The following is a 288,358-nucleotide window of genomic DNA, read 5'->3' on the forward strand; positions in this document are numbered from 1 at the left end:
CTGATAAAACCATACAAAAGCAATATTATTGTCTATATTTTACAAAAGAAGAACTGGAGCTAAGAGAGTTTGCTTAACTGGAATGATGTGAGATCGTTTAATGAAGCACTGTATTCTCTCAGGAGAAAGAAGAAAGTAAAACGTACACTACCCCCTTCCATCTTCCCTGATATTAATTAACATCTTCTACTTTATGCCTTTTGTCTCTTCTCCAACTACTCAATTCTCCCCAAAGTGCAACTGATGAAGCAAGTGAGGAGGGCTTTGTGGCACCAGCCAATTCTTTCTTCCATATAAGGTTTCCTGAGTCATTCCTTCCTCTCACCACATTCAAGAGCCTCAGAGCCTCACTCTGTTGGCAATGATACAGGAGTGGGAGGGACCCGGAGGGAGGCAAGATGGAAACTCAGGGGCACTCACCTCCTAGGCAAAGGGAACTGGAGCAGATGTCAGAAACAAAACAGTTTGCTTTAGACCAAGAAAGGAAGAAGCTAGAAGGAGGTATGAGGGCTGGGGGAGAGGGACATATGGGGGAGCAAGGCAAAAGCAGAAATGCTGGTATTTTCTCATTTTCTGTATTCTGGATGCTCTCACATCTGGGGACTCACTGACAGGGGAGAGATGCCCCTCCCAGGGCTAGCTAATTCTTGGAGATAGCAAAAGACTTGCCTGGGAGCGCATCTTTCCTATGCATACTCACCCATCCAGAGCCCAAACTCCCAACCACCACCTCTATCTGCCTCTTACACTCTGGGAAGCAATATTCCTCTGCCCTGTGCATCCTAGGGCCAGGTCCCAGACAATCAGAGACAGCCCCTATGCCCCAGAGCCGGCTGAATGACTCAAACAAGCCAATTCTAAGTCTGTTTACTCTGCCTCACCTTGCCTTTCCTTCAGACCCACCAGAAACGCTCTAGCTCATGTTCTCCCTCTCACTCCTTCTGCCTCCTGACCAACCATGGTGCTTCTCTCTGTGGCCTGGGCAGCGTGCCACACCTCCTCTTTCTAGGGATCTTCCAGTAAAAACTTCCTCCATGACATTCTTTTCTGTGTCTATGTATTTTATAACACCTGATTAAAAACAAATCCAGGGTATATTTTTAAATAGTTTGGCAGGACAGAAAATAAATATCAAGATGCTTAAGATGCTTTCTAGTATAGCCACACGGGCCTGTGCACTGGCCTGTAATCACTCCACCCTGCCACAGGCAGTGCTATCTGTCGCTCAGAGCTCTAGGACTCTCTCCCCCTTCCCTTATTGAAACTGCCTTTCTGAAAAGCGTCTCTATTAGTCACTTAGAAGTTGGCATTTACTCTCCAATCTTGCTGGATTGTCCTAGGAACATGGGAACTTTTGTCCTCCGGGAGAGAATATGGAGACCTCAGTATAGGATAAGCAGATGATCTAGAAAACCATGAACCCACATCCTGAGGGCACAACACATATCAACACAAGGCAGCTGTTGTTTTTAACCTGGTCTCCATGCAAGGTCAGGGGGTCGTAATTAGGGTTTGCTTTGCTTTTCTTTCTCTGGGTGAGTGGTGAACCAAGGAAGTGACTGACTGAGATGAGACACAAAGGAAAAAGTCAACAAGAGTCTTTCCAGCTGGTGTTTTCCTCATCACACATCCAACGTAGAATCTGAGTATCAGGAAGCCACTCTCCTTTCTTTTCTTTCAGAACAACCAAACCAAACGTTGGTCCTCTGGGACCTGTCGTTCTTTCCCCTCTCTTTCCTCAGTTTCCCCAACTATACAATAAAGTTGATAAACAGGTTGATTGCTAAGGTCATTTCCAGTTTGAAGAGCCCACGTTGTCCAACTAAAGCATTTTGAGACAGGCTGAGCCTAGAATGCAGCAGAGTGCACTAAAATGAGAGTCCCAGTTGGACCAGGAAGCTCTAACTTTAGTGCAGATGTCAGCTCCCTAATTGCACATGAATGCTACACGTGTGTACATGCATATACACGTATACATACGAGAAAGAATAAACCTGGGTTTTTTCTGGTTTCTCCACATTAAAAGTCAATACTTCAGACTCCAAACAACTCTTCCTGGGTCACAGGCCATCTGGATGGCTCCCCAGACCCGGATCAGACCCACTAATTACTAGTAAGCCATGCCCTTAACCCTAAATAATTCAGGAAGTCCTTGAGTATTCCATAGAGAACAAAGACCTTGGGGCCAGGATATTCTAACCAACACAGGTGCCAATGTGTTTCAGAAGAAGGGGCTAAGGAAGAAAAGGTCTTTTTTATTCCTTCAGTTTAAGGAACTTTTCTTGGAGCACTTGATTTTAAATATCCAGAACCAAACAAAGTCGCCATTAATTTTCACTTCAAAGCCCTTTTCTATGATCTCTAATGGGGCTTAGGAAGGCATTGGTGGTCATGAATTTGCTTTTACTCCTTTTAATGCCACGCATCTGATGTGCTAAATGCACTAAGTACCTAATAAGCTATAAATTGAATTGAGAAGAATTTCATTATCTTGTTCAGGGACTGAGCTATCCATTAGTTAATTCACCCATTTCAAAATAAACAATAGACGTATTTTACAAATGGGGGAAATATGTTATTTAAAATAACATTTATTCATTCATACTCCTGACATTCAGGTGAGATGGTAGGCTGATAACCAGCCCCACCACACTCCCAAGCTTCTCCAAACATAAGAAACAGAATTCAAATTTTCACAGCTTTGAGTAAAAGTCAGAGTAAATTCCTATGACTATCTATATTGGACACATGACTCACAAGCTGAGATCTGAATACCTGTGGAAAAGATGAAAAGATATGGCCACGTGTTTGGAGGAGATTTAGAACTCGCCTCACTGCATAAAGCCCAGAGCTACATAAACGGTACTGTCTGTGGACTGAGACTAATATTCTAACCAGTGGACAGGAAGCAAGATGACCTAACCAAGGAGGAGATGGATGCAGAGCTGCCACAGAGAAATTAAAGCCCTACGTCTACAAGAGCACTGCCATGTGGCCCTAACGAACACTTTTTAGAAGGTGTAAAAACTCCTGAACTGGGAAAGTTGTAAAAAGTGACCTCGTTCTGGTTAATCCCACAGATGTCCACACCACTGACTCCACAAATCCATCCACAACAAAAAGAAACTCTACTGAGGATGGGAAACCACATGAAGAAACTGCCGCGGGAGATAATCAGCAGTTACAACAAAGAAGAGAATTTATTAAAGAAGAGATTTTAATCAGGAATATTCAAAATGTCCTAAGAGACAAATTAAGGAAGGAAAACTATACACTAAGAATAGGATGAAATTATAACATTAAGGGCAAATTTCAAAAAGAAAATATAAATTCTACAAAAGAACAATAAAGAGACTAAAATCAGAGGGGAAGGAAAATTCAATGAATTGGCTTAATAAGTGATTAATCACAGCCAAGGAAAAGAATCATCCATAATGCAGAAGAGAGATGGAAAATAGATAATAGAATCCAAGGAAAATGGAAGCTAAAATACAAAACGCCAACGTGCATAAAACAGATGTTCAAAAGAATTGCCCTATGTTTACCAGCTCGAACAAGCTGTGACCAGTTTTGGTTTCAAGGTTGTAATGGGCTCATAAAATGTGTTGGTCAGTTTTACCTCTTCTTCTATTCTTTGGAATATTTTCTATAAATTAGGAGTTATCTGTTCTTTGACAGTAGGTAAAATGTCTATCTTTTCTAAATAGGCATGGAGAATATGTGGAGTTGTCGGTGGTTGGGCGTTTCAAGTATAAATTAAAATTATTTGATGGCAATTTTTTAGGGTTTTCATTTCTCCTTTTTTTGTGGGGTTTTTTGAGATATAATTGACATATAAGATTATATTAGTTTCAATTATTTGATGCCTGTATATATTGAGATAGGATCACCACAATGTCTCGTTAACATCCATCACCGTACATAGTTACAGATTTTTTTCTTTCAAATATGCAATGTAGTATTATTGACTATGGTCACCATGCTGTATGTTACATCCCTGCGACTTATTTATTTTATAACTGAATGTTTATACCTGCTGACCCCCTTCATTTCTTCGTGAGTCAATTTTCATATTTCTATTTTGCTTTAAAAACTGTATATTTCAGGGGCTGGCCCCGTGGCCGAGTGGTTAAGTTCGCGCGCTCCACTGCAGGCGGCCCAGTGTTTCGTTAGTTCGAATCCTGGGCGCAGACATGGCACTGCTCATCAGACCACGCTGAGGCAGCGTCCCACATGCCATAACTAGAAGGACCCACAATGAAGAATACACAACTATGTACCGGGCGGGGGGGCTTTGGGGAGAAAAAGGAAAAAAATAAAAAAATCTTTAAAAAAAAAACCAAACTGTATATTTCAGTTATTGACATAAAATTAATTCATTTTTAAATGTGTATTTTATAAAATCCAATACTCAGTAATGATATTTTTTAAATGTGAGTAACCAGCCTTAATCAGATAAACGTATTCTGCTAAAATACACTAACAAGCACCACATTTACTATGGAAAATTAGAACAATTTTCCTAGAGAGTGGGAATGAGACAAGGATGCCTACTATTGCTAATTTATTTAACATTGTATTGGGCTCCTTGGTCAACACCGTTAGGCAAGAAAAAGAAATAAATGACAAAACGTTTGAAAAAATATAATAAAATTTTTTATTTGCAGTCTTCATGATTGTGTAGATAAAAAACAGTTAAAAGAATCTATAACTAACAGAATTAAATGATTTTATTCATGCAGGTCTCTGCATGGATCAATAAACAAAAATTATGTTTTCATATACCAACAATCATAAATTTGCAAATAAGTTTAAAAATGAATTCCACTATAAAAACATGAAAAAAATATCAAATACTTAAGGACATATCTAACAAGACATATGTAAACACTCTATGCAGAAACGTGCAGAACATTATTGAGACAAACAAAAGAAGACATAAATATAGGAATATAGCACAGCATGGATTGGAAGACCCAATATTATAAAGATGCCAATTCTTCTCATTTGATTGAAAGATTCGTTGCAAACAAAATCATAATACCTGGGGTTTTTTGGGCTACTTTCATTTGTGTTGTTTTTCGGAGAAAATTAATAAACTGATACTAAAATTAAAATGGAAACACAAAGGACCAAAAAACAAACAATGACACTCATGAAGAATAAAACGAAAGAGGAAAAATTACACTACCAGATATCAAAACTTATTAGAAAATTACAGTAATTAAGAGAATGTGACATTGGCTTAAAGACAAAGACGTTAGTGGAGCGTATCAGAGGGTTCAGAAACAGATTCACGTATATATATGGAGAATTTATTTATGACGAAGTGGCTCTGCCAAGTTATAGGAAAAGGAAACACTTTCTAATAAGTTTTTCTAGTCTAAATGGGCTTTCATATTGGAAATCATAAATCTTGACCCTTACTTTGTATCATACACATCATACACAAACATCAGATTGTTTATCTAAATGTGCAAGGTAAAACAACACAGTTTCTAAATACGTATACTAAATGATACATACACTAAAGGATATAACTCAGCAAAAAGAAAATGCCAGAAGAAAAGCAACAGTGAGTTAAGAAGTTGTTAAAATATTTTAGTAAGTCTAAAATTTTTATTGATTGTAAATATTGAAACAAACCAGATGGAAAACATATGTAAATTGGATACTATTAACTCATTTTTAAATAATTCATGATTAAAGAGAAAATAAAAATGGAAATTACTTAATGTTTATAAATGAACAGAATACACTACATCTTAAAATTGGGAAATGTAAAGAGGAACTTAGAAATATGAAGCCAAATACATTAATTAGAAAACAAGAAAAACTGAAAACAAATGAGCTACCAATGAGGAAAAGCAAAATACAACACGAAAAATCAAAGTGAAAAGAAATTTAAATAAGCAAACAAAATAGTAATAGAAAACAAGCAAACAAAATGTCAGGAATGGTTATTCTTTCCAAAGATTTTCTTTTCAAAAGTTTAATAAAATATGAAAAACTCATCAAGCAAAAATAAAATTGAAAACTAAAAATAACACTGCAAAAAAACAGAGACATGCTACAGATATTGTAGAGATTTTTAACTATAGGATAATATGAATAACTATGTGCCAATAAATTTGAACTCAAATAAAATGGAAAACTTTCAAGAAAAAATTAAGTGATAAAACAGACTCAGTGGGCAAGCCCCCATAGCCTAGTGGTTAAATTCGGCATGCTCTGTTTCAGTAGCCTGGGTTTGGTTCCTGTGCACAGATTTATACCACCCTGTTAGCAGCCATGCTGTGCTGGTGGCCCACATACTAAAATATACTAAAAAAATAGAGGAAGATTGGCATGGATGTCAGCTCAGGGCTAATCTTTCTCAGAAAAACAACAACAAAAAACACACTCAGAAGAATATTGTCAAAATCATTGTGCATTTTTAAATGTGCCATTGATTTTTGGCTTGCTGATGTTGTACTTAGAAAATTTACACCTGTAATTAAAAGCGGAAGAGGTCTATGGTTTCCTATTTTGGTATCATCTCTGTTAGGTTTTCTTTTTTAAAAATCAGGATTGCAATAGCTTCATGTATTATTAAAAGACGTTCAATATTCATCTATGCTTTAGAGAACTTTATCAATCGTGGGGATTGTGTGGTTTTCAAGTTTGAAATAAATCATATACAAAACCAACCTGTCCCAGAGCTTTTATTAAAGACATGTTAAATAAACTGTTAATGTATTTCATGTTTATTGTTTTAAATAAATTTTCTACTTCTTGACACAATATTGCGTATTTATATTTTTCAGGAAAATAACTTAGCTTATTGATATCTTAATTATTAACACAAAGTAAAACATTTTAATTTTCAAATCCCATCTATGTCTTACTTTGATGTCTTACTTATAATTTTATTTTTGCTTGCTTTCTCTCTTTTTAATCCATTTATTTGTTTTACTGGCTTTTAGAAATTATCTCTTGGATTTATTCATCGTTTCCTTTTTTATGTTCTTCAATTCCCAATCTCTCCTTTTATATTTACTATTTTATTTTCTTTCATCATTTGTGTTTGCTCTCTTCTTTTTCTAATAGAAGATTGGTTTTGTTTCATTTATTATTCTCTTTAGTGGTTAATTTCATGAATTTGTCTCATGGTACTTTTTAGGAAAGATTATTCTGAAATGTGCTTGTCATAAAATAATGACCTTCCATAGTTAAAATTCATGAAAACCTTGTTCATAAAAACTTCCACGATTTGTTCTTAGAGTCTTCTTAGTTTCTGTTTGCTCATTTTGGTCACCCTAGAGACCCTGATGCACAGTCAGACTGGGGAAGCACTGCCACCCATGCAGAGATCTCTTTCCGTTCCCACAAACCTCCCCAACCCTGTTCCCACCAAATTCAAAATCTCATGAGTTCAATGGACATGTCTTTTCAATATTTTACTCTCCTTGCCTAACACTGTGCCTGACACATTATAGGGGTTCTATGACAGCCTGTGGAATTAAGTAAAACTGAAAAATTATTATCAGATATCTCATTAATTACATTATACAATATATTTCATGCTCTACACATTTTGCTTTTTTCTAAGGGAAGAAACAGGAAGATGTTGATTTAAAAAGTTCCAGGCCTGGGGCTACTCATAGACAAATCTGGTTACCAGATTGTGTGGCTATTGACTTTCACTAAGTTCCAGGCATTTTCTTTTTTTTTTTTAAAGCTTTTTGTTATGAAAGCTTTCAAACATTTAAAGAAGTAGACACAGTAGTATATTTAACACTTATTAGCTCATTATCCAGCTTCAACTATAAAGTCATAGCCAATCTTGTTTCATCTAAACTCTCTCCTATTCTTCTTTCCCATAACATTTTATATGTAAATTTTTATTCTTTATTTATTTTTTTTTCCAGCTTAGTTGAAATACCATTGACATATAGCATTGTGAAAGTTTAAGGTGTACATCATGATGATTTGAAACATGTATGTATCGTGAAATGATTACCATAATAAGGTTAGCGAACACATCCATCATCTCACAAAATTATGATTTTTGTGTGTGTGACGAGAACAGTAAAGATCTACTCTCTTAGCAACTTTCAAGCATATAATACTGTATTGTTGACAATAGTCACCATATTGCACATTAGAGCCCCAAAACTTATTCATTTTATAACTGAAAGTTTGCACCCTTTGACCAACATCTCTCCATTTCCCCCATCCCCTGGCAGCCACCATTCTACTCTCTGTTTGTATGAGTTCAGCCTTTTCAGGTTGCACATGTAAGTGAGATGGTACAGTATTTGTCTTTATTTTTCTTACTTACTTCACTTAACATAATTCCTTCAAGGTCCAGCCATATTTTCACAAATGGCAGATTTTATTTTTGTGGCTGAATAATATTCCATTGTGTATACGTGTATATATACACACATATACACCACATTTTATTTATCCATTCATCTGTTGCTAGACACAGGTTGTTTCCATGTCTTGGTTATTGTGAATAATGCTGCAATGAACATGAGAGTGCAGATATTTCTTTGAAATAAAGATTTCATTTCCTGTGAGCATAAACCCAGAAGTAGGATTGCTGGGTCCTAAAATATGTAAGGAACCTCAAAAGACCAGAAATAGCAATCCTGAGAAAGAAGAACAAAGCTGGAGGCATCAAACTTGCTGATTTCAAACTATATTGCAACGCTATAGTAGGCAAAACAGTATGATACTGGCATAAAAACAGACACATAGACCAATGGAACAGAATTGAGAGCCCAGAAATAAATCCACGCATATACAGTCAACTAACATTTGACAAGGGAGACAAGAATACTCCATGGGGAAAGAATATTCTTTTCAATAAACGGTGTTGGCAAGACTAGATGCTCACTTGCAAAGAATGAAACTGGAGCTCTATCTTACACCACCCACAAAAATTAACTCAAAATGGATTAAAGACTTAAACAGAAGACCGGAAACTGTAAAACTCTTAAAAGAAAACATAGGGAAAAACTTCTTTGACATTAGTATTCGCAGGCAATTTTTAAAATTTTTTTTTGGATAGGACACCAGAAGCACAAGCAACAAAAGCAAAAATAAACAAGCGGGACTACATCAAACGAAAAAGTTTCTGCAAAGCAAAAGAAACAGTCAACAAAATGAAATGGTAACCTATGGGTTAGGAAAAAAATATTTGCAAACCATCTATCTGATAAGGGGTTAATATTCAAAATGCATAAGAAATTCATAGAACTCAATAGCCAGCACACACACAACCCAATTAAAAAATGAGTGAAAGATCTGAATAGAAATTTTTTTTCCAAAGAAGATATCCAAATGACCAACAGGTAAATGAAAAGATGCTCAACCTTACTAATCATCAGGGAAATGCAAAGGAAAACCACCATGAGACATCACCTCACACCTGTTAGAATGGCTGTTATCAAAAAGACAAGAGAGAAGTATGAGTGAGAATGTGGAGAAAAGGGAACCCTTGTGCACTGTTGGTGGGAATGTAAATTGGTGCAGCCACTGTGGAAAACAGTATGGAGGTTCCTCAAAACAATTACAAATAGAACTGCCAGCATTTTCAATAATGAGTTTATCAGGTGGCAGTCCATGTGATGCGGGGACAGTGAGCGGAAGAGTCGAAAGAAAGATTTCTTGGACTCTCAAGGTCTGGCAGTGGTGCTCTTTTATTTAGAGAATAGTGTGGAATAGCATGGGGACAGGACCCATGGGCAGTAAAGAGCTGCTGCATGGGGACAGGACCCATGGGCAGTCAGAGCTCCTGCTGCTGCCCCGAGTTGAGGGTTAGGGCTAAATTTATAAGGCACAGGTATGTGACTTATTTTTACTGGAAAAAGAAAAGATGATGTAAAAAGTCAATAAATGATTTCAGTGCAGATGGGGTCTGGTTATTGTGCGGTCATATAACTTTAGATACGAATCTGGTCATATAGATCGGCATGTCGGTGAGGATGCCCTCGGCTTCTCTCCCTGGGGCAGCCCTAATTCATACCATAAAAATCCACCGGGTCATATAGTTCAGCATGTAGGCCAGGTCACCTTGGGTTTCTCTACCTGGGGCAGCCTTAATCCACATCACATGCAAAGTGTAGGCCGAAAGGAAACTGTGAATGTTTATGCAGTGTTCCTTCCCTCAGTAAAGCTTTTGCTTTTTGCAATGACCAGAAGTCTCCATGAGAAAGTGATAATGGCAGGTGTCATCAAGAGTCCCCGAATAATCTTCCAGAAGGAAAAACCCAGTATGAGCATTTTCTGTGCTTGACTCAGCATTCACCAGTAACAGAAACGTCAGTCCTGCCCCTTTGCTGAAAGGACCACTTTTGTCTCTGTTTATAGAAAAGGGGGATGCCGCATAGTGGTCAAATGGGCATATTGATAGAACAAATGACACCCAAGGAAGCAATGACTTTAAAAAATAAAATCAAAACAACGTTTCTGTGGCAGATACTATGGATGCTTCTCCCAGCTTCCCCAAAGTCCTTGTACTGTTTTGGGGTGCCTATTTCTCACTCTCTCTTTCTTTTGTAAGGCTTCACCCGAGCTCTTCCTTGGGCTTCTGGAGTTGCTTTGCCCAAAAGCACAAGAGCCAGAGGCCTGAGAGTTTGCATCCTCCCTCGTCAGCCCAGCACCCCCAACCTCCCAAGACCCTTAGCCCAGTGACTGGTGTGGGAGTATGAGACTCCATGAGTCTCCATGAGAGGAGACCAGCTGCAGAGCTCCTCTGTGGGACGGGGCTGAGGCTGGAGTTTGCTTGTAATTTCATCCTTGCTTGGTTGCTTCCTTTTTCCTCTTCCCTGTTTTGTTTCTGTCACTCCCTGACTAGTTTATCCTGGCAGCACGTTCTACCTAAATCATTTGCACATAAATTTTCCTCTTCCAATCTGCTTCTGGGGAATTCAGTCTAAGAAAGTTGCTAACCCTAAAAGAAGCTTACAGTTATATAAAAATGGATATAAATGCAATAGTGTTAACTCAGTATTCAGTCAACCAATGGTAATGGGCATCTATTAGGTGAAAGCCCTATGCTAAGTGTTACAGAGACGGAATGCTGAATCATTCCCTCTAGGAACCTTTTGGCTAGTGAAGGGCACAAGACAGGAACACAAATCATTATGACATAGAGTCTCAAGTAGGACTTCCAGGGTCTCGATGGTCCATTTATTTGACTCCTTCCACATCCCCATTTCCCTTTCTAATTTCCCACTGAAGTGAATAAGCCAGGGAACAGGATAAAAACTATATAACAATATTGGAAAATAGTGACTGCTCCAATATGTGCCGGAAGTTACAGATGAGAGTGAAAAAAGACAGCAGTCATTTCCCACATGCAGGATGCAGCCCTCCTGGAGAGTAAGAAAATGGAGTCAGTCCCACTCCACCAGTATCACAACATCTCATGGATAATTTTCCAGGATGGAAAACAAGGCACAAGAAGAAAAAAGTCGTACGTCAGAACTGACTGAGGCAAGAGTCTTCTCACATTGCTTTAAACACATATGCACAGACAGTCGTGGCTTTGGATTGAAAAGATGGACGCAAAGAAGAATCTGTTCGGAGAAGAAATTGCAAGATTCCCTCCACAACCTCTGTGGGGGCCCATCTTCATTACCAACATCTAACAAGTTTGACCTCTTTCTGTGAAGATGATTGGATAGCGAAATACTGCTGGATAAGTGCAAATTTTCAGGAGGTTAATACAGGTAACCAAGGTCAGCACTCAGAGCAAGTGGGACATAGAGAGTCAGAATATCTGGGAGAAAAAGGAGAACACACTTAAAAAACAGGACAGACAAGCAAAAACCCTCCTTGTGTTCCAAAGTCTCAAGTTTTCCTCTTGTTTGGGTTGAAGGTGGTAAGTATGTGTATTCTGCTTCATTCTTGACATTGATAGAGAAATACAAGTTTGTTTTTTAATGTAAAGTAACCATGAGAATACTTGAAATAGGATTGATAGCTTCCTAATCAATATAGTAAAAACCAGAAAGGAAATACTAAAAAAGCGTAACACAGCAGGAATGAGATCAGTGTATCCATTATCCATAATAAATGTGAATGAGCTATGAAAACAAAATGTATCAAAAGCTTAAAATAAAATAACAGATTAAAATATAGCCCCCAAATGCAAACAAAATACAAGTTGTAGTAGGCACGTTATAATAATGAAGTGGAATTCAAAGTAAAAGCAGTAAATTGGACATTACAGGTTGATGAAATGTACACTTCACAACAAATATAGAATTCTGATAAACCTTAGAAAGATTTTTAACAAAGTTTCCCCAGAATTTGCTATAACAAGTAGACAATAAACGGTAACATGATAGACTAAAGTATATGTCAAACAAGCTTAAATACTTCGTCATTTTTTCTAATGCATGTAGAGTATTCATCAAGTAAAACTCAACAAGAAAAAAGTTCCCAAAATAGAGATTTACAGGCCATGTTCATTAACCACACCGCAACAAAACAGGAAACTACTAGCAAAAGAATAACAAACAAATTTTAAAAAAATTAAACCACTTTTAAATAACTTTCATTTCAAAGAGAAAATCCAATTTGACATCAAAGATTATTAACAAATTAATAATTAACTACAATAAAACACAGCATAGCAAAACCTATAAATTTATATATCTAAAGGAAATCCATGATCTTAAAGGTCTTTCATTACGAAATAAGACAGACTGAGAATAAACGAAACAAGCATCAAGTTCAAAATGTCAAATGAAGGAAAACCAAACAACTGGGAATAAATTTATAAAGATAAAACCATAATATATTGAGTTAGAAAACAACAAAAAGTATACTGAAATAAATTGTAAAAAGTAGAATTGATGGAAAAAAACAATAAAATGACAATTCTGTAGTGAATTATATTGTGGGAAAGAAGAGCTAAAGCAGAATTTAAAAGAACTTTAAAAAAGCTTTTAAAATTATAAGAAAATCCTATGTATAATGGAATGCTAGTGAGTGTAAAAATTTCTTTGACATTAATGAAAATACAAATTTCCAAACTTGCTTATGAAGAAAAACAAAATCTGAATGGATCAATAACTTTGAAAAACACTTAAAAGTCAGTCTTTTAAAACTAGTCCCATAAAATGGCACCAGTGCAAAATATTTTAAAAAGTAGATCTGTAAGGATTAAATAAATCTTATGTTATTGTGTTTTTAGAGCACAGAAAGAGATGGAACGTTTCCCAATTATTTTATAACTAACTGCTAATATCAAAATGTTATAAAAGAATTCAAAAATAAAACCGCAGACCTAACAATTTTGAAAAACAGGTATGTCTATAAACAAATTAGCAAATCAGACTCTTTATTTCATGATTTAAAAATGAGTCTGCTCTATAAGGTTATCCAGGGCAGAATAGATGCCCTTTACTGAGCAATTTTAGCAAATGGAACAAGTAGGACTCATTATAGTTATGCAAGGAGAATTCAGATTTAGGAAATCTATGAAAGCAATTTAGAACGTCAAGATGAAAAAGAAAAAACCCTATGATAATTTGCATAGAGAGCAAGCAGGTATTTGATAAAGATAATACCCTTTATTGATTAAAACAAAGTCATTTTTCAAATTGGAGTGAGAAGGATACATCTAAATGCCATCTACTTGGGAACCACAGGGGAGAGGTCTAGCGTTGGGAATCCCCATGATGTGCCAAACAGCATCCAAGGGAGAGTCCACAGCGAGCATCTCCCAGACCCAGAAAGTGTGAGCCAGCCTCCCAAGGCACCAGTTTAAGCAAGAACTTTCTTATTCCCTTACTACTCCTTGCTCCTCATCTCCAAACTTGATGGCTTAGAAACTGCTAGTGTAGGGGAGGGGCGGTGCAGGGCGGAGGGGTACTGTAAGGCGGAGAAATAAAGGAGAATGGAAGTGGAAGAACTTCTTGCCCAAACAGACGCGTGCTGGGGCAGTGGAGAAGACACAGCTCTAAATCAGGTTTGGAATTTCACTTAGTGTCTTGGACTTCAAATTCTAATTTCTAGATTGAGATTGTTTGGAACTTAAAGTGACCGTAGAACTATCTGTTATCCAAGGATGAGAAGAAAACTCCTGTGTCTGCTGGAGTTTTCATCCAAGGGTGGAGGAAAATTGCCTCCTCTGAATACATTTTAAAGACATTTGGGTTTTAATTTTATCATCAGTGGTGTTCAGTCAATTGTATTGGTTACATTTATTTTCAATTCCGTACAAACATTTGAATCAGCTTGTCAAGGATTATTTTTTTAAAAGTCATGTTGGGATTCCAAGTAGGGCTGCACTTAATTTATAAAGTAACCTCTGGTGAAGTGATATTGTTATAATATTAGGTCTTTTCCATTCACATGTTCTTTTTATATCCTTCAGTCATTTCCTAACTTACTCTACATGGGCTACCCATATTTTTGTTAGGATCTCCCCTAGGTAGTTTGAATTCATTTTTGTGTCCATGGGAAGTGCATGTTTTTCCTTTATAACTTCCAAATAATAGTTATTATATATTGGAATTTTTGAGATTTCATGTTGGTCTTGAGTATAGCCACCTAACAGAATTTGTTATTCTTGTATGTTAATTGTATCATCTAAATAATTAAATGGTCTGCAAGTATTGCTTTTTGTTTTCTAATATTTATGCTTCTTCTTCTTTGATTTCATTGAGTAAATTGGGTAAGTACGTCAAGGTAGGTTCACCTTGTGGGAGTGAGGCTATTTCCTTCTATTGTAAACTTACTAAGGAGTGAGTGTGTGCGTGTGTGCGTGTGTGTTTGTGTTATCAAGAGGCTCTGGGGCATCTATTAAGATGGTCTCATGGCTATTGTCCTTCTATGTGCTACATAGTGAATTTCATTAATTGTTTCCTTGATGGAGAGTGATTATTATATGGCAAATATAGGAAATGAGAAACCTTAGATGTTCACAATGCATTATTCTTTTAATTCACTGCAAAATTCAATTTTATAAGTATGCTACTTCCAAGCATTTCCTGTATGTTTGTGGGATTGGCAAAGATTGGTGAGTGTGTGCATGTGTGTGTAAGTACATATGATACAAATATATGTAAGATATCATACATGTCCCATCATGTCATGTTTCAGATCCTATTTAATTATCCTCAGTCATTGCCACATTAGTTCAGGTCAGAGCACAGCTCACATAGAAATTTATTTGGATGGCACCTTCGAAAAATGAACAAAGCTACTTGAAGCCTGAGGTAATTGATTCAAGGCTGTGGCTGCCACAGGTCCCACCAGGCCACTCCATGGGCACGTGGATCAATATCTCAGCATGTTGGGGCCCCGTCTGCGGCCCACCGCTGTGGGAAGGGGTGAGAAGCAAGCTCTCAATCTGTTTTTATTGTTTACTTAATCTGCTGACTTCAGAAAATTGTGTCTTAAAATGTCCTACATGAATTTGGATTTGTCTGTTTCTCTTATAATTTGTCAGGTTTTCTTCGCATATTTCAAAGCAAGATTCTTAGAGGTCTAAAAATCCATGGTTCATATCTTCTTAAGGATTATAATTTTATTAAATATTTTATCTTTCTGTTGTTTTGCTTAGCAATTCTCACTTTAAATTCCCTCTTGCCTAAAACTAATATTGCCGATTTGGTGTCTGTGCTAAAACAGTGCGCCTGATAGAGATAAAAGAGTCACTTGAATTTGTGCCTTTAATGGATCTTTCCGTTTTAGGCACGCTGCTTGTAAACAGCACCAAGCTTGCACCCTATCTAAGGATCTTTCTTTCAAATTCATTCTAATTATGTCTGTTGGACTTATTTTTGCACTCATATTTTCATATTTCCTATTTCATACACTTTCTTAGTGTTTCCTTTAATTTCCCTGTCATGTTTTTACTTTAATTCTTTTCTTTATTCATTTTGTTCCTCTAGTATTTTTATGTGTGTGCATTCTGTTTAATTTTTGCGGGTGAAAACCTTAAAATTATTGCACTACATATCAACCTCTGGGCGAGTTGGTATCCATATTCTTTACCTCAACAAGATAATCATCTTAGTAAAGTTTCACTTTCTTCCTCTCTCTAACCCTAGCCTCCTTTTATATTAAAATCCAGATTGGTGCTAAAATATTTTTAAATTATGCAAAAAGAATCACTTCAACCATAAGTTTTATTGGTTGCTGATGTTGTGGGGTATGGTTTTGTTTGTACAGGTTATTTACTTTTTTGCAAGGCCAATTTTTTAACACCTATTGTCTTCCTCTTTCTTGAATTTATTACTAATTTTTCCATACTCTGTGCTCAAACAAGTCTGTTGGAAGGTTTTTTTTTTTTTTAGAGATTTTATTTTTTTCCTTTTTCTCCCCAAAGCCCCCCAGTACATAGTTGTATATTCTTCGTTGTGGGTCCCTCTAGTTGTGGCATGTGGGACGCTGCCTCAGCGTGGTCTGATGAGCAGTGCCATGTCCGCGCCCAGGATTCGAACCAACGAAACACTGGGCCGCCTGCAGCAGAGCGCGCGAACTTAACCACTCGGCCACGGGGCCAGCCCCTGTTGGAAGGTTTTTTGAGTGGTAAATTTTATGAGTCCTTGCATTGCCCAAACCAGCTTTACTTTGTCCTCCATTTGAATTTTAGTTTGTCTATTCTAGGATTCTAGTTTCAAAAGAATTTTCTCATAACCTTGAAAAAACGTGTTCCGTTGTTTTTAGCATCCAGCATTGCCAGAGAGAAGTCAGATGATAAACTAATCTTCAAAGCTCTGAAGGTATCCTGGTTATTTTTTTTCTATCTCTGGAAACTTTGAAGAATTTCTCTTTTCTTTCATTCTGAGCTCTTACCAGCACGGATCTGGATGTCCATCATCATCTATTTCTTTATTCATTTTAATTCATCCCAAGCAGAACTTTCTGGGTCTTTAGATACGAAGGCTCTGTCCTTCTTGAGCTTCTGGAGAGGAAGATGTGAGCTGTTTCTTCTGAAATTATGGACATTCCTGCTGTCAATCACCCGGAGCGGAGCAGTTTCTTGAGCAGGACCCCATGTAGCTCTGAGGACCAAATGCTGTCAGGGACCTCTGCTCTTCCAATGCCACAGCCACCTTAACTTCCCCCACATACCCAGGCTCTGCCCCAGGCAGAGGAGCATGGAGGGGGCTCCCCAAATGATGGAGCAGTTTTTTTCCTGTGAGAGACTGAATAATGCCTCAAGACATGATTTAAACTTTAAGATCTTACTAGGCTTTATACCAGATTGAAATTTAGGTCTGGATAGTTTTTGTTTTATTCAATAAGATGTGTGTTTATATACGTGGGTTTGGTGCGTGTGTGAGTTTATTTTGTTTTATTTTGGCTAGCCAACATGTAGAGATTTGAGAACAAGGTCATTTAATTTTATGCAAACTTAAAAAAAAATAATTACCACTTTCTCTGGAAATCCAAGTTGTTGCAAGAGTTAACCTTGTGCCTCCCCCTACAGTAGTCTTTCAATAAATTGTAATGAGGAGAAAGATGAGTAGGAAGAAGAGGAAACTGGGATAAAATTTCAGGAAATTACTTAACCTGACACTTAACTGACTCCATGGTCGGCCCCAACCTACCTTCAAGTATTATTTCTCATTTCGTCCTTTAATCTATCCAATTCCTTTCCAAGGATAGTTTCTTCCAGAATTAGTCTCTCAGAAGATGTAATGCAGCTTCATAATCAGAAAATTGCTCTTTGATCTGAAGCAGGAGCCTCCCCCTCCCCCCACCCATCCTAATGCCTCTCCTAAGCCCATTTTTCCTCCTCTCTTTGTTCTGACTTCTTAGGCTCTGAGCATCCAGGGCTGAGCCTCAGTGGGCACAAAGAATGGGAACTGAAAGTGGAGATGAGGAGAAACTGGAGCGTCAGCCTGGCAGAGACATGGGATCAGATAAGAACCAGTGGGCAGGAACAGAAAGAGCAGACTCTATACAAGGGGCACAAAAATGGCCTTTGTGGGGAGCTATCATTCCCGGGAGTTGAGGAAATAGCCTGGGGTGGGGGGGCTTTTTCAGGAATTCCAGAATTCTATCGGTGGCCTCTGACCTTGTCTGCTTGTCCGCCTTCTCTCTCTGCTGGTATCAGGCTCCAGGCTAGCACGGGCTGGGGCTTCAGCAACAGGTGCCTATGAAAACAGTAAGAAATGGTTATAAGGTAAGTTTCATTAGGAAAACAACTGGAGAAACCTCCACTGAGCGTTGGCTGCTGTGTGCCTGGCCCTCTACTAGGAGAGGCAGCTGGGAGTAGGTTTAAAGAGGTTTCATGAGAAGGCACCATGCCAATGGGACTGTGTGCAGTGGGGTTGGAGTGCATTTATATGCACAGATCAGAAGAAATTGGCAGTGCCATGGGCGCCACTGTTGGTTCAGAAAATTCCTACTCAGTGAGGAGTTTCCACAAACCCTCTTCTGAGTTATTATTAAAAGAAGCTGACCGGGGCTAATGCTCTGCTCAAACCACCCCCTTCTGCTCCCAAGCCTCTCTTTCCTCCGTGCCCCCACAGAACCGTGCTTGCTCGTTCCTCTGCTGGGCCTGTGGTATTCGCTCATGAGGATTACAAGGCAGTTCTTGAGATTCTGGAGAATATGACTGTGGTTGCTTTAACACAGCTCTTTTAAAAACCATCGAAATTTGTTGTTTTCCTAACCAAGTAAAGGCAGAACAAACATTTTCGCCTCGTCCTTCAGTTTGCTCTCTCCCTGGTGACTTCTCATCCCCAAGCCTCTAGAGAAAGTCTGAGGGTTGGTGTCAGGATCCAGGCACAAATTTTGAGGTCTCCAGGTCTGAGGGACAAACCAAATTGGCCGCATCAACCTATTCTGCTTCAGTCTTCAGTTTGGACCCGGTCCATGACCACCCATCTTCTGGCTCTGAGTATACGGGCCATCTTTTCTGAGAGGTCTGAATTCTGTGTGCCACAACTGGATGGGCTATGCCTGTGCCCTCACAGTGACACCCTGAACAGCTTTACAACCTCTGCAAAGATGCATGAAATTGAATCATCAACTGGAGGTTCCATCCCACCGCCCAGTGAACTTGGCAGGGACAGAAGCATTCGTTCATCTTCCCTGGGTTGTGTTCGCCCACTAGAGTCTCTCCTCCCATTCTTGGAATGGCCCCGTCAGCCTCTCTCTTTCCCTCTCTATGTGAGTTCTTGGCCGGTTGGCTCTGCCCTTCTGTCACAGCCTCACAGAGTGGACTTTCCTCTGTCCCTCATCCTTGCTGCTCAGGCTGCTGTGGCCTTCTCAGATACCACTGGCCCCCTTGGATTCTCATGCTGCTGCCAAGAGTGCATTTCCAGGCCTGTGTTCGAGATGATCCAATGTCTCTCCTTGCCAGCTCTCCTCTACCTGCCCACTCTGATGCTTACTAAAACCTGGAGAATCTCAGCAAAAGGAGCTGACCTCACGTAGAAATTACTGGCCCCCAACAGCCTTGCCAGGTGGCCAAGCAGCCCTACCTGAATGTGTCCAATGATACTGGAATCCCTGCCACACTAACTATTCCTCTCCAATTTCTGCTGTTTTAACTGAAAGTTCTTCCTCAAAATCAAAGAGAAGCAAAAAGCGCCTTGTAAAGTTCCTGGAACACACATCTATTGTGGTACAAGTGTGAAACTGGGCCAGCAGTCTACAACGTACCACCCAGTCATTGAGCAAGTCAGAGCAATTTCAGGGCTAGCACAGCTACACTGCCTTCCAATTTCTGAGCACGCCATGCCACACAGTCTCTCTTAGGTCCAGCTGAGCTCTGCCTCCCTGTAATGTCACCCTCAGTCATGTTGCTGTCCTCTGGGGCCACAGGGGAACCAGTTTCCTTTTCTCCATGGTAGACTTTACACAACTATTCTTTATGTAAATTATTGTCATGGGTTCCTGGAGCTTTCTCTTCCTTAGGCTCAGCACCCTGTGGTGGATCCATAAGTTGACCATAACCCCACCCAGCCTTTTACTCATGCTTTCACCCAACCTAGATTCCTTTTTCACTGATTCACATACAGCCCTTCTTTCCAGATCCATTTTCCAGTACCTTCCTCTGGAAGCCATACCTGGTAACCCACCTTCTCCAACTTCTGCAGACTTTACTCTGCAGCAGCTCAGTGACATCGGCCAGAAATCCTTCTACTATTGCCATGTTCTTGGCCATGTCACTTGTGGCTCTTTGTTTTTCTTGAATACACTGAGCTTCTTGGAGGCAGGGAATCGTGTATTACTGCCCATATGTACAGAAACTGTATGTGAGTTTTTCATCAATAACTCTTGTCTAACTTCCTAATTTTGTCCAACTTCACATAAGGAATGTGAAGCCTAGGGAGGCTGGGTGATTCCACGTCCCCCCAGCTGAGTGCTCTTAAAGCTGAGACTAAAATCTAGGTCTCTTGACTGCCATTCCAGTGTTTTATCCAACATATCCCCTTGGCCTACATAGAATTTCAATACACCAGTTTCTTAAGTAAATGGTTTACCTGTTTAGGTGTCTATGTGTCCTCTGAGTAACATGATCACCTCCCTTTAACATCAACAAATTCATATATCATCTCTAATGGAGCCTTTGTATGTTTTCAGCCTTTGTAAAGAACAACTCACAGATTGTCACTTAAGAAATGCTTTGTTGATGACAATAGTGATTTTCACCCAAAGCCTTCATTTAGGATAAGTGTGCAGTTCTAGGGAACAAGGCTACACTTCTTACTCACATTCCCACATTCACTGCAAGCGACTTCAGAGAAGTTCTGCAGATGGAGCAATGCCACTATATTGCAGTTTGAGCTTTCCCAGTCATTTCTCTGAAACACACTTGAATTTTCAATTCCTCAAATAGAAAATCAACTGAATAGACATTAACAAAGTAATCTCTCCACTTCTTTGAAAATTGCAAACTAGCTGAATTTTTCTCTTATGGTTGATAAGAGCTATGAAGAAACCAATCATAATTCCTTCTCCTCGGCCTCTGAAATGCATCATTTGAAAAAGCTTTCCTTATTGAGAAATCAAATAAGGAGAAAAATTATATTAGAGATTAGTGAACTCACATAGCATTATTTTCATTACTTAGTAACCTCGAGGTATGGATAATTTTCTTTAAACAAATGTTTAAAATGTGGACTAAGGACACATTTCCTTAAAACCCTGGAGTCATCAAACTATAGTGATAACTTTTTTTTCAAATTTATGAATTTTGAGACAGAAAACCAGTCTTTCACATCTTTGGTTATCTTTAACTGCAATGATGTATTCTAGCTAAAGTTATTAATCCTAGGGACTCATCCAGAGTGAGAAAAAGGGAACACATTTTAAAGGCATGAACATCTAGGACAACAGCTCTGATACAGGTCAAACTGGAGGTGTCCTGTTTTCTGTAGAGAGGGACAGAGAACTTTGTATGGGGGCTAAGCACATGGGCTGAGGCATCTCCTGGGAATCAAACTGGGCACCACCCACAATAGGCATTAGCTGGACAGGTTCTGGAGAGAAGGCACAGGCTTCAGTGACTCCAGAAAGGAAAAGAAAGGTATGATGGAAGGGTTACTTGTGTCATAAGGCAGGACTGACTCTTTGCTAAATAGGTAGCATGATTTGAGAGTTGAGAATAAGCCAGCTTCAGACCAGGGTTTCCTGTGCACCCACAGAGCATTTGGCTGCCTATAGGAGAGCCTCCCTTTCTGTTCAGCTTTTGTGTGTTCCTTTCAGAATATATATGTCCCTCTGTCCTCTGAAATGTAAGGCAGATGGAGCTGAAGTGGAAAACATTCCCCTTTACACAAAACACAATAGAGATGCTGGACTAAAAATGGAAAAACAAATTTGCTAGTGATTGTAAATTCATAGCCTTAGTTGAGACCAAGAAAGAAAAATTCCAAATTGGAAAAAGAAAAGAGAGACAGAATCTCAAAAATGGTAAGTGAGAGTTAAAACTGAAAAGTGTTACAAGGGAATTGGAACCTGCTATAGGCCTAACAGCTGGGACTAGGGCTTATTGCCCACACAGAGAGGGAAACTCAGCCAGCAGCTCCATGCGGGTGGGCAGCTGGAACTGAGTGGCCTGAATTGATTCTGCAGCCACTAGCATTGCCATTTGTAAGAAAATCACTGCCCACCTAATCCAAGAAAGCTGTAAGGAAGCTTCCTATCCACTTAGGCCAGTGGATGGAAATAGACACACCTGCAAGTCATCAGAACACGTGAAGGGGTCCAAATGGGAGCCACCTCAGTAGTTCAGGACTCCAAAGAAATAAATTAACAAAAAGCATTAGTCCAGTTACACTTAAATCCATAAACTTCCAGCAGATGCAAACAAGCACCTGTCACCCAAAGCAAGTCACATGAGTTTCCCATGGAAAATATCCTTACTGACAAGATCACAGCCAAAATCATATACCATATAAAATGAATGACCAGGAAGAAGAGACAAGAGGAAGCATAAATAATCCCCAAAACAATAGAACACTTTTTAAAAGACTGTAGAATAAGTATTTTAAAATGTTTGCAGAAATAGATGTGTAAACAGAAATCATAATGTGAGAAAAGGTCAATATAAGAAAAGAAAAATAAATTCTAGAAATATAAATCAATAAAAACACTCAGGAACCCCAAACATAGGGACTATGAATTCTTTTCAGGTACACAGGACAATTTCTAAAAATTAAGTCTGTATTAGGACACAAATGAAAATGTATTCTTTGACCAAAATTCAAATAAAACTAAAAATAAACAAAATAAATATTTTTTTAAAAAAATTTCAAAGCTGGAGACGTCCAGTTTCCAGTTCAACAGGTAAAGAACTCAGAAATCTTCACTCCTCTCCTCACAACAAGGAAAAAGCTGAACAAACCGAAAATCAACAACCTTTCACAGACACAACAGAGAACTGAGATTACAGGGCCTGAAAATTGGAGAGTCAGGCAGATGCAGAGAATGGCAGCTAACCAGAAGCAGAAGCCACAGGTGGAGCTTGGTAGCATAATTGCCTAACTGCTGGAAACCAAGTGAGGACTAGCTTGAGAGATAAAAGCCTTAGACGGGCTCCCTCACTTACAGGAGCAAGACTTAATTATAGGATTATAGGATGTTTCTCCTTTCCCAACTTTTTGCCACAACACCAACAAGGCTCATATTTAGACTTTTCAGGCCATATGGTCTCTGTTACAACTACTCAGCTCTGCCATTCAAGCACAAAAGCAGCTATAGATAATACATAAACAAATGAACGTGACTGTGTTCCAAGAATAATCTATTTATAAAAACTGGTGGTGGGCCAGATTCAATCCATATGCTGTAGTTTGTCAACCACTGGTCTATATAGAAAAACCAAACAAAAAGGCAAATACTTAAAGTTAATAAGGGATTTCATCAGGATATGTATTCAAAAGGCCATATCAAAGAGAAAAGTCCAAAGATAGCCAAGAAATTTCTTTGAAAATTAGGAAAAAGTGGGCACACTATCTATCAGATATCAAGATATATCATAAAAATAGATTGATCACAACAGTGCAGGTTGTGAAGAGGGATAAATGTGAACTTGATCTATGTTAGAGGAGATATTGGAAAAAAGCAGAAAGAATGGTGTTGAGATAAATGGCTTTTCCTACAAGAAAATAATTCAATACCTTTCTCACATCATTCTCCCAAATATATTTCATATGTATCAAAGATGTAAACAAAAGTGAAAAATAACTTTAATACTATTAGATGAAAATATTGGAAAATATCTTTTTATCTTTGGTTAAGAAAAGCTTTCTTATAAAAGGGATCCACATTGGAAAAGAAGAAGTGAAACTGTCACTCTTTGCAGATGACATGATTTTATATCTAGAAAACCCTAAAGAGTCCACTAAAAAACTTTTAGAAATAATAAAGGAATACAGTCAAGTTGTGGGATACAAAATCAATGTACAAAAATCAGTTGCGTTTTTATACACTAACGAAGTAGCAGAAAGAGAAATTAAGAATACAATCCCATTTACAATTGCAACAAAAAGAATGAAATACCTAGGAATAAACTTAACGAAAGAGGTGAAAGATCTGTACACCGAAAACTATAAAACATTGTTGAAAGAAATCGAAGAAGACACAAAGAAATGGAAAGATATTCCATGCTCTTGGATTGGAAGAATCAACATTGTTAAAATGTCCATACTTCCTAAAGCAATCTATAGATTCAATGCAATCCCTATCAAAGTTCCAACATTTTTTACAGAAATGGAACAAAGAATCCTAAAATTTATATGGAACAACAAAAGACCCCGAATAGCCAAAGGATTCCTGAGAAAAAAGAACAAAGCTGGAGGTATCACACTCCCCGATTTCAAATTATACTACAAAGCCATAGTAACCAAAACAACATGGTACTGGCACAAAAACAGACACACAGATCAATGGAACAAAATTAAGATTCCAGAAGCAAACCCACACGTTTATGGACAGCTAATATTCGACAAGGGAGCCAAGAGCATATGATGGAGAAAGGAGAGTCTCTTCAATAAATGGTGTTGGGAAAACTGGACAGTCACATGCAAAAGAATGAAAGTAGACCATTCCCTTACACCATGCACAAAAATCAACTCAAAATGGATTAAAGACTTGAATGTAAGACCCGAAACCATGAGACTTCTAGAAGAAAACATAGGCAGTACGCTCTATGACATTGGTCTGAGCAGCGTATTTTCAAGTCCCATGTCTGACCAGGCGAGGGAAACAAAGAAAAAATGAACAAATGGGACTACATCAAACTAAAAAGTTTCTGCACAGCAAAGGAAACCATCAACAAAACAAAAAGACAACCTAACAATTGGGAGACGATATTTGCAAACCACATATCAGATAAGGGGTTAATATCCAAAATATACAAAGAACTCATACAGCTCAGCAACAAAAAAACCAACAATCCAATCAGAAAATGGGCAAAAGATCTGAACAGAGATTTCTCCAAAGAAGAAATACAGATGGCCAACAGGCATATGAAAAGATGCTCAACATCATTAGCTATCAGAGAAATGCAAAGCAAAACTACAACGAGGTATCACCTCACTCCAGTCAGAATGGCTATAATTAACAAGACAGGAAACAACAAGTGTTGGAGAGGGTGTGGAGAGAAGGGAACCCTTGTTCATTGCTGGTGGCAGTGCAAACTGGAAAGCAGTTTGGAGTATCCTCAGAAAATTAAGGATAGATCTACCATATGATCCAGCTATTCCACTGCTGGATATTTATCCAAACACAAAGGCATAAAGATACTTGCACCCCTATGTTCATTGCAGCATTATACACAAAAGCCAAGACTTGGAAGCAACCTAGGTGCCCAGCAAGGGCCGAATGGATAAAGAAGACATGGTATTTATACACGATGGACTACTACTCAGCCATAAGAAATGATGAAATCCAGCCATTTGTGACAACATGGATGGACATTGAGGGTATTATGCTGAGTGAAATAAGTCAGAAGGAGAAAGTCAAATACCATATGATCTCACTCATAAGTAGAAGATAAAAACGACCAAAAAAAAAAAAAAAACACATAGCACTGGAGATTGGACTGGTGGTTACCATTGGGGAAGGGGGGACGGGGGAGGGCAAAAGGGGTGATTAGGCTCACATGTGAGGGGATGCACTATAATTAGTGTTCGGGTGGTGAACATAATGTAATGTATACAGAATTTGAAATATGATGTACATCCGAAAAAAATAAAAATTAAAATAAAAGAAAAGCTTTCTTAAAGAAGAAACCAAAAAAGCAGATATTGTAAAAGAATATAAATAGACTTCCTCGACATTAAGCCTTTCTGTATGACAGAAGACACCACAAACAATGCTAAGATGCAAGCCATAGATTAAATGAAGAAATTAATAACATATAATAGGCAATGGATTAGTAGTCAGAATATAATTTTTTAACTCTTACAAATCAATAAAACAAACTATAAATTTATAAGTGGCACAATAGATAAAATTGTAAAGGGCATGAACAGATATTTTACAGAAGAGAAAACCCAAAAACTCAATGAACATATGAAAAGACACTCAGTCTCATCAGTAATCAAGAAAACATCAATGAAAACAATAAAATTACATTTCACAAACAAAAAATACCAGAAAGTTTGCCAATAGAAATGTTGGAAAATAGGTGGAGATGTAAGCACGTTTATAAATATTGGTACTCTGAGTATTAAAATAGTAGAACCAGGGACCAGCCTGGTGGCATAGCGGTTAATTTTGTGTGCTCTGTTCCAGCAGGCTGGGGTTCACAGGTTCCCATCCTGGGTGTGGATCTATGCACCACTCATCAAGCCATGCTGTGGTGGCATCCCATATACAAAATAGAGGAAGATGGGCACTGATGTTAGCTCAGGGATAATCTTCCTCGGCAAAAAGAGGAAGATTGGCAATAGATGTTGGCTCAAGGCCAACCTTCTTCACCAAAAAAAAAAAAAAGGTAGAACCATTTTGAAGAGGAATTTGTCAGTATCTGGTAAAACTGAATATATATGTAGTCTACAGAATTACATAGCTACCATGACAGATAGATCTAAAAATCCATACAATTCAGTGAAGAAAGGTAAGAACCAGAATACCACATGATAGCATTTATGAAAACTTTAAAACCATACAATATAAAACTGCATATTAAGTGTACATGCCTATTTAGGAAATTTTTAGAAAATATGAATGGAAAGATTCCCAACAACTTTGTGATAGGGTTGTATCTAGATGGGAAGGAATGAGAACGAGGCCGGAAGTTGGGGTAAGTAAGGTTATGCTGTGATTAAAAAACAACCCCCAAATCTCAGCGGCTTAAACAACAAGAAAGTATTTATGACTCACACTACATGTCCATCACGCATTGGTGGTGGTGGTAAGATGGCTTCCTAATGTCATCCTTACTCTAGGACCCAGGATGGTGAACACTGTGTTTTGCAACAAGAGGGATAAAAGTTGTTGGAGGGGCTCACATTGGTAATGAAATGCTCCAACTCAGAAGTGACTTATGTCTGCCCACAAACATGCTTCTCATACTGTAAGGGAATTTCTTATGTATTTTCATGTCTGTTTCCTCCCTAGGCAGTGAGTTTTCAGAGCATCCTTCCTCATATCCTTAGGACCTATCAGAGTGTCTGGCACATAGTAAGTGCTAAATAAATTCTTAAATATGTGAAAATACAAAGTTTGTTCCAAACTTGTTTGGTGAGAGAAAAATAAGGACCAAAGAAAACCTGACCACTGGCAGGAAATTGGCATCAAATTACCTTGCATGCCACTTTGGCAATAGACAAAAGCAAAATGTTCTGCTATGTTTCTGCTGCTACACGAAATAACAATTTTTCATTTAGCTTTTCACATCTGTCATTTCATTTGATTCCCTTGTTCTAAATCCTGGGTTCCAGGAACAGCTCTGCTTGATCTGTTGTATGATTTGAGGCAGGTCAATAAACTCTTGTTTCAGTGTTTTCATTTGTTCACCATGGATAATAAATGCCTGGCCAGCCTACCAGAGCACTCTGCCAGTTTAGAATGGCAGCTTCAGGGTCTTGTCTCCAGAACTGGCCTGGGCCTTTCACTACACAGACTCATGCCCCTGGGGACGAGACCAGTGCAGGCCAATAGAACAGCTCTGGAATCTATGAGAAATTGTGCAGGAAACCGGATAATTTATGTACAGAAGACAGGCATTCTAGATAGACACCAAGCTGAAAACTTCAGTGCTCCAATCAGAAGGCGGGTGAAGATTTGCTCAGCAGCAGGAAAAGAAAAAAGCACTAGCCTGGAACCAGCACGCCGTGTTTCAAATCCCAGCTCTGCCATCTACTTGCCATATGACCTTGGGAAATCATCTTTCCTTTCTGGGCCTCAGTTTCTTCATCACTCAGATGAAAAAATTGGGTTGGATTATCTCTAAGGCCCCTCCTGCCCTGAGATTCTTTTAAGACCTTGAAATATCTAAGTATGTGTAATAAAAGGTAATGTTTCTTTTAGTTATTAAAAAAAATCATATTAAATAGATTCATGGAAGCCTGGGTATAGATGAAATGCAGAAATCAGAAAACCAATTGCATTTATGTATAACAGCATAAAAATCACCGTCTTTTCTAAAATCTCTCATTTCCTCTCCCATTAACAGATGGGAAGCAGTTTGATGGAGTTTATTGGATGAAGCAGCTGCCATCTGAGCAGTCACGCCACATGAGTGACACTAATGAGACAGGTGAAATATTCAAGAGCCTGAGACTCTCCCTAAGAAATTGCTACGGCTCTTCCAGGGTCATATTGGGCATGCCTGTGAATTAGTCTTCAGCTTTAAAAATAGACTGTGTAAATAATATTCTTATAATGATGATGACTATTATTTATAGCTTACCCCAGCCTCCCAGGCAAATGTCCTGGGAAGAACAAAAAGATGCTCCGTACAATTATAACAAAGAAAATATAGAGGTGTTGGCATACAAGGGAAGGAATTGTTTCAACATCAGAAGCCAAGACTTATTTGTTGGATTTGATTAATAATCACTAATGTGGATTTTATTTTAAGAGCACACAACTAGAAAAGCACATTGTGGGAGTTTTGCTTTATTCACCAAAAAAAAAGCACCCTGAAATTGCTCTTCTATTCAAAAGGTCCTATGTTGCTCTTCCAGGCTTGAGTATACTTTCCTTTTCCAGAAATAACTTGAAAGGGCAATTTTTCTAATCTCTGGATCTTGAGGGATTCAGTTTAACTCAGATGAATTCAGTGGATATTTTTAAGTATATATTAGATGGCAGGCACTGGGAACACAGATGTCATATAGACATATATGCATATCTATACATACATATCTATATATACATATATACATATGTCAGAGATATGAGATATCCCATATATATAACATTCTAAGTTCAAGGAGCTCAGGAAGTGATAGGCAGAATTAAAACACTGGGAGATAAAGTGTGTGAGTTACTGGGCCTGGGTATACTGAGGATCAGAGTTCAGAAAAGACTTCACTACAAGGTGATATTTCTCCCACCTGGAAGGATAATTGGAGTTTACCCATTTGACAATGGAGAGTGGCCCGTTCCAGGAAGACGAAATAGCAAGTACAAAGGAAGAGGGGAATGATCTAATATTTTGAGTTAAAGAGTAGAAAGAAATGTAGCAGAAAGAACAAGCAAGGACAGATTATAAATGGCCATACGAGTTCTGCAAAGAATGTAAGACTTTGTCCTGGGGCAATGGGAAGCCACTGAGCGGGTTGAATAAGGGGGCTGCCATAACCATACATGTCTCTTAGAAAGGTCACAGGGGCTTCAGGATGGACAGTGGATCGGATGGGCTGAACATGAAGGCAATGGACCAATCAGAAACCTGTCGAAATGACTCAGGCAAGAGTTGCTAAGGGGTTGATCTGGGCCGTGTTTCAAGGGAGGATAATAAAAAGAAGACAAATATGAGTTCTAAATACATCTTGGTTCCTGGGAGCATCACTATTCTAAGGCATTTCTCAAGTAATTAAAGAGTCAAAAGGCAAACACAATAGGTTGAAAACCCTTAAAATGGCCATTTATGTGATTGTCGCATATAGTAACGTGCATTATTATGTGAAATGTGAATTATTATGTTAAATGTGAAACATTCATATCTTACTAGCAGGGCTTGTAAAGAAGCTCTCGAGAGTCAACCATTCTGTTTGGTGCGAATTTTACCATTGCTCTAGTAGCCAGTTGTGTTTTCAGCTCCCTACATTGGACACAATCTCTTACAGCAAGAGAAAGAATCCTGGCCCATGTCTGAATCAACCTGCCTACTTGCTTGCTGATACGTTTCCTGAAAAGCAAAGAAACTATTTGTGAAAAAAAAGGAAAGAACTGGTTGTCCAAGGAATTTGAGGCTTGGTTCTAAACTGTGAGCCCTGATACCTGTGTTTTATTTTTGCGGCTGTGGCTGGGACTCAGACGACTTGAACGAGTAACATCAAGCCTCAATTTCCCTGTCTATAAAATGGGTATAGTCAGAAGTGCCCCCGATTTACCTGTTTGTGATGCTGCATAGATGACTAAACTATGCCTATAAAATGCTCTCAGCCTTTGCTCAAAGGCTCTCATATATGTGTCATTACTTTGTTGATGGTGATTTTGGAGATGGTGTGAGCTTTGTGGGTGGTGAAGTTGAATCCCCTAGAGGGGCTGACTCATTTTGTCAAAGATGCCAAAAATTGATTGGATCAGCAGTTTCTGGATTTACCGGGCCAGCTGAAGACTTAGGTCAACTGACCTATGAAAAAGTATCAGAGGGTTTAGACTTAGAAGAGAATAGAAGTCATACATTGAAACCTTGCAAATTAGAGAGAAAAGAGAGAGAATGAAAGCAGAAATAAGTTTATGGTGTAAATAATTAAAATCACTTTTAAAATTTGGCAGCTAGGTTACATCAGGCACTGTGCTATGTACTCATTCATTATCTGCACATTCATGATCTCATTCACGTTTCTATCTGGCACACAGCAGGCACTCCATAAACGTCAGTTGCATAAATAACCCTTTATGATAAGTCCTATTATCACCATTTTATATATGTGAGAAACAGGAGGGATGTCTAGAAACACGCCCCAAATCATACTGTCGTAAGTGGGAGGAGAGGCCCAGATTTGACCTCACACAAAGCTCCTGCCTCGTCCCCATGACTTCCTTGTCTCCAGTTGTCCACCTTCCTTCCCTCTTACTACTCCGTACTTCATCACTCGTGTCCCCTTTCAGTTCTTGGGCCATATAATTTTTCTCCATTGTTGGCCTTTTGACTCTATTTTTTGAGATCCTTTGAATTTATTGCCCCCTCTTCTCTTTTGGGGGAGATAGGTGGATGGTGGTGTTTATAATAATTTACCCATCTTGGAAGCAAATACGTATGTTATCTAGATTTGCCACACATGAGGGATCCACTCCATACAGAATGTTCCTTACATTTAAAGGCAGGACCCTTCTCAAATAACTGAAGAGAACCAAATCAGGTCCTTGACAGTCACATGCAAGAAGAACCTGAGACATTTTGCTACTTTACTAATATAAGTTTATAAATTACTGGGGAAATCTCTACAGAAATGCAAGACTGGATTGAATGGTTCGCTCATTCAATTGGCATTTATTGAGCATCAATGTTTTAGGTATCAGGTGGTCTTAGAGGTGCTGGAAAGATACAGACCAATAAAGCGCAGATCCTAGCCACAAAGAGATCATAGTCTAGTCTGGAGGCACGTATAGTCTATGTTTATTGATTGCCGATTCTGTATTTGCGAATTTGCTTACTTGCTAAAATTAATTTGTAACCTCAAAATTAAGACTCTGTGACTCTTTGTGTGATTTGCCAAGGGGCACCAAACAGCAAAAAACTTGAGTCACCAACACAGCTGAAGCTGACTGAGGCAAAGTCCTGCCTTTTTGTTTCACCTTTCATACTGTGAACCATCGCACTTTTTGTGGTCTCTTTAGTGCCATGTTTTTCACATTCTTATGCTTTATATTGGTGATTTCACTGTTTAAAATGGCCCCCAAGCATAGTGCCGAAGTGCTGTCTAGTGTTCCTAAGAGCGAGAAGACTGAGATGGGCCTTACGGAGAAACGCCTGTGTTATACAAACTTTGTTCAAGCAAGAGTTACGGTGCTGTTGGTTGTGAGTTCAATGTTAATGAATCAACAATATGGTACATATTAAACAAGATGTCTTTAAGCAGAAGCACACATAAAATGAGGTTATGTATTGATCGGTTGATGAAAATGTTGTGACCAGAGGCTCACAGGAATGTAACCCTGTATTTCCCTTAGGAGCAGTAGTCCGGTATTTGGCGGTTCAGTGTTCGTCGTGACCTCATAGAACATAGCTACAGGGAATAACAAAAAGCGGGTGTGTATAAACTGACCTGATCCACACACCTTGGTGAGTTCTGTGATAAAGGTGTGAATGGAACACTATAAGAAAGAACAATTGACACGGCCTTGGAGGGTTGAAAGAGACACTATAGAGGGGTTGCTGTTGAGCTGGGATTTTAAAAATGAGAAACTCAATGAATGGACCAGGATGGAAGGTCATTTAAGGCAGAGGGAAACCATGCGCAAAGAAAGGGGGGTCTGAAAGAGCCTGACATACTCAGTGATTAAAAAAGCTATTCGGGGGGCTGGCCCCGTGGCCGAGTGGTTAAGTTCACGTGCTCCGCGGCAGGCGGCCCAGTGTTTCGTTGGTTCGAATCCTGGGCGCGGACATGGCACTGCTCATCAAACCACGCTGAGGCACCATCCCACATGCCACAACTGCAAGGACCCACAGCGAAGAATATACAACTATGTACCGGGGGGCTTTGGGAAGAAAAAGGAAAAAAATAAAAAATCTTTAAAAAAAATGAAAAGCTATTCAGGTCAGATCTCTTAAGTCATAGGCTCCAATTCAGCCACAAGCAAGGATTTTTCAGCCATTACTATGTTTCTCTACGTAGTTTGGGCTGTGATTTTTGCAACATGGAAGTGTGCAGCATGTCAGCTGTGAAAATTGGCTCCATATTCATAATCAAATCTATTATGCTCCCTCTGAGCCTGGGCCATGTTTCCGTAGAAACCCCTACTTACAGAAAGGAACCCTGGCCTGTAATTGGCAAGAAAATCCACCACCTTTGGAAGCCATTATAGTAATGTCAGAGGGAAAGCGCTGTGTAATTCCTGGGGAAATCAGTGAACTGGGAGGGCAAGATAAAGATTCCTCCTGTAGAGGAGCAAGCAGAGAGCACTTCACGACACTGAATCCGTCGGCCCCCACTCCACGCCCTCGTCTATGAATCAACCTACTAACCAGCAAGTCTGAAATGAACGCTTACTGTACGACCAGCATTATCCAAGGCACTAGGAGGCAACACACACACACACACACACACACAAACAACTATCCTTTCTTTCACAGCCAGAAAGCAATTTACATCAGCTGTCACATCAACCTTCTGAGGTAAGTTTTATCACTCCCATTTTATAGAAGACAAAACCCAAACTCCAGAGGTTTAAGTAACTTAAGTTCACACAGCTAGTGAGTGGCAGAATCAGGATTCATGCTCAGCTTTGACTCCAAACTGAGTGGGAGTTGTACCTGTGTCTCAGATAAGGTCCCTATCATCAAGAAAATTGCTTAGGTGATGAATCAGAGGGGTAACTGGCTCAGCTTGTCAGTTTTATAGGAATTCAGAGGAAAGAAGTGTGAGCCCATGGTGCCACCACAGTCCTCCAGCCATGGGGAGGAAGTCATCCTAGGTGCGACCATGAACAAAGGTTCAGAAACAGAAATGATCTTTTGAAGGAACAAGGGGAGTTACTCTGAGAAAGAGAAATTTGATTTGTCAAGGGTTTTAGAGGGAATGTTCACCTGCCCTGGGATGGATCTTAGTGGATGGAGAGGAGGCTTAGATGGGCTCAACCTTTGTGGCTTTGTCTCCAGAGGGGATGCCCATCTTTCGTGACCCTATCATTCATTCAATAAATATTACTGGGGACTGCTTTGTGCCAAGTATTGTTCTCAGCACTGAGGATGCTTCAGAGGATGCATTTTCTAATGTGAAGGAGCAGAACCCGGTCCGTGGAGGGCAGCCCACAGTCCCAAGGCAACGATGGGAGTTCTCTCTTGACCATTCTCACTGCTGCCTCCTCTTCTTTTTCCACCCTAGTCCCCAAGCACCCTTCCTCTGTGTCAGTCTCTTTATTTGAGGCTCCAGTTAAGGCCCGCCAATCCCGGGGAGCTCCCAGGATCAAGTATAGCCTTCTCAGGCTGGTGTACGGTTCCCCACCCTTGGTCTTATTTTGTCCAGTCCCCCTGGCATTGTGGCCACACGAGACCCCTTCCCACAAGGACCTCCTCTTTGTCCCTCTACCCTGCCTTGACCCCATTTCCCACCTACTGAAGTCTGGCTCATCTCTAGTGTTCAGCATAAAAGAATCTGCTCCCCATTTCCCTCAATCACAGTGAATTCCTTCTTGTCCTGGGCCCACACAGCAAATACCTCTATTTTAACCTGTCTCCTATTCTGCCTTGTCATAAACGGGGCTGGCAACCTGTCTGTGTACTCCTCAAGGCTGGGGACATGTGTCCTTCTTCCATCCTTTAGCACAGTACCTGGCATTTTGTCAAAGCTCAAGAAATCTTTTAAATAAATTCAGGACGAGGATGTTCTTAAAACTGGAATTGTTCAGTTTAAACTTAACTAAGATATTAAGGTTCAGTTTAGTAAATTTATATTGTGAATGAAAACCATCTGAAGTTTAATCTCAACCTACTGGCCCCCTCAATGACAGTTTAATTTCACTGTAATCTTTATTATAGTAACCTTTAAACTTGTTATTAGTATTACTGATGAAGTTGAAAGACCATTTCATCTGATTATTGTGTCTTTGGAAACACTTAATTATTAAATTCCATACTGATAATTAGAAACCTTGTTATTTTACAATGGGCTAGGCAATACCACACAGGTATCCCTCAATTACTGACACAGAAGCTGTCTTTAAGTGCGTGGAAGTGAAATCTCATGCATCACATAGTCTCCTCTCACCAACTTAAGCTGTATTATTAGAAACAGACGGGTGTGAAATAAGGAGTCCTCCCGTGGCCTGAAATGATAGTGTTTTATGGGGTGAATGGCGTCTGTGGCTGATTTGTCCTTCCTCTTCTAAAAGTCTGGCCAGGTGCAAGGTGGACAGAATACGTCCAAAGTTTTGGTGTGTATCTATGTGTGTATGTACAGCGGTGGAGCAAGCAGAGTTTTCTAATAGAGTCACCCGAAGGTAGAATGGATTGCCTTTGTACAACAGGGGCTGGGCCAGGGTGGGGAACCTTGACCAACACAGTGAAAAATGGGAATGTTCATTCTGATCCTAAGGACCCCTACCAATTGGGACACTATTTCATTCTAACTAGATTGTGCCCTCCTGGCCCCTGCCTGAATTCTTGCCAAAACCCAGAGCAGGAGCCACACTGGGCAGATCATGGAAGATATTCAGATTCATGGATTGTCAGAGGCTGGGATGGCATCGTCCTGCATGGGGACACCGGAGCTCAGGGGAGCGACTTGACCAAGATCTCTTGAAGATTCCTGACCTAGGGGACCTGGGCCTCATATGCACCCAACCCACTCGCACCTGCAACTGACACGGCTCCTGGCAGAGGCTTGGCAGAGGTAGGGGTTTAGTAAATGCTTCATGATGCTCTGGCTGACTGACTGGGAAAGGAAGCAGGAGAAGCCTGGGCCTGCAGGAGGGCGCCCCCCGCCCCCACCCCCCCCCCACCCCCCCCAGCAACAGGAGCTCTGACTCACAACCTGTTTGGCACTGCGCAGCCTTCTCTGGTTTCCTGAATCTCTCTCTCTAACGCAAAAAGCCTCCATGGCAGATGTTTTGAAAACAATGATCATGACAATGACACTGTAATCCCCTACTCTCCCTGTGCATCACAGAATTTTTTTAAGTGTTTTCGCAGACTTACTCCGAAGAATGATTACATTTTTTTAACTAAGTAGTTGCAAAGACGTTTTTGGTGGTCCCATCAAAGAACTTCAGCCCCCAGGGCTGGGAATCTGTTAATAGTATGAGCAAGGAAGGGCAGGGAGGAAGGCTGGGTTCAGAATCTAAAGTGAATTGGGAGGCGGGGTGGGGGTTGGGATGGTCTGGCTGGGGGCATGGGCACTAATTTGAGGGTGGTGTGCGTCCAGGAATTGATTGCAGGGCCTGTCTCCCGTATTCTTTCTTTCTTTCTTTTTTTTTTTTTTTTTTGTTTAGGGCAATCGTGGGTATGGAGGAATTTGATGCGCAGAACAGCAAGGGCAGATCCAGGCTTCCTCTTGGAGGGCAGAGCCAAGTGACCAAGGCCAAGAGAAGGGCAGAAGTTACCGTGTGTGCAGATCGCGGGCGCAGAAGCGGTCGTGGTGCGGGTGTGGGGACCAGGCCGGGTGACAGCGGGGGTGGGATCCCGGGCCGGGGCGGGGCGGCCGCGGCGGGCCGGGCTGGGGGCGGGCCGGGGCGGGGCGGGGCGGGGCTCCGGGCCGTCTCGCAGGCTGCGGCGGCCGCGGGAGAGGCGTCCACGGCGGCGGCGGCTGGGGCAGCTGCGAACGGGCGGCCGAGCCGGGCGGCGGCGACTCGGGGTGAGCGCGGCGCGGGCGCGGCGGGGCGCGGCGCGGAGCGGAGCGCGGCCGGGGCTCCTGGGGAAGCGGGCTCCGGAGGCGCCAGGCGAACCCTTCCGTCCTTCCCAGCTCCCGACTCCTGCAGCCTTCGGGGGAGGGGGGGAGGGAGAGCGGAGGACCCAGTCCTTTAACCCATCTCTTGGGATCGCGTCCTGATGTCCGTCTCTGCGCCCCATTTCCCCTTCTCCCTGAGAGAGAGCAGCCTCCTGATTGCGTTCCAGATCACCAGCCCCTACTTGCCCCTCAACCACTCTACCTCTCCGCTCGCCCAGTCCCCCAGGTATCTTCAGCTCCATAGCCATTCTTCCAGGAGACCCCAGCCCTCTGCTTTCCTGTTCCCACCACCAGAGGCCCCGTGTCCCCACCACTCTCTACAGCCCCAGAGACAGGCATGACTTCCCTTCCCAGCGCCTGCACACCTGGACCCTTCTGCTGCCACCTGCCCTAAAGGTTCTTAGCCAGCCAGCAAGCTCCTCAGGCCTCCTTGCCATCATCATCCCCAGAATCCCAGTCTAGAAAAAGGGACTTTATGCACCTGAGCTTTGGGAACAATTTGACCCACTTCCCCAAAGCCTGGTCCCAGGCCAGCCATGCTATTTGGTGGAGACACCTGTCTTGCCTGCCAGCTGAAGGACTGAGAAGCCTCTGTCACAGTGGGCCAGCAGTCCCTTGGTCCTCCTCCAAGCTGCCCTGACTTGCTGGCCCATGTCCCCAGAGACTAGGGCCAAGAGCCTTGTCATTTAAGACCTCCAAAGCTATTTGCCGACTCCACCCTCAGATCCTCAGAATTCCCCAGCCACTGTGTTGGGAGTGCAGGATCTAGCACTGATGGGACCACCGTTCTGCGCCTGGTCTCCTCTTCCATGCCCTTGTTTTCCTGCCTGCTCCCCAGGGAACTCAGGGCAGGGTAATGGGCTGGTATTCAGGGCCTTTGTCTGCCCCACAGCTCTGTGGCCCTCCTTCCTTACCCTGTAGGAAACTTTTCCCCTCTTTTACCAGTCACCATCTCCTCTGGATAGAGCCTGGCCATCTGCACAGCTTTGAGTCCCCAGGGCACAGAAAGCTGGGCTGGACCATGAAGGGCTGGGACCTGTGCTGGGCCAGCATGAGGAGGGTGGTGATTAGCTGGGTCAGGCTGGGTATCTGGGCCTGGGGGCCAGGGCTTTAGGACAGGTCATTGGCTTTCACTGAGCTGCTCCCAAAGGGGTCGAGGGCTTGCTTAGCTTGAAGAGGGGAGGCAGAGCAGGGCTGTTTTTCTTGCGTGCTTCTGACTGTCTTGTGTTGCTATGGTGACAGTTTTGCCTCTCTTCCTCCTCCTGACTCTTCTGGGAGCTGGTTTTTATTGGTCTGTTGTCCTGTCTTTTATGGCTCCAATTTCTCCTTTCTACTTGCTCTGAAATAAACAGTCATAAACATGGGCGCTGGGCCCAGGCTGGGGGCTGGCAGAACTTCACCTCCTCCTGGCCCTGGGCTCCTGTGCAGGGAGAGGAGGAGGAGAGGTGGGGACAGACCTGCCCACACTGCCTCCTGCCTCCAGCTCTGGGAAGGGGACAGCAGCATCACAGGCTCAGGCACACAGTGAGTAGCATACTGCCTGGTGCTAAGAATAGACCCAAGTGTGATGGAGGAGTTCATTGGTATTTCCTTTCTTCTTCACACCAGCCCTCTGGGGTAGGGGCTGTCCCCACTTTGCAGATGATGAAACTTAGTTCAGAGTGAGCTAGTTCCCTAAGGTCACGCTGATTAACATATAGTCGGAGCTCACTTTTCTTGAATGAATGGAAAAGTGATGGAGCTGGCATGGAGTCACCCATCTCCCTGACTTTCTACCCTGTGGGCTTCCTGGTCCTGCTCCCAGAGGGACAGCAGAGCCCCCTAAACCCTCATTCCAGGAGGCTCATCGGAAGACATTCCCCAGTCTCCCTGCCTCTTGGGTGTGGTGTGCCGCCGGACTCCCACGGAGGCGAGCTGCCAAGGAGCTGCCTGTTGGGTCCTTCATGCACCCTTGACCCCAACTGTTGGGGACCCAAGTTGAGAGGAGAGTGAAGCCACTTGTGACTTCCTGTTTTTACTCAGCACCAAGAAGCATTCAGCTTGCTTTTACTCTCAGGGCCTGGATGCAACCGGATGAGTCAGGGGCACTGAGAGCCAGCCGGGTGAGGAGTTCAGAGCTTACCAGGGAGATAGGTTCACCAAGTGTCAGCTGTCTGTGACACTCTCCAGAGAAGCTGTCTCCTCTCTTCTCATTTTTTTTCCCTTCGCTGCACACTCTCTTCTCTCCCTTTTCTCCCTTCACATCGATCATGCTGTAGGCTTGTTAATAATAAGCTAAAACTCCATTATGGTAACGTGAAAAGACCAGGGAATCACCAACCTCAAAGTCAAATGTTGGCCCTGGGCAAGTCATTTCACTCATGTGGGGTTGACAGCATCTGTCCTAGTGGCCACATTTGCTTGTTCTTGTAGGCTGGAATGGAGTAGCTTATAGGGGCTGCTTTGACCAATTGAAAGCCTGCAGGACCCGTCATGTCCTCATCCTGCTGGGAGGTCCCAGTGTTAAAGAGACCCCCGAACCCCTGCCCAGAGATTGGGAACTGACTTAGGAGTAACTAAGCTGTAGAATCTCAGGGAGAGAAGTATTCTCTAGTCGTCTTCTCCAGCCTTGATATTGAATCTGTTTCTTTATTTATGCACCTTACGTTTATTGAGCATCTACTCTGTACCAAATGCAGCTTTGGAAACTGGGGATTAAAACAATGAACACAATTCCTGTTTTCACAGGATGTAGTCTGGTGGTAAGGACAGACGTGGAAAGAGATCCTTATAATATGGTCAGAGAGGGGTGTGATAAGGGAAAAGGCTGGGTAATGTGGGGCCCAGGGATGGCGATTTGACTGGGTCGCCCATTAGAGTCGAATCAGGCAGCCTGTGCTTTTGGCTGAAATAGAGTTGTCCTACCACTTCCCACTTGGCAAGCTGTCATGGGGCCCTCCCAGAAGATGGGGTGATTGGTGTAGAGTCCCACTTCGCTCTGGAGAGCAGGGGCGGGAGAGAGGTATGCGTGGAGGCTCCTGCCTTCCTTGCTGAGTGTTGACTTATCTGCTCAGAGGAGTGTTGACTTATCTGGTTATTAGTTGATCTTGGTCAGCATCCTTTCTCAGGGGCCACATGAATTACCTGACAAGGCACATGGTGATTGCAAAGAAAGAGGATTTTGGAGTCAGACATGAGTTCACTCTCCGTGGTGTCCTCTGCTGTGGTATCCTGAAAGAGTAACTTCTCTGACCCTCAGTTATTATATCTGTAGAATGGACATAATGAGACTTGTCTTCTAAGAAATAAATGATCTCATGTATTTATCAGGTCTGACATGGTGCCCACCTCACAGTAGACTTGCTGTTATTTAGTTATATTGATTAGAAAAGAGTTCTCAGTTACTGGGCCTCTGGGTCCTCTTAGAACCGTTCTGGGGAGCTCGTTGGACTAATTCTGCCCTTCAGAGATCCTTTCCTTATCTGGGAAGGTGAAAACTTGGCCATGCTCAGGTTCCTCGCACTGCTGTTTAATCTTTGAGTTCTCTCTCACCAGATGAGCTATGTTCTGCAACTACAGTTATGCACCACAACTACAAATCATCAACACGTTTGTTTTCTCAAAGGGCTACAAATTTGAAATGGCAACAAACACTCTGAGTTTGGAAAACATGTTGCTATCTGTGAGAATACTTTAATTTGATGAAGTCCCACTTGTGTATTTTTGCTTTTGTTGCCTTTGCTTTGGGTATCAAATCCAAAAAATTATACCCAAGACCGATGAAAGGGAGGTTACCACCCATGTTTTCTTCTAAGAGTTTTATGGTTTCAGGTCTTACATTCAAGGATTTAATCCATTTTCAGTTAATTTTTGTGTGTGGTGCAAGACAATGCTCCAATTTCATTCTCTGGCATGTGGCTGTCCAGTTTTCCCAACACCATTTATTGAAGAGACTCTCCTTTCCCCATTGTGTGTTCTTGACTCCTTTGTCAGAGCATACTTTAAAATGAATGCTTCATATTTTTTTTCATTCTGGGCATGTTTAGCCTCTTTTTATTTTTTTTAAGTTACCATATATATGTATATGCGTTATCTCAAATCGTTACCACAACTCTGTGACATTAGTATTCTTGTCCCCTGTTTACATTAAGGAAACTGGGAAAGGTGAGGTGGCTTGCACAGAGTCCGGCAGCTAGTGAATGGCAGGGCCAGAATTTAAAACTGGGCCCTGCTCACTCTTTGTGCCAGAGTACACAATCTTGTCATTTCCTTGGCTGGTGTGTCAGTGACCTAAAATAATTGTGTTTGGAGAATGCGAGCAGATTTTAATGGGAGTGGAACTGGTCAGTGTTGTAATTCAGACTCATAGTAAATATTTAGAGACTTTATTAGGGTTTTGCTCTCAGCGCAGCATTAACGAGGCTTTCTGCAGTTGGCTAAGGCTTCACTCTAGAAGTGACCCGTGGAAGAGGAGTTTGACATGTCTGAGTTAAGAGAGAATGTTTGATGATGTTAGAAGTAGCTTTCTTTGCACGAGAATGGGTTGCTTGTTTGTCACTGAATAAACTGAACCGATTTCATAACTGATTATGTGAATGGAAAGCTTGACAGTTGCATCCCAGGGATAAAGGAACAGAAGCACAAAGGTCAGATAATGTGGGTGGACGTCTCAAGTGCAAGAGTGATTTGGATTCAATCAGTATAACTCGTGTAGGAAGATGGAGGTATTGAAAAGCAGTTGTAGAATTGCTCACTAGCCTTTCTCAGGGAATGTAGAAGCCTGATTTCTCTGGTTTGAGAACCCCATTGTCCCAAGGAATCCAAGTACTGAAATTGGGTGCCATGTTTGCCAGCAGTGCGCTGACTAGGTCCAGCTTAGCACTGCAGACAGATGGGTTTATTTTTGCAATTATCTCAGGGCCTGAGTCTGGTGTCTGCTTATTTAATGACTTCACTTTCTAATAAAAATTCTGAATGGCATAGATAATTAGATCTTTAAAATGAAACTGGGGAAATGAAGTGCCCCCAAAGAATTATAATTGCAGTTTTATGATGGATCAAGCATAAAAAAGAGGTCTTTCGTTCATTCACTTAACAAATGTGTATGGGGTGGGGTCTTGCCCTGTGCTGCACTAGGTTGGATACAGTGATCAATATGGCATTGTCCCTGCCTGCAGGTGGCTCTCACTCCATGGTGAGGCAGAGAAGGAAACAGGTGCCTAGATGGAGCTTGGCTGGTGTCGTACAGGGTGCAGTGTGCCAGGGGAAAAGGGAAATGTAATTGTTTCAACTCAGTGCAACTCAGCCCACTTCCCTCCACGTGGGTGTTTGCTGTGGAGCACCTGAATGACACCTGACATGTCGCGGGGAGAGGAGGCATGGAACAGAAAAGCATATGGCAAGGAAGACTAAAGACCTGGGCTCTGCTCTCGGCTCTGCTCTTCACTGCCTGGGTTGGGGAGGAGCAGGTCTCTGTACTTCAGTTTCACTGATGGTGAAATGGGAAGGTTGGGTTTGATGTCCTAAAAGGGCCCTTCCACATCTAACCTGATGGTTCTAATAAGTCCTTGGGCCCCTTAACCCAAGTGACAGGTGAAGAAGCAGAAGCTGGCAGTCTTAGTCAGCAGGGTTGCTGAGACAGCTGCAGATGGAAAGAGCCAAGTATGTTTTCAAAGAAGCCTCTCAAAAACCAGAGAAACCGTACTCTCCCTCCCAGAAAGGGAACCACGTTCTGACTGAGCATCCAGATAAATGATTGAATGTCAAGGCCAATGACAAAAGGGAGAGACAAAAGGGACTCAGGAGCTCAGCACAGGTGGGGAAGAGGGTCACAAACTTACTCCTGTATTCTGGGGGCTCCACTGACGTGATGTGGAGGGCTTGACTTCACAGATTCCTTAGTCACTGCAGTGTGCTCTTCTGTTTCAAGTTAATGCCCTTTTTTTAAAAAAAGAAATCATTTTGTTTGATGATTTCTGAGTTTTAGAATAGAGCAAAATACACAATCAGTTTAGGATCATGAGGGACAAAGACAAAAACACAGCTACCTCAATGCACCATCAAATTCTTTCGTTCTCATTGGCCAAACGCAGGCCCTTCTGGTAGGAGCAGTGACACGGGATCCCAGGCACCTGGGGGAGAGGGGCAGGGCGCTGTGGTTGGGGGAGGGCAAACAGAGACAGAGAGGACCGGGGTCTTCCGCCCTTGCTGCCCACTTCCCAGCAGCCTGAGCTTTGGCAAATTCTCTCCTCTCCGAGTCTTGTGTTCCTCTCGTTAAAATGTGGGCAGCAGCACCTTCTGAGCAATATAGGGTATTGTTGGCAGGAATAATGAGCATTTCATATCCACTTTGAGCAATCTTCTGAAGAGATTTTGAAACAGATATTATCCCCAGATTATGGGTGAGGAAGCTGAAGTCCAGAGATGTTAAGGAACTTGCATAACATCACCTCAAGGAAGGTGGCATGGCTGGTATCTCTGTGCATTCAAAGCCTGGTCTCTCTCTACCACCCACACCAGAAGGAGAGCTGTGCATATGTGAGGGGCATGTGTCTTAGGTGGAGTACTCATCTCAAAGAGTTAGTAAGTTCAAGCTAGCCAAAGATGTCTCCATATCTTGAAGTCGAAAAAATTAAAATAAATATAGCTGTATTTTAAGTGCTCCCCTGTGACCGGTATCCCTGTGTTGGACTGATGTCCTTCGAGGACAGCCTATGCTCAGCTCAGAGAATGCAGCCAGCACTCATGAACTGAGCCTCTGGTGTGCTCAGCATATGACCTTCCTGAGCCCACCCAGTCGAGGCAGAATGTGTGTAACTTATTTTTCAGACCCCTCCCTGGGACAGCTTGAGGTCATGGGAACACAAGAGATCTATGGTCTCGGCTTCCAGAATGACAGACCCATGTGCTGTCAAAGCTGGAAGAACACCTTTAGTCCACTTCCGCTGTTCTACAGAACCTGAGGTCAAGAGAAAGATTGAAAGAAAGAAATCAAGATCAGAGGCAAGAATTCAGCCTTGCAAAACCTACAACTGGACTAAAACTCTCTGAAATCTAGAGAGGCGAAACGTGTGCCTAGAAGTTCTCTGAGAATATCCCAGGGCTACAGTGTGGGCATGTGCAGACCTGGATTGGAATCCTAGCTCTTCCTTTGGGCAAATTCCTTAGGCTTGCTAAGTTTCTAATTTGTGAAGTGAAGTTAGTAATATTTGTGCCTCAAGAATATTGCAAAGAATAAACGAATTAAACATCTATCAATCTACCTTTCTGCCTGATTTTTGAAGAAAATGTGACTGACAAATTTTTGCTACTTCCTTTAGGCTCCTCTTGTTGTTTTGGGTGGAAAATGACATGAGACTTCTCCTCTCCCTGACAGACACATTCCTGAACTGCCCTGACAAAGGCCCCCAAGTCCACTCCTTGGGACTCATATTTCTAGCTAGAAAGCCTTCATTTTATACTTGAAATGAACCTGACTATGTTGTTTACTGGAGTGTAACAAGAATAATGATTCCACTCAGCATCCAGCATTACACATACTGTAGGATCAATCTCCTGTCCTATGTTTTTTTCTCATTTTGTAAATGTATGTGTGTGTGTGTTTTTTTTTTTTTTTTTGGAATGTCAAAATTTCAAATGCGAGCCCTTGAGTACCTTCAGGAATAGTGAATAGAATCATAACCTATTTTCTGACCTTCTCTTATTTGCAAGTCCAAAATCCAAAATTATCTGAAAATTTGAAGTTTTTTTCAGAACTTATTAGGAGGCAAAGGCTGGCCTGATCATACATGAGACTATTTATAGTTTTTATTATCCCTCTCAAGATGAATAAGTTTTCATCAGAAAGATGAGTGCCCCAGACCCTGCTGGCGCTGTACATAACATGGTATATGTACTAGATTGTCTTTCTGAAATCTGAAAGACTCTGAATTTCAAAGCATATCAGAGGAAAGAGTTTCAAAGAAGGGTTTGTGGACCTCTCTTTCCAAAACCCCAGAGGAACTCACAGCATCCCTGGGGTTGGGGGTTGGGAAGGCATGGGTGGGGCCCTCAAGTATCCTACCTCTGGGTACAAGATGGTGTGGTGATATGGTTCATCTTGTGCTCATCAAAAGCCTTAGTGGTCAGTTTAAATAATAGCAAAAGAATTAAATGACCATGCTTGGCACAAAAACAGAGCAACAACAGCAAAAAGTCTTTAAAGCATGGGTTCCAAAGTTTCATTGGGATGAAGTAAATTTTTAAAAAATTCCTTAGAACTAAAAATAAACTGGGAATTTTTGATCTAGCGTGGCTTATAACCAAGTTTAATTGTTGGCCTTTGGCGGGAAGGGAGAAGGGAGTTTTTAAATCCTACTCATCATTTTAGCCTTTTGAGGAGGAACCGGGCCTTGAAGAGTGAGCATGGGGAAGTGACAAGCCCCGAGCAGAGCGTGAGAATGTCTTGGTTCTTAACTTGGGTCTGTTTTTGACATATTGGGTAAGCTTGGGCATGTTGCTTCCCTTCTCTGGGCCCTAAAAACTCACTTTCTGAATAAATGAATTCTTTCTTTCTCTCTCTCTGAGAGGCTAGGAGTAGAGGCCGGGTGTCCCAAGACAGTGAAAAGTGCTAAGCTGCCTACTTGGCTGCATTCTTATAGTTTCCATCCAGCCTCTAGATTGACTGGAGGGATGTGAGAAGGCTCTCATGGGCTCTGCCTTGGTTTTCGCCTGGCCATTCCTTTCCATCTCTCACAACACTGATCTTCTGATGCTGGAGTTGTGTTGGATTCATTTTGGCCCCAGCACCTCCATTGATGCCCAGCAAGGACTTACTGAATGCTTAACCAACCTTGTAGGTGACCATTGTCGTGATGTGATGGCCGTTCCCAGTGGTGCTCTGCGTTATTAGGACTATAGTTAAGGCCATGGCCAGGCATTGTTGAGGGGGTGTCAGGAAGGAGAGTGGAAGTTCCCTATTGTAGGGCATGGGGCCAGCAGGACATGGAACAGCTCCTTGTTATGGCCTGTCTCTGTGGGCTAGGTATTGAAATATAGAACATTTAGGTAAAGGGGAATGGGGACCGACCTACTTCTCTCTCTCTCTCATTCTTTCTTTCTGTATTTCCTGTCTTTTGAGTTTATGCATAGTGTCTCATAATTCTGCCTTTTGCCAGGTTGAAAGTTTAGCGTTTTCTCCAGGATCTAACGAGGTTTAAAAATCAGTGGCTGTCCCTCTCTCTGAGCACCTGCTCTGCTCATTGAGGAGATTCTCACTTAGCAGTAGCTCATAATAGGAACCAGGGGCCTGACCGCAGACAGGGGCTTTCCATGATGGAGAAGTGACCTTGAATTTTAGGATCCTGAAGGTCTTGAGTTTACGCAGACTGTTGGAGCTACTCAGGAGTTGTAAATATGGTTGATATCAGGCGCATTGAGATGAGCATACCTCTGGGGATGGCTGGTCCTTATAAATTAGAGAGCCTCCACTTGGATGTGTGTGTGTGTGTTGTGAGTGGGTATTGGTGAATCTGAGGGTGTAGCTGGTGCGTGGGTGTGTGAATGTATGAAGGTGTGAGTGTGTGCATGGTATGTGAGTGTGCGTGTATGTGTGGTGTGTGAATATGCAAACCTGTGTAGTGGGGGGGTGTGTGCGTGAGGAGCCCTGTGTGAGTGCATGTGCACGTGTGTTTTCCAATCCTGGGAGGTGCTGCCAAGGCCAGGGCCACGTCGGTTGCCCCCTCAGCCCGTCCTCTGGCCTCTGCGTGGCTCGTGAATGGAACTGACCACCATGGAGGTGTCCCACTGAGCAGAGGGACCTTTTGTTTTTCAGAGACTGGTGACCACTGAGGAACACAATTCTGAGCTTAACTGGCAGGAAGCAACTAAATAATGTCTTCTTAGGGAGGAATATCTAATCCTTCTGCTTCAGAGACACCGAACCCTGTTAAATCTTATTCTTTATGTGTTTGTAAAGACTCAAACCATTTGAGCATGCTACTTTAAAAATAAAAATAAATGAAAGAAAAGCCTAATACAGGTTTTAAAAAATAAAAGATTAGAAATGTGTTTAGTTTTCTTTAATAGTTGGTTGGGGGAACCTAGGAAAAGATGATGAAAGAGAAAAGAAAGGGCAGGAGAAAGAGAAAGGCAGAGGAGAAGCTCCTGGAACTGCCTCCGCCTGATGGAATGTGGCGTGCTCTAGTCTCCTCAGTCAAACCGCAGGGTCGGGAGGCTGGATGGAGGTGAAGGAGGGGAGGGAACAGCAGGAGGGGGCTAGGGATCCTTGCACAATTTTGCTTACTAAGCTTCTGAGGAGTGGAAAGACTTTGAGGGAGGTGGAGAGAGCACTGCCCAGGGAGTCCCCTGGGAATTGAGGTCTGCCCTGACTCAGCTAACCTTTTGGGATCCTCTTTCCGTCTCTGAGGCTCTGTTTCTCCGTCTCTGAAGTCTAAAGCAATTCCTCGATTGAGAAGGGAAGCCTGACCCCAGACTCTAGGCCCAAGGCTTTGTGGAGAGAGAGAGGTTGCCTGGCTCTGGCCTGCAGTTGCCCTGGCCAAGAGCCCTCTTCCCCATGGATGCACAGTGGGGGTTTCCTCCTCATGGCTGGGAGCGAGTGTGTCAGCTCGTGCTGATGTAGATGAAGGGCTGTGTGCGTCTGTTCTCTTTTTGCCTCCCTGAAACCACCTATGTGTCAAGGCCCCAGCTCTCCTTCCCTTTCACATTGTCCGCTCGGTAATCTGCAGCTAAGTTTGTGGGCTTTGTAAATTTATCTGTTCAACCTCAAATTCAGGAAATAATTTGAGTAGCTCATAAAAACTAAAATAGCTCCAGCATGCTTGCTATTTTGTGGTATATGCACTTGAATTATTTTTTTCTACCTAGTTATTTACAGGTTACCCAGTACTGACATGGCCCGTAATTTTTCAAAGTATACCCAAATTTTCAGTGATATTAATACATATTAATAAATTAAGCTCTTCAGCGTGTGTTTAGTACATATTCATTTCTATTTTGCTAGTCTATTTGTATATGTTTCTCATTCTACATACAGCCTTGTAAGGTAGGCATATTTCTTTCTCTTTTGAAGATAAAGACACTGAAGCTAGGAAAGTTTTAAAAACTTGCTGTAAGACAGAGGATTGGAAATGGGGCACCAGGATTTTGGTTCGAGTCCACCTGGCTTTCAAAGTCCTACACTTTCCCACACCACATAGTTGACACTGCTTCCAGGCCACAATCTTATTTTTTTAAGGAAATAAAATCTTTTTTCCTGTCATGACTCTACTTAAGCCTTAGAAAATACAATTATAGCTGGAGTTCTTTGCCTTTTTCCAGAATGGAGTCCCATGGCTCTCCCTACCTTATGTAAACTTCATGCAAATAATATATTTCCATATAACAGACTTTTACCGTGCACTTCCAAAGTGTCAGACACTGTTCTAGAAACTTTCACATGTCATTTAGTGGGAGAAGATGTTGTGGAGTTTATTTTATAGAGAGCAAAAGGGAGACTCAAAGTGCTGCAATTATTTACCCGAAGGCAGATAACATATGAAGGGCTGCGGCTCACTCTCTGAATTAACAATTCAGAGTGTTGTTCTGTAGGGTGCTCTGGATTTTGCCTTGGCCTGGAACCAAAGTGCACCATGGTGAACTGTGAGATCATGTCCGGCTGACCCACCCAGCTCTCACTCTCATTGGGCCCGGCTTCCTCAGTCTCTGTCTGCTGAGGTCAGGACTTGATCTGGTGGTTGTGGAGAAAGGCACGCTTCCTCTTGTCTTTCCCCATCTTGCATCAGCTGCGCCATCCTCGGTGCATTGTAGCGGGCCCAAACTCCTACTTTAGTTTCATAGTTCATCATAGACTTGCCAATATTACACACTTGCTTCATATTACAGAAGAGAAAACAGTAATGTGATTTACCCCACATTGCACATGAGCTACGCATTCTCTTTCCAAATGCTCTTTCTTTACCCAAACAGATCCTTTGAGATTCATTTCTGGGGTTACTTCTCTTGGAAACCTCCCCAACTCCCCACCAAATTCATCCATCCATCCCTCCCTCCCTCCCTCCTCCATCCACTTATTCAACAAATATTTGTTGAGCACCCACAGTGGGTCAGGCACTTCTCCTCTGAGTCAGTTTGGAGATTCAGCAGTGAGCCAAATTAGCAAACACCATGCCCCCATGGTGCTGATACTGGGGAAAGCTGGGCCATAAGCGCATAAACAAGTAAAACATCTGTTATGTTAGATGGTCTTGTTCTATGAAGAAAAATAAAGCAGAGATGAGTGGACGGAGTGAGGGGTGGGTAGGGGTCATTTCAGGGAAAGAGTTGCTGTTTTAAGTTGGGCGGGCAGGGAAGGCCTCACAGGAAGGAGATCATGAAGGAAGACCAGCAGGGAGTGACGGGGTGAACCATGTACCTACCTAGGGACAATGTGCTCTGGGCAGAGTCAGCAAGTGCACAATCTTGGGTGGGGTGTGCCTGACCCGTTGAAGGAACAACAAGGAGGCCAGGGGCTGGAGCAGAGTGGACAAGTGGGTGGTGGCGGGGGGTGAGTCGGGGAGACAGCTGAGAGCCGGCCTGCGATGTCACTGCCCTGCCGGGGCTCCCTCTGACTGAGAACCTTCGTGTAGTTTAAGGATCTCCTTTGTCTGTGGTCTGTCCCCACACTGGCCTGGGCACCCTGGAGGGAAGGCCACACTTGTTCTTAGTTTTACATCCCTAGCACCTCTCTTCAGACTGGGGCAGAGGGAGAGAGCAGCATTTATGATAACTCTGCGCCGCCTTCTTTTTTTTTAAGACCAAAGTTCTAATTAAAGATTATTTGCAATTCTTTTGATAAAAATGGGAATTTTGAAGGGATGCAGGCTCTAATCTCCAATTAGCCAGTTCTGTTTTGAACAACCATCGAATGGTTGGAATGGCTAGGGGAGGAATCAAGTGCCAGGAAGAAGCTGGAAGTGAAAGGAGAGGGTTAACTGGAATCAGGAGGAAGGAGGCTTCACCAGAAATCCCCAGGGATTAGCAGGACTGCCTGGATCCCCGCTGGGGATGGGTGTTTACAGAGAGTGACCACAGGCTGGAAGAACGAGGCTCTCGAGAAACCCTCAAAGCGTGTCGGGACTCCAGCCAGGACTTTCCACTCACCACTTTGCTGACTCAGAGGGCCTGGAGACCTGGAAGGCCTCGTCTCTGGAGACCTTTCCGGAAAAAAAAGAGCATTCTCCCTGGCGGGGAGTTTCCCTTTGCAGAGCTGAACACTGGCCTCTGAGAGGCTTGGGCTCCTTCTGAGGCAGGGAGAGAACCTAGGAAATGCAGATTGGCTAAAGCAGGGGGAGAGAAGAGGCCTGAGCAGAAGCATTTGGCCTCTGGTGACATTCCAGAGTCAGGGACCTCCTGTGGCTGTCAGCTGCCACCTTCACATCCCCTCCCAATCTGAATCCTGCATCCTCAGGACAAAAGGAGACTTATAGCAACTTGTCCCAACTCATAGCAGGTGGTACAAGTAGCTCAGTAGGGTCGGAGCCTGGGGGGAGGGGGTGGCATTAGTGGAAAGTAGAGCTGGAGGACGTCCTGAAGTCTGTGGGAAGCCATTAGGGAATTTCAGCAAGGCGGTGATGAAACTGGATTTGCACCAGCACTATGTGTGTCAAAGTGTGTATGATGTAGTTATAGAATTGTGGAGTGTTCATTAGTGACAGTTGGGGACGGAAGTAATTCCTTTTCAGCTGTTGTGTCAGGTGGTGCGTTTGTTTAAAAATAGTAGAAAAGGGAAAAGAAAAGATTTGTCTTGTACGTATTCAGCAACTTTTTTTGAGAACCCGCTGTGTGCAGGCACGGTGCTAGGTGCTTGTGTAGATACAACAGATCAACATGGTCCTCATGGAGCCTGCGTTCTACGGGGCCTTGCTGGAAGGACCGTACCTCAAAGAACTTGGAATAAGATCATGATCCTGACTTCAGATGTGTGTTGCAAATGTTTAAAGGTGGGGAAATAAAAATTCACAGTACCTGATGTTAAAAGAATGGAGAGTGGCTTCCGTACCTGTCAATGATCTGTTTAAAATGAGTCACAGCTTTTCCCGGACTTCATCTCCTCACCCAGCAGTGGCGTTGATCTTCTGTCCTGCGGCCCTCCCTCTTAGGGACATTATGAATGTAACAAGCTTGGAAAACAAGTTCAAAGCTCCGTACAAATTGCATGGTGTTACTAACATGCCTGTGAGGGACCGCCTTTAGCGATGTGGGACCTGGTGAGAGGTGTGGATGAAATCTAACATTTGTTCACAACTCCATTTTTATCAACCTTGCGTCTCCTGGTATGTCTCTGACTGCCTGTTTGGGCTTCCTTCCAGCTTTCAGAATCACTTTTCCTGATTTTGTATTAGTTTATGGTTTCTGCAATTCAGTGCAATGCTTTAAAAATGTACACGTTTATGTTTACCTAAAGACTATGGGGCGATTGTTTTTTGGTTGATATTACACTAATGGAAGGAAAAGGCTCAGGATATGAAAAGCTTTGGTGCTGTATGCAAACAGCCTCTGTGGGTAAATAGGGGGAGGGAGGTGTCAGGAGTCAGCGTCGCTTGGGTCAGGGTAGGAAACCAGCAGTGCGAATTGTTACGAAAGGCTACGTGCAGGCTGCCAACTCTCTCAGTCCCCTCAAACATAGCTGTTGAAAACTGAGCTTTCTGGTGAAAAGATCAGTGGCTGCTCAGCCTTCCATATATGTCAGCAAGCTGGGACAGAGAGCACAGAGACAGCCTGAAATGTGTCTAAATAAATGATTAAGGTGACTCACTCAGTCCTGTTGAAAGGAGCTTTTTTAAAAAGTGAAAGTAAGAAGGAAAGAAGAGAAGAAAGCAAAGGCAGAGAACAGTAGGACTTGAATTTAAAACAATGGGAACAAGAAAATGGAATTAGTCACTCATGTCAGATCCCGTGAGCCCTGTCCTGAATTACTGCCTCCCTGCCTGGGTCGTAAGGTCAGAGTCTCTTTATGTGTGAACTTCCTGGTGAAGTAACACACCGTTCCCAGTGCTGGACCAGGCATGTGATGGGCACTCTGGGGAGATTTGTCGTATATTTGCTGTAGGGTTTCACTGTCAGCTCAGGAAGCCTTCCTGGGACCAGTGAAGAGCAGCCATTGAGAAGTCCCTGAGAAGTTTCAGTATGACCATGGGCAGCCACTCAGCCATGGGGCATCAGAGCTGAGGCCAGCAGCCCATTCGGTTCAATGGAGATGGAGCTCTGTCCTTCCATTCTGCATTTCTTTTATTGTATATCTCTTGTTCTTTTGCTGTGTCGTCCTATCAGGAACTGACCCAGACACCAATAAAACCTTTATGATTTGCTTTAGTATTTTAATCAATATGAAGTTTGCAAAAGAGGTTTTTACACTACAGATGGATCAGTCTTGTTTTTCATCGTAAGCAGCTGTAATAGTCTAGAGTTTTATTGTCATTACATTCATCTCTTTGCCGTTTGATTCTGGACTGTCACCTACCCACTCTTAGGTCTTAGGGACCTCATCTATGAAATAGACATACTTCCTTCTTTGCTGACCTCAGCATAATACCTGTGAATATGAAATGATTTAATCTGGGATCATGTGGTATACTGGCAGTTTTACTGCAGGAAGAAAAAGCCCCCAAATTTCAGTGGTTGGGAGCAAGAAGCATCTCACTTATGTCACGTATCAGTGGCTGCTGTGGCACTGCTCCACATTTCTTATTCTGGGATCTGGGCTGCAGGGGCAGCTGCTTCTGGGAATGTGTCTTGACAGAGGGAAGAAAGCGAGCAAGATGGCAGAAACTTGACATGCTTCTTGAAGCTTCTGCTTCATTCTACTCACGTTTCATTTGCTAAGCAAGGCAAATGGCCAAGTTCTATATCAAATGTGTCCCCCCTCCCATGGGAGGGGAAGTGGTACATGCAAGTCACATGGTAACCAGAAGGGCTGTATCTTCTTTTACAATTGAGAAAGTAATGCAGCCTAACCCATACACTGTACGCCTATTAAACAAGATGTGAATGTTATGTTCTTAGTAAAATAATATTTGATGGGGTAGTAGAAACTGAGCTTATATCTGGCGTTGATGTTTTGGTCAACTAGACTGCACAGTACTGGCCAACATCCAGTTACGCTAGAATGTGGCTGCTCCAGGAGGCAAGACCTTCTGTGTCATTTACCCCCTTATGCTAGGAGTAGAACCCAGCACCATGCCTGGCAAATAGTAGATATCTGATACATACTAGTGGTTCTGAATAACTGCATGAGGTCATAGCTGCTCCAGTACTCTAGGAATCCAAGAGTGAAATGCAATTAAAATTTCCACAGTCTATTTAGGATGAAAAAATTTGGCAAAACATGTATTTTAATTGGACTAGATAAACAGGTTGATCAGTTTATTTCTTAAATTCAAATATAATCACATCTCTGAAGCTGTTTTTCGCTTATGTTGGAACTCATGTCATGACATCAAAGAACCCTCGTGGTGCAAACGTAGCTCAAGGTCCCCCCATTGTTAATGGTCGGGGACGGTAATAACAGTGCTTTCAACTACTGTTGCATCTTTCTTTGGGGCTTTCCAAGACACTTATTATTCTTCATATCTTTTATTGTTGTTGTTCCTACCCTGTCTTGCTGGAAGCAATGGTAGCCTCTTAAATTTGGAGAAGGAAACCCAAGGCACCAGGATGTGAGGACAGGGCCAAAGGTCATGCGGGGGATGTGGGGTACCACTCCACTCGGCAGCTGTGTGACCTCAGGCTGGTTACTTATCCTCTCTGTATCTCATCATTCACATTGGCAAAATATGGACAATCATGGGAGCGTCTTCCGCCTAGGCATACTGTGACGCTTTAATGGGGTGATACATGGGAAGGTTGGAACCATTCTTGGCATGCAGTGAGTGCTTGGTGCACTCATGATCCGTTTTAGTTGCTAGCTCTGACCGCCCTTGGTACAGAAGGGAGAGGAACAGGCAGAGAGCAGCCCAGCTGTCTGCTCCGCGGGGACCGTCCTCTGTGTTGCTGGTCTTTTGAGAAGGAAGAGCAAAAGCAGAAACGAAGTCCTGGATGAAGGCTGGGATGCAGGACGCCATGCGCTGAGGGGCTGAGATGGACGGGTGGGAAGGCGGGGCCTCTGCAGCAGATGCGGCCATGGTCCTGTCTCGAACAGTTCTGCACGTGGTGCAGAGACTGGAAAACTCCTCAGGTTCAGGGGCCTTGTTACTGCTGTACCTGAGCCTGGGCGGTCGGAGGACCTGCTGGGCCTCCTGGTTGAGCAGGCCTTCTAGTCAGTTCCGGCCACAGGCCTCAAAGTGCTGGGGCGGTGACTTGGGCAGCAGCTTCCCAATGCAGCTCATTTGAGGCACAAGGACATTCACAGGGCCGTTGTCCGTCTTTGTCCTGGGCCTCCGGTTGTGTCTCACATGACGGCCTGGGGCAGGCAGTGTCAGGCTAGTGTGTGAAAGGTGTAGGCCATTATGTGTGAAGTGCAGCTCAGGAAACACGCTCAGAGCCAGTCTTGGGTTCAGGGGCTCCTGGGGTCCCAGGAGGACGTTTAAAATGCAGACAGGCACCCCCTCCTTCCAGATGCCTCACACAGTAGGAGGCACCTTCCACACACAGAATATCCTCTGGGGTCCTTGCAAACCCTCATCGCCTATTTCCCCCTGAGGCCTTGAGTAGACAGCGTTCTGAGCGGCCAGTGTGGACTGCAACATGAACTTGAAAACAATGAAACATCATTCTGCTTCTTAGTCTGTAATTGAGGCTTACCTTTCTCTAACGCGTTTAATTTAAATAATTTCATCCTGAGCATCCAGATATTTCAAAATCCATTTCAACATCTAATCCTTTTCTTACTAGGATTAACAGATTTTAGCAAGACAAAATAGCTCATTTAAAATGCCGTGTTTTAGTAATAACAGGGAAAATAAAGGCCTTCTTTACATGTTAATCATTTTTCCCTTCTGCTAACATTAGTGGTGTAAAGCATTCTGTGTACATCTCTGATGATATGTGTCATTCAAGGGCACAAGGACACTGATTTTCAGGTTGATTACCACCTACGTTGTCTCCCTTACTCTTCACGACAATCTCAGAAGTTACACATTATTTATGCCGGTTTTAAGGAAGAGGGAACTAAGGCTCAGGGGCCCGTATGAGCACCTGGCCCAGGTTATAATAGCTGGTAAAGGAAGGGGCCAGGACTTGAACACACAAGTGTGTCTGACCCAGAGCATGTGTTCTTGGCACTGCATAGCGTAGCGATGTGTTGCCTGATGATCAGACCCAACTTTCTGAGAGCACTTTATCTCCCCAGCTTCTTGGGTCAGAGTGGGTGAGGATTTGTGTTCATGAAAACCTTTACAATGTGGCCCAAAGTGTTTATGTGAGGGCAATCCTAGTAGTCGGGAGAGATGGTCCCCTGTACAAGTCCTCCTCCCAGCATGTAGTGGGGTGGAGGAGTGAGGAGACCTCAGGGTTAATCCAGCCTGGCTCCCCAGTGGGTGAGTTCTTCCCCCCCTACACCCTGTGATCAGCTTCCACCCAAGACTGAATGCCTACCCTTTGTCCTTCTGCACATGTTCAGTAGCAATGGGGTTGTGATGATTGAGCCTGGTTCATTCATTCATTCATTCAACAAATATTTATTGAGTACCTGCTGTGTCCCTGGCACTGAACAAAACAAAGCCCCAGCTTTTCTCTTTTATGCACTCGTGTGCACGTGCACACACACACACACACACACAACGTTAGGCAGTGGTGAGTACTGTGAGAAGAAATAAAGCTGGGTAATGGGGTAGAGAGTGAAGGAGGTTCCCTTTTGTGTGGTGGTTCAGAGAAGGCAGTTGATGAGCAGACATCTCAAAGAAGTGGGCGATGAGCCATGTCACGACCTGTGGGAAGGTGTAGATTGGACAAGGCAGAAGGAAAAGAAGCTGGGGAGACCCTGAGGTGAAAGTGTGCTTCCCTGATTCAAAGACAGGAGAGGAGGCCTGGAGGTATGTCTGGGGAGAGTGAATGAAGGCTGGAGTGGTGAGGGGTGAGGGGGACCCCAGACAGGCCCTGTAGGACCTTGTGGAATAGGATTTGAACAGGAAGAAAGGAAACTCACATTTACAAAGCGCCCGCTGTGCGCTCAGCTCTGGGCTCGGTCTAATCTTTTTGATATCTCTGCCAGAGGAGCTGGTGCAGGGGGTGCAGGTGAGGAGGCTTGAGGTGCTCGTCTGCAACCAGGTCGCTGACAAATGGCAAAACCAGCCTTCAGACGAGGCCTTTGGATTTCAGAGCACATCCCAGACCTGCTTCACATTTAGACATTTGTTAATTATTTAGTATTTGAATATGCTTGTTCATTTCTCTGCTTCATATCAACTGTGATGATACAGGCAAGCTCAATTTCCCCTCACTAATTTGCATTAACACAGTTAATGGCTATAAAACATCTTTTTGGAAGGGAGATTGTACCAGATGTGGTTTCATTGCTTGAGCAAATTAATACATCCCCTGTTACCTGGTACGTCTTAGAAGTCTTATTGGAGGTTCTCCGGAGAAACAGAACCAGTAGACAATATACATGTGCATCCAAGAAGTCCAGGAGCTGCAGTCTCAGTCTGCAAGCTGCAGACCCAGGAGGGCAGATGGCGATGGTAAAGTTCTAGTCAGAGTCCAAAGCCTGAGAACCAGGAGAGCTGATGGTTCAAGTCGGAAGGCAGGAGGAGACCCATGTGCCAGCTCCAAGACAGTCATACAGAGAGAATGAATCTCCCATACTCAGCCTTTCGTTCTATTCAAGCCTTCAACGGATTGGATGAGGCCCACCACATTCTGGAGGGCAGTCTATTTAACTCAGTCTACAAATGTTAATCTCACCCAGAAACACCCTCTAAGACACACCCAGAGTAGTGTTTAACCACATATTTGGTCACTCCACAGGCCAGCAAGTTGACGCCCAACACTAACCATCACAGAGACCATTTTTGTAAATGTAAATACAATGAAAGAAAACAGAAAGTTCCAGTGAGGAGGCTCCGACAGTAGACATGCCTTCTTTGGTCTTGCAGGAGACCTGAGCTCACTTGCCAGGGCAGCGCCCAGAATCCTGTCTCCCATTGCATGGACCAGCTTCTCTAGATTCCTGAGACTCTGCTGTTAGCCAATTCAAGCCCTCTCCATTTTCAGGGCAACACTCAAGCTCCACTTGATAGGTTGACTCAACAGACAAGATTCTTTATGATCATCTCAATGAGGGATTTTCAAAATGTTCTACATCATAGCCACATGGAAAATGGTAATATTTGTACAGCACACAGAGGAAATGGATGACGTTGCTTGGCCACAGAGGAGTGGCCTGGGGGACTCTGACCACACTAACCCCCTCTCCCCAAGCTGTCCCCCTAGACTAAGGGCATAAATTAGCAATTCTTGTCACATGGTTAGAAAAATCCAATTTAGACCAAGCCATCTATTTTACAGATGGGAATATGGAGGCCCAGAGAGGGAAAAACCAGAGCTACCTGGTTACTACTTGAGACCTTCCTGCACACTTCTGGTCGCACTGCATGGCTCGCCTTGCCATTTTAGTCACTCAAATTCCTGAATTATTCATCAGTCATTTGTCACAAATTGTCAAGGACAGCTGACTTGTGTATGTGTGTGTGCATGTATACACACACATGACCTCTTCCCAACTAGGTTATAAATTATCTGTGGACAAGGTCCTTGTCGTGTTCTCTTTCTTTTCTTATACCCTTCAAATTACTATGCATAATGGCTTGGATTTTCCTACTATTAAAGTACAAATGAATAATCATCCCTCCTTATCCTTCTAAATAAACTGTCGCATCCTCCTACATCGTGTCCCTTCTTCCAGAAAGCATTCTCTGATGTCCCTGGCTGCAAATGATCTCTGCTTTCTCTGACCTTCCAGAACATTTTCTTTGTAATGTCTTAGAGCTTTTACTGCTTTCTACCTTATATTAGGGTCTTACGTGAACATGTTCCACCTCCCTCTCCAAAAATATGACCACCTGGAAAGCAGAATTACATGTGGCTCGTGCACCATTTTTGAGGGTCTGTTACATGTCAGTTACTGCACCAGGTCTGTTATTACAGGAGCTCATTTAAACCTCAGCAGCCAAATGAGGTGCGCATGGCATAGTAGCTTCATTTTTATTATATGAGGAAACTAAGGCTTAAAGAGGAGGGACCTATTTAGGACTGTTTCAGTTGGAGCCAAGACCTCTGGCTCTAAATCCCATACCCTTTACACCAGCCCTGGATACTTCCTTGCTTACTTAGAGAATGTTTGTTGAATAAATATACAAGCCAAGAAGAGGTGAGTTAATTAATTTAGAGGGTAACCAATGCCAAACTTAAGTCATGTGTGATTTTTGTTAGTGGTCATAAAAGTACCCTCATATTGGAAAAAAATGAAAAGAATGTTGGTTCTCATGGATTGTTCTGCTCGCTTGCCAGTTGTCCCCTGGAACATCTGCAGGTTCAATTGAAATATGACTTTCAGATGAAAGAATGCTATAACTGTCCCAAGCCCTTCTCCCCTGCTTTCTACCACAGTGAAAACAGGATTGTATACTGTTTCATTTTGATGTTAGTTTCCTTGATAAGCCTTGCATTTATGAGGGCAATCCAATCAGCTGCTGACCTATAGGAGGTTCGATGGTTGTGGCTGTGTGTGTGTGTGTGTGTGTGTGTGTGTCTGTGTGTACAGGCAGCAGGGCTATGAACACCCTGCTTTATTTGCTTTATTTTTCTGCTCTACTTCCTTCTTATTTCCCATAGCAATAATTGACCCCCTTCCATGTTAAAGACCCCCCAAAGGTAGAAGAAAGCCTGCACAGCGATGCTGGATTCATTTTCCATGCGATTACTTAAGTGTGGCTTCCAAGGAAGTTACTTCTCAAGCCCAGTTAATTCAGAGCCCGAAAGCCCCTAATCATGCTTCTGAGTTTGGCAAGTCTGTTCACAAACATCTGCGAATAAAACATGCTTAGAGGAAGCTTTTGACAGACAACAGTACTTAAGCCGCAGCACCCGCTTGACAGATGCATCTTGAATAGCATGATCAACTCCAGCTCACGGAGGACGTGGCAGGGAGTGCCCCAGAAGAAATGGCCATCCTAGGCTAGAACTCACTGAGGTCAGACTTCAAAGGGCCCTACAGATCCTCGCCACAGCCTGTGTGCCACGCTGGTGTGATGGTTCTCTTTTTATGGATGCAAACACTGAGGCTTCCATGACTCAGCCTGTCTACTAAAGGGACGGATCTTTGAGTAGAGCCTTTCCGATTCCAGTCCTAACCTCCCTATGTGGCAGGATGGACATGCAGCTAAGTGGGTGTTTGACTTGGCCCCACACTAGCTTTCTACCTTGAATTAAATCACAGCAGGAGTAGAGAGTGCTGAGATGCTGGCACAGGGAGTCAAGAAGAGGAATGTACATCAGCGCCCTTTACCACTTCCAGGTCTGTGGGTACGTGCACTTGACTTTAAGGCATTGAATCCTTATCGAGTGTCTGCTGGAAGCCGGGCACTGCTCAAGGCACTGGGAGGAGAGTGAGGACTGATGCGTTTTCTGCCTTGAGAACAAGTCTAGTGGAGAGTTGTTTCTCAGAATATAGTCTTAGATTGTGGAACTATTCCTGGCAGAAGACATTCAGAAGGCATGCATTCATTTCTTCATTCCTTGAACAAATAATTTTCAAACACTTACTCTGTCTGGGTGGGTATGACAGGGATCAAGACTGACCTGAGCCTCGCCCTGAAAACATATTTTCAGGATGTCTAATTGTGGGTGAAAAGAGATAGAACTGGGAATATTGTCTTTATAATATTTTAGGGGGGAAAAAGGTGTGGAAAATGTGCAATGTAAATAAAAGTGTAAAGAGGTTGTTTGTACAGAGTTATTTACCAACTTTGTCGTGTTTCATTTCCATTTGATGGTATGTCTTTTTTACAAAAAAGCATAGCTGTCCGTGGAAGTCGCTGGAACCTTTCCTTGGCTGATCTAGACAAGTTGGAAACGGTCAACTGTGCATCTTTAGTGGTTTTGTATAATGCAGGCAGGCTTTTGCAACACTGTCACATCTTAGGATGTTGGATAAGGTTCTATCCCAGACCCTTGCTTCTGGTGTTCCCCCTGCCTACAGATGCCTTTCAGCTGCTTTTCTCTGTGGCTGGATGCTGTTTGTTGTTTAAGCTATAGTTTATAGATCCTTGGCTAAAGTCATTCATTCTTGCATTTAACAAATATTTATTGGATGCCTACTTGATGCCATGCATAGTTCTAGGCACTGGGGACATAATACATTCTTGAGGAAAAGTAGGTAATAAAGTAATAATGATAATAACTCAGGTAAAGGTACTAAAGTAACATCTCTTGCCTTCTAGTATGTTAGAAGGTCAAAAGATCAATGGGGGAAAATGGAGCTGAGTAGAGGGGATGCATTTTGATCTATGCTGGATGTATTTTAAAGGTAAAGCCAGAAGAATTTCCTGAAGGATTGGATGTGGGGCATCAAATAAAGAGGAGGCTAAGAGGACTCAGTATTTTGTCTGCAGAAACTGGAAGGATGCAATTGTTACTACCTGAGATGAGAAAGACTGTGGATGAAGCAGGATTGGGAGGGGAGATGAGGAGTTCAATTTGGGGTCATTTAAGTTACAGGCATCCAAGTGTAGATTTTGAGTAAGCCATTGGTTATTGCAAGCAAGGGAGAGGTCAAAGCTGGAAATATGAATTTCAGCTTTATCAAAATAGAGATGGCATTTAAGGCTGTGACACTGAGTGAGATCACTTCAGGGGTGAGACCTCATAGAGGAGACAGAGACTGAAGACATGAGTCCTGGGGGAAACCAATGTCAAGAGTTTTGAAAAAAAGAAGGAACCAGCCAAGGAGACTGAGAAGGAGCAGACTTTAACTAGGAGGAAAAATGAGAGACTGTGAATTCCTAGAGGTCAAGTAAATAAGACTTTCTAGAAGGGATGATGACTCAATTGTGTCAGAATTGCTGATGGTCTAGTACAGATGAAGACTGAGATTTGACCGTTAGATTTAGCACCGTGGAGCTCATTAGTGTCTCCCACCTATGACCCCAGCCTACCCAGCTTGCCCCCTCTGCCTGCTGTTTGCTCCTCTAATGCTGCTCTCTATACTGCAGTGACACGTTCTGTTTAGGTAGCTGTGCCCCCGCAAAATAGCTTTATGTCTGCAATCCTGGAGCCATCCTCACTAATTTACTCATGTAGTGTCGGTGAGCACCTTCTAGAACCTATCAAGATAGGATGAATATGCAGAGGTCAGTTGGGCACTCCTCTACCCTCAGATGTCTTACAGTCTAAGGAGAAAGACAAGGCTTATAGAATCTGTTAGAGCCAAGGAAAGTGGTGGAGATGTAGTCGAATTATGGAAGTTCAGAGGACAGAGAAATTGTCCCCGGGGATCAGGGTTGAGCCCACGGCTGAAGTGGCCTTTGAATTTGGTCTTGAAGGATGACTAGGATTTGAAGGAGGTGGAGTGAAGAGAAGACTGTTTTAGATAGAGGGAAGTGTGAGAGCAAGGACATGCAGGTGGGGCAGCTGGAGGGTGGTGCTGAGCTGAGGCAGGGTGTGGGAAGGGGAGATGGACGGGCAGGACAAGGCTAGCGTTTTGGCTGGAACCTGATGAAGAGGGCCTTAGAAATTAGAGGCTGGGCTTTATTTCGTAGTCAATGAGGAAGTCATTAAAGGCTTTTGAGCCATGGGGTGACGCAATAATAGCTGTACTGCTTTGGGAAGAGTCATCTGGTTGCGTGTGCAAAACTATCCAGGAGGAAGATAATAAGGGTCTAAATTAGGGCAGCCGCAGTGGGAGGAAAGAGGAGGGGACGACGTGAGATGCTGCTGAAGCGGAGTCCACAGGACGTAGCGCTTCAGGGTGCAGCATGCATGGAGTGTGACGGGGCTGTGGGCCCTCCCTGCAAACCACAGAAGCCCTGTGAAGTGGAGTGGCCTAGGCGGTCACTGGTGCTTGTCACCTCCACCCCCATCCTCTTCCGAACCATGAATGCTCAAACTCACCTCATTAATGAAATGAAGCTTGCCTATTTTTGGAACTCTGTGATTAACACAGCTTCTGCATTCAAGAAACAAAGGAACCCTGTGCATTTTAGGACTGTCCACCTGCACTATGTCCACCTTAAAGAGGTAATTGTGGAGGTGTGAGTGCTGGCAAGGCCCATCCCGGTCACCTTCAGCCTCCAATATCTGAGCATCTATTGCATCTGATCTGATCAATTGCATACAGAGTTCTCAGGAACTGTTGAGCAAAAGCAGTTCTCAAAACCAAGAGAGGGCAATCTAAGGTGCCACCTTGACCAGCAGTGCCATGGGAAATGCCAAGTGACCCAGATGGGGCTCATTTTCTCTAGAAAATCCAGCCCCAGGAGCATGGCCTTTGTACCAGAGGATGGAAACCCTCTCACTGTTCTGTGATTCTCTCAGCAGCAGCTCGGGTGGGCTGAGACATAGCAGGTAATGGCACCCAGGGGGATCATCACTAATTTCAGTGAGGTTGGAACTCCAGGCTGTGGGGGAAGGGCCTGGCCTGCGGCCAATCCCAGCATCCCAATTCATGTGGCAGCATAGGGGGAACAGCCTTTGTGGCGACGCTGGCTTCCTCCTGAATCTGCCCATAAAAGGATGAAAGAGCTGCTCTCTGGTCGGCATTGGGTGGGATTGCTGATGATAAATTTTTTAAAAGTGTGGGTTTTTTTCCCCTTTTTGCAAGGAGTGTGTGTGTGTGTGTATGCATGTGTGTCTGCTTTCACACAGTTTGCAGCCTGTATGTGGTAACAGATGGATTCAGCCTCATCTTTTATCTAGTGTTACAGAAGATAAAACTGAAACTGGATGATATGCTGCCTCTTCAATTTAAGAGACAAAAAAAAAAAAAAAAAAAAGAAAAAGGCTCTTTAAGGGAAGCCCTTATGCTAGCAAAGAGTGGTCCAAAATGTTGTCTGGCTCTACTCAAAAGGCAAAGTATGGGAGAACCATTTAGAAATTATTTTCTCCCCCAGCCCAAGACTTCTCCAAAATATATGATCTCTGTGTCAGAAGTAGGCCAAGCTTTAAGGCTATCATGAATTATATATCAAGAGACAGCGTTACCCAGGAGTCTCGAACAAGTGCCCTATGGTTTAAATTTTACAGACGTTTTCTCCCCAGTGGCAGCAATTTCTGTCACTGCATTCTTCCTGAAATGGAAAAGGAAAGTGTTTTACAAAATGCGAGATGAGACGTTATGCTAATAAAGGTGATTGTGAAATGGTTGGAACCATTCTCTTCCCCTCCAAAGGAAGCTTTTCTCTGCCACACACGGGCCCTGTGCTCCGGCTGCCTAGGCAGGCAGCCTGCTTCGGCTTTGTCTTGCCTCATTTCAGCAGGAGTCAGAGACATCACAGAGCCAGGGCTGATTGAGAGAGGAAACAAATCAACTGGGCATTTGTGCCCGTCCTCCATGGCCAAGACCTGCCCTTACACCTGAAGGTCAAATATGAGTAACCCACCCATATATTCTCTAAGATCCAAGAAGGGCTTTTTGAAAGGAATTCTTTTATTTGAAATTGGAAGCATTAACTGACTAAATAGGAAAGATGCGTTTTGGTGGGGTTTTTTTTGTTTTTTTTGTTTTTTTGCTGCTTTCCAACTGCTGCATGGATCAGAAAGTTAGCCCAGAACACGGGTACCGAGGACAAGACTTCCCCAGACAGGCACAGCACTGGCTGGAGCCTTCCAGACAGGAGCACCCATGGCTGCGGGAAGTGATCTTCTCTGCTCCACGGGCCGTAAGCTCCATCCCAGTTCAGTCTTCTGGGGTGGACAGTTTACAGTTCAGAGCTCTCCCCTGTACAGCCTTGAAAGAAGCCTCGTGTAATTCTTCATATAGGCTTCTCATCTTTTTGTCATCTTTAATTACCCTCTCATTACTATCTCACTTTATTCTTATAACACTTCTGGGATGTGGTGTACACATCGTGTTTTTCCCATTTTAGAGATGCAATAATTGAACGCCAGAGTGGAAAAGTAACTTGACTAACGTCACTACTACTGGAGTATTGATAGGTAGATAGATAGATAAATAGATGGATAGATAGCTAGATAGATAGATAGATAGAGATAGATAGATGTGGGTGGGTAGGTAGGTAGATAGATAGATCGATCTACACATACACACGTGTACATGATATAAAATACAAACCTGACAATATCGCCCCGTCCCTGCCAAACAATGAAAGGTGAAATGCTATGCTCCAGCTCCCAGTTAGAGGAGCCCCTCCGTGATCTGGCTCAGCCGCGCCTCACGTTTCTGTCCAGGCTTCCCTCCACCCCATCACTTTCTTACGCTCCTGCCATACCCACCTGCCTGTAGTTCCTTACTTCAGGAACGTCATCACTCCTCTCCATTGTTAGTGCCCTGTGACCTCTGCCTAAGCACCCTCTGTCCCCACTTTCATTCTCATGTCCCTCCTTTGCCTGGCTAAGCCCTGTGTGGATTCCAGACTCAGTTTAGTCATTAGCCCTCTAGGAAGCCTTAACTGACCACCTTCCCACTATGTGGGTGGGGTGAGGTGCCCATCACTGGTGCTTCCACATCCCCATTGCAGCAATTGCCACCCTGTATTTTGATTGTCGTTTCATGTATTTATCTCTTCTAGTAGCTCGTGGGCTACTAGCAAAGATAGTTGAGGTGTGGCACTTTGTTCTCAGAACCTTCATCCCTAGAGTGGAAGAAATACAAGAAGCTAGTGATAGGCTGTAGGCTGGGCCTCGGTGGGATTCTTCCCCTCTGTTGCTGTCCATCTGTTTGGATGCACCCAAACAAGGACTCAACCCACCAGGCAGGGTTTGGTGACTGTCCTGTGTGCCACTGAGCTGTGTGGCTGCATCCAGACCCCAAGATGAGGTCACAGCTACCACTCCATTCATCAGCTCCACTGACCCAGGCCCTCAGCACCATGCCCAGCTGACACGTTTACAGAAGAGATTGGTCTCCAGAGTCTGTGGCATCTGCTGGAGCACTGAGTCAACAGTCACTGGGGGAGAAACAGGTCGTTAGGGTAGAAGGAACACGGGATTCAGAGTCAGACTGACCTGTGAGAGAATCCCACTTCTGCCACGGACAAGCTGTGTGATCTCGAGAAATTCACCTAAACACTCTGAGCCTTTGTGTCTGCCTCAGTAAAATGAGAGAGAGATGTTACATGAAGCTATTTTTGAATAATGAAAGATTATTTTGTAAAGTACTTCGTACATAAAGGATATTCAGAAATATTGGGCATTATTACTATGAAAAAAGTCACGCTTGCAGTCTAATTAGTCAAAAGATTATTAGTAATGTAGCAAAATTATTTGGACGTTACTGAAGAAGCTATCATTTTGTTGCTTTAGATAATACAACTTTAAATAAAAAAGAAAAGAATTTGTTTAAGGCACGAGCATCAGAATTAAAGAAATTCACTAGCTGTTTGGCCTTCAGTGCATTTCTTACTTCTCTTAGCCTGGATTTCCTTGTCTCCATTATGGCTGTAAGAAGACCCACATTGCAAGTCATGGATGTGAAGGATGGAAGGGGCAAAGCTCAGCCAAGCAGACAGCTGGTTACTTCCCTCCTGTGGCCCCAGATCCTGTCTGGATTGTAGCCAGCTTATTCCTGAGCTCCAAGTAAGCCTTCAAGAGGGAGTTTAGAGACTTGGACAAAAAGCATTTTCTGGGCACCCAAAAAACTGTGTTGAACTGCGAGTCAGGCCCTCTTCTCCTGGGCCACCAGCCCCTCATTCAGAAAATGCAGGGGGTGGGTGGGGCAGACAGTCGCTCAGGTGGCTTCCAGCTCTGGCATTCTGTGAGTCTGATTTATAGTTGAATATAGTCAGTCTAATTTCTAGTTGAGTGAGTTGTCATTCTTAGACAGGCAGGGCAAAGCAATCCTTGTTACTCTGCTCACAGTTCTGGGGCCTGAGAAGGCATTGGGTCCTGTCACATCTAGAATGAGCTCTGAACTCTTGGGCTTTTAATTAAAGGGCTTTGTGAGTCAGATGGTTTATGGTCAGATTCAGATCTTCAGGGGGACACGGAGGGAGGTCCTCTGTCCTGTCATCCACTCTTGAGAAATCGGCTGCCTCTTCCAGGGCAAGGGCGGGGGAGTGGAAGCCTCGCAGGGGGACTTCTAGGAAACACTTGTGGTTAAGCTTCGCTCCATAGCCCCGCTGACTCCAGGCCCCAGAGGCTCAGGGACAGTCGGTATGTTGCATATCATCGCTTTTTTCCTTGTGAGTGTCTGCACTGCGCCTGCCTCATCCGATTCGGTTATGATTCCCCCATGGTTGGCACAAGGCCTCAAGTGTTTTTACCCATCACTGTTTCCGCTTCGGGTGGTTTGTGCTAAATGCATTTTCAATCCCAAGTGGTACAAGGGATAAAAGGATTGTCTAAAAAAAGTGGCTTCTGAATGCGTGGAAAGCAAGGCTGCCTGCCTTGTGTTTTTAACAATTGCCTCCCCAGAGGATGGTTTGAAAACCTCACTTTTCAAGATGTTTCAACTCATATTAGAAAGTGGTTTAAATAAAATTTCTCTTCTGCCCACTGCTGCTGTGACTGTCAGGCTAGTGTTTATTTGTTAACCTAAGTCTCCAGGGCTGGAACTTCACACCATTTCTTCTCATTTCCTTCCCAGAGGAGGTGAAATAGCACTTGTCAGATTCTTCTACCTGGTGTCACTGTGGGGGGTTGTGCACACACCGGAGTGTGGACCTGCTGGAGAAAGTGCGTTGTAGACCCATTTACTCTTTCCACAAACCGTTACTGAGCTCATATTCTCTGCCCAGCACCATGTTAGGGCCAGAGTTTTGACTTATTCTTGCATTGTCACCCTGTAGCACACATCACAATGTGCTGCACCCATTGGCCTCCCAGGGTTCTCATGAGCTGACCCAGTTTCCTTTATTTTCCTCCAGGATGCTTGTATTTTCAAGGAATTTGAATGGGCTACTGTGTGGGGACAGGTGGGGGACTCTCCTGTGCATTGTAGGATGTTTAGCAGCATCCCTGGCCTCTACACACTAGATGCCAATAGCACCACAACCCACTCCAGTTGTGACAACCAAAAATGTCTACAGACATTGCCAAATATGTCCTCATAACTTTGCATTTACCAAAATGCCCTTATGTCCGTTGTCTTAGTTATGTGTAAGGAAAGCAAGGATTTTTCATTCGTGTTTTCTTGCCCTGTTCTGCAGCCTAGACTTCCATCTCCATCCTTTCTACCACCGTTCAAAGCCATCCTCTTTTAAGCTTAAGGTAATTGAGGACAAGGAAGGGAAGAAATGTGCCCATGCAACAGTGAGTTGAAGGCAGAGCTATAGCTACGATGTACATCTCCTGTCTTCCCAACTCATTTCCTTCTCATGGATCCATTTAGTGATGTGTTGATAAATGTTTGATAACTGATTCTCTGGGAAAAACAAAAACAAAACACACCTGATTAGGAGTGTTTGCCAATTTCCTTCTACTTGTAAGACTTCACCTAATGTAAAGATGGGAAGAGATACGTATAATTGGCTCTGATAAGCTGGTGCCAAACGTCTTTAGGACACTACTGGATCCATGTGTGCTTCTGTTCAAATATTAGTCTTACTCTGTTGTGGACTTTGTTCTTCCACCCATCTTCCCTTCCCCCATAATATACACACTTGTTGCTATGAAGTGTGATGGGGGTAGCATTAGCCTGGTAAGGGTTTTTGATCACCTCTGGGTAGTATAGAACAGAGTGGCATTTCCTCCTTATTCTGTTAAATGAACATTTCTTTTCACAATCTTTCCATCTAAGGAGTTGCAGGAGCAGTAGGGCAGCTGTGATCTTAGAGCATAAACCTTAGGGAGCTCATCAGTGGGATCTCCTGGACAGAATGAACTCCTGAGCAGGAACTAAGTGATGTTGCCCAGTATCAGATATGTTGAGGGGGAGGTACTTGAAGGTACAAGGTAGTGATGGCCAACAGTTTTAGCCCAGATATGAGCTCTGACTTTTGTAAGCCTCAGTTTCCACTCCTATAAAAGGAGAAATAAAATCACCTTCTTACTGTTGTTGTAAAGTACAAAGGAACTGTCTTATGCCTGAGCCTCAGATGCCTACCCACCTGCTTGGTGGCTTTGTGGATTGGCTGGTGGTTATAATATTGAAAACCCATCAAGCCTAAGGACTGAGCTAGTCTTGACGTTTTTACCTTGGCCATAGTTCTGTGCCATGTGCTCCTATCCAGCTTCTCTGTGGCCCAGCATTAGACTTGGGGGAGGCTGGGACTGTGGGGAGAACCCTCAGCTGGTCATCAGGAGACCTGGTTCTCATCCAACCCTTAATACCACCTCCTTCCTAACCTCAGGGAGTAGTTTGATGTGACTGGAATGTGGGTAGCACCAGAGGAGGGGCGAGAACATATTGTGGCATTTAGACTTGATCCTGGAGGTGGTGGGAAATTCTTTAAGCAGGAAAGACACATCATCAGATGGGTGCTTTAAAAAGTTCTTTCTACAGAGTACAGGGCCACAGTCCAGGCAGGATGAAACCAGTTAGGAGGTTGGTGCAACAGTCCAGTCAAAAAGTGATGAGGATGGGTGGGTGCTAAATGCCAAGTTATGCAGATAGAAAGTGCTGTGGGAGTTCAGAAAAGGGAGAGTTCAGTGTGGACTGGGGTATCAGAGAAGACTTCATGGAAGGGGTGAGGCTGCTGTTGGCTTTGAAGGATGGTAGAAAGGATGGAGATGGAAGTCTAGGCTGCAGAACAGGGCAAGAAAACACAAGGCTGCAGTAAATCACATTAGGGCTTAAACTGAGAGTTTATATAAAGAATGGTTCTCAAGTACTATGGACCCATTTAAGGAGGAGCTTGAACACTAGGCTTAGGAATATGGATTTTGTTAGAAGACGGTGGTTCCTACAGGTAAAGTGCATTTTCCTGTCGTCGGTTTCTGTGGGGATCTTATCTCAGGCATTTTACCGTCTGCAGCTTCCACGTCCCTTTTGCCCATGGAAGGCATAGGGTGCGCAGGACCCTGATGCAGGGGTGTTTGCATAGTTCTCCCTCTGCAGCCCTGCACTGTTGGGGAAGGCAGAATCCTTCTGAGTCTTGAGAATGAATGCAGAGCAGAATGTTGATCATATGACTCCTGATTTGCCTCACAGCAGGGGGCCTGGGAACAGGAGCAGCTGTGTTATTGTCTGTCTGCCTAGGCCAGGGTGAGCGTTGTCAGCGGTGTAAATAAGCCGGCTCTCAGCTGTTGCAGGTATGGCCTCAGTCACTCCTCCTGGTGTTGACTCTGACTGTCCCCCTTACTAAGAATGATGGAAATCCCCTGCTTTGCCCCTTGCCTCCTTTGTGAAAGTATGTCTGGCTCTGGCCACGGAGGTGAAGGATGTCCAGCCTCGTAGCGTCCGAGTGAAATGAGACTTACACTTACTGTGAAGTGTTAGAAAACAGAGTTTGCTGGCAAACGCTATGAGCTAGATATCATTACCTCTGACGTTCACATGAGGAAACCAAGGCTCCGTGGGGTAAAGCAGCTCAACCAAGGTTGCACAGCCAGGAATTGGTCAGGCGAGAACTAGAAACCAGGCGCTTCTGGACTTCAGCATCTTCCTGTGAGATGTGGATTGGGGCGTTCTGCAGGAGGGTCTTCATTTTCAGGATGTTTGGAGCATAGGTCTGCCATGTAAGAAAGTTGCTTTCTCAAATGGCCACATATATCATCAATTCAGCTCTTACAGAAACACTCCATTGAAGGGCGCTTGTCCACATGGAGAGTCCCTGGTTCCAGAGATCCCTTCTTGATACAGATGGGAGTGAGTGACTTGCCCAGTGTCAGAGAGATTTAGGGTCAAAGGAGAAGTCAGAGTCCAGATCTCCTGCCCCTCAACCCACAGTGCTTCGCCTTCCAACCAGCCCCACGGCTTAAGTGGGTCTCCCCAGAACACCCAACATAAGCCACCTGGAAGTTGCCCTTCATTGATGGTACCATAGGCCAGGGGCTGCATTCACAGGTGGTTTCTGGCCTTGGTGGCGCCTGCTGTGTGGACCCATGTGGCTTTTGGGTACTTGAGAGCTGCAGGTGCTTGCATGATATGCTGGAGGACACCAGAGTCATCAGGAACTTGTACAACAGATAGTTTCAGCCAGATTAGCTCTCAGGCTGTGCTCAGTGCAGTCTGGTCATGGTACCATTTCTTAGTTTCTTGCTCCTAGGCAGAACTGGCCTTGAACTTCCATAGTAGTCATTGACTGACAGTCCAGGTCAGCTTTGCCCCACTTATTTAGGGGCAGTCGTATTGGCTGAAGTTCAAATAGGTGCCACACACTGCACTGGTCATTTCTAATCTTGGATAGCCCTATCAACCCTGAAATGGAGCTATTGTTCCCATTCTACAGATGGGGCAGCCAAGGCTCAAAAAATTACAGTTCACAACTATTGAGCTCAAGACCCCAGGCTCTTTCTACGGCCCCATCCTCCCACTAATGCATACAGAAGCATGTGATATACAAACGTCCTGTTCAGCGTCACAGTAAGCATCAGTGCCTGCAAGGTCCTCTACAGCCTGACACCAGCCTCTTTTCCTACTAGATCTCTGCCACTTCTTTCCTCCCTCCCCAGCCACACGGAGCTGTTTACTGCCCTCAAGGAAGCAGAATTCTACAAGTTCAACCATCAACACTTGTCATTTATGCAGGGCTCTGGGCTCCTTAGAATAGCCTGTAAAGATAAATAAGATGTGCTGCTCCTCTTAAGGAACTTCCCACATAAGGGCAGAGATAAAACGTGAACATAAATAGGTATGGTGGTTTTTAGAAGAAAAAGCTCATTTGACCTTCAAAGTAGCCCCAAGAGGCTGGGGTATAGAATTGTAATATCTGAATTTAGCAGCGTTGCATCTGAAAATCAGAGAGGAAAAGTGACTGACTAAAGCTCAAGCAGCTCAGCGAAGGCCAAGTTGGGGGTAGACCCAGGTTTTGTTGCCCCCTATAAAGTGTTCTATATCAGGGCATCGTCCTGGCTGTGTCACTGGTGATGGTCAGGCATGGCCTCTGCAGCCTGGACCATGTTTGTCTCTCTCTTAATGCTGCCTGCCTGATGGAGACAAGGCAGGTGTCAGCTGCTGATGCCTCAAACTGTTAAGCTGTGGCCCTTTCCCTCCCCCAAGGCGATGCTCCTGTAGTTGCAGCCCTGGGAAGGGAGGAAGGCACAGGAAAATGCCCCAGCAGTCTCAGACGTGATTGTGCTGGTGCTCAGGGTTGTCAGGGTGAGGAGGCTGACCTCACTCAGTTTCTGAAGTGTCTCCCACTCCCCCACTCCGGGGTGGACCTGATGTAACCAACGCTGTGAAGTACCGTCTCAAAGAGAAGGGGTTCACTCTCGCAGTTCTCTTCAGCTGAAACACTGGGTGGAGTTTTCTGAAGTCATTGACCAGTGTCCTCCCGTGATTCACATGGGGGCACTTATCTTAATGGCCGTTTAGGGGTGACAAAGATCACAGACAGATGTCAAACCACAACCTGGGGTCTTGAAACAAGGTGAGCCTGGGAGGAGAGAGCTGGGCTCTTGGCAGATACCTCACCTGGGGGTGATGGGCTGGGTGCCTCCATTGCCGTCGAGCACAGTGGTTAGAGCGAGGGCGATGAGATGGAACCTGGGTTCAAATGTGCATTTCACCACCAACTTGCTGTTCACCTTGGGCTGGTCACTCAGCCTCTCTGAGTCATTCTCCAGTTCCTTATCTGTAAGGTGTACCACCATTTTCAATAAGATTGATACCTGTGAATCTGACTTAAGTTGGAAAAAGGGTCTTACCTATTGACCAAAAATCATCACTTGTGGAATCTTATATGCAAAATGGATAAAAAGCCTGCCTGTTTGTGTTATTGCAGAACGAGGGCCCAGAGCCCTGCCAGGGAGCCCCTTCAGTGTCTGGGGCATCTGAGACCAGTGAGCTTCTCTAGAGCTCTCAGAAAACCGCTGGCCTAAACGTCCTGTGATGCCCATGATTGTGTGACTGCTGGAAATGGTCTCTTCAGAGAAAGGACCGGAACCTGCGGTTTTCTTGTTAGTGCTTCCCTTTACTGTATTGAGGTGTGAGTTTGACTCAAGACTGATTTCCTGGTTTCAAAAAAACAGAAGATTCTCTTTCCTCTTGGTCAGAGATTCTTGGGATGGCAGATTCTTGGAGAAAGAGTGAGACAAAAGCAGGCTTTACATGCCACCTCCTTCCTCTCCAGGCCAGTGGGGTGAAAGAGGGTATCCCCAGCCAGAGGCCTGCAGCTCCCTGCTCTCCAGACATGGTCCATGCCTGCTGGCAGTGGAGGGAGGCCAGCATGTCCCAGCGCTGCACGGCCCCTGAGGAAACACGGTCTTGTGTCCTGCAAGTAGACTGCGCTTTCTCCAGTGGGTCCGAGCGGCAGCTGCTCCCCACGCTGGTTGCTGGTCCAGCTGCCTTAGGCCGCCCTGGAAAGGAGAGCCACCGAGCCCCACGTTTGGAGGACTGACTGGTTATCAGGACAGCTGCACATTCAGGGTCTGGGTGCCAGGGCACAAGGAACTCAACTGTTCTTTTAAAATATGTTGCTAAAAGTGGTCACACCCTCGCTTCTCAGATCATAGCATGGCTGCTTTTTAATCAAGTTACATCGGCCTGTTTTATATGTAAGGCCTACAAGCCCACAGGTTTAGAAGACATTCTGGTGAGCAAAGCGAGAATGAGTGGCTGCAAAAGGCTGTTAGTGTGGTTTGGATGCAGAGGATGTTCCCAGAGAGTTCTCTACCAACACAACCGGTGTGCAATAAGCGGCCCCGTGACTGTGGATCATGTCAGGGTGCCCATGTGCCCTTGTGTGCCTGGGACAGTCCGGGGTTATGCCTACTGTCCCAGTGGCATTATCAATAGGCCCCCTTTCACTCTCAGAAGCGTCCAGGTTTAGATGATAAATCATGTGGTCCCGTGATTGTGTGTACCCATGTACACACATTTAGTATCGATGCAGTGAGGATGATATAGTTAAGTGAAAACCTGTGCCTGTGTGCTCTGACAGCTCCCAAGTTGGCTGTGGGTTAGCACCGTTGCACCACCAGCATGGGTAAGGCATGTCACCATTTCACAGCACATGTGGCTCAGAGGTGAGATCTGGGCCAAAATGTCAAATAGGCAATGGTTCAGAGCTTTTCTCATAGCCTACTAGCTTTTTGACCTTTAGCAAATTACTTAGCTTATCTCAACTATAAATTAAGAATAATCATTCGGCCCTCGCAGAGTTTGTGTAATTACTGAATAACCTGTGTAAAGCATCTAGCTTATTTCTTGACACATATTAGGCTGCCCACAAATGGTGGCTGCAGTTATTGTGATGATTATTCAACAATTGTTATTATTGTGGGTTTAGTCTCTCCGTCTGTGAAGTGGTGAGAGATGACCGCTGTCCTATCCCGCTCCCCAGGTCTTCGTGAGGCTGAAACCGGGCAGCATCCCCAGAAGCCTGGTGTCTCTGAGAGTGTGGGCACTATTAGAATTGGGGACTGCCAGCAGAGTCTTGCTTGCCCACCTGCCCAGTGGGTCCATCCGTCTGCGACATGGTCACTGGGTTCCCAAGACATCATCCCTTCCACCGCCTTGAAGACTCTCCCATCTCAGGCTCTCCCTCCATCTTCTCCCTGGCCCAGCCTACTTCCTCCTCCCACTGCTGTGTAAACACCAAGGCCAGGATGTCATTTGCTGGTGCTGACTGATGGTGGGCTGCCACCCAAGAGGGCTGTAGACCAAATTCCTGGTCGTCCCTGCACAGCGCCTCTCAGTATTCTCTGCCTGAGTGTCCCTCCCTTCCTCTGCCTTTGGAATGAAGCTGTCGTCTTTTCCTACTGCCCTTCTGTATTCCCTGTTTCTTTCCACTAATTTGCCTCTCTGCCGTCCTCACCCTTTCTTTGCTTTCCTTTTCCTTTTCAATGCAACTGCTTTGAGAGGGATTATTACATAGGGGTTAAGAGTAGGAATTTGAGCCAGATTGATTCAAAACTTGGCTCTACCACCCAGCCACTGAATCCCCTGGACGAGGACCTCCATTTCCTCACCTGTAAAGGGGGCAGGAATAAGAGCTACCTAGTGTGCTTGCTGCGAGTTCCAGGTAGTTACCAGATGGACGGTGCTCAGCAATGCCTGACGCACAGCAGGTACTCGATGAGTGGGAGCTGTTTTGTTATCTAAAAGCCTGCCTGTCCATAGTTCTTCGTGTTGGCAGGTGCTCCTGGCACTGTGGGAAAGAGGCCACACTGAGGTCTCCTGACTCAAAGTTTCACTCTGCTCCTGGTTAGCTGGGACCTTGGACGAGCATACTCCCACCATGGCCCTTAGATACCTCATCTGCTCAGCCTGGAGGGTGGGAACGTGGTCTTTCAGGCTCTTTAGTCTCGTGTCATCTATTTCACCTTCTCTTCAGTTTGCCCTCCCACTTTTTAGAACCATTCAAAGTGGAAGACACACAGCTGTTCTAAGCTATTCCTCAGCCCCTCCACTGAATGGAGGGGGGAGCACATGATGTAATGAAAAGGTCACAGGTCACTAGACTAGAGGTCAGAAGATGCCTGTTCTAGTCCTGGTTCTGTTGTGTGACCCTGGACAAGTCATGTTATATCTCTGGATTTCAGATTCCCCATTTTTAAAACGGAGTAATTACCCCCTGCTTTGTACCTCTCTTAAAATGACCAAAGAAGACAGGATATTGAAAAATGTTCTGCTGGCTGCCAGGTGCTACAGAAATGAGGACTCCTGGTGGTCTCAGGTGGTGTCGGTCTCCTCCAGGCATGGAGCAGAGGGACTGTGGCAACGGCTCCAGCTGTCCACAAGTGCGGGCGGCAGAAACAAATTAGTCTTGGTGTTGTGTGAGGTTGTGCTGCTTGTGGGGACCCGAGACAGGAGTTATAAGTGTCTTTCCCTGCTTGATCTCTGTTCCTGATGGACATCTGGCCCGCGGCTGACTCAAACAGGAAACCACGAGCCGTCACTTCAAAAAGCTTGGAATCCTCTCAAAGATATGCTTACTTCTTGTTGCTTTGTGTTTGTTTGAATGATGGGGCAATAATTTACAGAATCAGGGACAGACCCCTGGAGTGAGCCTGTCCCTGGTAGGACCTCTGTGATCAAATCTATAAGGTGGGAGGAGGTGGGTGTGGTGAGGGCTGGATTAGGATCCAAATCATCTGAATGCTGGTCATGGACCAGAGCCAGGTCGGTGACATCAAAATTCTCCAGAAACTTTGGCCTCTTCCCCTGTTTGGGACTGTACATTTTTCTTAGCTTTTCCAGGCATGCAGCCAGTTTGGGGAACTGCTGGGGTGGGTGGGCTTGCCTGTTAGGGGTGTCCACATTCCCGGCCCCTCCTGGTACTCAGGGCACTGTAAAGTATTATTAGTATTAGCATTGAAGTATGATTGGACTATTATTATAGTTATCTCTTTGTGTGGTGGTTCAACTTACCAGGTGACTTCCATCCTTAATGGTATGCGTTGGGAGTTGGAGAAGTTTTGTACACATCTGTAAAGAAGTAGAGTGGACAAAATGGATAGAAAAAAACTGTGGAAGTAGCTTAGACTCATGGTCTGGAGGAGACTCAGCATTCTTCTGGCCTGACTCTCTTAGTTTTGTGGTAGAAGAAAACAGGATTCTTGTTGGGCCCAGTTGGGTAAGTCAAGTCCCAATCATATACACTGAAAATGGGTTATCATTTGGAGGGCGTTTGAGAAGAAAGCAATGGGGATGGGACCGCACCCCTGGTACCCATCACTTCAACAGCTTCTCTCCGGTTTCCAGGTCTTTTTGTGGCACATGTGGCCTCTTAGCCACAACCCAAGTGGTCTGACCCCAGGATCCTTCTTTGGAAATTCACCTTGGTCAGTGTCTATACTCGAGTGTCGGTGGGAAACAGTCCCTGTGCCAGGGCACCCTTTTCCTCAGCCTGTGCTCTGAGGTGGGAACTTATGGGCACAGCCACACAGCTGGAGCAAACAGGCTTCTCTTCCCCGCTACCGCCATGACCTGGTTTCCCAAAATGCAGGGCCAGCCCCGCCAATGCCGGCTCAGAAATCAAGTCAGGCCAAGGACTTTTCAAAGCTGCTGTGTTTTCTCTATCATTTCCTTCCCTCCTCCCCCGCTTCACTTCCTGTTTTTTCTTCCTCTTTCTGCCCCCACCCCCATCTTTCCCGCCGTGTCCCTTGTTGTCTGAGAACAGGAACAAAGCACCGAGCGTTGATAATCACGATTTCCTGATGGGTCCTCTCGCTGCTCAGAGCCAGGGCGGCCCAGCTTCTCTGGGCACCGGAGCCTGGCGGGAGCACAGCAGGAAGCCATGGCCTTCAGAGGCCCCGCCTGAAAGAGAATCTAACAAGAATGATCCTTCATGTCCTTACAACAATTTACAGCTTCCAAAGAACTATCTCCTGCGTTCAAGCTAAAACACCAGAAAAATAAGACAACAACTAGTGTTTTGGCCTAATAACTATAGTCCAGTTGAGATGGACAAAACATTGATTTGGGAGTCAGATATGCGTTCTTTCCTGGTTCTGCACCATACTCACTTTATGTCTCGGCAGATCATTCTGGTTCTCTGAAGTTCAATTCCCTAACGCCTTGGGAAAATGGAGCTACTGGTACTTCATGGGGAATTTTGAGGAAAAATTAGGAAAATGTATCTATAAGAGTCACGTGATACACCTGGTAGATATTATTTGCTTAACAAATGTGAGATCCCTTCTTAGGTTTTGGTTTTGGGCACAGAGGAGTGACTGTTCAAATGTACAGTAGCCAGAGAAATCACATAATACATGATATCCGTGGAAGGAGAGTCCATGTCTGTTACTGTGTTTTCCTGAAACATGGAGAGAGAGACAAAGACAGAGGGACAGAGACAGAGAGAGACCGAGAGACCTGTGAGCTGGGTGCAGACATGCCCGTCGCTGAAAACAAGGCCCAGCCACTGCTGTGCTCATAGGTCACATTATTCCATAACAGTATTTGTCTAATGGGAAGCAGGGAGAACCAGCACAGCCACATGTTGAGGTGGACTGTTTTACTAATTTAGCTCCCGGGGGAAAACTACAAAAATAGCAATCTGGAAAAAGTGCCACCTCCCTTTTTGAAAATCTGTTTAAAAAAAAAAAAAACAAAAAGACTTCCCATTCAGGGTCAGTGACCATTTGTTTGAGAAGTCAGCCTGACCATGTGGCTGCTTTTTAAAAAATTCCAAAGGCCAGAGAGTCAGAGACATGTGCTAATCTAGATTCTCCTCCCAAGCGGCCGAACCTATGAATGAGGCTGTCTTCTTCTCGGAGCCTCAGTGTCCCCAACTACAAAATGAAAGCATTAGACAAGGTTATGGCATCAGTGTCTTTGAGCCCTGGCAGTCTGTGTCTCTGGGACTCTCTCTGCTCGCTTAAAATATGTGTTATTACAAAGGAGAACAGGAAATGGCTTCTTATAGTAACATGACTTGCATTCCCTTTTAGCGGATTATCACTCACTTAAGGACAGAGAAACCACAGGACTCTAGGGGGCTACCGCCCTGATTTGGGGAGCCAGACTTGCCTTGGCTGGACAGCTGCTCAACTGGTTCGTCACATCAGCCTGGCTTGGTGAACCTGACTCACAGGAGAGATCTCCAGGTAAGAAACAACTGACTTTGGTTATAGCAGACAGCACAGTGGTAATCCACATTTTTAGTGTAGGGAATGTGTGATATATATGCTTACAGAATACTTGGAAGTACTAAGGGCAGTCGCTTCACCAGATTTTGTCATCTTTGATTGGAAGACATGCCTCCTAACACCACATACATGAAGGAAAAAGACAAGGATGTGGTTAATAATAATTGCCATGCATTTCAAGGTTGCCATAATTTCGTATGGTGAGAGGTTCCTGGTTTCTCTAACTGCATTCTGAGTGGGAGCTGTTGCTATCTTGAGTCTTGTGAGTGTTTAGGCATGAAATAGAATAGCTTAGAACTGCCTGCAGGAGGAGAGCAGATTAAAGCTGTAGATTTAAGTTGCTTTTTTCCTTGCAGAATCCATTTGAGATTAATCACGGTTGAGATTCCTTGCTGCCCATCCTGGCCACTCAGATGTAGATGAGAAGCGGGAGAAGTTCTTTAGTAGCTAAGCTGGCATGGAATTTCAGTCTCATGCAGAGGTTTGGCTGGTGTCTCACTTGCTGTAACATTTTTAGAGGCAAATTCAGCTCGTGAAATGATCACCCAGGAGCACTTGTGGTGCACAAGGTGCAGGTCACCATTCCTCATCCTCTTCCCTCGCCACCAGCGTGTTGGTTCTGTCTTATTACCTCCCTCCTCTCTCACCTCCTCCCAATCAGTTATGGACATTTCTTATCTGCAAGGACAGGGCCACATCTACTTGAACTTCTTCATTGAACTTGGACCTGACATGAGTTGCCCTCCTCCTAGATGACTAAAGATCTACTGAGGGTTCAGCTCCCTGGACTCTGTTATAGTAACACATCTCCTTTAAGGTAGTCCGGGGCACCCACACATCCAGGAGATGCCAAGACCCTAAGGTGGGCACATACCTGTTACTCTTTCACTAGTTGCTTATGTTACCTTTGCTGTCCCCTGTTTTAAAGCTCTTCTTTGTCACCTAGATATCTTGAGTTTCCCTGGAAACTAAAACCAGAAGCTTTTCATAAAGCTGAGCACGGTATAGAAGGTAAGACCAGGTGATCGCTGAGGTATTTTCCAATTCTGGGTTCCCAGGAGCGTCTTATCCCAGACATGTTCCTTATACCAGATTCTCATTTTTTGGGGAAATAGGTTTATCTACACTCCCTCCCTTTCTTCCTCTGATGGTACCTTTCCCTGGAGTAGTCCCTGAGGTATATGACAATTCAGAAGAAGGAGAAGAGCTTATGGAATTAGACAGACCTGATTTCATATCTCAGATCTGCTATTTATTAGTTGAGCGATTTTGCCTAGATTGTTTAAAATTCCTCAGCTTCCATTTCCCCATCTGTAAGATGGGGATAGTGTACCCTATGTTGTAGGTTTGTGGTGAGGATCAAAGGAGATAATAATGCTTTAGCGTAGTTTCTTGCTTATAGTAGACCTCAGAAAATGTTACCTTCTTTCCCTGCCCAACCTTATCTAGAGCTGTTTAAATACAGCTTTGATCCCACATTGGGTTCCATTTGAGCCTTGGGCCTAAAATCTACAGACAGACCTTGTCTACATACACCCTATGTCCCAATCAGTTACAAAGAGAGAAGCTGTTAATAGGCTTGATTTCAGAGCTCCCCTCCAATAGCAGCCTCCCTCACCTTGGCTTAGGCCAGACTGCCCTCTCCAAGCAAGTCACGTGGAAGGTTTCTGTGTTGTATGCAACTTCAGGGCCCCCCACTCTCCTAGCCCCTTGACTGCATCCTTTGTCCATCAAGTATTCGCTGAAAACTGACTCCCTCCCAGCAGCTTTTCTCTTCAGACCAGCATACTCCCGAGACCCAGAGCAATGTCCACACAGCTGGGATCAATTGACTAAGGGGCAGACATCCTGGCCTGGCATTTGGCAAGACAATTAGGCTTCATGTGCGTGATCATCCAGGGCTGTGGCATTGGCCCTCTTCCTTATCTGTTTGCTCTTATGGGGCATTCATTCATCCAGTCATTCACTCATTCAACAAATATTTATGGAGCACGCAGCAGGTGCCATTCTTGGTGTTAGGGATACAGTGCTACAGCACGGAACAAAACTAAGTTCCTATTCTCATGGAGCTTGCATTCTAGAGGGATTGGTTGGGGGATGGTAACAACTAAATAAACATATGTACATTACATCGGGTGGTGTAAAGTTTTATGGGGGGAAAAAGGAGAAAAATGGTGAATCTAAGCCAGACAGGTGGGAGTTGGGGAAACAGGCATTGTTGTTTAATGTAGGGTGCCAGGGAAGGCCTCCCCGATCAGGCGTTATCTGAGCAGGACCTGAACACGGTGAGGGAGCGAGGCGGGAAGGAACAGAGGCTTGAGGTGGGCGTGTGCCTGGGCTTTAACAAACTGCAAGTGGCCAGTGGGGTTGGAGCAGAAGGAACAAGGGCACAGTGGAGGGAGGCAAGGGCAGAGGGGACTGGGCAGATCACGCAGGACTTCATAAGCCCCTGTAAAGAATTGGGTTTTTATGTCCTGGCTGGCTTTTCTGGAGATTCTTTACCTTTCCTCCCTCTTCCCAGAGCATCTCCAAGGCCTCATCCCTAAAGCATCCCTAAATAGAGATAAGGATGGATGCTCTTGCCCAAGAGTCTATTAGTCGTTCATTCAAACCCCTAGATACTGAGACTGGAGGTGAACGAGCTTGGCCCCATCGTAGGAGCCCATGGTCAAGCACTAGTTCAAGGCTGCTTGGGGAAGTTGCATTGATAAACAAGGTCGAGGTGAGCAGTTGTCCTAATTTGGTCATTGTGGAACCAATTTGCTAGCGAGGGAGTTTTCCACTGGAACGTCCCGCAGGTCACTTCTGCGGTTCTTGTGGAATTCATTCACCTAGACTGTTGAGACCTGCCTTCAGTACAGGGAAGATCAATTCATTCAGCACCAGAATCTGGGTGCCTATTGTACGTCAGAGCCAATGCTAAACACTGGAGATGAGTGATGACCAGATCCAGCCCCTGTCCTCGCTCTGTTTATGGTTTTACTGGGAGATCTGCTAGTGACCAGACAACACACACTTATCACTGCTGTGGTAAGAGTGGATGTGAGGGAGCCCAGAGGAGGGGCAGTGACCAAGACCGAGGTCAGAACCAGGGACGCTAGTTGTCTGGACGTGTGTGGGCTCCCCTCAGCCCTAGAGATGAGGATTGGTCAGGCAGGGGAATAGCAGGGTGGTGGGAAACTTCAGGGAAGGATGTGGGAGTTTCCAGGTAGAGGAGAAGTGTAAGCAAGGGCTGCCGCTTGGAGGTACTGTGCGCACCATCATTCATCATGGCTGTGGAGTGTGGGTGAAGCGAGTCTGAGAGACCGACGGACACGTTCAGAGCAGGGAGCTAGAAGGATGATCCAGGGACATTGAATGCCAGGCCCCGAGGATTGAGTCTATTCTGAGGACAGCCCAGAGCTATTAACAATTTTTTCAAGAAAGGTTGATGGCCTGATAAGACTGGAGTTTATGAAGTAAAGGCCTAATGCTATTTGACCCCCAGTTCTTTAAAGTGTTTGTTTTACACCCACTCCTTGTATTAGTGTAAGATCAGTTTCCTAAGCTGTAAAATGGGTTCATACAGATCCACTGAATGAGGTGGTTGTCCAGAGTGGATGAATACTTGGCCCTTTCCACCACTCAGTGCTCTAGCGAATGTGAAATGTTGACAGTGTTTCATGTGCGGTCTTGGTACACAAATTGCTGGGAAATGGTTAGAATATGAGCCTTGATTCTGATAGCGGGGAGTGGCTGGCAAAAGCCCATGCTACTCTAGGAGAAATGATGGAATTTAGGTCTTGATACATTTTCTTCTAGTCAGAAAATGGATGGGTAATATCCATCTCTTAACTGTCTCTCCACTGAATGCAAAAATATGAGAGTTTTCTTTAGAAATATATGTTCATGAAACAGATAATACCTGAGGACCTGCCATGTGCCAGACACTGTGGTAAGCCTGGGAACATCAAGACAAAGCAAACACAGTTAGCTCTTCAGGAAGTCCATAAGCTTGTGACAGACAGAGGAGCCAACAGTCATAGGAGCAGATAGCGGGTAAGAGGCCCGGCATTCACAAAGTGATGTGAGTACAGAAAGGGAGCATGTTCTCTGCCCTGGGAAGTCAGAGAAGGCTTCCAAGAGGGGCCTTATGAGCTGGGCACTGAAGCATGAGTAGGAGTCGGGAGCTGGGAGAGAGACACTCCTAGTACAGAACAGCACTCCCTAAATAAGGGCCAACTCTAATCCTCTGTGACCGTGGTGGAGAGGAAAGAGTGATCCTCATGAGCAGATAATGCCTCAACTCTGCTTTTAAAAAATCCATTAGTAGCCACCCCCTCATCCTCCCACCTTGTTCCCGACAGTGACTAAAAATAATCAAATTGACTAATTTGAGTTGATCTCTTCTCTGACCCCATGGAGGTGTTAGTGAGCAGAATAGGATGGGGGGACCAAAAAGAGAGGTAGGAAGAGGAGGAGGAATCCAAATACATCATCCAGAAACACTGATTTAACAGCATATCGTGCCATAGCTCTCTGGTGGCAAAATTCAAGTCTACAGTGAGCTAGGTCTGCTGCTTCCCAGTGGAAACTGGAAGAGATTTTTAAAACCATCTGTGCTTCTACGTTCCTCTTGGGAAAAAAATTAATATATACATATTAGCGTATATGTATCTTTGTGTGTATGTATGGACACATACCCATGTATTATGTGTATGCTATATATGTAAGTATATGTAAATATATATATATGTATACGCTCACGTATATATATTATATAGAATTTATTCTAACCTGGCACAGAGCCTGGTGCCGCCGACCTCCAGTCACGCTTGCTGGCTGGAAGATGAAAGGATGGGTTAGAATCAACTTTGCCAACCTGCACACTTCCCCCGCCATGCCGAGGTCTGTGCACTTCGTGGTCTCAGATGTTCACAAGCACGCCAGGAGGAGTATCGGTGCCAGATCCAGAAGAGGAAACTGAAGCTCAGAGATGGAGCAGCTTGTGGTGGCCCACAGCTACTAGGTGGTCGGGATTCAAACTCTCTCTAATTGTCTCCTCTTCCACTGTACATGCTGTGTCACCCTGTGTATACATAGGTGAAGGTTCTGGTAAACCAAGGAGGAACAGTGAAGAATCATCCTTGGTCAGGCCCTCCCCTAGTGCTCGGAAATGCAGAACAGGGCAGAGCAGTGCATCCCGTAGTGGAGTCAAGGGTGCATGTGTCTGGAAGTCCTTTCCAGTTCTCTCTCATGCCAGCAAACTCTCTCTCTTGCCCTGCAGGTGTCTGCTCACATGCTTCCAGGGACAGAGAGCTCACTATCTGTCAAGGCTGCTGATTCTAGTTCCAGGCATGGGACACTCTTCCTTCCTTACAGACCATCTCTGAACCTAACCGTGTCTCATTTCTAATTGGCTTAAACATCTCAACAGCAAGCAGCTTAAGGGTTGGGTGCTTCGCTCTGATTGGAGGCTCTGGGAGACACAGGCAGCCCATGACACGCCCTCCTCTCCATTGCTCCTCTTGGAGAGCCAGTTGCCCTCACCAGAGCTTCCTCGTCTCGTGCTCTTGGGGGACCTATTTTTAATTCCTGATGGGCGAGGCAGAGTGGAAGACATAGGACCTGGGTTTCTTCGCTTCTCCCTTAAGGAGAGATCTCAGCATGAACTTTCTCTCAGCCCAGTCTCTCTAGAACCCTGACTATACCCAGGGGGAGTAGGCATTTCCTCTGGATGCCTTTAACGGACATAAGGTGAAGTTCAAAAAGAAAGAAGAGAAGGAAACGGAAGGAAGGAAAGAAGAGACGACTGTGGCATCAGAGTTGACTTGGGTTCTAGCCACACTCTGGCACTGACTTACCATTTGACCTTGGACACCCCCTTCCCTGCTCCATTGTCACTACTAGGGAGTTGGCCTTGATTTTCCAGGGCCTTCCATTTCCGAACTTGTCTCCAAGGAGAGTCCTTGAATCCTGCTGAATCCCCATGTGGTCCAGCAGGACCCCAGTGTGGGGCTCAAATTTGCATCACCACTACCGGGAAGTGCCCCTGGAAGGTAGGAAACTAGACCCCTCACCTCTTTATGGCAGGCAGGGCATCCATTAGTCTTCAAGTACAGAACAGCTGATCCAGCTCACAGAGTGAGAGGGGGCTCAGCTGCCCCCACACTGCCCGGCATTGTGCGTGAGCCCTGGCGTAGCTGCGGCTCTGGTGCCATCCCTGCACTCCAGTCCTCTGGCTTTCCTGCAGCTCTGAGTTTTCTCCTTCTCTGGGCTGGAGAATAGGAGCATCAGCCTGGGGGTTGGGCTTAGCTCTGATGGGGAGCCCGCCTTTCTGGGACTTGTAAGATGCCTTCCCAGTGACCCTGGGAGGGAGACTTCCCCTGACCTGGAAAGCAAGAAGGAATCCAGGGGTCAGGACCAGGCTGCAAACTGGTAGAGGAGTTGTGCAGAATTGTTAATGCTGAAAGTAGGCTTGGAAAGTGTTTGCTCGAAGGACCCCGGTTGGCCATCAGTGCCCCTCATAGGACCCCTTTCCCAGCTTGCCAGCTCTTTCTCTGCTGACTCTGCTGGTAGTCAAGGAATCAGGGGCATGGCAATCTTGATTTTCCTCAGTTCCCATAACATGGCCTACAAGAAACCCAGAAATGCGATGACATTTGCAAAGACACGTGTCCCCAGTTTTAAAGAATGCCACATGACAAATATTGTGCATCATAGTGGACTTTAGATGAGACTTGTTTTAATTGTGGTCATCATGAAATGCTGTGTGACGTTGTGGTGAGGAGCGCAGATTGGAGCCAGACTGCCTGGTTTTGAATCTGCATCTGCCACTGACCAGCTGGTGAGCCCAGGCAGTTACTGCTGCTCTCATTCACCAGCTGCCCCATCTGTAAAATGAGAAAGCCAATAGTACCTGCCTCCTAAGGCTGCTCTGATCATTAAGTGAGTTAGTATACGTACGTGCTCAGAGTGGGGCCCAGCACCTAGTACGGACTCCTTAAGTGTTAGCTGTGTTTATTTTGATCTAAAGCCTCAGTGAATATTCTCTGGAAAGTAAGTGTCTGGGATGTGCTGTGGGTTCAATCATTTAATGGTTATTTCTTAAGCATCTCCTGTGTGCAGAGCTATTCCTAGGTGATGGAGTTTCAGAGCTGAAGTCAGCAGCAGTGGTAAACACAGTCAGACATCACTAGTGTGTGTCGCCATCTGTGCCACTAAAACAGCCAAAGCATCATAGGAGATCAGAGGCAGGAGAGTTCCCTGAATCAGGTAACTTTTCAGAGGAGCTGGGAGGTCCAGAGTGGGGGTGGTGGCACGGAGCAGATGGAGGCAGGAGACGGGGGGCAGACGGTGGGTTGAGAGAAGGTGGAGAGGTTGACTAGAGATGACTTAGGGGTAGGGACCATTCTCAGTGGGAGAGTGGAGAGTAGCTGATGAGAGAGGAATTGCTTGAGAGTGAGTTTTCAGTGTTGGTGGGAGCAGTAAGCTCTGCTTTAGTCTTTTCAGTGTGAATGCCTGCAGGCACTGGGTGGACATCCCTCCACTCTGCCCAGCTCTGGCGTCGAGGGAGAAAGAAGCCCATGATGTGCTGGTGGAGGCCCCCGCGGCGCAGGACTGAGCAGGCCCCGCTGCTCCAAGGCAATCAGCACAGGCCCCTCTGTGTCCTCCTCTCCTAGAAGGGCCAGACAAAGACTCGCTTGTTCTCTCCTGACATCAGACCTCGCCCTCAGGATTTCTCTGTTCTTCTGGAGCAAGATCTCACACAGTGATAAAGAGGGAAAAGGAAGGGAGGAAGCCAGTGAGGGCTGTCTGGGTGTCACCATGCCAACCCGCTCCCAGAGTAGAGGGTAGGAAGATGGCATCTGCCGGGTGCGCCCTGTGCACCTTTCAGGTCACACCCCACCCCGGGACAGTCCCAAGTTGCTGAGCTCCTGGTCAGAGCCGAACGGGAGCTTCTGGGATCGGTTCCAACAGACGCTAGCTGCCTGGTCGGTAATGGACAAAGTATTAGAGGGTCAGATTAATTAATTGCTGCATACAATGCGTCGATTGTTTTCTGTTTTTTTTTTTTTTCTTAAGTAAGCAAGTGTTTCATCTAAGCACCTCGGTTTTCTATTTTCACAAAGACATATAGAGAGTTTTGCCTTGGAAATTTCATAAAAGCTTACTGTTTAGGGGGGATCTGTGAGATCTCTGGTCTAGCTTCTGTCTGATCTTTTTTTCAGGTCAGTAAACCAAGGCTGAGAGAGTGGGAGGCAGTGTTGAAAATGGAGAGTAAAGGCTTTTTGGCCATGTAGTCCCAGGCTGCAGGACTGGGGTACTGTATGGAAAGCACGTGGCACAGGACCTGGCTCACGGCGGGAGCTCAATAAATGTGATCCTTGGATAGTTTTGGAACCTTAGTTTGTTCCAGGTGAGATCAATAAACGAGCTCACTCATAAAACAAAATGTGTATTTAACCAGTACAAGGGGAACTCCTGATTCCTTCATCCTAAATCGACCCGTCCTGAAACAACCATTTACTTTCAAGATACAGGTTAAAACAGGGATTTGACAGTGGAACTCCGAGTCCTTAGTCTAGCGCTAATCCTTAGTCTAGTGCTAATCTTAGTCTGGTGATTCTCAGACTTAAGGCCGAGGCCACAGGCTAGTACGTGAAAGCTGAGCCTGTGTTCCACTGTCTCTTCAGTGTGTTTCCCACACTCCACAGGGCACCGCACGACCTGAGATTATTTTGTTTAGCGGGGTTCTCAGATGCTATGAACTGAGGAGCAGCTCCAGACCTAGTGTTTGAATAACAATTTGCTATCTTCAAGTGGGATTAAGAAATAACCTAAACAGTACTTGATCTGTCTGTGAGGCCTGCGAGCCCCACAGGGGATAAAGGGCAAAGCTTTCACATGTAGAGTCATTGTGGCCACAAACACCAGCCTGGGAACCCTGGCTGCAGGGTGAAGCTGAAGTCAGGATTGCGCATGGTTGACTCACCGAGAGCAGGGCTGGGCTTCAACGTAAATTTGGAGATAAACTTGGGAAGTTTGTTTGTTTGGTTTCATCGTGGTCTCGGTCGATCGGTTCAAACAGGGAAGTTCCACAGTGACTTTGCTGCTTTCTCCGTGCTTTGCGGGTTTCCTGCCGGAGCATCCTCTGTGAAAGAAACGCCATACTCTGTACGTCTATCAGCACAGGGTTAGAGGGACAGATCACTAATGGAGGATCCCCGGCTATCTTACTTTGCACTTCCAGAGTATTCCCAAGATCCAAAATATAATTATAAATGGAAGTTTCAGCAAAGTGAGCTACAGAAACTCATTTTGATGAGCTTGGGATAAGATTTCAGCCTTTTATTTTTAATCTTTACATTTTGCAACTGGAGTCAAGTTGATTCAGCCACAAGACAGATGTTTCCCTCAGTGGAAAAGGTGATTTAAGGGATTAGCGGAAGGGTTGGGGAGGATGATTACTAAGCCAAATGGATGAATCTATTAATTTTTTTCCCCCAAATGTTGTGGTTCCATTTCTGACAAACTGGTCAAGATCAATGCCTTAGAAATGACCTTGAACAGGAATTGAGTTACTGTGTTAAGAAAGCATTGGGTACTACAGCTGTGAATTTGAACACTTTTTACTGCTAAGAGGACTAAAGTTTAGAAAATATTCAGGATGTTGAAATTGATCCCTCTGCTTTGTCCTTTTTACAAACTTCTGCTTTTATGCTAAGGGCCTACCCTGACGGGTCTGGCATTTTTAATGAGAGGATAACGCCCCTTAGTGGAGAAAGTACTTAGCTGCAAGCTCGTGCATTTGCCAAAGAAAAGGTCTGTTTTAGCAGAAACATATCACTTCAGTAACTCTTAAAATTAAACTACTTATCTACTTTTGAGGATTATTGTGAGAATTAAATGAGATAATCTGCGGGCAGCTCTTAAAATAGCATTCAGTGCAGGGTTGACACTCAAGCCACAGCTGCTGTTTCTGCGGTTATCTGATCATGAGGATTTTTGGAGGCAGGGGGACGAGTGAAGTAATCTTTTGAGTCTTCAGAATTTCGGTTTCAGGGCCGTCTGTGTCAGCTCTGATGTGTACTAGCACAGGCGGCTGAAGACTAGTACGTCCTTACCTGGGACAGGATGCTTACTGCCGTCCCAGCTGCCCAGAGGCGGCAGGCAGGGAGTACCACTCCTGAAGGTGCACCGAGGTCTCCCAGCTGGATGCATTCTCTCCTTGCAGGAATTTGGGTTGAAAGGAGCATCCACAAAATCCAACGCCACCCCCACTTGCTGAGGAGAGGAGACACTGGCATTTGGCCGTGCCTGTCCCTGATGCTGGACTTCTCCCTGCTGGGCCTCTTGAAGCGGATTAACAGGGCCAGAGGTGGGAACCCATACTGAGACAGCTTTGCAAGCTTCTCTCTGTGGAACATGAGTCACTGGTCATCTCCTCCCAGCAGTGGGAGACAGGATCTTCTCAGATCCTACGGTCTTTTCCAGAACTTAATTTGTGGATCACTGAGGCCACGTTTTGCTTTTTTGGTGACTCATGTTTTCTTTCTTTTAATTTTCAAGCATAGTATAAAAACCCCTGAGTCTGTTTCTTCATATGCCTGAAACTGATTATGTCTTTATTAAACTAGGTGTGAAGGTGGGGAGACAATTTTCCTTCCCTCTCTCTCTTCTTCTTTCCTTCTCTCCTTCCTTCCTTCTCTCCTTCCTTCCTTCCTTCTCTCCTTCATTCCTTCTTTCCTTCCTTCCTTCTTTCATTCCTCCTTCCCTCTCCCTCTTTTCCCCTCTCCTGCCTGCCCACCCTCATTTCTTCCCTCTTTCTCTCTTTCTAAGTAAACAGCTGGAGCTCAGACAGCAGGTCCTTGGATACAGATCTGTCATTCACGCCATCACTTGTCGACTCATTTTTCCATGTATCCAGCAAACGCATACTCCGTGAGTGGCCCACTGTGGCCTCAAACATAAGTGAGCTCCAGTTTGCCTCCTGGGGTATTCACCTTCTAGGAGGAGAGGCAGACAGGTAAGCAAGAGAGACAGGATGTGGAAGGGTGCTTGTGACAGGACTCACGGGGCTATGGGAGAGGTGCACTGGGCAGGGGATCCCCCCAGGACAGACAGCCATCATGGCAGGCCCCAGGCCAGTGGTGGATATAAGTTTGCCTGGCAGTGAATTCCTTTTAGAGCAGGTTTAAAAGCCACAGAGGAAAGCTGGTCCCACCACTTCATCACAACCACAAGACTGGGATCTGCCAACACTTGTTAAGACTGAGCCGCTGACAGCTGTCACTCCAAAGGCCCCTCCTCTCCACCCACCGCACCAAGCCTGTGATCTCAGCTGTGAGGGACCTGGGTTCCCTTCCTCCCAGCTCCTGGGCCTGACTGGCAGCTGATGTCCACTAACAGTTTCTTCCTCTCCTCCATCCCACCCCAGAACCCCTTTCCGCAGGAGACCCTCCCAGATTATTCCAGCTCAGGTGAGTCACCTCCTCTCTTGCACCACCTTCCTCGAACACTCTCCCTCCACCCACATAAGAGTCTTCCGTCCTTTATAATCATCTTTGAACACAGCCTCTCTCCCTCACTGGATCGTGCTCCCAGACCAGCTCAGGGACCACGTCTTATTTAGCTCTAATCTCTGAAAAGAACAAATGTTCGTGCATTTGTTTCCTTGACCATTTACCAACTTTCTTTACTCTATTAAGGACTGTGTTAGGTAGGAAGTTGGAGCGATGGTTACGACCTGCCTTCAAGGAGCTCCACAGACGTGGATGGATACTGTATTTTTGACGGAAATATACTCAGGCTAGACAGGGTGTCTGTATTAGGGCCATGGGAAGGAAGATGTCCGTTCTAACGTGGGAGCAGGTGGCAAGGGTGAGGGGGGGTGTTGGATTTGGGTGGGGAGAGAGATCGGCTGAATTATATTGAGTATGAAGTGAAATGTGGGCAGATAGATAACCCGAGAGAACGAGTAGACTTTTGCCAACTAAACAGAATCTTTGGTTATACTGGTAATTCTAGAAATTTTGAAAAAGGTTGTTAATTATTCCAATTAAATGCTGTCATTTCCTGGGCAATGTAAGTAGACTTCCAAAACCTTGGTATCTGTATTAACAGCAATGTTTTGTAATTTCATGGAATTTTTTGAAAGCCAATGGACATAGCTTTGCAAATTATCCCCAGCTTAGTGCCTTAATGTTACAATTTTATTATTACTATAATTGCAGTGAGACTTGATTTGGGTTCCTAGGGCTGGGACTGTGGCAGGTCCTCAACTGCTTCTCAAATTCCAAAGGAAAAGAATCTGAATTAAAGAATGTCATATTAGACCTTTGAGTACACATAATCTATTAAACCAGGCTGTCCAAGCACTGCCTAATATAGATACTTTGGGGCCTGCTTTATTGAATATATGAAAATTATTCGTAGTTAGCATATCTGTGCATTTCATGATATTTCATGCTTCAGAAGTACACAAGGGCTGGAGACAATTTCTCTTTAGTAGTTTGTTTCACCTGATTTCCGAATCAGTGCTTTTCACAGCGATGAACTCTGTAGCACTGCCTGATTGCAGCGGTGGCCAATTTTGATATAGCATGGGGCATTTGAAAATGCTGGGACTCTATCATCACCATCCTTCCCAAATAACTTGAAATCCAAAGAGCCTCAGGAACAAGACCTGGGATGCTCTGCGGAAGTGCTGTTGGTGTGCAGTTCTGTTTCTTAAGTGGAAGTTGCATCCCATTTCTAATTAACTTAGCTCATAGTTTAGCATTAGGTTGCCTGGATACATATCTGGAAATTCTTGGGCATTGGCATTGTCTAAAACCCTGTGATGCTGGAACTGGGAGGAGTTTCCCAGATCATCTAGCCAGTACTGGTAGGTTACAGACTATATGGATGAGGCTCAGAACCGAGGAATGACCTTTTCCAAGGCCCCATAGCAAATAGGTGACTGAGATAAGATGAAGACACAGAGCCTGTGTCTCCCTGTGCACTCAGTGGCATAACAGTCACTGGTCTCTCTCATGTCCTTCAGACCCAGGGTTACACAGTAACCGTCTGACCTGCCCAAGGTGCCAGGCTGCATTTCCGCCCAAGAGTGTCCCTACTCTGCTTTCCGGTTTCAAAGTTCCCATGTAATAGGTTTTCAGCTGATTCTCCCAAACTTCTCTCGCTCTCCTGCCCCCCAAACGCACTTTCTATTTTATGGTTTCATGCTTTCCCTCATTAGGACCATGCTCATTGACCATGCATTTCCCCGTCCCCTTGAATGACCCCTTCTCCCCCATTCTTATCCAAATGAGAGTGTATGACCAAAATATCAGATGACCTGAGATCCTCTCCTCCCAAGGGACATGGAGGAAGAAACTTAAGTTTTGTTGAAAGAGGAGCTCCAGGAGGTCATGGAAGTTGTGTCCACGAATGAATGACTCCATTCATTCCACATGTGTGTATGGAGGTCCTACTATGTGTCAGCCCCTAGTCTAGGAGTAGGGGATACATATGTCAATGGTGATCGAGATTAAAAAGAAAAAAAAAGACAATGACCGGGGGGCTGGGTGGGCCTAGGTCCAAAAAAGACTATTTTGCACTGGCTGGTTAGGTTGGGCTTCACTAAAAAGTAAACCCTGAACAGAGGCCTAAAGAAAAACCATGCAGATATAATGGGGGAAAGCATTACAGGCAGAAGGACTAGCAGGTGCTCAGGTCCTGTGGCAGAAACATAGGCAATAAATTCAAAATGAAAAAGGTGAGGAGGCCGGAAGCAGTGAGAAGCCAAGGGAATGAGGGGCAGTTTTAGGAGATGAACGACGTTGGGATAACACAGCACAGGGCCTTGTTGACTGTGATAAGTGTCTTGTATTTTACTCTAAGTGGAACAGGAAGTCATTGAAGGGATTTAAGCAGAGGAGTGACATGATGCATTGTGAAAGCATCGCTCCAGCTGCTGCACAGGCAGTTGACTGACGGGTTGAGAGTGGGTGAGAGGGGAGCTGAGAGATCAGCTTAGGAGGCAAGTATGATACTCTGGGCAAGACATAGTGATGGCTTGTGGCTTGGTCTACAGCACTGATGATGGAGGGTGTAAGAAATGATCGAATTCAAGCTATATCCTAAAAGGAGAGCTGAAGAGATTTGTTAGCTCAGATATGGTGTATGAGAGAAAGAGAGAAGTCAAGGATAATACCAACATTTTGGACTGAGCATCTGGAAACATGGAATTGCCATTGAGTGAGACAGAGAAGACTGGAGAAAGGGCAGACTTCAAGGGGAGAAACCAAAACTTTCACTTTGGATGTGTTAGGTTTGAGGTGTCTATTAGAAGTCAAGTAGTCAATTGGATATATGAGTCTGGAGTTCAAGCAAAGGGATCGAGGCAACAGGTATAAACTTGGAAGTCATCAGCTTGCACACTCTAAGGGGTATTTAAAGCCCTCGTAGATATTAACAGTTGTGTAGGAAAGAGGAACTCTTCTTCATGGCCAGGAGATCAGGACTAAGACCAGCGAGTAGAGCAATAAAAATAACAATAGTAATAGCAATTATGGCAACTATTATTTATGCATCTGACTATTTACATATGTTATGTCATTATTTCCAAAAACCACCCTTGAAGAGGTTGAAATAAATCCTGTTTTACTCATAATAAAACTCAGACTCAGGGAGGTTAAGGAAATGTTAAATACGTTGATTAAGACGACTTATCTAATAAATGGCTGAGTTGGGATTCAAACCCAAGTTCACGTTCTTGTTGCCAGGTCAAATGTCAGAAGTCAGATGGCAGCTCAGTTTAAGTAGGTCAGTGGAGTGGCCTTTCTTTCATCTTGAGAGTTTCTGTCAGCTCTCCCCTCCACTCCTATCTTCAGGTTGAGCCTGTTGGGCATTTCACATGCTGAGTGAAATAGTGCACGTCAGGACACAGGATGCTGCCCAGGCCAACACACGACACACAATGTGAAGCAGGGCAGATCAATTTGAAAGCAGAGAGAGGAGACATCAAGAAGATAAAGTCACGTTTCTGCTCTAAACACTGGCTGCAGTTTAAGCAAAGACATTACCCACAGGTGCTTGTTGATTTCGTTTCCTAGTTGCACAGGTCAATGAGGATGCCCACTGTGCTGGAGGCAGTGGAGAAGGCAAGTGCTGTGGACTCCATCTAGGAAAGCAAGATCTGAGGGGTGATATAGACTTGTCCAAGGTCCTGTAGCTCATACATGTTACAGTGCGGATTTGAACTAGACTTTCTAGCCTCCAAAGCTCATACCGGTTGCGCTGCACTCCTTAAGAAGAGAAAGGAGAGGAGAGGCTGGCCTTCTGAGAGCACGTTGTGCGCGTTATTATCCAAGTATCGCCAGCATGCAGTTCCGCGGATGGCCAGCAGAGGGGACTGCGCACCCGGCTTTCTCCAGCCCACTGCCCGAAGCCATGTTGAATGAGCAAATGTCTGCAGCAGACGCTGTGAGATCTAAATGTCTCCTTGGCAGGAAATCCGCGAGGAGCACTGCGGGGTTGTGCAAACAGCCTTACAATGTCCGCCTGTGTGTGTGCACTCGGCTTCGCCCGCGTCGCCCACAATGCTCTGTTTTTTTTGGATAATGGGGCTCTGTGGACCTATACGCCTTGTCATGCAAAGGGAGTGACCTATGTTTGTCATAAATGGGCTCTTGTATGATTAATAACCATGCGAATGAGCCCGCAGCAGCCGCTCAGCCCCCGGCTTCATCTCTTCACGGAGGCGGTGGTCGGAGTCCGCTTTCTTCCTTCCCTCCAAAGCAGCGGTGCAGAATTTATTGCTAAAAGGGAAATGACTTGTTTGCATTGTGGTTGCAATTTTTTATATGCAAGACAGGAGGCGCAGAAAACTAGTATTTGTTGTCCGAGGCTGACTGCAGGCCAGATGCTACACTGGGTACTTTACCAGCATGATCTTATTTACTCAATAACAACGTTGCAAAGGGAGTATTATGATTTGCGTTTTACACATGAGGAAAACTCAGATTCCAAAAGGTAGAACGACTTGCCCAAGGTCTCCAAAGCTCGTGCCGTTTCCACTAAACGACTCCTCTTCCTTTTCAGTGTGGTCCAAGGTCCACATACCTGGAAACACCTTCCTCATCCTGCCTGGCTGTCCATACACTGAAATTGGTGATTTTAAAATAGAAGAGGAATTTCCATTCCTGGGCTGCACTCTGTTTATTGCACCTCCTGGAAGACGTGTGTCTGTGCGTGTGTTCATTTTTCTGAGAAGACTGGTTTTCAAAGTCATCTATGATCATAAAACAGCAGAGTCAAGCTCCCCAAAATATTTCTGTTTTGGGAAATGCGTATTTTCTCTGGCCTATGCCTCTTCCCAATGACCAATGCTTACTCTGTTCACTTTTTCTGCAGTTGACCTCTCACGATTGTTGCTATGTGATGACTACTTATCTAACACTTTCCGTCCATTTCAGTGGACATAAATGACGAGCTGTGTGCTGACCAGTGCTTGGTGTTGGGTGGGGAGGAGTAGTTGAAATGGGTAACATTCTGAAAATGAAGAAGACATAGCCCTTGAAAGAATTCACAGCAAGGAAGCTTGTTAATTCAGCCTGCGGGTCAGGTCAGAGATGTCGGGGAGGAAATGCAGTTTGATTTGGTCCTTGAAAGATAGACAGGACATCCACAGGCAAAGGAGAGGGCAAGGACGTTGCAGGCAAAGGGAACAACATGAACAAAATAACAGAAGACAGAAGGAGGCCAGAGCTGTTGGCCTGGTCTGTATTCTGGCGTGACCAAAGTACAGAGGGTTCAGAGCAACTGAAACTTGAAAGAGCTTCAGGTCAGGTTTTATAGCCCTGAATACCAGGTGAAAAATTGTCCCCATCTTAATTTGACAGCCAGCTTGGAAAGCGTTTACGCTAAAACCTGCCTTCGTTCTACCCAGCAAGCGCATTCACCCAGCAAGCCCCACGTCCCACTCGGCCCCGGAGTCGGCCTTGAAAGTGGCTCCTGCACAGGAGCCTCCCCTCCCGGCACCCGGCCAGCTCTCCCCTCGCTCACCTTTCCTTTCCCAGCTTACCTGATGGTCTTTGCCGCTTGCTTCCGGTTCAAGCCAGGGATTTTATTTTAAAACGTTAGTTTGGTTTGCAGTGAAGAGGATTTTGAAATCAACGTGATTGCTTCTTCCAGAAACTGGGAACAAAAGCAGAGCCACTCCTGCCTGTGAGATTTCTAGGGAAGTTTCCGGCCCTTTGGATGTCCTTGATGCTTAAGATGTCGTGAAGCTTGCCGACTTCCCTGGGCTTCAAGTTCTTCAGGTTTTTAGTATGACAAATGGCTTTTATTGATCTTTTTGGTACTTATATAATTTTTGGCATCCCACACTCCCTGAAGTAAATTTGGCCTAGGAAGTAAAACCCCTAAAGCTTTGGCGGGTCCATCCCAAATCCTCCTTGGGTAAACAGGTGGGCCCCAGTATAAGAAAACTCAGCCTCTGGAATCCTGGACTTACAAATCAAGTCAATCCATGGCACTGGGGCGGGGGGATTCTTCAGAGGTCTTTGGCTTTCCAGAAGGACTCCTTCCGATAGCACCGTGCCGCCCTGTGCCTTGACGTGCTCCGTCGTATTTCACCACCTGACAGTGAACTATGGAGGCAGAGAAACTTCAAGCAGAAATGTGTGATGCAGCTGCCCAGGGAATGAAACCCAGGCAGATACAAGGAGAAAGTCTTTTTTTTTTTTTTTTCTTTAAGGTTGTATTGTAAGATAACAGAAGTGGGAGAGATTTAATTCACCAGCATTCATTTTACACGGACAGGTCCTGTGCCACGCTCAGAGGCTGTGCGGGATCTGAGGTGCTTAGTGTATCTGGTTCTGGATTAGTGGGAGGTGAGAGGGAGGTGAAGATAGTGACTGGAGGCAATAAGGAGAGATAACAGCAAAGAGAAGAAGGTGATCTCAGGGAGATGGGGAAAGTTCAGCAGATGGAGTTGGGTGAGAGAATGGATCTAAGGGGTGCGTCAGTGCAGAAATCTCAGATGACACTGTGATTTCTGGCTCATGTAGTAGGATGGATGATGATGCCTTTCATTGAATGAGGCAGGAGGAGGATATTTGGGGAAGGCAGAACATGAGGATATTAAGGCCTTCCCCAAATTTGTACTTGCAGCAAATTCTCTTAGATTTATGGGCCTGGAGTTGAGAAGGGAGGTCCAATTTGGGGCGAGAAGTTGAGCAGTCATCAGCATAGGGCGACTATTGGAGTCGGGAGGGTCGCGCCTGCGAGGGTGAGAAAGGGGCGAAGAAAGGCCTTGGAGACCGACATTTAAAGGTCAGATGGAGAAAGTAGAAATTTAAGAAGAGCATTCAGAGAGACGAGAGAGGAGCAGGAGACAGAGGTCATGGGGCATCTGAGGGAGCAGGGTTGGATCAACAGTGCACATGGCAGTCCTCCTCTGCAGCTCCAAATGAGGAAGAGGCGCTGCTCTGGCCCATTTAAATGCCTGAGATAGAACTCTGGAAAAAGGGGGTTGGACATCCTAGTGAACGGACAGTCTGTTTAAGCTGAATCACTGATGGTCTAACAGCCCAAACTTTCGGTAACTTCTCAGTGTTTCCTTTCATTTTCTAAACTGAGGTTGAGGCCGTCTGAGAGAGGCGGAATAAACAGCTTGCCCAGTGTTACTCAGTGAGCAAAAGGCATTTCCAAGACCGCCACTTAGGTCCCCAGGCTGCCGGCTCTGGAAGGGGTTGCTTTCCCTTTGGACCTTGGCAGAACTGGCCTGGGTGGGCCGAGACTGTCAGCTCTCGCTCTAGGTAAGGGGCCGGTTGATCAAGCAGCTTCCTCATAACCGTGTCCTTGATTTCCCAAGTGAAAGGCAACAAATTCACTAATGACTTCCCCGCGGTGGGCTGGTCCAGAGCCAACCCCAGGTTGATTGTTTCCATATTCACTAGCATTTGAAATTGGGGGGCACCATTGACTTTCATTCTCTGAAAAAGAATCTAATGTTGCCCTCATTTCTTGGAGACTTTTTCCTGCTGTAATATTGGTGTTTATGGGGAAATTAGCTATGATGAGGTAATAGTCTATTTTAGAAAACTGAACTCAGATATTGAAAGGGCTGTTTTAAACCTGCACTTAATCGTTCCGTTCCATAATGGTCTCTCGGTACTTTTTTGAGAATTCCCATGGATTGCCTGACAACTGGACTCAAGCAGCTTGTATTCCATGGGGAACGCCAAGCCCTTTTGAGGGACACCATGGTATTAATAATCGATGAGAATATTCAAGGCATTTTCCCATTTAAGTGCCATTACTTGTAGTGTTAAAACGTTTTGAAAACACATTTTAGCCATTAACTCATCTTTATTGTCAGATGAAAGTGCTAAATAGACTCACTCTCCTTCAGTTTTCCTCCTTCATCTTGGAATAAAATCATCTGCTGGATTCTTGGCCACACATTCGGCAACAGAACAGAAAACCTATAACTTCATTGCAGAGGCAGCTGATGGGGAAGGGAATTCCAGCCGAGCCCAGCTATCAAAAATCATTAACCTGGTTTAGCAGATTCAGGCTCCTGGAATTTACAGGCTGAGCTACTTCTTTCCATTGGTGTATTTTCCCTCCAGAAAAACAGGTGCTTATATCGTTTAAGAAATGTACCTTTATGTTAGAGAGTATTTCGTTAAAACCACCTATTTTGTATCTGATATATTATAGGCTGATGGTTAACTGGTTTTGCTTCTCATTCAGAACAAGCAAGCAGTGTAACTGTTGTCTGAGGAGGTTCTGCAGTTTCCAGGAGGAAGTGTCTCTGAGCCGTAGGAACAGCAGAGGTATCAGGGCTGCACCCTTTCCTCCTGGGACAGCTCCCTGGATGCTGCTGATGGTTCATGGGAGGCAAGCCAGAGGGATGCTGGCTTTGCAGGGCCGTGTGGGGAGTCTGCAAGCCTCTGGTGTCACTGGCAGCAGCTGCCATCCTGGCTGGCCTCCTGATTTCTCCAACTCTGAACCTTGCTGATCAGCTTGAAAGGCAGAATGTCTTCATAACCCTCCTAAAATCACATGCCGTCCCCAGAAACGTTCCTAGAGCCAGCACTGGACCGCTTTTCTCCATTCCGCTGGGGAAGTCTCGGGGCGCCATTGCCATTAGGGGCCAGACTTACAGTAAAACTAAGGATGGCCAGTAGCAGGATGCAGCTGGAGGCGCTGGCCTGAGAGCAGAGACCAGGGCCCCCTTGTAGCTCTGCTCCCAAGCCCGGGCAAGTCCCTGACCAGGTTAGCAGCTCCTAGACTTTTAAATTTCATAAACCAAAATTTCAAAATAAACTCTGGGGATTTAGAATGGAGCTGTCACTATCATTTTGTAAAATAAAAACACCATAGTGCAAAACTGTTGGAATGACTGTAGCTTTCTGCAAGGCTCATGGCATAGCCTTTATTTTTCTCCTTTTCCCTTGGACTGATCCATGCTGTGGATCCACTGGGCGGCACAATCTTAAGGATTTCTTTTCCAGTGCTAACTGTGTGCCAGGCCCTGTGCTGAATGCTGGGACTACAATGAGGTGTAAAGACCGCCCTGCCCGGGAAGACCTTATCCTCCGAGAGACACGAGAGAAAGCATGTAATTGCAGTCCACACTGACGGGCCTGTGACGAGGTAGACACCGCAGATCAGGTGAGCAGAGAGCAGCAGAGCTCACTCAGGGGAGTGGGGTTTTTTATTTGAGGTGGAGTCAAAAGGCAGGGAGGACTTTTCCTTCTGGAGGCCCTGACTTCCAAACGTGTACTTGAAAGGGAATTTTGGAGAGGCAGTTGCCAAGAGTCAGTGCTTAGAGGTCACATGAAATTGGATTCCAGACCCTCTCTGCCACTTGTGGGCTTGCACAAGTTTCTAAATCTCTGAGATTATTTCTTTATCTCTAAAATTGGGATAATAACAGTTCCTACCTCATGTGGTGGTTGTGAAAATTAAAATATGATAATACATGAAAAGTTCTCATCACTATCGCCTGCAGATCATTAAAAAATGCTAGCTGTCATTATAATTGAAACAGAAAGAGCAACATGTGCAAGGGCCCTGAGGCACTTCTCCTTTGAGAAGGGCAAGGTTTGGCTAGAGCGTAGAGTCCAGAGGCAGGGAGAAAGGGAGGGGACAGAGGAGATAATAGAGGCCAGAGGCCAGGTGTTCTGGGTCCAGTGCACACATTTGGATGCATTATATCCTGCAGGCACTGGGGAGCCACGGAAGCATATTAAGCAAGGAAGTAACATAATCAGATTTGTGTTTAGAAAGATGGCTCTGCCAGCAGTATGGAAATGAATGGGAGGAAGACAAGACTGAGTCAGGAAGATCAGATCAGAGGCTGTTTACAGGATGCAGGCAAGCTCTGCTGAGGGTCTGAGTTAGGATAGTCAAGGTAGGGATGGAGAGAAGTAAGTGCGCACAACTTTGTGAAGCACCAGGGAGGGATGTCCGCTGTTTAGCACGTTCTGACGAGACCCCACTAACGTGGAACAGAAAGCCTCCAGTGGCAGCATTACACGGTGCTTTATATTTTTATGTCTTAAAAGTGGATTTGATGTCCCATTTACTTTTTTGTGTTAGTGGACACAGTTTGAGATTGAGAGCCAGGACATCTCCATTCTGGTCCCTTCTTTGGTCCTAAGGTACTGTGGGTCCTTGGGCAAGTTCTTTTTGTAAAATAAGAGCTTTAAAAAGATGATTCCAGTTCTGATGTAGAATGTATTCTGATGACATTTGGCACTAGAGATGGGGAAATCCAGAATCCATCTGGACCACTTTGGGAGGACACTTACTCGACCTGACTCATGAGTTCTGATCGGTAAAATGCGTCTAAGAATACCTTCCCTTCCTTTGACACATGCTCCTGTGGAGGACAAATTTGACCAGACACATCTTGGACAAAGATGTGATGTTATATAGATATGTGTGAGTGTTGTATTCATGACTGGTCTGTGGCTTGTATGCTAACTGGATTGCAGAAAAACATGAGGATCAACCAGCACTTCTTAAACCCCCAAATATTGAGTTATAGATAAAGAATCTAAATCTTTGATTTCTTAAAGTCTTTACACCAGGGATGCTAAATATTGTAGATTCTGGGAGGTATTGGCTCATTCAAAGTGCTAACAAAACCCACGCTGATGATAGAGGCATTGAGTATTTATCATCTTAAGAAAAATATTAGAAAATAAAATCCTGAAGGCTGCTGTTTTATCTGTTTTTTTCTCACCTTCTGTTCTTTATTGATAAAAGGTAGTATTGGCTTAGGAATTCTCCTTTCAAATAGTCAAAGTCACAAAAGAAATCTTATAAGTGCTTGTTCTCTCATCATGAAAATTGGGCATTGAAATTCTGGTGTACGCAGGTAAAGGTCAGCATTCACAGGCCTGCGTGCTGGGCCTGAGTCCTTTGTTAGATAGGAAACCAATAAATTTCCTTACAAACCATGGTCACATCTTTTAAAACAAGCTCTGGTTGATTTTATTTGGTTTTACACTCTGGGAATACAGCTAATGCTATTATTTAATTATTTTCTTCCAAACAAAAACAGAGTTCCAGATATGAAAAAAATATGCACGTGGGGGTGGGAGTGTGTGTGTGTGTGTGTGCACGTGCATGTGTATGTGCATGCACACATGCTTTAATTCTCTCCTCTTTTTTGGAACTGGAAATGTTAGCAGAGAACTCTTTCTTTAAGAGAGTCGTTGTTTTCTACTGAGCAGCCGACTCCCATGGAAGTGGTTTTGAGCTCAGAGCCAAGAAAGTAGTCATAGAAAGTACCATGTGTACATCCCAAATTGTCACCCCAGGGAGATGAGAGCCTCCCTTGGCAGGGACATCAAGCAGTCTTTACGGGCAGTGTGAGCAGCCCTCAGTGACTAGAGAAACGCCCTCCTTCTAGACTATTTGGAAAAACATTTGAAAGGACCCATTTCAAAATTACCTTGCAGTAAATGAGCCTTGAGGATAAGCCTTCTGTTTTTGGAAGACTTGATGAGACACCCAACTTGTGTCTTTTGTTCCCTTCTCTCTCCTAATTCCCCTTGGAAGCTGGAGGACTTCTCTCGGCCAATCCAGATTCCCAGCATCCTTCATGCCTGGGTGGCAGCTCACTTCTTCTATGAAGCTAACTTTTCCGGGAGCCTCCACCCGACACGGTTCTCTCTCTTCTCTGAATTCCCAAAGAAACATGTCCCTCCCTAAACACGCCATTGAGTGGTACTAGTGTAGAGCAGGCCGCTTTGGAATGTAACAGAAACCGTAGACTCTTCAGAAAAATGAGAATGTGTGTACAATAATATGATACCCTGCATGTACTTTCCACAGACTACAGTCTCTCAAAGTCCCCAAACAGGGACTTCCAGGAGTCTGGAGTCCCAGGTCTCCTGTGCAGAAAAGAGCATAGACTTTGGGTTCCCGTGAGTCATATGTGACTCTGTCTTTTATTCTCCTGTAGTCTTTGGAAGGATGCTTAACCATCTGAGCCTCTTTTTCTTCCAATAAATGTGAAGATAATTCTAGCTAGCTGAAGGGTTGCTTTAAGATTTGAGTAGACTAAAGTATGTGAAAGCTCCTAGTATAGTGCCAGGCTCACAGGGGGCACTCAGTAAAATGTGCATGTTCTTGTCCTGCTCATATATAATAACAATAATAATAATAATAGCTTTAATCACTCTGATTGGTACTTAATATGTACTGGTGCATACCATTTTCACATTCAATTAACATTTTTGAACAATTACCATTTATCAGAAATTTATTATGTGCTTCTGGGTCGATTACGTTCTTAAATTAAACCTGTGCTGGGTCCCTAACTAGGATGCATAGCCCCTGAGCACTAGGCTCTGGCTCCCATCGTTGCATCCCCACCCCCAGGGGCCCTGTGTATTCAGGGGTCCAACAAGGGATGGACTAATTCCCTCAGGGTCATTATTAAAGGTGGAGTTTTTGTTAGGAAACCAAAGAGGGACAAGGAAACTTCCCACGAAACTGTTACAGATTCCCTTCTTTGGGAAAGGAATCTGTTTCTTCCTTTTATTTAGGTAGGTCACTGTCACCAAGAGAGTCAGTGCTGAGGAAGGTGAACTGAGTCTCTTGGCAGTAACCCCGGCCTCTGCTTCTTTAGTTTGCTGGCAAATCAGTGTTACCCCTGTCCTTTGACATTTCATTCCTTTTCAATAGAGATATTTCATGAGCCACGTTGGTTGGTTTTTCTTCGTTAGAGATTTGTGTTTTCCTTGGACTTGATACTATATTTATGAAATGGAGTAAACATAGACGCAACCATTTGGTTAAAAATTGCAGTGTTTGATGATTTTTCTGGCATTTACTGAAAGAGTAACCTAGCTATTCCTATTTGCAAAAGCGTTTGTTTATGCTTGAGATTTTTGTGTTGAAAATGGATATTAATCTATATTAAGCTATCTGAAGACCCCACCCTCTAATTATCACAAGCTTACATAAATATTGTTCTTTTGAGAATTTCGTTTTCTTTCATAAAGATTTATATCTTTTTCAATCAGCTTCTTTATTTTTTTTAAGATTGGCCCTGAGCTAACATCTGTTGCCAATTTTCTTTTTCCTTCTTCCCCCCAAAGCCCCCAGTACATAGTTGTATATTCTAGTTGTAGGTTCTTCTGGTTATGCTATGTGGGACGCCACCTCAGCATGGCTTTATGAGCGATGGTAGATCTGCGCCCAGGATCCGAACTGGCTAATCCCTGGGCTGGTGAAACCCTGGACTGCTGAAGCAGAGGTTGAGAACTTAACCACCCGGCCACGGGGCCAGCCCCCTCAATCAGCATCTCTATTTAAATTTACTAAGTCTAAGTTTTCTAATCCCTAAAAAATATATCTTCCTCTTGGTATATTTTGAAGATAAAATACGAAAATGAATCTAAAATACAGTGTTTGACACATGGAAAAATATCTTGCCGTGCCAGCTATTAATACCTTTAACTATTTACCTGATTATCGTTAAAGCGCTTTGCATAAAGAAGCCTAGATATTGAGAGACTGAACCTGAAAGATAAAGAAAAATGCAACTCATATGATTCTGGGGATGTTACGTTTCTCTGATTCCCTGAATATCTTAAACCGTAAAATGAGTTGTAATGTTGAGTAATTATAGCTAATATTTGCACAGATTTTTACAGCATGCACAGTGCTTTTACATTCATTTAATTTAGTCCTTGCAAGAATCCCATGAGGAGATATTATTACATGACTGTTGTGCAGATGAGGAACCCAAGACTCAGCTAAAATTACTTTCTCTAGAATAATGGGAGAATTAGATGTGTTTATATTTGTGGAGCTCTTTCAAACTTTTCTCTATGATCTCATCCATCTACTAGTTACACTCTACATCTTTTGAGAACATCAGTTTGCCATATTGTGATTTTGGCTTCCTCTGTGCTTCAGATTCTCAAGCCTGTGTCTTAATCGTTATCAGTAAGTTCCAGCTTGCAGAGCCGCGGGAAAACAGGCTCAGCAAATAGCTAAAGCCATCATGCCACAGACCCAGTGGCCCAGATGCCCACATACTTTCCCTTTGGTGGAGAAGGAGCAGTCCTGGGAAGTCCAGCCATGGAGGAAGACTGGTGCCTCCAAGAGCCAAGGGCCGTTCACAGTGGCCACCAGTGAAAAGAGGACCCCTTTCCAATACCCTTCTCCAAAAGCAGGAAATATCTCGAGTAAAAGAGTCAGAGAGTGTATTTGCAGGCCCATCCCTTCGTGAGTACTTATCCAACTGGTGTATCCTTTCCTTTCTCTCCATCTGCTAGCCAAGACCTTGTGTTTCCCTTGCTGCGCCCTTGCTGGCCCCTCCCCACAGGAATGAATTTAGATCTCACAACACTCATGTGCGCACTGGAGCTGGATCAAGTCCCAAGGAGGCCTCACTTTAAGATGGTCTCTGAAGATGCCAAGGGAGTGGGTGTGTGTGTGTTTAAAGGAAGCCTAAACTTTACAATAGATACAACATACTAGTTTTGAGTAATAAACATGCTCTATACATTACTGCCTGAGCTCCTTTATGCCTGGAATCCCTCTTATCCTCCTTTGTCTTCTGTTTCTAATATTTGAGTACTTTTTCATCTACATTTTTTACTCTACTTCTCCCCTTCTTCAAATTGGTTCTCTTCCCCCTCCTTTCTTATTGGGGATACTTTTCCTAATCCTTGAACTTACATAAGCAGCTTCTTTACCTATAAAAACTGCCAAGAATCATCATCAGAATCGTCACCATCTTAAGGGACTCCGATTAAGGTCCTCAGGTTAAGGTCCTCCTAAGGGGCTCAGAACACCTGTTGAGTTGATGTATTCTCTCTGACATAAGCTCCTACACCATAGGGAAGAGTGACAAGTAGCTGGCATCCCTTGGGACAGACCCAGCAGCAGGTAACATTAGCAGTGTAGCCATGGAGTCATCAAATAGAACCTGGAAATCAGATTTACAGCGTTCCCAAGTACAGCCCTGGACTGCCAACCAGGCTGCTCTGCCACCCATTTGGCTGCAAAACCACTGCTGTACCCACGGGAGCTCTGAGACTCAGTTCCTCCTCAGCATGACATCCTCTCTCTAAGCCCACTCTCAGCCGGAGGAGATTTCTCTTTGTCTCAACTATCTCTTAGCCATAATTACTTTTTTTCTTTTCTTTTTTCCCAATCATAAAAAACTGTACTGATTCAGTAAAACCCGTTTGTTTTTATTTTCTGGATACCAAATCTTGAAAGCGACCATTTTTTCTCCTTTGCTTTGGCTTTCGGAAGTTCAGTCCAAATTGATAAGTCATCTCCAGTCAATGTGGAGACTTTATGGCCTAGCTGACCTGTGGTTCACCTACTACTTGCCTCTCTACCGTCATCTTCCTGTTCTACTTCTATTCTTCTCTCCCTTCCACTTTTATTATGAAAGTATTTGCATCCTCTACTAGTGTATAATAACTTATCTTAAAATCTTTTATTGAACAAGATAAAATGTTTTAAAATAATCTTCATGTTAATTAATCAAGCCATCTCACTAGTAACGTGGTGCATGACAATGTATTTTGTATGCACTGAGGAGCTGTTAGAAAAGGTTGGAGAGTCTCTTTCATGAGAAATACGGCTGGGGCTGTAGTGGAAGCCCCATGGGTGAGTGGCCTTCTGAGTAGAGCCCTGGTTCCAATTGAAAACAATCATGGCCTCTGCTCAGTGATCATCTGTGTGATGTTAACTCACTTTGTAGACCTTAAGCCACAATATACTTCGATGAATTCTTGTTGATTTTGGAGGGAAGCAGTAAGCATCAACTCTTCTTGCCATGAAGGAGATGCAATATTTCTGTACTTATTCAAGTTACTTGTGTTGGAATACATGTTTTCTAGGTTCCATAAGACTGGACTTGACCCCTAAAACTATAATAATGTCCCGAAGTTGTTGCTCTGGGCAGTTCCCGTTTGAAATGTGAAACATCTAGGATACTAAGAGTTTCTTAATTGACCTTGGTTGATGTTAGAATCATGTTCCCAAATATTTGACCATATCAGCCGACCCGCTTGAATAACCTTTGAAGAGAGAGAATTCTACAGCCAGCTAATATTTGGATGTATTTCCACATGTATTCCTTTCAGTCTGTTACTAATTTTAAAGGCTTGACATATTTCTCACCTAGATACTTTGGCAGTAAAATCCTGCACGAGACAGAATTTTCAGAGGAAGCTAAATCTATTCAGGTGTCTTGTGACACATTAATAGCACAAAACTAGGGAAATTAAGAATATTTAACTTCCATTAAGGCATTTTATATGAAAGTAGGGGCTGCTACTAAACAGTACAATCATGTTCCTACAAGAAGTGCCTCTGAATCGGAAGTGGAATGGTTCATTAAGCTGGAAACAGATTCTTTCTGAGAGACCCAGAAGGGTTTATGGATGTTGCCCAGTGGCAGGGATGGACCATACCAGTTCCGAATTTTATTTTGGGAGAACCTACCTCAAACAGGGCTTTGCTGAAAAATATCTTAAAAGGAAATGTGCTTCAAGGCAAGGGAGGAAGAGAAGAATGACGGAAGAATCTTTTGGAAGAGAGAAGCGTGGTATTTGTCTTCCATTGTGTGTTTGTGTGTATGTGTGGTGTATCTGCATGTGTGTGGTATGTCTGTGCACATGTGCATGCATGCCCAAATATTCACATACCTCAAGATGGAAGAAGTCTAAAAAGTATCTAACCCAACCTTCTGCCCAACACATGGCTCATTTTTACAATATTTTTAAGGACTGATGTAGCATATTTCTACTTAAAAACCACAAGTGACAGAAAGCGCCCTATTTCACAAAGCAAATCACTCAGTATTCAGAGAATTCTAATGGTTAGAAACTTTTTCATGACATTGAATGAAGCTCTTTCTTATGTCCTCAATGATCTTAGTTCTCTTCCCTAGAGCCACATACAGCCTGTCTAAATCCATCTTCTATAGGAAAATCCTAAATACATATTTGAAGGCAGTATGATAATCATGATAATGATGGTGGTGGTAATTATCATCATCATCCTTGTCAATAGTAAAAGCACATAACATGCTTGAGCACTTCAAGTGCTGTGCTAAGCATTTTATATTTTTATATTATTAATCCTCAATCCTTGATGAAACAGATACATTTCAAAAATTCGTTTTACAGATGAGAAAACTGAGGCTTTGAGAGTTGAAGGAGCTTGCCCTGGGTGACAGAGCTAGCAGGAAACAGAGCTGGAATTGAAATCGACCTCCCTCAGCAGTCTTTGAGCTTCACATTGGTGGCTTATCCCACAGATGACGTCTGCAAGTCAATGAGTGTTGTCTCAGGGCGGGATTGTGGAGACTAGATTACACCACCTTCTGCACCTAAGGCAACTGCTGGCTACATAGTGTCGCACCCAAAGTCATCCTTTTGTGCATTCTTCTCTCACCACACCTTTCTTATAGTGGCATATTTTAAAAAATTCCTCGTATTGGCATAAACATTGTCGGAAGGGATGTGTATAGAAAATTGCAGCCCTGCCCGTTCCCTTGTACTGGTCCAGTGATTTTTCAAGTTGATCCCTCACAACTGAGGCGTCTCAGTCATGAATTAGAGAAGTGCCTTGCAAAGAGGACACCCAGCAGGGAGCTGCGACTCTATAAATATGTGCTGACTGAACGAATGGACGATGACCTCCTGGGGAAAAGAGTTTACTGTCTAGAGCTGAGAGCAGTAGAAATTGTGTGGTTTACTTAAATAATAACTATGTTTTCCCTATTTTTTTTTTTAGGTTGAGATTGCAAATATGTAACAAATTTGTTTTTCTCTGTTGATTTGCTTCACCTGTGCAATTAGACTGCAATTTCATTGAGAATCACTTTTTTGATATTATACCTTTTCATTTTTACAATTCATGAAGTCCCCAATTCGTTACCGTTGAAATGTCAAATTAAGAGAACCTCTGACTTGATTGCGAGCTGCACCTGTAGGAAATCTGGCTCCTATACAGACCAAGAGGCGTCCCTGGGGATATAAATGTGTGTTTTCTAAACTCTTTTTCTCAGGAACTTTAAGAAACTTACCTTTCTGGACAGATATTTTAATAATGGCCTCACTGTTGTGCTTGTCCATTAACATGGTATATTCCCACATCAGTAGAGCCGAAACAAAGCAGAGTTGCAATATTAACTGTAAGGATTCAGAGGATTAGTGAAGGGGAAAAGGAGGCTCTTTGTAGAATATACCTAAACTCCATAATTTCCTATAACTAAAATACCTGATTCTTTGAATAGTGTGTTCTTCAATTTTCTTTATAGTGAATGAGACACAGGATGCAAGTGTATTCTCCAGAGAGAGCTTATGACATTTGTCTCATTATCATAGTTTGTATGGTTTAGACCAGATGTCCCTAAGTTTCAGAGACCCAGAATCTCAGAGATATTTATCAGCCACTGATTCAGGAATGAGTGGCTAAGCTATTAGTCATCTCCCAGGATAGGAGTCGCTGCTCTGTCTGGTCTTTGGGTGTAGCTACTGGGGGTCCAGTGGTATTTATGGAAGCTCATCCACTATGTGCAGCCCTTTAAGAAGTCTATTTTTTTATGGTGCTAATGGTATTTGGTTTTGTGTTACCTCTCCTAGGTTTGCTGGGATGGGAAACCTGCTCAAAGTCCTTACCAGGGAAATCGAAAACTATCCACATTTTTTCCTGGATTTTGAAAGTAAGTTCCGAAAATTAAAAGATAATGATGAAAACTTTTCACTTTCTTTATAGCTTGTTGATAGGGAAGTTTTAACATAAAGATTTTATATGATACTTAAACCAAACCCAAATGTCACTGTGCATTTCTTTCTGAGTCTTCAAAGATTATTTTCCTTCTTTCTTTTCTTATTTGTTTTTTAAGAAACTCAATTGAAAATCTTTTCAATGTGTCTGTGGTTTTCTTTCATTTTAGAAATGATCAGCTTTGGTAGACCCAGCATAAATCATCACCATGTATTTTACTAATAACTTCCATGAAACACTGTGTCATATTCCAAAGAGAAATAGTACACATAGTAATTTGCACAGATGAATATAAAACAAATAACACTAGATGTGAAAGAAAAAGTGATAATATGAAAAAAGGAGGTTTCCAGATGATTTATTTGTTGAGTCATCTCTTCTGTTCTGTATATGTTATTTGACTATACAAAGCTATTTTAGCATTTTGAGATGTAGTCTTTTCATCTGAAAAGTTATGTTTCTTTGACCAAAAATTTTAAAATTTTTTCAAAGATAAAATGGCTCATGAATCACGACTAAAGAAATACAGAGATTTTTACCTTGTTTATTTTCTTGATTGAGTATATTTACAAATGAATTACATATTCATGTTTAATCAACTTCACGCCTGTGTTCCCCTTTTTTGAATTACAATTCCAAGCACAATTGAATGTCATTTTCCAGAGTATTCACCATATGCTGCAAATTTTAATCTGCTTTAAGCTTTAATTTTTCAACTATTTTGTTTATATTAAAAATAATAGTGGAAATTTTCTTACATATAGATTAAACCTTCTAGAAGAGATTTTCTAAGTAAATGCTAGAAGAGCTTTCCAAGGTGCAATAAACCAAAAAGTGAAGGCTCCCTAGATGTATCTTTTCACTATCTTTGGTGTATTTAAAATAGCTACTTGAAAAGGGAAAGTGGTCCCCAAAATTCATGTGTTCTGAAAAAACTATTTAATCTATATGACATTCAATGAAAGATATCTCACTTCTGATTTAACTCAGTTTTCTGCTGTTCTCCTTCTTGTTATTTGGCTGGGTTTGTTTGGGTTTGGCTGCGTTTGGCTGGCTTTTGTTGGATTTGGCTGGGTTTGGCTGGGTTTGGTTGGGTTTGGCTGGGTTTGGTTGGGTTTGGCTGGGTTTGGCTGGGTTTGGCTGGGTTTCCTGGATTTGGCTGGGTTTGATTGGGTTTGGCTGGATTTGCTGGGTTTGGCTGGGTTTGGTTGGGTTTGGTTGGGTTTGGCTGGGTTGACTGGGTTTGGCTGGGTTTGGTTGAGTTTGGCTGGGTTTGGCTGGGTTTGATTTGGTTTGGCTGGATTTGCTGGGTTTGGCTGGGTTTGCTGGGTTTGGCTGGGTTTGGTTGGATTTGGTTGGGTTTAACTTGGTTTGGCTGGGTTTGATTGGGTTTGGCTGGATTTGCTGGGTTTGGCTGGGTGTGGCTGGATTTGGTTGGGTTTAGCTGGGTTTGCTGGGTTTGGCTGGGTTTGGTTGGATTTGGCTGGATTTGCTGGATTTGGCTGGATTTGGTTGGGTTTGGCTGGGTTTGCTGGGTTTGGCTGGGTTTGATTGGGTTTAGCTGGATTTGCTGGGTTTGGCTGGGTATGGCTGGATTTGGTTGAGTTTGGCTGGATTTACTGGCTTTGGCTGGATTTGGTTGGGTTTGGCTGGGTTTGGCTGGGTTTGATTGGATTTGGTAAGGGATGCAGCTGGGAGCTCAAGACCAGATTGATTTGATACTTCAAAAGAAATGGGCGTTTTTACTGGTGTAACTTTTGCTACTCCTCTACAATATACATATCTTTGTTGTTGTTAAGATGAAGATTTATTAATAACTTTAAAGAATTTTTACAAAATACGTTACCTATTATCTCACTACCCTAATTTTACTACTTGCGTTTTTAGTTGATTCCTTCCACTTCTTGTCACATGCATTTTACACTGTGGCATCTGGCATGTACAAAGGCCAAAATAGTGGTAAAATACTCCATTCATTCAAAACTGGGGAAGCGTATAACACCTAGGGGAGTTACATGCCTGTTCTGTTTTGGAAGCTCTAAATTCCACATGCACCTGGGCATACTGCTCGCAAATGCTTGCCAGATTCGGTGGCGCCCATTTGCCTGTTTAGCTGTTCTTGGATTCTTGGCTTTCCGTGCTTCCACAAAGAGTACTGTTGAGTTTTTTGTCAAGTCTAATTTTAAGAGCCTTTAAAGTGATAAAAGTAAAATCTGCAGGGATTTAAAGCAGTGGTGTGCAACTGTTGTTTTCTGGAAGACCCGCATTCTGAGCTTATGCCTCAGGGCATCCCCAGCCCCACCGCTTAGCAGAGGGCCATCTCTTCCTCTCTCCTACAGCCAGAGTGCTCTGATCTGCTCGGTCTTGCACTTTCGACATTTTCTTAGCATTTATTTCAAGAGACGTCATGCTGGCGAAAGAGAACACTTAAAAATCTTAAACTTTGGTGATAGTTTATAGTACCAAAACTCTATTTGTAGATATACTATTATTTTTTTAAGAGGAAAGTGTGGACTGAATTCCCATGTCTAGTGGCTCATTACTAGGGCTAGAACAATGATATTTAAGGAAATTTTAAAACTATAAATTTATAAAAATATATAAAATCCTATTTGTTTCCCCATTGATCCCAAGGAGAACATAAATGTTATTTCACTGAGACTCTGAGAAGATAAATAACTGGGCTGAAGTCACACAGGGAATGATTAGGAAACGGAGGTGGGAAGACAGATCCCTTTGACTTTCCTCCCCTTTGCTTTCTTCCGTTAAGTGCTCACTGCAAGCAGCTTCCTAAAAGTGCTGCAGCCATCATTCTGTTCCTGACCAGAGAGAGATGTCTTTGTCATCTACAAACTAAGATGTCTCATGGAAAAAAATAATTTTGGTTTCTTGATTCTGCATATCCTATTTCCTAAAGATGATTTTCAAGAAAGCATGATGATGGACTAGAAGGGTAGGAAAGGGAAGTGCGGTGGCCATGATTTTTCCTTGAGTCTGTAGATTTCGGCTCACTACAGTAACGGTATGTTGAGTATGGGGATGAGCATCCATGTGAACCAGGCACTGTCAGAGAGACAGAGCTAAACAAGAGCAGTCATTGCCTAGTGAATTCTAGCGTGGAGCACAATATAGGCACAGAGTTTAAGACAAAATAAAAGAAGAGGCTTAAGAAAGGCATGGCATGACATGGGAATAAAGTGGGAAAAACAGCATATATCTAGTTTCTATAAATGGAAGGCTATAGAAGGACTTGGAGAGTCTTCTTGCAAGAGATGGCATTTGGAATGGATTTTAGAGAATGAGCGGTTTTTCCACAGGCATAGACGGGGAGAATAGTTTTCCAACAGATGGAAACTTGGGGATAGGAAAAGGAAGGACGTGTTTAACGAACAGCAAGAGGCCCAATTTAGACAGAGCACCAAATGCTTATTGAAAAGAAATAGAAGACTGGCTTGGGTTAAACCACAGCAGGTATGGAAGCTCAGGGGTCCATAATTGGGACTCATCTCCAATGAGAATAGCTGAAATCCCTGAGGGAAAAGTAGAGCGCAGAAAAGAGCTGAGCAGATGGCAGCTTCAGGTGTGCCTATGCTTAAAGGGAGGTTGAGTAGTTAGAGGATCCAGGAAAGAGCCTGCATTGAAGAGGAAGGAGGACATCTTACTAAACTGAGATTCTCAATGGCAGGACTGCTGGGGCCCCACTTAGTTTTGTGACCCAGCACTTATCCCTGTGTTGAGCACAGATCACTGGGCACCAAATAAGTCTTAATAACAGATGCAGGCCATGTGAAAGAGAGAAGAGAACAGGCTAGATCCAGGCAGTCAAGAGAGCAGAGAAATTCAAGAAGGATGGAGTATAAATGGAATCAAATGCTGCAGAGTGGGCAAGAAGGATGAGGCTTGAAAAGAGGATGATGAATTGGGCAGTGAGCTGCCCAGCTACCAGTAGCCACTGGGAAGACAGATTCAGGATTTATTGCTTTGAGTACAGAGGCTGGATGGCAAAGAGTTAAGGAGTAAGCAGTGGAGGGAGGAAGGAAGGCTGAACAGCATGTAGCAACAGCTTAAATGAATTTGGCACCTCTACTTTGAGCGCTGAATATTCTTTTTGAAGTCCATGATGGAATATAATTGAACTGGGTCAAATAGATATAATTAAGCTGGGTCAAAATACAATACAAAATTAGATACATCTGTCCTTAGGTTTTCCAGTTGTGTAGCTCTGATATAAATTCTTGTTTGACCATTGCAGTGAGTTCTACACTTTAAGCTCACATTTCTACACAACCACTTAACATCTTTTTCATTGTTGTTTTTTCATCCTACTGTTTTTTCTTTTTTTTCTTTTTCTCTCTCCACCTCCTTGTCGTGTCTCCATTTCCTCTTTGAAGGCTGGGAAACAGGATTGGCGGGGGGAATAAAATGCAACCTAGGTTTTCATGAGTGATGGTTTTTAGGGACAGTGTATTGGAAGATGTGTGCCAGAAGGTCTGCTCATAACTGGTCAATCAGATCCACCCATTAGGGCACCAAAAGCAGGCAGCAGACGTGAACCTTGCAGTGAAGTATTCCAGTGATTCCCAGACCGAAATGATCACTAGAAACATCTGGTTAACCTTCTTTTAATGTAGTTGTCAGAGCCTTACCCCAAAATTCTGATTCAGTGGTCTATTCCCAAGAATATGCTTTTTCCTGCATTTCCCAGGTGCTTCTGATGATCAACCAGTTTGGGAACCACATTTAACTAACATCCAAGGGAGGCACTAGCCCACCCTAGTGTTTGGGACAGGGGAGCTGGCCAAACAACCTTTCGAGTTCCAAAATCCAGAGCTGAGGTGTTTCATGGTAGTATTATTCATAATAGCCAAAAAGTAGAAACAACTCTAATGCCCAGGAACTCATGAATGGGCAAATAAAATGTGTATCAATTCAATATTGTTGAGCAATAAAAAGAAATGAGGTACTGATTACATGGATAAACCTTGAAACATTATGCTAAGTGAAAGAAGCCAGTCACAAAAAGACACATATTGTATGATTCCATTGATATGAATTGCCTAGAATAGGCAAATCTATAGAGTTAGAAGCTTGGTTAGTGGTTGTCTAGGTGGGGGGCATAGGGGGTTGGGGAGAAATAGGGAACAATTGCTAATGGGTATAAAGTTTTTTGAGAGATAAAGAAAATGTCCTAAAACTCATTATGGTGATGGTTGCGCAACACTGGCAATATACTAAAAATCATTGAATTGTACACTTTAAATGGGTGGATTGTATGGAATGTGAATTATATCCAATAAAGCTGTTATTTTAAAAAAAAATTCCTTTGGAAAATCCAATTTCTTGCTTCTAGTTAATGCTAACACCTTTTCACTTGCCCAGGCTAGACAACTTCTCTTCTTTGCCTGATTATTCCACTTTTTAAAATTTATTTTCATTTCATTTGTTTTCACTGAAGCATAATTTGCATGCACTGAAATACACAGATCTTAAGTGTAGTTTTCAATCAGTTTTGATAAATGCCACACCCTGTCAAGAAACAGGATATTTCTATCACTCCAGAAAGTTCCAGTATGACCCTTCTCAGTCAACCCACCACCTCCCACTCACAACCCTGCAGAAACAACTACTGATCAGGTCAGATTTCTATCTCAAAGATTAATTTAGCTAATCTGTAAGTTATTGAACTTCATATAAATGGAATCGTGCAGTATGTGCTTTTTGTATCTTTTTGTCACTCAACGTTATGTTTTCAAGATTCAACCATGCTGTGACATGTACCAGTAGTTTCATCCCCTTTCTGCTGAGTACTCCTCTGTTGTATAACAGTTTGTGTATTCATTCTCCTGTTGATGAACACCTGGGCTGTTTTCTGGTTTTGGCTGCTGTGAGTAATCCTGCTGTGAACATTCTTGTAGAACCTTTGTGGACGTCATTCTTCTTGGAGAAATACCTAAGAGTGAAATTTCTAGGTCACAGGATAGTTATATGTAACTTTTCCAAATGGGATGTACAATTTTACATTCCTACCAGCAATATGGGGAGCTCCAAATGTTCCACATCTTCTCCAGCATTTAGTATTGTCGATCTTTTTCCTTTTAGCTGTTCTGGTGGTTGTGGGATGGTGTCTCATTGTAGTTTTAATTTGCATTTCCATGATAACCGATAATGTTGAACACTTTCCACGTGCTTATTGGATATTTGCTTATCATTCTTTGGAAATGTAGTCTACTCAAGTCTTGGACCCATCTTTTATTAGGTTTTTTTGTCTTTGCATTACTAAGTTGTAGAAGTTCCTTACTGTATTCTTATTACCTGTCTTTTGTGACATATAGCTTGCAAATATTTTCACTCAGTCGGTGGCTTGCCTATTTATTTTCTTAATGATGTCTTTTCACGAACGGAAGTTTTAAATTTTGATAAAGTGCAATTTATCATTTTTTTTCTTTTAAACTAAGTCCATAGTATATTCTCTTTCAGAAATCCTGGACCATCCCAAGGTCATAAAGATATTCTACTATATTTCCTTCTGGAAGTTTTACAATTTTAAGCTTTACATCTAGGTCAGTGACCGATCCTGAACTAACTTTTGTACATATTGTGAAAGAAGTGTTGGGTTTATTTTTTGTGTGTAATATAAAATTGTTCTAACACAAGTGAATTGCTTTAATGCCCTTATCAGTTAGCTGTAATATGTATGGGGCTACTTCTGGACCTGCTATTCTCTTCCATTGCTTTATTGATCTTTTTCACCAATTAATACCAAAATATAACAAATAAGAAGTCTTAAAGTCAAGAAGAGTAAGTCCTTCAACTTTCTTGTTCTTTTTCAAGATTGTTTGACTATTCTAGCTCCTTTACACTTCTAAATAAATTTTATAATCAGCTTTCAATTTCTACAAAAAATCTTGCTGGGATATTGGTTATAATTACATTAAATCTATAAATCAGTTTGGGGAGAATTGGCATCTAAACAATATTGATTCTTCCTATCTATGAATTTGGTATATCTTTCCATTTATTTAGATTTTTTTTTTATTTTGCTGAGCAATATTTTATAGTTTCTTGAAGTCTTGGACATCTTTTGCTAAATATATCCCCAGGTGTTTCATATTTTGACGATAACAGCTTTTTTTATGCTTAATGTTTGCATGGTACGTTTCCCCACCCTATCTGTGCCTTCATGTTTATAGTGTTTCTTGTAAACAACACTTAATTGGCTCTAGCTTTTTCATCCAAGCTGATAATATCTACCTTTTCATTGGAGTGTTTAGTCTATTTACATTTGATGTTGTAGGTACATTAATTAATGTTTGTATTGGAGTTGATTTCCATTTGTGACATTTGCCTTTTGTTTCTCTCTTAATATTGCCCTGCCTTTTGATTAAATCAAATAATTTTTAGTATTTTCTTTTGTCTTTTCTGTTGACTTTTTAGTTATGCCTCTTACTGCTTACTTTAGAGATTGTAATATACATCTTTAATTTATTGCAATCTATCTTCAAAATGTATTCTTTACTCCATGAAGAATTTAAGAACCTATCACAGTGTACTTCCAATCACCACCCTTTCACCTTTGTGCTCTTGTTGTTATATGTTTTGCTTCTACATATGCTATAAGCTCCTCATTGCAATGTGTTGGGCTTTTTTTATTTTAAACTCTCAGTAGTCTTTTAAATGTGTGCTTATGTGTGTGATTTCAATAGATCTTTTATATTTACTTGTTCTGGTGTTCTCCATTCCTTTTTATGTAACTAGGTCTCTTTGGTATCATTTTACTTCAGTCTGAAGAACTTCTTTGTGGAGAAGATTTGTATGGTGTCATATGTTTCTATCGTTATGTGTCTTATCCAGTGTTCAGCGCAGGGCTGGGGATGTAGTATTAGCTTAGGAACTTTGATTTCTTTTCACTGATGCTAATTCGGTAACTATATGCAGAGCATCTCCTCCGTTGTAGCATGAGGCAGGGCTAGCAGAAGTGGGGATGGGGTCTTAGTAGGGCAGGGAGGCATGGAGAGATGACATAGGGTGCATAAATATAGGAACATTAGAAGAAGATGACCTCTTCTTCAAGGAGTATATAAATTTTATCGAGGAGATAAGATGCAAGAACATTGAAGAGACATTAGTACAGGTAACAGAGAAGAAGTCTGTAATAGTTAGAACAGAGAGCAAATGATGGGCTAGCCAGAAAACGTACAGGTTCTAGGCTGGGCTGAAGACATGTTTCTTAGAAGACAGTAACTAAGAAATGGTTTTCTTATAAGACACACTCACCTTTATGAGTATAATAGGAATGCTAAGAACAATAACTGTGGGGGTGGGGGTGTTGAGAAGGAAATTCTAACGCCTCCAAACCATTGTACTTTCAGAAAGGTTATAAATATCTTGACCTATTAGTGCTATAGGCTCCTACTCTTTAAAACAAGGCGAGTGTCAGATTAGCCAATCATCTGGGATTTTTTATTGACACAGACTACTTCTTGCCACTACTGACTCTTCTTTCACCTCTCGTTCTCTGGTACCCTCACATCTGCTAAGGCTGTTCATAGGAGGCTAGATAATCTTGAGAGAAGAAAGGAGGAAAATAAGATATATTTTTGGTCACTTTATAAATGAAACAAACAAACAAACAGAGCAGACTTGGGAAAGAATTTGTGCCGACTCAGGGATCCATTCACAATGATTCCTTAAATTTCTAGCACTTTTGCTTTTTAAGTGCTTTTCATCTGTGTCAACATCGTTATAATCCTACAGGTCATAGTCCCCACAGGACCATACAGAGAGGAGACAGGGCTCTTGTTAGCTTCCCTCCTTTCACCAAGAATTAGTCTGAGGCCCAGAGAGATTAATTGGTTTGCCCTGAGGTCTAATATCCAGTCAGTGTCAAAAGTGGCAGTAGGACCTGGGTTTCCAAAAACTCCATCCTTCCCCTCATGACATCAGAGGGACCCCACTGCATGTGAGTGAAGTAGACAAGCCTTCAAGTACTTTTACCCTCCCTGCTCTTTGCGGTCTCTCATCTGATTGTTCCATGGGAAAGCGTTCTGGGCTCTGGCATAGGATGACTAATATTCCTGTACAAATAAATATGTCAGCCCAGTCACACTTACATTTTCCAATGGACCATTGCAATTTTATGTTGTTTCTGTAAGCAGTTAGGATTCTGCTATAAATCATTACCATTTTACATCCCCAAATGTTAATAGTAGATATTTATGTTTCTTAGTTTATCCTGAAGGGGAGAAGGATGGAGAAGGGAGGAAGTGGGTGGGGAAGAAGAGCTATAGATTTAATCTATGGCTTTGGCAAATCCTTTTTGGTGTACCTTTCTTCAGTGTTTATACCGCAGCTGGGAGGGTGCAGATAGGAATATATCCTATTGAGGAAATGCCAGGGCTTCCTTCAAAGCCAAAGACAGCCCCAAATAAATCGTGTCTTCTACTCACATTGTCTTTGGTTGATTGTTTGATTTCCTGTCGGATTTTCCATACAGTCCTAAATAGGTTGTTAGGAGAAGGTATGTGTACTCCTGATGCTTGTGAAGACAGAGTGGGTCCTCGGCTGATTTACAAAGATAAGAACACTTTGATTTGACAGCCCTGCTCTGGTTTGAGCCCTGTTGTCGTGCCCTGGGGGATGTCCACGAAGATGTTCCCTCCTAACAACAAAGCACATAGCCACCTTCCTCTCCATCCACCGTGGAATGCCAAGCATTCTGTTTTCAGTAAATACCGTAGTCCTTCACAGTGAAACCTCTACCTGACCTGCTGACATCAAAATGCTGACAGTGAATACCCACTGGCACTAACAACTTGAGCCAAAGGAGGATGAATAGATTCCCTGTAAACAAAATGATTGCTGTTTAACTATCTTAATTGATAAGAGGGAATTTTTTCCATCAAAAAATTCTAGGCACTTGGAATTCAGCAAGTTCTCGACAAGAGTTGTATGTATTCAGTGTCACAGTGCATATGATACATTTTCATGTTTTCCACAGTCGCAAGTCCAGAACAGGGTTTAAATCATTGCCCAGGGAATGGCCTCCATAGGCTCATTCCAGGGCTCCTAGAAGTGTTGGTTTCTGAAATTGCCTGTGTAAATCACAGGGATTTTTTTTTTTAACAGCTTCATTGTTAGACAGAATCAGACCAGCTTTATGTAACCATTCTCCTCCATTTTGATGAAATAATTGGTGATGATTGGAAGTTTAGAATGAGATTCTTAGAAGAATTCACTGATACCAAAGAATTCTCTCGCTACTACTGGAGCTAAGGACCTATTTCCATCAGTAATATTATTGGTGTGCATATGTGTGTGTGGACCTTTGACTAAAGTTCAATCTTTGTGTTAAAAATAGAAAAACAAAACCCATAATTCAGAGTTTCTGTTCACTCAGCAAATGTTTTAGGAAGTTGCTGATAAATATAGTAACCTTTTCAATCATTAATTCTTCAAGGTCTTTTTTCAAGATCACTCTCCTTGACATCTGAAGGCACAATAAATATTAAAAACATGGCTACCAGCTGAATCTTAATACAGAGAATACCAAAAGTATAGACCCCAAAGCCTCTTAAGGAATATTCCAGACACCAAAATAAGAGCTTTAGGATCGGGATGCTAAACATAAGTGCAATTTTTCACTCAACAAATATCTTATTAGTGTGTTAGCTACACTGAGGAGACATTGAGACCATAGGTAAATGATGGATGATTTAAACAAGTGTTAATGAAGGTGTGGATAGCCAGTTTGATTGTAGCCAAATGCATATATCTTCATGGTGAGAGATGTAACAGTATAAAAGCCGTTTAGGGAGAAGAGACAGAGGAGAGGCTCTGGAAGTAATAGGATCTTCATTTCTTTTGCTGCTTCCCAACACTCACATTCTTCACAACCTGGTCGGTTTCTTCATTTCTTTATTGATTCATGACATATCTATTGAATGTCTCCATTGGGTAAAGCATATGGGGCCACTGAGGACAAGAATACAGACCCTGTCTCCAAAAATCTCAGAATTCAAAGACAAGCAGAAAAACTATCACAAAACATAGTGTGAGAAATACATTTAAGTCATTCACTCAACTATTGAGTCAGCAAATTTTTCTTGAGCATCTACTATATGCCAGGCACTGTGCTAGGTCCTGGAGATAGAATGTAAATGAAATAAACAAGGCCAGAGTCCTACAATCTAATGGATTAGATTCCCATTAATTAGTCCTGACTGTGTGATCATTTAGCTGAGAGGTCAAAGTAGGATGAATCATGAACTTCCATAAACATATGGGCCAATGCCAGATGTCACTTAGGGTTACACAGTCATTTTCCCATTTGAAAAAAGAAACAGGCGGGGCTGGCCCCGTGGCCGAGTGGTTAAGTTCGCGCGCTCCGCTGCAGGCGGCCCAGTGTTTCGTTGGTTCGAATCCTGGGCGCGGACATGGCACTGCTCATCAGACCACGCTGAGGCAGCGTCCCACATGCCACAACTAGAAGAACCCACAGCGAAGAATACACAACTATGTACCGGGGGGCTTTGGGGAGAAAAAGGAAAAAATAAAATCTTTAAAAAAAAAGAAAAAAGAAACAGGCAGATGTGGGCTTCTCCCAGGCAGCACTCTCCACCTTGGAAGTTGATGGTACCAGTGATTTGAGTCTCCTGAGAATCTCACAGCTCCCTGGCCCAGAAGGCAGTCACCATGCTGCCAGCACCAAAGGCTTAACCATTAGCTAGAAGGAGAGGTGACTTCAGTTCCATGATGGAAGAAGGAGGAAAAAATAGTGTATATAATAAGACTAACAAATTATGGAAGAAAATGAGCCAACACATTTCTAAGTCGGGATGAAAGAAGGAACGATGGATTGAATTTCTCCCACCCTACCCCTGCTAGCTGGGGCCACAAGAGAAACATTTCAAAGACACTAGGATATCTGCCAAAAGATACATTTTCCCAGGGACGGAGGCTCGGGACTGAGGGTCTTGTTTCACAGATCCTTCCAGTTGCCAGGAGAAAGTTACTGTGTGATAGAAGCTATTCACCACAGCCCCCAACTCGACCGCCTCTGGGAAAGAAGTGACACCACCCCCACGTTACTCGTCCAACTCTGTGGTCACATAAATGTCAGTGTTGATTTGTATCAGAAAGTGTCACTTCACCTGGGGTGGAGAGAGACGCTCGCCTATCTATGGCCTGTACCACTTTTAGTCCACTCTATCGGAAACTATCTTATTTTTAAAGCACTTAAGGAAGACCTCTATTTTTAAAAACTGACTTTGAAATCTTTCTCCTTTTGTGTTTACATAATCATCAAAAGGATGAGTTTTTGGGTTTGTTTTTCCAGCACTCCTCTTCTAGCCCACTTAGCTGTAATTCTGTTTTGTCTAAAACTTATCAAGTGGTGACTTGCTAAGGTGGAGCCCTGTGACAGCCAAGGTTAGGGGGCTTCCCTTTTCTGGTGCCTTCTTCTTCGCATACGACTTTATATTATATTCAAACAGACTTACCCCTCAGAATCTTGGTCACAGGCTCTTTTTCTTTTCCTCCTCTTTAAATATATCTTTCTCTAGGAAACTCTCTTTGTTTAGTTTGTGATTTTTCAGTACGTTCATCAAAGGGCGAAAGGATTTGAGTGAATGAGTTTTTTATTTTTCTTTGTTTTCTAGGATCTTTTCTTTGCATGTTTGTCATATATTCTCTTCCTTGACTTTCTTCTTACTCGGAAATTGCCAGCATTACCCTGGAATTCTGTTCCATTGAAATGCTTTCCTCGATTACAGGCTTCCTAGCTTGTGAGGTTTTAGGTTTCTGTTTAAGATACCCATATTGCTTTGAGAAAAGTTTGAGTAAACAGGAAAATATGAAAAATAAAGTGGTTAATATTGTGAATAACAGTGTACCTGAAAAAACTTACCAAGTGTTTGTGAGAAACAGTAGAAGTGTAGAAAAGGAGGGGTTTCTTTTTCCCCTTTTCTTCCCAGGCTCAATTCTGTCCTCTAACCTGGCGGGTCCCTTTCCTCCTCCAGGCCCAGCCTTGCCTTCACCAGCTGCCAAGCCTTCTGCATGCCCTTCGTGGATGCACCCCCTCCGCCTTCCATCTGCCCAGCTCAAGTCCCATCCCTGTGTTAAGTGATTTCCACTCATCCCAGACCACACTCATCTTTTCCTTCTCTGAACCCTGGTGCACATGAACTATAGTCCGTCATCCTTCCTTAGTTGAAATCCATCTCATTCCTAGAAGGTATAGTTTGCAAAGTTTCTGGATGATCTGTGAGGGCCTATGATTTTTTTCTAAAGAGAATTACCATACGCTGATGAATTTTACCCTTCATTTCCCAGGTAACTCTACTCATTTCTTTGGTCTTAGCAGGACTGGGAAATAAAATGGTCTAAAAGTCCCCATGGGCATCATTTCTCAAGGGTCTGGCCTTGGATTGGTGTAGGTCACTGAAGCAGGAGCAGTTAAGTCTGGCCCAATCCCTCCTCTGATGCTCAGTATCTCTGAAGGCCAGTCAGCATGGTCAGTGCCTCACTTGGGTATCACCTATCTTTTGAATTCTGTCTTTTCTACCCCAGAGTAAAACTAATGGATTACTACTTTTCACAGGATCAATCTTTTGTGCTCCTACCAAGGTTAGTCAAAACTGGAATTTGATCTGGGAAGTGTTAAACCAGGCATAACTCTAGCCTACCCTTTCACTAGTGAGGTCTGCTGAGAGAATGCAGTACCTTTGGACTTGGATTTTTGAAAGCAGATTTTGAAGAGGTGATATATACTCCCTTTCTCCGTTAGCAGTGCCTTTGTTTTAGATGGAGACTAGCCTTCTTACCAGCCCAGGCAAGTAGCCTATTGTACAGGTATTGTGAGACAAATAAAGCCCACTCCTTACCACCACTCAACTTCCACCCACCAACTGCCCTGAAATGCTCCTGGGAACAAGAACATTCCTATATGGGCTATAGGAATGTAATCAAGTGGGAATTCACCCAGGAGCTAAGGGGATGCTTCTGAGACTGTTAGGATACATTCTTCATTTATGTAAGCTTAAATGTGTCACTTATTTTTGTGCGTAACATTCACAGTCAAGACCAAAGATGAGCAGTACAGGTGTTTTTAAATGGACTCCCTGCACTTCTTGAGTTCATGTTCAAAGAGAAGTCACAATGACTTCTATATATCATTGTGTTCCAGAAAGATACATCTCTGTCATGGCTAGTTAATTACCTAATATTTTAAGCTTTTTTAAATATGGAAATTTAAGGGGGATGGTTTTTCTATACTCAGATTCACAGATTTTCAGTCATAACAGAAATATACAGTAGCTTCTCCTGTTAAAAGTGGACTCAAAAAGACAATGTTTATTTCTTCTATCACCCAGTACATCAACTTGGCACATAGTAGGTGTGCAAAAAATATGTTCTACACAAATAAGTAAAGGATTTCCTACAGTGATCCCAACATGCTTGGTTTAATGTGTGTAGAAAAGTTGGTGACTGTGTGAACCGATTAATGGGCAAAAGTTGTGTTAGTTTTCACTTCCTAGCAGCTTAGCGTGTTAAAAAGTAAATACTAAACCTGCAGGAATAAAATAGCTTTGTCTAGCAGGTAGAACTGAATGCCAATCCTCTTCCCAAGCTGCTCGTAAACACAAACCCTCTGTGTCTTTTGGTTTCCCTTCTTCTTAGATGCCCAGCCCACAGAAGGAGAGAGGGAAATATGGAACCAGATCAGCGCTGTCCTCCAGGATTCCGAGAGCATCCTCGCAGACCTACAGGCTTACAAGGGCGCGGGGCCAGAGATCCGAGACGTATGCCAATGATAATACTGAGCTAACAACACCCTTGGATGAGAAGGGAAACCCACACATGCACGCACACAGCAAGATTAAGTAATAGCCCTAGTATTATTTCCTAGAGTAGTAGGAAGAACGAGGAGGGTAACGTGTCTTTAAATAAATATATGGATTACCGTTTTTATCCTAATACATTAATCTGAGCATGCAGTGCTGTAGACCATGTAAAACATTAGCCATTCTCTCCACAGACGTATATTTGATATCACAGGACTCACATTTAAAAATAATTTGTCAGTATATTACTTCATTTAAGGGAAACGTACATATAAAGTATGAACAACAGTTGGAATATGAGTCATGAGATCTGGGTTTACTGAACTTTCCAACATTTTGTAATAATTTTGGCAGGTTCCGCCAGTATCACAAATAACAGCCATAAACTATTTTGCTTTAAGTAGCCTGCAGGTCTGCCATCTTGAAATGACTTATGAGACTGAAAAAATAAATGCATGAAAAGCAAAACAAAAAAGGAACTGTCAGTGTGGCTTTTGAGACTTAATGCCTTAAAGGCAAGAAACTTCACACTCCTTTTATTTGAAATAGTCTAGTTTTGTGGAAGTATCAACACATACGCACATGCGCACACGCACACACCCTGCTGCCACTACCATCGTCCTTCTCAATAAAACACCGTTAATATCAAAATCCTCAAGCTGCTGAAATCAACAAAACAGCATTTCTAACAAAGTAGTAGCCTATTGAGAAGTTGTTTTTGTACTTAGGGGTCACCATTGGTAATTTAGGTAACATCGCAGACTGGCAAGAATGTAATATACATTAGAGAGACAAGAAAATATCCTCAGAATCTGTGCTTCCTAATGAGCCCTGGCTCTGCTTTAGAAGAATCAAATGGTGGGGGAGGAGGGCTGAATTGCTTCCAATTAGATGTGCATTTTTTTTTCATTTAAGATAAGAGAAACAAGTAAGATGACACGGGATCTAATTGTAGAGTCCTTTGCGTTATGTTCAAGTACTACAATCTCCATTCTAATTGAGCATGTTGGAGGACAGTCCGACGAACTGATGTCAGTTTAAGAAATACACATTAGCAAAGTACATCAGAAATTGCATTTTTTTAACTAAAATCCTTTCTCAATCTTACGGCATTTTGATGTGGAGCTTATTTTTTTAAACAATTCTATCATGTTTTTGTAGGCAATTCAAAATCCCAATGATATTCAACTTCAAGAAAAAGCTTGGAATGCAGTGTGTCCTCTGGTCGTGAGGCTAAAAAGATTTTATGAGTTTTCAATAAGGTTAGGTGAGTATGTGTTTACAGTTTTCGTGTCCTGCGTATCAAGTTCCATTATGGCATTTGAGAAAGTAGCGGGAAGAGCTCAGTGCATTGGAAAATGTCCTACATCCATCCAGGGTGTCTTATAAGAGGCATTCATGGACAACAACACCTAACATTTTCATTTCTTTCAATCCACTTAAAGTCTCTTCTCCTGAAGTTATTGGCACAGTTAAGGTGTCTCTAATGGTGGGTGTCACTTTGGTCTTTTAAGTCCGACTCTTAACAGTTTTGCTGTGGTCTGAGCACATTTCTGAGAGATAGAGAAGCTGGAAGACACAGGTTACCTGCTAACCCAAAAATAACTTGGTTGGCTAGAGTCATGTGAGAAATGTAATACAGTAAAATACAAGAAAAACAAACATAACGTGCTGTCCTTAAGCTTTAGAAAGATAAAAACAAACAAACAAAAAAACCCTGTACAGGTATAAGGTGACTTTGTAGAAGCAAGAGTAAAGTCCAGTCTGGTTGACAGTAGGCTCAGTGTATGCACCATGATGATATAACCATTCCTCCCATCAGTAAAGCCATCTGAGGTTTCATTAGTTAATATAATATATCTGGAATGATGAAGGGGGTAGTAATGTTCTACTCTACTTTTGCCATTAATGGATGCCACATTTTAAGCGAAATAGAGAAATTGAAATACTTTAGGAGCGTAATAACCATGGTGTTAAGAAAACTTGAAGCTGAGACCCAAAGGGAGTAGTTGAATGAACTGAACCAGTTTTTCAAGAAGAGAGCTCTTCTGAAGACTCTCGAGTTGAAGAGAGATTAACTTCTCTGTTTCCTCAAAGTGTATGTCCAAACCCAATGAACCAGAATCCTGAGGAGCTAAGTTTAAGCTCAACAGAAGGAAAAAGATCCATTTGACAGAGCAGGTCAAGGTAGAACTAGCTGCCTCAGAAGACAGTGCATTTCCATAGATGGAAAAGGCTAGAGATGCCCTTGTAAAGATGCTGTGAAAGACATTTAAGGACCATAGAGCAGGTGCTGGCAAACTTTTCTATTAAGAGCCAGATAATAAATATTTTAGGCTTGTGGGCCACCCTGTCTTTGTTGCAACTACTCAACTCTGCCGTTATAGCACAGTAGTAGCTTTAGTCAATACATAAAGGAATGAGTGTAGCTATGTTTTAGTAAAAATTTACTTGCAAAAATTGACAGTGGGCCATAGTTTGCCAACCCCTGTTCTAGAGGGTTGGTTAAATGACTCAGTGCTATTAGGAATATATTGAAGGAAAAGCGGGAGGGAATGTTTAGAAACAGACAAGAGGGAGTAATGAGACTGTTTCAAGGACAATAATGGAGGTAGGTATAGCAGTGGGTTTGTAGAAAAATATTCTTGGGATTAGGTTAGAGTATAGATGCAGAGAAGAGCTAGAATGGGCCCAGAAGTCTTCCCCTGCAAAACAGGTTATCTAACCCGTGTGTTCACAACTGCCTCATCTCATCCTGGATCATGAATGGCTTTCTCATGCACTTGATCCAAAAACGTGTATATGTCACTCCTTCCCTGCAGAGACGCATATTGTGGTGAGCATTTGCATTCCTTGTGATAAAAGTGGTTTTCTAACAGGGTTAAGAATTGGGACTACCGAGCATGTGAGGTTCCAGCTGAGCTTTGGAGGACATTTACAAAACTGTGTGCCCCTGGGGGCCTTCTGCAGTGGAGCTAGCTTGTTTGGCCATGAAGGGCTCTGTCTTTTCCTCAGCCATAAGCAGCATATCTCACACAGTTATGGGGAAAGACAGTAGAGAAGAAAGACCCAAGAAAGTTATCTCTGAGAATGTCAACTGGTTCTAAGAATTGTGCTTTTTGAAGGATCTCTATGGGTCACCTCAAATATATTTTTATCCCTTTGACTTTCAGAAAAAGCTCTTCAGAGTTTATTAGAATCTCTGACCTGTCCACCCTACACGCCAACCCAACACCTGGAGCGGGAGCAAGCCCTGGCAAAGGAGTTTGCGGAAATTCTACATTTTACCCTTCGATTCGATGAGCTGAAGGTTAGGCCGCATATGCTTTGACAATTTAACAAACTTGAACTGGGTACCTACTGTGTGCATGTACTCTGCTAATGCTATAAGTGGGAGAATAAGGAGATGAGTAAGATGTCACTCCTTCCCTGCAGAGACGCATATTGTGGTGAGCATTTGCATTCCTTGTGATAAAAGTGATTTAAGATGGTGGTTTGTACTTGGAAATTCAAAATCTGCCAAAATACAATAAGAGAAAATCTTTTCAAGTCTCTGTTCCTCATTGAGAACGGATACACTTTGCCTGAAATCTAGCCTATAGCAAAACCAGGGCATATTTTAAAAGAATGAAGCTCTGAGTACTTATTTTTAACCAGAAGTTGCTTTGCCTTTTGTGTAACAAAGAGAAGTCTGGTATTTACAAAATCTACTGTCTAGTCTCCTAACGCCTATCCCTCATCTAATGCTGGAAGTGACCTTTCCTCCTTCTGAATTTCAGATGAGGAACCCCGCTATTCAGAATGACTTCAGCTACTACAGAAGGACAATAAGTCGTAATCGCATCAACAACATGCATGTGAGTCCCTGGGTCTCCTGGGTCTATATACCCATCCTCCATATCTCTTTTGATTTCTGCATCTGAGGAGGACACAGGGAGAAGACAGAGTCTTTGTAATTCAATTTCCGGAGTTTGGGGATTCTGACCATCTCTTTATCAACTGCGTCTTTTCTTCTTATTTTCATCAGCTAGACATTGAGAATGAAGTCAATAATGAGATGGCCAATCGAATGTCCCTCTTCTATGCAGAAGCCACGCCAATGCTGAAAACCCTTAGCAATGCCACAATGCACTTTGTCTCCGAAGTAAGTTAAGTTGAACAACAAAGTGTTTTTTTCTTAGTTGCATGTAAAAGCTGCTAGCAAAGCTAACATATATTTGTGTCTCCCATTTAGAACAAAACTCTGCCAATAGAGAACACCACAGACTGCCTCAGTACAATGACAAGTGTTTGTAAAGTCATGCTGGAAACTCCGTAAGTTAAATCAGAGATGTACTCATGGTCAAGAGTTCGCCTAGACAGCGGCGAACTCATCTTAATATGAGTATGATAATGATGATGATTGTTAATATGATGATGATAATGACAATGATAACATCTACTATTTGGGTCAGGGCATTCAAATTTACATGTATATTGTCTGAATTAATTTCATAAAGAGCTCTAGGTGATAGGTATATTTATCCCCATTTTGTAGCTGGAGAAACTGAGGTTCCGAAGGTTAACAGACTGGTTAACCTTCCCAAAGGTTGCTTAGCTTGTTAGGTGGCAGAATCAAGACTCAAATCAAAGATGCTGTAGAAGATGTGGAAAGACAAAATGGAAGATTGGGCTAAATGACTGAGTATTATTATCAATATATTGGAGAAAAGATTTGGGAGAAGTTTTAGAACCAAGAGTAGAAGGGGTAAGGCTGTTGCAAGAGTGATAGTGGACATCTCTCTCTCTCTCTCTCTCAGCAGTTTCTTTGTACTTACACTAGTTGCTAGATGTAAAAAATAGTTGAGGTTGTTGAGGATGAGGTAGCATGGTAATGAGGAAATCCACACTCAGAAGTCAGGGTTTTCCTTATGTCTATAGCCCCTTCTGTGCCAATAGGCAAGTGGTCTGACCTGCCTTGGCCCTTGGTTTCCTCATCTGATGAAGTCCCCATAATGCCACCAACTTTGCAGAGTGTTTGGGAGGGCTAAATTTGTCAAGAGTGCCTGATAAAATTTGGCGGTCTTTTCAAATGTAAGATGACCTTAATTTCAAATATTTCACTTATACCAAAGCTAAGATTTATTCCAAGACACAAATAGTGATAATCTTCATTGTGGGGCCAATTCCTAATGAAATAGATGTTAAGAAAGTCTGTAGAATTGCCCTGAATTATCTGAATCACTGGGGACCCTGTCAATGTAAGTGAACGAAATTGAAACTCCACAAATACTCTCAGCCCAGTGAATGGTACATAATTTCTTTTAGGTATCTTTGCCAATCCAATTCAGGCTGCAGCCTGTGTCTTAACAAAAGAAGTTACTCTGACTGGGGAAATGATAGCTGCTCTTGTGGAAATGAGCCTGATTCTTTTTTCCATAATGAAGCCATTATTCTCTATAATCTTGGACAGCCAGAGGGACCTGCTATAAAATATTCAAGATTGATGGGTGGGGGAGTGATGTACGTGATGAGCTGGCCTATTGAAGGACAGAAGAGAAAAGAATTTACTGCCCTCTAATTTACCTTATTTTCACACTGAATTGCTGGTTGGATAGATTCAAGGAGAATTATCATCATGGGTTTCTTTAAGAACATATTAACCTGGTTGTTGCAGGTCTGGGATTGTTCTCAAGAGAGGATTAGAGGCGTCTAAGGTAGCCAGATGTGGAGCCAGAAATGAACGTGCTCTGGCAAGGAAGTAACGCCACTGCCATTTCTTCTCTCTTCCAGGGAGTACAGGAGTAGGTTTACAAGTGAAGAAACGCTGATGTTCTGCATGAGGGTGATGGTGGGGGTCATCATCCTCTACGACCATGTCCACCCTATGGGAGCTTTCTGCAAGACATCCAAGATTGACGTAAGAATAGTTACAAAATGCGCTTTCCAAATAAGAGTTTGTGAATGTTGCCAGACAGACCTTGCCCCTCTGCCTCTCTTTCCTCCATCCTCTACTAAGTGTGATCTCTCCAAGAGGCAAGCCCCATCATGGCAGCTCTCCTCATAACAGGAAGTCAGATCTTTTTTACATACATCCAACAAAACATGCAACCTCAAAATCATAGCAGGACCACGAGGTTGCTGATCACCTCAACCTGTAGAGCCAAGCAGGTCAACAGACACTTAGCTTCAAGCTGCCCCTTCAGTTTACCCAGTGTACCATATAAATATATTTTTTTATATGTTATATGTGTCTTAATGTGGAAAGCGTTGGGAGATACTGGATAACAAGACACCGTGGTCAAATTCCAAATGGCATTTCAGCTTCCTCTCCTCCCGCCCCTGCCAGTTGCTCCACCTGACTCCCATGGCTTTTGTTGTCACTGGAATGTGCTTGAGCCCTTTTCCCTGCCCAGAGTGCCCTCCCTCTTCTGTGATGGGTGGATTCCTTTAAGATGCTCCTCAAATGTCACCTCATCCAGCAGCACATCTTCTGTGCCCTGCATGGATCAGAGCCTTCTTTCTCTTCTGGCCCCCGAGCACTTACCATTTTGGATTTTCTGACTCCCTCACAGACTCCGAGTTTGTTGACAAGGCTAGAGACCGTGATCTGTACTCTAATGTCTGTTGGCACTGTACTGCCTAGCACTGTACTTGGCACATAGAATGTGGCGTTCGATACATGCTCCATAGAGTTTTTGCTGAATGAATGAATATAATTGGAAAACAAATGATTTGGGAGTACAAGTGATTTCCTGCTAATTGCAAAATAAAGCACACCTCCTCTCGATCCAGCCTTTGCCTGCAACACCACCCAATAGTGTACACCATATGTTAGTCTAAAGCCTTTTTTTCATTGTTTGTTTATTTTTTTATTGAGGTAACATTGGTTTATAACATTATATAAATCTCAGGTGTACATCATTATATTTCTATTTCTGTGTAGACTACATCATGTTCATGATTCAAAGACTAGTTATCTGTCACCATACATATGTGCCTTGTCACCCCTTTCACTCTCATTCCTCCCCCCTTCCCCTCTTACCAGCAATCTAATCTCTATGTGTTGTCATTGTTGTTGTTTTATCTTCTACTTATGAGTGAGATCATACAGTATTTGACTGCTCCATCTGACTATTTCACTTAGAATAATACCCTCAAGGTCCATCCATGTTGTTGCAAGATTTCATCTTTTTTTATAAGTGAGTAGTATTCCATATATACCACATCTTCTTTATCCTTTCATCCATTAATGGGCACTTAGGTTGTTTCTAAATCTTGGCTATCGTGTATAATGCTGCAGTGAACATAGGGGTGTATGTATCTTTATGCATTCGTGTTTTCATATTCTTTGGATAAATACTCAGCAGTGGAATAGCTGGGACATATGGTATTTCTATTCTTAATTTTTCGAGGAATCTCCATACTTTTTTCCATAGTGGCTGCACCAGTTTACATTCCCACCAGTAGTGTATGAGAGTTCCTTTTGCTCCACATCCTCTCCAACACTTGTTATTTCTTGTCTTATTAATTATAGATTTAAAGCCTGTTAAGTACAGAATAGGACCTCTTGGTCCTAACATCCTGACGTGGCTAAGTTTGGGCGGCACACTCTGTGCTCATTCATCTGCCCAGAACAGCATCTTTGATGCTCTAGTACTGTGCAGACAGAAAGTCTACATGCCCAGAGGGGCCACGAGTCTGAAGAATGTAAGAAAATCTATCAGTTAAAAATGCAACTTGGATTACTCATTTTGAGGTTCTGGCTTCCTAGCACAGCTAGTCCTGGTTCTTCATAGAGTCTTCATTATTTTTAATGAAATTGTTTCTGCTTACCAGGTAAATAAGTATTTAGTATAAAAACTTTTGGAAAATACAGGAAATCAAAATACAGAAAATTAAATGTATCTGTAGTAACCTCACCGTAGACAGATGACCACTATCAATATGTCAGCATACATATATCCCTTCTTTTCATATAGATATTTGTGTGTATGTGTGTATATGTGCTTAACAAATTAGCACCCTGCTATAATGGCTATTTTTAAACGTATTTAATTTGCGTAACAGTATATTATGGAAATTTTTTCATACCAATAAATATTTTTACTGTATTCTTTGTGAGACTTTAACCTTTTTATACTATAGATTGAGTATAAATAACTTTATTAATAATTCCATGAATATCATTTGAATATGATAAAGTATTTATTACCTGGTACTCATAGGACATTCTCATTTACCATAGCCATTTGTTAACTTGTCACAGAGTCAACAATTGAAAATACACTGTATACAATTATGTCTTATAGCCCTAACCTTTAAAAAGCTTGTCCTTGTTTGTCATTTACTGAGTCTTTCTGTTGAGATCGTAAACATTATATAATGTTAAATCTAACCACACATAGTCTTGATGAAGTGTATTTGTTCATGTAGGTCTCACTAAGAAAGGTTTGTTCATACTGAAGTTTGCATGCATCTCTAAGAAAGTTTTGGGTTTACCAAACACAACATGTATTGGATGGACCGTTTTCTTTGATGACATAAAAGGTCTTCTTCCAGATATCAGGCTGCTCCTAAGCCAGTAATTAATTACCTGCATTGAGTTTATAAATCCTTAGGGTATCAGCATCAACTGTGAAAAAACAAATATTTCCTTGTGATGCCCTGGAAGAGGTTCTGTTTTATGCACTTACAAACAATGTGCCTGGAGTGCAAAATAGATGCACAGTGAGCTCTAGAAATCCAGATGAGGGAGAAACTCATTCTGCTCAGAGGCAGAGACAGAGGATGAGATTTGAGGTGGACCTTGAAGAAGGGGTAGGATTTTACCAAATGGACAGAGAGAATGAGAAGTCCTCCAGGCAGAGGGAATCATCAGAGCAGAGTCACCGAGGCCCAAGGGGCAGGTATGTGTCATTTAGAGAATAGAGGCTGTTCTTGGGTGCCAGGAAAGGTGACCTGGAGTGAGATGGCATTTTCAATGATTTCCTTAGAATTAGATGGAATGATTCAATAAGGAATCGCTCCTTAACCCCAGTCCCCAGCCCAAACCTCACTCGGAATTCCAGAACCCACCTCCTCTGGACACCTGAGACATAGCCGGCCTCAAATCAAAGGCACTCCTTTCCTCATAAATCTGTTCTTCCTCCTGGGTTCCTCTCATAGGTATTTCACCTCCCTCCAATCCAGCCTCTAAGCCAGAAACCTGGAGTTGTCCCTCAGAACCTAGGAATTGTCATCTTCCCTCTTCTTCATGCCCATCTTATCAGTCACCTAGTCCTATGTACTGGACCTCAGATTAATCACCCCATCTCTCCCTGCTTCTCCGTGCCCACTGCTGTTCCCACATTCCACACCCTCAGGGCTCTCACTGGTCCTCCTGTCTCCAGTCTTGCTTCCTCTGATCCTTTTCCATATTAACCATGTTGCTAAATTGTTTAACATCTGTCAAGGGTGTTTTCTACAGGCAAAGGCCCCCAACTCCCTAACATACTGTTAGACTCACAGTGGATCTGGCCTTGACTACATCCCTGACTGCATCTCGTTATTCACACCCAAGGCTTTAAGCAGCCTGAAATAGAACTGGAAGTTCCCAGAGAGTACCCACTGCTCTTCCATCTGTTTTCTAATCTATGTTCCCATTGCTCCTTTGGCATTTTTTTAAGGAACACATATCACACTATGATAATGAGCCGTTAATCTCTCTTCTCCTACTAGACTATGAACTCTATCGAGAGAGGGACCCAATCTCTGCATCCCTAGACTTGATCCTATCCTGCACCCATGACAGACATCTCTGATTGACCAGGACATTCTTTCTTTGTGAGCCTCTACATCAGCCCCAAATGATTCTCAACTCTGTGTTTCTGGCTGCCTCCATCAATGTATCAAGTTTTATCAGACCTTTTAGAAAAAACTTTCAACATATCAGAAGTATACCCACAGAAAATATTTATAAATGACCACTATAAAAGAGGCCATTAGTATACCCAAATCTAATACAGGGCATGAACATCTGAGTTTAAAATGAGTGATGGTATTCTTTGCAGAAAATTTCTTCCTTTGCCAAAAAAAATTCCAGGATATGCATACTATAATATGATCTATATGAATTTAGCTTTCATACATTTCCCAGATTATGAATAAATTATATTCTAAGGGCACAAAAAGCTAAGAAACCTGCCTAGGTTCATGAAGATGCTAAACATGCAAGCATGGATGAAACCCAGGCAAGCTCCATGTGGTTCACATTCCTAACCACTGTCCTTTACCAATCCTCTTCTGGTCTACTGAGGGAGACAAATTAATCTGGGTACAAGATCTCCATGGTTCTCTGTTAAATGCCAGTGTACTGTTGGGAAAGCAAAGAGGTGGAGGTTACTTCTACCTAATGAAGGGAATGAGGTCAGAAGAGGCTGCCTGGTGTCAGTGATCTTCAGCTGGGTCCTGAACAGATAGTTAAGAGTTTGCCAGTCAAACATCTGAAGGAGGAACAGCATTCTGGGCAGAAGGATGGCACCAAATGATCAGGTTTGTAATTCATGTAGTCAGTCTCAACTGAGCACTGACTGGAGGGAAATCCCCACACTTGGCTCCGGAGTCCAAGGCAAGATCCAAACCTCAAGTCTTTGTCCCCAAATGCCAGGCACATGAAATGTTCAATTGCAGTTTAGTATGAAAACTGATACAGAACCTTGTAGAAGCCAAGAGGAGCAGCTCACTGGCCTGAGGGGTTAGGAAGTTCTGTTGGTCATTTCTGTGTTTGATTTCTGTGGGCAAAAATAATGTGATATTATTGTGGACAGGGGTTATCATGGACAGATATTATTATGGACAGACTTTCTAGGATATTAACAAATGTACTTTTTCCTCCTAGATGAAAGGCTGTATAAAAGTTTTGAAGGAACAGGCCCCTGACAGTGTGGAGGGGCTGCTGAATGCCCTCAGGTGAGCCTCAACCCTGGGGTAGACTCCCATTGGTCAGCCAACCCTTCAGATCGGTTGCAAATTTAGATGCTGTTAGGGACCAAGGACTAGAGTGCCAGGCTTAACCTTCTGCATGTCTTAACACATTTAATCTTCCCAACAACTTGTTGAGGTCGGGACCAAGGACTAGAGTGCCAGGCTTAACCTTCTGCATGTCTTAACACATTTAATCTTCCCAACAACTTGTTGAGGTCAGCACCATTTTTATCATTTCCTTTTTATAGATGGAAGAAGCTGAGATTTAGAGAAGTCAAATAACTTGTCAAAAATCACACAGCAGATGGCCAAGCTAAGACCTGAACCCCAGTCTATGTGACCACCAGGTCACGGGCCTAACTCCCCGCCATGCTGCTTTGTGGTTAGTGGAGGCTTGTCAGAAGAAGCAACTTCCCAAGTCTCACTTCCCTCTTCACTGGTGGTTCCAAACCTGGCTGCATGTGAGAATTAATGTGGATTGCTTTTGAATGTAATTATGCTCAGGCTCCAACTTGGATCAAATGAATTAGAATCCCTGGGGTGGGGCTCACGCATCTGTTCTGTGTTTGTTTGTTCTAAGGCTCCCTGGGTGTTCACATGTGCAGCTGCCAGAATTGAGAACCCTGCTCCACACTGTCTGGATGCCCAAGTATTTGCCCAGCTGTTCTTGTTACAGCTCCTCTCAGCTACCAACGCCCAGTACCCTCTCTCCCAACGATACATGTGCTTAAGCCACTTCAGGGAGGGGATTCTTATGTTTAAGCTGTGACACATTTATATCAATTGTTGAATCACATTACTGTGTATGTCATTCCAGTACTGGATGGCAACCTGGAAGGCTTGTGGTCCCTGCTGTCTTATTTGATTTCCCTCAGTTCCACTCAACGTCATGCATGCAGTAGGTGTTCAATAACTATAAGTAGAATGGATCAGTAATCCTTTTCCTCTGTGCAACACTCATGTTTTATTTTCCACTCCCAGTCACATTGTCTCATTTACTCATCCCAAGTCAGAGAGGTGAAGCTGATCTGTCATCCCCTTTTAATAAATGAAGCAGCTGAGACGCACATGGAAGGAATAAACTAGACACTGAGGCTGGTGCTGCTTTGTGCAACTACTAAGTCATCATTCTTCAGAACAGATAGAGCATTAATATAGCAGCCTTCCAGATTCTGTGGCTCAACCAAGGTTTTCTCCATTTGAGCCCATTTCACAGAAGGCTGGCTTTCCATATTCAGTAAGACCTTAGCTTCTGGATTTCTTGCACTTTCCAGCTTTATTCAATGAAACGAGACCTTGAGAGTAGGGCTCTGTGGTAGGCTGCGAGTCCCATCTGAGCGTTAGCATTTGTGTCTCCTGCAGGCACTGGGATGAAGTGAAAGAGAACAGGCTTTTGAGGCAGCCAGACTTGGGTCCAAATCAGAAATCACACGTTGTTCATAAATCGTGCATTGTCGTATTTGTGATCTGGAACGGGCCGTTTAACTTCTCTGAATCTCAGTTTTCTCATCTGTAAAATGGAGGCAAAAACCCCTCCTGCAAAGAGTTAGTGTGAGTGAAACGTAGACTTACATGGCATGCCTAGGACATGGGCAAGATTTTATTTCATGTTAATTCTCTTTTCCTTCCTTTTCATCAACTCTTATCTACACCAGTTTAATGTGAGGTTGCCGATTGCATCACTTTTCTTGGTTTGTTTACCTGCTCTTCTGCCCCCTTGTGGTGGCAATGAGGATAAGCCTTACCGCAAAAGTAGAAAACCATAAACGTTTCAGTTTTGGCTAATGTTGCTATGCAAACCTGCATTTTGAAATTTGTGGCTCAGCAGGGGTTGCCTAGATGGCCAAGATTCTGCACTCAATCATGTGAAGTCTACCTCCCTGGAAAATGAGATGGCTTATATCTCCTCTGTGCAATTATTTGATTAGATAAAAGATCTACTTGTTTAATAACCATAAGATAAAATTCCTTTGGAAAGAAGAATCAAATATTAAATCTGTTTGAGAATACTCTGGGCATTGAAGTGTGGCTCTTTGTCTAAATAACCAGGCCCAAGTTTGATTTATAAACAGTGACTGTGTCTCCCAAGGTAAAGATGGGCTGGTGAGCCCTTATCGAAGCCTTGAGTACTGTTTGCACACTGAACTCTATCGTTATCTCTTCATCCAGGTTCACTACAAAGCACTTGAATGATGAATCGACTTCCAAACAGATTCGAGCAATGCTTCAGTAAAACTCTGCTCAAAGAAGAGGATCTATGTACTGACCTCAGAAGATGTATATGTTTACATAATTTAATACAGATTGATGTTAATACTTGTGTATTTACATAACTGTTTCCTTCTTGTCACTGAAATATATGGACCTTAATTTGTATCCTGACTGACTCAACCCAGCAGAGCATAAATTGACTTGAGAGCCTTACCTTGGTGTCTAAAACAAAACCCCCTTCTCCAAAGGCAGGATTTGGAGACTTTGATCTTTGCCACTGGAGTCCTTTAACTAGACCTGTAACAATCAGAAATTCCCAATAGTTTGTGGTAGTGTTTTAATTCTAGGTGTGTAATCTCTCTGGGCAGTATAGTTATAGAAACACGAAGTATTTGATTTCCTGTGTCAGCTCAGCTGCAAGAAACACAACTGTTATCCTGATAGAGGGAGAGAGGAATCCACGAAAGTGTTGTGAATTCAGCACACCCCCTCTCTTTCCTCAGACTGCAAACCACACGTGCAACTCTCCTCTTTGCACGGATTTTATTCATCAGCATATTCCCTTTCTGTCTGGGTTTGTATCCCTCTAAAGTTCCCTTTCAGTTTCACAAGAGGAAAATCGCCTGTGTTTGACTCAATTCATGGGAGAGAAGCAAGAATAGATAGATGTGCTGTGTAGCCGGGCTGATGAAGGTGCTTGTCTTGGAAGCGGGGGACAGGTTGGGAGGAAGGGCACCCAGGCAACAGGACAGTCAGCTCTCTGCTTCAACCCTCTGTCCACAGGGCCGGGGAAATGGAGCTCTGCCTTTGAACTTGTGGGTAAGTTTGCTGACATTCCAGTTGTTTGTGGAGTGCTGGACACACAGTCTCTCCTAATAGGAGCCTTGTCCTCTGTGGACTATTCATGTGGCAACGGAGGTCTAGACCACTTTGTGAGTTACCAGAAAACTGGGAGAATTTGGAGTGGGAAAAGCATCTACATTTTCTGGTTACTTGGTATTTAAAAGGCAGCTCCTCTCCAACCCCACTGCTTTTTGCAGTGTGTAAAACTCTGGTATGAGTACCTGGATTTGGTCCTAGCCCTATTAATGATTCACAGCGTGATCTTGGGGGATTCACTGAAGCTCTCTGCGTCTCACCTTCCCCATCTGTAAAATGGGCAATTAAAACAGACAATCTCCAAGAGCCCTACAAGGCTAAGAGCCGTTAAAATAACTGAGTCTGATGTTTTTCCTTAGTAAGTAGAGTCCAGTAAGCATCCCCCCACCTTATCTTGATGATTAACAGTGTGACAAGGCCTAGAGTCATTCTGTCTGCAGATCAGAGCTTAGAATGGAATCTTTTAAGTCTTCTATTCTGCTCTCCAATGGAAAAATGAGACAGAGGATGGAGTCAAACAGGGTCACCCCCATGTCGGACTAGAACGCAGGGTGCCTCACTCCTGACTCCATGCTCTTTCTTTTTCACCACGTGGCCTATGCATACGATAAGGCTGGACACTTTTAAATAAATCCCCAGTCTGGCCTATATAATTGCTTACCTATTTCTGGTAGAAAGGAAGAGTTGCCCAGTGAATGATAAGTCCAGAAGGTGGATCTGGGTACATGAGGGTTTGGTGTCATTCACAATGTCCCAAGGAATGAGCTGTCACACTATTGCTTTCTGGACATTAGTGGCCAGCTGGCATTCCCTTGAGTCCTCCAAGAAAAAGGTAGATATACTCTCATTTTATTTTATTTTTAGCAAAGAAATCCAGTCGAGCGGCAGAACAGATTCCCTGGTCTCTATCTAAACGTCAGTCAACAGAGAGAGGAAAGACCCCTTTCCTTACAGCTTTTCAAGCTGAACAAGTACAGCTGCTTGGATGGGAGTTCTCTCATCAGAATAGAAATGTACTCTACGGCCTTCAAGATCTTTTGAAACCTAGGGATACTGCAATCCCAAGGGAAGCCAGAAAATGGGATAATACTGAGTGAACAAATTCATTAAATATCCAGCTTATGAAATATTCTTCTATTTGGCAGCCACATGTTATCCTTGGGCAACAACTGTCAAGACTAGAAATGTAGAGGCACTCAGTGTTTATCATCATTGGGTCCATTTTTCCTCCTTTATCAGATGAGGAGATTAAGTTTTGGAGAGAGGAAAGGACTTGCAGAGTAAGTAGTTGAGCACATTTATAATTTTTCACTAGACTTTCTATCAAATGGGACCAAACATATGGGAGGGGCTGCAAGCCTGCCTTAATTTAGGCAGGCCATCTTGTCTCAAAGCCAAGACTCACCGCTACATGGATTCCCAAAAGCCCAGGGCCTGCGACTATCAGGAGGACAGGTTAACTGAATGTCTGTGATCACGAACAGGTGATGGACCTTGGGTCCACTCCAGAACTATTGTGGGAGACAAATTCTTTTAACAGATTGTCCTCCAGGCATCAGGAGTCCTTGAACAATCATGTTTTTTGTGCTGCATGCACATGTGTCCAAGACCCATGAGTGGTTTAGGGGAAAGTGCCAGCGAAAGTATCCATGTCAATGTTAACTATATTTCATTTTCGACGCCGACGTCTCATAGTTTCCAAATAAACCGTGTTTTCCTTTACTCAGATATTTATTTTGGGGCAAGCAACAGGGTGAAAGTTACATTTCTCAGATGCACTGCTATTTTGGCATTATAACATTGTTCTCAGAAAGCTTTCATGTGCCACAAGTAATTGTAATAAAAAAAAAAACAAGTGGCAACAAATGTTTTGGATTGTGGTGACCCATTAGGGCTGGAGTATTAATTGACAACCAGAAAGAAAGTCTTGGATACTATCTTTTAACCATTAGTTGACATCACACTTCGTCAATGTTTGTTTCTAGTCATCACCATTATATCAAGATATTAGTGGTAAACTGAAGTTTTTGATACATCATCACATTTAAGTAAAAATAATTTTGTATTTCCTTAAAAGAAAAATGAAACCTACTCAATCTTGGGATCCAATTGTCCAGTAGAATTCAGAGACTTCTCATTCAATCTTGTATCCTAGACAGCTGTGAATTTTTCTAGATGTTAATAATAAACATTGGAATTTTAACTTAAGAGACAAAACCTTTAGAGGCCCATTTCCCCCACTCCATCCATAAAGACTGTTGCATACACAAAGCTGTTTTAAAGTTGTCATATGTTGTTTGCTAAAGTTATTGTAATTTTTTTGCCTGCTTTGCCTCTTTTTGTACAGAAGTTTTGAGTGTGAAATGAAAATTAAAGTTTGGTACATATATTTAAAAACACACTGCTACTTTACATGATGTTCCAGGTTGAATGGATGATAAGCATATAATCATTGATACATGCTAATCATAGACATTTGCTAAACATCTGTTTTGGGGACTAAGAAATCATACCATCCACCCTTCACCTCCCTCAGCCTCAGTTTCTTCATAGACAACATGAAATACTCAAAATGAACCGCTCTTGGTACCAGGCATATCTTCTTCATTTCAGCAAAGACCCTTCATTATAAAAAAGGCATAAAATGAACAGAGACACGATTGTAATCTAGAAATGCATGAGACCTACTTGTCCAAGGAGGCTAAGAAACCCTAATAAAGGCTCTTTCAATCTTTCTTTGAGTGCAGTAGCACTTTATGAATTTGGCAAAATCAGCAAATAACCTATTCCATGTAAGTACATTTTTCAGGCAACTTAAGCAATTCTCTTAACTATTGAACGTTGGAACTGTTCTAGAGCATTACTTTTAATGCCTGCACCTCCTAAGCTGATCACCTGAGACCTAATTGTGTGTGTTCTTAATGGGTCAGAGTCCCTAAGAGAGACCTTCCATGATGCACTATACAAAATACAAAGAGAAATGAATAGAAATGGGAAATTTTCTGTAAATTGACACAAGGACAAATTGTAAGTGGACACAAGCTGGAAGGAAAGGAGGGAAGAGGCCTAGAGAGAGAGAAAGAGACCCTAATTAAATGAGTTTTGAGGGTCAAAAGGCAGGAAAAAATGAGTAGTGATTGTCAAGAGGAATACAGCTAGTGAGGAATTGAATACCCTTCATACCAGCCAGAAAGATAATTATTGATCAGGGTTTTCTTGGAAGGATGGGGATGAGGAGTTCAGCTGGGCACATTCTTGAAACCTGGTAATTATCTGCAATCTCTCTTACACCTGATTTCATGCTTTGGGTTATGAGTAGATAGAATTTCTAGGCATTTGCTGTTTGAAAGGTCTGCAGCATGTTTAGTCATCACAAATTGACTAATTAAATAATGCTAAATAATATTGACTAATGTATTTAGATTGTTCATATTCCTTAAGTACATTAATCTATCCAGTGCCACAATCTTGATCTCTATTAGTAAAACACCCCTGCTGATCACACCTTTGTGGTACCTCTTACACACTAAATAATGAGAGGTCTTAACCATTTGGTCTGCTTAAGCTCAAAAGTCTAACTCCAAAGGAGGGAGCTTTTCTTCCCTGGCCACATCAAGTTCCTGGGACTGTATTTTTACTATTCTAGCTCTTCTCTTGCCTGTTTTCTCTTACACCAAGTCTAGAAATGCTGGAAGTGTTAGAGATGGATGTTCTGAAAATACCTTCTGCAAAATGCCTCCATCAAAATGCCCTTTGAAATTGTGGTAAGTAGGAATTTAGTTAAGCCCCAGAATTTAGTTTACAGTCTTTTATGCTGGAAGTTCCTGTAAACTGACTCAAGAAAGTCTTTTCTCTATGAAATATTCCAATTTTTCCTATCAAATGGCATATTTCCAGATTCCTCCTTCTCTCTGCCTGCACTTTCTCTTCATTTTTAAATTGTCCTTGTTAGCACCATGACAGACTTTGCTTCAAGTCAGGAACTATATTTTATTCATCGTTCATAAGCTACCCAAGAGCTAAGGTCTTCAATGTTGTGACTAGAGCACCAGTAGTTTTAAAAGGCTCCTTACACCTGGAAGAAGTATGTACCTAGAAAATATCAGCAACACTTGGGAAAGACTATAAAATTATTTTCTTCCAAATGTCAATATGTTTCAAAGGACTTTTCTTCCTTTTGTATGAAAGAAATAATTCAGTCACTATGGGGAGGCTATAAAGGTGTTGGTGTTACATGTGAATGTAGGTGGGGAGGATGGAAGGATAGGGGACTTTAAGTTGAACCAGGTGAGTGTTTACTGTCTTCAAAATGTGACATGGGCATTTCCACTCCGATGATGCTGTCATTAATACACACCTTCTTCCTTTCTGTCTGTCTGAAGTCTACCTGTGCATCAAGGCCCAGGGCATACTCCATCTCCTCCATGAAGCTTTCCCTAACTACTCCAGTCCATGGTGATCCTCTCTCTTCTTGATCTCTAATGCATTTAATTTAGTTGATGCTAAATATAGACCACTGCACAGTACTTTAAATTATGCATTTCTTTTTTCCAGTAGATTTTAAGATTCTGAGGGCAGACAATGTATCCCTTACAGGGCAAGTATGAGCTCAATATAGGCCAGTGGCCAATAGAAGTCACCTGCAAAGGGGAAACGTTAGGGTCCTGAAGCCTGAGTGTGCTGAAATGAAACCCTGATAATTAATTTCTGTAGCTCACAGCCATCCACAGTAACAAATTATCTGTTCCCTTGGCTGGTCAATTTTATTCTGGAGGAAATATTTACCTACCTGTCAGGATATTTTTAACCTCTGTGGACATAGTGAGCTTCAGCTTGCAGCTGATCTGCCAGGAGTCCAGCTGAGAAATCAGGCTGTTATCTTGATCAAAAGTCAGAGTCAGCTAGTCCTGGCAAGGGCAGGCATTCTAGTAAATGAAATCTTGCTCTGTCTGGGACGAGGCTGATACTCCATCAGAGAACTGAGGTTGAGGCAGAGGCAGAAGGGCAACAGAAGCAGTTTCCAAAAACTAAACCGATTCAGCACCTTGGATAGCAATCTGGGAGAGTTGCTCTAACAGTCCACAGCCATGTATCCTGGATCTCTAAACTTTCTTAGTTGGTTGAACTTTGTCTCTAGAACTCTGTTTATCAAAGATAATATGTTCGTTCTAAAAATAAAGTTGCTAGGTAGCTGGAAAAAGCACTTTTCTTTGTCCTGGATCTTCTGAATATCACATAAGATGGGCAGAAAGTAGTTTTGGAAAGGTCCAGATACCACCTTGGGTATTTATTTTCACAATGTTTTTAGACTCAAGCCAAACTCATGGGAGTGACTGTTCCTTCTTCTTTAGCCCCACTCTTCCAGCTGATCATTAAGATCTAACAAATATTCTTCCGAAAGTGCTCTCAAAATCTATCAACTTCTGGGGGCTGGCCCCGTGGCCGAGTGGTTAAGTTCGCGCGCTCCGCCGCAGGCGGCCCAGTGTTTCGTTGGTTCGAATCCTGGGCGCGGACATGGCACTGCTCGTCAAACCACGCTGAGGCAGCGTCCCACATGCCACAACTAGAAGAACCCACAACGAAGAATACACAACTATGTACCTGGGGGCTTTGGGGAGAAAAAGGAAAAAATAAAATCTTTAAAAAAAAAAAAAAATCTATCAACTTCTCCCTGGTTCATTTGCTTTGTTTACTCCAAGCCTCATTATCTCTTCCTTAGAAGATCACTCAGCCTTTACTCCCTTCCTCCCCTAACCCATTCTCTGCACAGCTGACACTCATCTTTCTCTGACTTATATCTGACAATGTTTGTGTCATACTATTGCCTTTAGCAAGTTTTCTGAAATACATTCTGGGAGATGTTAATTGGTGCTCCATGAAAAAAACCCTCAATTTTCAAGTACTTGTAAAACAAAGTTAAACAGATTATTTTATTTACTTATTATTTTTACTAACAGAATTTTTTATTCATTATAAATCTCCACAGGAGGGTAGAGCATATGATATGTAGCAATTCTCAATTGTATTTGTTACAAAACTCTTTTATATTTCACAGAACATCTATAATTTTTCATGGACATCAGCATTCTGCAGAGACACCACTGAGTCAGGCCCAACAGCTTAAGATGCAAGGCCTTCTGTGAGATGCACTGTCCTTAATTTTCCCATCTCACTTACCTACTACCAAATGTGCATCCTGTTTTTCCACGCTACGAAGCCATTCACAGTTTTCTGACATAACATCTATTTTTTTAATTTAGACATTGCTATTTCTACATTGCTAATAGTGCTGCCCCATCTACCTAGTTACTCTTTCCCCTGTGTTCTCATGTTCCCGTCTCCCTCTCCCTCTTGAAATATGTTCATCATAACGTTTTGCTTTTATGTGTTTATCTCTTTATTACTGGACAATGGATGCCTTGAAAGCAATGCCTGTGTCTAATTTATCTCTCTGTTCACATCATCTAGTGGAATGCCTGACACTCAATATGTGCTCAAGACATGTTTAAGTGAATTCCTTCTTCTCTTCCAGAGCTGAAGCCCAGACCATGCCACCACTCAAAGCAGGGTGACCTCACATGCTTTGCACAAATGCAGCTCTACCTAATGGCCTCCTGGCTAGGGTTTTACTTTGCCAAAAACTTCGGTCCAGGGCCACTATGTACGGTTTGAAATAGTTCATGGCAATGAGGAATGTAATCTGGTTCTTGCTCTGCTCTCCAAGCCCATGATCCTGGCATGCTATGTCACCCTGGAGGAAGGAGCATCTTTCTATATTCTCACAATAGCAAGTACGAGCCACAATAGCCATGCTCCAGGCCAAGAGCCATTGAATCCTTGTTACTCCCACCAGTGTATTTGGTTCTCCTTACCTCTACTACTCTCAGCTAGGTAAATCTCCCCAGGATGTATGACAGGAAGTTCCAATAAGAACATTTCCCCCAAGACTTCCAAGCTAAAGCAGGCCTCAGATATGGGTTATTATTAGTCAATGATGTATTTGGGAAGAGAGGAAAAATAAGACCTAGGCACAACGGCTCATCATTAATCTCCTTGCCATAGCCTAAATCTAAGGATAGAATGGTAGAGGCAAGGGTGAGCAGCCTCGAATGCTGAAAGCTGCCTGGGCCTGATCAAGGCTCTCAGAGGGCCAGGACTGATAAACTCCCACGGTCCTTGATGTACCACAGTATCCTAGTCCAATGCAATCATGATGATATGGACACAGAGACACAATTAACAGGTGGCATAGTGTTTAAGATGATTGGTCTAAGTAGAAATTGTTCTCAACAAGAGGGGAAAATATAGACATGCTGGCACCTAAGGAGATACACTTGCACTATGGAAAGTGCGCTTATTTGGAGAACAGTTATCTTTGCGTGCGTGTGAAATTCAACTATCTGTGAAGATCCTGGGTCAACAACAGTGAATGACTGGTGCACCAAATAAGATAATGGAGGATTAGCCAGTGGAGCAGAAGAGCTACAACTAAAAGCACTTTCAAGGACTGATCCCACTCCGCTGGTCTGGGATATATGGCTTTGGACTTGATAAAGTGATATACGGAAAATATCTTTTTTGAAAAAATAACTGTTTCCCATAGTACACCACTCAGAAAACCTATTTTTAATATTTTGACGTCTTTTCATTCATTGCTTTTGTTGTCTACATAGAAAGATTTTTATGAAATTGGGATCATTATATATATGATCTAATTTTTCATTTAACCTGATTTTTCACTTAAACTGTATACAATGAATATCTTTCCAGGATAGTGTGTGTGCGTGCACATGCATGGGAGATTATGGAGGATGAGTATGTATACACACACGTAACACACACACATACATATATATAATAAATAAAATTTTTTTCCGTGTTATTCAACCAGTTTTTTAGCTTATTTTTAAGAGCTTTATTGAGATTCAATTAATATACAATAGACTGAACTTATTTAAAATGTACACTTTGTGTGTTAATATGTATATACACAAATATATGCATATATATGTGAAACTTTCACCACAACCAATACAATAAACACATCCATTTCCCCTAAGTTTCCTCATGCCCCTTTATAACCCTTCCCTCCCACCACTGATATGCTTGTTGTCACTCTAGATTAGTTCATATTTCCTAGAATTTTTTCAATAAAATTACACAGTATGTATTCTTTTTTTTGTCTGACTACTTTAACTCATCACAAAGACTTTGAAATTCATCTACGGTGCTGCGTGTACCTGTAAGTTGTCCCTTTTGTTGTTGAGCAGTATTCTATTGTACACATATAACGCAGTTTGTTTATCCATTCATCAAACATTTGATTTGTTGTCACAAATAAAGCTGTTATAAACATCCATCCAGCAGTTTTTGAATGAACACTTGGTTTCGCTTACCTAGGAGTAGCACAGCTGGGTCATGGGGCAGGTGTATTTTAGCTTCTTAAGAAAGTATCAAACTGTTTTCCAAGTGATTCCACTATTTTAAATTCCCACCAAGAGTGTATAAGCATTGCAGTTGCCCCCAAATCCTCACAAACACTTGGGACAGCCAAGCTTTTTAAGTTTAGCCATTCTAATCGATTAGAGTGATACTTCATTGTGGTTTCAATTTCTATTTCCCTGGAGACTAGTGATGTTGAGAATATTTTCATGTGCTTTATTTTCCATCAATGTACCTTGTTTGGTGAAGGATCTCTTCATATTTTTTGCTTTTTTTATTGTGTTGATGGTTTTCTTATTGGGTTTTGTATACATTTTACTATTTTCTCCTTACTTGTGGTTATATCTACTTCTTCAGAATCAATATTTTTGAATTTGTATTTCTTCTTTTCTTACTTTGGTTAGACGAATATATGACTTACCTGTTCGTGTGTGTGTGCATGTATGCATGCATGCGTGTGTGTGTATGTTGTAAGCAGTAGCTGCTGAATAGCAGTTCATGGTTTAAGAGAGGGAGGGACACTCTAAATCCAAACAGCAGCCTGGATTTTCATTCAGGTCTCGTAACTTAGCAAATGTGTGATCTTGGGCAACTTTATTTGTGACTCAATTTTGTCATCTGTAAAACAATGTTAATTAGAAAAACATGACTAAGCACCTTGCATATAGTAACTAATCATTAATTATTAGTTATAATTATTGTCTACTGTGGTTTTTTTATCTTCATTATTTCCCACTTTCTTAGTCAAACTGCCTTATTTTTCTTCTTATTTCTTATTTTTATAATGTATTGAGCGAAATATTTAGTGTTGTCTTCTCTGTTCATGGAAAAACTTTCAGAAAATGCGTTTTTCTATGATAACATCTTTAGCTGCACATCATTATCATTTTTACTAGGCTATTTTATACTCTGGGTATAATTTTTAATTCTTTAAGTGTATTTAGGAGCTTAAATATCTAAATAGCTGAGGGTTTTGTCGAGTTTTGTATTCGGATTTTTGTCATTAATGTTAGTATTATTGTATCATGATCAGAATATGTGATTGATGTTATTGCTACCATTTTGGAATTCATCAAGGTTTTCTCTGTAGCCTAACATCTTAGTCTGAATTCCCCTGAAAGCAGAGCTTGACACCAGGACTCAAGCACAGGCAGTTTACTTAGGAGCTGAACCGCAGAAGCAGGGGCAGGCAAGCAGAGAGAAGAAGACAAGGCAAGAGGAAGATCTAAGAACAGAGGCATTCTGAGGGCAACTAGGGCCCAGTCCTCTCAAAACCCTCTAAGCGACCATGTGAAAAATTCCTAAGTATCATCTCTTTGAAGGACAGGATGCTGGGACATTTATCCACTGTTTGCCAGCCCCCTGGGCTCCAACTGTGCATGGGCTGAGCAAGCTTCCTTGACTTCAGAGAAAGCTAGGAAACAGAAAAGTGGAGAGAGTTTGTTCAGCTCCTGGACAGGCCACTGACAAGGCACAAGGGAACCACCTGCCACAGCTGTCGCTGACGTCATGGGTACCCCTAGGGGGTCTGATGTGGGAACCCATATTGTAGGTAAAGTGTGCCAACGATAAGGTTTTATTTTTTAAGTCTTTAAGTCTTTTAAGTTTATTTTTTAAGGTTTTATTTTTGGGCTATGGTTTACATTCTTTGCTTCTAAATTTGTGTCAAGGAGAAGCTCCATATCTCACAAAGCAGGCAATTCCATTTAGAGATATATGATAGTATTACCATTTTGAAAGAAATAGAGGTACGGTTCTATACTTTCCTCTTGTTTAGCAAATGGTAAATAATTGCTAATATTTATTTGACTAAGAGTTTCTTTATGTCAAACTGGAACTTGAAGAGTAAATAACTCTCTAGTACTGACTAAGAATAGATGGAATAGATGCATTCTGAAGTCATTAGCTTTAGTAATTTCCTGAAAACGTATTGTCTTTCCCATTATTACAAATAATAACATAGGTTTTATAGACTAACTTCTTATCTAGGTAGAAATAATAATCCTGTAGGAAATTATATTCGTAATATAATATGATGGGAGGGGAAAACTTGAGTGCTTATCCTTAATTAAGAGATTTGTAATTTTTTCTTGGGTTTCAATATAAATTGTTATTACACCCTAGACTGCTTCTGAAAAACCATTCCCAGGGGACTTTGGATAGCCGCACGACATGATAAAGTCAGCATAAAATGAATTGTGGCAAGTGAAGAACATACACTTATAAAAACAGAAAGGGGAGCTAAGTAAAGTATATAAAGAACATCTAAAAATATTTAGGACAGATGATGGATTAACACTGCTACTGGTAATCAGGGATCTTATGTAACGTAAGATGTTACAGATGGTAGGAATTACGGACATGAAAGGTCTCACTTTGACAGACTTTGCCAGTGTTTTTAATAAATGCCCCATTCTAGCCTTAGACAGGGTTGGGTTGTTTGAGAAGCAGCCATGCATGGCATGTTGACTTAAACTACCTGTTATTAACTCATTTTGTAGCCCATAGATAGCTAGAGTATACCTGTAGAATTATTATTTCTCATGCACAATTTTTTCAAAAGATTGTCAAATTAACATCTCTCAATTCCTGTGGTGAAAAGCAAAGATCAGGGATAAAAAGGGAGAAGTGCTCAGTGAAAACATCCTTCATTTCTTCTCTGGAACTTGGTCACTTTTTTCTTTTCTCAGTTACTGAGTTACTTATACTGAGTATGAGACCATGTGCTAATGCCAAGGCTATGGTTGTAAAAGTCGGAGAATTCACACTATAGAACACGGCATAAAAATATGATTCTGTTTGATAATTAGTATGATAGAGATAAACACAACGTCATGTGATAGGAAGGATGTGGGGACCCAACTAGCTTGGTTGGGTTGGGCAAAAGTCAAGGAGATTGTCCTGGCCATGGCGGCTGAGCTTTCAAGACGAGAGGGAGACATCCAGAGGGTCAAGGACGAGGGGGTGACTGTCTTGGATAGAACAGCAGTATGTGCAAAGACAAGAGGACATCACAGCATCTGGGGCTTTCTATGGCTGGAGCACATGGCTTTCATTTTTTTTTCTGGAGGAGGATAAAAGATGGGAGCCCAGTGAGAGGTGAGGCTGGACGAGAAGGTGAAAAAATAATGACGGTGATAGGAAGATACAGAAAGACTTTGAACTGAGAAGTGACAGAGCCAAATTTATGCCTTCCAGAGATGATTCTGGCTGCTAGGTGGAAGGATGACTTGGAAAATATGGACTGAAGAGAGGAAACCAGCAATTAGTAGGACGGGTACAAATAAATCTAAATGCTTATATCGCACTTACCAGGAGGTAGGCCCAGTAAGTGAATAATGCATATTAACCTCTCTATGTGATCCCTACTATTTAAAAATTCCCACTTTTACAGAGGAGAAACTGAGGCCCAAAGATGTGAAATAAATGCTCCAAATTCTCAGAGCTGTAAGAGGCAGGTCTGGGATGCTGAAAAGGCAGCTGCGCTCCCGAGTTTGTACTCTTCATCACTGTGCTATAGAAACAATGTTTGCAGCCCTCACTACACGTAGGTAGTGGGTTAGGCACCTAGCAAACTTTATCCCTACTACTCTTCACGACAGTGGCTGCAGGTAGGTAACAGCATTATCCTCATTTTACAGAGGAGGAAAGTGAGGCACAGAGAGGTTGATAAGTTTCCCAAGGGCACACAGCTGATAAGGGCCAGACCAAGGATTAGGATCCATGCTGTCTCATTCCAGAGCCTGTGCTTTTAATCACTGTGGTACTCCTCATTCAGGAAGCGATTGCTGTAATTCCACAGTTGCTCTGATTGTTGACGCAGAAACCTACTTGATATAAATACATCATGGACGTTAGGAAATGAAAGATCTAGAATGAATTAAAATCAGTCTGCCAAGATCAGAATCTCTTTACTCCCCTTGATGTGACTGGACTTGCCAATTTCTCTGACTAGAATCTTCCTCACTAGATTTTGAGATTTTGAAGAAAGGAACCCTAACTTGTTTAACCATATATTCCCAGGTATGCAATAAATATGCAATAAGCAAATTAATTAATGCTATCCAGCTCAAAAATGTTTCAGCATAGACAAAGAGGTTTTTGAATAAAAAAGGAAGTATGTCTGCCTGTTAAGGATGCTACAGGGCAGACTCTCTCACAGGGAAAGCATTGGTATTGTACCATCCAGATGGTAGCCACTAACCACATGTGACTAAATTAGGTAAAATTAAGTAAATTTTTACATTGAATTCCTCAGTCATACTAGCCACATTTCAAATGCTCGGTAGCCACGTGTAGTGACTACTGTAGTGGACGACAGAGATAAAGAGCGTTTCCATCATGGCAGAAAGGTCTGTTGAAGAGGAATTGCATGTTCCCCAGACCTTGAAATGCCTGTGTCAAAACCCCCTGGACAGCTTTCTACAAAGTAGTTTTCTGGGTCCATTTGAGACCCCCTGAATCAGAACTTCTTTTGCAGGAGGCCAAGGAATCTTCATTTTTCATATGAACCTATATGATTTCTTTTAAGAAACACTAGCTTAGACCTTTGATTTTTTCAATTTTTACCTGAAAATTCCCCTTGTTCAAACAAAACCTTCTCTAGAATCCCAGCAGGTGAAAGAAGGACAAGGGGAGCTGGTTGAAGTGATGGAGATGAGGGTTGATGGAGCTGGATACCTGCCTGTCCCTGCTGGATCTGCATGGAACAGCAAAGAACAAAGACGTTGAACTTCACACTTTTAAAACTACCCATCCAGAGGTTATGGATGCTTCTCAGCAGCTCTAGGGTTCTAACTCCTAAAATAATGGAACGATAGATGATCTAAGGATGGAGTTATCGGGGCCATCTCCCCAGGGCACATGATCCTTAAATTGGGCCTGGAAGTATGGATAATATTTGAACGTGTGTGTCTGCACAACTAATATATATGAAGGGTTACATGTTGAAGTGTCCCGCAGTAAACCAGGCTCAGTGACAAATCCCCGGGTGTCGATGGGGAGTGAGGGGTTGGGTCATATGCTCCTCTCTTAGCCTGCATGCTTCCGATCACACATCTCCTGGGGTTCTTCTCAACATGCTAGTTTTTGGCAACTGCTATGGCCCTAAGTAACCTCAAAGTTGGATCTTGGGGCTCGGGGCCCCCACAACCTAGGGACTGATGCATCACAGAGCAAGGGAAGAGACAGCCTCATGAGATGGTGAGGAGATTCAAATGGAGAGTTGCGAATGGAGACTTCAGTAACTCTCTGATCACTGGATCCAGGCAGGATAGATTTCAGCTCAGGTGGGGTGCACAACTCTCACCTCAATCAAAGTACAGATTTGTGAGGGAGGAGAAAAGGAATCCTTTACCAAGTGGATCTCGACATACTGGTCGGTTAACGCTGCACACATCCCAAGGTTGGCATATTGCCTCCTGATGGGTTGTTGAAGTTGGCCCGGTTTCCTCCAGGAGTCAATGTTATTACATTCGCCTGCAGCAAGCCCTGGGCTGGGACTTCTATCAGTTAATGAAGTTCCTAAACTCACTTTGCGGTCTTTGAGAAATGATTGATAGGCAGTAGTGGGAGAGACAGGCTTCCAATCATCCTCATTCTTCCACCCCAGGCTCATCCTAACACAGTCTTTGGCTTCTACACTGAGCAATTCATCCAGAGACGTCAGATAAAGTCTGTAAAGCCACCACTACAGCAACACCCTTTAGATGACGTATGGTATCCTTAGTAAAATGTAAGTGCTTTTGGCACCAAGTGTTTCTTCCTCTGAGTGTGCCATGGTTGAGCACTGGAGTAGATGATCATCTGTGCATGCAGAACTGTTGACTGAGCTCATCCATTGTCCTGGATCTTCCAGCTCTGACATCTGATAGCATGTGTGTTATGTTAAACTATAACAAGCACACTGAATGAACAAATGAACAGAATGTTATTCTTTTGAACCATTTTTATTTTCAGAATTTCATTTGTAAACTACAGGGCATACCATATTTATTTAACTTAATCTACCAGAATGACATTTACTTCCTTAAATTAAGAAATTTTAATTAACTAATGAAGATTTCATTTTCTATTCTTTTTATGTTCAGATTAGGGTAGGCCATTTTGATGACAACTTTTATAGCTATAATTAACTATTTCTAATAGATTTAGTTGAAATTTGCAAATAATAAGGCATATTTCATCTTTATTTTATTATTCATGACATATCCAATTTGGCCTTGTGGCAGTCACCCAGCTTTCTGTGTCTTCTCTTATTTCTTTTCACAAGTTTGTGCTTTACTTAAGAAAAAAGCTCGAGGTACTGATATATCAAGGTTGTAATATCCATGAAATTCAGAGATGGACCCATGAACAGAGGAAATTCTCCTTTCCCCACTGTGATATGTGGAGTAAGGCAACTCTAAGTCACCACTGCACAGATATATCTTACAACTTAATCAGCATAAATCCAGCAGTGACAGCTTGGCATGTGTTCCCTGGTCTATGCCATTCAGAAATGCCCTTTCATGACATTCTTAGGAGAGGTTTGTTCTGCTGATGTCTGCACAATCCAGCAATGGGAAGCTTATACCTATAAAGGAACACTGGTCAATTAACTATTTGACAGGGAGTTTTTAATACAGTCTTTATATTTAACTAAAATGTCTTGTTTTTACTTTATATTCATTTGATTCTAGATCTGCTTATTGGATCCACTCTTCATTCAGTCATTCAAACATTTATTTACACTCCATTACATTCTAGTGGAATGAAATGGAACAGATGTAAACTAGAGCCAAACAAAGCAAGTTTACCCCCTGTTCCCAGACGTCTGAGGACAGTGACTTTCTACATTTCTCTTCTTTCCTCTGTTTCTTCAGCTCTCCTTCCTGTGGCCTGTTGGTCAGCTCCATCACCACCCTGGTCTTTTTCCTTTCATTTGCGACAGTGATTGACCTACTGTTGAAGGCCAGAGACCTTCCTGACTTCAGCTGTCTTCAAAACGAGATGCCTTTATAAGGAATTTGCTTTATTACTAAAGATATAAATCAGATCATTCAAGGCAAGAATGGAGTGAGAAGCTCCTGTAGGACGGTCAGCTGGACTTTTCAGCCCCAACTTTGTCCCACTGAGTCGCTCACCAAGAGTACTTATTTGACTGTCTCCAGACGGAGAGCAGCTTAGCTTCCACAGGAAAAACCCAGAATCAGACTGCAATAGATTTTAATGTACCCCAATCTGAGTATGGACACAACACATATCCTCATCTTTCCCAAGCACATGGCCCTGGGAGAGATGTCATTCCTTCAGCAGCATTTTTGACTAACCAACACTCAGAAGGCTAAAGTGAGACAATGCTATGAACATCAGTGTCCAAAAGCAGAAGGGGGAGAACCCACGGATTTTTCTGTCCATGTTGATTTATATGTGGATAGTCTCTTCTGAGGGAACTATAGTATCTTGTCAAAATACTATTTCTAGATCGTAAGCCATTGATGAGTGTTGGCCACACTCCGAGGATAGGAACAGCATCTCTCTTGAAAAGAGCGGAAATTCTTATTTCTCAGTTGCCTCAGGAAAGAGGTCTATTCCTCAGACAAGAAACTAGAATCAACAAGGGGTTAACTTGCAGCTGTGGTGATTCCTACTCTTTGGAGGCTGAATGTTCTTGGATCCAGACACTAACAAGGGGAAATGTCCAGATGCGTAGGTGTGTGGGAGTGCAGTGCAAAGATCATGCTTACCACATATTAGGATCTGGAAAGGAGGTACTGCAGCCCTGGACGCAGGCTGAAGATGCTGAGGTCGTAGGTCTTACTTTACACATTGGGAGTCAGTGCCCTGTTGAGACTTGGAGTTGCCCTAAGCATCTGTGGAACATTTGTCAAGCTCCACAGCTCTCTTGATCCCTGATCAGTGACCATGCTCTCATTCTTGATCTAAAAGTCTGCCTCCCCCTTTCACCTGCCCCTGCTCCATTGTCTTGGCCACCTCAGACCTAGGCATCCCTCCAGCTCCAACGAACCCCCTTCCCTTCCCTTCCAAGCAACCCCCTTCCCTTCCCTTCCCTCCAGCTTGTAAGAGTTTCTCCTCTCCGAGCACCACAACTCTGGCTGTTTATGCTGCTTATTTTCCTACTGTTCCAAGGGGGCTGTCTTCCTGAGAAATTGCTTTTGATTCTCTTTGCACTTGGTTTTATGTGTTTTTCTCTCCAGTAGAGTTATGATCTTTTGAGGGAGGAGATGAGGCCTGAAATTCTCTGTTATCTCCTTACTGCATAAACTCCGCCCCTTCTGCTGGCTCCCAGTTCCCAAGCTAAGCTGTTAGAGCCACTCCTAGATGCATGAGCTAACACATTATCTGGAATGTCTAGTAATATCAATGGATTTGGCCCAATCTATTGTTATATTCTACCCTCCTTGACCTAACACCCATAAAATCCACTCTCACTCATGTTCCCCAGGTTTCTACCACTATGTATGAGCACAATTTCCATCCTTTTTGGTGTAAGCCATTTCCACTTGGGCCTTAGTATGTACCTATACCTCTGGAGCATGAAGTGATGTGACTCTAGCTATGGGGCTAGTGGCAGCAGAGGTGGTTGTGGTGGATTTTGCCAAGATTGATCATCCACAAATAAGACCTCTACCCCAGGGAAGGTTACGATAAAGTTTTCAGGCACAGGAAGGTGCAGGAAGCGTGCAGGAAGAACAAGCTAATTTCAGTAGCAAGGGAAATCCAGAGTGACTTGAAGGCTCAAGATTGTCAGTTTCATTTGGGTCCACCCAGATGCTCTCACTCCAAGTTTTAGTATCCTAACTTTTCCAAATAAATATCCTAACTTTCACATGAGAAACTTGGCAAGGCTCTGAATTTAACTGTTATTGTAATTCAGCAGCTTGCACAATAAATTTTTGTTGATTTTTTGCAGTATCAGCCCTGCAGCTATAAGAAGTAAACGCACATTTTAGGGCCATCTTAGAAGTTCTCTGATTCTCAATCTGTGGCTTAAGTTGAGAGTTAAAGGGCTGAAGTTTGGCATTTTCTTTCTGTAGTTGCTCAAGTACACTCAGAAGAATCTTTCCACATCACAGTCCCTCTAGTCATTATTGCTGCCATAATGGTCACGTGCAGTGCCACTTGGGCTTCCAAGGCATGTCGTCCGTTGACACTTCATCACATTCAAACACAGGTGACAGCTTGACTAATCATGATGCCATTGCATGCCATGGATTACTAGCATCTCCTTCCCTTCTGGCATAAAACAGCACTACACTCGAATTCAAAGTGTACTTAAGCGTACTTTTCAACCAAACCAATCCCTAAGTCCCACCTTCGAGTGTCTATCTCCTGAGAATGCTCCTAGTAACAAGTCGTTATCAGTCAAGGTTGAATCAGGAGGCAGAAAGCGTGCAGTTATTAGAACAGAGAAAATTTAATATAAGGAATTTTTAAATATGACAGTATAGTTAATGTACAAAGGAGTAAAGAGTACTCTACAAAATTTGCTAAGGTTGATGGAGAGGATCTAAGGGAGAAATAAACTTGCAAGGCAGGGGGCCCTCTCCAAGGATGAGATTCACCTCATCAGAGAAGGTGTGGTTTGTACTCTGCTGGATGGCAGGGAAGTTCACTGGGTTGCCCCAGGTCAGAGCTGGTCCTTAGACACCGGGCTGAGGCTGATGGGCAGGGAACTGCAGCTGAGCACGGCAAACAGGAAATACCCCTTCTAGGCACAGGTAGGCTGAGACAGATGGGCAGGGACCCACAGACATGACTGGCAAGGTGGAAAGCTACCATGGTGCAGGCAAGGCAGGGAAGGTGGCCGCTGGAATGCCTGTGAGAGTCACTGGGAATCTGCCCACAGAGGTACTACTGGAAATCAAAGGGACCTTGTCCACAGGGATGCCACCAAAACTTGATGGGGGTAAGCACCAGTGGATGTCTCCAAAGATGACGCTGGCAGCAGAATGATAGGAGCAAGAAGCAGCAAGCCAGAATCAAGAAGAGAAACCCCTTCCTCCTGACGTGTCCCTTCAGAGCCCTTTATTGAGAAAGCTATCCACTGTGTGAGCCAGCCAAAGAAATATTTACAGGGTCCTTCTCCATTATCACAGAGCAAACAATGAAAGGCAGATTGGGGGCCGGCCCTGTGGCCAAGTGGTTAACTTTGCGCACTCCACTTCTGCGGCCCAGGGTTTCGCCAGTTTGGATCCTGGGCGTGGACATGACACCGCTCATCTGGCCATGCTGGGGCAGCATCCCACATGCCACAACTAGAAGGACTCACAATTAAAAATACACAGCTATGTACCAGGGGGTGACTTGGGAAAGAAAAAGTAAAAATAAAATCTTAAAAAAAAAAAAAGGAAAGGCAGATTGGGAGCTGAGAGGCAATAAGTTGATATTCGGTACAACAGCATGAATTTTATGATAATAATTAACATTTTATATAGTCTTTACATTTTGTCAAATCACCTTCATATTTATTACCTTATTTCATCCCTACAATCATTAACTTCACTTAAAGGAGAAAGAATTTAAAGTTCACAGACGTTGACTTATCTAGAGTCCCACAACTAGTAAACAGCAGAATTGAAATTCAAATGATATTTTGGATGCAACACGAATTCTTCCTCCCAGACTTATTGCCCTCCCTTGGGGGGACCAGAAGGAAGGGAGAACCCATTAAGAATTTCAGTAGTCCAATATTTCTTGAACACCCACGCATGCTAGGCGCTGAGTCGGGTACTGCAGATGAAAGACATGGCCTCTGCTCTCACGGAGCTTGCCGTCTAGAACAGGGTTAGCACACTTTATCTGACAAGATAAATGCAAATAATAATATTTTAGGTTTAGCAAAGCAGAGAAGCAAAATCAAGGGTATTACGTCGGTGTTTATATACCCATTTACAGTGTAAAAATCATTTTTGACTCATAGTCTACGCAGGTCGTAATAAACAGTTTACTATAGTAACATAGTTTTTTGCTCTCTGATCTAGATAAAGAGATAAAAAATAAATACATGTGTGAGTGCAAAGTGTGAGAATGGTACAAAGGAAAAGAAACGGTTCTATGAGAGAGATAAGGAGACAGAGATTAATTAAGACCGAAGATCAGGTAGGTTGTGTCTGAGGAAGGACATGTGGACCAGGACCTGAAAGGGAGTTGTTAGCTGGGCAGAGCGGAGGAGGGAGCATTCTGGGCAGAGGCAGCAGTGGCGAGGAGGGCAAGAACTTGACGCATTCAAGAAGGTGTCAAAACACAACAATACACACACACACATAGCAGTGGAGCTGGAGCACGGATGGCAAATGAGAGAGGAACACAGAGATTAAAAAGGAAGTTGGGGGCCAGGTCATCAGATCATCCAGGGGCTTGTGAAGAGGAAAGGCGGGAGAGAGTCAGGCCTGGGAACAATCAGAAGTTGAAGGGAGGGAGGGAGACAGAGGAGAAGGGAGAAAACGCAAGGGCAGAAGCCCAGCTCAGCGAGGACGGGGCCTTCACAGCCTCACAGCCAGGCCCGTGAAATGCTGTTATGTGTGTCCCCCTACAGAGAAAGCCTGCCTGCAGAGCCACCAGCTCTCACCAGTGCACACTCCTTTCAGGTCTGAACTTCAGCACATTTAGAGAGAATTCAAACCATCTTTCCATTTCATAATTTAATCTGTTGCTCTAGGCCTGACAGAAAAGGCAGTTGAGCAGCCTGACCAGTGCCCCCTCCCGAAGGTGGGGCAGACCAGGGTCCTGGAAAAGGACACAGGAGCAGGAGTCAGGAGACCTGGTCTCTGTTCTGGCTCAGCCTGGATCTCACCCTTCACCTTCACATCTGGGTTCTGGTTTAATCGGTCACAGAGACCTGATCCTGTCATGGGTAAGAGCACAGACTCCAGCATCAGACACTCCAGGTTCAAATGAAGCCTCCACTATCCTCCAACTGTGTAACTTTGGTCATGTTGTTGGACTTTTCTGAGCCTCGTTCAGCTCCCTCATCTCCAGGATCATCATTGGTAGGACTGTTGTGAGTAGAGGATGCATTGTGTGAAGGCTTAGAACAATGCACATAGAAAGCACTCAGTAAATGTCTGCTATATGAGCTGTTTCTTCATTGGATCCTTCCGTAATTGTATGATATAGGCAGGGCAGAAATTATCAGCCCATTTTATAGGTGATGGCCCTGAAGCACAAGAAAGTCAAGTCTCTTGCCTAAGATCACATGGCAGAGCTGGTTCTCAAACTCATGCTTTTTTTTTTTTTAATATCGGCACCGGAGCTAACACCTGTTGCCAATCTTCTTTCTTTTCTTCTTCTTCTCCCCAAAGTTCCCCCCAGTACATAGTTGTGTGTCCTCATTGTAAGTGCCTCGGGTTGTGCTATGTGGAATGCCACTTCAGCATGTCCTGATGAGCAGTGCTGTGTCCGCACCCAGGATACGAACTGGCGAAACCCTGGGCCACTGAAGCAGACCATGCAAACTTAACTATTCAGCCACGGGGCTGGCCCCTCGTGCTTTTTTTTTGAGGAAGATTAGCCCTGAGCTAACGTCCCGTTCCCATCTTCTTCTATATGTGGATGCCTGCCACAGCATGACTTGATAAACGGTGCCTAGGTCCACGCCCGCGATCCCAACAGGCAAATCCCAGGCAGCCGAAGCAGAGCACACGAACGCAACCACCATGCCACCAGGCCAGCCCGTCAAATTCATGCTTTTTGAGCTCCAGCCTAAACCCAACCCCCAACACCATATCTCAGCATAGTTACCTTGGGCAAGTCACTGCAGCCTTGTGAGCCTCAGTTCACCCAGTAGTAAGATAATGAGGGTGGAGGGGGGTGCATGATCTCTAAGTTCTCTTCCTGACCTGACCATCCACATGCCTACAATCCAATCTGGGGACTTGGCCCTTTTGGAACTAACTCTGGTTCTGCCTGTGCGCTGTTCCGGGTTCGCCTCGCAGGGGCGCTGGGCAAGACTGTGTCCCGGGCTCTGAGAACCACCGCTTTCCCAGGCAAGGTCTGTGTCAGCTGCCAGGCCTGCTCTGTGCTCCAAAAGTTTCCTTGTCACATAAAATTCTCCTTCTGACACTGTTTCCCTTTAGAAAGAAAGTAAATCATAACTTTTCACTTAAGCATTTCTGCTTCTAGTCAGACCTGCTTTAGCCTGAAGTTGAAAAAGAGTCTATTTGGTTGGATCACATTTCAACTCAGTCTAATAGATATTTGCTTAAGGGGGAAAAAGGTTGAAGAAAAAAGGGAAATGTCAAAACGGAATAATAAAATGGTCTATAAACAGAAGCAGGTTTTCTGCGATACGTTACCCCGATAAACCCGATAATGGTTCCCAAATGCACGGCCCTGGGTTGATGCCAGGCTGGGCGGCAGGGGACACTGGGTTATTTTTAATTTTCCTATAGCCAAACCATGACCTCATCCCGAAGGAATTCTCTCCCACCAAAGAACTGTATCGAGTTATTTGTCGGCAGAAATTCATTTGAATGTGGATTCATCGGAAACATGTGTGGCCACAGGAGCAGCCGAGAGGGAAATCTGGGAAAAAGTGGGATTTTTCAAGGAAACTCTTCCCTTTGTTTTAATGAAATAAGCTGGTCCTGGAGGGGCCTCTGGCCTTTGAGAGTGTCGGCCCCGGGCCTGCAGCTCTCTGTGACCGCTCTGTGCCCTCAGCAGCCCCAAAGGAGACCACTCCCCCACCCCCTGCAGTAAATTCAGCAACCACCAGGGCAGGCCCTGGGGCAGCCACCCTGTGAGATGGGCTCAAGGCAGGAGCCGTGGCCAAGACCGATACAACTCAAAGATACATCATAAGAGGGACCATGAATAAGAACAACAGCACCTACCCTTTATCAAACACCTACAATGGGCATTGTGCTAAGAGCTTTGTATGAGCTTACGCATGAGATATGATGGCTCCCCATTTCATGGATTAAAAAAATTGAGGCTTAGAGAGGTTAACTCCCTAAGAGCATCTGGTTATTTCGTGGCTTACTCAAATTTCAAGCCCAAGCCTCTTTTATCTCAAGCTTCCACTTGAGCGACAACGCTTCTACAAACAGAAGTCTTCAAGGGATCCGGAGAAAAGGAAGATGCCTTCAGATTGGAAGATCAAGGAAGGCTTCACGTAGGAGGTGGCATTTGAGCTAAGTGTGAAGGACAGGTAGTATTTGGACAAAGGGAGATGCATTCTAGACAGAACAAAAGTCAGGAAGAAAGGAGAGATGTCAGGGAAATGTGAATGGAATTCCTGAAGCAGTAAAGAACATGGTCTGACTCCCAAAGGAGAAGAGTGGGAAATGACATGGGAAGTGTCTCTTGAGCCTTCATCAGGGAGAGCTCCTGATTTTCACATGGCTGGGCAGGCTTGACCCAGAAGGAGCTGGAGAGTCCTGAACAAGTTTTAAAAGTAAAGTGTCATGAGCTGTCATCTGGGAAGGGTGGCAGGGGAAACTCAGGGAGGGAGGTCAGGAGAGACAGCTGGCCAGAGGCAGAGCTCATGAGATGGGAGAGGAGGAACAGAAGAACAATCTAGAGGATTTAGGATTGTTATTTGGAGGTGGGAGAAGGAGGGAACAATCTAGGAGGATCCCAGGTGTCTGGTGTGAGTGACTGGGGGTACGGTGAGAGATCATGCCTAGAAACACGAGTGAGTTTTGTGGGTGAAACCACTGGACCTTGCTTTTGAACATGGTTGGTTGAGTTACATGATTTCTATCGCTCCAGCTCCCACGTGGATGGATCCAGTCATGTTCCTCTTTATTGCCCCCGGCTCCCAGCACAAGCCTCAGCATGTAGAATGTACTCAGGGAAAAGCCCTGAAGTGACAGATTGGTACAATCACCCCATTCCCCATGGCCTAACAGACTTGACCCACCGACAGGGCTGGGTTTGACCTCACTCAGCATCCAGACTGCGCAGGCAGGAGAAGTACCACGTCAGCAGCTATAACCACTTTCGAAATCCAGACAGAACCAGAGGAGCAGCTTTCTGATACTGTTGCATGGCAGCATTCTGGGTGGGAAGAGATCTAGCATCAGCACAGGAATCTGCCTTTTGCCATTCCCAGCATAGAGATGGACCCACTGCTACCAACAAGCTATCATAGCCAAAGATTTCAAAGGACCAGGAGGAAAATCCTACTCACAGCAGATGGGAGATAGAATCAGCTACTTTGGTTTTCAATCAAGCTCTTTCCTGTAGAGAGCAATCTTGTAGGAAATTGATTATTCTATTGCCGTCTCAGAAATGGAGACTCTGATATTGAGGAGAATGGTTTCCTGTAAGACCAAAGAACAACGGTCTACGTGTCTGAGAGTATCATAATTTTTTCTGGCATCTTCTTAAACACTCATCATAGATAGACCATATGTCAGGGAAGACTTGGAACACAGAGGATAGAGTACCCCACAATGTCCCAGCTGGACATGAGCCTTCTCATTCCGTGTGGCTCTCCTGTCTGCGACCACAGGCAAATGGGGCATGTTGCTCATGACATTTAGTCTCCTTCTTCCCCCAGGGCCACGTTTACCCATAGAACCCAACGTAAACCAGAGAGAAAGAATAGGGCTCATAAAGAGAAACCTGTCTTGGAGGTTTCTGTTTCTAGGAGTCATAATTTCTTTTTTTTTTTTAAGGTATTTTGTTGTTGTTGTTGTTTGGTGAGGAAGATTGGCCCTGAGATAACATCTGTTGCCAATCATCCTCTGTTTTTTCCTCCCCATAGTTGTATATCCTAGTTGTAAGTCATTCTAGTTCTTCTATGTGGGAGGTCACCACAGCATGGTTTGATGAGAGGTGTGTAGGTCTGCACCCAGGATCTGAACAGGTGAACCCCAGGCCGCTGAAGCAGATCATGAGAACTTAACCAGTTGGCCACGGAGCCGGCCCCCAGGAGTCTTAATTTCTGAGAAGTGATGCTCCATTTTGAATTTGAGAGTCTCTATTTCTTTTTTTTTTTTTTTGAAGAAGAAGAAGTTTAGCTCTGAGCTAACTGCTGCCAATCCTCCTCTTTTTGCTGAGGAAGACTGGCCCTGAGTTCACATCCATGCCCATCTTCCTCTATTTTATATGTGGGATGCCTGCCACAGCATGGCTTGCCAAGCAGTGCCGTGTCTGCACCCGGGATCCAAACTGGTGAACCCTGGGCCACCGAAGTGGAATGTGCACACTTAACCATTGCACCACCAGGCCGGCCCCGAGAGTCTCTATTTCTGAGAAGACACAATTATAAGCCACTGGACATGGGGCTTTTCAAACATTAACTAGATAAAGGAACTCCTACAATGAACTTCCAGGTACCCATCACTCAACTTCAATATATACCAACAATTTCCCATTCTTGCTTCATTTATAATTCCCATACACTTTTACTGGGTATATTTCTCCCCAAGGTAGGCCTCGATTGTGCCAAGCAGCGCGCTACAGCAGAATCTCAGCAGAATCACAGAGGTGCTGGCTGCTGCTGGATTATGAGGCTTGACAGCAAATGCTGTATTTATCTTCGTACTCCGGGGCTTGCACAAGACCCAGGGTGCAGTTGGCAGTCAAAGAACAGCATGACGGCCCCTTTCTAGACATGTGATTTTGGAAACATCCTTTGATCTCTCCAGCCTCATACTTCTCATCCGCAGAGTAGGAACAAGAAAATCTGCCTGGCGGATTGGTGATGAGCAGTGAATCAGGCCATGTGTGCTAAGCCCAGAGTCAGCTCAAAAGTGCTGCTCCCCTCTTCCTACGCATCCCTCCTCGGCTCTAGGATCCCAGGCCCTTCTAAGACGTAGAAATTAAAATGAGTCGGTAGAAAAGAAAGGCAGAGCGAAAGTAAATGAGGAAGAAGGAAAAAGGAGGCAAGAGAAAGGAAAATGAAAATCAATATGGAGTTAATAAAAGGGAGCAACAAGAGAGAGCTCCCCCGAGGATCCTGAGACCCAGCTTCATGAGACAGATCTACACATGGCGGAACAGAGCGTGTCAGAAATCTCCTCTTGAGTTCCCCACGGGCCCTGTGGCAAGAAAGCCAAAGGGCTTGGCCCTATTTGCTCCCAGGCAATGCCCCTTTCCTCCCTGATCCCCCGCCCCAGCCATCCAGGGTCCTTATGTCCCTTCCTCATTGTCCCTTTAGGACTTGCTCCCTAGAGAGTGTCCGGAGAAGGCACCAGGCTGGAATACAAAGGACGGTGAGCTCTGAAGCGTTGAGGGAGGGGGACATGCCTTCCCTTCCGTCTGGTCTGTGTCAGGTCCTGGACATAGACAATGAGAACAAGGTGGGATAGAAACTACAGCAGAGCTTAGCCTGGTGAGAGGTGGCCGCAGACAAATAAAAGTGGCCAATGTACTCCGTCAGAGAAGACTTCTCCAGGAGGGTGGGGGCAGTTACTCTGTGTCTTAAGTGGTGAGTAAATGTTTACCCAGTAGAGAGAGTAGTGAAAGGATCTCCTTTCAAAAGAGGTAAAACTCCTCTATTTAATTACTCCATGGGTTATCCCGTACTTTCAAACATGGAGAAGCTTTTATTTTAATTCCATACCCTTATTTGCTGATAAGGATAGCAGTGCCTTTACATCATGGACCTTAAATTCTTTCCTCACTGTCCATCCTAACCTTGGACTCCGTGGGCACATTGCCCCCATCCTACAGATTAAACAACTGAGCTTTAGGCTCTGTCTCACGGTCCTGGCAGACCACAACTTCCAAAGCTCCAGTTCACTGGTTGCCCGTGATTTGGCTGTTGGGAATCCCCCCATGAAGCAGCCCCTGGATCCAGATCTGGAACCTTCATGTGGCACTTTTTGCCTTGGGTAGAATTAACTGGGACCTTGTCAACCATTCCTCTGGGCTGCCAGTTCCTCCACGGTGGGAATCCTCCATCTCTATATCTCCTGCCACCAGCACATGGTCTAGCAAAAAGTTGGTATAAACAAATGTTTGTTGAATTTGAAGTCACTTAACCTTAACCCAGGGATAAAGAGTGAAACTCCAACAGTCACCAGATGGTCTGCGTTCTGCTGGCGCACACTCACATGTGAAGAACACCCAAATATGCGGTCTGGCTTTTGCATATTCCATCCAGATGTTTGGCTTCAGGTACAAGCAGCCTAGGAAATCCTTAATGAACAGACTAGTGTTTCTTAACATGTCCAACCTCCAGACAGCCCTGTCGTCTCCTGCGCGGAGGCTGCAGGGAATTCAACATTCTTAAATGGGCTGCACTGGACTGGGATTGCAAGAAATGAGTGAAGGGGAGGAAGAGCAGAGGCCTTGCACAGCAAATCCGAGCCCGCCCCTCACTGCAGGCGTATGCCTGTTGTGTTGGAGGGTGAGCGAGGAGGAGCCGCGTGTGGCTGGAATGAGTGAGCGTGAGCATGTGCAGCTGGAGAGCTACTAGCCATCTGGGGCAGTGCAGGTTCCGGTGGCCTTACAGGTCACAGCAAGGATTTGGACTTCGACTCTGAGTGAAATGGTGAGTCGTAGAATTTTGAGTAGAGGAGTGACATATTATAAATTGCATTTTAAAAGAACTCTCTGGCTTCTTTGTGGAGACTAGCCTGTGAGGTGGGCAGGAGAAAAGAAGGGAAGCAGAGAGAGGAGTTTGGAGGTGAGCAGAGCCATCCAGAGAAGAGGTGGGGGTGGCATGGACCAGGGGGGAGCAGTGAGTGCTGAGAAGTGGTTGGATCCTGGAAGTATTTCGTCATCTGCTTCCCAACTGTCTGACTCCAGGCCAGTGCCTATCCAAGAACGCTGCCATCCACCTGACCCTGCACAGTGGGGTGGCAGGATCTTTTATGTTCAGAGACTGAATGAACAAATAAGCATCAGGCAGATGCACTCGATCTGGAGAATCTAGAGGCTGCTTCTGAGAGCCACGCTCCCAGAGATCTCACTTCAGCCTTCACCTGCCACTTCGAGGGACATAGAAGCTAAAAGAATAGGAACTGTGAATTATGGCCCTATCTGTGGTGTGGGACAAGAAGAGCTATTTTGAAGGAAAAAAAAGAAAGAGTTGGTTGACTTCATTCTTTGTAGTTTTTCTAATTTGTTCAAGAGAAATCGCCAGAGGGGATAAAAGTGGGAATTTTGACCGCTCTAAATGGCATTTAAGAGAGAGGCCCATACCTGTAAGGAATAGGGACGGCAGTGACGGACCGGGAAAGCTGGCTGTTTGGCACAGAAACCACCAGAATGAGGATCTGATGTGGTCAGGCTCCAGCTGGAGGAAATGGGCAGGCACACAGTTCTTACAGGTAAGGGGGATTAGGAGCTGGTCTCACTAAAACCCACCCAGGTTGGCTTGGCAGTGTATCCCAGGCTCCTCAGTCTGTCCTCTTGGCTTCCACGCTCTGGTGCAGTGTAGAGCGCTCTCTCTCCTCCTTTACACAGCTGACTTCCAATGGGTGTGTATACTTTAGCCAGAACAGAGCATAAAGCGGCTCCATCCCCACTCTCTGCTGCAAACTTCGCAGCACCCCAGTAAGGCAGGAGTTACTATTTTATAAAAGAAACGGACACCCAGAGTTTGCAAGTGACATATGCAGGATCCTGTGGCAAGTTAAAGACACCCAGCCCATCTGTCAAACCCAAGTGCCTTCTCTTCAAAGTGACCTGGACTTCCCAGCAGAAACAGCAGGCTCGTCTCAATGAGGGCTAACGAGGGGTCCTTGACGGTCGGATGTGAGTATGAGGCAATGAGACGATGACATGCCGAATGCCACAGCCACTGGAGACCAGTGCCGGTTATCTTTGCCACAACAGCCCTGTAGAAAGCAAGTGACATGTTTTTCTGCCCGCCTTTCTTTCTGAAGAACATGAGCTAGATCCATTTTAACAAGCCATTTTCACGACTATAAAACTTCTAGAACATGGCTCTTAACCTTAGCTACACAATGAGAGTCACTTGGGCAACTTGAAAAAATGCTCATGTCTGAGTTTATTCCTAGAGTTTCTCCTTTAATCGGTCTGGGCTTTCTAGTGGGGAGTTATGAAGAAACATTACTCCAGAATTCCCCTTTTAGGATCTACACATCGTGTGGTCTGAGCAAGAGTTAAGATAACTGAAATCCTTAATTATGCATATATTCATTAATACGTAAGCTATTATAAATAACGCAATTTTAACATGTAAAAATACAACAGTTTTTCTACTTTTTGGGTTCTTTTGGTAGTGTGAATTTCCGGGAACGGAATTAGCTGATTGAATTAGAATCAACTGATTGAAAAGTAAGGATAATTTTTAAAGCTCTTGATACATATTGATAAATTGCCCTCCGGAAACTGTGTACCATTTTGTGTCCCCTTAATTTTTTTCATAGAAGTGCCTATGTCCAACTTCCAAATCACCAGAACTTTTCGATCATGGAATGTGCTTCCTCAGGAGGTGGTGAGCTTCTTATTATTGGAGGTGTTCAAGTGTATCTAAAGAGCATGTTGCTGAGAGTAAACTGACGTGCAGCCACTCCCTGAGTATGGGGAGAAAGTGCAGGACACAGAAAGCATCTCTGTCGGGTTCTGGCTGTTTAGGACGGCAGGGAGAATCTGGAGCCACGGAACCCCTTGCAGGCATTTGGTGGATAGATCTAAGGTGAGAAGGCAGGTTTACAATGTAAAATGCTCACAAAAGCTGATGCAGGGACGATGCTCAGGAAACAAAGCTGGAGTCGACACTCATGAGAATGGAAACAATCAGGATGACGGTGAGGGTGATGAAATGGGAAGGAAGATCGTGAGCTTCCCAAGGGACTTCTGTGGGCTCACATTGCCTTTCAGAAAGGAGTCTCATCCCATATTTCAGATGGTTTTACAGTTGGCGTGAGTGGCATACATTAGGAGGTGGAAAAAAATAACGTGAAATAATTCTAAAATGCATTGTCAGTCTCTCCAAAACAGGTAGCACAGGTTGGTAGAAAGAGTGAGGTGTGTGGTGTCAGACAGACCTGGCTTTGAACCACGGCTCTTCCAAATAGACCCTGTGGACTGTTTATAAAATGCTTGACTTCTCTGAGGCACAGCAAAACGATGATCATGATGTCGTTGTCTCCGGGTTCTCGAGATAACTAAAATGTTAATTTGTATGCAAAGCACCTAGTATAGGGCTTGGCACATAGTTTACAATCAATAAGAGCCACCTATTGTTACATTATTAATTAGAATATTCTTATATGCTTCACTTTACACAGAGGTAATTAAATGATGAGAAAGGTGATGATCATGATAATTATAATAACAATTATAAGAGCAACCACCTATTCAGGACTGATGTGCCAGACATTGTACGAATATAACCTTGTGTATTTACCTGGCACTTTATAATTTTCTGAGCAGCTTTATCTTCACCGAAAAACAAAATGAACTAAACAAAGTTTATAGAATATATACTATAAATGCAAACAAAGTAGATAGAGTGTGTATTATAAATGAAGAATCAGGAGGTTCTAATGATTTCTCTACGGGCATACAAAAAGTAAAATGTTGATTTAAGTAAGCTTAGGTGAATTGAATCCCACTCTAGGTCCTATGAATCCAAGTATTCTTGGAGCAAATGCTTTTGTGATGTATTTCCATCTCCTTATATATGAGCATTTTAAGCATTTAAGATCATTTGAATTTTTTTTTTAATAAGGCTCACCTATTCCTGCTTGAATTCCATCCTTCTAATTTTTAGAACGAGATCTGATGCTGAAGACACTGTTGGAGCTCTCGGCTTGTCTGGCTTTTGGGTCTTCCCCCTACGCTCCAGGAAGTTTCATTATTGACTCCAGACTTGCGGCAGATCCCCAGAGCCCCTGCGTTTCACGTGTCTGTGGTAGGGAGAGACAAAGAGTCCGCTTCCCAGGCCAGGTTCTGTTTACACTTCCTTGATCAGGGATAATGATTTGTTTACAGGAGACATTCTGTCTTCATTAAACTCACTTCTGGACAATCAATAGAGGGACTAAGATGATAGGGCGCATGTGCAGTTGGAGGTCACACACCCTGCCTTGCTCAAGAGGGACCAAGGCTCAGCCAAGACTTTCTTGTACTGCTACTTGGGATCAAGGCATCAAATGTTCTACTCTTCCTCCGAAGGAAGGATGACCCTTCCTCCAAAGGAACATGAATAAGGCTCAATAAATGACTTTGCTAATTACTCTTTTCTGACTCCTGATACCCCAGCATGGGGACAGGCGCTGCCTAGTGTATTTCACATAAAGTGCAGTCTGCTTTCCATCCCAATTTAAAAAATGATCTTTGAAGATGTTTAATAAATAAGCTAGTGACATTTCTTTAATTAACTTAAGTGCTAATCTTTGCCAGCTCAGTACAGAGAAGTGTCCATCAACCTGAACTGGCCTTATAAACTACAAGGCTCATGCTTTAATTTGAAATTTAGATCAGAACAAAAGAATTTATACTTGTCTTTTCTTTAAAAAGAAGTGAAACGTTTTCCATTAGCCAAATATAACATTTTTAAAGCCTCTTGTTTGTGGAGATACTTTACAGTACAAGCTTAAAACAATGAATACAGGGCAGTTCATTTATCATTAATCACTAGTTCTCATTTATTTGTTTGTTTCATTCGACTTTCCTTCTTCAAGCTAAAGCTAAAGATTTTTTTTTTCTCATTTGCCTTAGATCTCTTTATTGTCTGTCTTATGCATAAGCTCAATCCTTGTACTAATGCAGGTCTACAAAACAATGTTAAAAAAAAAAAAAAAAAGGATGTTTGGGAGTGATAGATGACCTAGCACTCAGTGAGCATCCTGTGGCTGCCCTCAGCTCCACGTGGGTGCAGTCTCCAGCTAGCTCATAGTTTAGAAAGTCCCAAAGATCAATGGCAGCAACTGAAGCCAGGGGCAAGTTGGTAGCCTTTATTGCTGAACAATCATCTTAAGTTTGGACTGAAGGAGTTATCCTACAAGGAATGAATAATATGCCTCTTTAGATCTGGAAATTAATGAAGGCCTGGTACACTTATTCGCAGCTGGGACTGACAGACTTCTGTGCCCAGTGAAAATCAGACAGGAGCAATGCCAACCTGGGCTCAGTGCCTGCTGGGCCTAAAGCTTTGTACCCAGAGGAAGGCACCTTGAGGTTTCCTATCAAACCCCAGGCCTAGATACAGATGCTGAAATTTCAACACATGGACATGGATGGTGCAACTGGTATTGAGCAGCAAAGGCCAAGAAGCAAAGATGTTTATTAGGTTCTGGGAACCGGAAATGACACTCTGGTTTGAAGATTTGTGGGTAAGAGCATGTGAGTTGTAAGAAAGAGAGTCAGGATTTTAATTTAAGTCTTTATGACACCAAACCCGAGTCCTTTTCCCCTTGCCACTCTCTGTAGTCGAAATGCAGGTGGGTATGGGGCATGGAGAAAGTTGGATTCTTGCTGAGGCATGCCCAAATGTCTCAGCTCCATTGAAGTGATACCAAAATGTCATCTTTTTTTTTGCCCAGAGAGAAAGAATTGGAAAGCAGCTTCACCTGCAAGTTGATAGGTTGTCAACCTTCTTAGCGCTTCACTTATGGTCAGAAGAAGGAACGGGAACACCTCCCTGTTATGAGATCCAGATGCTAGTTCTGGCTCCATGGCCAACCAAGTGACTGTGAGCAAGATATTTCAACTACTTTGGCCCCAGCACCTTATTCACAAATTAGTGAATTAATTTGTACCCTATATACCTGTCAGTGACAATGTATGTAAAATACAATATCTGGAGAGGGCAATGTTGAATCAAAGAGGTTCTGTGATGCATGTAATCTCTTTGTTCTCATCCCAGCTCCATCAACATTTCTGTGTGGCCACAGAAAATCATCTCCCCTCCCTAGGCCCCAGTTTTTTCTATTGTATGGTGGAAGGGGTGATGCAAATGCCTTTTGGGGACTCATTTAGTTCTGATAACTTATGACCCTTGACGAAAGGTCTTTCTGGGTCTTGATTTCTTGGCAAGACCCAGCACATTTTGCCCATTTACCACACAGAGATGTGGACACCCTCCAAAGAAGAGATTGGACAAGTTCCTCAATGGGACAGTTTTCGCCATTGGACCTGGCAGGGCACAGGAGGAAGGCCCAGAGTCACTAGGATCCCTAATGTTCTGGCTCAGGTCTAAGGGCACCATTTGGTCTACCTGATCAATCTGTGTGATGTGATACCCACCAGGGACCACAGACTTTGCTGGGGGATCAGAGAGAATAAACAGGCTCATTGACTCCAACATGCTTTTACTAGAGTTTGAGAGGGATGGGGCAGGACTGGGAGCTGCCCTCTAATAAGTATTGGCAGTAAAAAAGTCAGATATCCGAAGGCGCAGGTGTGAGTCATCCTGAGACAGATAACTATCCCCACCAGAAAGAATAATGATGGGAAAAGCACAGGTTTTAGGAATGGGCAGACGTGGATTTGAATGCCAGCTCTCCCACACACTAGCTGTGTGACCTTGTGCAAAGCTCAGCCGGGCTGCCTTGCAGCTTCCCCATCTGCTGTGCCAGGGAGTCTGGGGAAGCAGGGCTCATTATTTGTCTGTTTGTTTGTTTATGTTGGTGAGAGGAACCACAGGTCATCGTAATTTAGAGGGCCCAGCAGATCTCTGCTCAGTCAGCCAAGTGGCTGCTTTGGTTAGGTAAAAGTTAGGTAAATTATAATCCATTGCTCTGGGAGTCAAAGGGAGTTATGGGACTTTTTCTGGCCTTATTTAACAAAACCAGTGCCTCCTGATACCCTTGGTTAGTAGAGTTGATTAATGGGAAAGCAGTGGGTAATTTTTCACAAGGGCCAAGGAACCTTCTGGAAAGAAAGAGGCTGGAAGCTTAACTCCTTTTGGGATAGAGGGATCTAGGTGGCTTAGGCTCAAAGCTAGGTGTGTTGTGAGGGAGTGGAGGGATCTTGCTTCGCACCTGGCCGAGGACGGATGGAAGCCCTTGCAGACTCACTTTGGTGGCCCAGAAGATGACATTTAGTTACAATGACTGTGCCTGTGAGTAGAAACTGCAAGAGCTGTAACCCTGGAAGCATGGGAGCCAGGACAGGACTCAGGCCAGTAAGGGCATCACAGAAACTGTGGGCAGGGACTCCTCAGTCTGTCCAGGAGCAGTTTTCCACTGAAGTCCTCTATAGTACCTACCAGACTCCAGCTCTCTCCTCGTCTGGCATTTGGATACAGGAAGGACCCCATCAGCCTGGCTAAGACCCAAAGGTCCTTGACATGCTGGTGGACAGCTGGTGGTGGGATAACGGCTGGCCTTGAGAGGGAGATAAAGAACTCCCTGCTAAGTTGAACAAAGGGGCTTGGAAGATTAACTCGAAAAATTAGAAATATTTGACTCTATCCATTCCCAAACCGGTAAAATTGTTCCACCAATGACATGTACACTGGAGTTAACGCAATCTGCCCGTACAGGAGTGTCGGGAGAATTCGCCAGTGTATCATCTGGGTCTGGCAGAGCACCTGGCATGCAGCACAACCTCAGCCAATGTCTGTGGCAGGAAGCCCCAGAGTGACTATACACGGCAGGCAAGGCTTAAAGTGCTATCACTTCAACACTGCTTCTAGAAATCTCTCTCTTGTTGTCAGCATTGTGCCGGAGTAGAAGTGAGGTATGTAGGGCAGAAAATGAGAGAAACAGTCCAGGACCTCCAGAGGTCCCCAGTGCCTGGGGAACAAGGCTCACACCCAGGCCACAGCTCCGAGAAAGGACAGATGACCGTGGTCTGCATCAGTTAGGCTCTTAGGTGTAAGAAATAAACTCACTCTAGTTACCTGAAGTGATGGGGATTATTCAGAGCCAACAAGAGATGAGGAAGCTCGTACAAATGACTGGCCCAGCAGTTCCCAGGGCCTCTCGGACTACACCGCACATCAAAACCAACCCGCCCTCACAGCGGAGGGGGGAGAAAATATTTTTTCCAAGTGGTGCACCTGCTCTTGGCAGCCACAGGCTTATTGTCAGGATACCTTTGAGAATAAGGTAAACAGGGATGCCAGAGGAGCCCTGGGACAGCCAGGCTGTGGCCTCAGGGAGACGCCACTTGGCAGCAGGGCTTCCTCTCTCTCAGCTTCTGTTTCTCCTGTTGCTGAAACCCACTCGTTTCACCCTCCGCCCCATATACCCCTTCTCTGCCTCATTGTGTCAGCCCTTCTGCTATTTAGAGACAGTCTCTGTATTCCTCTGGGTCTTCACTTTTCCAGACCAAACCCTCCCACTTCCTCCCTTCTTCCTGATGTGGAGTATCCTCAAGGTGCTGCCCTCCAGTAGGGGCTCAGAGGGCCTTGTGTTGTCAGACCAGCCCCACTCCAGTCCTCAGAGGGGAGCCCCCAGGCTGAGAGAGGGGGCCTGAGCAGCAGCAGCAGACAATGACCTCAGTCTTGGCTCACCTAGGACCACAAGTCTGAGAAAATGTCTATGGCTCTTTATGCCTCGATTTTCTCAGCTGTAAAATGGAGATAATGACATGGAGCTGCTGGCCTCAAAGCCATGGTCTAAGGGACCAGACGCTTGCCTCTGGCTGGAGGGTTATGGAGCTCTGCGTTTGTGGGAACGATAATTTGACACTTTATGGAGCTGGCTCTTTTTTCAGAGGTCCTTTCTTTTTGATCCTCACCATGACTCACAGCATCCGATTTACCTGCTTGGAGTGAATTTTGACTTAGAATCCTTCCCATAGTTGACACACGCATCCCTGTGAGCAGGGACAAAGGAAGGGGCTGGGACGATGCCTAAGGTTGAGCAACACAATTGAGTCTCAGAGAGGTCACACGGCTTGGCCAGGATCACACAGGAAGTGGCTGGCGGAGGACAAGGAACACGCAAGATAAGCTTTCCCACAGGCATATCTATCTCAGGAGAAACGGCCCTCATCCACGTGGTGCAGCAAAGGAGCTCAGTGTACAGACTGGGGGTTCAGATGCGCCTGGGTTTGATTCTTGGTCCCCCAACCTGCTGTGCCTTTGGGACAAGTTACTTACCCTCTCTAGCCACCGTTCCCCTCCTTGCCCATCAGGGGCTACGTGGATGCTCAAACGTGATCGGAGGAGTAAAACAGCATCACACGTTAGTTAGGAGAGCCGATGGGGTGGCGTCATTATCACCTCTACGCTAATCGGGGAAACCGAGGCCAGGGCTGGACCGGCTACCTCCCGGAGGCCACGCGGTGACCCGCGGCTGCCCGCGGAGCCTTCTTCTCCCTTTCCGAGCATCGCCCAGGGACCCCGACCGCCCCTAGATGGTGCTGGTGCACCGGGCAGCGCCCCACTCCGCGGCTGCTGCGGATGGTGGGCCGGGACAAAGGAAGGACCGGCAGGCGCAGCGAGCCCGCGGCCGTCAGGGACCCCTGCAATGCGGAGCTGGCGCTTCCCCACAGAGGGAGCCGCTGCCTTGGGTCCAGGGGACGGGGAGTGGGCGGGCCTGCGGGCCAGGCGACTGAGCTGCGCCTGCCCACCTGGCCCGCCACCCACCCCTGCCCGGAAGCAGGTGGCCTGAGTTCTCCAACGGGCTCCGGGAGCTGGGACGTTGAACTGCTCCTTCATGCATGGCCCTGGCAGTGGTGGCATTTTTGGAAAGCCACTTTGTGCCACGTGTCAACTCAGGTTCCTCTGGATGTCACTTCTTCACTGATTATTGATCCGCAGATTCTGGGCTGCAAGGGACATGACCAGTGACTCCCGGGAAGAGGCCATGGCCAGCCGTGGGACCTGGGCACGTCCCTTCACGGCCATAAACTTCAGTCTCCCCACCTGAAAAATGGGAGTGCAGATGCCCTTGCTGGGTTCTACATTCAGCAAACCTTTCCCGCGCTGGCCTCAGGGACTCCCTGATGAAGGAGACACAGCCCTCCCCTGGGGGAGAGCATGGATGGGCCGAACAGGGACAGAGCTTTAAAGACCCATGCTCAGAGAAAGGATGGTGAGAGGAGGAGCTCCAGGAGGGAGGATAAAGCGGTGGAAACGCCTGGAAAGCGCAGGGCAGCTGTGAACATTGTTATTACCTCTCATAGGGCCAGGGAGCTTGGTTTTAAAGCGCTTTTCACGACTCACATTATTTTACTTTGAATTTGTAGGGTTGGTATCTCAGCTCTTCACTCCATCCTACTCATCTCAGATGAAGCAGCATTGGGTGCTGGTTAAAAGAACAACCCCCGAGTCAGGTGGGATTTGAACCCAGCCCTACTACACTTTTTAGCTGGGTGGCCTTGAGCAGGTCAGTTCACCTCCCCAAGACTCCATTGTTCCACCTGTAAAAGGGGAGGTTTATGAAAGCTATGTTGCTGGAGGCTGGGGCGGCTTTGTAGTAATGCACCTTGTGGTACCACGTTTAGTAGCCAGGCTAAATGGTGCAGGAGGGAGACTTGGCAACCAGGAAACACAAATCCTAATCCTGTGGAGGGATCTAAGGGAAGACTCTTCTCCTAACAATTCAATTTCCCCATCCACGCAAGCTGGACAGAAGGGACATGAGACCACCTGACGGCCAGTGTCTCCTCCACTCACCCACACAGTCTATTTCTCACAGAGCACTTTCTTCCAATCCATAAGGCAGTGTACAGCATAATGGTCAAGGGTGTGAACTCTGGAGCCAGACTGCCTGGGTTTAAACTCCATCTGTACCATGGTCTACATGGGTAACCTGGTGCATCACCTTGGGCGAGTTACCTGTGCCTCAGTTTCCTCATCTGTAAAATGGGGGCGATGATGATAATAGTATTAATAGTATAAGGCTTGTTTAGAGTAGTCCAGGCGGTAGTAACAAAATAAACTCAAACGTGCATTAGCTCAACATAAAAGAATTTTGTTTCTCATTCATAAAATAGTCCAGGGTAGTTTCAGATGAACAGGAGATTCTGTTCCAGTCATTCAGGGGACTCACTCTGACAGGCATTCTGCCAACTGTAACATTTGGTTTCCAAAGACCCCCCTGAGGGAGAGGAAAATGGAGAGGAACCCATGGGAGCTCCGTGGCCTGTCCTGGAAGAGGCCCATTTCCCTTCCTCTCACATTCCATTGGCCAGTTCCGAGTGGCACGACATACTAACCCAGGGGAGGCTGGAGATACAGTCCTAGCTGCGTGCCTAGCAAGAAGAGGAGAATGGATGCCAGAAACCAGCCAGCAGTCTCCGTCACAATGGCCTGTGCCATAGGTTGTCCTGAGGTGGAATCAGCTTGGTACGGCCAACCCTTCGTATCCACGGGTTCTGTAGCTGATGAAATGTGGATCAAAAGGCCTAGGATAGTTGTGTCTGTACCGAACATGTACAGACCTTTTTGTCATTATTTCCTAAATAATAGAGTATAGCAACTATTTACATAGCACTTACATTGCATTAGGTATTATAAGTAATCTAGAGATGATTTAAAGTATATGGAAGGATGTGTGTAGGTCAGATGCAAATATATAAGGGACTAGATTTTGGTGTCCGAGGGAGGGGGGGTCCTAGAATCAATCCCCAGCAAATTCAAGCACATCAAGCCCACGTAAGATTCTTTAAGAGTTTCTGTTTTTGTACTGACAGGGCAGCTTCCTGGAAAGCAGTTCCTTCCAGAGATTCCCCCCTTTTTTTTTTTTAAGATTGACCCTGAGCTAACATCTGTTGCCAATCTTCCTCCTTTTTTTTTCTCCCCAAAGCCCCCCAGTACATAGTTGTGTATTCTAGTTGCAGGTCCTTCTAGTTCTGCTATGTGGGATGCCATCTCAGCATGGCTTGATGAGCAGTGCCAGGTCCACACCCAGGATCCAAATCACTGAAACCCCAGACCACTGAAGCAGAGCGCACGAACTTAACCACTCAACCACGGGGCCCGTCCCCCGGAGGATCTTTATGTCATTTTGATGCTTCAAGAAGAGCCTCTAGCTGTACTGCCTCTGTTCTTCCCCTTTCTGTGCACATACAGACCACAGAGCATGGGTAGGCCCACACCTCCTTCTCTACCCATGCACCAGCTCTCATGTACCACCTCCCTCACAGTGGTGCGGAGCAAGAAGACAGCTATCGGAATTGGAGAGGCCCATAAACGAGGGTCAGCTAACAATCAGACCTGCTAAATGTTAGTTGTTAAAAGATGCTTAACATCTTTGCCCCTTTTACTTATCTGTAAAATGGAGTCAGATAATACTGGCTGCAGAGGGCTATTTAAGGGTGAAAGTTAATGGATATAAAGCACTGAGCACTAAAGAAGACATAGAGCACTCTCTTCATCAGTCTTGTGTTGACTCCCTGTGGACTCTGCATTTATAGAGTGCTTGGTGTGTACTCAGAGGGAGGTAAAATAGTTTGATGCAAGGGGCTGCCAGAAGTCCAGCCTTTAATGATGTCTGCTGACTTATTCTGGCGTGGAATCTCACTCCCAGGACACCTAAGCTTTCAAGGGAGAAAGCTCCCAGCCTGCTTTCTCTTTCTAAGCTCTACGCCTCTGGCTCCAACTTCATTCCACATTTCTACCCTGCTAGGAATCCTCAGTGTCAAAGACTGTAGGCAGAAATTTTTATTTGGAGATAGGGAATGAATGGCTATGTTAGCAAGTCAATAGAAAGCACTGGAGATAAAAATGATAGAGTACTTTAATATAATCTAATAACATTATAAAATCTTGATATAGTCTCCAAGTCGCTTAACTTGAGTATCTACTCTGGGCCCAGTGCTGTCTGGGCCCAAAGTCACAAATAGCGACATTATATATAAGTCTCCTTTTTCCTATCAGTCAAACGATGACCCTAAGAGCTAGTGGTATGCTGGTCAATATGTGCCAACCAGCGCTCTGGGAGGAAAAAATTGAAATAGAGATATAGATGTGTACGTAAATTGAATATATATATATATAATACATAAGTTGATTATAAATTTTACTAATATAAATTATGTGTAGTATGTAATTTACAATTCTTTGTTGTAAATTCCACATAGGCAATCAATTCCCACAGAATGCTTTCACTGATTTTTGCCAAACTCGTGCATCTGTTGCCAACTTATGATAGCTATTGATGAACAATGCATGTAGCTTAGACATGAGTATGAGTTGATACTTTCATTTTAGCTAATGAGTAAGATGAAAGTGAAACGACGAAGGTATGTGTTGGCATCTCACTTACTTGTCAATGACATGAGCAACTTCTTTGCTGACTCAGATCATTGTTTTTGAATACTAAAATAATACTGCTCCATGTTTTGTGTGTGTTATTCACAATGCAATGGCTCCACTTTTAATTTAATTTCCATTATTAGCATTTTACCCATCATTCCCTGATGTCTAGACAATCAACAAATCAATAAATCAAGCCCTGATTTGTAATGTTTGCAGATTTTCATGATGTAAATACCTCCAACCATGACCAATTTAGAGCTACCAAGATAAATTCACTGAACACGGAGTTGCGAAAATACGTGCACACCATTGTATAATATTTTCACCACACAGATGTAAGTAACCTCAACAACATAGATAATAGTAAAATGGGGTAAAATAATTAAGAAATGGTGATTTTGAGTACTTATGACTCTTGTTTTTGTTATAATTTATTTAATTGTTATGTAATTTAATTTTTATAACGGCTATGTTTAACAACCAGCCAGAAAATTTTCTGAAAACTTAACAGTCAGCTCATAAGCTGGCTTGAGCACACTTCTGTTAGGAGTCTAATGTATTTTCACCAGAAATTGGGTAAAAAAAAATGTCCTATTTGTTAATATTGTTCAGTGAAGTCTAAGGAAAGAGAGAGCCAGAGAAAGCAGGTAGGCGGAAACCGAGTTAATGGCGAGGTTCAGTTTCAAGTGAACAGACATCGTTGGTGCCAACAGAAACTATCAGTGTGGGCACCAAACCCTTTGAAAGTCCTGCCTGAACAGAAGTCCATTCTCGGCCCCAATTTTGCTTTCGCCCAGACGCGCATAATAGCTCTGCCTCCGGCTATAGCTGGGTATTCAGTTTTCCCATTCACCCACATGGAGTGCTGGCTGAAAGGCACTGAGTGTCAGCTGGGAGAAGTGTGTGCTTTCTCCACATCCATTTTCACCCCATCCCCATCTCCTGGCTCATCCATTCCCCATTTGCAGTGCTGAGAGCAGGGGGCCAGGCTGCATCCTTTATCCGTGGGCATCCTGTTGTCTACAACTGCGCCTCTCTCTACTCAGATAAAGTTAATGGTATGTTCTGTTCCCAAAACTCCAGGGAAATGTGAGTGATGTCATGGGCTCCAGAGAAGAAGGCCTAGTCTAGGCTCCTCGCCTGGTTTCCCCCTGAGATTCCTTGTAGACATCCTTCCAGGACCCCAACCTTTTGATTCCGTGTCTCACACTTTAGGGATGAACTGGAAAGCAATGAAAGAAACATTTCATGTTTTCATTTGAAATATTGATCAAAGAAAAAAGATCAAAAAAAGCCAGCTGAATCTCCCTCCTATTCACTTCTCATTGTTAATCAGCCCGCTCATGTGCTACCACAGCGTAGACATGGAAGGGACTTTGGGAAATGCTTAGTCCAACATTCCTGGTGGGTGAGAAAACCCAGCCCCATTGACAAAAGTCAGTTGCCCAAGGTCATGCAGCAAGGAGTGGAGGAGCCAGAATTCGTGCCCCCAACCTGTGGAGGCACAGCCCAGCCACTTCTCAAGTACAGCCCATGCCTTCTCGCAGAGTTGGTGGCAAGTTAAATCCTTCAGATTCAACAGCTTAAACGTATTGGAATTTTCCTTCTCCTTCTGACCCTTTCTTCTATGTCAGAGGCTCTCGGTATGCCCTGTTACAACCTTCCATCATCTCTGCCCCCCACTTTCAGCTTTCTAGACTCCAGCTCCTTCGGTGACATGAGCCGTGCCCTAGTCATCTCTGATGCAGTAGAAAGAGCCAGGCTTAGAATTCACACACCTGGATTTTAACTCCAGCTCAGCCTTGCTGTGTGGCTTGAGCATGTTGTTTACCCTCTGTCTCTGAGCTCCAGTTTCTGTAACTAAGAGTGGGAATGACCATTCTGAGTGACAGGGACCTTCTGAACATTAAATGCCATGATGTCTATAGACTTCCTAATACTCTATCTGGCTCGTGGGAGGACAAAACAATGCAACTTCTCATGATGCTCATATCCTTACATTTCCAGTGGATGCTGCAGAGCCTGGCATCTAAAGCACAGTAAAAGGAAATGAAGGAATGAAGTGGTTAGGGAACGAAAACTTGTCACCAAAGCTCTATCATATTTTCCTTCCAAACGTCCCTTGTATTTTTTCTTTCTTCACCATCCTTACTGTGACCATCAGCTTTTAGTCCCATACAATTTCTCACCTGAACCACAACAGCCAACATCCAGTGCCCCTGCCTTCAGCCTATCCCTGTTCTAGTCTCTCCTATAACCCACATCTGAATTAGTCTTCCTACAGCATAGCTCAAGGTCAGGGTCTGTGTCTTACACAGCATCTCTGTGATTTCTAAACATGTTCGGGAAATATCTGGTTGCTTAAATACACAAAGTGAAAATATAGCTTTGTAGATGAAATAAAAAAATACTTTTTTATTCTCTTCTTCTCTCCTTTTTCTTCATCCCTCCAAGTTCTTTCTAGTACCAGTTATACACCAGCTTTGGCATTAGTCAAAGTTTAGCAGGTTTAGGCTAACAATAGTTGTATTTCTGATGCTGTGTGAAGCCCTGTACAAGCATTATCTCATTTAATTATTGTAGCAGGTCTGCAAGGTTGGAGAGGAGGACAGGTTGCCATGTGTGTTCTAGGCCTATAAACACTCTTCACGAAGATTCAGCCAAGTGCTAGGCAACCGCCACAAATGCAAGCTTGCGTTCAGTTGGGGCCCTGAAAACACCCACTAGAATATGCAGGGGTGGGGCATCAATGGACAAGAAGTTCCTTTTATGGACACCCTCTTTGTAGCTGAGTGGCCTTGAGCAAGAATGCTCATGCTGGGTCATTAGCAACTCACAGTTGACAAAATTTACGACCACTCCTTCCCTTCATTTGTCATTTCATTGAACTCAACTTTCTCGAGACGAGAGGGATGGCCACTCCGGTCACTATTTGACTACAGCCCATGGGAGGCCTCCACGACTTTGGCTTTTGCAAATGTAATAGAAACGAAACAGGAATTAGTATGTCCATTTTACAGAGGAAAGAAAGTGAGCCTCAGGTAGGTGAAACCCCACAGCTGGGATGCAATCACAGGTCTCCTGATGTCTACTCAAGTTTGCATAGTTCCTTAAAATGATCGAGCACAGGTCCTATGGAGAATCCCCTGATAATTTTGGAAATCATTTAGAAAAATATGACACAAAAATATGACAGAACACAGCGTCCTGAAACCTTCTATTGGTTCACCATTCATTCAGCAAATATTTATTGAGCACTTTAATGTGGTAGGCACTGTTCTAAGCTCTGGGAATATGGTGGTAAAAAGCAAAATCTCAGTACTTAAAGGACTAACATTCTGGAGGCTTGGGGGGGTGGGGGTGGGGTGGAGAAAGACAGTAAAGAGATAAATAAATATATAAAATATTAGCTGGCCCTCAGTGCCAGGAAGAAAAATGAATCAGCAAGAGGGAGAGAGAGACTTCCATGGAGGTGCATTTTGCATGGGGAGGTCAGAGAGTACTCTCTGATGAGGTGACATTTGAGCAAACCTGGGAAGAAGAGAAGAAACAAATTATATGGGTATCTTGGAGAAAAGAATTTCAAGCAGAAAAATAATCCAAATGCAAAGGCCCTGAGGTAGCAGGGTGCCTGGCTGTGTGGAGGCCAGAGTGGGTGGAGTCTAAGCAGGAGGAGAGTAGGAGATGGGGACCAGATCATAGGGCCGTAAGGCCTTTAGAGAGAAGGTGATTTTACTCTGAGTAAATCGAAGGCCCCTGGAGGAGGAGGGACAGGACATGGCTTACATTTCAAATGGACCCCCCTGGCTCTTATGTGCAGTCAGCACAAGGGTGAAAGCAGGGAGACCAATTTGGGGACTGTCGAAATAATCCAACTGAGAGATGATGATGGCTACTAGGGTGGTAGTGACGAATGGTGTGAGAAGTGATTGGTTTGGGTATATGATTTAAAAATATAGTTGACCAGATTTGGTTATGGGGTGTGAAAGAAAGAAAAGAGAAAGAAGGTAGGACTGTGCAGCTGAAAGTCTTGCCTGAGAAGAACAGAGCATTTGGAGACACCGGATCTGTCTGGAAGCTGATAGTGGAAGAGAGAGTCAGTGAGAGTGTGGTTTCAATAAGAAAGGCTGAGAGGGTGGAGCACTTCACGTAGGCAAAGCTGCCTCTGCTTGGCCTCCAGTTTGACTCAGCAAGCCCTTCCCATCTCCCTGTTGTATTGCAGCGCAACACTGCACGTGGGCAGGAAAGACTGAGGCAGGGATGACACAAGCAGAAGGGACACTCGCCATGTCACTGAGGTACAGTGAGTTGACAAAACTTTAGCCCATAAAAGGGAAGTCAAGAGGGCCGGCCCCGTGGCCAAATGGTTAAGTTTGCGCACTTCACCGTGGCAGCCCAGGGTTTTGCTGGTTTGGATCCTAGGTGCGGACATGGCACCACCCATCAGGCCATGCTAAGGCGGTGTCCCACATGCTGCAACTAGAAGGACCCACAACTAAAAATATATAACTATGTACCGGGGGGCTTTGGGGAGGAAAAGGAAAAATAAAATCTTTAAGAAAAAAAAAAGGGAAGTCAACACTTGAACCCAAGTCTCAACAATCAGCAGACCACGGATCTTGGTGAAAGGAACATGGACAGATGCTGTTTCTGGGGTGGTCTTGCCAACTTCAAATGCAGGCCATTTGGGTGACTATCTCCCAAAGACCCCAATGGGGGGCCTGCAGTAAGATCTGAGAGGAGATCTTCCTTTCACTCTGCATGTTAGAGGGATGTTGCTGACCCACAGGATGTTTTGGAAAAGGGTGAAAGATTGTGAGCTGCTGGGATTTCTTGTATTCAAGTTGTGTTAACTGATGCTCAGACTTTCTTTTAAAGGTCCATGTTGTTTTGCAATGTTGTTGAAGATGGCTACCAGGAATTTTGTGGACCAGATTATAAAACCAGGGAAGGAGCACTAGAGCTGTTTAATATGCACTCACTGAGCATCTGCTCTTCTGAGCAGATCCTTAGGTCCCAGAATCATCCAGCCCAGTGGGAAGGGAAACTCTTCACCTGGGAGTATAGAGCATTGCATGGCAGGGGGAGTGTCGACGTCAGCCTAAAGGAAGTGCAGGCGAAGTGTGGGCATGCTATGGAAGCATGGTCAGTTAGAAGCTTGGTGTCCTGAGGACTGAGAAAAGTGAAGAAGGCAGAAGAGGATTTTGACTCTCTGTGCCGGTTGCCGGTGCAGAAGCTCCCTGGAGTTCTGCATAGATGGCTTTGGTCCTCACAGGTCGCTATCTTCACTGCTTTTGTTTTATTTGTTGTGTTAGATCTTTCTGAGGTGAGGCATTCGAGGAAGATCCTTGGGAGGAAGACCGAGTTAGTTAATCTGTGCAATGCACTCAGTATAACCTACTGCCCACTTCCCAGGATGTGGTTGGGTGGGGGTTGAACAGAGAGAAGTGAGGGGATTCCAGACATTGGGCACTTGCACTCTCACATGGAACACACCAATACCATCAGGTTATTTGTGACTTGACTGTTTAGTAGCCACTAGACTACATAATTGCCCAACTCACCCATAAGCTTATTTGTTCCTTTGTCTTGCCTACCATATCTAGAGCCAAGTACTTCTGCCCGACTGTCAACAGTCCCCATAATCTGACTTACCATGAGATACATTATCCTACCCGTTCCTCGACTGAACTCGGCTGGTCTCACTTCTTCTTGCCAGTCCCATTCCAGGGCCTTTGCTTGAGTTGTCTCCATTGGCTAGAGAACCTTCTCTTTCTCTTTACTAATCTCGATCCTCCCCAGTCTGCAAGAGATGGCCCAAGTTCCAGCTCCTGCAGGAAGCCTCCCTTCCCCCCCCCCCCCCCCCCACCAGACTAGCCTGACCCCTGACCTCTCCTCAGTGTGCTAAGGGCCTATAATTCTCATGATCTGGGCCCGTCAGTTGGGTGCTAACTTGCATGCTGAGCATTGTGGCTGTGTCACTTTTGTCTCTTTGCTTCCTTGAGAGTCCAGTCTTTGGTTCTTCATTGTACACGTACAATGCTGGGCAAATGATGACGTTTAATCAAATCTTGTCAGTTTATGATTTGAAACAATGCCTCACTCCTCTGGCTTCTTGGCCTTTTCCAGATAACTGAAGTTGAACCTGTCAAACACCAAACAAGCACAGTAAGCTCTTTTTAATAGACATCTTTCTGAAATGTATTTGACATTTTCAGAAATTCTGAACTCTCATCTGCCATACAGACTATGTAATTTCAAAGTCACTCAGAGGTGTCATTCTAAAGATCCATTAGCAACCTGAGAATTATCACAGTTCTGTATCTGGTTTTAGGTCTTTCTGTCTCCTTCCTCAGTGTCATGAATGTCACCTGAGATTTTGCTTAGGGCTCTTATACCTGTCTCTTCTGAATGCTTTCTCCAGCCATTCCTTCCAGGGTACTATGTTCCTTTTACTGAGGTCCAGGAAACCAGATCACTAGAGGTCTCCAGAAAACACTCCCTGTGTACCTACTCGATGCCGGGCTCTGTCCTAGGGAACAGCGTCAATAAAGCATGACAATGACCTCAACAAGCATAACCATAGTACAGAATGGCAAAGGCTATAAGGAAGGCATGCACATGTTAGGGCGACAGCAGAGGAGGTAGAGCAACAAACTCTGGGCAGTAGGAGAGCATAGTAGCTGCTCAGGGCAGTGAACATTTGAGAAAAGCTTGAAAAACATAGCGGGATTCACCAGCAAAAATAGACAAGAAAGATAATTTCCAGCAGAGGAAATAGCATACTTGAGTAATTGATGGCAAACAGGACTCTAGACTCTATCAGGCTTTGAAAGAGGGTCTGAGGAGCAATGCGCATAATCTTTAATGCTGGCGCTTTCTGACAGCTCATGTGGGTGCCCAGGGGACTCTTTGGATGAGTTCCGGATCAAAAGGTCCTGAATGAGTCAGATTGCTGGAAAATGGACCTGTGGATAAATGGGGTCTAATTGTGGCTTTGCACGTTGGCTACTTGAAAGGACCTTGGCCATCACTGAGGTAAAGAACAAATTTCCTTAAGACGTTGCAAATACAATGTTATTTCTAAAATCGATTAACACTAGCCAGTCCCAAGAAGAGAACAGCCTAGGAGAATATTTTATGATATTCTAGGATGTCAGAGTTGGAAGTTCTCTTAGAACTGACGTTTTACCCTCTTTATTGATTATTTGGTGATTAACGAAAGAGGAAGATCACCTAAGAAACTTGCCTAAACTAATATAGCTGGTAGTAGAGCAAGGACTAGCCTTCTAGGTCTCCTGATGCCTAGCCCCCTGTCCTTATTCTACTAAAATGTGCCTTTTAAATCAGTTGCCGTATTTATTACTTAATTTAACAAACATTTGTTGCATGTACGGAGTCATAGGTTAGGCTCTGGATATGAAGAGACTCACTCCCTGTCTGCAAGTTGCTGACAATGTAGAATGAATTAAACAAGCTGGGCCACAGCTCCTATGAGGACAAGGTATCTCCCGGTATTCTAAGCATCAATAACTATCTGTGTTGATGATTCATCTTTCCCTGTCATCATTAGAGCTGCTTCCCCTTCTGAGTCTGGCTTCTTCAAATGCTTCTGGCATTGTCAAATGTCGTTCTCTCCATTCCTCAGGTCATCTCTCCCAGCTAACTTTCCCTTATTGTTCTCTAGGAGTCAGTTCTCAAGCCAGATTAGGCTCCTCTCCTCCGTGTTTCCATATCCCTTAATACACTGTTAATTTTCTATCTCTGAATTTACAAAGTGATTTGTAGTTATCTTGTCTTACATTCGACTCCACTGAACTCCAGCTGAAAGGTGAAGAATTGGTCTCTTTAAGCTCAATTTCCCAGTGGCTTGAATAGTCGCTAAACCAGGAGAGGTGCTCAGTGAATATTTAAGTTGAACCAGCAATTGGAAATGGAGACCAGAGGCAAGGAAACCGTATTGTCTTTGGTAGGATGAGTTCTGAATTGAGTTCTCAGTAGTAGAGTGGTATTCTGTGCCACCTGAACTTCGATTAATTGACCTCATAAATGTCACTGAACACTTTCAAAACTATTTAATTAGACCTTCAAAAATATTTATTTGCATCCACTAGAAACTCACAAAGCCCCTGTCTTCATGGAACTTACATTTATTGGAGAGAGATTAAATACATATACATATAAGCTACTTATTTTGATATCTGATTTGTCAGGATACTGATAAATGTTGTGAAGAAAATAAATCAGGAAAAAGAGATAGAGAGTGACAGGGAGGCCTGTTTTAGATAAAATGATCAAGGAAGCCCTCCCTGACGAGCTGACATAGAGACAGACACCTAAATGAAGAGAGGGAGTGGTCCATGCAGCTGTGAGAGAGAATGCTCAGTGACTGATGGAAAGCACAAAGGCCCTGAGAAGGGAGCCTGCGTGGTGTGTTTCAAGCACACTAAGATGCCATGTGGCTGGAGCAGAATGATCAAGGGGGAGACCTGCAGAAGAGGGAGATAGAGGGGCGGCTGGGGCCAGGTCATAAAGAACCATGGGCCATAACAGAAGAGTAAAGGATAGAGGAAAAAAATCTCTGGAACTGGATTTAAGCTTCAGATTCTAGTATTTTCTCTGCCACTGACTTCCTGAATGACTCTGGCTTCTAATTTCCCCTCCCGGACCTCAGTCCTCCTATGTGTATGATGAGGGAATTGGAAGTGATGACTAAGGACCTCTCAGCTCTGTGGTCTGTGGACCTTGCTTATGCGTTTCAGAATTTCCCCCCGGGGATGGAGAGTGGAGTGCTCAATGCACACATAGCCTGCAGAATGCATTTGCACCAGGAGCTGCAGCATGGGCTACCTCTGCTCCTGGACTTCCTGTCATGTCTTCACAGGCAGTCAGCGGTGGCTGAAGTTTCAGGCGTTTCAGGACAACCAAATTCCGTCTCCATAGACCATCTTTAATGGTTTGAGGGGGACTTGCAATGAATCTCATCTCCAAATGGAAGCTATAGAGATGATATGGGCCACCAGCAAACACAACTCATCTTGGTGGGGAGTTATGGTACACCTCCTTTATAATGGCTGAAATCACATCTTTTGCAAGTTGTGCATCAGCCGTGAAGACTTTCTTCTTCTAATGATTGGCTGTCACTCTGTCTTTGTAAAGTAGGTAATGGAATTATATTTAAAGCTTTCACTTAACAGCCTTGCTCTTTGTAAAGATCCGCTTGAGGAATGCAAGCTTCTTTAGATAGGGAAGTGACAACTGTCTCTGACATTAAATAGATCTCTTTCTTACCTGTCCTGTTAAACATACGAAATATCAAACTCCTCTTCCATATGACAGTGGTTCAGATTTGCGCTATATGTCACAGGGAGCACAGCTGGTGAACACACTGGGAGGTACATAAAGCCAGATCAGGGTTACATTTAAAGGCCTTTTAACAGCACCATCTAAAGATGAAAATGCTGCCTCTGGAGGCTACAAGTTTCTTGTTACTGGAGATGATCAAGAAAAGGCCATTAGGCAGGATATTACAGACAGAAAATATGTGTCAGTCGGAGAACTGAACAAGCTGTCTTCAAAAAGCCCTTCCCACTCTAAGATCTTCTCCTCCATTACCATAATCTTGCCTTAATCTGAATTTTCTATTATACAAGGACAGATCAGAAGATTGTCAATGCCATTTTAATCGCTGTGGGCCTTTACCAATAAGATAAGGCCCAGCAAGATCTGACTACAAATCTGTGCAGGCAAAGAAATGGATTTGAAGTTATGTGCAGTGGTGTAGAGGGACCTATCACCCATGGGGAGAGAGGAGAGAGAGAGAGAGAGAGAGTGTGTGTGTGTCTGTGTGTGTTTATAACTGAGTCCATCTGTTATCACTTACCTGTACTGTGTTCTTTGTCTTCCAGATTTTATTTTTCATTTTTTAAAATCACCGGTTCAAATTGGTTTCAGTAGTTTATTCTCAGAAACGGTTTTGGTATTATATTTTAGATCTTATCCAAGCGTAATATTAATTTAGGGTTAAATAATATAACACTTATTTAAAATTTTTCTTTCCTCATGATAAACCAATTAGAGGCCCATGAGAAAATGCCAAAGACTTTATATAATCCCTTCGAAAGTTTACATTATTTTTTAAATGGTTGGAGTTTTCTGGTTCATGATGAAAACCTAAGCATATATATTTACCAACTCTTTCTTCCCAATTTCTGTTGAAGTAACCAAAAAAAACCAGACAGCAGCACATAAAATCATAGAAATGTAGAGAACAGAAAAAGGGATACCAGCACACCAGGAAATTTAGCAAATTTCTGAAAGATGACAAGTAGTTTAAATCAAAGGAATGGCTGGCTAACCCAGAGTGGAGAAAGTGGATGACCAGAACAGAAGAGAACGTTGCAACCAAGGTGGGAGCTGTTTTAATTAATGAAGTCCTACACAGATTCCAAATTTGATGTCTTAGGGTATGGAAAGCCAAGAATTAAGGAGTAACATTGGGGCCAGCCCAGTGGCGCAGAGTTTAAGTGCACACATTCCGTTTAGGCGGCCGGGAGTTCGCTGGTTAGGATCCTGGGTGCGGACATGGCACCGCTTGACCAGCCATGCTGTGGTAGGCATCCCACATATAAAGTAGAGGAAGATGCGCACAGATGTTAGCTCGGGGCCAGTCTTCCTCAGCAAAAAGAGGAGGATTGGCAGCAGTTAGCTCAGGGCTAATCTTCCTCAAAAAAAAAAAAAAGAGTAACATCTATCTATTTAATAAAAAGATTCCTCATGAAATATCTGAGCTACTCAATCTTTTCTTCCTATACAGAGCAGCCTGCTTTTACTTGCCTCTAGGCAGAGAACACTCCATTCTATAGAAATTGAACAATTGCTGAGGAAGTCTTAGGTGTCAAGTATTAGAGCTGGCCTCAGAGTGAAGCCCTTCTTATATGGTGGGCTGGTGGCAGTGGAAAGATGCAGCCAAGCCAGTCTGCTCACAAAGTCCAATCTAAACCTTGCCAGTCAACACAAACACATACACTCACACATCGTTCACCACCAGTCCTCCCATTCAGGAGAAAGGCTTGCTGGGCAAACAAGCCAACACCAAATTGGAAGCAGCTAAGGACAGTTATCTGTACTAGTCAAGTAATTCTTCATCCCTAAATGTGAATGGGCACCTAAGATTTGCCCTACATTTCAGGAGGGAAAAGTAAGATAAGAAATGAGAATAATTCATCATCAGGTTAATCCAGAGAACAAAAGAGAGTATAAAAGTATAATGAATATTGTTAGAGAGATTTTGGATAATATTAAAATTATCATTTTTTTTTTCTTTTTCCATGAGGAAGATTCACCCTGAGCTAATATCTGTGCCAATCTTCCTCTATTTTGTATGTGGGTCGCCGCCTCAGCATGGCTGCTGCTGAGTGGTGTAAGTCGGTGCCCGGGAACTGAACCTGGGCCGTCAAAGCAGATCATGCCAAACTTAGCTAGCAGGCCCTTCCCAGGACTGGCCCCCTTAAAATTATCTTTTAATGGTAATCACTAAAAGGGAAACACTTGGAGAATAAGCAAAAGTTATTTGAAATTTATAAAAAATCATAATTGGCAAAAAACTTAATAGAAAATATGGAAGCTAAAGTCAAGGATAGCTCCCAGGAAGAAGAGCAAAATTCCAAAGGAGGCAAATGAAAGGGAAAAATTTAAAAATAAGGAAGACCAATTCAGGGTATTCACAATCCAACTACTAGATGTTCCCAAAAAAAGAACAGAGAAATACTGAAAGGAAAATTATCAAATAAATAATAAAATAGAAATTTCCAGAGTGGAAAACTACCAATCCTTAAGTTGCAAGGACCACTAAAGATCAAGAAGCAGAATGGATGAAACATGATCCACACTTGGATGCATGTGTCCCTGTGAAAGTTCAGCATGGGGAGAATAAAAGACAAGCTTAGACACCTAGAGAGAGGAGACTACCAAAAAAACTGAAAAAATTAAACCCCAAAAATGATAGCAGGTTATCAACAGACTTCTCATCAGCAACATTAGCAAATGCAGAAGTTCTTAAATATTGTGGAGTAAAGTCATTTTCATTTATGCAAGAGCTCAAAAAGTCACTTTTCACTTACTATTTGTGGAGGTGAAATGCTTGAGAGTACATTATAGTAAAACTAAAAAGGAAGACATGAGATTCAAGAAACAGTGAAACCAGTCCAGGAGTAAATGAAGAAAAACATCCCAGTCAGACTGCAAGGCAGCAGGTTAGGAAGGCAGTCATGGGATCAGGAAACAATTAATATGATGGATTAAAAATATGGATATTGTTCCAGATATTGTAAAGAAGGCATATGTTTCTTTGATAATCAAGAAAAAAATCAATTGGGAACACGAAGAGAAATTAAAAATATACTGCAAATTTTTTTTTTTTTGAGGAAGGTTAGCCTTGAGCTAACATCTGCCGCCAGTCCTCCTCTTTTTGCTGAGGAAGACTGGCTCTGAGCTCTCATCCGTGCCCATCTTCCTCTACTTTATATGTGGGACGCCTACCACACCGTGGCATGCCAAGCTCTGCCATGTCCGCACCTGGGATCTGAACCGGCGAACCCCAGGCGGCCGAAGCGGAACGTGGGAAGTTAACCACTGTGCCACCAGGCCAGCCCTTACTGCAAATTTAAGAATCAAACAAAAAGCAAACTAAAATATGGAATGATTTGGGGTATTTAATGAAGCAAAAGAAAAAAGAATTGCTCTGAATATATTGCTTAAATCTCTTTTAACCACACAGTATTAAGGCCAAAGATTTTATTTTCTTTCTGTATTGGTCTAGATATGCCATTTGATCTTATAGTGAGTAATATTAATATGATCAAATATTTAAAAGTCTTTTTATTGGTCTCCATGTAGAGAATCAACATATAGATAAAAAATGAAAGACTTAATCTTTGCAACAGAATGTAATTATTTTGTAAACCTCGACATGTAAAGTCATTTTGGACCTTGGAAAATGTTAAATGGATGGGGGTAGAGGGTGACAATTTTCTCTGTCACATGAGGAAAGAGACTTTGCTAACAGTTGGTAGAATAAGAAATAGAAATTTAAGTGTATCCTTTAAAATAACCAGGTGGATAAATAAATGGAAAGAACTATAATCACGATATTCAGAATTATGGTACTAACTGTAAGAATGACAGAAATCAGAAAAGGTTAAAAATGATCAACCCTGGGGAATGGACTTGGGGAGAGAACTGTTGTTTCCTTCTATTAACTTTCTGCGCCTTTTAAAAATTTTTACAACATGCATGAATTAGTTTAGTAAATGATAATAATATTAAAAAGTTGAACAGCCCTGTTCCAGGAAGGAGGAAAATAAGTTATTGAGCCCCTGATATTTGACATGATACACATCATTTCAGCTTATTCATCATAAAATTATGATCTTCTCTGGGCCTGATGCTCCTCATTGATGAAGTATTGATAAGTTGGTGAAAGAGTGGATAAGCGTGACTGCATCTCTGCCATGTCTTCTTTCCCCAGCTGTGCCTGCCTTCCTCAGTGGGGTCCTCTACACAGCCCGATGTGCTGAGACTAAACTGATGTGGGTTCTAATCCTGCCTCCACCGCCAGCTTGGTTTATGACTTTGAACATCTCATGTTTCACCTCAATTTTCTTCTTTGAAATTCTTATTTGAAGAAACCTCAAATTTCTTCTTTGAACATAAAATATCTAGGATTTTCTGTTTTTAAAAGTGGTCTGTTTTATCCATACTCCCCCAACACACACACACACCCCCAAAGACAGACTTTAGAATTAGACTTACTAGCTTTGTAACTGCGGGCTGGCTACTTAACCTCTCTGAGTCTATTTCCTCATTTATAAAGGGAAGTCAATGAATACAGTCTAATTTATCATTATTTTCATCTTGCTTCTTCTGTCTGGCCAGATGGGGGCGTTGCCTCCCTTGGCATTGGTCAGCCAATAATTTGAAGTTGTGCAATGCCTGGCATCTGGAAAGGAAAGGAGAGTCTAACTGTTACCACAGGCTCTAATTCCAGAGCAAAGAATCGCCTCCTGGATAATGGGGTTGAAACGTGAACTATACGTTTAACTTCTTGATCAAGCACAAAGAAAGACAGTGCTTCCCAGAAATGGATGATTTCATAGTTCGATGAGGTTAAAATGAAAATAATGTAACAGAGTTCCTAAATTGAGGAAGGAACCAAAATGGTGATCTCTCACAGATAGAAAATCTTCAGAGACGTTATTTCAATTGTGCCCAAGGTCCCAGGACTTATACGGGGGTCTGGACTGCTCTAGGCATGATGACATAGAGTAGTCCCTCTGGGAATGCAGCCTCCCTTCCAATTGTATTCCTCACACCATTGTAATTTGGCCTTGTGTGCAAATATCTCAAATCTACAGCTCTTAGGAGGAATATTCCTTCTCTGACAAAAAAGAGGGGGCTTTAGTTGAATTCTGTAGACTAAAACTTTCTACACCAACTTCTTAAATAAGGGCAGCAAGAGAGGCAGCTGGTCTGTCCAAGCTCCTCAATGAGAGTGAAGAAGATGATATAAGTGTTTATAATGGTATCAAGGAAGCCACTTGCATCCCTGCTCTCGGATTGACAGGTTAGTGTCAGGACTTCTAGAACTGTGGCTGATGAGGCTGATACCCCAAAAGATGTTTAAATAGTCGATGTGACTTTTCTCCTACACTGTACAGTCAACTCTTTTGCCCATAAGCAAAGGAGTTTTATTAGCACTTGAGCCCATGAGTCTTCTGAGTGGAGATGAACAGAACTCCTCCACTTGAGATCTCTGGAGTTGAGGTTGTTTAAGATATTTGGAATAACAAAGATGCTCTGGATTTCTAAAAGTTTCCTAGTCAACCTCAGGGCAACATAGAAAAATCGTTACTAAGTTTCACACCCATTGGATGCCAGAATTTGAAGGAACTTTTGACATCATTTCATCACATTGACTCATTTTAAAGATGATTAAACTAAGGTTAAAGAAGATGACATGATTTTCCCAAGTCCACAAATCCTGTATGGCCCCAATCCATTCACTTATTCATGTATTTATTTAAGCAACAAATGTTTATAGAGCACCTACTAAGTCCTAGTGATTACATCAGGTCATGGGAAAACGTTTGTGGATATGCGATAGCTTTCTGCCTTCCAAGAGCTCACAGTCTGGAGGGGAGGCAGGCATGTGCCAGTCCTTGGGTAACATAACAAGGCCTAACAGAGAGATGGTAGCCATGTGTTCGTGGAGCACAGCAGATAATGCTAATTCTTCTGAGGGGCTGGGAAGGGCCTCTCAAAAGGCATCGTATTTGAGTAGAGTCTTGCAGGATGAGAGGAAGGGGAAAAAGAAATATTCTAGGTGGAAGAAATAATACATGCAGGATTTGATAGGGCAAAGCAATTCAAAAGTGTTATTAGCCATACTGGGGTCCTGTGGGGCACTGAGAGCCACATGGGATAGAAGCCTTAGACTCCAAAATCTCCAGGATAAAAGCACATCATATAGAGTAAGAAAACTTGGGCATGGGCCAGCATGGGTCTCCAATTACTTCCCCATGTGGAAGGGAAACCAGAGCAAGTCTTGAATGCAATGAGGAGAGGTATTTCAGGGATCCAGAAAGAACCTTTGCTCCAAAGAAGAGCTCGTCTACTGCTCTCTGAATCTCTGTATTAGAACTCAAGCATTCAAAACCACAACTCCTTAAGGATGGGGATAAAAAGGTAAATACCCAGGAGAATAGAATCCCAGAAACGTACGACAACTCACAGGAAAGTGTATCAATTAATATACAGAACATTTTAATACTCAATATTTGAAACAGGAGAGTTCAGAAATCCTTCCTTTGCCTTACTTTCAGTGGAAGGCATCTTGATTTACAAAGCAAAGGTTCCCTTCTTTAATGTATAAAGACTCCCATCTTTTGTTCCCCTAGAATATTGAAGAGAAAGGTGTGTATTGTTGTGGTGTATAATCACAACTCTAACCATATTTGGGCAGTAGTAGTGTGCTGTGATCAGAGGCTGGGGATCTGGAGCCACTCTGCTTTGGCTTAAATCCTGGCTTGGCCACTTAATAGTTATGTGAATCCAAACAAGTTATGTAACTTCTCTGTGCTTCAGATATAATAATATTTATCTTATAAAGGTTCGAGGGTCTTTACTTATGAGCTCATATGTAGAAAGCCTGGTACATAGTATTATTCAATATTTTTCTAATATTACTGTTATTTTTTATTAATATTACTATTATTTGCAAAGCATTGCAAAGCAATGAGGACTGGTCTTTCTTCCCAGGTCTCAGTTATAGTTATAGTCAAACGGATTGACCAGTCAATATCCAGAAGGTTTTGTTCTCTCATCGAACATTACAAGATTATAGGCCTTGTGGAAGAATCAGACATAGTCTTTGCCTCAATGAATGTATAATCAGATTAAGTGTATTTATTGCTAGTCTTTCATTCTTATACAGAAATATAAACCTGGAAAATATGAACCTTAATACTTTCATTCTGCCTAGAATATTCATTCTCCTGCCTCTATGCTTGCCTAAATTCTACCCATTTCTCAAGATCCCATGCACTTGCTGGGCGTATCAGTCAGAGTCCAATCAGTAAACTAAAACCACAGAGTAATTTGAACAGGGAAAGTCTAATATAAGGAATTATTAACTATAAAAGGGGATTGTAGCAATGGGAGATTAGCTATTAAGAAGTAAAGAAAACACTAAAGAATATAAGAATAGCAGATATAGGGAACAGCCACTATGTCTAGGACCAAGATAGGACAGCTAAGGAAAAGGTTCCCCAGAGCTCAGGTCCAGATATTACTGGAGAGGCCACAGCTCACAGGATGGAAGAGAAGTTGCTTTGTGCCATACCAGTGGAATTTGCTGGAAATCTGTCCCCTATGGTGCCAGGGAAAGCTGTTCATGAGGAGGTGTTTCACTAGAGGTATAAATATACCTCTATAAAATGACCTGAGGCTGGGAGCGCTGCGGGATTCCACCCACTAGGCACTGCTGGCCTCCATGCACTACAGAAGCTGTGCATTCTGCAAAAGCCTGAGGCTGTGGAAGCCACCACACTGCCGGAGTTCAGGCCTGTGGAAGGAGCCTGCCGAGCAAGGACACTGGAACCAGAAAGCAAAGACTTTCCTCCTCAACGTCTCTCCACTGTTCTCTAATGACAAAGCTTACTATCCATTTCCTTTATCAGTTTCAAAAAAAATGCTTAAGAGACCAGCTCCATTTTCAAAGAGCAGGGAAAAAGAGGCAACTTGGAACTAAGAGGCGATTACATAACTAGCATAGTCTACCCCTTTGACGGTTGAGATTCCATATGCAATTCTTTATATCAAGCTGATGTCTGTTTGACTGTAACTTCCACCAACGTGGTCTTAGGGTTTACGTCTTGGACCACTTAGAATACGTCATCCACAACATGTCAACCATGATACCTAAGCTTCTTGATGAACACGGAGCCGAGTAGGACTACCGAGTAATTTACTTAGCATGGACATCTCTTTGATATTGAAACATGGTATCATGGTATGAACTGTGGCTGCCAGAGCACTTGATAGTTTTTATTAAGCATACTTCTAATTGAAACTTTGAGTAATGTTTTTTAATCCATGCTTCACCTTTTTGTGCCATTTGTTCAGTTTGTATGTTCATTTGTTCAATCCATTAATATTCATTAAATGCCTATTCTGTGATAGGTGAGAAGGACCACTCCCTCTCTCTCTGTAAAGCTGAGATACTGGCTGGGTCCTTTGATCCCTGTGCATCCCTCCTGGGCTTTTTCTAAGCCCTGGAGACCTACCTCCTACGCTTGGTAAGAAATTACATCTTTATCACTATGGGAAGTGAAGATTTTCCCTTCTCTACCACCTACTTAAGCCTTGAAACTCCTCTGAGTAATTATAAGATACTGTTGTTTCCAATTTCATTGGGTCTAAATCCAATGAGATTTACCCTCGCATGGGAAAAAGTGTACAAGAAGTTGGCATAAATTATAAATGCCTGTGCCAATGCATACTTTTTCCATTACTACAAAGTATTATAGAGATTTCTGAGTGTGAGCCAGAAAATTCCCACCCCAAATTCAAAATCAGACAAATGCCCAAGAATCGGATCTCTAGTGCTGCAGCAACTGCATTTTCACACCATTCTCATGCTGAAGTGGGATCTCAGGAGAGCCAGGAAGGGTCCAGAGTTCAGGGAAATGAAGAGGTGGTTCCAGCTGATGGGGCTGAAGGTCAGAGGGAAGACAGGTGATTGCCAAGGAAATGAGAAAAGATGCCAGACATCTAAGAGAAAAGGCCGTAATGCTCTGCGGAGGGAGAAAAGTCTAGATTCAGAGAATATCTTAAAGTTAACTTGACCCTGCTATTTCTCTAACACTGACTGAATTGTGAACTGTAAATGCGTGTAGGTGTTTGCCTAAATAGCAAAATTCCAACACTGTGCACTTTTATTTTGTTTTTCTGAAATTCAAACTGTTTATTTTGGGGAGACAGGTGTCTCTCCTTTTCTGCAAAGCAGTAACAGCACAAACAGCAGGACAAATTTCCCAGTCTCACCTAGTTAATTCCCAGCGGGTCCCCAATCACCTTCTAGACTTTGAGTTCCCAGAGTATGTCACAGCGACCCTGGCCACACTGGCTTGAGGCCACATCCCAGACTTGTCATTTCAGCCGCTTCTACAAATGTTCAGTTATTCCCAGTTTCCTGCCCAGCTCTCTGAGATAGGAGTGAACGTTTGTGGTAATTAAAACAGTGTGAAATTTGCACTGTCAGGAAACACAGTTATTTTTTTTTTCCTCTGCCAGCCATCATGCTATTTATAGCAATACACTTCACCATTTATTTGCTGGGCAGTGACATCAAGAAACAGATATTAGGCAAGGAAGCCAATTTACTCCACAAAAACATCCATTATCTTTATCACCAACAGAGACTGAAAAATAATCAATTAGAATGCTTCACTTGGGAATGACTAATTGAACTGTTAAATATACGGTATTGGGGCAGTCACCCTGGGAACCTAAATATTAATACGTATAACAAGAAAGACTTCTTATGAAGAAGCTGTGATTGGTACCACTTTGTACACAGAGATCGCATTCTCCAATGGACACAAGTTACAAACCAAAATTCTTCTTTCTGACCCTACTGTATTTGAATTTGATCTTATTCCACAGGAAGTCTCATACTTCCATAGGAAGTGCGCTTGTCATGGAACGTTCATTTCTATTTCCCAAACACCCTATCATAAGAATATTCTCCAAAAGCTAATGCTCATAATCAACCCTGACTAGGACATACAGCTACACAGGTGCATATGCACATGCACACACACACACATACGCCCATACACACATCTACACACACACACACACACATACCTCCACACACACTATTCTCAGCTTTTGAATATCTACAAAACAGAGAGATACTTTATTTTCCTACAGATAACTTGACTATAGTTTAGCCAAAGAGCCAACCCAGAGCACAGAATTCTTTTCCATTGTTTATCTTCTTCATTCTTTCATTCAATTTACTAAATATATATTACACGCCTTGGACCGTTTAAGCCTCTTAGGATATGCAGATGTGGAAGAGAAGATGCCTGTCCTTAAGGAGTTCACACTTCAGGCTTAGAGACTGACCATCACAACACAAGTTGATAAATACTATAAAAGAACAATGTACAGGCTACTTTGGAGTGAGAGAGCACTTCGCTGACATTTTAGATGAGTCTGGCAGTTGATTTAAGTGAAAAGGCGTGGAAGAAGGGCATTCCAGGCAGAAGCAGTACCTGTTTCAAAGGGTAGAGGTTTCAAAGAGCCTGGCATCTTTAGAGAATGTATCAAGTGCAAAGTAAAGAATTTGAGGTGGAATGTGGAAGACTTGAGAAACTGAGGAAGGGCTTTGCTTGCTGTGCTAAGAGGCTTGATGGTCCTCCAGGAGACACTGGGAAGCCTCTGAAATATGTCGAGCAGAGGAGTAATCCGGTGAGATTGTTTCAGGAGATCATTCGGGCACTAGTGTGGGCAATGGATGGGAGAGTGAGGGTAAGACAGAGAACGGGGCAGGGGAGAAGGGAAACCAACTAAGGGATTTGCAAAAGTATAAATAAGAACTCACCCAGACCTGAACTGGGTGGAGGCAAAGATGTTGGGAAGAGAGAATTGACAAACTGCACGGTATGAGAGAAGTAGGCACTCAGGTTTGTGGGTTGAGTAAAGAGAGGCTTCACAAAGCCATTAACTGAGATAAAGAAGGACATAAAGAGGAGAAGCCATCCTGGGAGCAAAGTTCAGCTTTGGACATGTTGGATTTGTGATGTCTGTGGGGCCTTGCATAAGAGACATGTGGTGGATAAAGGCATATTAGCATCAGACACTAGACCAGAGGGAGGGGACTCCTGTGTGGCCTTCCTTGAGCCATCTGACAGGATAAAAATTATCCCTATCTCCAGACCTTCACTTCCCATAAAATTCCCTGCTCGGGGTGGGGGTGGGGGGCGGAAAGGGGGCCTCTTTCCTACTCTGACTCCTCCTTAGTTGTTTAAACTGAAGACGCTCAGCCGGGGAGAGTTTACCAATCTACTCAGCTCCTTCTGCGAGTCTAGGGTGGAGCTGACTCTCCCCCTAGGACAGCCCGGCTTTGGAATAAAGACACTCTTGTAAAGAGGATTGTATAGATAGGGTAAGATACACTACCTCAAAGGTCCAGTTGATTTTTATTGATTTTTTTAAATTTGTTTAGGAGAGTTCTAATTTTAGAATTTAGGGGATTCAGAGAATAACCTTCTCTCTTTCGTTTTATTCCAACTCTTATCCCCCTCCTTCCTCCTCCCTCAGTAACCAGGGCCGTGACCTGTTCTGGGGTGAGGTGGAAGCTCTCCCGGGCCGCTCGTATCGAAGGTTCTTGGCAGCGCTGCACCACCCTCAATGACCTCCCTGCCAAGTACCAGTCTTTTTTTCCCCCTAAGCAAATGACCTTCAACAGACATCACTATTTTATAACTCAGGGCAAGGACAGTCTGTCTGTGTTTTGCATCTGCACATATCTACCCTAGTAACAGAGAAATAAGGCTCTTTTTGCTAAGAAGCTGAGCTGTGTGGGATTGGTCTTGATGTTATTTTGTTGGGGTTTTCAATACTCTCCGAGCCCTGGAAAAGCACATCCATTCAATGATGACTCTGGGTCTGGGGTCCCACCATCTCCAATTTCACTGCATGTTTTTCCAGAGAGAGATTTAAAGTTCTCACCCTCTCACATCAAGAAGGCAAACTTTATAAGTGAGAGGGAGACATTGACTCTGCATCTCATTTCAGTGTTTTGTGTTTTTTCTTGAAATTGAGAAGAAGGCAAGCAAACATCAGCAGAGTCGTGAAATAAATTAGGCCAGAATGGTGGAATTTGGAGATTCCCCCTCAGATCTCTGCTAAGCAGTCACCTTTGCTCGTGGCATTCCCTTTAAACACACATATTTAAAAGCAAAGCCAAGGTAGGAATTTCAAGTCATAAAACACTTATACTCCTTTGCCCCGGCAACTGCAGTTCTGGAAGTATATCTCTAGGAAACAACCACAGATGTAAGAAAGGCTTTGTACACAAAGGTGTTCATCACCCTGTTGTTTATGGTAATGAAAATGACAGTGAGTAAAATATCCCTGGAAAATATTGCTGGCAGGAAAATTATGGTATAATGTCAACTAAAGCAAGCAAGATAAAAAGTATTTATTCTCTGTGTAATTTCTGAGCTGTAAATATTAGTTAGGATAAAAGGCTTGAAGGATACGTACCAAAATATTAACAGTAGTTTCAGGCTGGTGGCATTATGAGTTCCAAATCTGAAATGAGCAAAAAAAGAAAAAAATTAGTATGAGTGCTTAAACATTGGAGAATCAGCATCAAGGTTGAAAAGTGATTTATTAAAAATAAAATGGGTGTATTGTGAGGATTGTCAATTTCTTCTGCTTTCAATGGGGTAGAGACCAAAGGAGTGGAACTTTGTAATAGTCCCAGGAGTACTGAAGATACTCAGTGAATATACACCTTTTACCAAAAAGTAAGCCAGGTACTAGGATCACCAGAAGGAGATGAGGGAATTCAGTGATGACGGACTCACAGTCTAGAGTGGTGGGATATCAGTCAGGAATACAGATGATACCATGAGAGAAAGGCAGCCCAAGTACTTCAGGAAAACCCCATAGTCCACAAGTTTTTATGGATGGAAAAGATTTGGTTTGAAATATAGATTACAAGAAGGAGAGTGATGAAAAATCGTGCTCAGCAGTTCATACACCTTGCCCAATGCCTGGTACAGAGCAATGCAAATTTGCCAAACTGCTGTCCAGTACTTAGAACTCTTTTATGTTTGGCGAGACTGTGGACATCCAGGATGAGAATTTGTACTTAATTCTGTAGGCAATGGGCACCCACCAAAAGTGTTCGAACAGAGGAAGTAAAAGGTAAGAGCTCTATTCTAAGAAAATCTAGCTGGTTGTAACAAACAGGAGGAATTGGAGGGAAAAAGCTGAAGGCAGATGGGGGCTGGGGTGGGGAGGAGAGAGAGAGATGCTAAGGCAGTAGCAGAAATAAGCATTAGATGGGTTATATAGATAGAAGAGCAGGACTAGAGATGCTGCTGAGACCAGGGCAAAGGGGAGGAAGGAGTCCAAAATGGCGATAGGGGTGCCCAACAGTACTGTATAACCTCTCGTTCTGAACTTGAGTTACCTGCATACGCTGAAAGTTGCTTTTCAGTTTCACAACCATCATGCTTTCCTTTGAGTTTGGAGTTGATGAGGACATGTGGATGCAGGAGGAAAACTTGCGGAGCAAAGTCATTGCCAAACAGGTGAATTTCCTCAGGAAATCATCAAGGGGTCTCTTTCAGTTCCACTCACACCCATCTTTCGCCTGGGTTCCTGTCACACGCTGCAAGAGCTTTGGCAGAGGGATCTCAAAGAGCTTTGATCCTTTTACAAGGCAGCTCGTCCAGACTTGTGGCGCCCGCCTCCTCCTTTCCTGGGCTCCCACCTCCCATTCTCAGCTACTCCAACTATGCCTTTGGAATCCATTGCACACACATATATGTAACCTCCGGCCCAGGTGGTCTTTCAAGGCACCAACAAACCTGGAATCTCCCTGAATAAAATCAATCCTCAACTCTGCAAATATGCAGGGAACATTTTGGTTGCCTACCCAGAATCCATTTCTCCCTTCATTCCTGACTTTTATTCAGATATCCACACATTTCCATCCACATCTGTGCTTTAAGGAAAGCTGACCTCACTCCCAGTTCCAGGAGTGAGTCTGATTGGTTAGAGTAATTCTATTGATTGGTTCAGGAATTCTAAGACTACAACTTGGTCTGATGAGACCTAAGGGATATTTCCAGGTACTTCCACAAAAATAGTTTCTTTTCTATAAAGAGCCACCAGAACATGTGGTGTTTCTCTTCCTCTGGATGAGGTTTTGTACAGATGAGAATCCCAGAAGTACTGCAGCCATCTTGCTACTAGATTTAGGTTGAAACTCTTGCAGACAGAGGGACTGAAAGACAATCACAGCAATCCCCTCTAATTTTTTTTTAGTTGACCTAAAGCTGTTCATCAATGGGTGGCCATTTTGGAAAATTGTAAGGATGTCTTTATTATCACAGTAATTGGGAGGTGAGCCTGGCATTTAATGTATGGAGATCAAGGAAGTTAGAATTTATGGGATAAGCTTGCATGACAAAAATTCTTCCTTCATCCAGCACAATTTCTTAGTGACCCACTGGGATTCCAGGTAGGTGATAAACCTATTTATTATTATCTGAGCCTAGAGCTTAACTCCATTTCACATACATACAAAGTATTTTTACTTTGTGTATAGTTTTAATACACACCAAATTTTCCATTGTTTAAATCAAGGGAAGATTGTACTTTCGTTTGAAAGTCTTCCAAGATTTGTTCACCTTTTCAGAAAATCATGTCACCAATGGCAATGGCACCAATGGGGCTTGAGTTGTCAACACAATACTCCTTTATTAGTCTGCATTTATAGCTGTCATACTCATGGTAATTCTATCTCCCGGTCCAAACTCCCGAAAACATCTTCATGGGTACCAGTGTAATTGTGAGATGACATTTACATATCAATATGTATGTATCTTTCTATTGTAAATTACCTTCTTTTTATGTCTCCACTACACTGCTGTTAGGGCATGATATATTTTCGTAATTATATGATCAGTGGATTAAACTATGAATTCAATTGCAGAATAGTAAAGGGGATTTACAAGCTATTTAAAATAAAAAGGAGGTGTTGTATTTGCTGGGCGAAGAACAGAGGAGACTCATTCTCTTCAAGAATCCTAACTGATATAGAATTAGGCAGCAAGAAGTGGGAGTTCTTAAAATAGACCCTAAAATGGGGAATTGGCTCAACTGTTGGAGTCAGTAAAAAATAGCGATAAGACTCTCCTAGGTCAGGCTGAGAAGTTACAGATCTCGGTCCTACATTTGAAAAACTTTAGTGAAACCAACTAACTTATACTGACTTTGCAGAGATGATCATGTACCCTCAAAGATATAGCTTTAGAGGAGGTGATACAAAAATTCAGAGAAGTATTGGCTATGTGCTGAAGCCTCCTGTTTGGTCTTACAGGAAATAGAGAAGTCTTCAACTGATGAGTCTGGAGCTGAGTGAGAAGGAACATTTAACTTTCCTAAGGAAGGGAGGCTCTCTTCCACCGTGAATTGTACATCTGGTAACGTGGAGTCAGCAGAGTTGGAAGAATCAAATGTTATGCCAAGCTAGAGTATGTGGGAGAAGAAGCAGACAAGTGAGGGCCTTATATGGAAATAAAATTTGGATCCAAGACAAATACGGTCTCCAAAACCTCTCATTGGACTTTCTTGGTCCAACAGGGGAGACAGTCCTGATCACAGTGAGAAGGTAGCTGAATGCAAGCTAGTGACAAAGAGCCAGGATCAGAACCTTCCCAGCCCTGATTGGAAACTGTCGTCTCAGATTGTCCAGGTGCTATAACTTGAGAAGGAGGACTGGAAAGAGGCAGGTGTTATTCTTGATCTAAGGCCTTCCTATCCAGTCCAATTTCCTATCTTAAGAACTCTCGTCCTGGGAATGACTCCTCCAGGGAAGACTTACAGGGAAATGGATTTACACATAAGCCACAATAGGACAACCTCATTAGATTATGGTAGTGACCCCACTAGTCATCTGAACGAACCCATGTCTCTGGTAGAATAGCTGTTTCACTTTATCAGGCCCAAAGATGTACAAATCCTTTCTATCAACAATTTCATTGCTGGGCAAATGTATTCAAGAAACGCAAGAACGTGTGCACAAAATGTTCATAGCCACATCCCTTGTAAAAGCCAAAATGCAAAATTCTCTTTGCCTGGGGTTGAGAGGACTCTGGAAACAGTGAGAAGAAGAAATCTATAATGGGATTACCAGTCACATCCAAGTGCTGCTTTTTAAAGCCTGCATTGCCAGGAAATAAGGAGAGTTTCTTGATGGTGACCATGACCATGATTATCAGAATTTATCAAACACATCGGTAGCCATCTTGGAGATAAGATGGGTTAGGGTTGTCTTTTTCATTGTATAAAGGGAAAAACCACAGCACAGATTGGTAAAGTGCAAGAATATATGGCCAGCAAGGGGAAAGCCTGGACTCCAGCAAATTTCTTCTAAATTCAAGGGGATGGGCGTTTCCACTCCACCTACTGCTCTGACCTCAAGCTTCAAACTTCAGGTATATTATATTCACGTCTATAACTCTCTTTGTAACCACATATTCCCATTTTGGATGGAAATATTTTTACTGTGTAATAACAATTCCTGATCTTCTAAAGACATGTTTCTTAACATAAACTGATCTTCTCTTGATGCCTCATGTTTACTGTTTGAATATATGTTCTCGTGGTGTGAGGTAGCTTAGATTTATATCAACTGTAGACTTTATTTTTGTCTTCATAGTCAGATCACCTACTCTCCAGTGTCATCTCCCCTTGCTTTATTTTATATTACTGCCAGTAGGACTTCTAAATGGTCACACTTCTTAGAATTACATGCTGAATAAAATCACGTTTTGACTCTTTGGAATATAAAAGTTGTGTTCTTTTAGCAAAAACTACTTCAGTTAAGCCTTTGGCTTTGACTCCTAACTGGTAAACAGGGAGCTTGGGCCCTTTTTCTCAGTGTAGATGTTCCATGATTGTGAACAAAGTCTTGCTCTGTCGTCTCCCCACTTTGCAGACTTATGCCCCTCCTGACTCTACTAGCACAAGGTTAGGCTCTCCGTAAATATCTGAGCAAGCTGTAGAGGAAGGTGGTCATGCTTGGGTGTCAGCTGGATTTCTCTGCAGCCTTCGGTAAGTCTCTTTCCTTTCAGTTTCAGTTTTCCCCTCTATTACATGGTGATGGTATCACATACCTTTCAACATTGTGAGGATGATGTGTGATTTAGTAAAGCACCTGGCAGTGCCTGGCAGAAAGCTGGTGCTCAGTAATGATGGTTTTTATCCTCTCTCTATCAAACACACACACACACACACACACACACACACACACACACTCACTCTTACTTAGATCACATACCATTCCCCTCATTCCTCATGGATGCACACAGTGTACACACCATCTCCACGGCTTTCATAGTTTGGTGATGTCTTCAAAAGCAGCATCACAAAAAGCCTTCTCTTGTCACAACAAACTGAACAAGGCCAGAGGGGGTGATACCCCAAGGCTGGCTCAGAGTGGAGGTGTCCCTGCTGCCAGGAGAAGATGCTGCCTCTGGAGCAGACCAATCCTACACAGCTGAAATGAAGGCAGCCAACCACTGAGCATGCGAGGTTTATATTCCAATTAAAGTGCTTTCTTTTACAAAAACAAATGGAATTAATAACTAGTATGTCACTTAGTAATTAAACTTAGATTCTTAAATAAAGTCAATAAGAGAGATGAAAGATTTAGAATGTAAATTGAAATAATAAATATTTCTGTCAATTTATTTTGACCACATGGCTTAATAGGTTATCTTGAGCCCAGTAAGGGAGTTGGAAATAAGGCACATAAAGAAATTCCAGAGTCTCCTGTCTTCAGTTTACTCTCTGGTTAAGCATCCTATTGGGAGGATGCTTGCGGCCATGTCTTTTATAAATGAACTGAAGAAGCAAGGGAAATAACTTGAAATTCAGAGTGATGGCCCTCTTGAAAGACTGACTTGCTTTCACTTTATTCAGTAAAAGAGTTTGGACTAAGATTTCATTGCTGATTTCAGACACTGCAGTATAACAGCCAAATCACCAGGAGTATCAGCAGGCAGATGTGGGACATGTCCCCTGCTCTATCCAGTACTAGCTATGTGACATTGGTCAGAATCTTAATCTGAGTTTCAAGGTCTCCATCTATAAAATACAGCTAACACTTTCTACATTGTGGATATGTATAAGGATAAATAGAAACTAATCCAAAATGAAGCACCTAGTATAATATCCTGGCATATAATAGGCACTCAAAATAGTAGTTGGCTTATTATCATTATAGTGATTATTTTATCCTCCTCATCATAATGTGCATGTGGAACTTTCTCCTGGGGTCTGGGTCCTGGCTCCAAAGATGAGCTCCCCCAGCACCCTCCTGCTCTGATCCTCCAGATTTCCCCAGCATCTATACGCCAGACCACACTCAAGTCACCTTGCAAGTTCTTCATCATTTTTGCATTGTTCTCTCATTGCACTGGATGTTAGTGCCATCCTCTTTACTATGTTGCATGCTACTTAAAGAAAGAGACTCTGCACCTTCTGTTTTATGTGCCTGGTCAAGATTTCAAGTACAGTGTTGTGGACAGAACTTTGGACTGGAAGCTGGAGACCTGGACTTGAGTCCAGTGCTCTGTCTTCCACATCACACTACATCTCTGGAGGAATATTACCAACAGGAATGTTTAGAAACCTCAGGGGTTTGGGGATGTTCAGCGTGGGCCTCAAGGATGCAGAAAGCTCCTTTAGAAATGAGCCTTAGTTATGGGTGACATTTTCCCTCTCCCCCATCCCATGCACACCTGCATCCCTCCTGCACACGAGGCACTGATACTGGGCCCTGGCACAGTAAGACTATCAGATATACCAGAAAATCTAAATCAGATCAAAGTTCTAGCAGAGACAGGAAATCATGTGGGAAGGGAAGGCTCAGGAGAAGTGAGGATGTACAAGTAAGGGCCCGAAAGGAGCGAAGAGAAGAAGATGGTTGGTTGGCTTCAACCCCAGACCTTAATATGGCTCCAACCATCAAATAACCCACCACAAGGGACAGGGAAAAGCGCAGCCATGCTCCACTCTTCCCTATCTCTGACAGTCACCCAAAGAAGCCCCTCCACATCATCCTTCCTACCACTGCTTTTACTCAGTCTCTCTCTTTCACACCTTGACTCTCTTATCTGATTCCCCAACAAGCGTCAGGCCCTCCTTGTTTTGACAACCCATTTAGACCTTTTCTCCAGTTGAATTATCCACAGATCCCAACTTGCACATCCCCAAACTCCTCCCTTCTGCAACTGTGGTAGGAGATGCTCCTGCTATTTGCCTCACTCCATACAACCATGGTTTTGGCTCAGCATCCCCCGAAAATGTTTGGGAGGGGTCAATGGGAGATGGAGAGAAAGACATGGGAGGAGAGAGATATCTGCTTAATTCAAGCGTGACCTGTAGTAAAAAGCTCTCATCATCTCTTGCCAATTTAAGGATTAGCCTTAGTACTGGTTCATAATTGTAGGTCGAAATGTTCAAAGTCATGACATTGTTTTTAATCCTTGAGATTTTATTTAGTCCTCTTAAGCAAGAGAACATAATAGAAATTATTTCTTGCTACTCTCTCTCTTTGCCCAGGTCATGTGGCCTAACCTACGAAATATTGCAGAGAGATAATATTTCCATTTAAGGGCAGGCGGCCTTGTAACCACCACAAAACAGGTTTGTAAGTTCCTCAATAATTCATGAAAAGACTAGGTGATTACCAACACGTTTTTGTCAAGACATGCAAAAATAAAGCAAGTAAGACCAAAAGTGCAATTCAAGTTGGTAATGGTAGGTTCAAACAGTATAAAATGGGATAGAGTTGGGCTGTCACAAAACTGGAAATCTACCGCAGCGGCTCATGAAGCCGCTCCAACTCCTCCTGAACAACGGGAGGAGGACCGCCTCTGAGATTAAATCTTTAACCTGAACAGAACTAGTTTATTTTGAATGTAGAGATTTTTTTCTAGAAAGTCTTCTTTACTGTGTTTTAATTTTTAGCATGATTTCAATTATTTTTCCTCAAAAACGTCATTTTCAGTAAGACCTTCATTCTTCTTGCCAACTAAGGGTTTTCAGCCTCCGTGTTTTTCAGACAACAGTGCCCATAGTTGGTGAGGATTAAGGATTATTGTATGTCGCTCCTCTTTAGTACCAGCCTTGCATTTTAGCTGAGCCCTGATTAGGCCAAATGAGCCAACTGATTAGGTTTCCTACCTGAGCCAGGAGCATATACTGCATAATGATAAATAAATGAAAAACAATAGGATGTATTGGAGTACATGAGGAAGCCATTAGTGTAAAACTAATTCGGCCTGACCTTATTTTTCCAAAAGGGCCTGAAGTGGCCTGTTGAGCATGCATTATACATCTGCTTTAAACATTTAGTGTCCCAAAGACAAGAGTGATGCCCTTAAAGATAGGGATGTGGCTCCCCCCACATATCAGCACTTCTTTAAGGATAAGCATCTCTTCCTGGGAACTAAAGATTAATTACCAACCTACTGTGCTCACTTTGTGACCACTGACCTGCTATGCCAGCAAAGAAATCTCATGACTTTCGTAAATGGAACATTCCCCTCATGGGTGACGTACGCGATTTGTCCAAGATGGAATATAACCATTCTGTGCACCGCGCTTCTTCGGTGCTTTCCTTCCTTGGGGAAAGAAGGCCCCGGGCTATAGTCCTCAGATCTGGCTCATAATAAATTCACTCCAATTTTAATTTATAGGTTGTGGATTATTTGCATTGACAATAAGCAAGTCAGATTTCTTCCTGAAAATAACACATATTAAATCAAAGCACAATTAATACATACATGCTAATATTTCTTTTATTTTTCCAACCTAATTCTACAGAAGGATTTGAGGTGATGGTTATTGTTTCATATGTTTCATTAAGAGATGGTACAATTTAGAGCAAAATTTCAGATTTCCTTGTGGCAACAAAAATGTATTCAATTGTTCATTTCTTCAACAAATAATTATTGAATATGTTCTTGTGTCAGGCATTGGAGATACTATGGTAAAAGTAACTCAATCCCTCCAAGATCTCAAAGAATATGAAAATGAAAGACCAGAAATTTCAAGTCTGGCTGCAATAAGCAGAATAACCTAGTCATTCTTCTGTTTGTCTTGACAGATTCCCCATCGCAATTACACTGAATAGTGACTTGATCAAATAAAAGGGAGGAGCTAGTATCAGGATTAGAGTCTTGGTGATTTAGAGCAGGAAGGGCCCTTGGAAATCATTTCTTTCAGTCCTCCAGTTTACAGAGTAGTGACTGAGGCAGAGAGCTGGACAATGATTTGCCCAAGGTCATAGATCAAGAAGTGGAGATTGCTGGGAATCTGCTGTACACGACGGAGGAGGGATGAGTAAGACTTTCCTTCGGATTCTGAGAAAGTGCAAATATAGGTGACAAATCATATGGTGACATCCATACATGCAGTCCCATCTATTTTCCCTTAAGTTTTTTCTAAATGGACATGCTTCGTCTTCCAAGAATGATTTTCTATTGTTGATTTCAAAACAGAACAGAATTTGTTTTCCTTTGTTTTTATTGTGATTTTTTTTATTATTGTTTGTTGCTTTTTGCTTTTCTATTCAATACCAATATTTTCCAAACAGAGGGAGAAATTTTATTAAAGGATTAGAACTCTGAATCCAGAAATAAAAATAAAGTCCATAGAAAAGTTTTCTGAACTTCTTGCCTTGCATTGCTACCCAGACTGCATGACCTGACCCATTAAACATGGCAGAGAGAGAACACCCCAGTTAAGGGTAGAAAACTCAATAACCACCAGAAAACACTTCTCTAAGGTCCACAAAAATTTGTGGAAAGGCCAGGTGATTACAGATGCATTTGGTAAAACTTGCAAAAATAAAGGGAGATTGTACTTCTTCCTGTATTTTCTTCCTAACTGGCCCCAAATTCTGTCAGTAAACACCCAATCTATTTACCAAACTAGGGCAGCTTGCCTGACCACCTATCGCTCTCTAGACTGAGCTTTCAAGGTAAATATGCCTTTTATAGAAAGGCAGAGACTCCTTTTCAGAGAGAAAATGTGGAGCAAGTAGGACAACCATATAATTTATTGTCCAAATCAGGACACTTTCGAAAGTGAAAGAGGCATTATTAGTAATTATTCCTAGACAATAGATATTGATTAGAACTTTCCAGGGAAACTGGGATGTGTCATCGCCCTTGGTATAAGGGAACGAGCTTCAGATTTGAGGCTAGACTAACCTGAGTGGGAGTCCACAACTGACCCCTACAGGCTGAGTTGATACCTTGCTGTGTAAGATCAGCTTCCTAACATGGCCTGCTTTGCACCGTGGTGTTTAGGATTAGCTGGGTGTGTGTAAAGGCCCTGGCACATGGTGGGTTTTCAACTAAAGGAAGCCATAGGTAACTTAGCAACCCTGTGAGATGGGTATTATTATTACCCAATTAAAAAATTTAGGAAATTGAGACACAGAGGGGCTAAGTTACCCAAAGCCACAGAGCTAGTAAGCAGTAGAGCTGAGAAGAACCCTTAGGCAGTCCAGCTTCATCACTGGTGCTCTTAACTTCTCTATTACCTTTCCTCTCAGTGTACATGAACTGCATAATGTGAATCTATACGTATATAAGGTAGGTGCTCAGTCAACGAGGCAGTATGACTGAGGGGCAGGAACTGGGGGTGGAGGGTGGAGGTGGAGTGAGGGAGGGGAGGGCTGGGAGCATGTGACAGTGCGAACTTCCCAGGACCAGGAGTGGTGGACACTCAGGAGTTGGCACACTGCCTCCTTTCTCTTTTCAGTGCAAGGTAAATGACCTGAAGCTCTCTTGCTGAGTGACAATAAAAAGTCGTGTCCCCATCCTGCCCCCCCGACTCCGCCTTCCCAGGTTAAGATCAGTTTCCTCACCTGTAAGTGAGGACGTTGGAAGAAATGACACCTCTAGCATGCCTGCTTATTCTCTGAAACTCATTTTTTCCATTTCCCTTTAGCTCTCAAGTCAACTTCTGGCTGTGCCTCTGAGGTCCTGGAAAACCTGGAAAGGCCCTGAACAGCTCGGTCTCCCAGGAGGAGTGGGCTTGTCTTCTCCCTAGTCTGCCTGGGGCAAGACCAGCATCCTGGGCTGTGTGGGCAAGGAGCGGATTCCCATACACCCACACCTCGGCCAACCAGAGAGACTGACCACCCAGGCTTGAGCCTGCCCTGGCCACATCAGACGACAGCCTGGGTGGCCTCGTTGTCACTGCAGGCAGAGCTGTCCACCAGGATTAGCTGGACCAGCCGCAATGGCTCTTGCCCAGCTCCTTGTTCCTGTGGGTTCTAGTTCAAGGCATTCATCTTACAATTCTTCCGGCTGCTCGTTGGAATGGAGCTCACTATGAAAGCAACAAAATATCCATAAGGGGGGAAGGAAATTTGTTCTGGCAAGATGTTCCGGGCATGAACGTGAATCAAACTTCTGAATTATCATAAGTAGAAAGCCCAGAGACATATTCCAATCCATTTCCTTCATTCATTCATCCACGTATTCAGCAAACATTTCTTTAACATCTATATACTGGATGCAATACTAGATGTTAGGGATTAAAAATGACTTGGACATAATCTTAATTTTAAAAACAAAACAAAATAAAATGAAATTTCTTAGTAAATTGAGGAGCAAACATGAAAATAAGTTATTTCTTTATAAGCCAAAATGCAGCGATGGTCTCCATAGAGGATTACAGGACCCCGGAGGGGAAATACAAAGAAATCTCTGTTTAAGAAGGATGGGGGGTGTGGAGGTCATAGGTGGTTTCTTAGGGAAAGAGATTCTTGGCATGAGTTTCAGAGTAGAAGTTAGTGGGTGAAAGGAGGATGAGAAATGGTAATCTAGGCAAAGAAGAGAAGCGTGGGCACCATCTGTGTTGATGAGTCTGTAGTATAGTGTAGGAAGGAGGAACAAGAAATGAGGCTGGAGAGATAGGCTAGGGCCTACCCCACCAAGGACCTCCTTAGTCAGGCTAATAAGCATGGTCCTTATCTTTGCTGGGGGAACGGGCAGCCATTGAAGTGTTTTCAGCGAGCAGGTGCAGTGCAGAGATCTGTGACTGGGAAAAGCCATTCTGGGAGCTGTGCACACGCAATGGTTCTGATGGGGACCTGGAAGCAAAGACATTAGTGAGAAAGCCACGTTGTAACCTACTGGGAGGAAGTGAGCCCCCAACTGAGTGCAGAGACCAAGAGTGAGAAATGACTTCTCTGAGGTCACACTGGGTTTGTGACAGAGTGGAGAGGAGAATTCAATCCTCTAGCTCCCGAGGCCAATGCGTTTCCTGTTTGGTAATGACACAGGCCCCAGAGGAAATGGAAAGCTCTAAGGGGCAGAGTACAGGATCAACTCTAGGTGGGCCCTGCACGCTGCCTCTGTGACGCTTCCCCGGTCAGCCAAGCATTCTGAGGCTCAACTTTCTCATCTGTAAAATGGGATCACTGCCTTTGGCCTGTTTATCTCCCAGATCTGTTGTAAGGATCGGGTATGAGGAGAGCTGGAAATGGTTTTGTAGAGTAGGACACAGATCTAAGGGACTGGTTTATTAGTTTATTAACAAAATCAGTGTGATGCAGATGATTAGAAAAAATACCTGGAAACATGTGTTTTATAAATAACCCCAGGGATTCAAACACCTAGATCAGGGGCATCCCCTTTCTCATGAATTTGTTAATTCTCTGCTTCATGTTGGCCATAACGACCTGGCCGCAAGTGAAGCAAAGTCAGTTTCTAACATGAGGAAAAAGAGAAGACATTACACCTATATTATTAAGGACAGGCCTTACTTGAACATGTGATAAATAAGATATATATATGTGTGTGAAATTATATCCTTTTGGATGGTTATCTGCATTATAAAATATAAAGCTCCTTTTCTTTAAATTTGAGTTCATAATAGTTTACATCATTGTGAAATTTCAGTTGTACGTTATTTCTTGTCCATCACCACATAAGTGCTCCCCTTCAACCCCTGTGCCCACCTCCCACCCCGCTTCCCCTGGTAACCACTGAACTGTTTTCTTTGTCCATGTGCTTGTTTATATTCCGCATATGAGTGAAACCATCTGGTGTTTGTCTTTCTCAGTCTGGCTTATTTCGCTAAGCATAATTCCCTCCAGTTCTTTCCATGTTGTTGCAAATGGGATGAATTTGTCTTTTTTTCTGGCTGAGTAGTATTCTATTGTGTATATATACCACATCTTCTTTATCCAACCATCAGTCAATGGGCACTTGGATAGTTTCCATGTCTTGGCCATTGTGAATAGTGCTGTGATGAACATAGGGGTGCATGTGCTACTGTGGATTGTTGATTTCACGTTGTTTGGGTAGATACCCAGTAGTGGGATAGATGGGTCATATGGCAGTTCTATTTTTAGCTTTTTGAGGAATCTCCATACTGTTTTCCACAGTGGCTTCACCAGTGTGTATTCCCACCAGCAGTGTATGAGGGTTCCCTTCTCTCCACACCCTCTCCAACATTTGTTATTTTTAGTCTTAGTGATTATAGCCATTTTAATAGGCATAAGGTGATATCTTAGTGTAGTTTTGATTTGCATTTCCCTCATGAGTAGTGATGTTGAACATCTTTTCATGCATTTATTGGCCATCTGTATTTCTTCTTTGGAGAAATGTCTGTTCAGATCCTCTGCCCATCTTTTAATTGGGCTGTTTTTTTGTTGTTCAGTTGTGTGAGCTCCTTACATTTTATGCAGCTTAAACCGTTATCAGATATATGATTTGCAAAAATTGTCTCCCAATTGGTGGGTTGTCTTTTTAGGTTATTTTTCTTTATTTATTTTTTCTTAAATTGTCACTTTGGCGATTCCAAGGATTTTTGTTTTTGTGGTTTTTTTTAAGATTTTATTTTTCCTTTTTCTCCCAAAGCCCCCTGGCACATAGTTGTGTATTTTTAGTTGTGGGTCCTTCTAGTTGTGGCATATGGGATGCTGACCCAGCATGGCCTGATGAGCAGTGCCATGTCTGAGCCAAGGATTCGAACTGACAAAACCCTGGGTCGCTGAAGCAGAGCGGGTGAACTTAACCACTCGGTCATGGGGCCGGCCCCTGTCTTTTTGTTTTGATCCTAGTTTCTTTTGCCTTGCAGAAGCTCTTTAGTCTGATGAAGTCCCACTTGTTTATTTTTTCTTGTCTGAGAAGACATGGTATTCAAAAAGAACTTTATAAGTTCGATGTCAAAGAGTGTACTACATATATTATCTTCCAGAAGTTTTATGGTTTCAGGACTTATCTTCAAGTCTTTGATCCATTTTGAGTTTATTTTTGTGTATGGCATAAGATAATGATCAACTTTCATTCAGTTGCATGTAGCTGTCCAGTTTTCCCAACACCATTTATTGAAGAGACTCTTTTCTCCATTGTGTGTTGTTGGCACCTTTGTCAAAGATTAGCTGTCCGTGTATGTGCAGTTGTATTTCTGGGCTTTCAGTTCTGTTCCATGGATCTGGGTGCCTGTTTTTGTACCAGTACCATGCTATTTTGGTCACTATGGCTTTGTAGTACATTTTGAAGTCAGGGATTGCGATGTCTCCAGCTTTGTTCTTTTTTCTCAGGATTGCTTTAGCAATTCGGGGTCATTGGTTGCCCCATATGAATTTTAGGATTATTTCCTCTATTTCCATGAAGAATGTCATTGGGATTCTGATTGGGATTACAATGAATCTGTAGATTGCTTTGGGTAGTACGGACATTTTAACTATGTTTATTTTTCCAATCCATGTGTGTGGAATCTCTTTCCATCTCTCTGTGCTGTTATCTATTTCTTTCAATAATGTCTTATAGTTTTCATTGTATAAGTCTTTCGCTTCCTTAGTTAAATTTATTCCTAGGTACCTTATTATGTTTTTTGCAATTATACTTGGAATTGTATTCTTGAGTTCTCTTTCTGTAAGTTTGTTATTAGAGTACAGAAATGCAACTGATTTTTGTAAGTAGATTTTGTACCCCGCAACTTTACTGTAGTTGTTAATTATTTCTAATTGTTTTCCAATGGATTCTTTAGCGTTTTCCATATATACGATCATGGCGTCTGCAAACAATGAGAGTTTCACTTCTTCCCTCCCTATTTGGATTCCTTTTATTCCTTTCTCTTGCCTAATGGCTCTAGCCAAAACCTCCAGTTCTGTGCTGAATAAGAGTGGTGATAGTGGGCATCCTTCTCTTGAGCCTGTTCTCAGAGGCATGGCTTTCAGTTTTTCCCCATTGTGTATGATGTTGGCTGTGAGTCAGTCACATATGGTCTTTATCTTGAGGTAGTTCCCTTCTATCCACATTTTGTTAAGAGTTTTTATCATAAATGGCTATGGGATCTTGTCAAATGCTTTCTCTGCATCTATTGAGATGATCATGTGGTTTTTATTCCTCATTTTGTTAATGTGGTATATCACATTGATTGATTTGCGGATGTTGAACCATCCCTGTGACCCTGGAATAAATCCCACTTGATCGTGAGGTATGATCTTTTTGATGTATTGCTATAATCGAGTTGCCAATATTTTGTTGAGGAATTTTACATCTATGTTCATCAGCGATATTGGCCTGTAGTTTTCCTATTTTGTGTTGTCCTTGTCAGGCTTTGGTATCAGAGTGATGTTGGCCTCTAGAATGTCTTAGGAAGTGTTCCATCTTCCTTAATTTTTTGAAATAGCTTGAGAAGGATAGGTATTAAATTCTCTCTGAAAGTTTGGTAAATGTTATCTAACGATTAGTTCATTCCTGTCGAATAAATGCATAAAAGCATTGGCCAACCTGACCTCATGTACACTCAGTAGCTGGGAGCACTCTTTCTCATAAGGTAGCCCATTGCACATTTGAATGGCTTCTGCCATCAAAATTTTCTTCCTTAAAATGGATCTCAATCTTTCTCAATGTAACTTCCATCCCATTGGCCCAGCTCTGCCCTACAAATGCACATAGAGCAAATCTCATTCTATGGAGCTTTATAGGCTTCAACAGGTCCCCCTGAGACATCTCTTCTCCGTGTTGATCAACTGCAGGTCCTCCAGCTACTATCTTCCTGCTAGAATTAATTCCATGGAACTCCCCTCAAGGTCCCAGTGTTTCAGCATACTAGAGGCCTACTTTAGAGATCAGAGGGTCTAGGAAGGGGCTCTCTGGAGGAGAAATGAAAGTGGACTCCTGAATGGGGCAAGTTGATTCTCTCTTGGAGTTGCCTCCTCATGGTTCCACGTTTCTGAAGAGCACAGCCTCCTGGCCCATCTATTGCCTTTAAGGTACACCCTGTGATTGTCCAGGATGACAGAAGTGTGACTCCTTCTCTACCACTTCTCATTGACTTGGGCTGATGGATTATGAATCTAGTAATCAATTCTGCCTCACTCTCTAGGCAAAGGGGAATGCAGGGATTGATGTGCAGAACAGGAGGGAAGAGGAGCGGCACTCACTGGATTGCAATTCAGAGAGCCTGGGGCTCAAGGGACTCTTGTGTCAGGTGCACTGGTCTCCTAAACACCAAGGAGAGATGTGTCCTGTGTATCTGAGCACCCACAGGCACAAGGTTGCTTAGGGAAGCAAATGTGGGCTGACCAGAAACATTCAGTGATGAACTACCTACACACTTTATAAAATATTTCTGAGTTTATAGTGGAAGGGTTTTGGTATTAGTTAAGTTTGCCATGTTGCAGCAATAAGAGGTTCTCAAATTCCCTTAGCAGACATTTTTCCCTCTGTGCCCCTTCACATATACTATCTGCTCGATTTAAAATGTGCTTCCCCTCCTATAACCCGAACACAGATGCTCCTTCACATTATTTCCTAAACACAGAATGTTCTTGACCCATTTGGTCCCTTAATCCAGAAGTACAACTCATCCGTCCCACAAAGTCCAACAAATTGTCCCTCCCCTTCTAGAACCTTCCCAGTTTTTCCCACCATGAAACACATCTTCCTCCTTTGATCCCACAAAGCTCTCCATCTGGGGAGATACAAGGACAGGCACCAATTCCAAAACCACAGGCAAAATACGCTGTAAGGAAATCTCACAGTGTTGGGGAAGATGTCTGCAGAGACCTCCTCCAGAAACTGCATAAATATTGAAGGAATGTGGGAATTCAAACGCAGAGAGGAGAAAGAAAATTATTCCAGACTCAGGGACAAGTGTGATCCAAGGTACAGAGGAGATATGGTCTGGAGGCCCCAAGTTCCAGGAGAAGAAGCTTGGAGAGTTAATCAATGGTCCACAGGGATACCCTGTTGCCTCCTGAAGTGATCCTGACTAGGCTGAGGATTCTAGACCAGGTGTGGAAAGTACTTGTGGTGGATGGAGGGAGCAATCAGGAGGCATGGAGCTCTTCTAGCCTCCATTTCTATAAATGCCTTTCTATGGCCTTGAACCTCATTTGATACAAGTGCTGTTGTAACTGCTGGGTGAAAAGTCAGGGACACAGCACCTGCCGTGATTGTAGCTGATGACAAGACTCCTGTCCACAGGACATTTTCCTAATAATACATTCCTCACTTATCTGGCAGGATCAGGAATTGAGCACTTCTACTTTAAAGGAGTTTCCAGAAAGCTGAAGCTTATCCCATTAGACACCAATAATTTAAAACACACTAGCCAACTTGGCTGGAGATTTCCTAAAGTGAATTGCATGCTCTCCTGCTCCTACACTGAAGAGAATTTTCTCTTTTACTTGGGATCATCACACTTAATATCCATTAGTACCAGAATATCGTGTGTGATACTCTAAGAAGCTCTTAATATCCCCTCCCTCCTTCGGGTGTGTGGGAGGCTTCCAATCCTTCTTTCCACCAATTTCCCCTTTCCCCAGCACAGACAATACTAAGGTATGTAGGCTCTTTACCCTGCTCAGTAACAAGCCCCACTGTGCTTTGTATTCTTTTAACTGTTTTTAATTTTTTCCCCTTTTCTTTGCTTAGAATCATCAAGGTCTAGAATGTCAGACTTCTGTATTTTTGCATTCTTTCCATTTTTTTCTTTGCCTTTGCTTATAATTATCAAGTTCTAGAATGTCAGCACGGGAAGAGTCTCCAAATATCATTTAGACAACCCCCTCCCTTTATGAATGGAGAGACTGAGGCCCAGGGAGGGGCAATGACCTACCCCAAGATCATTCGCAGTGTCCTGGTAGATCCAGGGCTTGGACCAGCTCACCCTCTGCTGAGCCTATGCACATAATTCCTTCTTCCCCTGTGTTAGCTCCTCGGGTCTCACATTATTTCCGAGGTCCAGCCCAAATGATCCTTTACTTCTGAAACTTTCCTCAATTCCCACAGCCAGAAATGATATACTTGATGTGTACTCAGAGCATAGCACTTACAGCAGGGCATCACAACTCCTTCTTGTATGTCTGCTTCCCACACTACCGTATGAACTTCTCAAGGGCGGGAATCAAGTCTCACTTATTATCCATTTTGCAGCTATCGTAGTGCCTGGGATACAGTGAATCCTCCGTAGACAGAGGAAGAGTGGGGTTAGAAGGAGAGTAAGTCAGAGAAAGAAATTCAGGTCCTTACTATTCCTACTTGAACCTAAGCCTCTGGCCTAAAATCGTATATCCTCCACTGCTTTTTCTTAACACCAGCATTGATACATGGTTGCTCAAAGTCATTCCAGAGCTCCGCTTTCAGCACTACCCATGCAGGACGTGAGCTTTCTGGATGCCCTCTCCAACCAATAAAATTGCATTTTGAGGTGAAACAGCTGAATTCACTCTTAGCATCTAGTAGGAATATACTAGGGTAGAATTGAGTTGGTACTTTTAGCAGTTGAAACAACCCACAATGGAAGTTCTTTGTCTCTGGAAGTAGGAGCTGCCCATCTCTGAAAGCTGCAGGAAGAAGCTGGGCAAACCCTGCTCAGGACATTGGTCTGGTTGCCCCTTGACTTAAGTTCACTTGGGAAAGAACTTAAACTGCATTTGTTGTGACAGCTCATGAGAGTGGCTTTGGCTACCTCCATGTCGGTTTGACTTCCCCCTGCAAAGCTATAAAAGGCATGCATGAGCCTGGGATTTTCTAAAATTCACTGTATGGAAGTTGAAGCTGGGTGACTATGAGACCAGCACACGGACTATGCATACCCACCCACCTTCTTCCCCTCTCCTCAAGCCTCTTGTCACTGTGGTCACTGGGAGCTGAGAACTGGATCTTTAAGCTCCGAATTGATTAGAAACTCACAGAAGCTCAGGTCAGATGACGCTTACAGGTCATTGATTTTGCCACCATCCCCCATTAACTCCCAAATATAAGACTAACGTTATTTAAACTGTATTTCTCATTGATGGTTGTTGAAACCTCTGAGTATGTGTTATTCATTACCTTCAGAAGCAGTACCATCTCACCCTGCAACATATTCTAACGGATGTACTTGGACAGGCACAGAGATATTGAAACAGAGACTGGGAACCATGAGGTCTATGTTCTAGCTCCTTCTCCTTCACCATGTGACATATGAACTATCTCAGTTATAGATTTGAGGCTATAAAAAGACTTCAGGCTAAGTAATGTCCCACCAATATGGATACTATAAGTAATAAATATATAGGCCATTGTATCGTGTGAGTATTTCATTTAACATGCTTCCAACCTTGAGTGTTCTCTGTCTGTCCTTCTTTGTCTCTCTTTAGGCATTTTCTTTTCAAGTTTTGCAATTAAATAATAGAATTCAGACAGATTGGCATCAGATAAAACTGTCTACATAATGTAGAAATAAAGTAATCTGTTACATTTATATAGTGTTTTTGGCTTAGAGAAGGATTTCACATCTCTTCTTTGTTTCTTCATGTGATTTTCACAGTGACCCTTGGCTACACCTCCACTTGACAGATAAGAAAACTGAAGCACAGAGAGAAGTGATTTGCTCAAATATCTGCAATTAGATGGCGGTAGAGCTTGAACTCAAAACCAGGTCTGCCCGACTCAAAGTCTGAGCTGCCTTCCCACGTGGCCAGCAGTCAGATGCACCGAACTAAGACTCTAGGAAAAGGAAAGTCTTTTGCAGGATGGAGAAGCCTAGGTAGGTGAGAGCACCCACAGAATGAGTGACAGGAAGTTTTGAGGAAATGAGCACCGTGTCTCATGGAAATTCCAAATTCCAAAGCAGTTCTAAGAGTGGTCATCATGAGCATTTGCAAATGATATTGCAAAGGACTCTGAGCATCTTCTACATCCGCTGGAGCCAAGAGGACATGCATATTCTGTCCAATACAGAAAAGCTAGCGTTTCAGTCTGTGCTGCCTAGAACCGATGGGCATAGCACAGTGAGATTACTTTTCGGTTGAAGTGATAAGAGAAATAAAAATGTTATTCTGACTATTAACAAGAGTATATTTTCACAGATAGCTGATTATGATTGAGACCATGGTAAATGATGCCCAAAGCCTATCTGAAGTATAGATCTTACACAGCAAATATCAATTTTTAAACCCTTTATCTGGTGATGCTGTACGTCAGGCACTGTGCTTGCTAAGAGGAGCCCCAGGAGAAAAGGACTTCTTAGTCTCTTTACCTTCTTGTCTATCTTCCGTACTTCCAAATCTTTATCCAATTGCCATAGACATTTTTACCAATCATCTTTAAATATTAATTCAGAGAGGTCAAAGGAATAGAATAAAGGTTTACCTTAAAGTGAGGTTGATATTTTCATCCTTTATCTTTAAAGAGAGAATTTCCTAAGGTCTGCGCAATAATTGAAATACTCAGTTGTAGGGGACTTGGGTTTGTTTGTTTGATGTCTCGGTGATGCAATGACTTCAGCAGTTAAATGGCAGAGGCCCCTTCCTGAAGACAGGGAGCTGGTCCAGACCACGGTTGGCAGGTTCTTGCTGTTCTGAGGACTGTGATGCGAGGACGTTTGGCTTGGGTACCCAGCTGACCTAACATTATCTGAGCCAGTGCTATATAAACACTTTTACTCCTCTGAGTCCATTTCTTTCTGGAGACTTCCCAGATGCAAAACAATTGCATAAGCTGCTGCTAGTTAGCTTAATTGGCACGTTCAGGTTGGTCATATAAACCAGGTTCGTTTTATATTTTGCCAATCTCTCTTAGTGTAACAGGACTGTTCCCATGTTAAGGATTTCAAATAAGTGTTTCCTGGAGTGATTAGAATCTGACTAGACTGCTTAGCAATTATCTGTGAACACGCTGACACTTGCACATGATGGTGCATAGAGTTCTGAAGGCACCTCCATGCCATCCTTCACTGTCTCCTTGGAAGAAGAGAAAGACCAGCTGTGCTGGTGAGGAGGTTCCATGGGGCAGTTCTGGGAAGAGGTTTGGGGACTCTGGAGCTGCCACATGTTAGCCCTGTCCTGACTCTGTGCCTTTTTCTGCCACCATCTACTGTCTTGCTGTTCCTTCACTTTTCTTGGATCCTTAAACTCCTCCTCATTTCCAGGGCTAACACCCTAGTTCACGGCCCGTCTGTCTCTGGCCTCATGACTGAAATAGACTCAACTCATTCTCCTCAAATCCACCTGCATGGAGTGACCTTTTGGAAATGCAAATCTGAAAGTCTCTTTCACTTCTCTTCCAACCCTTTTCTTAGGTGGTTCCCCACTGCTTATAGAACAGACACTGAACAAAATCCAAAGTCCTTTTCCTGGCCTGGGCCCCATCTACTCATCAAATCTCATTTCCCTCCACTGCTACCTTTCTCCTTAAACTCTAGAAAAGACTCATCCTTGTTGGAGGTCAAGGAACCATGAAGTTCAATCTCTTAGGCAGGAAGACATTTCTGTTGGCTGCTGGTGCTCAGACAACTGCCAGGCAGAGCTGTGTTGTGGGACATCGACGGGGTTTACTTCCAGAGCCCCACTAGGTTCTCAAGAAAGATCCCCTCTGGCTCTGGCAGGGAGAAGGGACAAGTGCCCATTTCTAAATAGCCCAGAGTGTTCTCCATGACAAAGTCCTGCTCTCTAGGGAGGGAAGGCATTCTCTTCCTGGGGGAAGGGCATTTCTCCCATTGCAGCCCCTCTGGCCTCCCTGTATCACCTAAGAGGAGAAAACAAGGTAAGAAAATAAAGTCAATTAGGAAACTCCCATGAATTCCAAGAGGCCTGGGAGTCTGAAGGCTTCAGAAGAGGACTCTGTAGAAAACTGAGCTCATCTGCAAGACAAAACTTTGGCTGTCTTGTGGGAGTCAGAATTCCAGTGACCTCCAGGTGCCCTCAGTCCCGTGTTAACTCTTAATTCAGACCTTCTTTCATTCTACTGTGCACTTTGCTGAAGAGTGGGAGGGAATCCTATGAGAAGAAATACCCCAGGCAATACCTGCCCACAGCAATATCACATCCCAGGTGACTACTGGGAAGTCTGCTGTAGCCCTCCTGGCTCTCATACACAGACATCAGTGATGGATTCTTCTCTCACAGTCAGTCTATGGTAGGGGTCACTAACCAGGGTTACAAGACCCAGAATTATGTGTGTACATGTGCATTTTCTGAGGTCATAGAATCCATTATGTTCTATCAAATTTCTAAGATTCTGTTAACCAAAAAAGGCAAGGTACCACTAAAAAGAAGCCTCTTCTTTAAAGGGTGCCCTGGGAGAGGTGATCCTAAAGAAAGCTGTTGAAATTAAAATAAATCCATCTACTATGTCAGAGAACAGCATCTTTCACAAGACGGGATGAAAGCCAGAAACCATAAAGGAAATAACTGGTATACTGGGCTACATATAAAATTAGAAGCATCTTCATGTCACAACTACGACATTCCCCTCACTTCCCTCCACATCACAACTGCCATAAACATAGCGAGAACACACATAATCAACTGGAGAAACACTTGCAATGTAAATGGCAAACAAAGAATAATATCAGAAACACATAAAAAGCTCTTGCAAATCTATAAGGAAAAAGCACATCTCTCAAGGAAAAAAAATTTTTAAACAGGTTAATCTATAAAGCAAATAATGCAAATGGCCAGGAAATAAGAAAAGTCACTCAACCTCACAAATAATTGAAGAATAAAAAACAGGCGTATCATTTTTTTTAATCTAAAGTATTGATGTGGATTTAAAAGACAAACCAAACTGATATTGATGAGTGTTTAAAGCACTGGTTCTCAACCTTGGCTGCACAATGGAATAACCCAAGGAACTTTATAAAATATTGATGCAACATCTGCTTCTGGCCGTGAAGGACTAATCGCTATGGGAATTGCCCTCCCACCATAAACAGCTAGAAAACCAGACAAATACACGAAACAACTGTTTTCAGATATTGGCAACAAGCAGAGCAGGACTGTTATCCCTGAGGGAAGAGAAACAAATGAGATGAACCCCAAGATTGCCCAGTTTGCTGTCTGGAGGCAGCTTCCAGGACACAGAGCAGAACTGAGAACCCAAAAAAGCCCCCCACAGTCTTGCTGAGTTGAGGACAGAGATCAGAGATCCAGGAAGGCAATTCGCAGGACGAGAATTTGCAGAGCAGAATGTCGAAAAAGAGGAAGCTGCAGAGAGAGCTCTAGAGATCTGAAGAGAGAGTCCCTTATATCTTTGACAGACTAGTGAGTCCACACGCATGGGCCAAGTTCCATGAGATGGGCAGGGAGGAGAGTGAAGAACAGCAAAAAGCAGTGGCTGAGCCATTCTGGGGGTTCATGAAGCACTGTTAACAGTGGATATAGTCGTCCATAAGGTATTGACTTAGCAATGGGCCTAAATTATAAATTAGTCTTAAACTAAAAATTGCCCTAGGTTCTCCCTAATGAAGCTTGAAAGCCATCCTGCAGAGGCTCAGGCTGATGGTAAGCAAATTAACTGCATTATCCCCCCCAAAAATTCCATGCTAAGTAAAGGTTTACAACAAAATCCAAAATCCACCAGTGTCAAATGCACAATATAGAGCAACCAATAAAAATTAACAGGCTTACCAAGAAGCAGGAAAATATGATCCATGACCCACAGAAAAATCAACCAATAGAAACAGACACTAAAATGACAGAGGTGATGATATTAGCAGACAGGACACTAAAATATGCGTTATAAATATGCTCTGGTAACTCAAGAATGTAAAGGAAAACATGAACGTGATGAGAAGGTAAATAAAAGATATAAAAAGAACCAAACGGAACTTTAAGAGATAAAAAATGCATTATCCAACAAGAAAAATACACCCAAAGGTATTAGCAGCACATTAGACATGCAGAAGAAATCATTAGTGAACATAAAGACATAGCAATAAAAATGAACCAAAATGAAACACAGAAAGAAAACAAATGAAATAGAGAAACAAACAAACAGGTAAATAAGAAAACACAGCATCAGTGACCTGTGGAACAACAATATTAAGCAGACTAACATGCATGTAAGTGAAGTCCCAGAAAGAGATGAGAGAGATATGAGGGGGAAAAGATGATGGCTGGAAGTTTTTCCAAATTTGATGAAAGTTCTAAACACAGATCCAAAAAGCTCAATGAATCTAAGCAGAAGAAACAAAGAAAAGCACACCAAGCACATCATAATGAAACTTCTAAAAGCCAGTGATAAAGAAAACTTGTTAAAGCAGACAAAAAAAAATCCACAGTAGACAGAGGAACAGAAAAAAGTCCAGCAGACTTATTACAGAAGCCGTGCAAAACAGAAGATAATGAGCAACGTTTTTAAAGCAGTGAAAGAAAAAATGTAAACCTACAGTTTATTACCAAGTGCATTAAAAAATGAAGACTTTCCAAAGAAAAGCTGGAAGAATTCACCTGCTTCAGATATGTACTATTAAAAAATGCTAAAGGAACTTCCTTAAGCAGAAGGAAAATGATAGCAGATAGAAATTTAAGATCTATGCAAAGGAATAAAGAGCATCAGAAATGGTAAATATATATTTCTCAAGTCATAGTGTTGTGTAAAGTAAACAGTAATAAGCGTATGGTGGGTTTGTAACACACATTGACTGTGAGGCAATAGTATAAAGATCTAGAGAGAAAAATAGAAGCAATTAAAAATAAAACAAATCAGAGACAACATGGAATCCTATAGTATACAAAATTAATCACCAAAAAACTGGTAAAGGGGAAAAAGCCAAAAATGAATACGTAGAAAACTGATGACAAGCTGATGGTTTAAACATAACCATATTGATAACTACATGAAATGAAATGATTTAACTGCCCAGGTAAGATTCAGAGATTGAGACTGGCCTGGTTGCATAGTGGTTAGGTTTGCAAGCTCCACTTCAGCTGCCCGGGGTTCACAGGTTCGGATCCCAGGCACGGACCTAGCACCGCTCATCAAGCCACGCTGTGGCAGCATCCTCCATAAAGTAGAGGAAGATTGGCACAGATGTTAGCCTAAGTGACACTCTTCCTCAAGCAAAAAAAATAAAAAGTGCAGAAATTATCAGATTGGTTTAAAAAAGCAAGATTCATCTGATTCAAGGATTTGCTTTCCGCAAGAAACCCACTATAAATATAAAGATACAGATACATTAAAAGTAAAGAATGGAAAAAGATATACCACGCAAACACCAACCCAGAGGAAGATGGAAAGTCTATACTGATGTCAAAGTTGTTTCAAAACAAAAAGTATTACCAGAGATAAAGAGAGACTTTCATAAAGATAATAAGATAAATTAATCTAGAGGATATAACAGTCCTGCATTTGTATAAACTGAATAACAGAGCTTTAAAAAATATTAAGCTATAGCTGATAGAATTGTAACAAGAAATAAATAAATCCACAATTATACTTAGAGACTTTTCAACACATCTCTCTCAGTGATTGATTAAACAAATAAAAAAATCATTAAGAACAGAGCAGAATTGATCCACACTATAAACAATTTGATCAAATTGACATTTATAGAACATGTAATTGAAAAGTAGCAGAATGTAAGTTAATTTCAAGTGTATATAAAATATCCACCAAGGTAAATCACATTCTGGCTCACAAAACAATCTCAAAATATTTAAATAAATTGAGACACAACCTGTGCTTTGTGGTCATAGCAGAATTAGACTAGAAATCAATCACAAAAATATATCTGGGGGGTTGGCCTCGTGGCCGCGCTCCGCTGCAGGCAGCCCAGTGTTTCGTTGGTTCAAATCCTGGCGCGGACATGGCACTGCTCATCAAACCACGCTGAGGCAGCATCCCACATGCCACAACTAGAAGGACCCACAACGAAGAATATACAACTATGTACTGGGGGGCTTTGGGGAGAAAGAGGAAAAAATAAAATCTTTAAAAAATATATATATATATCTGGAAAATCATCCAAATATTTGAAAATTTAAAAATAAAAAAAATTCTAAATAACCTCTGTTAAAAAAAGAAACTATAATTGAAGCTAAAAAATATGTTGAACTAAATGAAAATGAAAAACAAGATGAATGTTTGCAGGATGCAGTTAAATCGTTAAACCATGGTACCTCCAAATGATACAACAATATGAATTTGGGGAGCCAGCCCAGTGGTGCAGCGGTTAAGTGCGCATGTTTCACATCATGGCCCAGGGTTCGCTGGTTCAGATCCTGGGTGTGAACATGGCACTCTTGGCATGCCATGCTGTGGTAGGCGTCCCACGTATAAAGTAGAGGAAGTTGGGCATGGATGTTAGCACAGGGCCAGTCTTCCTCAGCCAAAAGAGGAGGATTGGCAGCAGTTATCTCAGGGCTAATCTTCCTCAAAAAAATAAATAAATAAAATAACATGAATTTTTTTAATATTACAATATACAGATCTATGTTTTTTGGTTGGGAAAATTGTTCATGAGATATTGTTAAGTGAAAAAGTAAATTATGGAAAGTATGTTTAATATGCCTTTTATGCAACATTTTTATAGAGTGTTATATTTACCGTAAATGTGTGAAATGATGATCATCAAAATGTTAACAAGATGACTTTTTAGGGGAGGGATTTCAGATGATTTTTTCTTTCTTTTTTACATTTTAACACGTGTGAATTTCATACAGCATGCAAGTATATGTATTATCAGAAAAAATAATAAACTATATTTTTAAAATGATAAAAGATGAAAAATCGTTCACTCACTTTCTCAAGACATTTATCAATGTCCCCTATGTGCCAGAACTTTCCTAGTTACTGGGGATAGGGAGATCATGAACAGGAGTTTGTTTACTTCAGTTCAAATCTCCTCTCTTTCACTTCCCAGCTGTTAGCACTATGCGTTCAGAGCTGACTGTTCTTCATCTCCATTTCCTAATCTGTGAAAGTGGGTATAATAGTAGCATATATCTAAAGTGATCATTATGATAACTAAGCGACATTATGGGCGGAGGGGCTCTTTCTCTGTGCCCTTTTGCTTCAGTGAAGACAGAGAGGCTGCAGCCCAACTCTGAGGACAAATAGGCACTGTCAGGCAGAGACGGGTCTCAGTGTTCCCCAGGCTGCCTTAGCTCCTGTGCAATATGGAAGCTGAGATGAGAGCCAGTGGGCCTGCATGGGAGGTTAGTGGTGGACACCCCTGTCCAGGGGTCTGATGGAGGACATGGTGGAGACTCAGAGGGTCTGCACGGTCAATGCATGTGGGAGAATGGGAGGCAGAGGTCCAGTTACGAGGCTCTTTTATTTATTTTTTCAGCTATCCTGTCAGGCAATCCCTGACTGCTGATCAATCTGCCTCTTTGCACATTTCTCTAAAGACAACTTCAAATGCCAAACGAACAGGAGGATAGTTTACGGGAAGCTTCAGGGAATGGCAGTGATGCTTCCTAGGATCTTCCCACTGAGAGCATAGAGTTGACTTTTTTATATATTCAATACCTGCTTCACTCTGTTAATTGTCAAACAGAGCCCTTAGGGCCATGAGTTAAAGAAGATCATTCAGTATTTCTCTAATGACAATGACTACTAAGAGTCTAGACTACAAGCTCCGTGACAATAAGGGTCAGTTTTTACATATATCTGTATCCCCAGTATCCAGCACAGACCAGGCACATAGAAAGTGCTCCATGAGACAGTTAAATTAATGAACTCTACATAAGTGAATGAGTAATTGAATGTCGTGGAGCACAGGAGAATTCACAATTCAAACTGATTGAGATAATTCAGGGTAATAACAGGGATCTTTAAGAATCAGGTGGTCTTCAAGATGGGCCTTACAGATCATGCCCCGTGCCAGTTCAATGTTTGTTTGCGTACTCAAAAGGGACCTGTAAACCATGAAGGCCTAAGGATAGATAAGTCAATCTGAATTATCTAGTGTTCAGCCAGGTGAGGTGAAAATCCCAAGAATTACTTCCTACACCTAACGATCTGCAGCTGGCTTCACGATCAAATAAAGCCCCTCAGAAGTGGTCTTAATCTACCTCTTCAAACTTATCTCCTCTTGTCCAACAGCCCCGACCCAGCACTGCAGGGAGCCTGGTCTCCTCTCTGCCTCAGAACTGGCCATTCTTGATCCCATCACCAGTCACGCCTGTAATGCCCGAAATGCAATTCACTGATGAACAATGGTGAGCTACCGAAGTTCCTAGATCAGAGGTCCAACACGATCTAATTTGTGGTTTAGAACACAATAAAGATAAGTCCCCATGGTAGTTAGGATACAAGTTTAGGTGCTTAACACTGAGAAAAATAAAAATGATTGCAGCAAAACAGCTTGATTGTTTTCACATGGAAAATTCTGAAGTGGTAGATGACCCCAGAGGCATAGGAAGCTCTGCTCCACAAAGTCATCCAAGGACCCAGGCTCCTTCTCCTTTGGTATCCCTCCATCCATTGAGGTGTTGCCTTCATATATAAGGTAAAATTGACTCACTACTGTTGTTTACATGGTCTTGCCCATGGGAGAAGAGAAAGAGGAGGTAGAGGGCAGGCGGCATGACATAGAAACTGTACACATCCTCACTTCCATTCACATCTCCTTGGACAGAATCTAGTCACGCAGCATACCACACTGTAAGAGAAGTGGGCAAATGCTGCCTCTAGCTGAACAATCTTGTACCCAGCTAGACTTTAGGTGTTCTTTTACTAAGGAGATGAGATACTGGGGAACATTTAGTTGAATCTAACATTTCCCTTTCCCTCTCCCTTTGCACTAAGTCGTATTGTCCCAACAATGACATTGACCTTCTGATGTGTGAATATAGGCCCAGAGGTTGGCAAATAAAGCAGTGTATGTGGGGAGCGTGGATGTGTGTTTGGAGTGTGTGTTGGGATTGTGTGTGTACTGGGAGTGCACACGCATGTGTGTGCTGGGGAGGAATCACTGTTTCTTAAGTACCTACAGCTTGTCCACTCCATGATAAGTGCTTTCCCTACACTATTACAATCAATTCCCAAAAGAACAATGAAAGCAGACATGACTCTCCCTAACATGGTTGAGGAATCAAGGTTCAAAAATTTTATGGTCAGCAAACTAAGCAACAGAAACTGGATTCGCACTCAGGTATATCTAACGCCAATTCCTCTTCAGACGGCCTTTCCTGCCTAAGGTCTTATTCTGGACTGAGTGATAAACTTAAGACTCTTTTCCTCCTTCTGGTACATACTAGTCAAACTATTTTTTTTCCTGATAGTTAATAATTATCCTTGACGGCAGAGAAACTCAATCCATACATTGTCTATCTTCTTGTCCTTGAATAACCTGAAATTGGGTATAATACAGTGTTTCATGACTAACCAATATCTGAGAAACTGTGGTAATTTTAGCAAATACTAGATTTCCCATTTCAGGGACCACACAAGGAAAGCCAAGTCTTTTTTATTTTTTCTGTTTGTTTGTTTTTCTTTTTTTTTTTTTTTGAGTCAACTGAGAAAACATTCTGTTTGGTTCTGAATCTCAAACTATCTTTGAGTTATAAAACTCCACAAATGAATTCTAGATGCTACATAGGAATTCATATTTACATGTCATACACAGCAGTGAACATCCTCTTCTTCATCAGACACTGAGCATCCTGATCTATTAAACAGGTCCCCTGATCACTCCTTCCATGGGGCCAGGATGCAATTTGCTAACAAATTGGAATCAGAATTGGATTTTTAAAGAGAACCTTCCCACAGTTATAAACATCCTTAATTTTTATAGCAACACAGTGACTTCAAACCGGACTCCTAATTATTGCAATATTTCCTTTAAAAGCTTGCCTTGTAGATTCGGCAAGGCCTAGACATCTGCTTCAAATCCAGAAATTTCTTTCCTTTCTCAGAAAGGTTGCTCTCCTCCAATTAGCCTCACCAGAGCAGCAGGAGCAAGTGGAGCTCTGCGGATGGGGTTTCATGTTTACTGGGCACATTCCAGCCTCACCCGCCTTTTCCCACATGGGACCATAATCACCACTTTGCCTGTTGGACCAAGGACCAAATGGCTTTTGAAGTACAAAAGAGATGTCTTGACTCTTTTTAAAATATCCTCTTGCAAACCTTTGGTTTATCATAAATAAACGCAGTTTACCTAAGATGAATTCTTTGACATTTCTATTTTAAGAATTGGACGTAAATTTTAAGTTACATAAATTTTAAAAGTTAACTTTTGTTGTTGTTGAAATCTATCTTTACACATCTGAAACACAAAATCCTGGAGGCTGCTTAGCTGGAGTTGGTGGCTGGAGGCGGTAACTTATTATCCAAAACCCAGAGGGGTGCGGTAACGATGATTTCAATTCATACCTAAACCTCTCTTTCATCCCCGATAATCTCAAAGCTCCCAATAAATGGTCTTACATTAAATGTCAATATGGTTAAATGAATTATTCTAACTTAAGTCTGCTTTCTCCAAGAATCCTGTACTAAAAAATCATAGGTTTGGGTTTCATAAAAATGTGGGTTTAGGTTGCAAATCTGTTACTTAAGATGAGCGACCTTATATGAGACTTTTACCTTCTGGGCTCAGTGTATGTCAGCCTCAGGTCTAATTTTTCCCCACCTGTAAAATGCGAATATTGGGGTTTTCATGGTCAATGTTAATTATTTCTCTTTCATCCATCTACCTCCACATTTAGAACCAATTGTTCACAGATGAGCAGAGAACAAGATACCAGCTTATCCTGATAAAGTGAGTTTGAAGAATGAGGCTCATGAATGGCACGTTCAACTAGAGCCGCCCACTGAATGGTTAGAAGTGTGGGTCTGGAGCTCAGAGAAGAAATCAGGGCTGGAGATAAGACCAGTTGTGGAAATCATCAGTTTATGTCTTGTAATTGAAACCCCGAGAAGAGATGAGATCACACAGAGGTTGTTCAGACTGAAAAAAGACAAGACAGAGATTCAGATGGGCAGAGGGACCTGGGCAGGGGCTGGCTCACAGCTGGGCCTAAAGAACACACTCTGTTATGGACACTTTTGGGCTGAGAGATGCTAGTCAAAAGCAAACCTGCTTCCCTTGCTCAGCCTGCTGAGACTGTTTTTAGACCCAGCACAAGATCAGTAACCGTGCCCAGCTTGGTAGAGGATGGAAGTATGGCTCGTGGAATCCCTGCATCTGCACGTTTCATGCAACGGTGAAGCCATGTTATCAATTAGCTCTGATGCTCCAAAAATACTGAATAATAACTACTCCTACTCCACACTCCCCCCAAAAATTCCCAATGCAATAATAACTCTCTTTAAATTGCCCTGTTTATTTAAATTTTATTAAGCACACCAATACCATCAATTCTTAGAGTCTCCCAGGAAAAGGGTTTTGTCAAACATGGGTCGTGATTTTTCTTTTAGAAGAGAAGTTCCCCAGCAATCCTTTCCAACCAGCAATCAAGCTGATGAAAGTGAATCATGGGAGTATGTTCCATGAGGTCCAGTATTACTCTAGCATATCTGAGGCTCTCCCTAGGCGGGGCTACTGCTCACCATTATGTAGCTGTGTGCTGCTCAACTCTAGGGGGTTCCATTTACATTAGGGTCTATGTGATTATCACCTTATAGAGTTCAGGCAAATGGCACCTCTAAAGCTGAGTAGAGCACAATCTCCACAATCATATGCAGAAGTCCTTAACCCGGTACAGGATCCTTTTCTTGCTTTCAATAAAGCCAACCAGATACCAGAGCTCAGCCAGCATTCCTAGCAGCTGCAGGCAGCTTTTTACCTTCAGAAGACAAACATCATCTCTCCATCCCATGGATAAGGCCACTAAGATCTGGTCAGAGGGAAGGAATTATCTGAGGTTCTTCCATCCACTGAATTATAGTTAGGCCAAGGAGATCTGTCTTCCTGCAGCAGCCAGGGCTGACTTTTCAGAGAACTCGTCAACCCCTTGTTCTTGCTAGTCAAGTTTCTGAAAGCCTTACCACTGAATTCGAGCGTAAGTGGTCAGCTAAGTGGGCTCCCCACATGCCCTTAGCTTCTTCCTCCTCTCACTCCATCTCTCTCTATCACCTCGAGGTAACAATAATCACTCCTCTTTCACTCAGTCTCTGGAGAAGATAGAGAGGAGCTGGCATGCCTCTGAGAGCTGAGTGACTGACTAAGAGGAAGGAAGAAAGAATGCACAAGATAATCTAAAGAGGAATAGAGAGACAGGGACAGCTGGAGTGGAGAACAACCCATCACTTTATCCTGGTGATGACCGAAGGATGCACCTAAATCACAGACAGCCCCTACCCAACTACCTCCACCCGTGGGTTTCACTCCAAATACCTTTGCTCTTGAACCCACAGAATATGTTAGTCTCTCAAATGTATCTCAATATTGCTGAGTTCCATCCCCCTTTGGCATATGTACCAGTTTATTCTAAGTGTTTGCCCTTCCCACGTGTATCTGGGACTCTCTGGACCACTGAGAGAAGGTTGAGGTTAAGGACGGAAAACAGGGTTTTGTCTTGTAGCCTGGTTGTGAATGAGTGGTAGTGGCTCCCTGGAGTGCTACTTTGACCAGAATTCAGATGCTTCATCTGGGAGAGCTTGTTTCCAGACTCTAAAACAATGCGCATTTCTTAGCCTTTAGTGGAACTATGTTGGCAGTAATCCAGTCATGTTGTTCAGATCCAATAATGGCCATTACGCATCTGAGTGCCCTTAAACTTCGCAGGGAGGGGAATGCCATGGCTCATGAGTAATTGAGAGTCAGTCAAGACCTGCAGTGGAGGAAGGAATTCAGCTGAGCTACTGTGGCACTTAAAACTGTCTGGAGCTGCTGGGGTAGAGAGTGCAATGATAGGACAAGGTCCCTGACCCTCAAGAAGCTCTTAAGTCTAATAGGGTAGATAGATATGTAAATATATAGTGACAACAGGGTGATAGGAGCTTAGGTGCAGTAGACACAGAAAAGGATGTGATTAGTTCTTCCTGTGGTCTAGGAACTGAGTTACAAGTCTAGAAACAAGGCTTTGTAGAACTGGAAAGATTATACATCAGAAAAGGAAAAGGAAAGGTGTATGGAATGTTTTGAAGAAAAGTCTAGAAATGGGTCAATGACATGATGTATAGCTGGAATGCAGGCAGCATGGCAGAATGCAGTGGGAACTCAGGCTTGGGGCCAGGTTTTGGGAAAGCATGGTCACCAAGTCAGGAAATGAGGAGTCAATGAAGAATGTTTAATAACAGGAGTGATTAGATGACATTTGTGCCTTAGAAAGTTTACTCGGTAGAATGGAGATTGAGTAGAAGACATGAGTCTGGAAACACGAACAAAGGTTAGGAAGCTGTCAAGCCACTCTAGGGGATAAATGATAGTGGATTAGGTAAGGTCATACCAGCGGGGGCGGAGAGGAGACAACAGGCAGAATATTTAGAAAGTAGACTCTGGAGAACATTTTGATGACCTGCAGATGTGAGGAGACTGGTGATAGCGGAGCGAGAGAACCCCAGGATGACTCCGTGAAGAGGACAGACGATGCACGGATTCTCTGAATGAAGGAAAAGAGGAAGGAGAAACACCCTGTAGGGAGAGGAACACGAGGTTTGGACCCCACCCTATCCCTACCACTCCGTCCTCAGACCCTACGTTACGGGAAATAGAGAGCGGCTTTGCCGGGGGACTGTGGGCAGCGTCCAGCATTGTCTGGCCTTCACTGAATAGGGTAAGTCTATGCTTAGAAATAATGTTCTAGATACAACTCTAAGATATTCCAAAATCCTATAAAAAGAAAAGGGAGGTGAGAGCTCTGAAAATTCAAATAAATTGATCTAAATAGTGCTAATAGTAACAATATCTAAATAATTGAGTAACATCTAGTGACAATTTTAATGTCTAAACAATTAATTTACCTATCTGATGCTGCTATTACTACTAATAATGATAATATCTAATACTAGTCTTTTCCTTCTGAGTCCTTTCCGCCCCTCCCCAGGACTGGGCACAAATACAATGTGGTAATCATTCCAACGGTTTTTGCATGGCTTTTTGGTCACATCAGTCTCGCTCTTTAGATTAAAGTTGTCTCATAGCTTTTATGATAATATACACTTATCAGTTTACAAAGCTTTTTGATCATGTGTCTGTACATTCATTTGTATGTTCATATACTTGTATATTCATTTTTTATAAATAACACATATCTATCTTGTTAATTTGTATGTATTGTAAACTATATATCAAATAAAAATTTAAAGAGGGGAAAAATAGATGTTCTAATATTTTCCCATATTCCTAACGACCATTTTGTGCAATCTCTGTGTGTGCTTACTACATCAGACCAAAAATAAATCTTGTCTAGTTAATTTGTCTAATAAATTAACATAAAAATTGTGCTTATATGGGTAAGTATTCTTTCTTACCATGAAGTGGTTAAGATAGGAGGAGACTGAGACAAGAGTGAGAAGGTGAACGAGATGATCTCTAGGGCCCTCCTGGTCCTGCTGCTCTCAGACGGAGTGACTGGTTCACTCTAGAAGGACCAAGAAAACACTGACCTCTGAGGGGCACATGGCCATCTGATCTGAAGAGGCCTCGCCAGTAGCCACTTTGATTGGCTGAGCAGGGAGAGGGGCTGAAGGGCCAGCCTCAGGTCACCTTTCCCCCTAGTTTGGGAAGAAAGGATATACTGCCTATCCCAAATCGTTCCATCTTCACACTCGAAAGGTCTCCCTGCCTGTGAAGGTCTCAGCTAGATGGCAATGGTCCCACACGGAGACCAAAAACATAGGCACCTCTGTTTCTTAATCAGAAAAACTTTATACTTTTGGATTTAGAGGAAACAGCAGATTTGTTTGAATTCCATACAAAAACGCATGTGGGTCCATTTTCTTTTCTCTGAGACCTGGTTCACATATTAAAATAGATAGAGACATTTGGGTGACAGCCTAAGTACATTCCTTTGCGTCAGACAGTCCTGGTTTAAATCCTGCTCTATAACTATCTATTATCTTAAGAAATTTGCTTAACTCTTCAAACCTGTATCCAAAAATAGATAAATGCTAGTCTCCTAATAGAGTTTTGTGGGCATTAAATGGGAGAACAAATATAAGCATCTAGCACAGTTCTTTGGCACATAGTTGGCATTCAGTAATCAACACCAGTAGCTCCTCCAAATCCTGAGTGGCTTCCACAATGCCACATGAGGCTGCCCCCAGAAAGGTGACTGTCATGTCCTTTGGTAAATTTGTAAGTATGAGCCTTGGTAAACATGATTATGTGGGACATGGAGGAGAGTTGGAGACTAAGTAAAAGTTAAAAAAGCCGAATTACCAGTAGTTTGGGGGTGGGGGGGGAATATCCATGCTTAAGGGCAGTTGGGAAACATATGCAAATGGTGCTCCCCAAGTCACCGCAAGGCGAGGGGGCTTCAGCTCCCATGCCTGGCAGTCCTTTGATAGCATTGATGTTTTATCAGTGTGGGCTCAGTTTTTCCTTTGGTTAAACTTCCCCTTTACCACACTGAGCAAAAGCATTGTCTTCAGAAGGAAGGGTTATGTGGTGGGGAAACCACTTCTTCAGGGGAGTTGATTGTGGCCAGTTTATTCCTGGGCCCAAAGCAAAGCCAAAGGGTCTCTCTGAAGAAAGAAATAGTTCTCGTGAATCATGAATCATGTTTTCAGTGTGTCAAGGGCAGTTGACTGAGGGAAGATGTCTGTTCCTTTCACTGCAGGATGCCAAAGCTCATAACTCTTCCTGAGACCATAGGGTCTCTCTGTCCTGTGGGGCCATTCAGAAGCAGGCACATCACTCAAGCCTCAGCCTGGTGGTTTGTGGCCTCTGGAGTGTCTACAGTTTGGATGGGCTCAAAGACTTGACTAATAAACCTCAGGAGCCAGTGGCCCCTGACCCATCCATTTCATTAACCAACTCAGAGCTTTGGGCAGTAGAGAGAAAGTCCTCATTTCTTTGATGCCCTTTCATGCTCTGTGCACTGGGAAAAGGCTTAGAGTGGAATCCTTCTTTGTTTTTGTAATGTTTGCCTGAGACCTGGGGACGAGATTGCCCTGTATGAACTCAGACACCTTCCTCCTTATGGGGTTGACCTATGGCACAGATTGAGCTGATTTTACATTCCAAGTGTACTTATGTGCTCAGGGCACCTAGCACACAACTGCTCCCTTTCTCTCTTTTCTCTCTTTTCTCTCCCTTTCTCTCTGCACCTTTCTCTCCTTTCTGAGAGAAGAAAACAATATGCAAAAATGGGATACAATATATCTTAGTGGTTGAGAATATAATCTTATGATTCATACAGACTAGGGTTCAATTTCTGGCCCTATCACTTATGGCAGTTATTTTAACAAGATACTTTACTTCTCTAACTCAAGGTTTCTTCATTTATAAAATGGAAATAATATTAGGACTTGGTTAGCTCATAAAATTATAATGAGCATTTCATGAGATAAATGCATAAGAAATAGCATAATATTTGGCACATAATAAGACTCAGGAAGTTCTGATTTGTATGTTACTCTTGAGCCCCATACCTGGAAATTGAAACTCAATCTTACATGTGCTGATAAACTGAACAGAGTCCATAGGACAGAGCCCAATCTTCAAGGATACTCCATGCCAGGTCCCTTGATGAAGAAAAATGGGCTTGTCCAGCCTCTATAAGTCTCCAGAAAACCCAAGGGCAACCATTTTATCCAACTAACTGATGAGTTGAATCTACTCAAGCATCTCCACTCTTTCATTAGGAAGATTTCCCCAACTTCTTAAGCCAAGTTTCTTTCATCTGGGATTCATAGTCTCTGAACTTCTCTCTTTCAGAGAACTTTCTGCATAACAATCATCTTTATGTTTGTGATTTTTTTGAGTATCCACCAGCTCACCTTTCTCAGGCTCTGAGCTCCGTGAGCACAGGAACCAAGTCTTATATATATTTATCCCCTAGCATAGAACTAGAATATAATAAAAACTCAATTGTTGGAGTGAATGTTGAGACACTAAAAGTTCTGATCACCAATTACAATGTGTAAAGTGGGGGATTTCCCCTCCCACCACCAAGCAATGCTTGGGACACCAGTTGAGTGTCCTACAATTCAACTCAATTCTGACACTATCTACCCAAAGACAGCATCAGATCCCACAGTTAAGGGCTCAGTCCTACAAAACTATCCCCATTGCCCATTCACACACTAATTGTAAGCCCAGCTCATCGCTTGTGCTTCTGACCACCTGGCTATAGATTGGAAGTTCCACTGACCCCCTCCTTGGGTTCAATTAATTTGCTAGAGTGGCTCACAGAACTCAGAGAAACATTTCTCCTACTAGATTACCAGTTTATTACAAAAGGATATAACCCAGGAACAGCCAGATGGAAGAGATTCATAGGGCAAGTGTGGGGAAATGCGGCAGAGCTTCTATGTCCTTCCAAGAGCACCACTCCTTTCAAATCTCCACGTTCACCAATCAGGGAGCTCTCTGAACCCCATCCTTTTGAGTTTTGATGGAGGTTTTATTATATAGGCATGATTCATTAAATCATTGGCCACTGATAACTGAACTCAATCTCTAGCCCCTTGCCCCTCCCCCTGGCAACCAGCCCCCATCCTTAGGGGCATTCCAAAATTCACCTCATTAGCATAAACCCAGTTGCGGTAGAAAGGGGCTTGTTATGAATAACAAGACACCTACTTTACCTCTATGGCTCTGAAGTGGTTTTAGGAACTGAGGACAAGAAGCCAAATATTTTAACAAAAGATGCTCCCATTGCTCTTATCACTCAGGAAATTCCAAGGCTCTTGAGAGCTATGAGCCAGGAACCTTGGATGAAGACCAAATATATGTGAGAAGTATATTTTGCTCATCTAAATAACGAAATACGTATTTCTCATAAATCACAATATTGCAGACGCCATCATCTCCGAACACCTCTACTGTGAACTTTTTCTTACCAATTCACTCCTTAGACCTTCTGATTAGTCTTTTTTGAAAAATGAGCCACCTCTTTACTTTCTGCCATTCAAAAGGCTTTTTTTTCCCTAGTCTCATCTTTCATTTCTGCCCAGCCCCTTCCTGGAATGAGTAAATCAGACAATGGTTTGAGCATGCTAGTCTCTGGGCATTCTTTCCCACCCAATGGGCATTTGCTCTTGGTCTTTCCGCTGCCTGAATTGCTTTCCAGAAGCCCATATCAGCTGTCCAATTGATATCGGTCCTTCAAGTTGAGCTCATGTATCCTTTTTCCCATGAAATCTTCCATGATTGTCACCAAAGGGAAATCCTTGGATCTCTCACAACATACACTCCCCACCTCTTTTCCCATACTTAATGTTCTAGATATATTAGCGTTACTTGGACCTATAGTCAAGCATCATATATTGACCACATGTTTTGATTTACTCTCCTCCAACTAAACTGGTAATTAAGGGAAAAACTAGGATAATCCTACAAAGATAAAGAGAACAGGAAAGGAGATGTTAAACAGGTAATAGATTTCATCAAACTTCTCATAGACAAAAATGGAATAAAAAATTTGGACAGAGGAGGAAGCTCATCTCTCTCTGTTCTTTCAAGGGCACTAATCTCATTCCTGAGGGTTCTACCCTCACAGCCTATTATCTCCAAAGGTCCAGCCTCCCAATGCCATCACTTTAGGGATTAGAACATCAACATACGGATTTTGGGGGACACAAACATCCAGCCCGTAACACATGATAATCTTGAAATTTTAGGAGTAATGTTAACAGACATTTGATCCATTGGGTAGAGCCTGGCAAAAATTGAGGAGAGATGAAAAACTGAACTGGTAAGAAAACAGGGCAATTATTAACACCAGATTTATAAAATGTTGTACAGGTAAGGAAATATTATCATAGTCTATTACTTGAGCTTATGATAAACAATATTTATTTAATTATAACAATGTAAAAAACTATTAATGACTTTGACAAAATTTTAATATTGCTATATTGGAAGGATAGGGCAGGGTTTGGCAAACTTTTTCTGTAAAGGGAAAGATAGTAAACTTTTAGGTTTTGTGGGCCACATACAATCTCTTTAGCATGTTTTTGTTTTTGTTTACAACTCTTTAAAAATGTAAAAACCGTTCTTGCCTCAGGGACAAAAGAAACAGGCTGCTGGCTGGACATTAAATCCTTCACTTGCCAGGAAAGAAATTTAATAGAAAATATATAAATGTGTTGATCAGGAAAAGTCAGTGTAAGCGTATTATTTAAGACAAGACAAGACACTATATCCAAAGAGGAACACCTAAAAGACTTGTGATGGTTGCCTCTAAGGCTTGAGATGAAGGAAAGGTTGCTCTTTGTTTTGTCATCATAAATATGTTAGCACTATTTGATTTTTGTTAAACTATATGCATGCCAATTTCAAGTCAAATTAATTAAGGTACCAGGAAGAATTAGTTCTAGTCTAGTCTGTGCTCTGGTTGCTCCAGAGCACAATTCTATCCCCCCTGCCATGGCCCAGCAATGTGATTCATGCTCATCTGAGAATTCTGGTTTGTCTAACCCAATCCTGGTACCTCTGATCCCTTCAAGGGATTAGATCAGGATCCTGGCCTTAAATCCATCACAGGATGGCATTTCCCTGACAGTAGTTCTTGGACCAGGATCATGCATCTAAGTTGGCCCCATAGAGGCTTTACGGGTTCAGGAGGGGCTATCTCTCTTTCCCACGGGTGTGGACAAGACAGTGAGAAGTAGCCCCATTTCCTACTGGCAACCATTTTAACCCAACGGAGGCTTCAAGTTAGAACCAAGGCTGCAGTTGGCAGAGCAGAGACCTAGGTTCTCAGTGACATATTTAAGAAGCTGAATAAACCAAAGCTGGTATCCACCCAGCTGTTATGTGCCTTCCTTCAAATTTCAAGTTCCTTAGGCTCTCCTATTGATTTCTGCATTCCCAGTGCCCAGAACTGGCTGTTCTGTTATGGTTTTTATGTAAATGAATGACTATACATAGAGGAACAAAAAGGAAAAACGGTAACAATAATTCCGAAGTGCAAAGGGAGGCAAATTTAAACCAGAGCACCCCCGCCTCCACCCCCAGCATAGGACACACCAGGGAGCGGACTCTTTACTCAGCTGTTTCCAGCTCCAGTCCCCACTGAATCCTGGTTCTAGATTGGAACACTTGGCCTCTCGCCTTCATTCCCCAAATCCACGTTGCCCCAGGACCTAGGCTGAGCAGCCCCAGGAGAGTATGAGAAGAAAAGTCATTTGTTTCTTTGTGGGTTTATAAACCTTATTTTTCATCAGAAATAATTTAGGATCAAAAGAAGCATTAAAATATCAAAAAGCTTAGATCAGTCAAGAGCTATCCTTGGAAATAGGCGTTTTGGTTCCGTTCCTGCTGCTGTTTGCTCCGTGGGAGCCTCTGACTCATTTCCCATTTGTGCCGGGGCTGAACAAGAAGAATGATCTTGAATTCACGTCCTGAACAAGTTCTCTCCCATCCTCAAAGGTCTGCCATCTTAGTCTCTTTTCTATAGTCCATGGCTATGGGAACAGCTGGATGAAATGGCTCCCGGACGAAATTCCTCAGAATGGCATTTCTATGCAAAAGAGAGACTTTCCATTTGAGTCTTTCGATACTGGGCTAGCTTTCAGGTAAATAGACAGGACTGTTCTCAGTCAGTCAGTTATGCTGACCTGAATGTGCAAACTGTCTCTTCCAACGGCAGCACTCCAAGTGAGAAGTTCGAGAAAGCCCCAGGAGGCTCAGGGTCCAGATCTGTGGTCTTGTCCCAGAAGCTGGGAAAGCTTAAAGCTCAGACCAGGGCTGGCTCGCTCTCTGGAGGGATGTTTCACCATTCAGTGACTGCAGAGATCACCAAGGGGAATTTTTCATGAAGAAATCCAGTCTGATATTGGCTTTGAGAGCAGAGACGTGTAGCTTGGATGCAGGTGAGTAAAGAGAAGGCAGAAGGACACATTCTAATTTTAGTTGGGAACTGTTCCTACTGATTCATTTTCCTAAGATTTTGCTTTGGAAAAATTTTGTGGCCAATTCATGTTTGTTTCCGTGGTGAGCACTGAGCGTTATAATAATACTGTTTTGCATGAATACTGGGTGTTATAAACTGAAGTGTGCCCCACCCCCAAATTCATATGTTGAGGCTTTAACACTCTATGTGACTGAATTTGGAGACAGCATTTTTACGAGGTAATTACAGTTAAATGAGATCGGAAGGTGGGGCCCTAATCCAGTTGAACTGGTGTCCTTACAAGAAGAGGAAGGGACACCAAGGACATACACACACATGGAAAAGGCCGTGTGAGAACACAGCAAGAAGGTGGCTACCGGCAAGCCCAGGAAAGAGTTCTCACCGGAAACCAATCTTACAGGCACCTGATCTTGGACTTCTGACCTCCAGAACTGTGAGAAAATCAGTTTCTGTTATTTAAGCCAGCTAGTCTGTGGGGTGTTGTTATGGCAGCCCCAGCTGACTCATACACTGGAGTTTATCCTTCATGAAGTCAATTCCTGTACGTTATTTCAATCTGTTCCTTACAACAGTCCTGAAAGAAGGATACTATTATTATCTCAATTTTACAAATGAGACAGCTGAGCCCGCAGGATCGCTGCAGAGCTCCTGGTAGTAAATGCAGGCCTCTCCTGGAAGATGACAGTGATTGAACAGTACTCAAGGGTCCTCCTCTGTCATCGCTCCACGGAAACGGCTCCTCAACCGGTTAACCCCAGTATCTGGGCTCGTCACGTGAGAGCTGCCATTTAGATTCAGACACTGTGACTCCGGAAGGCCTCTAGGAAAGTGCAAGTTGTCTTCCTAGCTAGGCAGGGGCCCAGGATTCTTGTCTCCCTCTAACCGACGAGCCTGTGTTAGCTGCTCTGCGCTCTCTAGACAAGCTCAGCTAATCTTAAAAGCAGAGGCCACGGCTGCTACTCCCAGTGAACGGGACCTAGGACAGACATGCTAGAGGAAAAATTCAGGAATCTCAGGGAGGACAGGCCAAGAAAGAAAACGCAGAGGACACCAGAGTCAGAGCCAGGGGTTCTGACGGGGGCGATGTACTGTTGACGTCCTTCTGCACAATGGAAAATAACAGATTTTCTGAAAGTATATAAATAAGAATAATTCTTGGAATGCACAAAAGTCTGTACAGGGCAGAGCTTCAATCATTATTTGGTAAGGAATGAATGGTTTCTAAGGTGGCCTAAAAAAGTCTTGTGTCCTTTAGAACTAAGACCTTTCAGTAGTTGCTTTCTGGTTTTTTGCTGTTTTTGTTTGTGTTTGTTTTTTGTATGTTGTATAAACAGCAACATATATACAAGGCACTTTCCTATATCGGTCATCATTTGAACCTCACAGCAATCTTGTAGTGTATGTATGATTAACTCCGTTTACAGGTAAGGAAAGGGAGTTCCAAGATGGAAAACTAATTCCACAACCTCCCGGGTCCATTAGTGGTGGCACCAGATTTTGGACTCAGGTGCTCAATTCCTCATCTGTGCCATATTCCCTCCTCTCTTCAGGTGGAAACCCTTTGCTGGGCAAGGGTCATTCCAGAAGATGACTGTTCCCATCCTCCTTCTGTCCTTAAGACATGACAGAATGCAATTCCTTTCTGATGTCCCCATGCATTGGAGCGAGAGTCACCATGTGCTGGGGCTGGAAGCTGAGCTGAAGTGCAGCTGTTTGTGGCCAGCATCTGACCTGATTGGTCAGTAGTCACACCACTGTACTTGTTGCTAAATAAATTGCTTGCATCTCTTCAGGCTGGGAAAGTGAGTGGTGACCCAGGCAGGAGAACAAAGGCCCCCGCCTTCCTAGGCCCGTGGGAGGGATGTGGTCTGACTGGGGTCTTAGCATGGTCTTCCCAGCCTTTCCGGTCTGGTCCCAGCTGCCCCATTCCCCACCATCATCCCATATCTCCTTTTTGCCACACTGAGCTGAACACATCATGAATGTATTTACCCCATGGTTCTGGAGATCGAAGTGTGAAATGTCTTCTAGGCTAAAATCAAGGTGTCTCCAGGTTGCACTCCTTCTGCTGGGTCCCTTCTGCCCTGTATAGATAACAACCACAGGTTTTGGGAATTAGGACACAGGCATCTTTGGGTAGGGGAGAGATATTACTTGGCCTATTATAGGGGGTCAGGTGTTAGTTTGGTTTATAATCTGGAACTCAGAAAAGAATGTATGTTAGAGAATAATTTGGAAGTTATGGGTTTTGATGAAATAATTGAAGCCTTGTGGGTAAGCATGATTATCTAGGGGGACAGTATAGAGTAAGAAGATAAAAGAAGTGACAATTAGCATAAGGTCTCCAAACCCATAAAGGCAGGTAAAGGAAAAAGAGCAGGCAGGAGGGCCACGGTAGGGGAGTCTGCATCTCTTGGGGTTTCTGCCGCTCAGGGTTCTCAGGGACTGCTTAGTATTTGTGGCCCTGCCTTCCCAGTGGCTGAGGTCCTGGCTGCTCGTCTCCAGAAGCCCACAGCCTGTCTGCCTAAAGAGGGCCCTGCCAGGGTCCGCACCACTTATCTGCTTCGCAGTCAATCTCTTACCTTCGCTTGCCTTTCTCCCCATCCACCAGCAGGGCCAGAGACCCTGTCTAGATTCCCAGACCCATCCATCCACCCATCCATAGAACAACAAGCCTAAACATAGCCCCTGTTGCACCCCAACAGGTTCATCAGCCCCTGAGTGAATGCTGAGATCTCCAGCCCAGATTCTCCAGCTGCCCAGTCTGCTGGTTTTAGAATCCCAGTTCTTACATTAGCATTGACGTCTTCCGAAAAAGAGGCAAGAAACAGGGGACAGTTGGGATTACCCCGCCAGCCCTGGAAACACCAGGACTTAAAGTAAGCACCTCTTAGGGTTTTAGAGACACAAGCATATTGAAGGAAATCCTGCTTCTTGCTATGAAGGAGCAAAGCAGGGAAAACTCTTGCTCAAAGTTGGCACAGTCAGGAAACGTCAACAATTTCAAGAGCTGTAAATATATTCCTGGATGATAGGCTGGGTAGGGCTAATGAGGCAATACTTGAAGGTTAGGGCTAGTCCCGGTTTTTAAGGGCAGGCTGCTCTGTATACTGTGTGTTATCTATCTGCAGAGAGGTCAGCGCAGAGGGAGAGTAAGTATCTAGAAGATTGTAGAGCAATGATATGGTCATGATATCAATGTGTGTGATCATTTTCCCAGTAATTCATTGTTATTGTATTTTATAAAAGTATTAGTTCACAACAGAATTTTAAAAATCTGTTCATTCATCACAGATGATTTGAGAAGCACAGGTATAGAGAACTTCCAAGGGCCGTCTCTCGGAAATTGACCCCTGTGTGGAGGAAATATAAAGGTGATTGGTCCTGGGTGTTTGGGGATGGAGGGTGGGGTGGGTTGGAGGAATTAGTAGGGATTCTGCCAGTTTTATCATCTAAACTCTAAGAGTTTACTTGACTGGAGTCCAGCTTCAGTTTCACGGCAAACTGATGAAAGGCAAATGGTAACCTTCACTATACGCCTTTTTTAGCAAGGAGAAGAAAGTAAATGCACCCTCTCTACTATGGTTCAGAAGGAAGGACCAATCATTGTTACTACTATTTATTGAGTGGCAGGGCCAGAATTTGAATCCTGCCTGCCTCAGGACCTTTGCAGGTTACCCTTTCCACCTGGCAAGCACCTCCTCAACCATCTCCCATCACCATGGTGACTTTTGCCCTTCTTTCAGAGTGAAGTTCATGTACTTATTCCTCTGTGTGCCTCTCCTGCTCCTCCCCTCCACTCACTCAAGCTCTTCATTGCTCCCTGTGCTTCTCCTGCATTAGCAACAATAACAGAGCTAACTGCGATTAATTGTTTAACTTCTATCTTTCCAAAAATTGCTAGTTTCCTGGGGGGCAAAACCTAATCTATCCTCTTCACTCTTGTGTCTTCATGGCCTAGATCTGCTTGGCATACAGTAGGTGTTTAATACATACATAGGGCAAAGGAATGAGTAGGTAAATAGACAAATGAATAAATGGATGGAAGGATATACAGCAGTCTCTTCCCCATAATTGGCAAAATGTCTAATCTCCCACTTTTCTGTCTCTTCCACATGTTAATCCTGGCTTTGCCAACACTGAAAGAAAACAGTCAATAGCCTAAAAATTCTAATTCCCTGCTAACAGAGCCTTATACGGTGCCAACACGGAAAATCTCGCAGGGCTCCCCCACCCCAGCCCTGCGTTTTCCCTCTAGAGAGATTCCTGGAAGGTGAGCCGCAGGCATAATCATTCGCTATCATAAAGTAAATTTGCAAACCTTTGTAATGTACCAATCCAATTTCCTCTGAAAAACATATACCCGATAGTCTTCAAATCCTGAACAATGTTGTGTTTCATTTCGCAGATATTTAAGAAATGGGAAGCAGGGATTGTTAATAATAGAAGGAAGAGAGTGGCCTCTTGTGTAAACCCGAGTGCTGGGCTTGTGTGTGTGTGCGATTACCGGCACTAATGAGACTAAGGGGGAGGTGCATGATGGGGGTTCCTGTAAATCTATCCAGAGGATAATATACCTCTTAATTTAAAATAGCTGATAAAGGGTGAATAAAGGCCTCTCGTCTTTACCACTTCTCATTTCTATTATGAGAGGAGTCACATAACATTTTAGGACTGTAAACTAATTGTGCATATGGATTTGGAGGGCACGTGCTTTTCGCCCAACAGGTTATTCCCGACTCTACGTTCATAGGAGGCTGGAGCGCTGGGGCGGGGAGCCCTGGACGGCTCTGATCACCAGAAGGGGCTGTCTGCTCACCTCTTAGCAAAGGAGAGGAATCGCTAAGTCGATGGTAGAGACGGAAGGACTGAGGACCAAGGCAAATAAGTGAGCCAGAGAAAAGAGATTAAAACCTTTGAAAGGCTTTAAGCGTCTTCCATGTCGCCTTAAAAACCTGACCACGTGCTAGCGACCCTGAAATGTGCCCCTGGTGAGGACTCTGCTCTAAAGATTACTTCTCAGAGATCTGCAATACGACAATCCAACTGTGTTTAGAAGGAAGAAATGGGCAAAGGAGAGAACAAAGAGATTTTTATTTAATCTAAACATATAAAAGATATACATGCTTTCCACTCGCTATATTGTTTTTGATTTATTATTCACCTCCTTCTTGATGTTTACCAGACCCTTCTGGCTAATGTCGACATTAGCTCATGTTTGGTCTTTAGCTGTGACATATGTAATTAACAAACAAGATAAATATACACTTTGCCATTCTGATAGAAGTGGCGTAATTAGATATTTTTCTTTACATTCCTTCCTTAGAGAGATATTCACCATCAGCAAAAGGATAATTGAAACAACAAACTGATACATTTCCAGAATGCAACAAAAGAAACAATTTCTATAAAAGCCACTAATTCAAAACCAAAGAAATTATTTGATAGGAACCCTTAGTAAGCACTGAATAAGATGTGTTCAATTAAATTGAATTGAGTCGAAAATTCAAAGAAATCATTCATATTCAATTCAAAGCAGCGCTTTTCAAATGTCAGCAAGTTGGAAGCTACTCTTTTATTCACAATTTCCATGTAGTTTGGAGGGAAAAAAAGTATTTGTCTTCTGTTATGTCTTCTTCTTCCCTCTGTAATTAGATGAAAGTTAGACAGTCTCGTTAAGACAGTCTCTTTTGACTTTTTAAATTACGTGAACAACGTAAAGCAGACAGACCTTTCTCAAGAGAGGAAGGAAGTAACCCCACAGAACCTTTGCATTTCCAGCAGGGCCCTGAGTGACAGAGCCAGCTTTAGAGAGAGCGGGCACCATCACCGCTCAAGGGCCAAACTGCGTACTCTCCGCCATATAGCATTCCGCTTCCGCCGCTTTTCGTTCTCCTTCCCACCCCATCCCCAACCTAGTTTCTTTTTTTCCTCTTCCAGATGTTCCCTGGATACTTCTTGATTTTAGGGCAAATGCGGTAAATCTGCAGTATTTCCAGCTTGAAGGTGACTCCCTCTACCCCTGCTGAACAACTCAGCGCCTTGTTACTCAGAGTTTAGGGCAGGCAACACGTGACTCCAAGGCACGTCTGTAAAAAATGCCCGTGGAGCGAGAGGGAGACTCATAATATGGCTTTTTCAAAGTGCAATAAAACGCCCAAATCTACCAAGAGTTAGTGGGCCCTTGCACATGACAATTAAACATTAACAGGCCCCAGGGCCCTGGGAGCAGGGCCCAGCTATCCTTTGAAGCCCTGTTTGCCAATTAAACACCGGCTGACATTAGCGTCAAGGTGGCAGGGATCCAAAGCAGAGATAGGAACGTCAACCACTTCAGGGGCATTCATTAGCTCCCCAGACATTCCTGGCGTGGCCTGTTTCTTTACCATTGCCAAATCCACACCCTGCTCGGGAACTCAGAGGCTCTGAGAAAGTTTACTCAGATAAGCTTATTATGGAAATAGCACTTTGTCACCATTTACTACTCACTCCTTGTTCAATTATCTTTTATCTGTTTAGAGTATTTGCCAGCTCTCTCAAGGTTCCCGGGGATGAAGCACTGGCTTGAAAGCCCTCACTGAGGCTGCGGTGGGGGAAGGTGAGGTACCACTCTGTGCTTGCCTTTCTGGTCCCAGGATGCCGGGCTCTCCACAGAACTTTGGAAATTGCTGAGAGAAGACTTGCAAAAAGTCTTATGTTTTCTGATCATGGGAAAGTCGCCTCCCCTTGAGACAGAGACCTAGGCACTCTGTAGCCACACAGCCAGCAGAAATAGGGATGGACGGTTATTTGGATTATAATATTTTGATATAGCAGATTAGAATATATTATTTTGATATAATAGAGCATTTATTGTGTTACCAGTGTTGAGTGTTGAGCAGAGCGTTTCACCCACTCCCTTCCACCCCACAGAGGGTGTATGGGAATTTTACCCACTCTCCTCACTCATCCGTAGCTGTGGAACCAATATAATTGAGATTTTTATTGATGGGCCTTAGTCAAATCCCAATCTTCCTCCACCCCCATATTTTCTACTGAGTCATCTGAGTCTCTTATTATTTGTATTCTAACACCTTCAAACTGAGTGATTTCTGTACCGTGAACTCATCTCACACGTGAGGATACAGACTGCACTTTTGCTGCTGTCGTGGTTTTAAAATATACTCACAAATTCCCTGGCACTCCTCCCATCAAGAGGTGGGGATTAATTTCCCTCCCTTTGAGTGTGGGCCGAACTCGGTGACTGACCGACGGCAAACTGAATGTGGTGGAAGTGATGGACCGTGACTTCCAAGCGCGGGTCATGAAAACATTGCAGCTTCCATCTTGCTCTTCTCTTGTATCACTTGCTCAGATGGAAGCCAGCTGCCACGTCCTGAGGAGGCTCAAAAGTCTCGTGGAGAGATTCACGTGGGAGAAACTGAGGTCCCCTGTCAATGGCTGGCAAAGAACTGAGGTCTTCTGCCCAGAGCCACGTGACTGAGCTTAGACACACATCCTGCAGCCCCAGCCAAGCCTTGGGCTTCACTTGTCCGATTCTACAGCTTGACTCAACCTCAGCTGAACCAGAACCACTCAGCTGATCTGCTCCCAAATTGCTGACCTACAGAAACTATGAGATAGTATGTATTGTTTAAGCCACTATTTGGGATAGTTAACTATGCAGCAGTAGATAACTAATACACCAGCCTCAACTTGTCGCCAAGAAATTGCTAAGATATCCCAGGGCAGAGAGTCAGGGGACCTGAATTCTACTATCAGCTTCACCATTTACAGGCTGTGTGACCTTAAAAAATTTACCTGCCTGCTCTGGGCTTCAGTTTCATCTGGGGAAACTGGCCCTTCTTTCCTTTTACAGTTGGTATGAGAGTCAGATGAAATGTTTTAAGAAATTAAAAGTTCTCTGATATCATAATTGTCATTATCATCCAGAATTTTGGCTCCTCACGGCAATCCATCCCCATCCCTTCTCCTTGCCACAGTCCCAAACCACACACTGCCCACATACAGAGCAAGGACAGCACCCTCATTTCTTCGTTGGATGTCTTATCTTATCCAGGCCCGAGAGGACCAAGACAGTGCCATGTTCATAGCAAAGATTAGCTGGGAAGGGACATTGGCCCCAAGTGAGAAGACTGCTGTAACCGGACTGTCAGAGAAGATGACCACACAGTTCCCTTGAAGAGGCAGAAGATGCAGAATTGCCCATCAGGTTCCACGCAGGCTGGCAGTGCTCATTTGAATGAGGGCAAAAGCTCTCTGGCTCTTAACTCTGATGGTCTCTTTAGCCTATTTGATATGAGTTGTTTTCATTTTGTCAACTCTCCATCAGCTGGGACACCCACACCACCTTCAGCCAGAATGTCAGGTGATCAGAGACGCATCACCACCCAGTATGTGCACTGAAGCGGCACATGCAGCGTTCATGTCGAGGTTCTGAGGGATGCTGCAGGCTGAGGATGCTATCAGCTCAGTCTCCACTCTCTTCTTTGAGTCTAGCTCCCCCTCTTGCTTTCATTAATCATTTCTCCTTAGATGAGGCACCCTCATTTTTGCCCGTTTGGAATGCCATCTCCCTATTCTAATTATGTAAAACAAATCTATGTGCATAATGTACTCAGTTAGTTGCCTACAGCACAATGTTGTTCTGGCCCTTCTTTCTAATGGAACCCAAATTATTTTAAGTATGTCACCTCCTCCCAACCCCAATCGGAGAGTAAATGCTAATTAATATGAGCAAATCAGGGTAATTTCTTTCCCCGGCTAGTGATTGGTTTAGTATTAGACATGTGATGCAATTCTGGCCAATGAGCTGTAAGGGAAAACCAGCTGGGGGAATTCTGGGAATGTTTTCTTTGCTCCTAAGAAGGAGGCAGAGAAAGAGAAGGTTCTGTTCTTCCTCTAGGTTTTTTGTCCTGCCTGGATTTGGCTTCTGAAACTGCTCTGTCATCGTGCTACAATCCAAAGCTCAGAGGAGGACACGGCTGAGAGTTACTGCAGGGAAGCGAAGCTGCAGCCCTGGCACCAGGGAGCCATGAGCCAGCTCTTCCGACACATCCTCAGTATATAGGATAATTGCTTTGCTGTCAAAGCCAGTGTGAGTCAGGATTTTCTGCTCCAGATAACCCAGGCTTCAGGGCAAGGGCACAGCCCAGCTCCTCCAAGACGCCTTCGTTGATGTGCCCACCCTTCAAGGCTCTTCTCACCTTAGACTTCTGGTGCCACTGCCTGGGCTGGCAGCTGCACTGGTCGTCACTGAACTCGTACAGCTTTGTGCCATCATTCAACTTTTAGTGCGTTAGATCTCCATCCACCACCGCCATCCACCACACTGAGAGCCTTAAGGAGAGTGTGCGGGTTATTAATGTCTGTATTCCCCATACCAGCACCCATCCTGCAAGTGAATAAGCCCGATTAAGCCCAAAAGTTTTGGTTGCACCTTCTCCTCAGCCAGTGGGCACCTACTGGTGTTACAGTTCTGAGACTTAGAAGGGCACATCAGTGATTCCTCATGTAATAAAGAATATTTGTTCTAAAATATTGCCCTCTCTTCCTTTTTAGAAAAGCAGCTAGCATTTTTTAAACTTCTGCCACATATCAGTCACCTCATTATAAATGGGTGAATCTAGTAATCAAAGCCACTATTGCTTATTTTTTCTTAAATATGTGAATTGGAAAGAATGAGACCTACCTCAATGTGGTGAAAAGTGAGCGAGATAATGCAAGCAAAACCCTATCATAGCTCATGGCATAAGTCAGAGATCAACTAATAGCAGAGGTTCTATGGAGCAGATGATGCCTGGATAGTACATGCGAGGCCAAATCTAGTCAAATCAGCTAGAAGGGAGAATCCACTCAAAGGGATTGCTGCAGGCAATGAACTATTCAGGTCTTTGCTAGGTAAGAAGAGAGATTAATTGTGGATAGTGACTGAGCCTTTAAAAGAAGACATGAAAGGCTGACATGTATCATTGTCCTGATTCTTTATGGCTCCAAGTAGAGGTTTTATCCTGTGATGATCAGGTATAACAATAAAACTCCTGTAACCTGGAAATCTAATTTTCTCTTCTATTTGGGCCAGAATGGAAATATGTCGCTGTTTTCCCATGGTTGAGTGCTGCCTATGCTCTTCATTCTCCCAAATAAAAATTTCCCTGAGCAAGAGAAGTTGAGAGAATGGCCTTAGACGGATGAAACTCATCACTAATAACCATAAGTGGTGCACTCTCTCCCAATCTTTAAAATTGCAAGAAAGAGTTCAATGAGTTTGAGTCTCTAGTGCGAAATTCAAAACTTAGACAATTTGCAAATATTTTTTTTTGTTACGTGATAATTCCGATCAACCACCATGGCTCAAAACAAGACTCTTATGACAGTCTTTCGGAAAACCATAGTGTTAAATCCAGCCTCATTTGTTCCATACACCACTCCTGCTGCATGAGGTTGTAACGATGCTTTTATTGTGTGCTGCCATCTGCTTCAAGACTGTATCTCCTTTCCATTCAAATGTTAGTTGAGTCTCACACCAGTATCACACATTTAATTTTTTTAATGATTGTAGCTTTAGAAGGTTTAATATTTGGGAGAGAAATTTCTCCACATCTTTTTACTTAAAAACAACCATTTAAAATAAATAATAAACATTCAAATTATACGTTTATCTCCCAAATGAATTGTCAAATTATTTTATCAAGATTTCTGAAATCTTTATGGAATATTTGACATTGGTATTGTATTGTATTGTATTGTATTTATTTATTTATTTATTTATTTTTTGAGGAAGATTAACCCTGAGCTAACATTTGCTGCCAATCCTCCTCTTTTTGCTGAGGAAGACTGGCCCTGAGTTAACATCCATGCCCATGTTCCTCTACTTTATATGTGGGACAGCTGCCGCAGCATGGCATGCCAAGCAGTGCCATGTCCGCACCCGGGATCCGAACCAGAGAACCCTAGACGACCGGAGCGAATGTGGGAACTTAACCGCTGCGCCACCGGCCAGCCCCGTGGTATTGTATTTAATCCATAAATCAGTTTTGAAAGAATTGATATCTTTCTGATATGTCATCTTCTTGTTAGGGGATATCATATTTTTTTCCCATTCATTGGAGTCTTCTTTTATATCAGTCAGTAAAATTTTCAGTTTCTTTTTCTTCTTTTGAGTTCTCATACATTTCTTATTTAGGTTGCTATTAGGTATTTTCTATTATTTCTGTTTATAAATCATTAATTTCTTATTACAGCATCTGTTTATTCCTGAAATACAGGATTTTCATATAATATTAGATAATTTGCCTTTTATTGAACTCTTAGTAATTTAAAAGAATTCGCATCGATTATCTTTGGTTTTCTAGGTAAATAATTGTATTGCCAATGGATGAGAGAATTTTGCCCCTCCCTCCCTATATTCTGTCTCATATGCTATTATGCTGGCTGGAGCTGTCTGCTTCCCATCATCCCCATCATCACCACCACTCTTGTCCAAGCTCGCAACAGCTCTCATCCTCGCTGAAACCATAGCTTCCAAACATGTTTACCCACCTTCGCACTGGTGGCTTCTCGTCTATTCTGAGCACTGCAGCCTGGATGATCTTTTCAACGTGAAATGATTGTGCCACCTTGATCCATAGAAACAGCAAATATCTTTCTATTGCTCTCATGATAAAGACACAGCTCCCTACTGTAGCCTACAATCCGAGGCAGCTGGTCCTTATTCATCTCACCAGCTTCCGTTCACACCATCCTCCACGTCTCCAAGTTCCAGCCTCACTGGCTTTTGGCCCTTCATATTTCCACGTACTCCTCTTTACTTAGCAAACTCCTAACATCTTTCCATCTGTGCTCTATACTCACTTTCTCTGGGAAGACTTTCCTCTGTGTCAAATGCCCAAATTACACACGGTCAAAGCACCCATGGAGCTCTCTTTTGTAGCATTTACCACTGATATAATTTTACATATTGTGTGTTATAATTTAATGAATATCTACCTCTCTTACAGACTGAAAGCTCCATGAGGCCAGGTACCATATCCATTTTTGCACACCATTTTGTCCCCAACATTTGCACAATGCTTGGCACATGATGAGCCAGATTGATTAAGTGTAATGCACAACATCTGCAAAAGAAAGTTATGAAATAACTGTGATAGAGATCATTTTTGTTCTATTTCTGATTTTAGAAAGAAAGCCAATAGCATTTCACCATTTAGTGTATTTGCATTCTGCTGCTGACTTTAGCATTTTCTTTTTCATATTAGGGAAATGTTCTTCAGTTCCTAAATCGTTGACTCTCCACATGGGTACAGGTTGAAGCCCCTTCTCAGGTCACTACACCCAGGTCTCTTTTCTGTCCCCATTTACAACACAAAAAAAGGTCACCTTTTTAAAAGCAGATTACCTCATAAAAAGCATCAGAAGAGCAGCTGTATCGAATTGTGGTGCAGCCATTGAGAGCTGAGACCCTCAAGGGGTGGACCGTGGGGAGGAGCGTGGCGGTGCCCACTTCTTCTGCGATAGCTGCATTGATCTCTTTCAGGGGCAACAATTAGAAATCATGATTCTCAGCGGACCTGCCTAGTGTTGAGGTTGATGGGATTTCTTCCCAGAGTCTCACAAGAGTTCCACTGCCTTTCTAATGTGAGGTTAAGAGAGGCTGTGTGAGGCACTATTGGGCGGCAGACTATTTTGAAGCAGAAGTTTTAAAATGATTTCTGGAACCATGACTGCCTCCCTTAAGTGGGGGAAGGGACACAGAGATTGACTCTCAAATAACCAATAGATGCCCTCCAAAGAGTAGGCATTGATGAGGGAAAAAGAGAAAGAACGAAATCTCTAGAAACCTAAGAGTTGAGCCCGGGAAGGGATGAAAAGTGGGAAACTGGTGTCACAAACAACTATTAAGCTCTGGGATTCTTCACATCGGGGACTGAAGTATAACCTCAAACTGTCTGTTCTCCAGGACTGATCAGTAGCTCATTTATAGAAAATAAATATACAAACTTGGTTGTGAGATAGAATGTCTTTTCCATGAAAACTCTTGCTGCATCCTGCCATTGGAAAGCTGTGTTCCTGGGTAATGCCATGCTGGCCTTCATCCTCATCAGTCCTGCGAAGAGCCCTTTGTCATTAAAACAAGAGATTTTACACTCTTCCTTTTATACTTATTGCAAAAACCTTATGGTGGATTTGGTTCAGAACAACACAGGGAATTGTCTTTATGGGGCCCTCCGGGAGAAATTTCTTCTTGTCTCATTTCTAGTGCTTTCCCTGAGCAACTGATGTACTTTCATCATGTGTATTGTGTAACTGACCATACTTCCCCCTCCACTGGCTACAGAAAATTCAGAGTCTAAACTGCAGCTCAACATGGATGACCATGCAGAACGTTAGAATATGCAACTAGATATTAGCATTCTCTTCTAGCTTTTCAAGGTCTGTTGTGTTAACAATCATGTACTTTCAATGGTATTTTATTTTTTATCTTGTCTTATTATTTGCATCTTGTCAACTACCACAGATCTTTTCAGAAAGGAGTTGAATATAAGTAATAAATACATTAAGAATCATCACATTTGTAGAAATCCACAGTATAGCCTCAACTGTAACTGGAATTTAGTCGACTCCCAGAAACAACTTATAGGAAAGAGAAAATGTCCAAAAGCACACAGACTCATGGCTATCCAGCTTTCTGTATATGTCTAGGGGCATGATGCTCACCACTTCCCAGATAACCAACTCAGAGATTGAAGGCTGCAGTTTGTTTATTTAATGTGTGTGTATAAAGAGCATAGTCCTGTGTCTGGCATATATTATTAGTAAGGGCTTGAAAAATTTTGAAAGCAAAAGTGTGCTCTCCACATCAGATTTCAGGTCTGCACAACCAGTCCCTTCAGAAGGAAGACAACACCCAACGTTACAGGCTGAACAGATGGGCTGTGCTAGGACTCTACGTCCAATAGAGATTTGGCAGTTTTAGCTACAAAACCCTTTTTCAAAGGATACATAATTCAAATTTTATAATTCAAACCTCCTTGAAAATAAAACATGTGGGGACAATCATTTTTAGCTACTATTCTCCTGTCTTTGTTTAGCCAAATATAATTTAGTGTGTTCCTTTGGCATTATGTAATGCTCAAAGTCTCTCTGTGTGTGTGCAGCCATCCACAGATATTGATCCATAAATGTTCACAAGGAAGAAACCTGCCAAAGAACACCACTCTCCACCCCCTGGGTGGATAAAGCCCATCAGGGTGCAGTCATTCATTCTGTGGACAAACATTTGTTGACCTCCCACTATACCACCTACTATGTGCTGGCTCGTATACTGTAAGTTATAAATACAGATTTAGAAAAGATTGTACATGTGCTTGCATGTTCTCTCATTTTGTCTTTTAGGGCCCAAAGGGTTTTATGTAAATCAACTGTAGATATTAGGACATGTTTGCAAATACATTTGGATGCAGTATGATGGGCATGCCTGGGAGATACATTGTTCTGTTCCAGGGAGCATTAGTTACGGTAGCTAGACTCACTAATATAGAATTAAACCCAAACATGGGTTAGCTCAATGCAGCTATAGAATTAAGCCCTAACAGGCATTGGCTCCACAAAGTGGAAGGCTGTTTCTAGCTCATGCTGATGGTCCTGAGAAAGAGAATAAATCCATGGGGTTTCTCTCTTTCACTTGCTCATCCCGGGACCCAGAACTCCTTCCAAATGTGGCTCTGTTTCCATTTGGGCCTCCTCATCACCTGCATTTAGCTGGCAGAGGGGAAAAGTGTGATTGGATGGCCCAGGCCTAGCGGTGACACACAGCCATTTGCCCCTATTTCCTCAGTTCCAACTCAGGTGCGTGTCCACGCCTAACTGCAGAAGGGATTAGGAAATGGAGTCTAGCTGTGGTCCAGAAAGAAGAGAGTAAAGATTTTGATGAATAGCTATCAATCTCTGCTCACAGAAATAAAAACTAGTTCCATTGGGTAGAAGTTAAAGGAAGACATGTCTGAGGTCAGTAAAAGGCAAAGCCACTTAATTGTAAATGTCTGACAGTGCAACACTCTGTGATGTCGTGAGAAGATTCACATCGTTCCTCAAGCCAAGATGAGATGTCCACACAGCAAGGCCGCTGCAAAGATAATTTCAGCCTTGGGTACAGATTTTATTCACAAAATTAGAGGACCAGCATTGGGCTCATAGTAACTTGTGACTGAAAGTGCTTATTTTTTAGAAAATATCACTTCATTTTAGATCTCCACTTAAATGTTCCCTTCTCGCAGAAGCTTCTCCTGACATCTCTTCCTGAAAAAGAATCTCCCTGGCCCTCTGACGTCTAACTTGCACTTGTCAGTACCTGAATTTGTAGCACAGGCTGTGACTGCTTGTTTATGGTCTAGTTCTCATTCTGGTTCTGGAATGTAAGCTCCCTGAGGGCAGGGACTTTGATTCTGCTATTTGATGCTGTTTACCAATTCCTAGGGCAGTGCCTGGCCACAAGTATTTACAAATACTTGTTGAATGAATAAATCCAAACAAAATAAAAGCAGAAACTTAAAGATTATAAAAGGCATTAACCTGCAGCATGATGTTCACATAAATTTAAGGTCAAGGAGCTAAAAGAACCCAGACTTCTTTGAATTTGGCATCCTCATTCTTTCAGTCTTTTGTTTGTACCGTCAATCAGCAACATTCACTAAGCATCTATTATGTGTTAAGCCCCTTGTTAAGCACAAGAAACACAAAGATGAATGAAAGTGTCCCCTAAGCTGGGAAGCAACAGAAAGCGTGTGCTTTTCCCATATCAGAGCCGGCAGCCCACTTTCTATTACTGCTTGTTCTTTGTGTGTGTTCCTCTTTGGCTATAAGGTCCATACGCAGAGCCACTCTGTTTTGGTGTTAATTGTGTTTTAACACAGAGCTTGCACAATGTAGGTGTGCAACTCTACACACACTTTTGCGGAAAGATGACAGAAAGAAGAGTAGCAGGTGGGGAGCGAGAGACAAAGAAACAGGGAGGGAGCGTGCGAGGGAGACACAGCCCTGCCCTCAGGGAGTCCACAAATGAATGATTTCAATTTACAGGTGAGAAGAGTGGCAGTCAGAGTGGGCGTCACAATCTGCTGGTGGCGAGCTTGGTCTATGCCCTTGTCCCTTCTCTCCTTCTCCAACACATTCGTCCTTCACAGGTAGATTAGACGTTAGCCATTTCACATGTATGCATGTGTGTAGCTGTGACATGTTTCCTGCCAAATAATCTTACTTGACTTCGGAACAAAAGGTTGCTGTTCTTTATGAAGTGAGTGAGGTGACCAACCTGAAGTGGCCCAAAGTGCACTGAGGGCTTTCCCTGTTTCCTCCCCCTCATGGCAGATGTCTTAGTCTGTTCTGCCTGCTCTGACAAAATACCAGAGACTCGGTGGCTTATAAACAATAGACATTTATTTCTCACAGTTCTGGAGGCTGGAGTCTGAGATCAAGGTGCCAGCATGGTCGGGTTCTGGTGAGAGCCCTCTTCCTGGCTTGCAGGTGGCCATTTCCTCGTTGCATCCTCATATGACATAGAGCGAAGAACTCTCTGAGGTCTCTTTTGTGAGAGCGCTAATCCTATTCATGAGGGCTCCACCTTCATGACCGCCCCACCTCCCAAAGGGCCCACCTCCCACTACCATCTCACTAGAGATTAAGATTTCAGCATATACATTTTGGAGGGACACAGATGTTCAGCCCATAACAGCAGACATTGATTTCATAGTAACAAGCGTGTGCCTATGTGAAGATTCACAATACTAATGTGTCTTCCTTTAAAATACCATATTCCTATGGACAAAGAAGGATGTGTGCCATGTGTGGCACAGATGGACCACGGAAAAATCACAAGACTTGAAATCAGAAAAATTCAGATTGATTCTGCCACTTGCTAATTATATACTGCTGGAAAAATCACTTTATCTTTTGGAGATTAAGCTTTCTCATCTGCAAACTAGACCTATAAATACTTCCTCAATTGTTGTAGCTCATGAAGTAGTTTATCTGAGAAGGACCAGAGCGTAGTAATGTCAGTACCCATCAGTGGAACTGAATAAGATCAGGAGACAACTGGGATGCGCTTAGGAACCTGAGCACCTGCTCCTGGGCCTTGCTCTATGCTGGCACCTTTGCACAATGAGGCTGGTCACTCCTCGAGGGTAATGATCTTGCTCGAGACCTTCGAACGTTTGTAATGCTGACCGCATGTCGTATTTAACATGAAAGTGGCCAGTAAACAGTTTTTAGTTGTTTTGGAGTTTAAAAATTAAGTAATATTTATATGAGTTATTCATTCATTCCCTGACTTTCTGCATAATCATAGGAGTTACCTTATATTGGTCTTTAAATTGACAAAAAGCACTCTTGTGTGTTGTTTCATTTGCTCCTAAGTTCAATCTCGAAAGGGTACACCCTTTATCTCCACTGTACAGCAAAGGAAATCAAGGTGCTGAGAGCTTAAATTATTTGCCTAACATGGAAGACTTGACAAGTGATAGAGATGTAACTCAAAACTCTTCCTCCTAACCCCAAATCCATTCTTTTCCCACTCTTGGAGAGCTCTCAAATCCACTCATAGGTCATGGAACACCATGAGAGTACAGGAAAATCTTTCCTGGCCAGAAACAACCTACAAATTCCTTCTTAAGGCCTTCAAACATTGTCTGGCAATGAGGTGCCCCTGGGATAAACAGCACAATTTGCCAGCCTCCCTGAGATGGTACAACATGTTTCAGACCTTTACATCACGTCTGTAGGATTATCTTCCCCTCTGTTATGTAAAAATAGTCCTTGCACTCATCATAGCCAGCATGACTGCACATGATACCCCCTTATCTGAACGTGCAGGCCTCTCATGCAGGGAGCGTCACTCAGCCACATGCCCTGTGAACCTCTGACCGCTGGTCAGCGGCATAGAAGCCAAAACATCCTGGGCTGTTCTGAGGCTGCCTCTTCCTGACAGTTTTCCAAGTCTATCTCTTGCCGCCAGTGTTTTCTTTATGAGAGGAGAGAACATTATTAATCATCGGAATTGATCACTACCTCATAGTTAATGATTCATCACTTGGACAAATATTTGTTGAGTGCCTGCACTGGGCCAGGCTTTGTTCATGGCACATGGGATAAATCAGTGATCAGAAGGGACAATAATCCCTGGCCGGGCTGAGCTTCCATTCTAGTAGAGGGAAACAGACAATCAACACAGACGTGACAAAGAAGTGAAGAATCTAGCATATTAGAAAGGGACAAGTGCTATGAAAAGAAAAAGGGCAGAAGATAAAAGAATGCTGGAGGGGGCAGGCTGCAATTTTCAGTAAAATAGCTAGATGAGTCCTCCCTGAGTAGGAGAGATTTGAGCAGACTCACATATCTAGGGGAAGAGAGTACCAAGCAGAGGAGATAACCAGTGCAAAAGTCCTGTGGGGTCCAGATATCTGGCTTGTTCAAACCACAGAAGAAGTCTGGTGGGGCTGGAACAGAATTTGAGGGGTGCAGAGGGTAAGAGATGGGGTCAGAGAGGCAGGGTCAGGTAGTGTAGGAATAGGTCACATGGGGTCCTATAGAACCTTTCAAGAACTGTGGCTTTTACTCTGAGTGAAATGGGGAGCCACTGGAGAGGACTAAGGAAAGGAAAAATATAATCTGACCTATTTTAAAAGAAGTAACTACCCTGTCAAGAATAGATTGAGCATATGGGGTGGGGGCGTGCAAAGGTAGAAGCAGAAAAATGAGTTAGGAAACTACTGCAGTAACCCAGGTGAGCCGTGATGCCTGGAGGCCAGCCAGTGGCGGTGGGGGCGGGGGGAGGGAGGGAGATGGTACAACTGACGTGCTTTCCCGATGGACTGGATATAGCCTGTGAAAAAAGAGTCATGAGGGGCTGGCCCGGTGGCCAAGTGGTTAAGTTCGCGCGCTCCGCTACAGGTGGCCCAGTGTTTCATTGGTTCGAATCCTGGGCGCAGACATGGCACTGCTCATCAAACCACGCTGAGGCAGCGTCCCACATGCCACAACTAGAAGGAACCACAACGAAGAATATACAACTATGTACTGGGGGGCTTTGGGGAGAAAAAGGAAAAAAATAAAAATCTTTGAAAAAAAAAAGAGTCATGAATAACTCTAAGGTTTGGGGCTTAAGCAACTGGGAGGATGGTAGCGCCTAAACTCCTGGGGGGTGGGGAAGGTGTTTTTAAGACTTCCATTTGGATTACCTTGATTTTGAGATGTCTAACTCACAGTCATGCATATCTGTTGGGTAGACAGTGAGACACGGATCTAGAGGACAGGAGAAAAGATGGGTGGAGATAAATCTGGGAGACTTTGGCATATAGATCGCATTTAAATCCATGAGATTGATTAAGACTATCAAGGGAGAGAATGAAAGAGAACAGAAGAGAATCAAGGAGGGCAGCCTGGAATCTCTGGGCAGTATCCAGGTGAGACTGTGGGAGAAGCTTGGGAACCAGCAGAAGAGGCTGAGACAGAGCAGCAGGTGAAGTAGGAGATGAGGGGAGAAAGCACAGTGTTCTGGAAGTCAAGTGAAGAAAATGAGTAAAGAAAAGGAGGTGACTGGATGTGTCAGCTGCTGCTGGGAGGGCAAGAAAGAGGAGGACCAAGAACCAACCACTAGATTTGGCAAACTGGAGATCATCAGTGACATGAACCAGAGCAGTTTGGGTGTTAGAATAAGTTTAAGAAGAATAACAGAAGCAAAATTAAGTTGGCAACCCTTTTGAAGGGTTGCACTGCAAAGATGTACTGAGAAATGGACAGTAAGCGGTGGGGGAAGAGCAGTCAGGAGAAGATTTTGTTGGTTGTATTTTCTAAAACGGAAGGAATAGCAGCATGTTCGTATTCTGATGGAATGATCTAGCAGAGAGTGCGGCACTGATGAAGGAAAAATCACTGGAGTGATGTCGTTGAGTAGACAAGAGTGGATGGCATCTAGCGCACAGGGAGAGTGTAGCTTTAGACAGAGGCACAATAGTTCATCTACAATAAAAGGCTGGAAGGCAGAACCTAGGACAAGGGCCAGGCGGCAACTATTTTAGACTTTGTGGGCTAAATGTTTTCTGTTGGAACTACTGAACTCTGCTGATATAGCTCTAAAATGGCCACAGACAAATGTCAATGAGTGGGCCTGGCTGTGTTCCAATATGAGTTTATTTCTAATTCCAGGCGGTTTGGCATGGGCCATAATTTGCTGACCCCTCGCCTAGGGTATACTCAGGGGACAGTCTACTCATATCTGTTCTCTTCATCTAAATTCCAACTGGTGATGAGTTGGAAGATGCAGCTCACACCAAAATAGCAGGCCTCACAAACTATGGAGTCAAAATGAGAACCAAGAATTCACTTCTACAGAGATTCAGTGAAGCATAGCATTAACTAGGCTGTAGACCCCGACAGGAAGGAATGAAACGTACTCACCTGTATTATGCCCCGTCTAGCCCAGCCAGCACGGAGTATAATAGGTGCTCAGAGACTGTTTATTGATAGAACAATGACCAGATGATTCTCACCCTCCCAGATTCACTTTCCCTTGGTTTCTCGGATAAAATTAGGTCCTCTCTGCCGCCCCTTGAGAGAGCCCAACAGAAGGTGTGAAACAAAATGAAGTAAGGCCGCCTTTTTTACGGTGCATAACTACTTTTCACTGTTGAATAAAATTATTGCTTAGGAAGTGGGTGAGAGTTTGTGAATGAATTCATGCAAACTGAGTACCGCTGGAGACAAAGCTGAGAGGAGAGATGTTGATCGTGGCTGAGCAGTGGGATTATCTTTGGGATGAGGGGGATGATGATGGTGGCAGTGATGACAGTGGTGATGATGATGAGGGAGAAGATGGAGGAGGAGGAGTGGCAGCCACTGCCACAGCAGCTCTCACAGGCTTTGCTTCCTTCCCAATGACAGGCAGCATTTTATAACAGAGTGAGAATCAGAAGGTTGGATTTGAATTCCAGCCGTGTGACATATTAGCTGCTCATCTGTGAGCTAATCGCTTAGGCTTTCCTGAAAGATCTCAGCTTCCTCATTAATATAGTGGGAAAAATAGAATCCTCGCATACTAACAGACTCTTGGTGAAGTACAAATTAGCTCGTGGGTAAAAATGAAAAACACTAAGTGTGCCAGAACCACAATTATCGTTAGTTTCTTCTCTACCAGACTTTCACGGTTGTGTCCTTTGTAGGATCTTATTCTTCCCCTAGATTTTTACCTTTGAGAAAGAGAAGCTGGCCAAAATTTACTTTATTCAAATAAAGTAATAGGAACTATTAGCAGTTCAAGTATCACTGTATAGGAGCAAATTATACATTTTATTAGTCCCAGCCTGCCCCAGGCCCTTTTAGCAACAATTACAAATATCTGCCCCTTGCAGGCTCAGCTCGCCTTGGCTAGGATGGCTTTTTAGGATTCCTCCAAAGGCCCCTCGAGCGGAGTCTAGAAGTATTTTGCTGCTCCTCTAGCTAGTATCCACTGAGATGAACTTTATTACGGCACCTGCATTGGCCTAAGGCCACGGCCTCCCTATCTTACCCCCATGTACATGTCTAATCTACCTGCCTGCCCGGCCTTCTAACCAGGTGGCCACATCTCACCAGTTTCCACTTGCAGCTGAATCCTAGCCCTGAGCCTCAGGCTGGTCAGCAAGGGGCCTCACCGCAATAAAAATTGTGACAGCCCCTTATCCAGAGTCCCTTTCATGAGCACTGATGGACCTTCTTGACCTATGTTTAACACAGAAATCCTTGCTTGATGCTGAAAACCCCATGCATCACCCAGCCGCAAGGCGAGGGTTCCCATGCTCTTTGGAGATTATACACTCTTCCTAACGGGGCCAACCTCATGCCCTGGGCTACTCTATTCAGAAACCTATCTCCCAACAGCCTCATTCTCATTCTGTGAATTGTCTCATCACAGACAATTTCTGTGCAGCAATATTTCATGTGCTTCCCTAAATTTCTGAGATTCCCTTACAATTATCATGGGGCCTTGGTGACAGCTCAGGTCAGAGTGAGTAGAGGCAGTAATTTCTATCACTTCTGGGCTGAAGCTGCTTTGAATTCACGTGCCTCTTCCATCCTCTCTTCCCAGATTGTAAAAACCTTGAATGCAACAGTCCTCGTATTGCGGCCACAGATGCAAGCGGGATGCGCACCCTCATCTGATGTCACCTGAGTAAGACATAACCCTTATTATGTTAAGCCATTACAACCTCAGAGCTTGACTCTTGGTAAGGCTGATAGTAATTATCCTGACTGATCTGTCTTCCATCTTGGACCCAGTGAGAAGCATGACTTCAAATACTGCCAGCTACCACCTGTGTAAATGTTTTAAGGAAATGCTCCTTTGCGAAAAAATTTAGGCCATGGTTATATCTGCTTCTGTGAACATGAACTACCCAGAGAATACTTTCACATTGTTTATAAATCAAAGTTTCAAACTCCTGGGCTGCAGGTATATCAACACATCAGAAAGAAACTTGAATTCTTGATCGGAAAACACAACATAAACACACTTGTTAAGTTGCTTTTGCAATGCTAAACACCAAGGACCGAAATACGAATATCATTTTCTGTGGTCAGATACTCTTTGCGGAAATAGTGATATCGTTTAATCGTCCCATCAATGCCTTATTTCCTTTGTCCTGGAAAGCATTCCGTGATTCTCTTCTTTTGATGTATTTCCCCAGCATCTTTGCTATGAGAAGGTTCTAGGCCTTGCTCAGATCTGCTGGCCTAACAAGGATTGTAAAAGGATTCTGTGCAAATGCTAAACAACAAGATAGAGGGAGGAGGCAGCCCCAGCAATGACATTTATTGAGACCACATCCCAAAAGCTCTATCAGGAGCCACAGCAAACATTTATTTAGCACCTACCTTGTATCAGGCTGTTCATTGGGAGCTTTTGTCCTAAGCTCCACAGCGTCTACAAATCAGGCATTCTATCACCATTGAGAAAGAAAGGACACTGAGTCTGAGAGAGGCTTGAAAACCGAGACCTGTCACACTGCAAAGCCATGCTTTTTCCATGACATCATGGGCCTTCCATTCACATGCTGTTGCCACTAGCCAGATGCCTTCGAGACATTTGGCCGTTGGCCAGTCTAAGACAGGAGCGGGGCAGAGACAGGAGCTAGCCTCTTGAGCACCTACTAAGTGCCAGACCCTGTGCCGAGGCTTTTCCCAGCTCATCCTGCTGCCTGACCTTGTGCCCAGGGATTGGATCCCTCAGGCCCCCTTCCAGGTCACACGCGCCTCTTTTATTAATGTAAGAGCTGCCACGGAACTTCTTTTTAATGAAATATTTTGGACCACTCCATCAGTTGTTTGGGTTCAATGAGAAATTGATGCCTCTTTATTCAAAGCTCTGTCAGAAGCTTGGAAAACATCATGCTACTTTGAAAAATGAGGGTTTTTTAAGATTTAAAGAAAAAAAAAGCCCCAATGATTTGAGAACTTCTCTGGTTGCCAGTTGGCCCCGCTCCTTCCTGGGGAACCTGGCGCCACAGGCCAATCAGGAGCCACCATGGCAATAAAGCGGCCCTCACCCCTCCGTGGCTGCTTTCAAGGGCGATTAGCTGAGAGGGATTCATAAGCCTTGGTTTTGTGTTGTTTTGTTTTGGGGAGTTTCTTTTTTTTCTTGCACTTGGAGAATAAGTTAATTATGATTGGTTAAAATTTGTGTGTTTTTGCTTTTATCCCTGAGCCACAATTAGAGCTCCTGACAGCCTCCTGGCCCTCAGAAATTCCAGCTGGTATAATAATTGATAACCGTGGTTATGAATAGATTGGACACAAGGCTGTGAAAGAATGCCTAGCCACTTCAGAGGGTCATTTATAGCGTGCTGAAGGGAAAAGAGAATTTCAGGCCTGGAAAGCTTAGAAACAGAACGAGTTTTTATCAGTTTCCTTGACACTGGCAGATCAAAGCCTGGGTTGCACTCTCTGAGGCTTACAGATAATGGGGTGGCCGCTAATTCATTCTGCGGCTGGAGCTGAGGCCTATTCAGAAGGGTAAACCAGGGAGTTTTCATGTTGCTGCTTTGTAGTCTTTATCATGGTACCAATGCAAGAATCACCTTTTTATTTTAATGAGACATTTGAAAAGTATTTGATTCCCTCTGGCTCGGGGCTCCTTCCCCCGACTGAGACAGTAAGAAAGGGTCGCCCAATGGAGCTTCATTTTCTGGAAGCAATAGTATCTGCATTCCACCCCCCACCCCCCATCAGCTTAATAATGTCAGCGCAAGCAAAAGCTGGGCAAGTGGGAAAAGAAGAGAATATGCTTGCTGTGAAATCCAAACCGTTTTCACTTTTTTTTTTTCCTGAGAATGAGGTTGGCAGCAAAGATGCAAGTTCGAATCCCTGCTCCACCATTCTCTATGTGTGCAACTTTGAGAATAGCTTTCCGTCTTTTCCTGAGCCTCCTCTTCCTCCTCTATGAGATGGAGATAATAATAACTCCCAGGCCATGTTGCTAACAATAGTCAATGCTGTATTGTACCTACAGTACTCAAAATATCTAAAGTAGAAGCATCCGGTAAGCATTCTGTGATTGAACAAATGAACGGGTGGTCTCCCCTGAGCTTTCATGAAACTCCCTTAACCGTGGTGAGTAGATTTTTTTTTAAGAAAGCTTGGCCCTGGGCTAACATCTGTACCCATGTTCCTCTATTTTATGTGAGGTGCCGCCTCAGCATGGCTTGACTAGTGGTGCTAGGTCTGTGCCTGGGATCCGAACCTGTGAACTCTGGGCAGCTGAAGCAGAGTGTGAGAACTTAACCACTATGCCACCGAGCCAGCCCCTGGAGTAGATATTTTCAATACCATGAACATTTGTTAAGCATTGTTGGGGCTGAATTGTGTTTCCCCACTCCTGCCGGATTCATATGTTAAAGCCCTGAGCCCCGGTCCCTCAGATGTGGCTGTATTTGGAGACAAATATGTACGAAGCACTGGTTCCCCACATTGCATACTGCCAGACTTTTGTGGATGATAAAGACAAGGCACAGGATGTGGGTTTGTCCCCCTTTACTTTCCATCTTATTGTATGGATGGGAGAAAGCCATGGCTGATCCAGATCTTGGGGAGCCCACAAGTAACCAAGTTAAAACGCGGCTGTTAGGGAAGGCCTTACAAAATGAGACTGGTGTCCTAGTAAGAAAAGGAGGTTAGCACACAGGCACACAGAGAGGGAAGACCATGTAAAGACATCGGGAGAAGACAGCCAACTATAAGCCAAGGAGAGAAGTCTCAGAAAAAATCAACCCTGCTGATACCTTGATCTCAGATTTCCAGCCTCCAGAACTGTGAGAAAATAGATTTCTGTTATTTCAGCCGCTCAGCCCGTGGTGCTTTGTCACGGCAGCCCTAGCAACTAAACTAGGCATTTACTATGTGAGTGTCTTTAGTTCACAAATCTTAACACAGACTTTTGTCAGGCTTAAGGGACTTTTCTATTTTGGCAGAAAGGAGGCCAGAATTGCAGATAGACTCCGCAGCTTTGCATCATCGAGCAGTCTTTGGAGCACGTACAGTGTCATCGCTGAGTGTCAGTTCTCTCATCTAGAAAATTGTGGGATTAATGAGAAGTGTCTTATAACAGACAAACGCTGCTCAAACATTTGTCACGTCCCCAGGACTCCCCCGGGTGAGGTGTGGTGGAGCCGCCAGGTCACCCAGGCCTCCCATCCCCTGGTCGATGGTTTCTCTTTTCAGTACGTCTCATAGGCATGTAGGATGCAAAGGTTGTCCTTGCCTGAGAGCAGCTTCAAACTATAAGGCCCCAAATAAGCCACCTAGAACTTCTGTCAGCTCAGGTTTGGGGACAGCAATAAAGTCCAGGAGGATTGCAAAGCCCCTGGAACCTGGTCATCAATTGTTGCTCCTGGAAAAATCAGTGACAGGTCCCACTCCACTCTGGCCATGCCTGGGCAGCCCACCATGCCCCACAGGTGACTCCTTTTACCTCCAGGAGGAGAACATAATCTGGTATTGGTGACAGCAACATCTCTGTGTGGCTGTGATCCAATAAGTCCTAAATAGGCATGCGTCTGTGCCCCAACAGTTCTGGAATGTTCCACTGAGATGTGGCCTCTCCCAGAACATTAGAACCCAGACGCTGGTTCCACCAAAGGTCTCACTCAGGAATGGACCCCAGAGCTGCCAAAGAATCTCATCCTCAAGGTGTCGGCTCCCAGAAGTCCCTTTTCTGCACTTTTCTCCACCTCACACTGACTACAGGCTGCCTGGTTCTTTGCAGGCCAAGGATCCTGTCTATTAACGCAGAGCCCAGCAGGGAGGTGGGCTCCCCAAGATCTGGATCAGCCATGGCTTTCTCCCATCCATACAATAAGATGGAAAGTAAAGGGGGACAAACCCATATCCTGTGCCTTGTCTTTATCATCCACAAAAGTCTGGCAGTATGCAATGTGGGGAACCAGTGCTTCGTACATATTTGTGAGCTGAGTTCAATTCCTCATAATTTTTCATATACATGTGAAACAGCTTCCTGGTGTTTCCAGTTTGATTGGCGGAAGGGGTTAAATAAATCAAAACACACAAAGTAGTTTATGAGTGTAGACATACTCGAAATTACTCAGAAGCAAAACTGACCTTATATATAAGAAGCATCACAGAGCCCTTGGAAATTTTAATTTTGCTTCAAAGATTAGAAACTGATTATCCTGGACCACTGCAACCATCCCCTAATTGTACTCTCTGCTTCCATGCTCCAGTCCATTTTTCATATTGCTTCTGGGGTGACCATACAAAAACATACGTTTGATCGTATCATTCCTCCTGCTTAACACCTCTATTTCCCTAGAAGAAAAGCCAAATTCATTAGTGAGGCACTGCAAACGTCCACAATGTTGAGCCAATCAACACTCCCATCCTCATTTGCTAACTCTCGGAGCATCCAACACCTCCCCATACACATTTCTCTGAACACGCCTTGCCCTTGACCTCCATAGTGTTGTTCATGTGCTTCCCTCAGCCTGGAGCGCAGTTACCTACATTTCCTGCCTGTCAAAATCGTACTCACATTCAAGGGTCAGTTCAAATTCCACTTCCCATCTACAATCTACTTCAATCTCATCAAGAGTTTGCTCCTCCTTCTCCACTTGTCTGATTTCTCTATTCACCTGGGCATCCCAGCCATGTGTTGATGGGGTGAAGGGAGAAAGTATGTGGGGAAGAAGAGGAAGATGAGGTGTAATGCACATGGAAATGCTTTCTAGATGGGCTCCCTGGGGCCACGCAGGATTCTTTAAGGACGTTACCTCAGTTGAAGGTTTTTGTTTCAGAGTTTTGACCCTGATCTGTTGGGTACTTCATCTTAGAGGAATCTCAGTGATGGAATCAAATTAACTAAAAGTACAAAAGATTGATGAATAAATCAGAATGTTAACCCGTTCACTGATAATTGAGAATATCCACGTGTCAGTGCTAAAGAATTGAAAACTCTATTTGCAATACCCCACCCTCTGCCACATCCTGGAATCTTGGTACCTTAGAATTAAAATTGTCTCCACATGTTGTTTGATTACCTTATACTCAGAGGAGAAATAGAATGACTTGGGAAGGATATTGCACATGAAGGACAGTGTTAGAGGGATTCTGACATTCGTTTGTCTTAATTTTGCTTTTCTATGTCCACAACCCTTCTACTGGCACGTTTTTCTTTAATGTATTAATGCCATATGAAATGATAATCAAATAACAGGTCTTGTTGGCCTAGAAACGTTCTGATACCTACTATGCATTGGGTATTTCTTTGATCACTCTCAGAATTCTAGGTGGCCTTGGTAGAGCTGCCTTTCATATTAGAGTTATTTGTTAGTAGATGATGTCACCAAACCTTGACTGAGAACACTGTGAAGAAAGGGTTTGTGTTCTATTATCTCTCTTCCATTCAATAGTTAGCTCAGTGACTGGCATAAAATATGTGGTAAATAAACTCTTGAATGAATAGGTGTCGTAATGAATGGATGTGTCCATAGATGTCTGGATGGATGAGTGGATAGATGAATAGATGGATGAGGGAATAAATGTTACTGAAATCCTGATTCTATCATTGCTTTAGAAGGAGATCCAGTAAGAAAACAAACAAAGAAAAAGCTTTGACATGCAGCCATGATGGATGTTGTAGAATTTCCCATGGTGATAAAGTAGATGGTTTAGAAGAATCCAGTTAATGTTTTTTGCCACATACCACCTAAAATTACCATGCAATTACAAAATATTGGCTATCTAGCTTGGCCCGCCATCCATGTTTCTTATTGACTCAACACATTTGTTAATCAAGAGCTGTTCCCAAAGCTGTACTGGACTTACAAGGGTTCAAGTCAGCCATACACAAAAAAACATGTGGACCTAAAATTATACAAAGTATGATTGCGTCTGTCTCTGGAAATTCAGAAGGGCTTTCAATCTCTTTCGTGATTTGAAATTTGAATCTAGAAAATCAGCATTTGAATTCTGACTCGGTTACTTAGCCATGTGACCCGTGGCCCGGCTTTACCTCTTTGACTTCGGTTTCCTCATTTGTCAGGCGAGGATAATCATTTCTGTCCTGCAAAGCTGATGGAGTTAGTTCGATCAGGGTAACGTCCATAAAAGCCCATTGTATGTGATACAGGATTAAAGGAATTACCATTTATGGTGGACATGTATTGTTTGCCCATCACAGTCCCTTCCTGGGAAATGCTGCTCTCCCACCAGAGTGGTCCAGGAGGGCTTCATCTTCTCAGGCTCATGCTCCACCTTCAGCAGATACAGGGATGGGCATGTTACCCAACTAGGCTGATTACTGCCTTTTCCCAGGTTTTTAAAACTGAGATGAGAGAGAGACAGAAGGACAGATAGACAGACACATTCTGTCTCTGACAATGACATTGAGCAATGTGAGACCTAGAAGGAGCAGTCTGTACGATTTTGGCAAAATGGAGAAGGTCAGCCTACGCAAATGGAGCCCTTTCATCAAGGGAGGCCAAGATTCGAGGGGAAGAAAGCACAGTCTGGCTTTGCTGATGCAGTCCTCGTGGCTCCAGACGTCCCTGGGGACAGGCCACTCTGCTTCTCTTTACCTGTCTGTATAGGTGAGGCAACTTGTGTCCCCTTTCAAGGGAAGTCAAGCTGAGATCTCTCCACCTACAAACAAAACATCCTCACTTCTCACTTCCTTGCAAGCTACAGGAAGACAGGAACATTTGTAAGTTACTTCTCCTCTGCTGTGTTCCCCGTGACTGCTCATAGCAGGCACACAACAAACATTAGTTGAATACATCATTATATTATTATGATTATAATAAGCACTGGTGTATAAAGAGCTCTAATTATTAGCAAGCAGAATTAGCCAGTTTTTAGAGAACAGCAATATCCTTCTTGAAGTCTTCCCACTTCCATATAAAGCACATACATTTTCATAATTTAATATAATGTCAATTAAAAGCAAATAATTCAGAACAGCCAATAATTCAGGACAGCCTTAGCAGGAATGTGGCAGTGGTCCATAATTTTAAACTCAATCTCCCCATGACTGAAGTCACATATTTACTGATAACAATGGCAGAAACAGCAGGCATTGGAATCACAAGGCCCAAGATTGAAACCCAGCTTTGCATTTGGCAAGTCAAACTCTCAAATCCGCAGTTCCCACATCTGTAAAATGGGTTTGATATTTATATCACGGTTTTTGCAAGGATTCAATTAGATAAATATTAAAGTACTTAGCACCTAGTAGGTGCTCAAGATATAAACTCTGTTATTTATATCTTATATGTTAGATATGTATACATACATACATGTATATGCATATACAATGTGTAGTGTATTATGTTAAACGCCGATGGGCGGAAATTTCTCCCAAGTGAGTTCTCAGGTGTATACTACATTTTAAGCCCCGCCCCACCTCCATCATTCCAAACCAAAAGTGAACTTTGGAAAATGTCCTAAAGGCACTTGAAATAGGTTTTCTTCAGTGCGATTTGCTTCCCAGAAAGCAGCTCTGTAAACTCGCGTCCTCACAATCTCCCTGCGGCGTCCCCAGCAGACGTATCATTCTGAAGTGCCTTTTCATCCCCAAAGGAGCGCACTCATTAACTCTCACCCATGGCCAGTCCTTGCGCTAGCAGCCCGGCTGGATGAGCACAGCAGCTTCCCTCAGCCCTCTCCCCCGTAAGTGCTGGGAAAATCCTCTGCAGAATTATCAGGGATCTGACCAGCTTTGAAGAGCTCACGTTTATCTTTATGGCTTCTGCTGGGCTGAGCCTAGGTATAGAAAAGGTCATGACCTGTTCTTCCAGTCTCCTGGAGGAGAGAAGAAAAGGAAATGGCCAAGAATCACAGAAAAAGATCCTAAGTCGATAAATGAAGCCACTCCTCAGCCTCACTGAGTGGATGGCCAGCTTCTTGTACAGAGTTGTTCAACAGGGTCAAGTGATCCCCACCCTCAGGGTCATAGGACCGAATCTTGTTCTGACAAACCATAGCCCTACTTTGACTCAGCTACTTGTGATAAAATTTAGGCCTCTGGCCCTTTGGAATTTTCAGTTGCATTTCTATGAGGGGCTCTACGCCACTGCCCCTCCGTGTGCTCAGCTCCCAGGAACTGGAAATCAGAGCAAGTCTTTTAGTTGATGTTTCTCACAGTGGGCTCTCCTAGCATATGGGTATGTGAAAACCATTTGACACCTGGAATAAATATACATTAATATTTTTATAATCACATATATCTGTATATTGGTGCATATTTATTAATGTCTCTGTGTAAGATTTTATATGATATTAAATCTCACTGACATCAGACAGTGAGGTGTATACAAAGTAAATGGGTACAGCCATTAGCTGGGTCTATTCCAGTGTCTATAGCTGCTAGTATGGTTATGAGGTCATAAATAGTTGTGTTATATATATTTATATATATACACGTTGATTATATACTGTCCATATAACACCCACATATCTATACATAGACACGGGCCAATAACTTTATATCTAATTAAAATCTGAAAACTTAGATTTGGTTTAAATGTGAAATTGATCTAATCAGTGTATTTATAGAAAATTGATATAATAGACCATTATAATGTGAATTTTAAATCCTTTTTGGAAACAATAAAAGTCTGCGTTGACTTTAATGGAGATAAAATAGCTCCTGCCTTCTTAAAATGATATTTTCAGTTTTTACGAGTCCTGGGAAGCCAATGTTGTATGAATTTCTAACTCTTTCTTTTTTTTTTTGAGGAAGATTAGTCCTGAGCTAACATCTGCCACTAATTTTCCTCTTTTATTTTTTTGCTGAGGGAGACTGGCCCTGGGCTAACATCTGTGACCATCTTCCTCCACTTTATATGTGGGACGCCTGCCACAGCATGGCTTGACAAGTGGTGCTAGGTCTGCACACAGGATCTGAACCAGTGAACCCCAGGCTGCCAAAGCAGAATGTACAAACTCAACTGCTGTACCACCCGGCTGGCCCCTGAATTTCTAACTCTTAATGTCTATCCAAATGAAATAAAATAAATAATAACAATAGATGCTATTATTCGACATCTAAAATATGCCAAGTAAAATGCCAGCTACACTACAGACGCTGTATCTTGAAACCTCTCCACAGGCATGCTCATTCAGATACTAGATTTCCCATTTTACAGGTTATAAAATAGGTTCGGAGAAGTTCAAAGAAAAGCATGGCTAGTCCACCATGCAGTCAGGATTTGAGCTGGGCTCTAACACCAGAGCCTCCTGCTTCCTCCTACACCTCACTACCCACCAGCCACCCACTCCTACATCGAGTGGGCAAAATACTGGCTGCCGCTCCCCTGTGGCCTGTAACGACCTAGTCTCTGACCCAGAGGTTGTCTGTCAGCCACAGACGAACAGCAATGACTGAGGCAGCAGCCCTGGTACTCCCACGGGCTGAATCAGGCTTGATTTGTTAAGAATGTGGGGCAAATGCACGCAGGGAGCTGGAGAAATCGCTGATAATTCATTGCGTGAGTAACCCCCATATTTCTAAGAAAGTGAAAGAATGAGGTGGGAGAATATAAAACACAACAATTAAATTTTCCGATGGTGGTAATATCGTTTGTTTAGAAAAATGCTCTTTAATTTCAATAACAAAAACATCCATTTGAATACATTTTCCAAGTGGTCAGATTTTCTTGTCAGACTGAACCCTATTTTTAAATATCTGCTTTCAACTGTCACCAAAATAAGAAAAGCAAACCCCCTCTTTGTTGTTAATGGCATGCACATCTGGCTATGAAAGGCTGTTCTCCAAAACTCTGCTTCCTCAACCACCTTCAACTCAGAGGTCTGATCCCCACCACAGAAGCAGCTGAGGACAGGAACAGGGGATCTGAAAACAGTCACCATCCATCTTGGGAGCTCTGAGCCACCAGCGTCCAGCTAGCCCACCGTGACTTGTTCCCTCCTTCAACCCTTAGCAAACCCCCTCTGGAGACCTACCAACCCCTGTGCACCAGGCATGAAGAGAAATGATGACCGGATCGCTGGCCACAAGGAGCTCCCGGTCTACGGGGAGAAACACACGTAAGTGAACAATCATTGCTACTACCGTGTGATGATGGCATACACAGAGCTGTGTGCAGAGAGCAGAGTGTGGGCTTCGAAGAGGCAGCTGCCCACTCTACTTAGGGATAAAATCGCCATTAGAGGAAGCACCTGGTCCACTTTGAGCTGGCCTATTTGCCAAGGGAATATGGAGTAAGCCCAAGCCAAATCCATGGAGCCAGTCTCCGGGAATCTACACATGGCAATGAATAGGTCTGGAGGTCCAGAAGCAGAGTAGTCACAGCTTCTCTGGATGGAAGATAGAAAGCAAGATAGCCCATCCATCCTCCATGACCCATCCCAAGTGCAACTTCTTTCAGAAGACGTTTTTATAGGTGTGCTCTCTCTTCATTGGAACTCTATAACCTTTTCTTTCTATGTCTCGCCCGTAACACACAGCTTTAACTTTCCGTGATACTTCCTTTAGCCACAGAATTTCCAGCCAGAGACTGGACCAGAAAATGCAATTCAGTCCACCACTTCTGCAAATCCTTACTGTGCACAGATGCTGAACAACACACCATGTGAAGGGTTGGTTCCACGACAGGGCGGACGCCTCACCAGCCGCCAGCACCCGGGCACTCAGGGCCTGGCCCCTTCAGGCTGGCCAGACACCACCACCAAACCTCTCGCCCTGCCACATTCCCCTTTTTCCTCCCATCTTTATCTCACCCTCTTATTCAGGAACCCCAAAGAATCTGGAAAATGAAAATAGATTGTCCCAAAAACACTGTTGAAAAAAGTCAGGGCCCCATGGAAAGAAGAGGAGGCCAGAGCTCTGGGCTGGACACTCAGGAGCCCCGGCTGCTCATCCCAGCTCAGCTGAGAAGTAGCCACAAAACAACAAAGACAACAATAATCTCGAGGCTTTGACATTATCAAGCACCTCTGCATCTGTTTCCTTCATTTGCTTTTCACTCTAGCTCCATTTTACAGATGAGGACTCTGAGTCTCAGGACAGGGAGGTTCTCGCTCAAGGCCACAAAGAAAGTCAGCCACAGGGCCTGAGCCGAGGGCCACATGGCTCAGCACCTGGCCTTCCTCCCTCTCTGGTCTCAGGGTCCTCACCCGTCACAGGAGAGAAACCCCCTTCTGATCTGGGGTCCGCTGCTCTGGTGTCCTGTGATCTCCAGGGTCTGAAGATACCCTACTCTAACACCGTCTGCCTCTCCTGGGGAGCTTAGTGAGTACAGACCTGCCCCTTCTCTCTTCCAGGTCTGGGCCATTCCAGAAATGCTTCTGACACAAGGGGGCTTGGGGCCTCTACGGGAGTTTATGTACCTGAATGTGTGCAAGTATGTGCACATGACGTGTCTGTTAATGGGGAGCATTGCAATGGCAGCTGAGTGCTCGGTGCTCATGGAAAAGCCTGGTCAGAAGTAATCTGCACAGGAGTGCACACATGCACACACACCCCCCATATACACACATACATAACCACAGAGATAAACATGCTTCCCCGAGGAGCACGCAAATGGTCATGAGTGTCTGTGTATCCATGTTTCTGTGCACAATCGAGTGCTGGGGTGTTTCCTCTCTGTGTAACCAACAGTGCAGGAGTATGTGTGTGTGTGTGTACACATCCTTGTGTTTGGTATATGTAGATATCTCTGAGATATGTGTGCATTTATCTTTATTGTGCATGTGTGGTGTGTATATATATGTAGAAGTCCTTATGGTATATGACTGTTATTCTCTGTGTTGTGTATGTCTCTGCTGTGTGTGTAGATGTCCCTGTGGCATGTGTGTATGTGTGTGTAAATGTCTCTGTGGGGTGTGTGCATATATACAGATAGATAGATAGATAAAGATAGATACATGGATAGACAGATGTATAAATGTCTCTGAGCTATATGTGTATGTAAATGTTTGTGGTGTGTGTGTTGTGTGTATCTCTATGCTGTGTAGGTATATGATGTGGTGTTTGTGTGTTCATCTCTCTGGTTGCATGTGGGGTGTGTGTGTGTGTGTGTGTGCTCCTGTGCAGATTACCGCTGACCTGGCTTTTCCATGAGCACTGAGCACTCAGCTGACACAGCAATGCGCTGAGAGAGAAGCCTCCGGAGGAAGTCCCGGCGAATGTTCCTCACACATCCAGGATGAGAAATACAGTAGCTACTCATGCATTTTCCAGTCAGCAGAGGTTTCCCAGCCTTTGCTCCCCAGGGGCCCAGAGAACAGGGGAACAGGGCCAGAGATAGCCAAGGGCACGCACAGAAGTGGTCCTGTTGTCATTCCAAGTGGTCCATATCTGACAGGCAGGGCTGGTCTAAGAGGTCTGAAAAAGTGAGGTTTGAGCTGGAAGATGGTGGGGTGCAAAGCGTTAAGGAGGAGCAGAGGGAGGGAGGTGGGTGTTCCAGGCAGAGCTGGAGCTGAAAGGGCCTGGAGGCAGAGGACTCCCAGGAGGCCTCTGCAGTTAGGGCAGAAAGTGGTGTGTGAGAGTGTGGTACACACGTGTGTGTGTGTGAATGTGTTTGTGTGAGTGTGTGTTCTTGCACTGTGTGGGTGTGTGCGCATGCATGTGTACATGCACAGGTGGTGTGTGGGTGTGTGTGTGTGAGCGCGCGCGTGCGCACGAGTGCACACACACACTTACCCACAGGGTTCACATACTTTCAATTCTTTCTCAGCTCACTTCTGGCTCACCAAGCGGAGCAAACATTCTCCTTCCAACAGGGTGGGGAAGAGTCAGCCCCTCACCTGCTTCTCCCCAGGGCCTCTCCATGCAGAAGATGACACCCCAGTATGTCACAGGCTGCTGGGACTCCGCTGTACCAGGTGAGAACAACAAGGCTCAGGGACTGTCAGAAACCACACCGTTTCTCCAAACAGGCGGGCAGGCCTTTGTTCTAGGCCACTTAAAATGCTTTTATCTGTAGGTTTGCCTTGAACAAAATCCTGTTCGAATGGTCTAGACCTGACGATAAACCCAACCTTTCAGATTACAGTTGAAATTCGACTGCCGCACTGCGGAGGAGAAAGAGCAGAATTCCTGTGCGTTTCAGAAAACCTCTCTGAATAATCCCTTGAGCCTCCCCACAGGGCTCCAGCCCCTAATGGATGCTTTGATGACAGCAGATAAAGGCCAAAGGTACTTTTATTCTCTCAGAAATTGCTCCAAATAAACAACCTTGATGATTAAAGCAATAGAAATCCCCGGAAGATTGATGGCTTGGAAAGTGCTGCTGAGTGAATGAATAACTTCCCCCTTTATTTCCAAGAGCTAATATTTGTCCACATTTGCTGCCTTTTGGAAAAGAGCGCAATCTTTTTTTGTGCTGAGTGTTGGTCAGAGACAAACAGTCACCATCCAGTTATTACTTGAACTTTAAACTAAGCTCCATGCGTGAGCGACTGAGGCTGCTGTCAGCGTTCACCCATTTATCAGGCTCAGACATGGGGCCTGCACAGGGAACACCATCCCTGTGTGCGGACTTTGAAGGTGGTGCCAGGTGGTGAAACTCCTTTTGAAGGCCTTAACTGCTCTGTCTCATTTTCTTCTGCCCCAGTGTCTCCAGGAAGAAGTCCTGGAACTTTTTGCCACAGTCACGCTCGTTCTGTGTCTAAGCAACACTTGCCCTTGAATGCCAGGAAGCAGCCTTCAGCTAGCCACGCGCCACTCTGCCCTGGCGCACGGGGGGATTGTGGTTCCCAACCACACGGCCAGGACTTGGCTGAGGGCTCCACCGGTGGATGGACTACACCCTTCACAGCCAACCTGGACAGCAGGAGATGTGACCAGCTCAGCAGCAGTGTAATCAGGGCTCTGGAAAGAATCTGGCTTACACAGCACTGCAAGAAACATTCTGAGGAGTGGCACGTGGCTAAGGCACCAAAAGGCTGAGGCAGAGTCCCCAGCAAATACACATGGGCTCACATTCCCCTGCTTCTCGTATTTGGGTGATAAATATCGACTCTCCTGGACCAGCCGTTAGCTTCCTGAACAATCTCCCCATGAAGATTTTGACTCTTGGATCTCGGGGTTGCTCTTCACCCCAAATGCAGCCCTCCTCCTGAATGACCTCTACTACACATGATCTTCCGGTTCCTGGATCAGCTCAGTTTATGCCACCTGTCCTTCTACCCCAATTCAGCCACTCATTCTCGTGACTTCACCTTGAAACTCACCATTCCCTGGAACTAGGCCAGCTCTGAAACCGTGAATGCAGAGCTGTCTGCTTCTGACCACAATCTCCTAAATCCTTCCAGCTTTTCCTCAGTTCTTCCCATTGCTTCATCATTCCACTTATCTGACTTCATTAAGACATCTTTCTTTTTAACCCCCTTAACTTCCCCCTATCCATTAGCTTGTCCTGATTTCAACTGTTCTTTCTTCAAACACTTCTGGAAGCATTAAAACCCTGGATCCAGCCAGCCAGCCATGATCTCTGTACCCACACCCAGAATGCATTGCTTTAGTGCGGAAGATACCAGATGCGCACGTTACCATCACTGCAAACTGTGGTCTCTCTCTCCATCCAGGTCTGTGACACTGAGTGAAATACTTCTGGGCTTCCTGTGCCTGACTCATGCCCATCTCCAGAGCCCATATTAATTGCCTCTCGCTCTCCCAGACCCCCCACCTCACAAGCTTGCCCTGGTTAGTAGCAAACGTCACTCACAGTGTCACACACAAATTAGAAAGGACCAGAAAGAAAATCCTACAATGTCTTGCCAAATTACCTACCAGTTTACTTCCATCTCCAGTCCTCCACATCCTATTGGAAGATGGGAGAGCTCTCTTATCTAAGGCCAGGCCTTCTGGCCTCATTACTTCTTTGAATCTGCTCTTGCCAGAGTCACCAAGAACTCCTTTGTTGTCAAGCCATTGGATGCGTTTCATCATCCTCTTCTTGAATGTTTCAAAACTCCTGACCCTCTCAGTTCTTGTGGTTTCTACATTCCCATGCTCTCTAGTTTTCCCTCCAACCTTGTGAAGACTCTCCTCGTGACTTCTCTTCTCCTTGCCCTTGTTTAGATAGTGGTGTTTTGGGAGATTCACATTATCTTTTTGAATACACTCTTTCTGAGCATTACAATCCATTCTGGGGCTTCACTGAACATGTTTGTGCCCAAGACTCCATATATGTGTTTCTAACTCCAGAGTTTCTCCTGGTGTCCAGGCACATAGCCCTGCTTCCCTACCCGACATCTCTATGTAGATACCCACAGGCACCTCACACCCTAAATGGTCAGAACTGAGCTTATATACTCCCCACCCTAAGCTGGTTCTCTCCTTGAATGACCCCATCATTTTCCGGGTTTCCAAAGCCAGAAGCCTGGGCATAATCCTTGACGTCTTCCTTTCCTACACTTATCAGAGCCACAGCCCGTCTGTCCTGCATGTGCCAGTGTCCTCTTCTCTTCTCTGAGGTCCGGAGGGCAAGGACACGTCTGAGTCATCTGGGAATGTTAGCACCTAGCATGGTGTCGGGACTTCTTAGGTTCTCAATAAATGTTGAATTAATGAGTGACAAATTCTTTGAGGCAAATGTTGTCACTGCGTTACAGATGACTGAGGCTCAAAAAAAGTTAAATAATTTTACCAAAGTCATACAGTTAGCAAGAGGAGCCAAAATTTGAACCTAGATCTGTCTAAATCCAGAATCCAAACACTTACATGTTTGTCCTATGTCAGATTTAGGGATGTGGCATTTTCACGTGCCAACATTCTGCCCACATTTATGGAAAGTTGAAAGCTAAGCATATAAGAAATTTGCATTGAAACTGAACTTGGAAATAAACTTTCACTTTAGTCTCTCAAGCTTTTAAATTCCATTTTGTCTCTGATGATAGACAGGGTCCAAAGCCTTCCACATGATCAGGAAAGTTTTCCTAATCACCTCTGCCTGACGCTGGCTCAGGCTCCTCCTCAGCTCCCTCTCCTTCATCCTTTCCTTTCTCTCCTGGTGGCTATGTGCCATCTGGCAGTTAAGCCCAAGGTCCCGCTTTGCCAAATGTGCTCCATCTCCAACAGAAGGCAGCAGAGCCTAGAGCTTCCCCTTACACACACACACACACACACACATACACACACACACACACACACACTGTCCTGTTGGAGTCAAGGCTGCTGTGCCCCAGGCTTCACTACAGAGTAAGGGAGCTGGCAGAGGCTTTAGTGAGGCCAGCCAGGTTTTGAGCATCTCTGATCCACCAGTCCTGCAGGATAGGAAGATTGGATACATGGTTCAGTGCAGGTCTGAGTTGGAAGAAAAACATGGGATTTATTGGCATGCAGATGGCAACTGAAAGGATGAGAATGTAGGCGTTCCCCAGGGAAAACATGAAGAGTGAGATGAGAAAGCAGCCAAAGATAGACTTCTGGGGAGCATCAGCCTCTAGGGATGGGGGAAGACAGAGAGGCCTAGGGGGGATGAGGAGGGAAGAACAGTCACTAAGACAATATGATGTCATGAAATTCAAGAGTTTCCCAAAAGACGGGAATGGTTGATGCTGTCAAATACAACTGAAAGGCCCTAAAATAACGAAGACAACAACAATAATAATAACAAGGAAGAGGAAGAGAAAGGGAAGTGAAACCATTTATTAAATGTTTATTCTGTGCCAGGCTCTGTATCAAGCAGTTCTCATACCTTATACACTAATTCTGAAAACAACCTTATGAGATAAATCTTAATATCTCTATTTTACAAATGAAGAATGACTGGAAAATATCCACTGGATTTGGCCAAAAGTATATCACCGGTAACTCTAGCAAAATGAATTTTACTAAAGGAAAGTGACTAGAAGCCAGACTGAAATGGGTTGAGTAGTGAATGTAGGAAAGTAGGAAGGAATGTGGGAAGTAGGAAAGGAAGAGAGAACATAAGACTTTTTCAAGAAGTTTGGATGAGAGGGAAAGAGGAGAGATGGCACAGTGACTAAAAGGGAGCATAAAATCAAAAGAGGTTATGTTTTAGTGTAGATGTGGCTTGAACATGTTTATAATCTAAGAGAGCAATAGAGATGATTGAAGACAGGTGGGCATGGTGGGAAATTAAAGCTAATATGGCAAGAAAACTCAAGTCAAAGGCTTGGGGGAGAAGATGTCCTTAAGCAAGGGAAAAGGGGCCCCATTTTCAGAGATTAGAGAAAGGACATGGAGAGGGTATGGGTGTCAATAAATCTGTGAGTGATGAATGGGAAGTTGAGGGATATTGTGTCTTCTGGTGGCAATGTTCTTAACGAAGAAATGGAACGCAGAATAGAAATAGAGCCAGAATTTTTTGGAGAGTGAAAGGCTGGAACAAGATAAGGAGCTTGAAGAGAGATGTGGACGTTGAAGTACTCCCTGAGGGGTGAGAGAGGGAGCAGTCCCCAAATTAAAGGATTGGCAGGTGGCTCTTAGGGCCCCACTGATAATCAAACATATGAAGGTGCAATGGCTCCAGACTCCTTGTTTTTACCTTTTTATTACTTCAAGTACCAGGTGTTAGAGCAGAGAGACAGGTTAATGCATTGATCCCAAGTTGGAACACATCTGAATGCCATCAGTGGAAGGATTCGGACACACTGTGAAGATTAACTGAGAGAGCCTAGGTTGAATGCCAGCACAGCACTGACACAGGCTATGTGCTCAGCGAACACCCATCTGCTCCCCTCTATAGAGGTTTCTCAGCAATAAAGTGAGGAAGTTATATTAGAGATCACTAGCTCTAACATTCGAGGTTCATGTGGCCATTTCAGAGAAGTCTAAATTCGCTTTCTTAAAGTGTGGCTATGTGGTCCACTTCTAAAACAATATTCTGGAGAGCTTCTTAGAGATTCAGACTCCAGGACTGTTGCTTACATATAGGAATCTTTGTGGGGACGGCCAGAGTCTCTGCATTTTAATAAGCTCCACAGGGAGCATTATACAGAGTTGTGAACTTACAACAAGAAACACCAAGACACTGAATGGCCAGACTGACGGGTAATGATTGGAGGCTGTGAGGCTTCTGGGTGGGATTTAATGTTAGCCCTTTCCCCAGAACTTTCCTGGTGAAATTTAGGGGTAAGCTGCTTGTTTTCAGCCTGCTAAGTCCTGGCTTTGGACCCCCTCTCCCTTGGATGTGGGCATCTGTCAATATGCACTTTGGTCCAATTGCTGTTTGAGGTTTTGCCTGCAGACAACATGTCTTACTCATGTTTCTCCCCTTCACAGTGCCTGGCTGTTAGGAGAAGATCCTTAGGAAAAGGTTAACAAATGTTCCATTGCGATTATTATTCACCATATCTGCATAGCTCTTTAAGGTTTACAGAGTACTTCTAGACACATTCTCTCCTTATCCCACAAATCTGTGATTTGTATAAAGATTATAACTTCCATTCAGATTTATATTAACTAAGGCTCGAAGTGATTAGGCAGAGTGCACATTGTCAAAAGATGGGATGGTGGCAGTGCTGGAGGCCACACCATGTATCCTAGTCTGTTTGGGCCGCTATAACAAAACATCACAGACCGGGTGGCTTACAGGCAGCAGAAATTTAATTCTCACATTTCTGGCAGCTGGACGTCCCAGATCAGGGTGGCAGCACAGTTGGCCGAGAGCCCTCTTCTGGGTCACAGACTTCTGGTTGCATCCTCACAGGGCGGGAGGGGCTAGGGAACTATGGGGTCTCATAAAAGCACTAAGCCCATTCATGAGGGCCCCTCCCTCATGACCTAATCACATCCCAAAGGCCCCACCTGCTAAAACCATCACCTTTGGGATTAGGATTTCAACCTATGAATTTCAGGGCAACACAAACATTCAGAACAGAGCACCACAGCTTTCTACCTACAACTAAGTCCAGAGTTCTTCTAAGTGGTTAAAACCAGAACAAAACTTTCTGATTCCTCTTTTTCTGCAACCAGACTATACTAGCCTGTACATTCTCTCCAGCCTCCCTGGCCCCAACTCCTCAGCTGACCTCTTTCCCACGTCCTCACCACGATGGTTGTCAGCCTGCAGCCTGGGGATCATTCCAACGAAGCTGAGTCTGACTTGGGATTCTCAGGAGCAGCTGGATGCAGAAGATGTAATGTCTTCTCAGCACGAGCAACCACGGTCTTTGCTGAGCCCTCACAGCCTCCTCTTAGGTCCCCCGGAACATGGTGCCTGTTGCTGCCATTCCAGGCTGCTGTAGAAACGCACAAGAACACTGTCAGGGAGAAGGTGCAGAGGCAGAAGGCCCTGACAGAGGCTGAGGGAAGCCCCGCAGAGGCGTGTGTCCTGGTGCTGAGGACTCCTTCACTCCGGCAGTTGATTAAAAGGTGTAGGACTATTTAAATGGTTGCTAACTTCATGACTAAAGTGTCAAACCTAATTTTTTGAAACTTTAGAGAATGCATTTGAAAAGCTCTTTAAATGGAAACTTTTTTTTCTGCCAAGTTCCACCATAGCACACATTTTTACAGCCTTTATAATTCCTTGAAAAAACTCAATGTATAATAGAAGTGCTGACAGCTGCTGGACCACAGCAGCCAGTCTAACAGCTCAGCTGTATTTATTTTTCATTACACTTGACTCTAATTGTGCTGATTTAACTGTGGCTCATACCAGCGAGAACCTTTCAACTCAAACACCGACCCAGAGAAATTGGCTTTTTTCCCCATATCTTGGCTCTTAATATTAGTGACTGCCCACATTTCTCCCTCTTCAAACTATCTTTACGTTTATTGAGATGCAGTTAGATTCATTTTTTTAAAAGCACAGGATTTGAAATGAAATAGATCAAAATTTTGATCAAGTCTCCCCCATCAAGTGAACCTTGGAAAGTCATTTGACCTCCGCGAACCTCAGTTTCCTCGTCTAAAATGGAGATCATAATTTCTATTTGGCAGGGCGGTGGTATATATCTTGCAGAAGGTTAGATATGCGGTAGGTAATGCATCTCAGCAGAGTGTCTGGAGCATAATAGGAGTTTATTACCTGATATTATTTTCAACATATTATATATTTATCAGCATAATAACCAACGATAATAATGTTTTATGCAGAAAAAGAACTCCCTATCTGATTGGTCCGAGTGGAATCTTCTACTGCTGTGATGAGATGCAAGACCACTAACTCAGACATCGAGAACTCCTTTGACAATCCCACACAGACCAGGCCCCTTTTCATTAAAAAGCTAGCAGCTTGGAGCAAGACATAGACTTGAGATTCAAGGTTGCCTAGGTCTTCCCAGCTGCTCTGAGACACTCTTGGGTGCGGGAATTCTTCAAATGACTTTTAAGTGGCCTCCTTAGAGATGCTGACAGGTCCAATCAGACTCCCTTCTACTGTGCCCTGAGATGAAAGGCAGTGTCAGAGGTGTCTGAGAAATAAAAAAGGTGCCCTGCATAGTCCCGAGGAAATTCCCTTGGAACAGAGCAACACACAGCCCAAGCTCTTGAGTTCTCTGGGTTGTGCATCCTCAAAAGAGTCAACATTAACAACAAGAGTGTCTGCTCATCTAGATAGAGCCACTCTGGAATTCAGGTTGGAAGCCCGCCAGCTGTAGCAAAGACTCCCCTGAGGGAACCCAAAGTGGACTTACTCCATAAACCCACCTGGATCTATACTAGGGGGTGGGAAAAAAAGAGCTTTCTCATTTATTAACTGCCATACATAAAAGCTTTTACATAGGTGACCTTGACCAAACCTCACAGTAACCCTTCAAAGCCCGTATGGCTATTGCTATTTTGCAGCTAAGGATGCGAGACACGGAGAGGTAAAGTGTCTTGCTAAGGCCATACTGGGGCTGAAGGGGCCAGCATTTGAACCCAGGTCTCCAGGAAGGAGAACTCTTGACCACAGCCCTGACTGAGGAGGAATCAACAGAATTAAAGAACTCATGCTAAATCTTATTTTATTTCACAAAACATTATAATAGCAAAAGCAGAAATTTTAAAAGAAAAAACAGAATCCTACCACCCTATAAAACCACTTGTTTTTATTTTTCCATGCTCCTTTCATCCTGGGCAGAGGTAGAATTGTAATTGTGCAGGTGAGGATGATTTCAGCAAAGATTTATTAAGCACTTGCTGTATGCAGTAGCTCCTAAATCCATATGGCATCATATGCTAGTATTGGATCACATGTATTTTGTCATGTACTGGTTGAGATGACATAAATAGCCATTGGGGTTCCTTAACAAGGCAGAAATGTTTTGCTGATCGTGTAGCACATACATTCACAAAGACTGCTAAAGAAGAGGTAGACCAATGTGGGCTGTAATCATGATCTTGGAGGTCCTAGGAGCATGAATGCTGTCCCATCCAACTGGCAGCATCTTTTGAGCCTGACAGCCCTAGATTTGGGTACAGACAGGAGAGACACACAGAAGTGATCACGTGCCTCCTCAAGCTAAGCCCAACTCACTGAGTGGACTTTGGGTCTCATTATACGGTCATGCTTTTCTGCTAATCAATGTGGCATATATTCCTCATAAAAAAATTTAAAGTTTATAAAAGCATTTATTTAGCAATTTAACCACCATGGCAACACCATCCAGAGAACAGTAGGTATTATTTTACATTAGTTCCTTCCCGTCTTTGTATATGCGTTTGTTACTTAGTTGAGACATACAGTTTAAATATTTTATTTTTCCAGTTAACATTATAATATTAGAATTTTCAAATGTCATTAAAATTATTTCAAAAACATAACTTTGAAAGGCTGCATAAATTCCATACTATGAAAGAAATGTAATTTAGTTAACCACGTTAACTGTGTTGGATATTTAGGTTGTTTCAAAATTTTTACCGTTAGAATTAATGCTGGCTTCCAGTCAAGATGGGGCTTTGATTTCCCAAATAAACCACCTCGTTCCACCCTTGAACTCCAGACACATATAATAGTAGGTAAATTACTGAAAATATATCAAAAACAGTCATGCTTAAAAACAATATTATCAACTCCGTGAGCCATGAATAGTGGAAATATATCACTAGAAAGCTGAAATGTAATCTTACTGAGCTCTAGAACCAGAGCCAGATAGAAGCAGACAGTAATTACATATGCTCAGTATCAATGAGGAAGACCAGAACAAGCATGACTATTATGTGTGGTTGGGCAAGTAGTGCACTGTCCAACTCCTAGAGAGCTACAAACTCTACCCAAAACTGCAGCCATACTAAGATGTTGCCAAGGGGAGGGGGCAGAGACATCTCCTTGACCTAGATGCCCACTGTTTCTGAAACTGATTTACAGTATCTTTGTGGAATGAAAATCCAAGTCACTATTAGAGAAACTAGTTCTAAACAAGGAAAAGCAAGTGCACCAGGGAGAGGACACTATAAAATTTCAAGGAACTACAGAAAAAAGGAAGAAATGAAATTGACACACAAGGTGAGTTTGCAAACAAAATTACCAAAGTACGTGGGTGAGAATTAACATCATGAAAGATGATAACCATTATAAAGGAATAAAATAACTATCACTGGGGCCAGCCTGGTGGTGCAGGGGTTAAGTTCGCATGTTCCACTTCTTGACAGCCCAGGGTTCGCCGGTTCAGATCCTGGGTGTGGACATGGCACTGCCTGGCAAAAGCCATGCTGTGGCAGGCGTCCCACGTATAAAGTAGAGGAAGATGGGCACAGATGTTAGCTCAGGGCCAGTCTTCCTCAGCAAAAAGAGGAGGATTGGTAGTAGTTAGCTCAGGGCTAATCTTCCTAAAAAAAATAAAATAAAATAACTATCACTTATTGAATGTTCACAACATCCTGAAGACTGCTGCATTTTCCATGTACTTTTTTCTTTTAATATTAGAACAATCAGATATTGACTCTAAAATCAAAGAAATTTTGTGAAACCAAAAGCTGATTCTTGAGAAGATCAATAAAATTGACAAAGCTCCAGTCAGATTGATCAGGAAAAAAAGAGAGGACACAAACTACAAATATCAGAAAGGAGAAAGGTGACATCACTACAGATTCTATGTATGTTAAAGGAATAATAATGAAATATTATGAAGAAATTTAGTAATTTGCAAAAAAATCTGACAACTTAGATGAAATGGAAAAATTACTTAAAAGATACAAACTACCAAAACTCACTCAAGAAGAAGTAGACAATCTGAAGTGTCACATATCTGTTAAACTTAATCTGTAGTTTAAAACTTTCCAGAAAAGTAATTTCAGGCCCAGATAGCTTTACTGGTGACTTCTACTAAATATTTTTAAAATAATGATAATGATTTTACAAGATTTCTCTCAAAATATTAGAGAGAAGGGCAAACTTTCCAACTCAGACGTTACAAAAAAAGAAAACTAAACATTAATCTTGCATCATAAACATAGATACAAAAATTCTTAACAAAATTTTAACAAATTGCATCCAATAATATATAAAAAGATAATACATCATAACCAAATGGGGCTTATCCTGGGAATACAAGGCTGGTTCAACATTTAATAACCAATTAGTGCAATTCACCATACTACCAGACTACAAAAGAAAAACCATACAATCTTCTCAATATATACCAAAAAATCATTTGGTGAAATCCAACATCCATTCATGACAAAAGAGAAGGAAAGCTTTACTACCCATTTTATGAAATTAGCTTACTTTGTCCAAAGACAGGACAAGTTTGTCATGAGAAAATAAGATTATGTGCTAAACTCACTTATAAATATAGATGTAAAAGTCCAAGTGGTGCCAAATTGAATCCAGCAATATATTAAAAAAATACATCAAATTAAATCAAGTTTACCTTGGAAATATAAAGACGGTTTAGTATCAGAAAATCAATTGAATTTATCTCATAACGGATTCAAAGATATACGACCGTCTCAGTACTTGCAGAAAATAAAACATTTGACAAAATTTCATAATTGTTAATGCTAGAACAAACAAAAATACCTCTAAGAAAACAAGCAATGAAAAGGAACTTCTTTAACCCGAATACTTACAAAAAACGTAAAAGGCAGATCTCTCAATATACGATGTTAGGATCATTGGTTTCCCTTGTAGGAGAAAACTAGATTCTTACATCAAACAGAACCCAAAAGTTGATTCTGCATGGATTCATCTCCAATTGAGTGACTAATAGATATCTCAGACTTAAGATCGAAACTTCTGAGCAAACCACAGCCTTCCCCAACTCAGGTGATAGCAACTTATACATCCAGGTCAATTGCTTGGGCTAACATCCTTGGAATTATCCTTGAGTCTTACTCTTACTTTATACATTCAATCCATTGGAAAATCCTGTTGGCTCAATCTGAAAAATATATCCAGAATCCAACCACTTCTCACCACTCTTAGCGCTCCTGCCCTGGCCCAAACCGCCATTGTCTCATGCCTGCATAAATGCTACAGTTTCTCTGCCTCCACAACTACTCATCTACATTCTGTTCTCAACAGAACAGGCAGAGTGATCCTTTCGAAATTTGTCAGACCAAGCCACTCATCAGCTCCAAACCTCCTTCAATGACTTCCCATTTGATTCTGAAAAGCCAGAATCCTTTGTTGAGCCCACAGGGCATTCCAACATCTGGCTCCTGTAAGGTCTCTGACCCTCTCTCAGTCAGCTCTAACCCCACTGGCCTCCTTGTTCTTCCTTAAATACACCAAACCCCAGGCTCACTCCCCCCATTCAGGGCCTTTGCACATGCTGTTCCCTCTGCCTGGAAAGCCATTAGAGGATATTCACTTGGCACATTCATTCACCTTCTCCAAGCCTTTGCTCAAATATCACCTTCTCAATGAGATCATCCTATTTAAAGCTATAACCTGCTCCTCCTGAAACCCCAGGTTGCTCAATTCCCCTTATTCAGCTCTTTTCCTTTTTCCATAGCGTGATCACATTCTAAGTAATATATAATGTTCTCATTGAAAATTTATTTGATTTATGTTCTATCTCCTTCCACTAGAATGTTAAATTCCATGAAGATAGGATCTTTGCCTATTTTGTTAACTGATGTAGCCTAAGTATCTAGAATAGTGTCTGCACGTAGTAGTTGCTCAATAAATATTTGTTAAATAGATGAATTAAAGACTATTGTAAAAAAAACCTTTGAAACAATGAAAAATATATCATAATCTATGAAATTACGTAGTTTATATACAGAAATATCACATACAGCTGATAAAGAGTTATAGAAGTAGATATAGGTATCTAAAAGTATAAAAGCTTAGAAGAACATATACCAAATGCATGTTCAGTTTGCTTCTGGGAATAAAGTAAAATGGGCCTTATGATGAGAAGAAAGAGGACATAAACTTTACATGAAAATTTTGTATTTTTAAAAATATGAACATTTTTAAAACATTTTTTAAAATATGACAAAATATTAACATTTTCTTTAAATTTTTAGTGATGAGTAAATTATTGTTTCTCATATTATTTTTTGTATTTCTCTATATTTGAAAAATATGGGCAAAAATGCAAAGAAAAAGTTCTGTTTTGAGCTTTCTGGTCTACAACTATTTATTTCCCTAAGAAATATAAATGAAATAAAATTGTAGTACTGTTCAATGAATTTAAATTTGAATCTTAGTTCCAAATTGCTTTCCAGAAAGCTTTACCAATTTTATTTAATTGTAGCAAATATGCATAAATAGCCATCTCATTGCACCCTTGCCAATTTAAGTAGTAGTATCATTTTCATCTTTGCCAAATTATTGTGTGAAAAATATTGATGCTGCTTTGACTATTTCCAAGATTGAATTTTTTCATATATTTTCGTGTATTTATTGGAGATATTTAAATATACTTTCATATGTTTTTTTCCATTAATTTTTTGTCCATACGCTTTGCTGATTTTCCTAAGCAGGTACCAGTACTTTATTTAATTAAAAAACTATGTTGATCTTTTGTCCTGTTTACTTTACCACACTGCTAGCCGGGGTTCGCCATGAATTGTCAGTAAATGCAGCAGCTGACTCAGAAGATGTGCTCGGCTGCCATGTGGGGCTTCTCTGGAAGGTCTGTGCTGTGAACATGGATCATAAGCCTTTGGTCTTTAACATGACTATTCAGCTTGGGTATTTTATCAGCCCTGTTTATGTATAGCTTCTAGTTATTTGAATTTTATTATATTTAATGCCTTCTGTATCCATCACATGGAATATTCTGGAACTTGGCATGTAGGACTAAGTTGCAACATATATAAAATCTAAGAGCCAAGGAGTTACTTTTGCTCAGTGAGTCATGCTTTCACATTTCTCCCTATTTATGTTGTATGTGGTCATATCTCCCCACTTGACTATGAGTCCTTGATTTCAGGCTAATTTTTGCTCATCACAGTATTTCCTTACTGCCTGGCAATGCCTTGCGTGTCATAGACTCCGTAAAACATTGATGAATAAATGACAAATTTGAGGTAATGAAAAACTTACAAAACTTGGAGTTCAAGGGCTTGAGTCTTACCTGAGCTGTCATCCTGGGTGAGCCGCTATGACCAGTCCCTCTAGAAAGCAGAGCCTGAGGTCAGGATGAAAGTGCTGATGCTTTCTTTGAAATTGCAAGCCCAGAGCACTGAGAATGAGAAAAAAGGTGGAAGCCAAGTAAGGAAGATGTGGAACAATGAGATGAGATTCTTCACCACAAGGTGTGAGTGAAGATGGCAGCTCCCTCTGAAGACATACTTGGCCTCCACGTGGGGCTCCTCTGGAAAGTTTGTAGTATGGGCTGAATTGTGTTCCCTCAAAATTCGTATGTTGAAGCCCCAAGCCCAGTACCTCAGAATGTGACTATATTTGGAGACAGGGCCATTAAAGGGGGAATTAAGTTTAAATGAGGCTGTTATGGTGGGCCCTAATCCAATCGTACTGGTGTCCTTATAGGAAGAGGAAGCTTGGACACAAAGAGAGACACCAGGGATGTGTAAGCACAGAGGAAAGACCATGTGAGGACACAGGGAGAAGGCAGCCATCTATAAGCCAAAGAGAGAGGCCTCAGAAGGAACCACACCTGCTGACACCCAGATCTTGGACTTTCAGCCTCCAGAACTAGGAAAAAATAAATTTTTGTGGTTTAAACCTCTCAGCCTGTGATATTTTGTTATGGCTACCCTAGCAAGCTAATATAGTTTCCTAGAAAATCTGCACCCCAAAGCTGTCGACAGAGGGCAGAATGGATGGAAAAGTTTTGTACCTGTTTCCTCCCATCTCTTATCTCATTGGTTAAGGTTAATTCCACAAGGAGCTAATTGCTTACATCATCTGACTTCTGGGTGACTGCTCAAAGCCACATCATAGTCCGTAGTACGGTATTTCATCCAGGTCTGCAAGCGAAAGGGCAACTGAATGAGAGTGGCATTGACCAACACCATGAACGAGGCAGCTGAGGAAATCTGTAAGTATGCACAAGGTTTGGGTCATATAAGCACTTTGTCTCTCTGAATTTCAGTTTCCTTATGTACTCGAATATAATAATAACTACTTCATAATGTCATTGAAAGCATCAAATAAAATAATGGTGTAATTTTATAAACTGTAAGATGTTAGCTATTAGTGGTGCCAACATCATCTGGTAGCAGGCAAGCTATTTCTCATGCTCACCTCTTGGTTTTAAGTGTCTGAAGTACCTGGTAGAGTTCATACTGAATTATAACATGTTGAATTGTAGCTGACTGGTCCAAAGCAAACTTTTAATTGCATCTTCCATTTCAACCTTAAATTGTACAGTGATGCTGGATACAGACACAGCTCTCACC

The 288,358-nt window shown here is 43.1% G+C and overlaps 1 protein-coding gene and 2 long non-coding RNA genes across 14 annotated transcripts; 2 read left to right on the forward strand and 1 right to left on the reverse strand.

The window, feature by feature from the left end:
* The first annotated feature begins 35,999 nt into the window (after positions 1-35,999).
* On the forward strand, positions 36,000-138,511 carry CYRIA (CYFIP related Rac1 interactor A). 12 transcript variants are annotated; one of them, XM_070574387.1, is made up of 15 exons: positions 36,010-36,119; positions 76,776-76,931; positions 87,190-87,333; positions 87,795-87,981; positions 88,143-88,435; positions 107,096-107,175; positions 121,917-122,038; positions 123,242-123,347; positions 125,254-125,390; positions 125,860-125,937; positions 126,108-126,224; positions 126,315-126,394; positions 127,853-127,979; positions 132,939-133,009; positions 135,194-138,511. In XM_070574387.1, exons 6-15 carry the CDS (start codon positions 107,106-107,108, stop codon positions 135,255-135,257), a joined length of 972 nt encoding a protein of 323 aa, XP_070430488.1. In that variant the 5' UTR covers positions 36,010-36,119; positions 76,776-76,931; positions 87,190-87,333; positions 87,795-87,981; positions 88,143-88,435; positions 107,096-107,105; the 3' UTR covers positions 135,258-138,511. The 12 variants fall into 12 exon arrangements, with proteins under 12 accessions (XP_070430482.1, XP_070430484.1, XP_070430488.1 ...); XM_070574382.1 differs by lacking the exons at positions 87,190-87,333; positions 87,795-87,981; positions 88,143-88,435 and adding exons at positions 77,664-77,835; positions 77,920-77,984; XM_070574385.1 differs by having other exon boundaries at positions 87,795-88,435.
* A 40,081-nt stretch (positions 138,512-178,592) lies between these two features.
* On the reverse strand, positions 178,593-198,601 carry LOC103555842 (uncharacterized). Its single transcript, XR_011526692.1, has 5 exons — positions 198,367-198,601; positions 197,430-197,477; positions 181,483-181,737; positions 181,248-181,395; positions 178,593-180,939 (listed from the first exon to the last, which is right to left on the reverse strand). It is a non-coding gene; the product is annotated as an uncharacterized lncRNA (long non-coding RNA).
* Positions 198,602-230,681: 32,080 nt separating this feature from the next.
* On the forward strand, positions 230,682-248,192 carry LOC139075820 (uncharacterized). Its single transcript, XR_011526693.1, has 4 exons — positions 230,682-230,892; positions 241,438-241,517; positions 244,663-244,741; positions 247,049-248,192. It is a non-coding gene; the product is annotated as an uncharacterized lncRNA (long non-coding RNA).
* Positions 248,193-288,358: the final 40,166 nt, after the last annotated feature.

Source organism: Equus przewalskii, chromosome 14 (assembly GCF_037783145.1).
Source record: "Equus przewalskii isolate Varuska chromosome 14, EquPr2, whole genome shotgun sequence".
Classification (NCBI taxonomy): domain Eukaryota; kingdom Metazoa; phylum Chordata; class Mammalia; order Perissodactyla; family Equidae; genus Equus; species Equus przewalskii.

What these genes read in the sequence shown, in the direction of transcription:
- CYRIA (XM_070574381.1), top strand. Translation starts at nt 107,106, where the DNA reads ATGGGAAACCTGCTCAAAGTCCTTACCAGGGAAATCGAAAACTATCCA. An exon ending in CGGGGCCAGAGATCCGAGAC is followed by an intron (nt 122,039 to 123,241) that starts GTATGCCAATGA and finishes ATGTTTTTGTAG; the next exon opens with GCAATTCAAAATCCCAATGA. An exon ending in GGGCTGCTGAATGCCCTCAG is followed by an intron (nt 133,010 to 135,193) that starts GTGAGCCTCAAC and finishes CTCTTCATCCAG; the next exon opens with GTTCACTACAAAGCACTTGA.